At 46.8% G+C, this 215,390-nt stretch overlaps 4 protein-coding genes across 18 annotated transcripts; 1 reads left to right on the top strand and 3 right to left on the bottom strand.

The window, feature by feature from the left end:
• Nucleotides 1-10,411: 10,411 nt before the first annotated feature.
• Nucleotides 10,412-64,953, bottom strand: SAP30BP (SAP30 binding protein). Of its 3 annotated transcripts, none has more exons than XM_073310466.2 (11): nucleotides 64,783-64,953; nucleotides 62,234-62,340; nucleotides 59,256-59,303; nucleotides 35,820-35,862; nucleotides 19,602-19,690; nucleotides 16,124-16,215; nucleotides 15,566-15,626; nucleotides 14,877-14,928; nucleotides 14,350-14,408; nucleotides 12,859-12,943; nucleotides 10,412-11,631 (listed from the first exon to the last, which is right to left on the bottom strand). In XM_073310466.2, the coding sequence occupies exons 1-11, from the start codon at nucleotides 64,895-64,897 to the stop codon at nucleotides 11,450-11,452; spliced, it is 933 nt and encodes a 310-aa protein (XP_073166567.1). In that variant the 5' UTR covers nucleotides 64,898-64,953; the 3' UTR covers nucleotides 10,412-11,449. The 3 variants fall into 3 exon arrangements, with proteins under 3 accessions (XP_073166567.1, XP_073166566.1, XP_073166568.1); XM_073310465.2 differs by having other exon boundaries at nucleotides 62,234-62,343; nucleotides 64,783-64,952; XM_073310467.2 differs by lacking the exon at nucleotides 59,256-59,303 and having other exon boundaries at nucleotides 62,234-62,343.
• Nucleotides 64,954-64,998: 45 nt separating this feature from the next.
• RECQL5 (RecQ like helicase 5) lies at nucleotides 64,999-124,216 on the top strand. Of its 11 annotated transcripts, none has more exons than XM_073310456.2 (21): nucleotides 64,999-65,219; nucleotides 66,418-66,553; nucleotides 67,554-67,675; nucleotides 70,057-70,575; nucleotides 72,038-72,143; nucleotides 72,640-72,751; nucleotides 76,698-76,860; nucleotides 77,740-77,822; nucleotides 109,013-109,117; nucleotides 109,582-109,809; nucleotides 112,528-112,627; nucleotides 114,924-114,960; nucleotides 116,191-116,249; nucleotides 116,408-116,481; nucleotides 117,102-117,195; nucleotides 117,785-117,928; nucleotides 119,765-120,441; nucleotides 120,742-120,820; nucleotides 121,894-122,142; nucleotides 122,683-122,755; nucleotides 122,898-124,216. In XM_073310456.2, the coding sequence occupies exons 2-21, from the start codon at nucleotides 66,433-66,435 to the stop codon at nucleotides 122,996-122,998; spliced, it is 3,246 nt and encodes a 1,081-aa protein (XP_073166557.2). In that variant the 5' UTR covers nucleotides 64,999-65,219; nucleotides 66,418-66,432; the 3' UTR covers nucleotides 122,999-124,216. The 11 variants fall into 11 exon arrangements, 10 of the variants coding, with proteins under 10 accessions (XP_073166557.2, XP_073166556.2, XP_073166555.2 ...); XM_073310455.2 differs by having other exon boundaries at nucleotides 64,999-65,260; XM_073310454.2 differs by having other exon boundaries at nucleotides 64,999-65,290.
• On the bottom strand, nucleotides 86,891-114,915 carry SMIM5 (small integral membrane protein 5). Of its 3 annotated transcripts, none has more exons than XM_073310468.1 (6): nucleotides 114,742-114,915; nucleotides 108,942-109,026; nucleotides 103,848-103,975; nucleotides 90,389-90,526; nucleotides 90,057-90,212; nucleotides 88,552-88,634 (listed from the first exon to the last, which is right to left on the bottom strand). In XM_073310468.1, the coding sequence occupies exons 1-4, from the start codon at nucleotides 114,879-114,881 to the stop codon at nucleotides 90,505-90,507; spliced, it is 375 nt and encodes a 124-aa protein (XP_073166569.1). In that variant the 5' UTR covers nucleotides 114,882-114,915; the 3' UTR covers nucleotides 88,552-88,634; nucleotides 90,057-90,212; nucleotides 90,389-90,504. The 3 variants fall into 3 exon arrangements, with proteins under 3 accessions (XP_073166571.1, XP_073166569.1, XP_073166570.1); XM_073310469.1 differs by having other exon boundaries at nucleotides 90,057-90,145; XM_073310470.2 differs by lacking the exons at nucleotides 90,057-90,212; nucleotides 103,848-103,975; nucleotides 108,942-109,026; nucleotides 114,742-114,915 and adding an exon at nucleotides 101,420-101,937 and having other exon boundaries at nucleotides 86,891-88,634.
• A 1,586-nt stretch (nucleotides 124,217-125,802) lies between the features above and the next one.
• Nucleotides 125,803-205,997, bottom strand: MYO15B (myosin XVB). The gene is made up of 65 exons (XM_073310453.2): nucleotides 202,665-205,997; nucleotides 202,521-202,582; nucleotides 201,165-201,228; nucleotides 199,389-199,498; nucleotides 197,839-197,913; nucleotides 194,327-194,423; nucleotides 192,553-192,656; nucleotides 190,867-190,930; nucleotides 187,219-187,332; nucleotides 183,169-183,330; nucleotides 182,696-182,809; nucleotides 181,362-181,420; nucleotides 181,139-181,262; nucleotides 179,060-179,155; nucleotides 178,319-178,450; nucleotides 177,642-177,767; nucleotides 177,271-177,348; nucleotides 176,416-176,564; nucleotides 176,081-176,126; nucleotides 175,462-175,586; nucleotides 174,422-174,539; nucleotides 173,636-173,811; nucleotides 172,119-172,212; nucleotides 169,175-169,252; nucleotides 165,375-165,432; nucleotides 163,444-163,574; nucleotides 162,690-162,785; nucleotides 159,523-159,758; nucleotides 159,258-159,436; nucleotides 158,389-158,461; nucleotides 156,778-156,975; nucleotides 156,593-156,690; nucleotides 156,298-156,395; nucleotides 155,971-156,058; nucleotides 153,594-153,704; nucleotides 152,888-152,991; nucleotides 151,930-152,154; nucleotides 150,789-150,885; nucleotides 150,292-150,399; nucleotides 149,375-149,564; nucleotides 149,163-149,253; nucleotides 148,362-148,572; nucleotides 145,648-145,766; nucleotides 144,719-144,778; nucleotides 144,410-144,485; nucleotides 143,356-143,474; nucleotides 142,581-142,699; nucleotides 141,739-141,880; nucleotides 141,511-141,622; nucleotides 140,716-140,876; nucleotides 140,081-140,193; nucleotides 139,893-139,956; nucleotides 139,569-139,641; nucleotides 139,140-139,216; nucleotides 138,675-138,751; nucleotides 135,510-135,640; nucleotides 134,754-134,848; nucleotides 134,478-134,555; nucleotides 133,481-133,577; nucleotides 132,544-132,692; nucleotides 131,388-131,509; nucleotides 129,902-130,035; nucleotides 129,277-129,410; nucleotides 128,709-128,849; nucleotides 125,803-127,016 (listed from the first exon to the last, which is right to left on the bottom strand). The coding sequence occupies exons 1-65, from the start codon at nucleotides 205,995-205,997 to the stop codon at nucleotides 126,957-126,959; spliced, it is 10,545 nt and encodes a 3,514-aa protein (XP_073166554.2). The 3' UTR covers nucleotides 125,803-126,956.
• Nucleotides 205,998-215,390: the final 9,393 nt, after the last annotated feature.

The raw sequence follows: 215,390 nt of genomic DNA, 5'->3' as shown, positions 1-215,390 counted from the left end.
TCACCCCTTCCCCATCGCCCCCATCTCTTTTCATGTCTGGCTGACAACAATTAATGGTCAGCATCCTCCATTTGCGTCCTGAATGGGAGAAAAAGCCCTCAGACCTCAAAGGCACTACTGCTAGAAGCAAACCAGGGTTCCCAGGAGCAACATTTCCATGCGGTAGTGTAATCGGGACCCACCCACATCCCTGATCTGTGCTAAGGCTTAGACGGGCCAAGGCTTTAACACTGTAAGGTGATTCTGGTCCTGGCTGCAGCTCTTGCTGGTTGTCTGATGGTGTGGAGCTTCCAGCTTCTCCCCAAGCCCCACACTTCTAACTAATTAAGTATTCCCCAGCCCAATTAATTATACAACTTCCAGCTACGGCATCGTTTTTGCTCCCTCAGCCCACCTTCTACAGCTCCCTGGGTTCTTCACCCCCCTCTCCCAACCTGAGGTGGGGGGACCTGCGGCAATGGGGTTCCTCTTGCCCCCTTTCCAAGGTGGCGGGGGCAGCTCCAGGAGCGCTTCACTGCTCCGCCTCCCTTCCTCCTGCAGCATCCCTGATTGGCTGCTCTTTCCCCAGAGGCAGGCAAGCGGGGAAGACAGCCAATAAGAGGGGGTTTCCTCTGGGCAGGGCTGGAGCTTCTCCTGTCATTGGGCTACTGGCTCCAGTAGAGGTCAAAATTGCATTACTTGTGAGAAGTAGCTGCGCTACCTGGGCTGAGCTGGGGGAGCACTGAGCATACATGAAAGAGTCTCCCTGCCTGCCCTTGATACCGCTGCCCAAAGGATCACCACCAGCATGCAGGAGCAATGCAGAAAGAGTCTTGCTCTGCCCCGAAGCTGCAGGATGGAGCATGCTCAGTCATCCTTTGGGGACAGTGTAGCCTGGGGCGCTGCATGAGGATGGAACATGTTTAGTGTGGACGGGATCTTTGAAAAATAACATTGCAAACCTCGGAGCCTGTGCGAACTGTGATTGTTCAGAAGCTCATACCTTGGCCAAATTTGGGCAGATATTCACAGGGAGGGCGAAAGGCACATCCCTGCCACTAGGGCCACCCCCCTGCCAAAATTTCAAGTCACTGCTCCAAAGCATGGAGACATTAGAGCTTCTCAGCAAAATGGGTGTAAGAACTTACCATAATCAAAACCATGTCAATTTCCGTAACCTAGGGAAGGGTTGAACCATTTTTACAGAAGCTTCCCAAAAATATTTCAGTCAGAGGCAAACAGGCAGCATGGAAGATTCCTATCTGAATGGTTAAAAGTTGGCAGAGTTATAAGCAACTGAAAACAGGAATCTTCCAATGGGATGTGTTCACAAATTTAACTATAGACATCTCTACTACTGATACCTATTACAATGCATGTGTCATGAGTTCACGTGAGGAAGTAATGGGACTGAGGTTGCAGGGATTACATGGCATAACAGTTTTCTATCATAGAGTCTGAAATGCAGTGGAAGGTGGATTTTATAGGTACTGGAGCCATTTTGGTTTAGTTTAAATGTATATTTCCCTGTGGAATTGGCTGCTTTCCCTATGTAAATAGGGGGATCAGAATTCTATCCTTCTGAATAGTCTATGGGAGGTTCTCTTAAGGTTTACCAAGTCTGGATAATTGGGCACCTAACTCTCCCCTGTACAAGTCTCAAGATTCTGGCCCTTTGCACAGGGATATGAAAGTCATGGGATCTTTGGCCGCTCTGAACAGTGCTGTTCCTAGAGAGCTTTTCTTTCAGAAATGGATGGGATGACAGAGGAAGGTGGTGTTTTAATAACTCTGGGAACAGGCATCCTTTTCTGTGGCTGAACATGGGAGGACTCTGGAGGAACCACTTCTACGGTGAAAATAGTTCATTCCCAGGGCCCATTCAGTCCTTAATTTCTCTGCTGGGATTTCTCAGGGTGCCAATTACTACCACTTAGGTGTGGGGTGTTTTTTTTAATGCCACACCAGCCTGCTCAGTGTCTTGCCTCCTTACACTGTACACCCAGAGTGACAGCCCTTGGATTCTCACTTTGTCAGATCATACCTTGTGTTTCTCTTAGAGAAAAACATTCATTAGCACAACAATAAAACACAAGCCCTCTTTTGCCTTATATGATCAAACAAAATTTTACTGAGGATTTTTTGTAAGAAAAGATCAGTTTTGTACCAGAAGATATGTTGACGAAAACCAACTGGCAGCATCCTTTATAATGTCATCAAGGGAATTTCAGCAGCACGCACTCTGTATCCAGATAAATAAATGTTTTCATTCCAAAATTAGTTATAAACTATAATTATGTATGTAAAGAGCTTAGAATGAAAGGAATTCTCTCTCCTACGTATGTAAGAGTGGAAGTGAGAACAAACACTGATGATCATTGAAATGTGGCCACCTCTGGGGTGGGCAGACCGTAGTCAGGTGGACCACAGGCACATGGCACAACAGCAAGAGGACGAGAAATGTTGGCCAAGGGCTGCAGGACAAACCCCTACTCTGGCTTAAGGCCCTATGGGGACTTTAACATCCACACAGAGCTGATAGGACTTTTGGTTTTGTAAAGTCTCAATTAACTGACCTGCAAAGAGAAACCAGGAAGAAACTGTATTTACCTCTCAAAGTTTGAGGGACTTTGATGAATCTGCTGGAATTAGAACCAGCTGCTCCAGGAAGTCTCATTACATCAATGCGGATGCTTTGACCACTAAGAAAGGCTCTCAGCTCTGTCTCTGCCCCCTGCCATGTGTGTACAAGCCACAGCCAACCTAAAGTAAAGGAATCTGAACTTCAGCAGAGTGGATGCTGGATGATTGTTCCTCCAAATTCAAATACAATAGCAATGATGAGCTCCATAAGGCCATCGGGACAATTAGAAATTGGGACAAATTGACGTTTAATGGAGAATGCCTACTCCAGGTCCACATCCTTTGTGCTTCTGAGTAGCCTCCTCTCCTTTCTGCCAATTGCTGGGGAACAAGTTTCTCTGACCACAGTTGGTATTCAGAAGCTGTCAGAGCCAAGCTATGGCTTAAATTATATATGGAGGAATGTCAGTGCAATGTTCAATAGAAAAGGTCCAAGACACAAACACACACTCTCCATCTTGGGGGACTTTGAGACAGAGAAAGAGGGAGGGAGGGGAGAGAAAATCCTATTTCTAGGAAACTGCTTCTCCCCCCCATGAATTCTGCAGACCACTGGGCTAATTCAATGCCTCATGCCTTCATCTTTGGACTCAACTAGGATTCTAATGCAGAGAATCTTCCTCCTGATGTTTCAGTCTCTCTTCAGTACTGAGACCACACATGGCTGCTGTACAAAATAAAATAAGTAAGATACAAGATAATCAGTAGGACCCACTTCCTGCTACACACCTAATCACAGCAACTGCACTGGAAGGGGATGTAAAGGCTGATGGAAACCAGGTTCTACTGTAGTGATGTTAGAGCGTTCTCAGCAGAGGGCCCTCAACTGTGCTGTGCCTTAGCACCTGAGATGAGGCTGTATCAGCCTCTTGATACTATTAGGATGGGATGCAAGACATCTATTCCAATAGTAGGGAATGCAAGATCAGCCCCTATTGTGCGCTCTAGTTTAGAATCATCTTAAGTAGAGACTTAAATCTGACAAGAGGAGCAGAGAGATTTGTTCTTTTTTGGAAGACTTAACTTGTTTTAAAGCGATCAGTTTAGTATCCCTAAAGCAAGAGAGACCTTGGGACTGCATATATAAGATTCATAACATCAACTGGCATGAATTATGGAGGGTGGAGTTTGCTTTTGAATGCCAGCAGAGCCCATCAGGTGAATGTAGCCTGGTGGTGTACCTTAGTGCAGAATGCAGTTCTGTCTGCAGTAGCACACAGTTCTCATTCCTTCGGGATGTTTTCCTCTCTCATGTCTTCAGCCGGCTCACTGAATGTTTCAGGCTGGTGGCCTGATGGATCTTAACTTTTCCTCCAGCGATTTTCTTTCCTCTCAAACGAATTAACAATCCTGTCTTTCGCATTACAACCCGCATTGGAAGAGTCCCAGAGAGACGCTCTTTGAACCTGAACAAGCAAACTGAAGGTTCCATAAACAAGACACGAGATAAGGGGCTGAATCATCAAGAAAATAATCCTCATGGATCATACAGCATTGAAAAGAAGAACACACACAGCTACCTGGAAATGACTAAGTGTCTAGAGACACTCCTTTTCTGCATGCTTATCAAATAGAAAACTCTCCTATATCAAGCCATAGCCCATGAAGTCTTTACCCAAAGGAACGATCATGCAGACTCATTCAATTATCTGGCTTCCCCGTCCTGGTGAACATTTCATGTCGAGTCAATTTAATGTTCCCATTCAGTGATGCTGATTGGAAGTTACCAGCACTCAGAATTACCCAGATCAGCAATCTGCTCATTGCTGGTTTTTTAAATGGAAAAAAGTGAACATGAGTTTATAATGAGCCATTACAAAAAAGAGTAATAAAGTCAGGAATCGTATATTTTACAAGTTTCACATTGTTTCCATTGTCCCAGTGATACCACATACACTCCTGAGTCTTGCAATAAAAGGAGAGAAAACAGGAGTTCTAAATGGTCTGTAAACTTTACTGGACTCCAGAATGCCAAAAGTTAGTTGTATGCAATCCTAGAGAGAAGGGAGAACACTATGCTTTTGTAGTAACCACTGGCAAGGAGGGAGCGGCTGGAGAAAGACTATTCATGTGGGGCCAGATCCTCAGCTGGAATAAATCATTGTCGCTCCATTGATTTCACACCAAGGACCTCTCCCGCAGAAAGGATTGCACTTGCGTGGTTTCAGTGTGGGTAGATACATGTCTTATAGCCTCTACACTTGATGTTTCATGGTAAACCAAGGGGTAGCGGTACGGTAAGTTCCTTCAGCTGCAACAGGGGGGCTCCGTAGGGCAAACAAGCACTAAAACAGGGTGGGTCGGTCTTTTGCATGTGCCAGCAGAATGGGCAGAAACTGATAAAGTGGATTGAACATGGCTTCTAAGAAATGAATGAAGCAGCATTGAGATTCTTCATTAAGAGTCCTTCCTTCTGTTGATTTAAGAGTTGCCCTTTTCATCAAAATCTTCTCTCTCCATGTCTAATCAAAGAGAAGACGGCACCTCTCGCCCAGCTGAGGCCCAGATGGGAAACAACAGGCCAAGAGGAGGAATGCAAGAGAAAAGATTTTAAAATTAGAAAGCGGCTAAATATAAAAGCCACACGGAAAGCACAGACTGAATACAGTGATTGAAAACCAGTTTTAAAGAAGGGAAGAAGCCACTTGCAACATGGATCATTTGCCCACATTAGAGTATCTAGGGTCCCTGTGCATAAGATTGTCCTACTGCAAACAACCCCTTCCCCTCCTCCCCCATTGTAGTGTCTCTTAATGAGTCAGTCTGCATTAATTTGCGAGAAAGGCTGCCACTGCATAATGTAAGGATGCCTCCTAGATATGGCAAGTGAGGGATTTTGAGGCAAAACTAAACTGCTTGTACTAGTAGACTGCTGCGATGGAAGATATGCTATAGAAGGGCAAAGTTATCGGTGTTTTAGCTATTGTAGAAGAGGCCTGGTACACAGCAAGTCTAATTTTCTTTCAGTGCTGGTCTAAACCAGGGGGCCAAGGGAAAGCAAGATTTGTATTACCAGAGGAAGGTGAGAAATTTCCTTCTGAAACCCCAAGTGCTTCAGAAGCAATCAATTTGCAGCAGTTTGTTTACTGGAGAACACAAAAGCATTAAAAGATTTAACAAATGAATAAAAATTAGAAGCCATCAGCCTCTGTGGTTCTTATTTAGAAGAACAGTGAGAAAATCCAATGGCTTGTTAGAAAAAAGACCCTATTTAAAGAGGAACGGCCATAATAAGCAAGGCCAGGCAGTGGAAGATTCCCTGGTTCAAGTTGCAAGTAAGAAAATGCTGGGAAGAACAATGCTGATCCCACTAACAGGGGAAAGAGGGACCTTGCTGGGATCTCACTGCCCATTAGCCGGTTTTGATTATTAACAGCGATTTGCTTTTACACGAGAGAGTCTTGTAACCCCCTCCAGGAAATGCAGTTCTCTCCTGGAAGAGTGACGGCTCTGCCTCCCTCGGCTCACGAATCTGTTGTTCAACTGGAACCCACCCCATCCCCATTTCGTGACCTTCTGGGCACTCTGCAAGGGACATCTATTTGATGGGTTTTTCTGCAGAGATCTGAGTGCTTGCTTCCCATGACGACAACGGGGTGGGAAGAAGTTTCTATAGGTGTCTGGCTGAATTACTGTTGAAATGATTACTCCAATGCTGCTGGGATTTGACTGCACGCTCAATGGTGGGTAGGGGCCTAAGGCCTTGGTGAAGTGGATTTTTAATTTTAGAGTAACCCCACAATGTTGGCATTGCATATAAAATAGACAAAGGGATTGGCAGCAACAGGATAAAAGCAATAGCCTCAGGCTCCGCTATTTTAGGCTTTGAGGTGGAGCCAGCAAAGACTGCTCAACCTGCTTAGGTTAGAGGCCACATCTTGAGAACACTAAATGAAGCCCAGAGCAAAATCTCGCACCCTTATAACAACAAAGCACCTGATACAGAAACAGGGAGGGAGAGATCTCTTGACAGCAAGAGGCAGCATGCAGAGTCAGTCAAAAACCAACACGTACAGGCTTGGAGGCAGGAAAATCTTCAAAAGCAAAGCTGACGCAGCGCAGAGTCTTCCAGAGATGACTTCATTCACTTGATCTATCAAGGTCTAAAAAACCCAGTGACTGGCCTGCCTTGGTATACCCAAGGCCTTTGAATACATGGCTTTGGGCTAAGATAAACCCATGCAAACACAAGGAGCACATGCTTAGATGGCAGGGAGACTTGAAGCCCAGAGAAGAATGAAGGAGCCACAGATGATGAATCGTACTAGCTATATCCCTCAAAGAGAGAAAATGGGAGCAGAGGCTGATTTAATTGTCAGTGTATGGAAACAGTTTCCCCTGGGGAGAAGGGGTTAGGGAGCTGGCTGCAGCCTTTGTGAAAAGGCTCAAATGACTGCTAGCGTACCATTGGGATGAAGAATGTTTCAGCCCTAGGTAATCAGTTCACATCAGACCAAGTTGGCAGTGACTGAAACTATTGCCATTTAAATGGGATTTTGGTGGCCTACAAGGAGTGAATGTGTTTCAGTCCAAGCTAGTTCCCTAGAAGGGTGTGAATGCGTTCCAAAAGGCAGCCTCCTTTGTTGACAGCATCAGCAGACACGAACGATCAAATGGACCGTAGGAACCAAAACGTGCTCCCAAAGATAGATCACATCTAAAGCACTTTGGCAGGGAAGCTTGCATTGTGGCTGGCATATTTCATCAGCACTACGTCATAGGACTGCAGTAGCAACCCTATTGTTACTAGCTACTGAGGTACTTTTGTTATAAACCCTACTTTTAAAAGGATGTTAGCTCCTGGGAAAATCGTACGGCTGAAATTTCAAGTGCCCATTCATAGGTTAAGAACCTTTTTATATTAAAATGACTATTAAAAAAATCAGCTACTGCCCATAGACAATAGCTAGTTTTCCTCCAATTATGTCACTGTGCTGGTGTATGGAGCGCCAGCTCAATAGGTGCAAACTTGTTTATCTAGAGAGCTAGAGCCTAAAATAAATACATCCATGTTTAGGTCAGCTCATTTAACATTAACTTTGACAAAAAGGAACGAACATGTTTCCTATGCACAGTGCAGAGGAAAGAGATTTCTAGCCCATGTGAATGTGAGCTGTACAAATGACTGCCCTGACACTGGGGGGGGGGGGGGGGGAAGAGGGGGAGGGGGAGGGCGCGGCTTGGAATTATTACAGATGCTACAGGGAGAGAGGAGAAGCAGGAACATGGGAAGAGGAAGGGTGTGGTGGACAGGAAGTCTATGATGACTAAGACATTTACAAAAAAAATGAAAATAATGATCAGCACACTCTGTGTAGTGAGTGATTCATCTCCCAAACCTTTCAGTAGTCACACTGGGTGACTGGTGTGTTTAAGTGCTGGGGAGCAGGCTTGGTACAGGAGAGTCCAGCTTCACATGGGCATTGGCAACAACACTAACCTCTTTCCAGCTTTCCACCGTAACAGTCCCCTTTTCCTGCCACAAATCTGTTTCCTGGTGGCTTCTCAGCTAGGTTTAGTTTTGCATTTTCAGAAGCCCACTAGCAAAGAGGGCTTTATTAGAATAAAATATAGAATAATAGAATATTAAGAATAATACTAGCTCTCTCTGCTATCAGTGGTATGGAGAGGTGTTTGTATAAAAAAACCACAAGAATGACAGCCCATTAGCTGTGACATTTTGAACCAACTGCACCACTCATACGTGAGCCGCTTACATGTAAACTCATCTGAACCGATAAGTAGTCCTTCTGGGATTGGGTTTCCACCACACCTGCCTCTGAGACAGCCACCTGTCCTAAACGGATAATGGACCAATAAAAAATTAAAGCAGATCTACACTTATACCCGTGTGGCTTAAGTGTCTTCACAGATCAAACTAACAAACATAAAATAAGGATGATCAAGCCTCCTGGTTTAGGGCATACATTGGACAGATGCAGGAGTCAGGAAGGAGTTCCCACCATCAGAGTGTGAAGCACTGGGCAATAGACCTTATGGAGGATATCAGGTGGCATGATATAGACTAGATTGGCTAATGGTCTGATCCAATGTGAATAGGATTTGCCATTCATCAGGCACAGGGTGGTCACACAATTATCAGAACTGCACAAAGTCATCTTTTCCATCACAAGTGATGCTGATGTTTGGGCTTATTTGATGTTTTTCATGGTAAGCCGAACTGGTCTTTACCAGGTGGTTACACCCTCAGTGTTTCCATAATGAAAGTCAAACTGTAATAGGAAGTAAATACACAAGCCGCAGTAGCTGGTACCACTGCTAACTCTCGTGTTACTGACAGCATATTGCCCCTTCACATTCCAGTGAGAAGATAAAATGTACATTCACATTCTCACACTCAACATCTCACAGCCTGCTCCTGACAAACATACTTCAAGGATGCAGTTAGTTTACAGAGCAGTAGGCTCCCCTCTGTTTATGACACTCTTCCCTCCCGGATTTACAGGATAAAGTCGCTGATGCTAGAGCAGCATCTTCTGTGCCACCGGAGGCTCATGAAATACAAAGCAACATTTAATTGCCATCATTCTGCAGAATGGGAGTTAGAGGAAGCTGTGCCACTACATTTGCTTTGCGTCCTGTTTCAGTGTTTCACTTTCAGCCAAACTGTTTGGCACACTTAAAACCATCTACATTCACACCACACACACACTTTGACAGGACTGCTCCTCTCAGTCTTAAACTCTAGGTAGCCCCTGTCCAGAGAGCCATTCCACCTCAGAGTGGAGTTAACAAGACACCTGCCATAGTTAGTGGGAATCAAGTCAGCAACTCTGTGCAGGGTTCTTACTTCAGTAAGAATGAACAGAAAAGCCACACCACCAACCATCCTCACATCAACTCATTCAGGTTTCACTTCCTTGGTATATCTGTAGTGCCACAATCCTATCAGTGCTCCAGTGGACCCCTGAATATTCCAGATAGACCAAACCTGACATTTGTCAAAACGATTAGGAAGAAAGCCTCTTCTAAGTATATCAAATGCAAGACAGACCCATTCTCCCTCCCTCCCTACAAATTTAAGTTATAAATATATTTTAGGCAAGCTAGAACTTAAAGCAACATGAAATCCAGAGAAAACTTACTTTTTGCGGATCTATTAACCCCCTCTCTTGTCCCAATTTTTACCTCAATACAATCTGCAACATCTGGAATATTGAAGCTGAAGGGAATTGGTATTTATTAATGCTGAGTTAGCAATCAAGTGCACTAAAAACTATCCTACAGGGACTGGTACAACAAACAATTTAGTAGTGATTTCTTCAAACAATTACAGCAGTGTAAATTATTCCATCCACCCACCCATATTAAATAGTATTTCACTGGCTTTCTAGTTGATTTTGGGCAAGTCACTTCACCTCCTGGTAAAGTATTTTGAGAACTATGGATGAAAAGGATTCTACAAAACACCTATGTATTATTAGGGGCTGACTTCTGGTAAAATTAAGAAAAACTGACGCAAGTTTACAATCATAATTTTAAGAACAGTTGAGGTATCAATCCTGGAAAATGGGTTTTATAATGAAAGAGCTGAGAAATTCTTTAAAAAAGGATATAAACACAAAGTATTTCCAGAAAATAGAATTTTGTCTGTTGATTGAGACCAAATATGTTTCCATGATTTCTTAAAATTCCACAGGGGAAAGTTTTAAAGGAAACACTTCCCTGCAGCATTTGCAACCCAGGTATCAACACTAGAAGTGAAAATGATTTTTTCATTAGCTGGTCAGAGAAATGCACATAGTAAGATATGAAAAGGACACAGGAATTTTTAAATTTCCCATTTTTATAATGAAGAATTTTTAGTAACATAGGTAAGAAGGTCCCCCCCCCCCAATAAAATTTAAGTTGACAGTATCCTTTTCACTACAGTGGAGCAAAGAGCACTGCTGTGTGTTTGACAGTATAAGTCCCTACATTATACATAGACACCATAGGCTTCTACATTAGGAACACTTTCCTCTGACGATCTGGTATCTGATCTTATTCCATGGTGACAAAATTGCTCTCAGCAGCTCTCTCCAAATGCACGTTCTGACTTCACAAATGTGACACCTACAGTCCAGGTTCTGCACAGGGGGTCTCCATCTCTGTAAGAGGCTAGCAAAACCTGACTATTTCACTATTTTATATCCAAAAATTCCAATGCTTTTTAAACACTTGATTACTGAAATAAAAGCTACATGGATATTTACGTAGGTTACAGATGTGAATACCAATTGCAAAGAAATGAGTCTAAATTCATACATGTAGATTATACACTCACATCTCAGCTATGCTTACGAGCAAGGATGCTGATCAGCCTTCTGTGTGAATTCTCTTGAGGCAGAGCGTGTGTACGTGGGGGAGACCAAGTCATAGGGCAACAACCTTTAAAGCGTGGCCTGAGATGCAAGGGAATGACTGACATTTTCCCATTTTTTTTTAAAAATTCAGATTTCCAGTAAGGATAAGACTCTCCAAGCCATAAAAGTAACAATACAGCACTTAAATGAGCTAACATTTACAAGCTGACACATTGCATACCACTGTCCTTCAGCACACTACAGAGTGACTTGTTATTCCAGCAGTGACATGGGATTGAGAAACTCCTTTCTATGAAGGTCAGTCCTGTGTGCACACACCTGATATTCCTGCTTCCCCCACTTTCCTTAATGGGGTTAGCGGGGAGCATGTTGGATCTGTTTTCAAGTCTTGCCATTTTGTATTGAGCGAATAAGAGTGGTCCTCTCCTTGTCCCCTTCAAAGGATGGTGCCTTCAATGAGAATTTAGTCTGGAAGCCCAGGTCAAGTCTCAATGCACTTGTCACTGCTTTGCTTTTTTCACTATGGTGCCAACAGCAGAGATAACTGTGGTTTTGGAGCCGCTTGCGCTGGTGGTTACTGTGACAACAGCTGGCAACGTTGCAGTTGTGGTGAGGATGGTGGGCTGAGCTATTGTTGTTACCGGGATGGCGGAGTCCCACTTACTCTTTCTCTTTTGAGCATCTGATTTGGAATAACCAAGAGAGACTAGTGTTAACATTTACAGACATTGATATTAATGATCCCCCTCCTTCTCAACCCTCAAAGTGCCACTGCCCAAGTGGACAGTATCTCCTCACCCCCTAGCTGAGGCAAGTGGAACTTTTGGTCAGGAAGTGTTGAGTATAAACCTACTGGAACTTTGAACCCTCAAAGGCAAAACTGAAGAATCCGTACTGTTTATGCCCCTGACCTCCTAGAAAAGTGACATGAGATTCACTCTCTCCCCCAACACCAAAGTAGGTTTGGTTTGGACAGAAAACATGGATCTCCCTATTCTATTAGCCCAGGGGTTCTCAAACTGGGGATTGGGACCCATCAGGGGGTCGTGAGGTTATTACATGGGGGGTCGAGAGCTGTCAGCCTTCACCCCAAACCCTGCGTTGCCTCCAGCATTTATAATGGTGTTAAATATATTAAAAAGCATTTTTCATTTTTAAGGGGTGTGTGTGTCACACTCAGAGGCTTGCTATGTGAAAGGGGTCACCAATACAAAAGTTTGAGAACCACTGCAGCATTAGCATGAGGTACAGCACGAACTGTTAAGAGTCATTATCCAAATTACAACATCAAGTTGTTCATCTCCTCTTTTCCCAACCCCCTCCTCAGGATCTGGGGAAAGACCTGTCAAAAGGTACTCTCATCAACATACAGCAACAAAGTCCATTAACCCTGGCACAAAGAAATCCTTCCCTACCCGAAGCTACTGCCAAGCCTTCCTACCAGGAAAACAGACCAGCAACCCCCAATCCCAGATAACTAATACTGGTAACACCAAGGCTACCAACTCCTGGCAATCTGCTTTCTTTGGGCTGGTCTACACTACCGCTTAAGTCGATGTAACTTGAGTTACTCAGGCATCCCCTCCACCAGCAATGTAAGTCACATCGACCCAAGTGCTGTCCACACAGGTGCTATGTCAGCAGGAGATGCTCTCCAGCCGACACAGCTTCCGCCTGTGGAGGTGGAGTAATTATGCGGACGGGAGAGCGGTCTCCTGTTGGCATAGCTTGTCTTCACCAAATGCGTTACAGTGGTGCAGCTGCGCCAGTGTTGCCCAGTAGCGTAGACTTGTCTTTTGTGTCAAGGGGATGGAGAACAAAAGGGAACTTCTACGGTTTCTGGGTAGCATGAGAGGCAATTCCCACAATTACGATGCAATCTAAGTTTGAGGTCATCGCGTGTATTTACCTCCAAGGGCAGTGCTGACTGTTGTGGTAGTGGTGGATGAAGCATTTGTTGTTGTGCCCTTCTTAGTGCCAGTCACAAACTCGATCTAGAAGGGGGGTCGGGGGGGGAGAGAAAGAAAAGAACAGATGTTAATATTTACGTCTTCTTCCCTCACTACACAGTTCTTCTTTAGATCCAGAATGTAGCAAGGTATAGAAGAGAATGTAGGCAAGGTAATATTTTTTTATTGAACCAACCTCTGTAATAAAAAGATATCACCTCACCTACTTTGTGTCTCATACATCCTGGGACAAAGACTGCTACAACACCTCAGCAAACAAAGGATACAAATATTTATTGGGCCAGTCCGCTTAACATTATGGTGTTGGGGAGAGAAAACACATATGGTCCTCACTCCAAGTACTCCAAAACGGATCAGTTATAACCATTATGAAGATGTGTAAATATGAAGATTCTCCACATGTAGACAGATCAAAAACTTTGGTACCCTCCTTAACGGACAGATCAGGACTAGGATCCTGGTCAGTACAGACATATTCTTACAAATCATTTCTTCAATGAGAAGCTAAGATGAAAAATAAAAGCTGTCTTAGAATGCAAGTCCCCACACGCATGGTTTACAGAGACTGCGCCACAGAAAGAAACCTAGCAACAAGAGCCACAACAGTCTGCAATCACATACCTATAAGTCTACAGTGAAGGGAAATGAGGGGGGATAGTCACAGGTGACTGTACTGCTGTGCATAAAGCAAAACAAAAGGCAAACAAAGAGAAGGCTATTAAAAAAGTTTGCTGCAAAAATGTACTTGTTGTCAAAAAAGCATTCTACAAATCTGAAGCGAAATTTTGTTAATTAACTCTTTGGATATGATTTCCTAATGCCAGCCACTAATCCAAGTGCCTCACCATTTGGTGGGGGTGTGGGTGATGTGAAGTGCTCCAGAGCTATATGGTGTTTTAAATGCATTGACTCAATTTCCTAACAAGCCAAGACATTTTCAGGTATCGAGGGGTTGATATGGGTCTAGATATAGTCAAAGAGGTAATGAGAGAAAACAGAAGTCAGGCCTGAGTTCAGTGTGACTTGCTGGGCAAATTAAGCTACATTAGGCTGTGACACTAGAGGCATAGTGTGAAGACTAAGGAGATAGTAGTTATTTACAGAGTATTGTTTATCTTGTATTTGGAATAATGGGTGCAGTTATGCATGCTCTGATTTAAGAACATTGACAGAACTGGACAGGACTCAAGGAGCAAAGGCAACTGGGCCTAGAGAGAAACTGACCTACAAGGAAAGGCCAAAAACCTAAATCTTGTACAGTCTGGCAAAGAAATGAATAAGGGGAAGATGCCAGAACCGTCTAAAAATACCTCATGGTCAATACATGGGGTAGTACATGGAGGAACATGAAGCAATGGAATGAATTCCAGCAAAGAATGAATAAAGGCTGGGAGATGGATCTCTAAATTCCATAATTCTTGATTTATTACCTTTGTGCGCTCCTTCTTGGCCTTTTCCAGTTTGTCCATTTCAATCTTCTGTGCTTTGGCTAAAAAAGGTTGGTACAAGAAATTATAAAAAGCAGGAGATTTACAAAAGCAGCAATTCATCTCCACAACTGTCCCCTCCCTCTCCAATCAATGGACAAGGTCCCACATACAGAAAACTATTGAATCAGCTGTGAAATAAAAAACTTTCTATCAAGGCAACATTCCACTTATAATTTCTTCAGCCTCTTCACTGCAACCAGAGCCTGCTTGTATCTCAGACCAAAAATTTTAAGGGAGGGACTTTCCAAACTAATGGAAACTCAGGAAGTTCTAGGTCTGTCCAGCCAAACTGGACTAGTGCCTAACCAGAATGCGGCCGGCATATTCTGACTTTCCGTTCATTTAAACGGGTGTTCAGTTAAAATACAGTTGCTAAAGTTCCAGCATGATTCAGTAGCACTGATAAAAGGGATAACAGCTGTAGGAGTGATCAGAAAGAATTGAAAGAAAGATATCCTTAAGATTACCTAGCGCCTCATAGTAGGAGTCCTCAGACCACCCATGAGGGTCAAACATGTCCTGAGAGAAAAAGTTTAACATTATTTCAGAACTTGTTTGAACAGCACGACATACAAAACACTTCATCATATACTTCTATTAAAGTACCACAAGGAAGAGTGGGAAATATTCAGTACAGCTCTAATTTCCCCTCTCCTGTATCCCAATCAGACATAAAAAGGTTCAGATGCAGTGCAGCTGTAGCTGCATTGGTCCTAGAATATTAGAGAGTCAAGATGGGTGAAATAATATCTTTTATTGGACCAACAGAAGTCATGCCATTTCAGTGAGTGACAGAGGCACTAAATAGTTCTCATTGCAAGTTGACACTTGTTTCCCAAATTTGTGCCTCCTGAAAGACTGACAGGCCAAAATAGAATTTTACCTATACCACAACAAAACTCCAAATTAGCTGTCCACAGCCACAGAATTCGAAGTCTATATCACAAAGCTACAGCTACTGGGGTTCACTGTTACACAAAGCACATTTTACTTCAATGCAACTGGAGATCAAACTGCAGACAGATCTCTAGCTGACTAGTTCTGTCATCAGCCCTGACGTCTGAAGCCTTAAATGACCTGCCTGAGAAAGAGGACAAAACTGATGAGAGCTTCATGCACCCACCCCATCTCCCATTAAATCTTTCACCCTTCTTACCTTGGGATAATTCGTACCAAGTTCGTCGATTGCACAAAACTGGATCAGCTTTTCATAGATGCTGAGACAGAAGAACAATCATTAGTTTATTTCTAGCTTTCCCCATTCTTTCTTCAAGATTAAGATCATCGGGTTTGTTGGTACAAAGAGGCTGGTGCTCCATTTCAATGGCCCAGGTGAAGAATCACCAAAAAGAGTAACATTCTGAAGACCCATGACCACCACCACAATATGCAAAACATATCATAAACCCTGGTTATTCCTCCCCTCAACTAGAGATTCCTCTCCTAACCCAAAACATACCATCCACAGAATCGTACCTGAAGCCCTACACACCTGCTTTTAAAATCTGTGTTTTAGTTGTGGTTACATGGATCTCAGAGAATCTCAAGCACACTCATTTCTGAGATGTTTTTCTAGATCCTCTTGAAGATTTCATGAGCAGTAACAGCGTCTACTGCTCGACATCCCCAATTTCTGATACGGCTCTAATGGCAAGGAGGATGACTCTTGGGATTAGCTTTCCTGCAGAGTTGTAACCTCAAAGGGAAAACTCACCTGGGATTACGAAATTCCTTCTTCCTCTGAATGATGTAGTTCATGTCCATGCCCTCTTTCATCTTCCTATCGTACAACTTTTGAATCTTATCCTAGATAAAAAAGAAACAGTGTAAGAGTCAACACCAAGTAGTAACACACAGGTAGGAGATATTCAATATGCACAAACATGGTTGTCTTATTTCTGCATAGTTAAACCCCAAATGGCCCTCTCCCACCTTAGAACAGTAATTTTTCAGAGACAGGAAGGCCGAAGCAGGCACATCATCTGGGCTAATCTGCAGTGACATTGACTCTTCTCAGACTCAATCAAAGATCACTCTTACCTTCCTGCATAATCCACTATACAGTGTGGGCTATCAAGGAGTATTCCAGCACAACGCAGGGAGTATTCCAGTAAAACCTGAACTGCTTGGGAAAGGCAACTTAAACAGATTCAGAAGGTTGGAAATACTGGATATAATTACCTTCCAAAAAGGAAGGCCTTGATTTAAAGAAAATTGCATCTGTTTTGCTCAGCAGGGCAGCATAAAAGATCGAAACACACTCCCTACTGTCTGACATGGAGCATAGAAAGCAGAAGAGGGAAGATGCATTTTCAACCCTGAATAACCAAAGTTAGAGTTATTTGGTAGGTTTTAAACTGCAATCAATATCTGAATCTTGCATGAGAGGAAGTCGTCCTGCTGCTAAGCAAGGTCGTTTGTGACACTACCGCTATGGAAACTTACTTATAAAGCTAAAGTATTTTACAGGAAGTGAAATTCCAGAAACTTTACAATAGAAAGTTAAGATTTTGTGGCTGAAACCCAAAACTTGGAGGCAGGAGATACAGATTCATATTCCCTGCTTTGCCACCGACCTCCTGTGTGACCTTGGGCAAGTCACTTAACCTCTCAGGTCTCAGTTTCCCTTTGTGTAAAATGGGGATAATACATCCCCAACTCAAGGTGGTCCCTTCCAGCTCTGCATTTCTGTGATTCTATGTGTAGCAAATTTCACTGCAGTTTACACAAAGTAGCAAGATCCTTGGATGAAAAGTCAAGTACCATCAGGTATAAAATTGCTATTTCCTCAATTAAAGTTAAGCTTTTAGGCTAAGTTCTACACAGACAGTTATTACCCTATTAACATGTCCGAAGGAGGCACCATTTTGAGAGAACAGTTGCAACAGTCACTGAAAATTCAGCCTCTAAAATCTGAAGTGTTGATAGCACCACCAAGACGGAGTCCTCATATTTAGAATCTGGGACTTCCACAAAGCAAAGAACTGGCGGGTCACTTGAAAGTAGGAAAGAATCTCCAAATCTCCACTTTGCATAGAGCTTTTCAAGATACAGCATATTAGAGAGATAAATTGACCAATGGAAGGAAGAGATACCAATGGAATAAAGGACAGTTTATTTCTAAAGCTGCAAAGTATGTCAGGCCCCCTTACAGAACTGAAAAGTGTTTTAGTTGTGCTATTTGCAAAAACCAGTTTGCTCTGCTTGCAAAACTGGAGTCTCCATTCTTTAAGGTGGTTTGGGGTAGACATATTCCACACAGGGTGGAGACAGCTGAGAAAGGAAATGGATCGGTTTTAATTTATCAGATCTTCGCACCAGCTTACTGCATTCCTCAGACCCATGCACTCTTACTCATTCACTGATGTTACACCACTAAAATCTCTTGCAGTACAAAACAAAACTAATGGGTGCGTCAGGTACACTGCACAAAGAGGATGCATTCTGAACTGTGATTCAAAACAACTTGCTAACTATTACAGGGTTGTAACTCAACTTTTGGATGTTTCCCCACAACAGTTCTTCACCACTGTGCCATCTTAAATTGCCCACCATTATTAAACCTATTAGCAGATGGCAGGAAACGGCAGCCTTCATTTACCTTCCCCCAATCTATGGCATGCAAGAATGGGGACCATTATTAAGTAATATTTGAGGTATTCTTCAACTTGTTCCAGGGAATAACAGTTTTGATACACGAAGGGGCTACTACACATTTCTATGGTCAGGTCTCCCAGATACACATATGAGTAGAGGCTTGGAAGGATGAGATTTATCAGCAAATGGCAATAAACAGATTTCACCATACATACACAAGCCCATGAAAAATATATTTCCAATGATAATCAAAATTTACAAATAGGCAAAGAAAGAAAAATGCGGCTTGAGAACTTTAGAGTTTGATTTAGGACAATTTACTTTGTATATTCTGACATGATGTTGACAATTTGTGTTTTAATGGTTATAAAGCTTTAACTTTTTGTATCTCGAAGTCTATTGTCATTAAATAAGTACTGTCTGACCCCACCCCCAATTCCCCACAACTGTGAAACTTTAAATAGATAAAAATAGAATGCTTAAAAATATTAAAGTTTGTCAAAATTGTATTTTTTTTTTTTACAAAAATCAAATTCTGCTATGCCTACATATGCACCAAACCCTTTGGCATGGAGTTAAGTTGATGACAGAACCTCACCTACTAATATGATAAAAGACTGCATTAGCATCAGATTCAAACAAGCCACTCTTCCTCAGAAGGTAGCATTAGCAGCAATTATACAATTGTATGTGTTCTCCTGTCTCCCCACTAAATCCAGCTCCATATCGGCCTCAGAAAGGAAGAAAAGCTGGGTGAGGAAATCTCTTTTTATTGGACCAACTTTTGCGTGGCTCGGACTCCCTCACCAACAGAGCTCTTATTCAGCTATGGGAAAGGTACCCCCAGCATCACAGCAAAACGCAGGAGGGTCCCAGAGCCTGGGTTCCAGCCCAAGCCCAAATGTCTACAGAGCAATTAAACAGCCCTGTAGCCTGAGCCCAAATCAGCTGACACGGGCCACCAGTGGGTGTTTAATTGCAGTGTACACATACCCGTAGAGTTAAAGAACCCTGGGAAATATGCTACAGTTAGATGGGAGAGCTCTTACCAAGTATGGAACCCAAGCAAAAATGGTAGTTTCTCAATTTAGAACAGAACCCACTACTTCTGAATTTCAGCACAGCACTGGCCAAGACAAAAAGATGTGGGCTGCGGTATGCATTCACACACTATCCATTTATTATTCCTGGGTAGTTCTGGAAGCAGGGCAAGAGTCCCACAATTTTTTTGTTTGCATAGTACATTTCTCCATCTAGTTAGAAATGGAGAGTTAATTCAGTTTCTTTGAAAAAACTTAAAAGCAGCTAAGGTGATAAATACAGTTCCTTTCTATTCAATGAACATGTCATTTTGCCCAGTGTTGGGTGAAAGACCTTACTGTAGTGCTCACATTGAAGTGTGGCAAGCATGCTGGGGAACCTTTACACAGCATTTGACTTGTATGAGATTGAGGAAAAATATTTCTCAGATGGTTTGGATTCTGTGGGAATCTTTTGCTGCATTTTACCAGCTCTTAGGATGTTTGGTCAACTGGTTAACTGAAATTTCAGACAAATCCTGAGAGATGACAAACTGAAAGAGGGGTTGTACCTACCTGTAAGTGGTTGGAACACCTGCCTGGGGGTTCTGGAGGGATTTTGATCTCATCTGGAGACATATTTCTTACTCGCTCTGAAAAGGAAGCTGCAATGAAAGATCAGGACATGAGATCTGGCACCACTGCAAGCAGTTTTAAGCTGACAAGTCATGAAAACTCATTTTACACCCTCACTGGCACTATTCTGTCATTTTGAGGATTCAGGATTGGCAAAATGGGGAGGAAGCTGCAAGTCAGCACCCAAAAAAATTTGGCAATTTTGAGCAAGGGGCTCAGGACTAGAAGTTTTGCAAGACTACAAAGTAATTGGTGTGCACAGTTTGGTGCAGAAGTGAAGCATAGTGCATAGGGTGGTTTGCAGTGCTGGGATAGAATAATGCCTTTTGAACAGCTTTTGTTCCTGTACTTGCAGAGCCATTTCTCTCTGATTTACCCCCCACTCCCCAAAAAAGCAAACTGCTAGCCACTTTAGAATAGAAGGGGCAATAGATAAAGTTGGAAAATGACCTGCCTTTCACAACGCTTCACTTCTGCACCAAACTGTGCACACCAATTACTTTGTAGTCTTGCGTTGAAAGATTCAGATAATGTGTTGTCTGTAGCCAGTCTTCCCCCTGCCCTTTAGCATATAATCCCACGAAGAGTATCATACTGTGAAACTGAAGAACCAAAAGGACGAAAAACCTAAATTAGGCCAGATTATGGTCTGTTAGTTTTGGAAGAAACCAAATTTGGACTCTGCTTATTTCAGGACAGCATGTTTACATTGAAATGATGCAGGCTGAAAACAGGTACACATCTCCAACAGTTGCCAGGAGTTACCACTCACCGCTTCCATCCTCAGTTTAAAGTTAATATTTTCTTAACAGATGCTTTGATTTCTACTTATGGGGTCAGATTACTACTAGAAAGAGCAAATCATTCAGTGAGACTGATGACAGAGCAGTACAGGTTTGACACATTGTTCCACAGCTAATTTTTAATGCTAGTGACCACCAGTATGGTATCTGTGCGCTTTACACATTTGAAACCTCTGTAAGGCAGAACACCAGGCTCCCATGTAATCTGCAGCTCTACCTCTCAGCTAGGAAACCAAGATTGAATCAGCTGGGAATGCCTGGGCAAAGAGGTGTCTCACAGCAGATTCTGAAAGTGGCCAAGTTTGCACTTTATCTTGTTTCCACAGGGAACAGATTCCAGAGTCATGGACTTCCTAATGAAAATACTTTCCACCAGCACCCACAAGTTATGTCACTCTTGAGACATTCACATTTGTGCTTCCACAGCTACAAGAAAGAGTTGATTAAACTGCAGCTCTAGAATGTCCAAGTTAAACCCTCTTTGATTAAAGCTCAGAAGGGCCCCCAGAGGACAGAGAGTACAGAATCTACATCAGAAGACAAGACGGCTTGGTAACACATAGCTAAGGCTGGCAGATAATAAGCATTACACTTCAGTGTTAACATCTTTTTTTCCTTTTATATGAATGTAGAGCAACAACGACAAACAGCAGAGGATGCAGATCTGGCAGGCAACCACTCATTCTGCTTGATCAGGATGTTATTGAGAGTTAAATTCTTCAGCAATTGCACGTAAACAAAAAAAAAGTGTCCTTTGGCATTTACAAAGAGCACACACGCCTCTGTGGAGAAGGGAAAGCTTGCCAAAGTCCCTACAGAAAAGCAGTCACTTTGGGACTCCTAGACAACAAGGCCACATTTGTTATAGGTTACAGCAGCTGATTGGATGGGGGATGTCTCTATTTCAAAAGTAAAGGAAGATATAAGTGAGTCCACAGACATGTTAAGTGACAAAAGGGAGACAACATACCCCAGAAAAGGTAAACAAATTATTGGGATAATAAACGCATTCACATTATTGGCTGAAAGATTATAAGAGCAAGGAGGCTACCCAACCCAACCCAGACTACATAGTGCAAAGGAATCAAATTAAATCTAAGTATAGCCCTTCCAAATTCAAGATCCATGTCTTTCATGGCTCCTCTGCAGATGGCTAGAGGATCCATTAAGTGAAACAAAAGGATATAAGGAAGAAAGAAATAGCACTTTCACAGAAGGGGAGTTCTTAACCAAAAGTCAGCCAGGATCTGAATGCAGGAACCCTATACTAACCCAGCATATAATTCAAATTAGCCTATAAAAGGAGATGGGGCAGTAATCAGTCAAGAAAACTTTTCTGGCTAGGGATAAGGGAAAGAAACACGCTGGGCTCACGTTGGGAAAAAGAGGGATATATTGACCCATGCTATTTCAGTTTTTACCCCCCTCATTTGCTGGTCTGCGTTTGAGGCATATGGGAGTGCTCAGTTATTGGCACTACCCTGATGTGCAGTCCAACCTCTCTTCCTGAAGAGTGTGCACATCCCAGTGTAAGGCTATGTCTCCACTGAACAGTTAACCCCCTACCATCCACGAAGAAAAACCTAACTGGGTTTGGACGGGCTTTAAGCCCATACTACATTACTCAGCTGGGTGTATGGACATAGGTGCTTTAACCCCATGCTATCCTACCCAGTTGGGGACATGGGTGAGACCCCAGGCTGCGCTTTAATCTAGCTGGAATCTGCCCACTTTGCAGTGAGGACAGGCAAAAACTGCACAAACACTCAATTGCAAAAAGTCCTCCAATTCCCTTCCCACAATTCCCCCCAAAAGGACAAACTCTCATGCAATTGACACAAATGACTAGGAGTGCATCTTAGAGCAACCCAGCACAAAGAACCATGGGATATGCCCCAGACACACAGACAAGTGCAGGAACAATGAAGACATGGTAATTCAGGCAGGACTTTGCAGTGGGGATGCTCACACCTAGTCTATCGTAACCCAGACGCTCAGATCAACTGGGTTTGGATAGACTAGGTGTGAGTCGAGTGAATAATTTCCACTAAACTGAAAAAATCAGTCATATGCCTGACCTTCTGGAATGAAAGGAATATTGTATCCAGAGAAAAATCTTTGGAGGAAGGGGTATCAGGGTTGTTTTGTTTTTTCCTCCAAAGATGTGCCTTACTACGAATGGAGAAAAAGAGGTTTCAGTTATTTATCCTAGTCTACATTAAGGGCTAGGTATGGCAAAGACATTCATACTTTTGAGGTACTACAACCTTCTCTCTATCAGTGCATACCAAGATTACCTTAAGATTCCAGAGCCCTCTTTTCCATTAATTTTTTCCTACTTGATAGATGGATTATAATTCAGGAGAATCCTGGGAACTCCAGCATACTGAGTTGGATGGTGAACTCCATCACACCTGCTGATTTAACATGTCTTATTTGTTCACTACTTGTAGTATCTTTATGTAAACAATGCAGAGAGCTTTTAAGAGCTCTGCTCTCTACATCTCTTTCCATGTATGCAGATGTGAACGTACTCAATCGGGGTAGCCAAACCACATAGGGCTCTTTCACAGCTAAAGTGCGGCTAGAGGAGCCCCCCCATCCCCCACCTACCAGACTTGGGGGGAGGGAAGCTTGGGACCTCTGCCTTGCAGCAGGATGGTAGGATAATGGATTCTGCCTAGCGTGGCGGCGGCGGGGGGGGGGGGGGGGGGTTTGGGGCTTCAGCCTGCTATGGCTCAGGGCTTCAGTAGGAGCGGAGCCCCCGCAGGTGCCTTCCACAGGACAGAAGCCCCGAACCCTGGCCGGTGTGCCCCAGCTCTTGAACTTCTGAAGATTGTTGTACGTCGCTCAGAGGGTCAGTAAGTTTGGCCACTACTGTACGAGATAGTGATGCCATGATGTGTCCTCACAGGATGTATCCACTTGCTCTGTGCATCCTGTTATTTCTGCAATATCAAAGCTTTGCTTTTTATACAAAATCAGAGGTATTAACATTGGGTGTGGCTTCTGACTGAGCCGGCAATCTACTTGCTTCCAGCCTAAAGGATCTCAGGAAGTCAGGTGGGTGACACGAATCACCATTTCAAACACGCCCAAGTTCTGGCTTGTAATAAAGTAACTATTCATACCTGGCAGCCATAGATCTGATTGGGATGAGAAAACTTGCAAAGAACAGGTCGTAAGACAGACTTGCATGAATCAGCTGGTGGTTGAAGCATATTTGGGAGCATGTTCCAAGGATACCGCTAGATCAGCAAGTCAAGGCATCCTCTTCCAAAGAGTGCAAAGATGACCAATTTGCTAGGTCTGTGGATTTGCTTTCACCAACTGACAAGGTAGTTTAAGAATTTAACTGCATTTAATTAAATTTGTGCAATTTTATAGCTACTTTTTGGATAGCCACTGCATTCACCCCAGGAAGGGTGAGAGGCCCACCTGCATTCAGGCCTGCATTTTGGTAAGAAACCGCAGGTCCATTAAACCATCAGGATGTGCTTGGGAAAAGTTCAGAGAACTAGAGGTCAATGAATACTTTCTTGCCAGAGTTCTTGACCAGACACAGCATCAAATCAAAGCCTGCTATCTTTACCCTGCTTCAGCTCCAGATGGGTAGTTTTTCTGGCCAATACACCAGGCAATACAAGCTGCACAACAAAAGAAGTGGGGGAAAGTAGAAAGGGTGACAAAAATGTAGATGCCAAAGAGGAAACTGTGTAGCAGTCAGTTCCTTCCAGTTCAAATAAATGGTCGCTCTCAGTTCAAACACTGTGTGTGGGGACGGAGGGGGGAGGAAGAGATGGAAACAGGCAGGAGTTTACTTCTCCTATACAAACGGTTTAGAGACAGGAAAGCATTTGATAAACATTTGCACATGTGCAACGACTTCCAGACAATCCATACACTGGAGTTCTGCAAAAAACACAATGAAAGTAACCAAAGCCTTCCCCTTTAATCACAGTGAGTACGGCACTACTCTTCAAGCAGTGGATTGATGACTGAACAGGTCAAAATCCAGTACACCAAGATATCTTTTGTCTACACTACAGAATTAGGTCGAATTTATAGAACTTTTTAGGAAGTGATTTTATACAGTCAATTGCGTGTGTCCCCACTAAGCGCATTAAGTTGGCGGAGTGCATCCACAGTACCGTGGCTAGCGTCAACTTTCGGAGCATTGCACTGTGGGTAGCTATCCCACAGTTCCCGCAGTCTTCGCCGCCCATTGGAATTCTGGGTTAAGCTCCCAATGCCTGATTGGGCAAAAACATCGTTGCAGGTGATTTTGGGTATGTCATCAGTCGCCCCTCCCTCCGTGAAAGCAATGGTAGACAATTGTTTCGAGCCTTTTTTCCATGCGGACGCCACACTGCTTTCAGCAGACGGTGCAGTAGGACTGCTAACCGTCGTCATCGAACCACCGCTTCCACTGCAACTCTGCTCTCATGAATCCACCGTGCAGGTCCGCTTGTCGTTCTCTATAAATATCTATACTCATGGCATCTGCTGTCAGCCACCGCTTCTGCTGCAACTCTGCTCTCCTGCAGACGCCATACCACGGCAAGCATGGAGCCCGCTCAGATCACCTTGGCCGTTATGAGCATTGTAAACACCTCATGCATTATCCTGCAGTATGTTCAGAACCAGAAACTGCAAAGGCAGGCGAGGAGGCGACGGCAGCGCAATGACGAGAGTGATGAGGACATGGACACAGACTTCTCTCGAAGTATGGGCCCCGGCAATTTGGACATCCTGGTGGCAATGGGGCACGCTCATGCTGTGGAATGCCGATTCCCTAACTGCGGTGGGGCGATAGATGGAACGCATATCCCTATCTTGGGACCAGACCATCTTGGCAGCGAGTATATAAATCGCAAGGGGTACTTTTCAATGGTGCTGCAAGCACTGGTGGATCACAAGGGACGTTTCACCAACATCAACGTGGGACGGCTGGGAAAGGTACATGACACTCGCATCTTCAGGAACTCTGGTGTGTTTGAACAGCTGCAGGAAGGGACTTACTTCCAGACCAGAAAATAACCATTGGGGATGCTGAAAAGCTTGTAGTTATCCTTGGGGACGCAACCTACCCCTTAATGCCATGGCTCATGAAGCCATACACAAGCAACCTGGACAGTAGTCAGGAGCTGTTCAACTATACACTGAGCAAGTGCAGAATGGTGGTAGAATGTGCATTTGGACATTTAAAAGCGTGCTGGTGCAGTTTATTGACTCTGTTAGACCTCAGCGAAACTGATATTCCCATTGTTATTGTGGAGCACACAGCAAGCAGTATCTATGAGTAAGGGGGGAGATGTTTATGGCGGGATGGGAGGTTGATGCAAATCGCCTGGCCGCTGATTATGTGCAGCCAGACACCAGGGTGGTTAGAAGAGCACAGCAGGGAACACTGCGCACCAGAGAAGCTTTGGTTTCATGACTTGCCAGGCTATGGTGTGACAGTTCTGTTTGTTTCTCCTTGATGAAAACCTGCCCCCTTGGTTCACTACTTCCCTGTAAGCCAACCAACCTCCCCCCTTCGATCACCGCTTGTAGAGGCAATAAAGTCGTTGTTTCAAATTCATGCATTCTTTATTAATTCATCACACAAATAGGGGGATAACTGCCAAAGTAGCCCAGGAGGGCTGGGGGAGGAGGGGAGGAGTGAAGGACAAGGGCACACTGCACTTCAAAACTTATTGAATGCCAGCCTTCTGTTGCTTGGGCAGTTATCTGGGGTGGAGTGGTTGGGTGCCTGGAGGTGCCCCGCCTGCGTTCTTGGGCATCTGAGTGAGGAGGCTATGGAACTTGGGGAGGAGGGTGGGCGGTTACACAGGGGCTGCAGCAGCGGTCTGTACTCCTGCTGCCTTTCCTGCAGCTCCACCAGATGCCAGAGCATATCAGTTTGATCCCCCAGTAGCCTCAGTATTGCATCTTGCTTCCTCTCATCACGCTACCGCCACCTCTCCTCTTGCTCCCACCTCCTGTCCTCGCGTTCATTTTGTGCTTTCCTGAACTCTGACATTGTTTGCCTCCATGCATTTTGCTGAGCTCTTTCAGTGCATAAGCTCAGAGAGCATTTCATCGCGAGTGCATTTTTTTCGCCTTCTTATCTGCGCTAGCCTCTGGGACGGAGATGATCGGGGAGTGTTGAAATATTTGCAGCTGCGGGAGCGGAAAAAAAAAGGGAGAGTAGTAGTTAAAAACACACATTTTAGAGAACAATGAGTATACTCTTTCACGGTGAACCAAGCTGTTAACATTACATAGTACATGTGCTTTCGGTACAAGGTCTCATTTTGCCTCTTAGATTGAGGGCCTGCGGGTTTGGAGTGAGACATCACACACGCAGGGCCAGGCAACAGAATTCGGCTTGCAGGCAGCCATGGTAAGCTACAGTCTTTTGGCTTCTTTAACCTTCATAACACGTGGGAATGGTTTCAAACAGCAGCACCTTCATTTCCCATACCAAGCACCCGGACCATACACTGCCATGCTTTGTTATGCAAGAATTCCAGACTACGTGCTACTGGCTTGGTAAAGTGTCCTACCATGGAAGACGGAATAAGGCTGCCCTCCCCAGAAACCTTTTGCAAAGGCTTTGGGAGTACCTCCAGGAGAGCTTCATGGAGATGTCCCTGGAGGATTTCTGCTCCATCCCCAGACATGTTAACAGATTTTTCCAGTAGCTGTACTGGCTGCGAATGCATCCCAAGTCTTCAGGGTAAATCAATCACTAAACACATTTGCTTTTAAACCATGTATTATATTTACAAAGGTACACTCACCAGAGGTACCTTAGCCGCCTTCAAGGTCCAGGATCCTGCCGTGGGAGGGTATTGGATCCAGGGCAATAAACTGTTCCTGGCTGTCAGGGAGAACTGTTTCATCCTCCTCCTCCTCCTCATCTTCCTCGTCCCCTAAATCCTCATCCCTGTTGCATGAGGCTCCCCCCTTCCAGGAGTCCACGTACAGGGGTGGGGCAGTCGTAGGGGCACCCCTAGAATTGCATGCAGTTCATCATAGAGACAGCATGTCTGCAGGACCAGCTTCACTAGCCACTGCTCGGATGGACTAGGAGCCAGCTGCCTGGAGCCTCTCCAGTAGCAGCTGGTGTGGCAGGCCGCGGATCAATCCAGCAGTGGCTGGCACAGCTGGCCCTGGGGCCAGCCGCACCAGCTGCTGTGGAAGTCACGGAGGTCGCAGAAAGTAATGGAATCCATTATTTCCGTGACCGCCGTTAAAAAAAAAAAAAATAAACAAAAATCAGAGCCTTAATTATGGATAGTGTGGCACCAGCTGACAGTACCTCTATATGTAAGAAGGCCAAAGATCTGTGAAGCACTGGAAAATGGAGAGGTGACATGCAAGCAAACCCAAATGGAGCATGGTCTGCATTCTCTTCCATCCAAAACAGATTTGCTTTCTAATACATTACTGGAAGTGTGGGTTTCCACAATTTCCTGGCAGCAAAAAGCAGAATCACAGGAAAGAATACAAGGCATTAACATGTCACTGAGTCATCCATCTTTGAAATGCCACTCTTAATTAACAGCTCTTTGTGGGCTGGGGACTGCAGAGGAAGACTAGCATATATTGGACATTTTCTGATATTTACATATTTTAACTTTGTTAAAACATCCAGAGCACTAGATGCTTCCTTTTGTATAGGCTGAAAGAAAATTCTCTCCTTGCACAGCTTTGTACACAGCGAAAGAATCAGTATATTGCTGCCCATGGCTACTGCAACAGTATGTATTTCAGAAGGGCTATACAGAGCAACGGCAAATGGAGATGCAGCCATCAGCGTTACAACTGCTCCCACTTTTCATGCAGCTAGCAGTTCTTTTGACTGGCAAAGTGCTCTAATGAACAATCCCTTGAGAAGAAAAAGTTTCACACGTTGATGTATATTGTACTCCCTGTGCTCTTTCACTTTAATGTTTGGCACAGTTATTGCAACAAAAAACTGGTATTTCAAACTTTAGGGAGAAGGAGAAATTGAATAGTTATGAAACAGCTTCTATGGAAGATTTTCAACATACTGGTACTGCAGATAGACTTTAGATGCTCCTTTTGGGCTGAAAGGATTTGGGATCTTTGATCCAGGCTCCAACTGTAAGCCTTCAAGGGGCACTTTGCTGCAGTACTAAAACACTCTCTTCCACTGCAAAGAAGTACTACAATAGTCTTTATCAGGCTGACAAAAGGTTCAGTCTGATTGAAGATAGTTACACAGAATCCTGCATGGCACACATTGACCCTAGGTAACCCAGCACCACGATTTAGCTGTAGGCAACTTGCCCTTTGCATGCTTCTTTTGGGAAAGGAAGTTAATGCAGATCTCATGTCTCATCTCTTAACACATCTCCAACCCAGCTTAACCATGAACAAGTTGAGACACCAAGGCCTATGCTGGGTGCTACATACCCAGGTTTCAAACCCAGGCTTTTCACAGGGTGTCATCCAAACTATGGGCTCAAATAGGACAAGAGTGTCAGCCTTGACAGAGGTTATTCTCTCAGCATGAAATGAGTATTAGGGCCAAAGAAGTCTTTGGATGAAGGGGTGTCAGAGTACTTTAAGGTTTAGGCTATGTCTATACTATGGTTTATGTCAGCAAAACTTATGTCGTTCAAAGGTGCAAATAAATCGCAATAAAACGTAAGTGCCAGGGTGAACAGCGCTATGTCAGTGGGAGACACTTCTACTGACACAGTTTATGCAGCTCGTGGGGATCGTTTTTTATGCCAATGGGAGAGCTCTCTCTTGTTGGCATAGAGCGTCTTCACCACACGTGCTGCAGGGCTGTACGTGTAGACATGTCTGCACTGCTGTAAGGTCTCCTGTGTAGCTGCTCTATGCTGACAGGAGAAAGCTGTGCCATCGGCCTAATTAAACCACCCCAAAGAGCAGCGGAAGTTGTGTCAGAGGGAGAGTCTACCCCGGAGCTTTTGTCGGTGAATTTTATGTCAGTTTTTTCACGCCCCCGACTGACAAAAGTGCTAGTGTAGACCTAGGCCTTGTCTACACTACCAAGTTCTGTTGACTAACCAGTGAATGCGTACACACTGCGATCTGACTTTTGTTGGGAAAAATGCCCAGTTTTGGCAACAAAATACAACCACGCCGATGAGACAAGTCTTTTTCCTCTAAATTTTTGTTGATGAAGAGCCAGTGTAGACACCAGGCTTGATTTCATAACTTTAACTGGCCTCCAGATGGTGTCCCACAATGCCCATTAGGACTGCTCTGGTCAGCAGTTTGAACTCCATTGCCCTGCAGCCAGGTAAGCAACCATCCGCCCCTCCCTGTTTAAAGCACCTTGAAATTTTTGAAATTCCATTTCCTGCTGGCTCGGTGTGGAGAGGTCTCATCGCATCTTCTCAGGTTACCATGGCGGGTTATTGGACAGCTGCTGAGCTGTTGGATCTGATCAGCACACGGGAAGAGGAGGCTGTACAGTCCCAGCTGCACTTGAGCTGTAAGAATTGGGATACCTATGGGCACAGTTCTTGAGGCTTGTGCTAAAAGGCCTATGATCGGGATGTTGAAGTGAGGTGCGAAGATAAAGGATCTGAGGCAGGCGTACAATAAGACAAGGGAGGCAAACCATTGCTCTGGTGCTTCACCTAAGACCTGCTGGTTTTATAAGAAGCTGGATGCTATCCTCAGTGGTGACCCACCTCCACCACCAAGAGCCCTGCTGATACTTCGGAGGCAGCGGAAAGAGAACCTAACCTGGAGGATGAAGTTACTGATGAAGAGGTGTAGTTAGATGACTATGTGCAGCTCCTGTTGGGGCCACCCAGTGGGGCAGGCAGCCAGGAAGTTCTCCACTCCAGAGGTGTCTAGCCAGACTCAGCAGTTGCTCTCTGGTGAGCAAGAAGCAGGAGAGATGCCTAGTAAGTGGCTGTGGTTTGTGTAGTGCAGAGGTGGGTTCAGGGTAGAGAAATGCGGAAGGCTGGCTGTGTTTCTGTGAGCTGCACGTTTCCCTGGGTAGCTAATTGGTACAGCAGAACAGGGTGTTGACGTATGCTGAGAACTCACAGGAATCCTCCAGAGAGATCTCCAGGAAAGTTTCCTGGAGGTACTTCGTAATCCTCTGTCAAAGGTTTCATGGCAGAACAGCTTTATTCCTTCCCCATTGTAGGGAACTTTCCTGCATCATTCAGCCACCACTTGTGCAGGGACCAAAGTGGTACATAGGCGAGCAGCATAGGGAGCAGGGCGGAAGCCACAAGTATGGAGTAGATTTACACTCATTTCCCTGCTTACCCTTAACAGTCAGATATCTGCTAGAATTACCCCGGCCTGTGGAAAAGTCTGGGAGAATTTTAGAATTTTTTCCTTAATATGCTGCACCACGACCCTTGCAAAAAGTATGTGCTCTTTTCCCCACGTGGAGTGGCCCACCTGCTACTCACCATGCTTTACGTGTTCATGGAGATGTGGTGCCTGGCTAGGGTCAGAGAGAAAGTGATTGCAATGTTGTAAAAGGTGTATTTAAACTGAAATGTCTGAATGCTGTGCATTAATTTAACAATCCCGCTTCTGTGCATTTTCCCCTTGCTTCAGCAGATGTGGCCTTCAGGAACACCCTATACACCCTAACCAACCATCTGCACCACATAAGAAAGGGCCCAAGACAGCAAAGAAGACATGTTCAGGGAGGTACTGCACTGCTCCAATGCAGAGAAAAGGGAACACAAGGAGTGCTGGGAAGCTGAACAGCAGGACAGAAGAAAGAATCAGGAGTTTGTTAAGGATGCAACTGAGTGGATGATTAAAGTAATGGAGGAGCAAATGCAAATGCTGAAGTCCTTAATAATTCTGCAGACTGAGCACACCTGTGCTCACCCTCCCCTGCAGCATATTCACAACTTTTTCCCATGCTCTCCCCCACTCTCCAAACTCTGCCTGCACAGTCCTTTCCACTTTCCGGGACTTCTCGTTTTCCCATTCACTCCACCCCCTCGGACAACTTTCACAATGATAGCTGGACCTATACACAGCTGTGAAAGTCTGCCCTTCCCTGGTTTCAGAGTAACAGCCGTGTTACTCTGTATTCACAAAAAGAAAAGGAGTACTTGTGGCACCTTAGAGACTAACCAATTTATCTGAGCATAAGCTTTCGTGAGCTACAGCTCACTTCATCGGATGCATACTGTGGAAAGTGTAGAAGATGTTTTTATATACACAAAGCATGAAAAAATACCTCCCCCCACCCCACTCTCCTGCTGGTAATAGCTTATCTAAAGTGATCACTCTCCTTACAATGTGTATGATAATCAAGGTGGGCCATTTCCAGCACAAATCCAGGGTTTAACAAGAACGGCTGGGAAGGGGTGGGGGGGAGAACAAGGGGAAATAGGTTACCTTGCATAATGACTTAGGCTTGAATAGAGACTGGGAGTGGCTAACTTAGTTGTACCCAATTTGCAAATGAATTCCAATTCAGCAGTCTCTCGCTGGAGTCTGGATTTGAAGTTTTTTTGTTGTAATATCGCAACTTTCATGTCTGTAATCGCGTGACCAGAGAGATTGAAGCGTTCTCCGACTGGTTTATGAATGTTATAATTCTTGACATCTGATTTGTGTCCATTTATTCTTTTACGTAGAGACTGTCCAGTTTGACCAATGTACATGGCAGAGGGGCATTGCTGGCACATGGTGGCATATATCACATTGGTGGATGTGCAGGTGAACGAGCCTCTGATAGTGTGGCTGATGTTATCAGGTCCTGTGATGGTGTCCCCTGAATAGATATGTGGGCACAGTTGGCAACGGGCTTTGTTGCAAGGATAGGTTCCTGGGTTAGTGCTTCTGTTGTGTGGTATGTGGTTGCTGGTGAGTATTTGCTTCAGGATAGGTTGTAGATCTACAACCTATCCTGAAGGATGACCCAACACTCTCACAAATCTTGGGAGACAGGCCAGTCCTTGCCTACAGACAGCCCCCCAACCTGAAGCAAATTACAGACGCGATTACAGACATGAAAGTTGTGATATTACAACAAAAAAACTTCAAATCCAGACTCCAGTGAGAGACTGTTGAATTGGAATTCATTTGCAAATTGGATACAATTAACTTAGGCTTGAATAGAGACTGGGAGTGGCTAAGTCATTATGCAAGGTAACCTATTTCCCTTTGTCCACCCCCCCCCCCAGCCGTTCTCGTTAAACCCTGAATTTGTGCTGGAAATGGCCCACCTTGATCATCATACACATTGTAAGGAGAGTCATCACTTTAGATAAGCTATTAGCAGCAGGAGAGTGGGGTGGGGAGAGGTATTTTTTCATGCTTTGTGTGTATAAAAAGATCTTCTACACTTTCCACAGTATGCATCCGATGAAGTGAACTGTAGCTCACGAAAGCTTGTGCTCAAATAAATTAGTTAGTCTCTAAGATGCCACAAGTACTCCTTTTCTTTTTGCCCTTCCCTGGTTCCTCTTTTCTCACCAAGCATCTTTGTGTGTGCTGTTTCTTGTGCAATAAAAGCAAAGTTTTCAAATGGTAAATCATCTTTCTTTGTTTTCTACAAATTGAGATTGCAGGCACTACCAATACATGCAGGCATTTTAATCATTTGCTTACTAGAACACAAGGCCCCAAATGTCACCATTGCTTCCTAGGAAAACTACATGTAATGTAACATTGAAGAACCAATCACAGGGATATACACATCACTAGTTCTCATTTTCAAAGTGTTGCCTCAAGGCCTCCCTGATTCAAATTGCCCCCCTCTGGACTCCTCGGATAGCCCTAGCATCTGACTGCTCAAAATCAGCAGCCAAGCAGTCTGCCTCAGCACTCCATCCCAGAGCAAACCTTTCACTTTAGCTTCACAGAGATTATACAACATACAGCATGCGGCTAGGACTATAGGAATATTATATTCATTAAGGTCTAACCTGCCGTAAAGGCATCGCCAGCACACCTTTAATCTGCCAAAGGCACATTCAACTGTCATGCGGCACCTACTCAGCCTGTTGAACTGCTCATTATGGCTGTCCAGGTGTCCTGTGTAAGGTTTCACGAGCCATGGCTGTAAGGGGTATGTCGGGTCTCCCAAGATCACTATGGGCATTTCAACATCTCCCACTGTAATCTTCTGGTTTGGAAAGAAAGTCCCCGCTTGTAGCTTTCTGTACAGGCCAATGTTCCTGAAGATGTGTGAGTCATGCACCTTTCCAGACCACCTTGCGCTGATGTCAGTGAAACACCCACAGTGATCCACAAGCGCCTGCAACACTATGGAGAAGTACCCCTTCCTATTGATGCTATTGATATACTTTGTCGCAAGGTGATCTGATGCCAAAATTGGAATGTGTGCGCCATCTATTGCCCCTCCACAGTTAGGGAAACCTATTTCTACAAAGCTATCCACTATTTCATGCACATTTCCCTTGCACATTTGCATTAACACAGTCCCAGTGGTTGACTTCCCCACTCCAAATTGATTCGCAACCGACCGATAGTCTGGAGTCACCAGCTTCCACACAGCGATTGCCACACGCTTCTCTACCAATAGGGCAGTTTTAGGAAGGTGGCTTTCTGCATCTAAAAGTTCTGTAGCTACTGCTCTTCTTCCACACTGCATGATAAGATCCCATTGTTCAGTACTTGTTTCCCAACCCCAAAAGCGACGATCTACCCTATGCAGCTGTTCTGTGAATGCCAAAAGCAATCTAAAATTGCTTCTATCCATATCATGCAACATGTCAGGCGCCTGCGAGTCTTCTTCAGTTAGGAACTTCACGATTAACTGCACTGCCATCTGCGATGTCTTTGTGACAGTTAACAGAGCATAAGAGAGCAGTGCAGCATCTTCTCCCAAAGATGTCAAGGTGCACAGCAAAGGAGGGCCGTTGCAAAAAATGCTGTGAAAGAAAGCCAGAAGCCCATGGAGTGCTGGGACAGAAAGCAATGCATCACGGGACATTAAGCCCAGTCCCAAGGTACGCCGCAATCCACTCCATCTTCCCACAACACCTGGCGACAGAAGGTGTCAAGCTGGAGTCTGGGATAGGTACCCACAGTCAATTGCTCACACTATCGAGGATAGTGCCCCCACTGTGGACGCACTCTGCTGACAGAGGGAACAAAGTGAACGTGAGATTCCGATTTTTATTATGTTGGCTTTTGGATGTCAACATCACTTTTGTTGACAAAACTTGGTGGTGTAGACAAGGCCATAGTCTCCGAGTGTCACAGCTATATATAAGGTGGAACAGATTGTTTAGCATAAGCAATTAATACATATTTCAAGGGACCATTCAAGATAAAATGGCTTGTTAACACCCCTCCAGTCATAGGCAGGAATGGAAGGCGGGGGAGGGAGGCGAGCAACTGGGGAGTGTTAGTGGTTTACAGATTTTGTAATAAGCCATATATTCAGTCTCTCTGTTCAGTCTATCACTTTTAGTGTCTAGCAAAGTTATGTATTTAAGCTTCCAGGCACATCTTTTGAAAGTGGTGTGCAGGTTTCCTTTGAGGATGAGGACTGATAGGTCAGATATACACACTGACATAACAGGGTAACATTCACAGCAAAGAACTCCGTCCACCACCACCTTCAATTTACCATTTTACTAACTATAATCATAAGCAAACTCACTATGGTTAGCCACAGTGAAGGTGTAGTAGCAATTGCAGGTACAAAAGTGGTTCTTTAAGCAGGTAGGGCTAGACCTTTTGCAGAATTCTATTTGTCCAGGGTAATTGTTTCATAGGCAAGAAAGAGATCAGATTCTGCCCCACCATCCTGCTGCTCATGACAAAGATGGAACAGATTTTGTATTTAGGTTGGTAAGTTTCCATGCCAGTTTTGCAATGTTGACTTAGGCTACACAGTCTAGGGATTCCTTCTTTAGCACAATGGCAACAAACGGAACCCATGTGTTACAATACATCCATACTTTAAATAGAAAATAAAACTAGCAGTAGTGTTGATGAGGCTATTTTCAGTAACAATTTCCTTAAGTCCCTCCCCTTCCCCTATTATATGAGGGTTCTGAAAGAGGCTGCCTGGACAAAATCATTACTAGTTTTTATTTTCGAGATGAATAAAAAAAGACCTTTTTGTATTTCCCCTATACTGGAGTTGCATATAAAAATATTTGCACACATTTTGGGCATGACTGCCTCCCGTCCGAAGTTCAAGCCAAACAAACATTAGCCCAGTAGATTAAGTCACTGAAAATATTCCACTGAGATGAAAATGAGCACAGAGGATAAGCCAATTAAAAACTGCATGAACAGAAGGGATCCAAGTTCTTCATTAGTGGAGAGAGAAGCACAAAGAGATGGTTTGCATGTATATTTTAAGATCTATAGCATTATGTCAACTTACCAACTAGCTCCTGTGGATCTCTCTTCTCCAGTTCTGAGAACTCCTGATGGAGGAAAATATAACAATGTTAGCAAGATAGGTCATGCACTAGAGTCACTGGCTACTCAAACGTATATATTGGCTCTCAGAACAGCTAGATAAAGATTAGAAGGAAGAAAGGAATGTAAAATATCAAACACAAGGCAATGCTCGCCCTCAAAATCAGAAATGTAGGACTGGAAGGGACCTCAAGAAGTCATCAAGTCCAGCCCTCTGTGCTGAAGCAGGATCAAGTCAACCTAGACATTCATCTCTGACAGGTGTTTGTCCAACCTGTTCTTACAACCCTCCAATGATAGGGATTACACAACCTCTGTGGGAAGCTTATTCCAGAACTAACTACCCTTATCATCAGAAATTTTTTCCTAATCTAAAATCTCCCTTGCTCTTGATCAAGCCCATTATTTGTCTTGCCTTCAGTGGTCGTGGAGAACAAATGATCACGGTCCTCTTTAGAACAACCCTTAACATATTTGAAAACTTATCAGGTCCCCTCAGTCTCTTTTCTCAAGACTAAAGATGCCCAGTATTTTTAACTTTTCCTCATAGGTCAGATTTTCTAAACTTTTTATCCTTTTTGTTGTTCTTCTCTGGACTCTCTCCAATCTGTTCACATATTTCTTAAAGTATGGTATCCAGAAGTGAACAGGTATTCCAGTTGAAGCCTAACCAATGCCAAGAAGAGTTGGACAATTACATTCAACACTCCAGCTAATACACCTCCAAATGATATTAGCCTTTTTTGCAACTGCATCACACTGTTGACTCATTCAGTTTGTGATCCACTATAACCCACAGATCCTTTTCAGCAGAACTACTGACATCACGAAAGCCATCAAACCCTTATAGGATTCTTTCTATTCTTGCAAAGACAATTTTATCGAAGAATTAAGCCTTGATTTCTACAAGCACTGAGCGTTCTCAGCTCCCAGTAACTTCAGTGAGAGTTGTGGTATTCAATACCTGGGTGGGTGGGAGGGAGTATCAGGTCTTAAGACCATTGATTCATCAAGCCTGGTACCTGACCACTGACTGTGGATAACGCCCAGTGAGTGCTTCAGAGGAAGGTTCCTACCACCCCTAAAACATACAACACACTTAGCCAATAGTGCACAGCCATAGTATATCTCCCTGTTAGGGAGCCTTTTTATTCATTCACAACTCAGACTTCAATATTAGAATTCCCTTAAAGGGGCATAAATGGAAACAAGATCCCATATAAATTGTTTGGTAGACCCCAATGCTGTCCAAGATCTCAGTGAGATCACCATGAAAAAGGGGGAAGTAGTCAAATGGAGAAGTGAAAATGCCAGTCTACCAGTCTTTTGACAAGGTACTCCCAACAGTGTGATTAGCACTACAGAATAGTAACATCCAAGCACCAGAGTTAGCACTGCAATGCAAGGCAGGATCAGAAGCAACACCAGTTCATTATCTTTGCTGACAGAGCGCCTCAGATAAGAGTGGCTATACTGAAAGCAAGAGTTACTCATCACAACAGGAAATATTGTTGATTTGAGGGGATTGCTAAGTAGTGATAAGACCATAGGCCAAATTGTTCGTGGTTACACTCACGTGAGGTTATTCTGAACTTACATTTACATAGGTTTAAGAGAAGAATTTGGCAGTATGGATTTCTACAAGAGAATGGGGGTTATGGAAAAAGGTCATCTTGAGAATGTGGTGAAAGATTATCCAGGGCCAGGTTTGGGAAGCAAGCATCAAAACACTTCGAAGGTCCCAGGAAAATGACTAGTTCTTACACAATTCTCCCCAAATGACACAAGGACCCTGAAGCAGCCGTGGCAAGAGTATTCTAACCACCTCCCTCTTCCCAAAAAAGCCTTTCATGATTCATTGGGCTCTGAGTCCAAAATTCCTCAGCTTCTCAGAACACTGAATCTATTCATTCAACCTGAAATGAACACAATGCTGCCTCCTTGTTGCTTAGCAACCAAACTTTCACCACTATACTCCATTAAGGAGGGGCTTTTTATGTTGGGTGAGCGGAAGAGAAGGAGAGGTCAGTAAGCTAATTTGCACATTTGCTGTGCCAAAATCAGGCTGGCATTATAAAAACCACCAATTCCCAGAGGGCTTCACTGCCTTTGGGATCAAAAACCCAGCATTCCTTTTGTAGAACTAAATGCAGTGTAGTGATATTTACCGCCTTTCATTAAAAAGCATTGTGGCTGCGAGTACATTCGGGTCATAGAAACAGAAGGCTGAGGCTATTTTAAAAAATGAGGTACATGGAGGAACACATGTGCCTGCTAGCCAGCTGGCTAGGAACCAGTCTTGTCCTTTTATGTGGAACTGAAGTGGACTGGACTATTGTGTCTTTGATAGTACTGATCTTCCTATACATAGCTAATGTGCCCACAGTGTAGTCTCTAGATGCCAGTATCCTACCACTTATTCTCTCAGGCCATTTAAAAGCCTTTTGATGGATAATAAGTATCTATTTTTAATTTTCTCCTGACTATATCATTAAATTAGGAGTCTGCAGGAAATTTCCCAGCAAGTAATTTTAAGTATCCACTGAGAGGAGGGACACTGTCTTCAGGTTAAAGCACTGGACTGGGATTCAGGTGATATGGGGTCTGTTCCTATATTCCTAACAGTGGGTGACTGTGGGTAAATCACTAACAGTGTGTGCCTCAGCAGCCCATCTGTAAAATGGGGATAATCCTTCCCTACCTCATAGGATTGCTGTGAGGGCAAATTCATAAAATGTGAAATATTCACATACCAAGAATGAGCACAACAGACTAGCCTATGAAAAAACAAGTTCATACAGTTACAGATATGGAAGAGAATCATTGGGTCCTTCCCCTCCAACCAATGCCAGATTGTGCCTAGAGTGGTTTAATCATGTCTCAAGCACAGTCTCATGGGAGACCATTCCACAGCTTAACAGATCTTACTATATACATGTTATCGCACTTTTCACCCTGATATCTAGACACTAAATACACAAATTTAAATCTTAACATCTTTGTGGGGAAAAGAAAAAACACTACTTTTTACTCCACCCATAGTGAGGTGGTTATTTGATTGTTCTTTTCTTCTGAGGGGATACCACTGGGAAAAGAGGACTACTTCAGTAAGCACCTATTGTCCCTAGTCCTTATCTAGAGTTCTAGCCTCTCCTTGTTTTTCTAGAAGGAATACCTAGATGACATTAACACATGAATGAGAATGGTACACAGAACGATGGGAGGAGATCCCCTTGGAATGAATTATACTGCTGCGAACATACTTAAAGGTGACCAAAGGAAATGGTCAGAAATTCAACAGCTTTTAGAAATGTGGTAACTTTCCCAAATAACCAGGCTAAGAAAGCATTCAGCAGGCCACTCACTTATTATCATGGTTTTAATAATAACTGCTAAGAAGGGCATTTACCACATATAGGTAAAGTTGCTGAATTTTCAAAACACCATTTGCAGGTCACCTTTAAATCATCTGGAGCAATCATTGCAATGGTAAATCTGAAACTGAGGCCATTGTCTACACTACAAAATTATGCTGATCTAACTACTTAACATAAGAACAGCCATAGTGGATTAGACCAGCGGTTCGTCTAGTCCAGTATCCTGTCTTCCGACAGTGGCCAATGCCAGGTGCTTCAGAGGGAATGAACAGAACAGGTAATCAAGTGATCCATCTCAAATTAAATAGCTTGTGTGTGTTCACACTTGGCTCCTTGTGTCGACAGTGCGCGTTCTCACTAGGAGCGCTTGTATTGATTGTATTGTCAGTGTGAGGTATTGTGGGACAGCTCCTGCATTAACCTAATTACACTGATCGTGACTATGCTGTTCAGGGAGGTGGTGTTACTAAATAGGCACTTACACTGACAGGAGCCAAATTTAAGCAAAGACACTTCCACAGCTAGGTCAATGCTAGGCAGCTTACGTCTGTCGTGTAGGCCAGGCCTCAGGAAAGAGCAGACAGTAGTCTTAACAGTAGTAACTGGATGACTGAAATTCCTCTTGGTAACTTTCTTGTTTTAAGCATAAAAAATTGAGTTTTAAGACCTGTAACATATCACAAATAAATTAGGGCGGAACAGGATTGGTGTGATTCTATGAAATTCCAAAAAATCACAAATATAGTATTGATTTCTGGGAGGAAAATGTTTCTCTATCTTGGTTTGTACTCTACAGTTCCTAGAAGGAAAGAGTCTTCCCCATTTATGACGGTTTATACAAAATGGATCACCCTAACACTTGGTCGATATATATTTAACCAAAGGAGCCACCTGTACAAGACAGGCATGATGCCATCATCTCCAGACTATCCAGAACTGCAGTCATGCCATCAAGTCCAGTCTCCACATCCTTAGGGCACAACCAAGACATCAGAAACTCTAAACATGCACAATGAAGAAAACAAGTTCTAAGGAATCATAACCACACCCTCTGCCCAGAGGATATGAATTTTTCTTACTGATGAATGAAGTATACCTGTTGTTCCATGATTAATAACCTGAAGGCATCTAAACAACCTTTCATTAAGTCCCTCATTTCAAACCTTACAAATGGCTTGCCATTAAAATGAAGGACTGGTTCTTAGCCTCTACATGGTACTTTACTCACTCAAAAGTGTTCATCTAGTAATCCTCAACATCCTTTGCACCAGGCAAGAAGTATCCCTATATAATAGATGGGAAAACAGAATTTCAACACCTTGCCCAAAGTCATACAGTAAGGGCTTGTCTACACATGAAAGTTATTCTGGAATGCTATAGCTATTCCAGAATAACTCCATATGGGGGCATTTATTCCAGAATAAAAGCATCTTCTTCCAAAATGTGTTAAATGAATTCAGAAAAAGCCACATTTTCTCCCTTCCAGTATACGAGTCCACACATGAAGTTAACTCAGAATAATTCCACGTCTAGACAATCCCTAAGGATTTGTCTTCACTACCAGGGAGATCGACGCAGCTGCAATTGATACAGCAGGTGTTGATTTATCAGGTCTAGTGAAGACCGACTAAATTGACGGCAGAGTGCTCTCCGGTTGACTCCGGTACACCTGATCCCCGAGAACAGTAAGATAAGTCAACGGGAGAGTGTCTCCCATCGACACAGTGTAGTGAAGACACTGCGGTAAGTTGACCTAAGCTACATCGACTGCAGTTAAGTTATACATGTAGCTGGAGTAGCGTAACTTAGGTTGACATACCCCAGTAGTGTAGACAAGGCTACAGATAATGGCAAAGAGATTAGAACTCGGACTATCCACATCCACCAGCACCTCCTGGGAGCACAGAACTTCTAACTTCTCAAAAGGTCCACATAGCATTAAAAGGCAGGAGTAGGCAAACCTCTACCCCATCCAACTGCCCCCTGACTGCCCCCCGGGGCCTCCTGCCCCTTATCCAACTCCCCCTTTCCCCCTGCCACTCAGAGAGGCAGGATAGGCTTATTTGAAAGCCTGGGACATGGGCGTGCACAAGCCGTGCTGCCCGTGTGGCGGCGTTGCTGTGGGGGAGGGGCCAGGGGTGAGCTTCCCCGGCTGGGAGCTCAGGGGCCAGGCAGGACAGTCCTGTGGGTCGGATATGGCCATAGTTTGCCCATCCCTGCATTAAGGCCTGGTCTATACTTAAAATATAGGTTGACAAAAGGTAGAAATCTACAGCTCTGAGCACCACAGCTATGTTGGCCTAAGCCCGAGCATAGAGGCAGCTAGAGTGATGGAAGAATGCTTCCCCTCAACCTAGTTACTATCACTCAGGGTGGTGGAGTTCCTACAGTGATGGAAAAGCCCCTTCCATTGCTGTAGTCTGCATCGATGCTATGTGCAGTGCAGCAATGGCGCTGTAGCTATGCCACTATAGCGCCTGTAGTGCGGACACGGCCTTAGACATAACTCCCATTAGTGTTCGTGGGACTTCATATAAACAAAGGCTTTACTCTGCATGGTTCCCCTTGATTTTGGCATAGGCTTCAAACACATGAAGCAGAAGTGAGGGTGTTTAAATTTTAAGAAAAACAGTGAACTGTTTTTCATGTGCTACAGATCTGATCCCAGACCAAGTTAAAAGTTGAGGGAGGGAAAGCTTTGAGGAATAATATAAAGAGGCACAATGTAAAAGTGCAGGGTTGCCACCCTTTAGCGTGGTAAGTGGAAAAGAATATCCATTTTTGACACTGACTAACAAGTTTTCCAGAGCATTTAAGAAAAGGAAGATATTTTGACGACTATAAGTAGAGGAAAATTTTAAACCCCAGAGTAAGGGATCTGATCTGTTTACACAAGGCATCAGAAGCATTCATAGTACTATATACTTAAAGCACTGGAAAAGGAGAAGTTAGCTCAGTGATACTCCAACTGTGGCTTGTGAGCCATAAGTGGCTCTTTAATGTGTCTCCTGTGGCTCTTTGTGATGGAACAATGAATTCACACTACTGTGGCTTTTGTGGGTCATGTTGATCGCTAATTTGGCTCCTGAACCACTGAGGTCCGAGTATCACTGAGGCTAGTCAAGCAGCACTGTGCATTGGTTGTGTCCAGAATCAAGCCAGATACTTATGCCGCCATAAAATACACATTCCTTGGTGAAAATTAAGTCAATAAGTCGGACATCTGTGAAAAATTGTACATAGTGACCATGTTCCAATGGGGAGCACTCACTGAAGTCAACAGGGCTTGGATTTCACCCCCAGTGTTTCACTGAGAGCCAGCACTGCTTTGTTTTCACAACCTTGAGCTCTGGAATGCTGTGTGGGAGGGTACCTACATTTATGTTTGTGGTTAAAGTCTTTTTCTGGACACTGGGCTGACAACACTAATGAAATCAAGCCAGAGATAAACTGCTGCTTATTTAGCCAATAGCTATCTCCATCACCAGGGAGGTATGAAACTCAGACAAGCTACAGAAAAAGAGCTGACCTCTTGTTCCTTCATATCCCAAGCTTAATGGAAAGGCTTTTGTCCCATCTGATATTGCAAGCGGATATGTGAAAACTGTCAGAATGAAGTATAAAATAAAGGGGTTTTTCCCCACCCCATTTTGTGGAGGACAGAGTGAATATATTCACTAAGTAGTAGTAGGCGGCATCTTTCAGTCTTGAGACCATGGATATGTGCTCCTGAGAGGTAAAGAATTTACTCAGTTGGTTTTATGGCAGCCATGGCTGTGGCTGAAGAGACCCACTTGAGAGAGAGAGAGAGACACAATCTCTGCTTACTAAGGTTTTATACTAAAGGCAGGTTTCAGAGTAGCAGCTGTGTTAGTCTGTATCCGCAAAAAGAAAAGGAGGACTTATTTGTTACTCTCTAAGGTGCCACAAGTACTCCTTTTCTTTATACTAAAGGCAGATCTTGTCTTCAAAATGGGAGGTTTTCTCCAAATCTTGTACTACTGCAGAGCCACCGGTGCTCAGAACCGTGGGAACACTAGTGTAAAATAGTCCATCTCCCTTCTTCTCCCATTAGAAGGGGAGACCTTTCCCATCTCTCTCCTCTCAAGAAAGGTGTACCCCACAATTCTTCCCCTCATCTCCCCAGTTAGGAAGGTCAGCTCTTCACTGCCATCTATCCCCCTCCTGCTGGTCATCCCTCAATCATCGTGTTACTGTTCACAGCTACTCCAAGCAGTGGCACACACCATGACATTTGCCAGACTGGTCAGTTTCACTACTGCTGCTTTCAGCTTCTGAGCAGTAGTGAAGGGGACAATAAATCTTACAGAGATGCTGCTAATGGTCAGCATCTGGTGCAGGTGGATGGAGGTGCAGAGCAAGGAAATATAAAAGTCAGATTTTAGGGACCTCTGATCACCTACATTTTTAAGATCTCTAGACCGATCTCATGCATAACAAGCCATATGATTTCTGGTCTGCATGTTCCAGAGCAGTTTAGCAAGACTTACAAGATTATCATTTTCACCAATGATTGACTTCAGCTACTATTTAAGTTTCAGTATTACTGTTCTGCTAGCATTCAGAAAAAGTTTCCCCATTTACTACTGCTGAGCAAGTAGGCAAGTGCCTTTTTCAAACCTTGGGCAATGAGACACTCCCTCTGGCAGCCCAACGGTTGTATTTATTATTAAACTGAACCATCAAGATGGATTCATATCTGTTGACGAAGGATAGGCACTGTTTCTGCTTATTACATGTAAGAATTGCAACATGAAAGCAAGGTATTCTAGTTAAACTCCCCATCCTACTGTGGTGAGATATGGACTGTTAGTAAGAGATTCAGTCCAACAAAACTGCAGGGTGTGTCCCCACTACGAAAGGTTTTTAAACAAAACAAAAACAAAAACCAAACCAAAAAAAAAAAAACACACCACACAAGAATACAGCCTACCATCAGGTCCCAATGCAAAAATCAACAGCAATCCCCTCAGTGGGAACAGAGATTAAAACATAGGAAGGAAATGAAAACAATATAAATCTGACACTGAAGAATTTAAGCTTCAGAAGATTTACCGAGAAAAGTCCATTTTATTTGATGGAAAGAATGGACTTATTTACAACAATGCTTGCTAAATCCTTCCTGAGACAAAATCCATAAATCCAGTACAAAGCGCACACCCACACCGCAGAACACCACAGCTACTGGAGTTAGGATTGGTACCCTTTGGCAAGAGCTGCCATCAACTTCACAGCTGCAGTGGCATAAATTACTAGGAGCGCATTTTAATCATGCGGAAGGGGAGGGGACAGGGGAGAGAGGGAAGATAACTGCCTTGTGGGGAAGGAAAGCATGTAATGGCTAGAGGGACTTGGGTGTGAAAAACAAGATCCAAGTTGTAAAATTGGATTGACTGAGAAGTCAATGTCAAATTCCCCAGCTGGGGTTCTCTCCTTTCCCATGCCTTTTCAACTGAGCCAGACCCACAAACTCCCTCTAGTTTCCCCACCACTGCTGATTAAAATAATGGAATGGGTTAGAAGCACCAAGTTTTCACATAATTAGCCTGATCTTACTTCTGTTAATCAGATCCTCCCTCCTTTTATTTATTGTATCTGCTCTTTCGATCTTGTCTTAAATTAGATCGTACCTATTCCAAAGGTTTACAGTGTCCTCCTATTAGTCAGTACAGCAGCCAGCACAATGGGACCCTGATCCTGATCTGGGCCTTTGGACACTTCCATAATAATTTTAAACACACCTTGATAATGCTGTTATCCTTTCCCAGCCTGGGCATCCTGAGGCATGATGCCTTCTGTGATTTATTTAGACATTTCTTTAGTGCTCACCAACTTGGTGTCCGATTACTGAACAAAGTTTTAAAAACAAGTCCACATATGCAGATCACAATTGGTATAATAGTGCCCTGAAAAGAGAGAGGTAGAGAGTTCCAAAGCCAGGGATCTTGTGTAAGGACTGGCCTCCAGTTATTTACTGGTTCAATCCCAGTAAAAACAAGAGCATGCTAACTGACAGGCTGGCATGGCTGGACATCAGGAGAGAGAGACTAAATGAAATGAACCCACTGAAGTGAGCTGTAGCTCACGAAAGCTTATGCTCAAATAAATTGGTTAGTCTCTAAGGTGCCACAAGTCCTCCTTTTCTCTTTCCACTGATTGTTGCAATTCAGTGTCCAGACTCAAAGCACATTCATGATACTGGAGTCTGGGCTGGCAGAGATTGATTTATTACAGGGACAGCTATTTACACAAAAGTACATTTGTAAAGAGATGAAAAGAAGTTACAGCAACACTTGTGACCACTCACAGGGTTCAAGCAGAACGTACTGCCTAGTAGATGATGACCTTTAATCCAAGTTTTCATTAGAGTGTTTGACCAATACAAAGATACTTGCTTGTTGGTGGTAGGGTCATTACAGCAGGTTTCACCCCACAGGAAAGTAGGCACAGCTAAAAGTGAATGGACATTTTCCTTCTCTCTACAACAATTCATGCATTGGGTGGAGGGAGGGGAGTAAAAATCTCGTTAAAGAACCTGCTAAGGCAACAGCATCATTCAGTTGATGCAGAAAGGATCTGAAGTCTGGATGCAAACACTTCATCTCCACTACCAGCTATAACAAAGCAAGAGGGAAATATACCTATATGTAGACAGGAAAAAGTTTATGATTAATTTCTCAACCCTTCTCAGGGCAATGCACATGCTCCAATACACGGAGTTAGTTGGATGACCTAGTCATTCCTACAGTAGAGACAGACAAAATATTAAAATCCATCAGACTTGAGTTAAGAGCAAAGAGTGAGCTGCAGGAAGAAATGGCAATTTCACCTCCCACCCACAAAAGTTGCCAGTTGTAACATATGCTACATTAGAGAAGCTGGTAAACAAAATAGAATTCAAGTGTGTGGAGGGAGGGGGCGAACAAGAGTACAAAGTTTTATTTCCTTTCCCAACAAAAGAAAAAAGAAAAGGAGAATCCCGGGAGAAAGCCCAATACAAGCCCATTTCCTTTCGCCATATCCTGTTTGCCAGCTCTGTCACATGGCTCCAGGCAAACTGCCCAGCTTGGGAGGAGAAAATGAACTTATCAGAAAAATGAGAGGAAGCCGCTGGGGCCATGTCCTGAAAGCACTGAAAAACAGAGGCGAACCACCTTTAGTGAAGAATTGACAGTTTCCATACTGCAATATGAGTATTTACTTCTATACCGGGGTCGGCAACCTTTCAGAAGTAGTGTGCCGAGTCTTCATTTGTTTACTTTAATTTAAGGTTCCGTGTGCCAGTAATATATTTTAACTTTTTTAGAAGGTCTCTCTCTCTAAGTCTATATATTATATAACTAAACTATTGTCGTATATAAAGTAAACAAGGTTTTCAAAATGTTTAAGAAGCTTTATTTAAAAATTAAATTAAAATGCTTATCTTATGCTATGCCTCTCGTGGAGGTGGAGTTATTAAGTTGGTGTAGTAGGCGAGTTACATCAGTGGGAGCTACATTTTAATAGCTTACAGAGTTAGGGCAACTTAAAACTACCTTACATCGACCTAACTGTAGTGTAGACCAAGCCTGAGGGACCACCTCTAGGCATGAAAGGGTTGGTTAAGATATGAGAAGGTTTGCACTGAACATTCAAGAACATTTAATAGAGAAGTTATGAAGCCAGGAATGTAAAATAAAACAGCAGGTTTCTCTGCAGGTAGTCAGAGGGTCAAAAAATAAGTCATGCTTTAATACAAGTGTGCATATTCTTCCAGTCTAGCTCTAGCTGGTGAAAAGAATACAAGGAAAGTGGCACCACAAGTTACTCAATGTTCTGGAAGTTTTTATAAAACAGACTTTAAAAAAAAAATCTTTCAGGGCTCTTGCTGAAAGGACAAGCCACACCTGTGTCAATAATCTGTGGTATTCAGCACTTCAGGGAGTGAAGAGTCTGTTGCGGCTTGTATGCCTGGCGGGGGAGGAATGAGACATGTCCAAATACGTGCCTACTCATCTTCCAGAACAGTTTGTAAGAGCTGGTTTACTGAATTCAGGGCTGCAGCTTTGAACCCAAAGTTTAAGCCAACAATGCTACGATCTCTCTCTGCAGTTGTTAAGACAAATGGGCTAGAGGCAGAGGGGGGAAACATGAGAGAGAGAAAAAATAGAATAAAACTTTCAGTGCCAGGTTCATTCTTTCATGTCAAATTGTGTTTAGCATTTGCCAATATACTCAGGCAGACAAAGCTACTTGTAACCATGCTCACCTGTCTAGAAAAAATGGCTAAGATACACCAACTACTTTAAATTTCTGATACAAAGAGCACTTATTTTAAAAATAGTGGGTGAGGACAGTACAAGAAACTGACTTATCTGTACTCTTCTTAAAAACCTTCCAGGCATAACAACATCAGTGAAACCTCTCAATACTTTTGGTTTCTTAATGGGAAGCCGAAAGGCAATGTGTCCAATGTAAAGAATAAGGGAGAGGCACAATCAGTGACTTACTTTGTAAAACTAGGCAGATCAAGCAGGTGTTCTGATTGCAGGAAGCCAAGAGAAAAGAGAACACTGATATAATGTTCAGTGGATACAGTGCTACTCCTACAGAGAATGCTAAGGCTGGTTTATTGTAAAGCATTTCAAAGTCTAAATCAGAGAGCAAGTAACTTGAAGTACATTTTCAGGGTTGGTGGATTCCTGAAGAGAAGAGCAACTGAGATAAAATTCAACCTCACAATTCATTGTGGAAAGGTTAACTCCTACCAGACCATGCTATGTCTTTCAGAAGGTCAATACAGGACCACTGCAGTAATCACCGAATATAGAGGTTTTGGGAGTTGAGGAAGTTTTACAACTGGCTCCTGAACCAGACTAGTTTTCAAAATTCCCCAATGACATTTTTAACAGCTGCCCCTTTAACACATGAAAGCAGAGGAATGACAGTCAACTTGGCCTACTTTTGAGCTTCGTCACCCATAAACAAAACATTAACATTCATCATAAGAATGGTCACACTGAGTCAGACCAATGGTCCACCTAGCCCATTATCCGGTCTTCCGCCAGTGCCAGGTACTTCAGACGGAATGGACAGAACAGGGCAATTACTGTAAAAGCTGTTTTATCTGGCATGTTGGGGGGGATGAGGGGTGCCGGTAAGTGAAAAATACCGGCTAACTAAGGGGGAGGGAGTTTGGGTGTGAGAAGATGTGTGGGGCAGCAAGTTAGGGTGCGGGACGGGGGTGCTGCGGCACTCACCTCAGGCAGCTCCCTGCAAGGGACCTGTCATGGCTGCTCCTAGGCGGAGGCGGGGCAGGCTGCTCCATGCACTGCCTCCGCCTGCAGGCGCTGCCCCTGCAGCTCCCATTGGCCGCGGTTCTCAGCCAATGAGAGCTGCAGAGCTAGTGCTTGGTGCGGGTCGGGGGGCGGAGTGTGCAGAGCTACCTGTGTGCCTCTGCCTAGGAGTGGCCAGCACAAGTCGCCATTTGCGGGGAGCCGCCTGAGGTGAATGCCCCCCAGATCCGGCACTCTGCACCTTTTCCTGCACCCCACCCTGCTGCCTCAAGTCCCCTCCCACACTCCAACTCCCTCCCAGAACCCATGCTCCACATTCCCTCCCGTGCCCCATCCTTCTGTGGGCCCCACACCAACTGGACTATAAACCGGAATTTCAATGAAGATGAGAAATGCCAGTTTATAGAGCTTTCCAATTGGTGAAGTGCCAGATAAAACAGCTTTTACTGTATTAAGTAATCCAGCCCCAGCTTCAAGCAGTCAGAGGTTTAGGGATACCTGGAGCATGGGGTTGCATCCATGACCATCTTGGCTAATAGCTATTGATGGACCTATCCTCCATGAACTTATCAAATTCTTTTTTGACCCGTTATAATTTTGGTATTCACAACATCCCCTGGCAAGGAGTTCCACAGGCTGACTATGCGTTGTGTGAAGAAGTACTTCTTTACATTTGTTTTAAACCTTCTGCCTATTCATTTCATCGGGTGATCCCTGGTTCTTGTGTTATGTGAAGGAACAAATAATACTTCCTTATTCACTTTCTCCAGACCAGACTAATGATTTTATAGGCTTCTATCAGGCCCCCCTTTGTCATCTCTTTTCTAAGCTGAACAGTCTCACTCTTTCTAATCTCTCCTCATATGGAAGCTCATCCTTTTAAGACATGTTCATACTAGTTCCTATTGCTTATGATATCCATTCCCTATATTTGAGGGTTGCATGCATCCCACTGCTGGTTGAGTGGACCTAAAGATATTAGGAACATTTTAAAAGTTACTACTTTGAGCTTCATAACTCAAAATGTTTGCCCAATTAATCTTAGAATTTCCAGTAAAAAGAATTTTTTAGTGGAAATTCTAAGATTAATTGGGCAAACATTGAGTTATGTGAAACTCAAATTAGTAACAAACAAATACACAAACTCTTTTTGGCAAAAATTGGTGCCGGTGGCTTTCCAGAACTGGGCTTAAAACAGAAGCTGTCTTACAGCCTTGAGCACAGAGTTGCTAGTGTGCTTTGACAGTGCCAGTGTTAGAGACTCCATTATCGTATGTTCACCTGCTGGTTTACAGAGCAAAACTATCACCCGAAATTAGTAATATCTCTGAGAGCCCACAATGACAGTTAGGAAGAGCTGGGGGAGGCAAGAATGATCACAAGCATCACAGTTTGGATGCTGTAATCCCATACTGATATTACTCTCCCCTCTCCCCAAATCAAAATGATTGCTATCTCCTCCCTAAAAGTAGCCAAGGGATCACTCATCCACTGAAGGAATTATTCTATGGGAGGGCTGGATCAAGGTTACAGTAAAACCTGAGCATGTCTCTGAAGGTTATCAAAAGGCCCTTTGTTAGATTTGCTTAGGAAATACACTGTTTTTCTAAAATCTGACACCCCTCTGCTTCTTTTGTCCTGTAGTCTAAGTCTAACTTGGCAGCCTCCCAGAGTCCCGATACACAAAGTGAGGGGAGGGTTCCATGAAAAAGGAACTTCTGACAGGACAACAAGCTTTCAAAGTCTGTAAGCAGTTATTGGACTCAGGGCATCTCTACACTGCAGTTAAAAATATGTGACTGGTCTGAGCCAGCTGACTTGGGCTCACAGGGCTTTGGCTCAGTGGTTGTTTAATTGCAGTGTAGATATTCTGGCTGGGGCTGCAGTGCAAGCTCTGGGACACTCCCACCTTGCAGGGTCCTACAGCCCAGTCCAGCCCAGCCAAGCCCAAAATGTCTATACCTCAATTAAACAGCCCTTAGAGCCCCAGAGAGCTGTAGGTTATTAACTGCAGTGTAGACATACCCTCACTTGCAAGTAAGCGGCCATATACACTGACTTCCTGATATCAAGGGTAATCAGCACAGTAATCAGGGCTTGAGAGTTAATGATTGCCCTGCAAATGCCATCTGAAGGGAGCCGAGCAGAAGGGTTGGGCTCACACAGTCCTTGCTTGACTTCAATGCCCTGTTTTAATAGCCCGTCCCCACAATGTCTAGGTCCAGAATCCTTCAGATCAGAGTTTAGTAGAGGGGTATGCCTAATACTATGATTCAAACCAATTTCTTCTCCCCCCCCCCATGACTAGCCCAGTTTATGCCAAAGGAATTAAAAACAAAAGGAAAGAGGACCCAAGGGCTTATTTCTTTACTGCTTTGAAATAGTAACAATATTCTGTGCTTCTAGCAGTAGGCCAAGCACACTGCATGATTACACACAGCTCCTTAACCCTTCTGACCCTAAACAAGAGAGCCATGAATGCCAGTAGAATACCACATTTTAGAGCCAGGTTCACAAAGCCGCCATACATTTCCCTCTTGCCTCAAACCCATGGCTCCACACCCAGAAGAGAGGGCCCGAAGAGGCTCATGTAGGTTGTGGGATGCCATCCATCCAAGTCCTTTCCATGCTAACTGAACGGTCAATCATTTCTTCCCCCCCTACTGAATATAATTCTTTGTGTTTCTGTAGTTCTATATATATATATATATATATATATACATATATATATTTTTTTTTAATTACTATCTGCTTACAGGTAAGGGGGTTTACCTTCTTGGTAATTATAATCCCCACGTAAAGGGATTTGGATTTACACTCAGCATGCAGGGTCTCATACCAGGGACAATTCTCCCCAGGAAAAATTCTAGAGATCAATCTGCTTTTTTCAAAGTTACAGCCATCAGGAGCTTGTGCTTCTTTTCATTAGAACACCATATTGCTGAACTAGCTTCCTGCTCACTGTCTGCTCTGAGCAAAAGTTTACACTTCTCTAATCAGTTTGAAGGCACACACTTTTCATTCACTGACACACCCATCTGCAGTTAGTCAAACAGCTCTGATGTATAAAATACTTCTGCTAGTCTTCACCAGAGAAACAGCAGTGTGACACATCAGTGTCTGAACTTGAAAAGCTTATTGGGACTTGCTGCTCAAAAGTTTAGTGTCAACATGACAAAGAGGAAGCTGCAGTCTGTTTGGTCATTCAGGCTGTTTTCATCTATGATTGAAATAAGTGAGAAGGCATGTGCCCGTGGCACTTCTTATAAGTGAACAGAAATATGTTCATCGAGAGCAACTGCGATGTTTGATAAAAAAACAAGGAAAAAGATACAGGGTAAATGTAAATGTAAGTGCTGTGTAGGGGAGAGGAGCCTGGGCACTTCTCCATATTTCCATGAGTCACAGGTGGTGACCCAATTTGGAAAGCGTTCCCCCACCATACCTTTTATATAAAGCTAGTACAGAAAATTATGCTTTTATCCACTTATAACTCCACAGCCTTTGCCTATGACAGCAATGACACCTTTCTAAGGCGGTGTGTTTTTGGCCTAAACAGCAATAAATTCTGAACTGCTTTTATGCAGTCTCTGGAATGGACTTGAGCCACAGGTGCAAGGAATCCTAACTCCATGTTCTTTAAATTCTTTATATTAGAGAATTCTTTAATTCTTTAAATTAGAGAATCAATGTCTTGCTTGATTATTGTTCAGATAAAATCCTACATTTAATTTGACTGAACACAAACTTAAAGAATTCATTCCCCATTTGCTCATAGCTGTGCCTATTAGAAAGGCAGCAGAACATGTTCATTGGTTATGAATAACTGCACAATTAACTGATCCAAGAATAGCCGTTTAATCTCATTTTTACAACAGGATAGCACGGGTTTAATCTTCGGCTGGCCCTAAAACCTGAAAGGGTTGCACCAGGCCATTTCTACAGCACATGGAAATGCCCAAGCCTCACATTTAACATACATTTCCAAAAGTGAACTGTGTGGCTTTATTCTGAAATATGCAATGTTTATTGCATATTATACCTTACACCTAACAGCAAAAATATTTTTAAGTACATCAGAAGCAGGATGCCTACCAAATAATCCGTGGGGACACTGGATGATCAAGGTACTAAAGGCGCAATCGAGGAAGATAAGGCCATTGTGGAGAAGCTAAATGAATTCTTTGCATCAGTCTTCACTGCCAAGGATGTGAGGGAGATTCTCACACCTGAGCCTTTCTTTTTAGGGGACAAATCTGCGGAACCATCCCAGACTGAGGTGTCAATAAAGGTGGTTTTGGAACAAAGTGATACATTAAATAATTATAAGTCACTAGGACCAGATGATATTCACCAAGAATTCTGAAGGAACTCATATATGAAACTGCAGAACTACTAACTGTGGTTTGTAAATGCTCTTAAATCAGCCTCGGTACCAGATGACCGGAGGACAGCTAATGTAATGCCAATTTTTATAAAAGGCTCCAGAGGCAATCCCAGCAATTACAGATAGGTAAGCTTAACTTCAGTACCAGACAAGCTGGTTGAAAATATAGTAGAGAACAGAATTTCAGAGACATAGCTGAACACTATTTGTTGGGGGAAGAGTCACTACGGCTTTCGTAAAGGGAAATCATGCCTCACCAATCTACTACAATTCTTTGCGGGGATCAACAAGAATGTGGACATGTGGGATCCAGTGGATATAGTGTACTTAGATTTTCAGAAAGCCTTTGACAAGGTCCCTCACCAAAGGCTCTTAAGCAAAGCAAGCAGTCATGGGACAAGATGAAAGCTCCTCTTTTAACCAGTTACTGATCCATAAGACAGGGAACAAAGGATGCGAATAAAACGGTCAATTTTCACAATGGAGAGAGATAAATAGTGGAGTTCACCAAGGATTTATACTGGAACCAGTGCTGTTCAACATATTCATTCTGGAAAAGGGGGTAAATGGTGGGGTGGCAAAGTTTGCAGAGGATACAAAAATCACTCAAAATAGTTAAGTCCAAAGCGGACTGCAAAGAGTTACACGGATCTCACAAAACTGGGTGACTGGATATCAAAATGGCAGATGAAATTCACCACTATAAGTGAAAAGTAATGCACATGGGGAAATATAATCCAAATTAAACAAACAAAAGTGATGGGGTTTAAAGTAGTTGTTACCACTCAGAAGATCTTGGAGTCATCATGGATAGCCCTTTGAAAACAGCTGCTCAGTGTGCTGCAGCAATCAAAAAGCAATGTCAGGAACAATTAGGACAATATAATGCCACTACATAAATCCACAGTAGGCCCACACCTCAAATACTACATTCAGGTCTCATTGCCCCATTTAAAAAAAAAGTTAGAATTGGGAAAAAAATACAGAGAAGGGCAACAAAAAATGATTAGGAGTATGGAACAGCTTCCGTATAAGGAGAGATTAAAGACTGGAATTGTTCAGTTTAGAAAAGAGAAGATATGAGAGAGGTCTATAAAAGCATGAATGGTGTGGAGAAAGGGAATAAGGAAGTGTTATTTATCCCATCACATAACACGAGAATTAGAAATCACTCAATGAAATTAAGAGGCAACAGGTTTAAAATGAACATAAGGAAGTAATTCACAAACGGCATTGTCAATCTGTGGAGCTTGTTGCCAGGGGATGTTGAAAAAGCCACACACACAAAGAAGTTTAATTGGGTTCAAAAAATGATTTAATAAATTCATGGAGGATAGGTTCATCAATGGCTGTTAGCCAAGATGAAAAGGCTACCCCATGCTCCAAGTGTTCCTAAACTTCTGACTGCCAGAAACTGACTGAACACCAGGGGATGGATCACTCGATAATTGCTCTGTTCTGTTCATTCCCTCTGAAGAATTTGGCCCTGGCCACTGTTGGAAGACAGGATACTGGGCTAGATGGACCATTGCTCTGACCCAGTATGGTCATGCTATACTTATGAAACCAATGGAGAATGAAAATTATGTTTGACTGGAAAAGATATTATCCAAAGCTGTTAGTGGGTTAATCAAATGGCTCTCCACTAGTCATGCCTCCACCTTGGGTTTATGATAGCCAGGATTATGGTTACTCCCTAGTTTGAACATGTTAAGAAGATCAAAGGGATGGGAAGAAATAAAACAGAAATATACTGCCACTTGGTGGAAAAGGTAGGTAAGAAATTCTTGCAGAACTTTTAAAATGAAGTTTTCCAATGGATTTCTTGGTAACATCACTAGTGAAAACGCAACCAGCACCTTAGAGAAGATTTATGGTGATGAGTTTTAATAAAATCCCACCCCACTTTAGGAATCTGATTTTGGGACACCTGGCAGGCTGACATCCTGAGGAAGCCCATGACTGGGGACTCTCCAGGCTAGCAGTTCATTTAAAAAACAGAAACCACCTAAAGGATATTTTGTGGCACTCTTATTTTGCACCCTTGGCATATGCCTATTCTGTTTATGCCTAAAGCCAACAGATAAGGAAAATATAAATTGAGCATTACAAAAGCTCCATTTCCTTTTGCTCTCCCTGCCATTTCTTCCAGCTCTTCCCCAAGACAGATGCAACTTCATAAGACTGCCTCCTCACACAGAAAGGATATTTCCCTGTCGTGCTGGCCAAGATCTAGTGCAGCAGTTCTCAACCCATGGCCCAATTAGCACACAGCTGCGGCCCAGCTGAGTACTAAAAAAAAATTCAAAGTTTGCTGCTCTGTTCTGATAGGGGGTAGGGCTGGCTGAGAGGAAGACAACCTTTGGCTGCCTTCAGGAGGGCTCTTGCCAGCAGGGTGCTGGTGAGTGCAGCAGAGGGCGGGAGAGTGGGTCTCCAGGAAGGTTTGTGGGGGGAAAGGGACTCTGAGCTGTGAGGAGGCAGTACAAGGGCAAGGTATTATTCCAGACTAAAGAGAAGTTACACACACTTGTATTAAATATATCATCGTCTCTCAAAAGACCTGAAAGCACTTCAGACGTTAAGCCTCAAAATCTCCTGGAGGTAGGTGGAGAGAGATTAAACAACCTGCCTAAGATTAGACTAAATCTGTGGAAGAGTTAGGAAAATAATACCAATCTCCTCTCCCCTGCCCCTCTTCCTCAAGTCCTCTGTCTTGACCACAAGACCTTCCTTCTTCTCATGTCCCTCTGCCAGCAACAAAGTTGAATTCTAAGTTATCTTAAAATGTTTAATACTTCTCTAAACTGCACAGAGAATTCAAATACAGCTATAATCATATCAATGCCCCCAACGTGATTACTGTAAACATGGGCTGTCAGGTTATGAAAAAAATAATGAAAGCTTGAACTATTTTTCAGAAGCATGACGACGCTAAAATGTTCTTCCCCTCCAGTTTTCCATGGGGTTGTGTTTTAAACCATTCCAGTTTCTTCTTTTTTCACATTAAGTTGGAGCTCTTGGTTCTCACATCCAAGGCTGTGCGCAACTCTTTTCCTTGTTAAGGGCATTAACTACTATAGCAGTGGGTACAAGTCCTCTGAAGTCAATGGTGATGCACCTGCTTATATATGCATTGAACTTGGCCCCAGATCTCAGCTTTCACTTCCCCCTAGGCACAGGCTCCCTCCATGTCCAACATACTCCACTTGCCTAAATACTCCAAGCCTCAGCCTCCCATTCAGCTTTACATTTTCTTCCATGCTACAGGCTATGATAGCAACAGTCTACGTCTTGTCAGCACTGACTCCTCTCTTCTCACGTCCTTAATTAAAGGATTTTTCTCAATTCCCAATACACCTCTACCCAGATATAACGCTGTCCTCGGGAGCCAAAAAATTTTTACGGCGTTATAGGTGAAACTGCATTATATCGAACTTGCTTTGATCCACCAGTGCATGCAGCCCCCCCTCCCCCCCCCCGGAGAGCTGCTTTACCACGTTATATCCAAATTCGTGTTATATCGGGTTGCGTTAAATCGGGGTAAAGGTGTACCAATCTCCTCTCTGATGCTCTAATTCCAAGTTTTGAATATAACGGTCTCTCTTTAATACTGTATTTCAAATTAGACCATTAAAGTCCTTGATGCAAGACCCGCTTTTATGTTTCAACAATGTTTTGTTCATTTACTGTACGGCTCTCTAACACTAGTCTATGTAATTCTCGATTTCCCCATTATCTCTTCTGTTACAATTGTTCCTCCCCAGGGCAGGTGTAGCTGGCACTCTGCTCCAGCTTTGATAGAGCAGCAGTGGAAAGCTAACGTGAAAGAGCAGGCCTTAAAAAGAGCCATTGCCAACTTAAATGGAGGAATAGCACAGATTTGAGCGGTGGCTCTATTCCTAGATCCATTTGAATTCCAGGACAGCATTAAATCAGTGGCAGGAAGGTGACAAAGTAGAATGCATTTTCTGAGGACCAGAGAGGCTGCAGGCAAGGTGTTCCTAGTTCAGGCACTGGAATGGGAATCAGAACTTAGTGCATTACCTTAGGCATGTCACTCAGCCTCTGTGGCTTTATTTCTCCGTTTGTATTTTCTTGCCTGTTACTGCTCATTACAAATGTGTGCGCACACAGAGAAGCTCTATTCCTCCATCTCCTGCCTGTTTTACCTAGCAGTGCAAGAACCCAGATTAAGTGCCTTGAGGCAGGAACCATCTTTTAGTTATGTGTTTGTACAGTGCCTAGCACAACAGGCTAATCCATGAGCTGGGCTCTGAGGCAGTACAGTAATACAAGTAATACTAAGTTTTTGTGGCATCAAAACTGCAGCCCTAGTGATTGATTGGGACAGCAGTGGACATTAGGCATTAGAAGCATGAAAGTTATAAAGGAGAAAACTGTTTATGAATGAATATTTTGATAGATAGCACGGTGATACTTTGCTAAAACCTAAATACATAAGATGTAGCAGGAGTGATTGCATCACTGCTATCATGGACAGGTTTTTTGTTTGCAGCTGAATGATATGTAACATGGGGAAGAAAATTAGTATTTTCTGGTGGAATCAACAGCTGGAAAAAGGTGTCATGTCAACTGCTCTGGAGATTGAGCTCATTCATTCACACAACAGGTGCAGGACAAGTAGCCACACCAGGGTCCTGTATTCTGCAGTAAGGGCTAGATTCTGCTGGAGATTCTAAACTTTTGTTTTAAAAAAATTGTTGCTAGCCCATATGGTTGTAGAAACATGAAACAAGAGCAAACCAATGTGTGTATTTTCTTGACTCTGCTGATAATTTTAGAAGAAACATCCAACTAGTGTGCTTAGCCATTGGTGACAGATGTAATAGCCAGTATTTAGAAGTGGAAAGTGGTTGCTGAGGTGGGGCACTAGATACGGGGAGCAGGCTTCACGTAACATAAGAATGGCCATACTGGGTCATACCAAAGGTCCATCTAGCCCAGTATCCTGTCTTCTGACAGTGGCCAATGCCAGGTGCCCCAGAGGGAATGAACAGAACAGGTAATCATCATCAAGTGATCCATCCCCTGTTGCCCATTCCCAGTCTCTGGCAGACAGAGACTAGGGACACCATCTCTGCCCATCCTGGCTAATAGCCACTGATGGACTATCCTACATGAACTTATATAGCTCTTTTTTGAACACGGTTATAGTTTAGTTGCAATCACTTCCCCCCTTGAATAAAGACAGAAGAGAAAGCTGCAATGTATTTCTCCTTTTTCCTGATACCAAACGTGGTACCAGGTGGTTGTGAAACGTTCAAATCAGATAAAAAATGAAATCCTATAAAGACCTATATTTTAAGAGTACCTGAAGCTACCACAGCATTTCCAATTTCCTGCTGAAAATCAGAAGGCCTTGCTGTAGGGTTTAAGTATAGCTTGTCAGGGAGGACACAGGTCCTTGGTAAAACTAAGGCCCTGACAATCTGTTCTCTTTCAATATCCAGCAGCACTTTTCATATTGTTAGGGAAATTCATTCTTAACCTAATTTCCTAGGCGAATTCTAACATTAGTTTTCTCTCTATATAGATGCTTCCTATGCAATTTCAAGTGGCTACAGTATCCCCACCACCACCAATTATACTTCCTGCCCCTGTTTAGTCTTGCTACACTCTATTAAACAGCTGCTGCCTCGCACCACAGGAATGTGTCAAGTATTCCATGGTATATGCTAGATAAGGCACAAGGGTGTGAAAGGTAATTTATAAAAGCAATTATTTGGACATCTCTAATTTGATATTAATGATGCTCTTTCACAGTCAGATAGCTATGCACAAAGAATCCCTACAACAGGAACACCAAGTGTGAAGTGCTTGGATTATTTCTCAAATGATTTTGTAAAATTTCAAAATCTCTAGGAATACACTCCAAATTGATTCATCATCAAGCTGTTTCTCATGTAAAATCTGTCTTCCAGATGAAAGGGTTCAGATATTTGTGTCAGAACATGGCTCTGAATATTCAGGATAGGCTCCTTGTATTACATTATGATTTCCTTCAGATCATTGCAATAATGCCTCCTTCAGTATACCATCATGTCAGATCCATTTCACAACATGGCTCACTCATGACTTCAGACCTCTGTATGCCAATCAATGCCCCAGCTAGATAGCTCTGCTGCCTCTTCAGATCTTTTTCAGGAGCCAGAATTAAAATCCCTGAATATTCATGTTACAGGTGCAAATAAATAGAATAAAAACAATTAAGCACTAAGACTAACCAGAGCAGAAAAACCATGAACCAAGCCGTGCTGTTAAGACTTGTTCCTGTTGCAGACAGCTACCCAACCGCACCCCACCACACTTCCAAATACCTTTAGGTCACCAGCCTCAGGTTTTTCAGTCTCTGAATCGTCATCTTCCTACAAGACAAGAATTTACAGGATTAAGCTTAAAAGGTAGGCTTGGCAAGTTCCTGCATATATAGCAAGGGGCTTGCATTCAAACAGCCCAGTGACAGTCCAAGACCCTTTCAACCAACAAGGTCATCATGAGCTCTATCCCACCCCTTTGCATGACTAAGAGATGAATCAGATAAACCATGGAAAAGAGTTGTTTAGCAAAAGCACAACCCCAAGTAGCAAACATCCCCTGAAGAATTCATACAGCTCCTGAAGATTCAAAACTAGACAATAAAAGGCAGCAAGCTTTTGTCACTTGATAATTCCAGCTGTTAGTTTTTGCTTGCTCTTGCTCAGTAATCCTCACAGAAAAAGCAGCATTTGCAAGACCTACTGCACGCCAAGCATACACCAGCAACATACACAGGACACACCTTGCCTGCCAACCCACTCAGCATGCAGGCTTGGTGGCGCTAAGCCAGACCCACAAGCTCCAAAGATCCAGTGATGCCAGCACACACTGCATCTTTGTCATTCTAGTTTAGTACCCTAAGTCACTTTCACCCAACTTCCAAATACACAGGAGGAAACAGCCGGAGTCTGGAAGGATTTCATTCTACCATTTCCATCCAGAAATAAGAGGGAGATGCTGCACAAAATGCCACCAAATAAAGAGTTTTAAGAGATCAAGTTCTGAAGTGCATTGGCATGGTAAACCCTGCTAAAGATGACCTATGACTTTACCAGGTTTGATCATCAGCTGGGACTACACTGCTCCATTAGCTACTGAACTTGGGTCATACAAAGCTATGTATCTTTAGAGGTAAATACATAACTCAAGTCAAAACATGTCACTTTTGAAGAAATAGAAAGAATATTTTTTGTCCTCCCATAACTTAAAGACCGCTGACTGGATTTTCCCCAAACTTCTCCATTCAGTTTCAACTCTAGCCCGAACCCAAACACTTGATGTTTCAACTTCAAAAAGAAAAAAAAATTAGAAATTTAAAAACTGAAAGACGTTGCTAACGAAAGTGCCATCTCAGTCTTAACTAAGAAGTCAAACTGCCAGAAAATTCAATATACATTATGTATATAAAGATCACAGTAGAGAATAATTCCATGTTTTTTATCAGACTCGTGATGCTTTTACCAATGTGAAGGTGACCCTTTATTTAAAATGGCTATTAAATCAAAGAGAACATAGGGTGAAATACTTCCACGAATATTAAGTCTTAGACAATGCAAAGGATTTTTAGAAGACTACTGCCTTAACATATAGGTACTATTTACAAAACCAAACATACAAGTTACACACAACTATTTAGGGACGTAGCCTACCAGCCAATACTATGACCAATGTAAACATATGGAAAAACAGACAAAAGCTTAGTCTAGGTAACTGGGTCGTAGACCATCCAGGGCTATAAGTCACATACATAACTGGAAGTGTATGAATAATTAGTACAGAGATTTGAAGAAAGTTAGATGCTCTCCACATCTTGCCTCCTCTGAAATGGTGGCTAGCTACATTATACATTCCAAGAAATTATGCATGCAGATCTTGAAAAATCCACTTCTCAGTGTTGAACAAGAAAGTTTTCCTGGCAAGCATTTCAGCCTAACCCATCAGTTCCTGCAAAAGTTAAGATCTCTCTCTCTCTTTTTTTTTAAAAAAGGATGCTTTTAGCCCTTACATTTGCCAACATAACACTATGAAACTGCATTAGTTTACACTCTTTCTGAATACCCAAAAGTTACTCCAGGGTCTCTGCTGTCACAGCTTTTCTAAGCTGCAGAAGAATGAATTTAACAAGAAAAGTGTTTTACTTCTGCTATCCAGAGCCAGTGAAAGTATAACTTAGCTGTCCCAAACTGCAGCTGGAATTTAAGAACAGAAGCTGAGACATTGAAGTTAATCACAAGGAAGAGTCACAAAAAATGGAATTTGTGGAGAATGATTACAGTCACAGCAATCACTTCCCTCCTGCACTCCTCACGGCAGCTAAAAGCCCAAAGAAGGGGCAAAGCAGCAGAGATACAATCTTGTACCAGCCAGGGCTGTGGAGGGCAAGGAGAGAAAAGCTCCTTCTCTTCCTTTCTGCAGCGACAGGACGGAGTAAGCTTTATGTTTCTCAACCACCTACTACCAAGGGTTGGATCCAGAAGATGGTTCCTCTTAGCTGGATCCAGTGATGGAACCCTAAAATAGATTTCTAACTTCCCTATTCGTAGCTGTTTGGCTTCTCATTAGGCCATTGCCCCATGATGAGACTGCCCACCCTTTTGTATCTCATAACTACATTTGGCTTATTGGTGCCCTGTGAAGTTCTCTATATATGTCTTAGGGATGCTTTGCGATACACATTACTCTGGTATTTAAATGCTGTTGTAAACATGCCATGCTTTCATGACAAACAAAAGCCATACAGATCTAGACAAGAAGTCACTGCTACACCATGATACTGATGTAGTAAGTGGGATTATAAACAGAAAAACCAACATGATGCTACACAAGTTCATTCCTGCTAATCCTCCAGCCTGATCATGCAAAAAGCTAGCTGCCCTTTTACAGGGCTTTCCCCATGCCTCTTAGAAGTGCAGCTGAGCTTTCCACCACTCTTCTTTATTTCCCCACTACAGGATTTCAAACACCTATTTTATATTTCAAGAAATGAAGATTTTATACTTCCACTATCAATACATAAAGCCAGTACCTTATCTTATCCACAAAGTGGAGCCAAAATGGCAACTAAAAAGTTAGCCACAAGCAACACAGATGAGTTGAGCTGATATTTTTAAAGGTAGAGTTCTTGGATTTTAAAACAGACAAAAGGAAATTAAGTTATTTGGTAAGTATGGAAGCATTCTGAAGTCCCTATATAGAAGGCACTATAGAAACATTTAAATGGGGAGTCAGACCAGCTAGCATAAGAGGACAAACTACTTACTGAATGTCTACTGTTTTCATCATCCTCTTCCTCATACCCATCCTCATCTCCTTCCAACCGGGTGAAATCATCTTCGCCATATGCTTCTGACACCAGACCTCCTTTTTCTTCTAGTCCATACACAGGGGGGAAAAAACAAACAAACAGAAAAAGCATAATCAAGGCATAAAGTTAACTTAGAACAGGGTGGATAAAAACAATTTTTCAAATCAAATTTTTAATTTAAATTAAATACATTTTTCTCATTATAAACACACTTAAAATTTTAAATTACAAGAACATGTGTTAAAGCCTAAGTTCACTACGGTCAAATCATTTAAATTAAATAATATTGAGTAATACTTGTTTTTATTTTGACTTTTAAAGAAAGTCAAGCCACCAAATTGTTTGAAGTCACTGACTAAACACTTGGAACAAAAATTTGCTGAAGTGCTAAACCAGTTTTTGACAGCAGTTCCCTCTTCTCTAGGTGCAGAGAGAATATTTTCTTCATTTCAGTTTATTCAACTAGTTCAGTTCAATAACTAGTTCATTCAAAGTTAAGAAACTAACAGAGCTGAAAAAGCAGGCAAGCTCATTTTCCTCTCCCAATCTATTAATCAAAAACTAGATAGGAAGAGATGAGATCTACTAGTTCTAAAATTTCAAAGGATATGGTGACCAAAAATAATCCGGTCAATTCACTAACTAGATTATTTCTTTAATAAATTAGTTTTGTAAAACGTGTTTTGATAATTTTTTCCTTTCTGTATCCAGCACACTTATGGTAAATTTCTTAATAAGAACAATTTTAAAATGCAGGCTTTGTACTTTTAACTGAATTCCAGTGTCCAAGTACAGCTTGACACACAATGACAATGACTGATTTAATAAAACAGAAAATGGTGACAAATGCATTCCTTAACATAGTAAAAAAAAAAATTAAGAAGCCAAATAAAATGTACATTAAGCTACATAACTGGTTAAATGTGTAAAGCAAGAGTGCACCCTCCTGATTAGCAAAATTTAGCTTAACAACTATATTTTAGTTGCAAATTAACACATTTGAATGATTACCAACCAATGAATGTCGACCTTTCTTTAGGAAAACTGCTTAAAAAAGTACAATCAGAAAAAAAAAAGATTAAAATGAATCCACCCCGATTTAGATGGACACTAACAGTAGCAAGCACAAAATGTGAGCTTTGCAACAGTATTACACCATTCTCGTATTAAGTTTGTGATCCACTATAATCCTGAGATCCTTTTCTGCAGTATTCCTTCCTACGCATTCATTTCCCATTTGTATTTGTGCAACTGATTATTCCTTCTTAAGTGCAGCACTTTGCATTTGTTCTTATTGAATTTCATCCTATTTATTTCAGACTATTTTGTCACGCCAAACTGTCAAGACCATTCTGAATTCTAATCTTGTCCTCCAAAATGCGCACGACACTTCTCAGCTTGATACTGCCTGCCAACTTTACAAGTTTACTCTCCATGCCCTTATCCAAATCATTTATGAATATCTTGAATAGAAGTGGATTTAGGACAGATCCTTGTGGGACCCAACTCAATATGCCCCTCCAACTAGACTGCGAGCTATTGATAACTATTCTCTGAGTACAGTTTTCCAACCACTTACACGCACATCCTATAGCAGGTTTGGCGAAACTATATTTCCTTAGTTTGCTCACAAGAAAGTCATGGCAGGCAGCACCAAAAGGCATACTAAAGTTGAGATATAATACATCTCCAGCTCCCCACTACCCTTGTTATCCTGTCAGAGAAGGATATTAGGCTAGTTTGACCTTATTTGTTTTTGACAAATCCATATTGACTGTTTCTTACTACCTTCTAGGTGCTTACAAAGCGATTATGGGATTATTTGCTCCCTTTATCTTTCTGGCTACCAAAATTAAACTGACTGGTCTGTAATTCCCAATATATTAGCTTCCCACTAGATTCACAGAGAACTTTTCACTGTTAATGCTGATTGTTTTCTTAAGATGGAAACAGCGTCTGACTCCTCTGTAGGCGACTGGAGACAGGAGGTTGCTCCCTTTCTCCGGTTACTGGTGGTGAGAGAGTAGAAGTAAATTCTTCCTTCTCGCAGCTACCGCACGAGATTTACAGCCCCCCAATTAGCATACCGGGGATGAGGTGATACGGTTCCCGGAACCGAAAGAATATTCTCACTTCTGCTACAACGGAGGGAGGGAAAAGAGCAGATTTCCCTTGACCCGGGGAGAGGCTCTCCCTAGAGATTATGAGTGGGGGCGTTTCATCCCTTCCTGGGGCGCTCTGGTGGTGGTGGTGGGGTTCCCGCCTCTCGTAGGGGCATTCCTCCGCCGCCACTTGGCTCCCGCCCGTGGGTGAGAGGCTGCGGAGAGGAGCGGGCAGCGTTTCTCCGGCGGGGTGGGGGAGAAGTGTTCCGCCCCTCCCGCGGGAACACGCGGGGCGGATGCGACCCCCGCCGGGGATGGGCGTTCTCCAGCCGGTGGAGGAGCCCGGTCTAAGTGGGGGCGCTGCGGGAAGGGGGAGCAACGGCAGCTTCCCCCGGAACGCACCCGCTGCCGTCCCTCCATCGCTGCCCGCCGCGCCGGCCTCGCTGTCGGATTCGGGCTCGGAATCCTCTGCGTAAACCGCCAACGACGACAGGACGCTCCGCTTCGCGGCCGCCATCTTCCTCAGCCCGGCTAACGCACGCTTCCGGCGACCGAGGATGACGCAGGCAAAACGCTAGGATTAGAAAGAGGCGAGCGCTATAGCAACAAGACCCGCCCCTTCCGGCTTGTGATGAGCCTGGGGAACTCAAGCCTGAAGCGCTTCTCGGGTCCGTGGAGGGCCTAGAGACACGTGGCCCTGTTAGAAGGGAACGTGCGCCCACGAGGACGGAACTCTAAATGGCACCTACCGGGCTGGTTAAAGGGGATTGGCCCTGACGTCATCAGCCCGCGCCCAGGCGGGAGCAACAGCAACAGCCGCCGATACGGAAGCTGAATAAGTGCGAGTAACGAGATGGGGGGGCCGCCTGGGCGGAAGGATGTAGGCAGGGGGAAGTGGAGGAATAAAGGGGTGAGGGGATGTTGTGAACAGCTGGGGATAAAGTAGTCCCTGGAGTGAGGGTGCCGATCAGGGGCTGGTCTCTTGGGTCTGGGCCTTCACCTCTCCCTCGGCCGGAGAGTGCAGGGGTGGGACCTTGCTTCAAGTGGTTCCTTTGCCAAGCAGAGTTGCTGCCCTAAAACCAGCTCCGGCCCCTGGGGCCTGTTCTGAGTTAAAGGGGACCCTGAACCTGCCCATTTCCTTCATTCCTTTCCCCTCCTGGTACTTTCGGCTTTGCTGCCTCAGTGATAATTAGGGAGGGGGGAGCTTTCTAGGGGAAGGAGAAGGTGGTAAGAGGCAGGAGTGTGGGTGGAGGGAGTAGACTGAAGGCAAGAGGATCTGGGCATAGAGAGGACATGGGTGTGCCAGAGGGGAAGGAAGGAAGCAGTGAGTGTAAGGGAGAAGAAGGCTGTGGGGGCAACTGGGAAGCAAGTACAGGCAGAGAAAACCAAATGACGCAGGGCTGGGAGTGAAATCAGGCCCGGCAAGCAGTAAGGTTGGCAGAGAGGGGAGGAGAGCAGGTGAAGATGGTGCCAGTATGAAAAGAGCTGGTGTGAGGGGTTAGGAGGGTAGAGGCCATGGGATGAGAATTGAGAGCAGGCAGAAAGGACACAGATGTTCCCTTAGCCTTTCCTGTTTAATCAGGCCATTCCCCCACAGCAAGCTTCCCAGTGGGGTGGCAGGTTGTGTGTGAATCAGATGCTCTGCTCAGTCTAAAGAACGTACTGCATAAGTGAATTCTCTTCTTGCTCAGTTGTTTCTGACATGTGGCTCTACATTAGAAGCACTAGCTAGAGCTGTCTCTAAGAAGGGATTTGCCACAAGTGTAAATGAGATTAGATTTTCCTTATTTTTAGGATGGGGGAGGGAGGCTGATTTACATGTGATTCTGTCTCTGTAAGAGAGAGACTTTGGAAGCATAGATACTCTCAGAAAAATATTCCTGGAGCAGTTTAACCCATGATGCTTTGGCAGCCAATAATCTAATGGGAAAAATTCTCTCTCAGTGACCAAGAAAAATTTGTGACTGGTTGCTGGTGTGAACAACAGTTGAGCTAAGTAAGCTCCTTTCCTTCTCCTTTACCTTGACCTATTTCCAGTACTGTACCTATAGGATGAACGACTACGCTCCCTCAGGCCTAGATGGCAAGGTTCAGAAAACTCTGAAAAAGATCTTTGGGTTTGACTCCTTTAAAACATCTCTGCAAGAGAGTGCAACCATGACAGTGGTGAAAGGTAAGGAATGACTGTCTTGCTTGGGACTCTAACCTTGTCTCTTCAATTTTCAGTCTTGCTGCGTGAGGTGGTGTTCAAAGAACCAGTGTCACACCTGTTTTAATGTAGTGTCAAAATCCCAGGATCCTTCTCTTGTTTCTGCTAGAAACCAGCACTTGCATGCAGCTGTTGCCAGCAGCCAGGGTGGCATTAGATCACCAGTATGGTTCTGCCTATTAAATAGCATGGTATTGGTTGGCATCCTTCTTTGTCAGTGGATGCTGTTTAATACAGAGAGAGTTTATTTGAGAAAAAATATTCTATCTATAACTGAGAGATTCTCAGTTCCAGTCCAGTACTGGGAGAATTTGTGGTAAAGTTTAACAGGCTGCGGTAAAGGTCAGGTGATTTGGTAGCTGGATGTAGACCCTGCCAGATGAATTAAAAGCAAGCTTCTCTGGAAGTGAGCTGATATAAGTTTGGTATGTCACTTAACTTCTCTGTACTTTGATTTACACCTCTGGGTAGAATAATTCCTGTCACCCAAGTGTGTTATGAGGCTTAATTAATGTTTATAAAGTGGTTAGAGTTGCTTGGAAGGAAGCCAGTAGAGAAGTGCAAAATATTGCTATTATTATTTATTATTTATTATTATTCTTTTAAAAATTAAAAGAAACCTCTCTCATGTTGGCGTGCGGCATTTTACTTGCAGAGACACACTTCCAATGCAATGTGTCTTGTCATAGAATGTCATAGGATATCAGGGTTGGAAGGGACCTCAGGAGGTCACCTAGTCCAACCCCCTGCTCAAAGCAGGACCAATCCCCAATTTTTGCCCCAGATCCCTAAATGGCCCCCTCAAGGATTGAGCTCTCAATCCTGGGTTTAGCAGGCTAATGCTCAAACCACTGAGCTATCCCTCCCCCTGATCTAGAAGACTTTGTGCCCAGTTCTCCAGGGCAGAATCTAGGTGAATTGCCATAGTTTAGTAGCCTTGAGCTTTGTTTTGTTGTCTTTGCAGGCAAGAGCGATGTCTTTGTATGCATGCCCACAGGGGCAGGGAAATCCCTGTGCTACCAGCTTCCTGCAGTTCTGGCAGTGGGCATCACCATTGTCATTTCACCTCTGATTGCACTGATTCAGGTAACCATCTCCTGTTAGCTGTGGAAAAGCAATCAGTGAAGGGAGGGTGGGGAGACTGTGTGGAAACACAGTTGGGTCCAATCCCTTCCCCCACTGCCAACCTCTGATCCCAGTTTGTCTCTCTATTCTCATCTTATTGATGTGGGTTTGGTTTTCTGATCCTGTGAGTACAGTAGGTAAGAATACTGCTGCTAACTGCTTTGACAGTAGAGTTTTTCCAATTAACCGTAGTTTAAAGTATCCTGGCTTGCAGAACCATGGCAGGTCTTTATCACAATCTAACATCCTAAAGGTGGGAATAAGGGGACTTGAACTAAACTAACTGCAGGAGGATTTTTTTTTTAAAACCTTTAATAGGTGATCTAAATGATCAGTTCTCTCTCCTTTTGCCCCGTTGCCTGTTACCTCATTCAGAGATGTACTACCTGGAGGCAGCACAGTAGAACGTCTAAAATGGATTAAATTGGACCATTCCTAAGAAGAAAACTATAATTTTATTTATTTCTGTAGTAAAAGCCCTGGGAAATATAATTTTTTTTCTCATAAGATATTTTTCTAAGTATCAAGCTAGCTTTCTGGCATTCTTCCCCATTCCATCAGGAAAGAGGAAGTTTCAGGCAGCGCTACTCCTTAAACACTTAAGGCTTCAGGGCAATTACATATGGACATTTAGCCTTTTCTGGTGCTTAGTCACCCAGTTGTGAACAGTGGCTTTCCCTGAGTATATTTTCTGTTTTACTTAGACGTATGTAATGCATTTGACTTAATACCACACAACATTCTGGTTAGCATGAACTTTGGCGTTATCTTGTGCTATTTTTTAAAAGGGATCAGGAGCTGGCTAACTGACGGATTTCAAAAAATAATTGTCAATGAGGAATTCCCATCAAATGGGGCTGTTTCTAGTGACGTTCCACAGGGATTAGGACTAAGATTGACACTTTCAATATTTTTTCAATAAGTTATTTGGAAATACATATAAAATTGCTGCTGATAAAATTTTTGGATGACACAAAGATTGGCAGAATGGTAAATGATGATGACTTGGATCACTTGGTAAACTGGGCCCATTCCAAGAAAATGTGTCTTAATACAGCCAAATGCAAGTTTAAACATTTAGGAACAAGGAAGGCAGGCCATAACTACACAGTGGAAGACTGTATCTTGGAAAGCAGTGATTCTGCAAAGGATGTAGGAGTCACAGTGGACAAGTAACTCAACATGAGCTCCCAGTGTGATTCTGTGGCCAAAAGGGTTGATGCGATCCTTGGATGTATAAACGGGAGTAGAGAGGTGATCTTACCTTTGAACAGGGCATTAGTGAGACTGATTCTGGAATACTGCATACTCTTTTTAAAAGGATGTTGAAAAGAGAGAGTGAAAGAAAGCTCCAAGAGTGATTTGAGGGCTGCAGAAAATCCCATGCAGTGAGCGATTTAAATAGCTTAATCTGTTTAGTTTATCAAAAACTAGATTGAGCAATGACTTGATTACAGTATATAAGTATCTTCATAGGGAGAAAATAGCAGGTACTAACAAGCTCTTTCATGTAGTTGAGAAAGGTGAAACTGGAACCAATGGTTGGAAGTTAAAGCCAAAGAAATTCAAATTAGAAATAAGGCACAGATATTCAACAGGAATGGTGTTTAACCATTGGAACAAACTACCAAGGAAAGTGCTGTATTCTTCCTCTTTTGATGTAATCAAATTAAGACTGGACACCTTTCTGGAAGAGATGCTTTTGCTAAAACACAAGTTCTTGGGCTCTGTGCAGAGGTGATTGGATGAAATTCTATGGCTGGTGTTATGCAGAAGGTCAGAATGGATGATCTAATAGTTCCTTCTGGCTTTTAAAATTGATGAATGTTACCCTAGAGATGGCTCCATTTTAGTAATGATTGACGTGATCCTGACACATACTCAGTTAAATTAGTAAAGTGTTTTGGGATCCTGAGGGATGAAATGCGCTACAAAAATATGAGGAGTTGTTATGCATTTTCCTTCAGCGCAGTGATCTGATGCTGATCATCCTGAGATGATCTCATTGTCATCTCCAGCCTCTGAAAATGACTGGGTCCCTGCTGACGGTCTCGTTGCTGATAAGAGAACCTTTGTCTCTTATAAATGCTGATGGTCACCCAAAGAGATGGGTGGACGATAAAGCTGAGCAGTTTTGTTAGCTGCTGCAGTTAAGCCTGTTTAAAAAGACTCCTGCAATTAAAGACCGTTGGAGCTGAGGCTACGCGGTAGTTGAGATGTGGGTGGACAGGGTCTGGAAACTACAGGACTAGAGGTAAAGCTTGGTTACTGTGTGTATCTCTGTAGTAGTTGTCTTGGTAAAGACTTTTTTCAATGCCACTTTCTTCTTTTTTTAATCACAGGACCAAGTGGATCATTTGTTGGCACTGAAGGTCAAAGTCTACTCTTTGAACTCCAAGCTTTCTGCTCAGGAAAGGAAGATCATTCTGGCCGACTTAGCAAGCGAGAAGCCCCGGGTGAAGCTCCTGTATATCACCCCAGAGATGGCAGCCGCCTCCTCCTTCCAGCCCACCCTGAACTCCCTGGTGTCTCGAAACCTCTTGTCCTACCTAATAATAGATGAGGCTCACTGCGTCTCCCAGTGGGGACATGACTTCCGACCCGACTACCTGCGACTGGGCTCCTTACGCTCTCGCATACCCAACACGCCATGCATCGCCCTGACTGCCACAGCCACCAAACAGGTCCAGGATGACATAGTGGTGTCACTTAAGCTAAAGCAACCTGTTGCCACCTTTAAGACGCCTTGCTTCAGATCTAACCTGTTCTATGATGTGCAGTTTAAGGAGCTCTTGACTGATCCCTATACAAATCTGAAGGATTTCTGTCTGAAGGCCCTTGAAGAGAAGAATGCCCAAGGGGTAGGTTTAAGTCTCAGAAGCTACTTTCAGGGACAGAGTGGTGAACAGAACAGAACTGTCCTAAATAATGTGGTATCAGGATGGCACTAATAAGTCTAGGATGGGGAAGGGAGAGGTCCCTGAAAGAAACACTGAGGTATTTTTTGAAAAACTTATTCTAAATCTCTGAAATACTTGGCATCCTTCCAGATATTGACCTCACCTTGATGACAGGGTGGTGAACTCCTCTGCCTTTATAGAGTGATACCTACACACAGTGTTGCTGCCCTCTTCCCCCAATCCTATACCAAGCCTAAATGGATGGGGATTGATGTGAGGGGGTTCTGCAGGGAGCTAGGAGAAGAATCTCCCCACCCTTCTACTTCCAGGCTATGAAACAGAGTTGCCCCACAGCTGCTACGGCAGTCGCCTCGCTGGTTCTGCATCCTCTCTCCATGTGGTAGGGAACACTGGCCATTGCAGATGTGCTCCTGTCCCTCTCTATAATCCTGACTGTTCAGGGAATTATGGCAGGACAGCATTTCAGTACATATCTGATGGAGAACTTCTCTGGTAACGCATTGGAGGGCGTAGCACTCAGGAATGGTCTCAATGCTTATTGGGTCCAGTCCTGCAAAGTACTCTCCATTCCCTACTGAAGTCAATGAGAGTTGCCAGTGCTCATCAGTTCACAGGATCAGGCCCACTGTGCCAGAGATCATTGGCAGGCATCCTTCCTGGTGAGCCTTCACATGTCCATGTTGTTTCAGCAGATGCTTTATTTCCCTTATGGTTAAGGGTGGGGGAATGGGGGGTTGGTGTGGGTTCCTGTACCAGTTCTAACCATCTTTGGGTCTTGGTGGGTTTTTATTTTGGTGAGCTGTATTTATATCTAATTCAAACAAAGGTGCCTTTAGACATGGGCCATTTTAAATTAAAATATATTAGAAGTGTAAAAATAGCATTTCTTTCTCAGCTGATTTTGTTTTCTCCCACTTGACAAATGCACACACATTTTGGTTTGGTTTTGTTGTGTGTCTGTAGCAAAAAGTGAAAGAGAGAGGTTTGTGCAGTGGTTAGGGCACTAGCCTAGGATTTAGAAGAACTGGGTTCAATTCTCCCTGTGTGACCCTGGGCAAGTCACTTAGCCTCCCTGTGCCTCAGTTCTCCATGTGTAAAATGGGGATAATAGCACTGCCCTGCCTCCATTACAGATTGTGAGGAGCTCAGATACTACAATGATGGACCATAGCGGTACCTAAGATAGACATGCTTCCTGCTTGGTTTACTTCCATGCTCGTTTATCAACCCCATTGGGAATTCTTACAACTCGAAGGATAGTTTGCAGCTGCTGGGAGCCAACACAGGGAGGAGAAGAGTCTTAAGCTTTTGTAGCCCTGTCCCCTCAGCAGTAATGGCTGTTAGCTTTTTCCATCTTCCCCTAGATGGCTTGCTGGATTTTCTCTTCTCTGGCTCTGTGTAGGTATACTCTGGCTGTGGCATTGTGTACTGCAGGATGAGAGAGGTCTGTGACCAATTGGCTATTGAGCTGAGCTACAGAGGAGTGAAAGCCAAGGCCTATCATGCAGGTACTGGATATTGTGTCTACATTGTACAGCCCCTCAGTCAGGGCTGCAGAATTTCACATTCTCTAATAATCTGGGTCAGGGCTACCTTAGGGAGCAACTCTCTACATGTGATCCTGTGGCTGCTGAGATTTGGTCAGGTGCTTGAGTTGACAGACCCTTGATCTGAGTGGGGTGGGGTGGAAAGGTGCTCCTTTGGCTCTGAAACTCAGTGCCTTCTGCCAGTCCAGCAGACTCAGAATGTACTGCTCTCCAGGACATACTGCCAGGCCTATCAAGTCAGGCTTTTGCCTGAGGGGGAACTGAATTTTCCTCTTAGGGTTGGGGGAGTATTAAGTCCTTTTGTTTGATGATGAGCAAGTCTGAAGTGGGGGGTAATATACTTGGCTTTGACCAGCACATTTTTATACATAGGAGAGTGGGTCGAGATTGCTGGGAACTGTGGGGTGTCTACTCTTTCTCTTTGATTTCCCTGCTTTCTCTCCTTTTCCTTCCCCAGGGCTGAAGGCAGCAGACAGAACTTCAATTCAGAACGAGTGGATGGAGGAGAAGGTCCCTGTTATTGTTGCTACCATCAGTTTTGGAATGGGAGTCGACAAAGCTAATGTCAGGTATGTAGGAGCTTGGGCATAGTGGGGGAAACGTCCTCCTTAGGGTCCCTCCCCCGTATACTAACTGCAATCTCAAGATAACTTGATACGCTTTTCTAGCCCTCCCTTTGAAGAAACCAGATCTCCACAAGGGGGCATGGGGAAGGAAGGAATTCATATTCAAACTTCATAAATGTGTGAGAGGTGTTTCTGTTTAGAAGCTGCAGAGAACGGAAAGGTTGGGCTTTCACTTGTTATGGAATATCAGTGTTAAAAACAGATCATTGGGGGTCTGACTTGAGGGGACCTGCTACAGACAAAGAAAGTGTACTCTCCTTTGCTGCTTTTGAGGTATAAAGGGGCTTGACAGGTGCTTTTGCAAGATTAGGTTTTGAGTTCCTTGTTTTGCCGGAGGTTTCCTTGGAGGGTTGGAGACTGGCATCAAATAGACAAATGTGGTAAGGACAAACAAAAAGAAAAAAATCTTTTCAGAACCTTTTTTATCCAGCATAACATTTGGGTTGTTTTTTTTAAATAGGGGGGTACATGCAAAAGATGCCTGTTTGCAGGTCACCAGAAAATTAAGAAGAATGCCTTCTCTTGCAGTTATGTCTGGGCATTATTGTGGGGAATAGCATCCCGTTTGTAAGGATGAGACTTGCTGTTTAACAGCTGATTTTTCTGAGTGCTCTAAAATCCTCATGCATAATAGCATTAATTAAATAAATGGAAGGTAAAAGTCTCTAGTCGGCAACAACAATACAGCAACCTGATCATGCTGCTCACTCAAGTCCTGAACAGTTGAAGACTGAGTGTGATCAAAGAAAAACAGGTAGTGATGGCTTTACACAATGGCAGCACGATCAAAGAGGCTGCTGGACATCAGTGTAAGCACCCACAGTAGAGTTCTAGTCTAAAAACTGGTTTGATGTTGACACAGATAGATGACGGTATCAAACCAGTAATGTGTGTTTGTCATGAAAAATAAACACAGTAAATAAATTTCATCTTTCTACAATAATTTATCCAGTCTAGAGACACCAAAAAGTAACAGCTATCCATATCACCTCTCAGAGGGCTGTAGTTTCTGTAAAAGAGGTCTGAAGAAAATGTCAGATACTAGAAAATTTTTAGTCATTTGATACTTTTAAAAACAGTCATAGCAAACCTCATATGGGATTCCCCTCATAACAGCTTGATTTTTCTACAGCAGTTTAACAAACAATTATAAACATTTAAAAAACATCCCTTAAAAGACAGACTTTGTGTACCCTTGCCACCCCTGTTAAAATGGAAATCATGGTGTAACTGTGGGGCACTATTGACCCACACTTCCCTCTCTCCCCCCCCCTCCGCCCCCCCGCACACACACACAATATTGCTGTACCACATCAGGACCCAGGGTAGAGTTAGTAGTGCAAATTGGGGTAACTTGGTCAAGGAGTTCCTCAGATACAGGTCTTGTCTGCCCCATGAAGAGCTGATTTTACAAATTGCTCTAAAACCCAGCGGGCTGGACTAGATAACTTCTTGAAGTCCCTTCCAGACCTACATTTCTATGATTCTATGTTTAGAGAGAGTTTCTTGAAAAATTATTATTTCACAACAGAGGCTGGGGTAGACACTGGGAGATGGGGAAGGACCCCATTGAGATGAATGGGTTAGCTCACACATGTACCATCTTCCTACGCACAGTCATGGATGCTACTAGATTGCTACAAAGGCAGAATGGACTGTTGTGCTCCTGTACTTGTACAACCCACATCATTCAGCACAGAAACGAGGAGTCTCCTTGTACAGTATTATGAGCTGTAGCAACCTGCAGCAGGGAATCCCTGTACCAGTCAATATGCCAGTCCCTAACACAATGGAGGGCAGTGGGAGAGCATACAGATGAATGAGAAAACACATAGAACAGCACATTTAGTCATTCTGTGTTGCTTGTAAGGGCTAAACATACTTACAGTAGAACCCCAGTGGCTCTTGCCAGCTCCTGGTGCAGAGTTAAGTTTGTTGGGCAGAACTGACTATTTCCTGGCTTTCAGTGGTTTAAGAATAGACACATTTGATATTCCAGAAGGGTATGTGGTACTGCCGATCAACCTCAACCCTGCAGTAACAAAGTCCTTGGGACGGGAATTGTACACACATCATCAGGTATAAGATCATGCCTGGGAAGTGCTGGAGGAGGCCCCTGAGGGAAATGAATGAAGGGAGGGTTCCTCTGCTGTTGTCAGCCCCTCCCTGTTTGCTGCTATTTACTGTTGCTGGAGATGGCGTATTTGAGGCGCTCATAAACACACAGGCAAGGAAGAAATTTTATGCTCTGCTGCCTCCTGGCTGATCCTTGTAATGACAGAGTGTTTTTGTTTAAAGGAGTAAAACCAGCGACTAGATTCCTGCAGTCTCTCACTTCATACTTTGATTCCTGGTGGCATATTATGATTGGGACGGTACAGTTGAAGTTTGTGAGCCAGAACTCCATATGCCTAGCTTGTAGGCAAAGAAGCTTCTAACTGAAGTTTAATTGGGGAAAGTTTTATGGCCTGTGTATACAGGAGGTCAAACTAGATCACAGTGGTCCCTTCTGGCCTTAGAATCTATGAATGATACTATCATAAAACATATTGCAAATCCTAAAAGTAAATAATGCATAATAGTAACATGCACAACTTTATAGTAAAAGAACCCAAACTCTTGGAGATCAATACTGTTTTCTCCCCCTTCACAGCTATAGATCTTTATGCTTTTATAGTATATACACCATCCCTATTCTCCTTCATTCGCATTGGGTGTGTCCCGCTGACTTCTTGTTCATGCACTGTCATAAATATAAAGGGAAGGGTAAACCCCTTTGAAATCCCTCCTGGCCAGGGGAAAGCTCCTCTCACCTGTAAAGGGTTAAGAAGCTAAAGGTAACCTCGCTGGCACCTGACCAAAATGACCAATGAGGAGACAAGATACTTTCAAAAGCTGGGAGGAGGGAGAGAAACAAAGGGTCTGTGTCTGTCTGTAGTTGTCTTTTACCGGGGATAGAGCAGGAATGGAGTCTTAGAACTTTTAGTAAGTAATCTAGCTAGGTATGTGTTAGATTATGATTTCTTTAAATGGCTGAGAAAAGAATTGTGCTGAATAGAATAACTATTTCTGCCTATGTATCTTTTTTGTAACTTAAGGTTTTGCCTAGAGGGGTTCTCTATGTTTTTGAATCTAATTACCCTGTAAGATATCTACCATCCTGATTTTACAGGGGGGATTTCTTTATTTCTATTTACTTCTATTTTTTATTAAAAGTCTTCTTGTAAAAAACTGAATGCTTTTTCATTGTTCTCAGATCCAAGGGTTTGGGTCTGTGGTCACCTATGCAAATTGGTGAGGCTTTTTATCCAACATTTCCCAGGAAAGGGGGGGTGCAAGTGTTGGAAGGATTGTTCATTGTTCTTAAGATCCAAGGGTCTGGGTCTGTAGTCACCTAGGCAAATTGGTGAGGCTTTTTACCAAACCTTGTCCAGGAAGTGGGGTGCAAGGTTTTGGGAAGTATTTTGGGGGGAAGGACGCGTCCAAACAGCTCTTCCCCAGTAACCAGTATTAGTTTGGTGGTGGTAGCGGCCAGTCCAAGGACAACGGGTGTAATATTTTGTACCTTGGGGAAGTTTTGACCTAAGCTGGTAAAGATAAGCTTAGGAGGTTTTTCATGCAGGTCCCCACATCTGTACCCTAGAGTTCAGAGTGGGGGAGGAACCTTGACATGCACACACTAGGCTTTTGTTGTAGCTTCCCTTGGTGCCTCTTGCTGTTTTAAGAATGCTCAGTTAAGAATCCCTTGCTCCATTCCCTCCTAGGTCCTTGCTCTTACTGCTCTGTTTCTACTTTATTGTTGGCCTCAGTAGAGAACATCTCTGTGTTTACAATGATGGGAGAAGAGAAGACTTCAACTTGATGCTTACCATTCTCTTATCCCATGCAGATTTGTTGCCCATTGGAATATTGCGAAGTCAATGGCTGGATATTACCAGGAGTCTGGAAGGGCTGGGAGAGATGGGAAGCTGTCCTGTTGCCGTCTCTATTACTCTAGGAATGACCGGGATCAAGTCTCCTTCCTGATCAAGAAGGAGCTCTCTAAACTCCAGGTAGGATCTGCAGAAGAGCTTCCTACAGCACTACTAACACTAGGTTTGCTCTTTGTCTATGTCACAGGCATGGCTAGCACCACTTTCTGCGCGATGCATGGCACTATAGGTGCTCCCTGCCTCGGTTCACAAATTGTGGCAGCCTGTTTGGATCAGGGCAGTCTATGCTGCAAACTCAGCATCCATCTTTACACAGTTAAACTCAGAATTTGGCTGTCTGTGCCTTTAAACAGGCAAATGCTTGCTAGTAGTGCTTGAAGCCAAGGCCCTAGCCTGGTTCAGGGCTTGCACTGAAGAACTCCTTCTCTGTCCAAGTCTCCCCCGGTATATAGACCAGTATAAACAAGTCATCTGCATGAAATTTTAGTTTGTATGACTTCGATAGTGCTTTTTATATAGCCTGTTGTAAAACTAGGCGAATATCTAGAGGAGTTGATGTACTTCCTGGAAGACCTATGCATACCCCTGGTTGAGAACCACTGATCTCATCAGCCCCTTGTTTGCGGTTACCTCAGACTGTCCCAAGGCAGAATAGAGTTTCACCAGAGGCTGGCCACATTACTGCTACTAGGACTGGGGATAGAGGCATTGGACTTGGATCTGGCTGCAGCAGTGTCACAGCTTAGAGTGGAAGAGACAGAAGTGCTGGGGAAGAGGTGGCTGGACCTGGCTGCAGTGTTGTCAGAAGGTCTGGAGGCATGGCAGAGGAGGTGGTATCACTCTTGGCTGCGGTACTACCATGGGATGGAGAAGTGGAGCATAGATCTGGTTGCAGCTATGTTCTGGAAAGATGGTCAGATTTGGCTGTCAGCAGAGGTGCTGCATCTGTCCATAGCTACATCAAAGGCGACTTTAAGTATTGTCTTTTATTATTCCCAGGAGAAAAGAGGCACTTTGAAAGAATCCGATAAAGCTGTGCTGACGGCCTTTGATGCTATAGTGAACTTCTGTGAAGAGCTGGGGTAAGTGTCTCTCTTGTATGCATTGATAGGGGGAGGGGTGGATGAATTCATCTACTTTTCCCCTCGTTGGTACCGTTATTGCCAGTGTATTCATAACTGTGATGCTTTGGAAAAAGTTGTGGTGGAAAACGTGAACCGAATGTAATAGTTGCCGTGCTGTCTATAGACTTGGGACTACTATCAGAAATAGTAGTTCTGTGAGGTGTGAACTGCCTGCTTTCCTTTTAATTGGTGGTTACTCCTGGAACACAGGGTACTGGGCTAGATTGGCCACACTAAGTCAAATCAATGGCCCTTCTTATGTTACGTTCACAAACCCCATCATCTGCCCACCTGCTTTCCCAGGCACCAAAATACACAACTAACTGTCTCTGTTAAAACCTCCAACGTCCCCTATGACAACTTCTACAAGATTGTTTGCTGCCAATTCAGAAATTTGCAGCATGTTGAAAATCAGAGAGACGCATAAAATAAATTGACTTTAATATTAAAATAAATAGCCAAAAGTAGTATTTTCACATTTAAAACACTCTACTTTTAAGTGTACTTGAAGTTAACCCAGAATTCCTAGTTTGCTGCAGAATTCTGCATTGCAGAAATCAGGGGCCCTTGTGTTAGATTGCACAAGGCGTTGGCTATTTCTACTGATGATTTAGGCCACCTACCCTGCATCTGAGTCACACTGCCTTTGAGACTGGCTGGTTCAATGGCTTATGTAACCATATGCAGAATAATCTCTCCTCTGTTCTGAGCATCTCATCTTTCTCCATCTCCTGTCAATGTGCTGCTCATTGCAACCAAGACCTCAGAGTGTGAAACTGGCATCTAGCATTGTATACTGATTATCTGGTTATGGGAAGGGGCTACTGTATGACCATGACATCCTCCCATGATACCACATGGAATTGTCATGCAGCATCAGCATTTTTCTGCTAAAGAAACCAAAGAGGATGGGCAGTATTTCGTTGTGCAGCTTTTTGTTCAACTTTTCCTATTTTCTGACTCACATTGGACCCTCCAGTTGTCTATTTTTGACTTTTTCTTAGCTAAATCTCTCCTGTAAAGAAATGCGTGATCTAAAGCCCAGCATCTTGGTGTAGAAGCAGTTAGTTTTAATGTTTGCCTCTGACTCAGAAGGGCTCCATGCTGCAAGATGCTAAGTGTCCCTAATTCCTGTTGTCCTCAACAGGAGCTTAGGGTGCTCAGCACCTTTCAGGATCAAGCCCATGGCATACACATGTCCAAAGTGGGGAACCTAAATGCAGACTTGTAACCACTACACACATTACAAATAGTGTACTATAAATCCAAGAAGGCTGTAATTGTAACAAATTGCTATGTGCCACTAGTTTGAGACAACAAGACCTTAATTTTGCCAATGAGAGAGCAGTATATGTTTACAAACTGGGAAATGATATCCTCCCTCCCACATATAGCCTTGGATCCATTTTCATTGTGCAGCTCTGCATCCAGGGTGTTTTTGCCAGGATTCAGTGTGGAAATGGGAATATTTATTTTCTCATTGTGGGAGCCCTGGCGAGGGTGTTGCCTTCAGTCGTGTTTTGACAGAGAACAAGACCTGTTAGGTTATTCTGAAGGATTTTTACCAGTTGCCCTGAGGTCTGGCCCAAATGTCAGAATAATTGGTATGCCCTCGAAACAATGCTTCATTGGTTGCAGTGAAGGTGACTCCACTAGGTGTCTGCTGTGAGGCACCATGTTCTAATATTTTGGTCAGTTTATGCAGCTAAGTCAATCTTCTTCAGCTGCTGTTGCATGCCTTTAGGTCGTACCTAGAGTAGCCAGCTGGCTGCCTCTGTGTTGCTTCTGTTGCCAGTTGAAATGAGAAGTCCTTTTTAATAGCTGTGGGTTGAAGATAGCTTAGCTTCCGTCTCTGATTACTCCGTGATCTCTCTGTTGAGATTACAAGCAAGGGTTTCGGTTGCAGCTGGTTTGCAATGGACACTTGTGCACTGGGAACTGAACTGAGACTGCCACTAATTTTGCACAAGCCATCAGTAGTTATGGCAGGACTTTCCAGGGTAAGTGTTAATATCAGAACTTGGGTTAGTTAAAGTTCATGTAATTGCTCCTTCATCTTGACTTACATCTCCCACCCTATAGTGAGAGGAGCCTAGCTGTTATTTCCACTGATGACTCTCTCTGGTGCTGTTCCACCGCAGCAGTAAAGCAATGGGTATGTGCTAGCGAACTTTGTATGTGAAAGACCCATGTAATAATACTTTACCTGGAGAAAATAGATTTTCTTTAGCTGAGACTACTGGAGAAAGAAATAGTGTTTCTTCTGTTCCATGGGGGCATTTAAAAGTAAAATCACCCTTTCTTTAACGGGGAAGGGGGATGCTGACCACTCCTATCTTTAAGGCTGAAAGTAGCTTCCAGTTATAAATCTCACTTTTTTTTCCCCAACCCCCTCAAAATCTTCCCTTCCCTAACTTCACCCATCCCCACTACCCTCTGAAATGTCATGCTCCATCTCATCCCAGGGTAGAATCTTACTGTGACCTTTACCGCAGGTGTCACTGCAGGGCCCCTCCTTGGGTTTGTCTGCTGCATGTTGTCACTTCCTACTAGCTGGCAACCCTTATTAAGAGATTGTTCAAAGGAACATCACGTTTTTCTGTTATCCAGTTTTTTTACATTTTAAACTAATAGGTTTTTCTACCCACTTTCTTAAAAATCAAACAAACCTCCAAAAACCAAAACAACAAAAACCCTGACCTTGTGAGGTCCTAACTTACAACAAAAGGAGCAGAGAGACACACTTGCATTGTCTTGCACACAAGTTCTTTTAGGTTGTTATGTAACCAGAGCAGAAGGACGATTGAATCAATTTCTTTTAATTAAAAAGCTTTTCACATAGAAGGGTCGAGATGAGCTTTTGATCTGGGGGCTGTTTCCTTCCTCATCTGAATATGGGTCAAAAAAGAAGGGCTGCTGCTTTGGTGGGATTACTCAAGGGTCTCTTCCACCTTCAGAATGGCAGGTGGTCATTTACAAAGATTTAACCCAGTAATTTTCCTTGTCAGGGAAAAGTTCAGGCAAGCAAATATTTTGACTGTAAGGTTTGGCTGGTCATGTGGTCCTGAATTCAGATTGCATTGTGTGTCAAGATTTGTAATTGAGTACACAACAGCATGAAGGCCTCCCTTGCAGGCACAGTCTTATGTACGGGCTGACAGATTGTGAGTGCCTCAAGTCTGTGTGTGAAGAATTAACCACACAATAAGGATAAAAGATGAAGCTTCCCTTTGACCTGATGAAACAGTAGGTGGGTGGGATAACTCTTGCCTGGTTGTGGTATTCTTGAAATGGCCCGCTCTTGTCCTTGCTGTTTATATGCAACTTGATTTATGCTTTGGAGCTGAGCAGCAGCCAAAGATGGCAGCAAACAAGAGGAGGGCAATGAAGACGGTGCAGAATGACCCAATCACCACTAGTCCGACAAGAGCCCAATCATCTGTCAGAATGCAACTCTTCAAATTTTCCAGAACTGGGGAAGCTGCTTGTGTTGAGGGCGACATGCTGGCCTGCCTGTGCTGGAATTAGAGTGGGGAAACCAGATGAGTGTGTGATGCTTGTCTGCCTGCTCTACTTCCTCAACAGATATATGCATACACATACTCTTTAAACACTTCCTTGCATTGTTCTTTCAAAAGGTGTAGTCACTTTTTAGAGAAACCAATCCCATGAACATAAACAGAATATAGAACACCAAAGAACTGTCTAGTAGTCTGTGCCAGAGAAGAGAGACAATTCTGCCATTAAAATTCTGTTCAGGGATTAATTTTTCCAGTAGTGTTTTTATTTTACCAATATTTTAGCAGCGTCTGCTAGTGCAGCTACAATCATAGCTTTGTCAGAATCTTCAGTGTAAGGATTGTACAGTCTGGATGTAAAAGGAATAATATAATAAAAATCAATGACCACAGCAAGTCTATCAGAGCAGAAGACACTTTGAACCAGATCCTCAGCAGGGGTAATTCAGGATAGCGCCACTGAAGTCAGTTGAGATACTCAGGTTTACACCAGTTGAGAATGTGGCCCTTTTAAAATAAGAAGTTAGGCTCTTAAGTCATGGGAGTACACCAGACATGGAAGTATGCTCTTGTACCCCGATAGCAAAAGCAATCTGTTTTGCAGGCACATTATCAAATGGGGGATTAAACCCTCTTGTCGTTTAATACAAAAAGATAAGGAATTAGAACAGCCAAGCTACACCATGCAAACATTTCTCTTTCTGTAGGGGTAGTTATGCACAGTGTTAGTTTTAGCATTGAATCCCTTAGCTTTTCCCCCTGTTTTCGACCCAAACCTTAACCTTTCTTTAACAATAACACATGCATGTGCGCATGCACACACTTTCTCACTAATGATGTTAAACTGCAACTAAAATAGGTTTTCTTTTTATTGACATAATTTAATCTGGAGTCTCACTAGGCTCTACACACTTGCTCATTCAGTGCCATCTTGCCCGTTGCCTTGCTCACAGCCATACTGTTACACCCTTTCAATAACATCTGACATCTCTTTGCAAGAAGCTTTTATGCTTTCCTGCTTTATACTCCTCAGTGAGAAATGAAAGAATGAATGGATTATTCCTCCTTCCGTCAGAGTGACTGCTATGCTGACCTAATGCAAAGAGTGGAGGAGTGGGAGACAACATCTCACTAAACTATTTCAGTCTACTTATACCTGTATTAGCCCTCTCCCCTTGCATTTCTGCCCTTAATACTGCACGAAAGGAAAGGGATTAGACATTGTGAAGTTAATTTCACCCTCACAAAGCTGTGCCCGCTAGAATCTCAGAAACAGACTCCAGTTGCTGTTTGTTACTTCTGCCCCAGCAGCCAAAGTATTTCGATAAAGTTTTGGTTTTGGAATCACAGCAAATAATTTTAACAGGGCCCTTTATAACTCTGCAGTTAGATATGTAGTGACAAAGGGCCTGTCTGGATAGTTCACCCCTGAGAAGGCTGCATGCAGACCCTCTGGGACAGTCCCCTCTCCCTCTAAAATAGTGACAGCATCGATAACCTCAAAATAGGTCTCCTCCAAGCCTAAGGGAAGAAATACAATCTGACTGGATACCCCAAACCTGCCATCTTTCCTCTGAAATGAAGTAGTTGTGGATGGTTCCACTAGTACCTGAAGCTGCTATGGATGTCGCGTATGTGCCTTCTGCTGTTGGTGCCTTCTCTGCACGTCCTGGAGAAGATCCTGGCCTGCTGAGAGGTCCCTCTCCAGTGTGCATGGGAACGGGGAGGCTCTGTGGGAACTGCCTGTTTGTACTTTAGTAAATTATTAACAGCAGTGGCAGTGTTTTGTGTGTCCCCTGCAGACTTTCTGGAAGGGTGGTGAGACTTATCTGTGGCTTGTTTGATTGTACTGTTCAGAGACTTGGTTTGCCCATGACTCAACCACTTCCTAGCCTTATTTGTGTGTGTGTGTGCGTGCGTGTTTCAATTGGAGTAATCCTGCTGGAAAGATAGTGGAGGGAAATGGTAGGTATCATGTGTCCAGCCCTTGATAGCAGTGTGACTTGTGATTAAATAAAGGCTGTGGCCCCTGTTCACTGCTGTTACTCCTTGATCTATTTCATCAAGCACCAGCCAGCATGAGAGCTTGGGTGGGAGGGGTATGTTGGCAATATGAACCTGTTCCCCAAAGGAGTAAAACATTCATCACTTTGGTAGAGACCTAGAGTTGCTGCCTTTAAAAGTTTGTCTTGACCGTGGGCCAAATTGATTGGATCAGGTTCAGACCTGGTGTGAAGTTGAGTTACATATGCATGCATGAGGTCTGAATTTGGCCATGTATGTCATCCCATCATGATGCAATGTCCTGACTCGATGCTGTGCTGACTCCAAAGGATATTTTTGAACATTTCAATGTCCTGCAAGTCTTACTTATATGATGTGGGACTCTCATAGGAAACAATGCAATCCTTCCTGTCTATTATTCATCCCACTGATCTTTTTGCATTATGGTCTCCACAGGACGCTGTGATTGAATCAAGCCTCTTTTCTTTCCTTCTTTCCGTGCCTGCCTCTTGCTGCAGGCATCCATTCCAACAAAAAACCTTACTGATACTTGAGAGGACCTGCTAGTTCCTCTAGCTGCTGGGTCAGGGGGTAGCTCGCAACCTTACTCTTGGTGGAGGGAATTGGGCTCTAATCTCGGATTTGCGTACAGAAGTCCGTATCCCAAGCTCAGTTTAGAAACAAAGGGCATGCCTACAATGCAGCCTCTACAGTGGCACAGCTAGAGCATGGCAGCTGTGCCACTATAGCGCCATAGTGTGGGGGTGCTTCCTACAACAACACAATGTGTTTTTTGCCCCCTTCAAAACCCTAGTCAATCTAATTTTTAAGTGTACACCAGGCCGTACTCCCCTCTTTTTAGAAGTGTGTTAAACAAGGCCATGCTTCCATAACAGTAACTTGATCAATTTGTAACAGTGCAGGCAGAGCAGTCCCTTACAGAGCAATTGTGCTGTGGGATAGCTATAATCAAGTAGACTCTTTGAGGCTTTCTTAAAGTAGAGGGCTCAAGAGGTAGGTGTGTGTGTGGGAAAGGTGAACTTGTTGCTCACCGTCAGATCCTACAGGCTGATCAAAAGTAGCATTATCTGAGGTCAGTTTTGCACTCGAAAGTGGGAGGGTTAATTCTGGTGAGTAGAAGCTTTTATGTAAGATATACGTGAGCACACCCCACTTTACCAAAATGAAAATTGCATAACTAGAAAACTGACAGCTGCATCGTAGAAGACTAAAGCAATTGTCGCTTGTATCTTGTACTTCTTGCTTCCATGCTAACTCCATCTGTTGCACTTTTACAAAAGCATCTGCATTTGAAAAGTGTTATTCTCTGCTTGTGCTTGCTGGACTTTAAAAAAAAATAGAAAAATCCCCTCCTCGTATCTGAGCAAGGAGTTACCCCAGATCCAATACTGCGCCTGGTAAATCTGCCTGTTGCTCCCGTCCACTTTGTTGATTATTTTAAGTCAAGAGACTAGAAATATGTATGTGTGGTGTGCAGGTGGAGTTGGTCCAGTGTTGTTTAGCCAATCAAACTGTAGTAATTCAGTGAGTTGAACTAGGATTTGCGGCGTCACCTGAAATTCTTTGTGCCCTGGGACTTAGACCCCATCCTAGCCATGTACTTAAGCAGCTGCTGAATTTCAAGCATGTAAGTAATCCCACTAACTTTGACAGGACTGCTCATGTGCTTTAAAGAGCAACTAGCACGCTCGGCCCTTTGCAGAACTGAGCCCACAGTAGCTGTCTCCTCATGGGGGTGGGGTGTCCAGGCCACCTACTGGTAGGACCCCGTTCCCCTGCTCTGAAAGATGATCTTGATTTTAGGCTGTCTTTAGCGAGTGTTTACATTCCCTGTTGCTCTCTTTCTATCCCTCCCTTTTTTTTTTTTATTCCCAGTTGTTGCTAATTCGGGAACATGTGGTGATGGAGATAACGCGGGCGCCTTCCTCTTGCTGCTCTTGGTCAGTATTTTAAGCCTATTGGCCATTACTCTTGTTCCTGTGCCCGTGTAGATAAGGGCTGGTAAATACGGGCTTGCTTGTAGCAGTCCCCCAGTACTCACTGTCACTCCAGGTGAGTTTCCTCACTGCAGTGTCCTCCTTGTGACAGCCACCATGACTGCATTAGCACTAGGCAGCTCCATGATGGTGAAACGCTTCTTGCTAGGATCCTATTCATTTCCATAGCAGCCAGTGCCTGGCTGGGGGAGGGAAGAAGTAGGTTCTATTTCATTGGTCACATGTACCTAGGCCTAGGTTTCTAGCTAATGAGAAACGAAAAGATCCTCAAGCTTATCCTTATAAGTGAAGATGTATCAAGTTTCCTGTTGGGCAGTCAATTAACATCTCTGTGCCTCAGGGATAACCACACTGAGGTACCTAGTGTGAGGGTTACTTCCCTAATGTCTGGAATGTTGTTGTAGCCATGTTGGTCCCAGGATATGAGACAGACAAGGTGGGTGAGGTAATATCTTCTATTGGATAAAAATACCCTATTATCTGTGGGCAAACTCTTTTCACAATGTTCACTCCATATCTGACGTATCAGCCATGGTCCTCCAAGGAAACCTGTACAACACCTTCAGTAGATGACCTTGGGAACTTAAATTCATAACTCTGCTAGACACTAAAAACCATGATCTCATCAGAAACACCGGTAACCTTTCTTTGTCCCATGACTGTAAAGATTGCAATTGGTCACTTCATTTTAAGTGGTTTCTTGCAACTTGTGTTAATCCCTTATGCTTAACAACGTGTTCCACCTTGTATTTGGTTGTAACATTCTGGTTACCTTTTCCTAAGGAAGAGCTCTGTGAAGCTTGAAAGCTTCTCTCTTTCACCAACAAAATTTGGTCCAGTAAAAAATATTGCCTCACCTGCCTTGTGTCTCCAACGTCTGTAAAACACTTGGAGATCCTCTGTGGGAAGATGCACCAGATGTATGAAAGTTTATTATATTAAACTGATACTACACCAGGGCTTAGTTGTCCCAATTCCTTTGTTAGGAGATGCAAACTTTTGCTTCTACCATGTACATTGTGGCAGCCAAATGGAAAGGCTGGGCACTTCTTCAGTCTAAATGTAACTTTTATTCTTTGTGTGTGTGGCTAGCTTATAGCAGTGGAGCATTATTATTATTCTTTAACTTTTAATGCCCTCTGTCAAGTTAGGTCCCACATTTTTAATTCTCTTAAAAACCAAACCATCCCCATTGTCTATTAATAATGTGCACTTTATTTTTGCACAAGTGAAATGCTGTGGTGGTGTTTTTTCTTAATCTAAACATTCCTCTGCATTGTTGGCAGCTTCTAGAATTGTTCCAAAGTATGAGAACGAACTCGGATGCAAAATGGACAAATCTAATTGAGTGAAGAACAACAAAAAGCTAAACAACACAAGTGATGAAAAGTAAACTAGTTGATTTTGTGTGTACGTGTTGTTAATAATCTAGGGCGATATTAGTAATTTAGCTAAGGGATTCTTTTAAATATTTTTTCCTCTTTTCTTTGCCCCTTTCTGCAGAAGTGTCAGCAAGTGTTAAAAAAGCACCATATTCAAAGCTTTGTAACTGAGACCGCCTTAGCTGAACTCTGGCACTGTAGATGTGTAGTCCATTTGGCTGTTTCAATCATAGTAGTAAAAATGCAAAATGCGAGTAGAAGATGCTTTATTTACACTCTTAACTCCAAGTGAGCTTGTTTTAATTTCTCTTAAAGGTAATCAGTTCATATTGTGGCATAATTGCTTTCAGTTTTAAAAATTAAACCCCTTTTAACTAACGGATTACTGAGAAAGGGGAGTAGTTTTTCTACTCCTTTCCTACCCTTAATTACAAATGTTGGGCCCAATTCTGCAGCCTTTCTACACGTGTAAGTTCCATTTGAAGGTCACTGGACTATAAACCAAATGTACACAGTGGCTGCGGTGTTGAAAAGGTATTTATTTGCACTTGTTAACTTTAGCGGTACAGTTTGCTCGGCTCCAGTTTGCTCCACCACTTGTCATGATGCCATCTCTCAGCTGCTTCATGTATATCCTGAATTAACACTGCCCTCACTGTATATTCGCTCTCTGAAATTCATGTGTGTATAAATATATCTTAAACATTTGCTGCCATTAATATAAACTACACCCATGCCTTTTTTAGTGCAGGGAGCTAGGCATGCCACTCCCATGAATAATAATGGGGATTTGTACATCTGCTTCAGTGCCCCGTGCACTGTACTGAACACTCACCCTGCAATATGCAGAAAAAGCAACATTTTTTCACGGAAGAGAAGGATCTAAATAAAAAGAGGGTTTTGTTTTTTTTTAAAAAAATGATTACCGGCAGGGCAAGCAAACAAAACAATTTGTGTTAGGGTTTTCTCCTCTTGCCTTCATCCTTTAGTATACAATGGATATTGCACATAGTCTAATTGTTTTCCTCTTTGGCAGTTTTCTTGTCTTTGTACCACTGAGAAAATAAAAGCAGGGAGCATTTGATGCCAACTGTATTTCCAGTCTCTGAGCTCACGCACCAGCTGAAAGTCCATGTCATGCTGTGCTCTGAGTGGATGTCTGTTAAATTTCACGTACTCTACTACTCATGGTTTTAAAGACAGTAGGACAGGGAACGAAAAGCCGTACTTACTTTGGGCTTGATCCTGAGGGGTGCTGCTAATGGACATCTCCAGTGATGACAGTAGGAGTTGCTGGTGCCCAGCACCACCTCTCTGGATTAGGTCAGTTATCAAGAGAGCAGGGGACCTTCCTAACCCTGGGGCAGTCTGCATGTGGTCTTTGTCATGGTTTGCAGCTCTTTGCTCGCAAAGAGGGAGCCTGTTGGAATTTGCTTCTTGCCCAGCTGCAATGTTCGCGTTGGGGAAAAAAAGTCTGTTTTTGTGTCTGTCTATGGCAAGGAGACGAGGATGTCAGAATAGTGTTACCTATGTCGCCACATCACAGACCCAAGCAGCGATCATTGAAGAACCACCTAATCCATCTTATGATCCACTTTCCTCCTCTGCAGCATATTCTCATTCACTCCCACCAGCCCGTTCAGAGAGTTAGTGTAGAGAGTGTCATTCCCAGGTGATTCAGCCACAGTGGCTGCCTGTGTCCTCTTTCACTTTCTTCTCCTGATGCATTTCACACATGAGCAGTTGGCTGGATCTGGATCTTCCTGCCTCTCTGATCAGGGCCTCTGTTGCAGCAGCAGCGATAACAGCAACAGCTGCAGGCTATGGTCATCAGTGACAGCACAGTAACTGGAGAGAGAAATGGAGAGTATTGGCTTCTGAAAAGATCTTACAGGAATAAAAACACACTGACTTTGCGGTGCCTTGAAGAGGCAAAGTTTCCTGGAAGCTCTGCTGTAAATGTTGGATTTATTTCTGGGCAGGTGGAGATAGTACTTTGTGGCAAAAAACCCAACAACATTGGCTTATCAATACATGAGCGAATAACCTTAAAGCTATAGAATAACATTTATAATTACATTATACAGCACATTTAATTCCAAAGGATCTCAAAATAGACTGATGCAGTAATTGCACATGAAAAATTCGCACTGCCATTACTGGAAGTTATATACTCATAAGGCCTGGGGTATCAGGCCAAATGGGAATCCCTCCACCCCTCTCAGTACAGCCTCCTCTGGAGTGAAATGCATCAGTTGTGTAGTGCTGTGTGGCTTTAAAGGGTGGAAAGTGAGGAACAGTATTTCTTTCAAATGAAATTACAGGGGGAATCTTAAGGTATGCAGGAAACAGTTACCAGAGCTGGGATTTGTCTGTGAAGTCAGTATTATCATCCCATCTCTTAAGAAAAGTGACTTTAATGACAACAGGTATTCAGAACTTAGGGTTTTTTATTCCTTCCAAACTAGGTAAACTAGTAGGTGCTTATATTTTTGCTAGTCATAGAATTTAAGGCTAGAAGGGACTCTCCGATCATCTCATCTGACCCCCTGTATTTCACAGGCCACCAACACCACCCAGCAACTATCTGTCCAGACTATATATAGTGTCAAACATAGGGTTCCTTTAAAAACAAAGAACTGAACTGCCAAGATCCTGTTAGGGATGATGGTCAAGATGGCGATGGGATTATTACCTTTCTCTGGATAACATAACACCCATTGTGTTTGTTCCTTTAAGTGTAATCCATTGACAGGCTGCCAGGTAACCAGACCCAGTGGGGAAACCAGTTGTGTCTATGAGAAGTTGATATACCTGCTTCCAAATTCCAGCTGAGGGAGGGATCCTTTTGTGGTGGACACACGCCCTTCCCCCATGGCATTCAAACTGGGAGCAAACTCTCCCCTCTCCCTTTCACTCAAGGGTGCCTGCCTTTCTTCTTCCTACTTTTCCACTGTTCTTTAAAAAAAAAAACTCTCTCTATCTGACCAGACAGCTGTTTATTCCCCCTCCTCCAACACCAGTTACTCCATGACAGGTGACTCCATGAGCTAACCTCTTCCAGGGGGAGGCACTCTTTCTGTTCACACCAGGAAAAGAAATGTGTCCATACTACAGTGTGCCAGTTTCTAGGAAGCAGCAGTAATGAGGGGCAATCCCAGAGTTGAGTGTCTTGTCTGGTGGCAAGATACACTAATACCATTCTTCACAACCGCTCTCTTTCTACTCCTCAAAACATTTACACATGATGTGACTCTGGGATTTACTCACAGTGATAGCAAGAGTACTTCCCTCCAGATCAATGTTCAGGGGCGATGGTATGGAGAAAGCTTGCACTGCTGCTCCCCATGCTATTTGTTCTGTACATAAACAGGAATGAATTCTTCAGGGCCATCAGTCTGGTCCTATCCTGACTGCTAAAATTCACTTCAATCAGAATGGATTTGTGGGAGAAAATAAGCTAGAGAATCACATTCTTTAGAACAGCGGCAGAACACACCTGCTTTCATCAAAATCATCAGCACAGCCTTCCAGCCTACGAGATCTGAGAGGTTCATGCAACAACAAGCACATTGGATCCTAGCACCATTCCATGTACTTACCGATAAAGAAGAGGATAATACAAAATGACACTATCTCCACAGGTTCAGCCTTGGGCAGCTTCTGGAGCTTAAGCAGGAACTTCTCACCAATGGTCTGTATTTCGTTCAGAAAGCCTTCAGAAGACATCCTGACCAGCACTGTCCAAGTTGTGTTACATTGGAGAAAAGCCAAAGAAAGAAAGAGAGAGTGCGCATGAAGTTCTTTACTGTCAATATTACTAATGCTAGGGAAACAAACAGCCTTCTTTAAGGAGCTAATTTAGGATCACAAGTAAAACACGTTTATCCGGTCTCAGCCCTTGCTCCCAATAGCTAAGGAGGAGGGATGTTAAGTATCTGCATATCCTGACACTGCTTTATTCAAATCCGGAGCTAGCTGACACTGGCTTTGTATCAGATCAGTTTGTGGGTGTACTCTCCACCTGGGCTCTGTTTCACCGCTGTTAAAAAGCCAAATGACTTTGCACAGTTGGCCAAGGACAAAAATACAGTGTTCCCTCTCAGCCTGCTATATGTGGGATAACATTAAAGCTGGCTAATAACCCCCAAGTCCTTGGCCAGCCATCTTCCACAAAGGGGAAAATTAGTTGTTGCTTTTCTTCGTTTTTCATGTTCTCCCAGAAAGTAAGCTGAGAATGTGTGTCCCAAATCATGCATATGATGCTGCATTCTGTATACAAAATTGTCTTCCCCTGTGTAATGCAACATATGCTCCCTTTTAAGGTTTCTTGTAGCTCCAGCTGCAGCAAGCCACCTTGTGAGTGCTTCCATTATCATAGCACCCCTGTGTAATACTCCTATCATATTTCTGGTTTCCAGGGCTGGTGGTGTATGGTGATATTGTGAATTTTGACTGATCCTCGTCTATTTAGGAGACATGAATGCTTTAAGTTATACAGTTATACAGCTGACTGTGACTTTTGTACCTGGTAAGATAAATATAGATCTGTTTGACCACACATTTGTAGTAATGTAGTGACATATAATCTGGCTAGGGGATTTAGACTCCCACCCATTGGGTATATGGGCAGGAGGGGAGGAAGGGAGAACAAATGCCACGGAGATCTATTTGACTTTAGAGCCTAGTGTAGATGATCCTTACTCCCATTCCTCTTGTAATTCCATCAACTATGAAAAGGCAATTTATTGTCAGGAGCTGAAAATACTGTTGATAAAGTTATATTTATATAAGGCAACATTTTCAAAGCTACCACTCCAATTGTATCCATAATATTTGCAAGCCTGCTCTTTTGTGTGATCAAAAACTTCTTGTGTCTACAAATGGATGATCTTGCAGTGTTACTGGAGAGTGAGGTAGGGTGCTGTTTTTAAGAGTTTGCCTACTCTGAGAAAGTAATTTGGATTACGGGAGGGTGTGAATTTAAAGCAGAATAACTATTCCTGATTAACTGTCTGCATGGATGCTCCTTATTCCAGAATGAGAGTGCCTTATTCTGAATTAGGATAATCCACTTTTCAAAGCAGGTTGGCTTGTCTACATAAACATTCAGTTCACGGCAGGCTGGGGTGTAAACTACACTGCACTAGCTTGCTGTGCTATAGGAGTCTGTACAGCCTCTGCTGATGTGCACTAACCGTTCCTTAATGCGCTTTGATCTACTCCCATGTCAAAACAGGGTATATCAAAGCACAGTAGGAAACAGTTAGTGTGCTTAGTAGGGTTCACACAGACACTTAGTGCACAACAGGTTAATGTGGGGTAGATTTACACCCTAGCTTGCGGCAAGCCAAATGTTTGTGTCAGCAACCTTAAGCTAAACAGGAACAACTCACTTTAGTCTGGAATAAGAGCATCAGAGCATCCATGCAGGAAGCTAATTGGGAATAGTTATTCCAGAATAGTTTTTCTAGATTAACTCCCCATGTAGACAAACCCTGAAAGGTGTCCAACTGCGTTAATGTTGTAGCGTGTATAGTATGAACAAAACTGAGTTTAAGTTTTCCCATCAGCAGTTATTCAACCCATTGTGCCTATTATTATCATAGGCTGCTTAGAAGCATACAGCTTGTTAGACACATGCAAAACCTTGTGTTTGGTGTGTGTTTGGACCCCCGACTGAGTTAAGGTTCTTATGCCATCGTTCAACTGAAATTTCCTGGCTTGTTTAAATTCTATTAGTTGACACTATTTTATGGGAGTCCTTCATGGTGCAGTTAATTTCTGCCTTTAGTGGTGACATAAAGCAAACAGAGATACAGAAAATGCTTCATAAATAAGACAATCAATTCACTGCTGCACTTTCTGCTTTGGTTTGCACAGTGGATGCTCTGGGTTCAGCCTTCAGTACATTTAGAACAATTACTTGGGAGAGATCTTGGCTCTTTCTTTGCATGCTGGGTTTAAATATTATACTGCCAAGCAAAACAGTATATTTTGAATGTGGATGCAATCCACAGGTTTGTTCTTTTAAAAACAAGGCTACAGAGTTTATGGGGAGGGAAGAGTCAGAATCAGATGGGTTCTTTGGGGCAGGGGGAAAAAGGCAAGGTGGCAAGAGAGGCCAGGTCCAGTAGGAAGAGTAGGTGCAGTGGAGCACAGTTGTAGCCTTATGACCTGAAATGATGTAGCCTGATCAATGTAATTAATAAATCTATAGGTTACTAAGAGTTCCCAGGTTTCAGAGTAGCAGCCTTGTTAGTCTGTATTCGCAAAAAGAAAAGGGAGTACTTGTGGCACCTTAGAGACTAACAAATTTATTTGAGCATAAGCTTCCATGAGCTACAGCTCACTTCATCGGATGCATTCAGTGAAGTGAGCTGTAGGTCACGAAAGCTTATGCTCAAATAAATTTGTTAGTCTCTAAGGTGCCACAGGTACTCCTTTTCTTTTTAAGAGTTCCCAGTTATCACTTTGAGGGTTGACGGGTTCTTGTCCTAAGATCAGGCCCAGTGTTATTCAAATTATTATGTAGTTGGGAACCCTGATGTGCACAGTTGCAACACTCACACTATAGGAACTCTTCTATATTTACCAATAATTTTATTAACATTTAGCACAGTCACAAACACTCCAGCCCAGTAAGGTAGATAGAGATACTACAGAATGTACCTCTGAACATCCATATACTTACACCATCCCTTGCAGACCAACCTGAAATGTTAGTCATCATCTTCCTCATTACCTTGCCCCACATCACCAGTGGCCATCATTCTGGCATCTCCCACGGGCTACATCTTTCTCCTACTGCTCATAGGCTGGGATGCAAATTTTTTAATATGTTACGCTGACACCACTATGTCTGATTCTTATTCAGTTGGGGTTTCTCCCCTCTTCCTTATTTGTATTTCCTTACCTTGCTAATGTTTGGTGTCCTTCTCCTATAGGTTAGTGTATCAGTGATCTCAATTTGTTATCATATATGTCAATTCGTTGCCTTGGCACCCTTATGGTTCAGTATGCACGGTAGCTTATGTACCAGTTATCATGTACATCAATTCATCGCTAATGACATTCTTGTGTGGGATTTCCCCTTAAACACTCTTTTTCAGCTTACCAATCAATACTTGGGGTTTTCCATTGGGCCGTTTACCTGTGCCAGAGCTTATAGGCCTCAAGCCTGGTGATAACTGCGGAAGCTAATGTCTTATAGGATACAGGCCTGTAGGTTCCTTGCATTACTGCTGAATATAATAAAGGCAGAATGAAGGCAAAGCCGTGAATATAATAAAGGTAAGCTAACCCTATAGGCCACAATGGCCATTGCACAAACCAGGGTTAAATATTTCTCTCCAGGATTGATCTCCACGCCTAAAGCGAACTGTTCCTCTAGTGGCTTTTCTTCCACCTCACGCACTGTTACAGGATTCTATGTCTGTATGTCTCAGTTTGATTTCCAGTCCAACAAATGGAAAGCGTGAGGAGAGGCAAAACAGTCTGTGCTCTCTGATCGTTGCTTTAGAGGTAAAACACTTTGTGTTTCTGCCTGGAAGATCCCACAGCAAACAGTCTGTCAAAAATGTTTCTGTGCCCTGCCCTGGGCTGGGGAGTGAGTTGCTAGTATGATATGAGCTAGACCTCCAGAGTTTTGGTGTGAAGTGTAGGATTACTGCTGTAGCATGGGTGTAACACTGTATGGCTTAATGTAGGGTTCAGTCTGTATAGTTTGACCAGGATCCTGGCTTGACTTTCTTTCCTCAGCAATGGGTGTTCTGTTGGTCAGGCTATCTAACACCATTGTGGGTGAAGGAGTCTGATGTTTAAAAGTTGCAAGGAATGTTGCTTGTTTATCTTGGTTTGAACACTCTACAGGGAGAAAGTTTGAACTGCAGTCAGCGGTGCAGTATCTGGCTGCCAACAAGGGAGTAAATACCTTTCCACTCTACTAAGTGAGATGCCAGCTCCAGAAACTCACAGCGTTTCAGGATTTATAATCGCAGAACCAAACAACTTTGCAGAATTCCCTCTTCCACTTATTCTCCTCCCTGCCTCCATTCCCCCCCCCCCCCCAAAAAAAAACAAACAAACCAAAACTGTCTGTCAGTCTTCCATTCCACCAATTATATAAATTGTTTGCTCAGAACTAACCTTGGACTTGATCTTACTCCCACCGAAACCAGTGATAAAACTCCCATTGGCTTCAGGGGGGCCAGGATTTTTCCAGGATTAGCACATGGGAAGGACTGGGTTCTATTCCTAGCTCTACCACTGATTCACTGTGTGACCTTGAACAAATCACCTAACTTCTCTGGGCCTCAACTTCCTTATTTATAAAACAAGGGCAATGATACTTAGTGACATCACAAAAGAGTTATAAAGATTAATTCATTTAGTACACTTGTTTTTCAAAGAAGCTGCAGAAGACCTACAGTAACAGATGAAAGGTGGTACTGAGGATCAGGGCAAATGATAATTATTAAAACAGACACTTCTCTGTGAAAGATACAGTTCCATTACTCTGTTCTTGTTTACAAAGGAAAGTAGCTGATGTTATTCTCACTCCGTTACTTTACAGCATTTCAGATGATAAGAAGAAACCAGTTTGGCCGCTGGTGATCTCTGTATGATACTGGAGATGCAGTCCCCATCTGGCTTGAAGTCCCCACTTTAACTGGCAGTTTACTTTCCAAGGATAGAATGTTGTTGGGGGTTAGAGAAGACCATTGGAAATTGGGTTCCTGGATTCTATAGCAAGCATAGCCACCAATGGACTGTTTAATCTTGGGCAAATCAACCTCTTCATGTCACAGTTCCTCCATCTCTGTGTATCTCTTTGCAGCTGACCTCCCTCAGTAGTACGTTCACTGGGAACAGGAACATGAGAGCAGAAGCCAGTGCTCTTCTGGGAACAGGGGCAAGACTTTGGAGCTCATTACAGGAGAAAATCAGAATGTCCACATTTCCTGCCTTTGCAACACGGAGTAAAACGTCTTATTATGACTGGGCATTCACACAGCTGTACCTAAACATAGTAAAGAAGAAATGAAAAAAGGTGGACGAAAGGGGAGAGAGGAGGAAAAGAGAAACTTAAACAAAAATCAAAGCAAACACCACCCTGAACTGCTTCACAGCAGGCAGCTTGGAGCATTCCCTCTAGCCTGCCATGGCAGTCGGAAAGTTATGGTTCCAACCATCTTTTATTCTGACTGTTCATTTCTGAGAAATTCCTCTTTAAAGCAACAAAACCCTACATTGTAGCCAAGGGATTAAATCTTCAGATCTCCTATTCACACTGCAGGGAAGTGAACTGAGTAAATCAAATCTTTAGATCTTCATATTGTTTCAGAAGGGAGGTAGAACCTACCATGAGCTCAAGGCATTAGTCTTGCTTGGAAAGAGAACAAGCACAGTAATAATGCAGAAAGACGTCCATTTGGTTTGCAGCATGTGGCTCAGCTGCACGGGTCAGGTTATTTTAAACTAGCAAGGCACTGCCTGTGTTCAGGGCTCTCACAGGTTACTGATTAAGGTTGAGGTGATGCCTAGAAAGTACTACCTTATTTTTTTTAACGCAGATTCATCCTACAGTGCCAGTTGGGTAAAGCTGTGCAAATTGCCATAAATGCCCTGGATGCCAAATCTTTCCAACTTGCTTTAATAGACTACAGTCATATGGTACCTAAGTAAGTGGCCTGACTTTCAGCTGATGAGCACCTGCAGCTCTTATTGATTTGATTGGTAATTCTGGCTATTCGGCATTTCTGAGAATAAGAACATTTATTTAGGTGCCTAACATTAGGCACCTCAGGTTGACTGTTTTGGCTAGAGCCTTTTGGGACTGAGAACCAGCGGTCTGTGTCACATCTTTGACGTCCTTTGTAAGTTGGCTATAGCGCACGGCTGGACCTTGACCAAGCATGAAGGCTGCATAATGTGGTCGACTTTCCATAGGGCCCAGATTCTGGTATCTGGCTTAAACTGGTTCGGTCTCCATGAATGAATAATTTATTTGTGGAATGTATACAGTTTAAACACCCTTCCCTTTAACAAGATACACTCCTCTTCTGTGCTTTCATCCTCTGCATGGAGAAGTAGGTGTGTGGGAGGGCAGGTGAGGCTAAACTTATTGTTGAGGACTAAGCCATGGGTTAGTCATAATGCTGGTGCTGTTTCAGTAATGTATGTTTGCATAGCGAGGAAGAGAGAAAGAGAGATGATGATCTTGTGGTTAGGGCACAGGACTAGAAGTCAGGAAACATGGGTTCAGGCTAGTTCTGCTACTGATTCACTACGTATTTTTGCGTAAGTCACGTAAGTACTATGTTCGTCAGTTTCCATATCTGTAAAATGGGACAATGTTTAACACAAATGCTTCTAAAGGGCTTTGAGCTCTTCGGATGGAAAGTGCTATGGAAGGTGTATCACTATTATTTTATTCCGCTGTTGTTGCAGTAATGAAACAAAATGAAATAACCTTTGAACTAGATATACTTCATAAGTGTGCAGTCGCTGTACCACTGTTTAGGATGAAAGTAAGCTTATTTACGCCCACTCCCTGTCATTGCCTAGCCACATGTTTACACAGCACTAGCTGTTTTTATTTCTCTTGTCAAAATCCTTCTAACTAAATAGCTTCAATGTCCTCTTGCAAGCAACCCTTTCTAGGCTTTTGCTGTTGCTGCTTTCTGAACCCTGAGATGAAGTTTTGGGGAGTCTGTTGTTAGCACACGTAGTTCTAATGCAGCACTTCCTAGTCATGTTGATCTTTGATTCTGCCCGAAGACCGGCATCCTCTTCACCTCCGATCCCACAGTGGCAGCCATTTGAGACCTCACAATTCAACAAGAGGGGCCAGGGGTGCAGAATGGCGGGCTCCGGGGGACTACCTGATGCTCCCAAGCAAGGAGTTTGTCTGTTGTCACACACTTATCTCTGACTCCATTTTAATGTTTTCTTTAAGATGTTTTCTCAGACTTCTTGTCTGCAGCCATTAACGCAAACATTGTGTGCTATGATCTGTCCCCATCAAGTCACACAAGATAAGCAGGGTGAGTTTGGTCCAATACTGGAATGGTAAACGCCCCTGGAATGCGTAGGAGCTGTAGGCAGGTAGTGTTGGTTGCTTGGCAGGGAATCTGCCAAGTCCACCCCAGCATGGTGAAAAGAGGTGCTATACTGCTGAAGGGGCTGCCCTCCCAGTGAGGCTTAAAATGAAGGTTCTGACTGGTGATCGCTTTCTCAAGAGTAGGTGTTCAGCTGTGGTGTCGTGGATTAACTCTAAGTGTGGTAACTCCTTTGTACTCTACTGAATTACTGCTCTGGCTTCAAATGGATAAGATCTTCTCCACTTCCGTTCCTAAACTATCGTCATGTTGCCGTGCATTGTTAAATAGTAGCTGCATTTTGGCAGGAGATGAAATAATCCCTGTATATGATTTATATATTAGTTTAAATCTGCAACATGCTTTAAGATTAAAGGGATTATAGAAATAGAGGAAATCCACCCGCGATATTGCATTGTTACTGCAGCTTTTGCTGGCATGGATGTAGTTGACCAACCGCATGATCTTCACAACAGCCCACAAGCAAGTCTTGTGTCCATAACAGGAGAGGTCAGAACCAGTGAGGCCAATAGTTCATTCACTGGCAGGAAAAAATAGTTCCCAGCTCTAGAGAATTCAGACTTCACCCACATGTGCACAAGCTGGTAAATTGTGGTTCAATTTCATGGGAGAAGAGCTTTGACCTTGTCAGCCAAGGTTGAAAAATCTGAAGCTCTCCCCTCCAGATTATAAAATAGAATTGATTGGGTACCCAAATAGTCAAGATAGCCTGCAGTCTAGTTTGTCCACTTAGTGGAGCCAGGTTTCCCAGCAGTAAAGATGCCCCAGTCCTGCCCAAGCCACCTCATATTTAACTAATGTGAGACAGGATCATGGGAAGGCATTGAACTCCCTGAAATATCAATCAAGAGTCTGAAATTGATATTGAGACCGCTGAGTCGGGAACTTCTATAAAGCTCTTAAGAATCCTCTACCCTTCTCTAGCACATCCCATCTGAGAATCGTAAATGAATGAAGCGCCTTGAGAGAGGTCATTATTATTACTCCTGTCTTACAGATGGGAGAAACTGAGGCACAGGGATTGTGACTTGCCTGCTGAAAGGACAAGCTGTATTAAAAATAAATCTGCGAATAACAAGTGGGGTCTCTGATGTTCTGTAGTTACTGCTGCTTGGGTCTCGGCTCTGTAGTAGACTGAGGAGTAATTAGAACAGCTATTTTCAAGGACAGCTGACAGAATGAGATGTACCATGTTTGAGTGTGTGTCCAGGTCTATGAAAGCCCAGTAAATAGCCACTTCAGGAAACACAGGTTTTCTGCCAATCTCAGTGCCATATGCCTCATCACAATATTGGGAACACATTCTCTAGCTGCTTTCCATTACACCTGGGTCCTTATTTGCACAGCGCTGTCCAGAACTCAGAAATTGAATGAATCCAGCTTGGGTTTTGAAATGTGCCATTTACTCCTAACCAGAATGCCATGCTGGCTGTAGGGACCTGGAAAATCCAGGAAGTTGAAGCACCTACATCTGATCTCTTGAAAGAAGCAATTTAAATGATGGGTGAAGTGTGAAGCTTATGAAATTGATGGTGTGGGAGGAACGATTGTACTAGTTTGTGTCAAGTAAGGGCATGGGCAGGCGCTGCCCTTCCTTGGCACTCTTAGCACACCTCAGTTTTGACTAGCAGCTCCCCTGGCTATTCCAGTCCTGCGACTGTCCTGAGCAAACTCTGTTGTGGTGGGTTTGTGTTGCAGACTAAAATCAATTGTTTTATCACTTTTTTTTCCCCCCTCCCACTTGCTTAGATTTAAGCCTCTGCTTTCTAAGGTGAATGGCTAGTGTACTAACCCATTGTACACTTGGCCTCCAGCAAAGGCCTTTCTATAGATCTGTCATGTTTGATACAGGCTAAGAGGCCTCTGTGCTACGTGACAGCAGTAACGTAAACCATGCCTCTGCCTTCCTACTTCCAGACACACGTTTCGTATTGCTTATTTTTCCTCCTCTGCTGCTGGATAAGCCCCCAGTCATAACCCTTTAGGATTTTCACTGCAAGGAAAATTTGGCCTGTTTCTCTCTCTCTCCCACTTTTGTCCTTGTTTTTCTTTTGCTTTTTTTCTTCTTCTTTCTGTTTGGAAGCCATCTGAACTGTAATGTTTAAAAACAAATGTAAACCACAGACCCTTCAAGGAACCGCTAATGAGTCTCTGGAATTCAGACTAGTTGGGAGAGGAGGAGGGCCCAGTAATTTACTGTGCTGTTACCCAAGTGGTTCTGCTGTATTCTTTGCGTGACAGGCGAGTGGTAAGATGCACCACCCTTTCCAAATAAGCAGGATCCAAAGGGAAATAGAAGGAGAGGCTCAAAGTACTTGATCCTTCACATTCCTATATCTGTGCAACATCTGGGGAGAACTGGCTTTCTGTCTCTCTTGCTGCCTGTTTGTAAACAGCTGAACTTTGAGCTCTCTCTGGAGAACGCACCAGTTGTTAGCTCAATGCAAAGGGTTACAAAATCTTCCAAACAGCATTGAGAAATAATTGGCTTCAGATGGGGAAAACAGAGGGGTTCATGGGGTTACATCTTTGGCAGTGACAAATGGTGAGTGAAGGAAAGGGGTGGGAGGGCACTTTGGTAGCTAGAAGCAAGGCTGGCTCGAGGTTATTCTTGTGCGTTTGGGACTCTTTCTCCTCTGTTTCATTTCCCTCCCTTGTTGATCAAAATGTGCTCAGACCCCACAGCCTCATGTTAAGTAAGACATGGGCTGAGAGACCTGGTGTTCTCTGCCAGAGCTGTGGGTTTCTGGTGCTGTTTTGGACAGCAGACCAGAATCTGCTCCTGCTACCATTGCAGATCTCCATTTGGAAGCTGTGTAAAAGCTTCCCCTTTATTTCCACTGGGCCCAGACGTTTATATTAATTTGCACAGTAAGCTGGTTTCTCTGAATGGGTTTTGTTTTCTGAGCATTCTGCTTGCTTCAGGGTTCAGGGGATAAAACTCAGCACCAGCTGAGAGCTCTTCTAGGTAGAATTCTCTGCTGTGGTTTGACATACACTAGCCAAAGTTGGTAGCTCCCACTGAGCAGGGAGTCACCAAAGCTGCTGGCTAAACTAAGTACTCACACATGAAAACACATGTGCAAAGAATGCCCTGTGGCAGATCCTGCTCATAGGAAGGGCCAAGTTCTGCACTGACGTGCACTCCCTGTAACTCCACTGAAGAAGTGAACACAGGATACAGCCCTTTAAATGCTCGCGAATCAGCTAAAAGTTACTCCCTTCTGCTTCAAACTGTTATTGACAATGTATGTGATAAAAGTGAGCAGTAGCTGCTTTCGGTACACTCTGTTGTAGCACAGCTTCCCTGACTCCTCAAAGCTTTTGGCTCTCACCATCCTCCCCCCAGTGTCCTTTGCAACCAAATTCAGGCTAGCAAACCCTGTTCAATGGCTGAGCACAATTTGCCATGCAAACAGCTACAAAAGCTTGAGCTACTGCTGACTAGCTGAACCCTCCTGCTATTGAGATGCTACGGTGGAATGAACCCAGGCACCAACTCAGCCTTACCCCAACAGTGCCGCAGGACTGTCCTCCTCCGCCTGTTGTTTTTCTGTCTTCTTAAACTTCACGTCTCTCTCCCCCCATCCTGCCCCTTTCTGGCTTGGGGTTCTTTCCTCGCTTGGCCCCTCTCCACTCTGCTGCTGACAGCCAGCTGCTGTCTCTGCCTGAGCTCTTTTTTTTTTTGTTGTTGGTCGTTCTGGAGATGTGAGGTTTCGTATTACATGTGTGCTGGGGAGGGAGGCGAGAAGTGAGCACAAGCAGAGCCTGGCAACTGGTACTAACTGTCTAGAGCGGAGCCCACGGTGCCAACACTTGTTGGAAACTTCCTGTGTATCTTCTTGCCAGCGAGGTCTCTTCTTTGTTCCGATTAATGACGGCTTTTGCTGGAGTAGTCTGGGTTGGGGTTATATTGATTTCCTTTCAATAGTTCGGTTGCATGTTAAAGCAATTAACTTTCTTTATGCTGTCCAGTTTCCTGCTGGCTCCCAATGGGGAATGGACTGTTCTCTTGTGTTCTTTGAAGAAGCTGGGAATAAAGGGGATGAAATGACAATGCCATTTCCTTTAGGAAAGAAGGATGATCTTGTGGTTAGGATGTGGTGCTTGGGGGCAGGAGTCTTGTGTTATTTTCTTGGCTCTGCTATGTATCTGCTGTGTGACCTTGGCCAAGTCATTTAACTTCTTGATGCCTCAATTTACCCTTCTGTATACTGAGGGCAATAATACCTACCGGCCTCAAAGGAGTGTTGACGCTTATTTGCTACCAGTACATTGTTCGCTCTGCTTGTGTGTGGTACCCATAAGATCTCCCCTCCCCCATTTTTTTCCCCAGCAATTGGCAACTAGCTGTACAATTTGTCTTACTGGTTTTTATTCATTCATTCCTGAGTTGTCGTGATGGTTTGCTCCATTCAAGGGGACCTCGCCTCCCAAATGGTTGGGATCCCTAGTTCAGCAGACCTGGCATTCCTCCCTAGTGTATCTCACTGGAGATGCATTATCTTTTCAAAGGCAGGTAGTAGCTATGCTAAGATAAATGCACCTTTCCCTGGTATTTTATCTTCCCTCTCTAGTTTGAGATAAGGTGCTGAAACATTCTTCACTGGACAAGAACAGTGGCATAAAGAAAAGAGAGGCCAGGCACTGAACTCTGATGAATATCCTCGTTATCATCATGTCTGCAGTGATCGGGTTTCACTAACATTTCGCGTCATGTTGCTGAAATTTCAGTGTTAGCTTTTCTTTCTGTCCCTTAACACAAAATTGGGGTTTCTCAGTGAAATGAAAGGTGACTACATTTAGAAAAAATTGTCATAGAGTCAACCTATGGAACTCTTTGCTGCAGGGAGAGAGAGAAATACTGTGGCTGAATTTTTAAAGAGCTGGATAATTTCAGAACACTTGTGACAATGCAGTCTGAGACAATGGGTATAACCAAGTCTCCTGCTTCAAGGCAAAAATGAACTGCGTGCGGAGCCAAGGAAGGCTATTCCGCCATGTAGATCATTGCACAACTAGCTATGTACTGCAGAACCTCGATTTTTTACAAACACCAATCTCGTGAACACTAGTTATACGAACCCTGCTTCGCAGCCGGGGGAATGAATCACATTACACAAGTGAGGTCTCTGAGGAACAAGTCGTCATTCCTTCACACTTTGATTCCTTCAGTGCACTGGAAATTTTTGTAGTGGCTTGAAGGAGAAGAAGAAAGTGGTACAGTGCATCATACTGCAACTTATGCACTGTACCTGCTGCAATTGAGATGTTTGGTTTAATGAACTCTTCAATTTTGTGAACCACTCAATTACCAGTTTGTTTGTAAAGTAGGGGTGTTGTTGTATTTTATTTGTTTTGCCTTCATCTGAAGCATTAAGGTTTTGGCTGTTAACAGGACACCAATGGCTTCAGAGCTCCTCTGTTCTTTGCCACAGCATTCCAGGGCAAAATCTTGTTTGTTGGTATTAGGGGGTTAAATGTACATGCCAACATCTTCCCCTCCCTCCTAACCCTGTCACTAAAGCTCTGTGAGGGAAGGGAGGGAGGGAGGCATGACCAGCCACTATTATATGCTTCACTCTTAACACCAAGAGGAGTGGTGTGTGTTTGACTAATAAGAGAATAATGCCTTCACTTCTTTCTCTCTTTGAGAAACAAAGAACTGACTCACAGAAGGCCTTTGACATTTCTGTAATGGTGCTGCAGTGGCAGGACCCGCAGCACCCTGCCGTTCTTTTGGAAGGGTAGGGGGAGAGACTCAAATGTGTCTCCCTTTTTTCCCTGGTTGTGAAAGAACTCTTTCTCTGAATTCAGGACCAGAATGAGTCAGTGCTGCTTTGCAGGGGGATAGAAAGCCATCTTTGTAGTAGCCCCTATTCAGCTTTCAGTGACCTGGGCTCATAGTACAATTAATTCACTGTCCCAATCCCCTTACCTGGGTAGTACTGTGTTCCTTCTGACTTCAGCACGCACGCTTGCACTGAGCTTGTTTGGAGCCTGCTGCTTTAGTTTCTTCACCAGCTCTTGGCTGTGTTTTCTGCTTGGTAAATCAAAACCCCTGGGCTGCAAGGGAGTTAATGAATAGGCAGTCATTATGGACTCTTAACAGAGTCTGTTTGAAATGCCTGGAGCCAACAGATACTCTGCTGGATTCCTTGCCATCTTCTGGCCAGGAATCCAGACTTAACCCCCGGCCCCCACGCCCTTTCCATGCACCTGTTTGTAGATGTCACCATTCAGACCTGCCTTAAAAAGGTAGTTTCTAATGGAGGAAATACTACTTTTCCCTCTATGACCATTTTGCTGCTGAAGCTGCCAAGCCAGCTGGAGTGCTTTTGGTAGAGAAGACAAAATGGCCCCGCTCAACCCTCTAATAATAGAAGAGTTGTCTTCTAAATTTGTGTTTTAGTTGCAGAGCCTGTTAGAGGCCAAGCTCAAGTCTGCTGTGCGACGCAGATGCCCTGTGAAGTAAGTTCACTGAAGTTGCATCTTTGTAACTGACAGAAGAACTTGGCCCAGTGTTGTCAACTGTTTGAGGGGGTTATAACTTTAAGATGAGACTTGGCATCAAGGGCTAGATATTCAAAAGCAAGCCATGCATCTGAAATATATATATATATGAAATATGTGCTGTGTAAATACATTCATAGTAATTATATTGTATGTGTCCAAAATGTGCTAGACACAATAAATCAGATACTATATACAAATTAATAATAAGCAGTTAGCCATTAATCCATTTCCATGGTCCGGCTGTAGTAGATAGAAGTGGTGCATGTGTGAGAAGGGAGAAAAGAACTAAAGTACTTCAATTGTATGCTCGCTGGGGCAGGGAGCGTCCTTTTTGTTCTGTGTTTGTACAGCACCTAGCACATGGTGGTCCTGGTTTGTGACTCAAGCTCATAAGCAGGATGGTAATACAAAAAACACACAAGAATAGTAGGGGGGATTTTGAGCAAAATCCCTGCAACTGTTGTTGATGTATGGGAAAGTGAGGCACTTGAGAAAATGTTCCCTGTTCTAAAAAAATCCCAATCACACCTTTTTAGACTTGGCAAAAGCAGGTCTATGAGAAAAGTAGCAAAAATGTAGTCCTCACTGAGGGCTGGTGTCTGCTTGATTTAACAAAATTATGGCTATTTGAAAATTGTGCCTCGAGAAAATGTCAGTCTGCACTTCACTGCTGCCCGTGTGTGCCCAGCTAGCTAAGGGCAGGTCTGCACTGCAGCTGGGAGCAAGCTTTCTAGCACAAGAGACAGACAGACGCTAGCTCTTCTCAAGCTAGAGCACTAAAAATAGCCATGTAGCCAGGGGTAGCATGGGCAGCGACATAGGCTAGCTACTTGAGTACGTACCTAGGGGATCCAGGTGGGTTTGTACTTGGGTGTCTAGCCTGAGTCACTGCCCATGCTACCCCCAGCTACCCTACTAATTTTAGTATGCTAGCTCAAGCTGAGCTAGTGTGTGTCTGTGCTCGGACTGGGAAGCAGTCTCTCAGCTGTAGTGTAGATGTTTCCTAAGTGAGCACTGTTTGCTTTTAAGGAACTTCAAACCCTGTTGTTGACACTTGAAAGCCCTGCAAATAGATCTTGAATAGGTTTGGAATAAAGAGCTTATGGGGGAGGGCATGAAAGCTCTGGAAGTCAGATTTCCTCCAGCCTCCTATGACCAACAAATAAATTAAATGCAGGATCACAAAAATTAAGCTTCCAACATCTATGTTGTGCCCATGTTCTCATGTTCCATTCCTGTTTTTCTTATTAAAAATGTGTAGCTTAATATGTTACTCCTTTGTGATAAAATTAGGGCTGTCCAACGATTAAATAAATTGTGCGATTAATCACACTGTTAAACAATAGTGGAATACCATTTATTTAAATATTTTTGGATGTTTTCTACATTTTCAAATATATTGATTTCAGTTATAACACAGAATACAAAATGTACAGTGCTCACTATATATTTTTTATTACAAATACTTGCACTGTAAAAACAAAAGAAATAGTATTTTTCAATTAACTAGTACTGTAATGCAGTCTCTTTATCATGAAAGTTGAACTTACAAATGCAGAATTATGTACAAAAAAAACTGCATTCAAAAATAAAACAATGTAAAACTTTAGAGCCTACAAGTCCACTCAGTCCTATTTCTTGTTCAGCCAATCACTCAAACAAGTTTGTTTACATTTGCAGGAGATAATGCTGCCTGCTTCTTGTTCACAATGTCACCTGAAAGCGAGAACAGGTGTTCTCATGGTACTGTTTTAGCTGGTGTTGCAAGATATTTACATGCCAGATGCACTAAAGATTCATATCTCCCTTCATGCTTCAACCACCATTCCAGAGGACATGCGTCCATGCTGATGACGGGTTTGCCTGATAACAATCCAGAGCAGTGCAGACTGACGCATGTTCATTTTCATCATCTGAGTCAGATGCTACTAACAAAAGGTTGATTTTCTTTTTTGGTGGTTCGGATTCTGTAGTTTCCGCATCAGAGTGTTGCTCTTTTAAGACTTCTGAAAGCATGCTCCACACCCTTCCCTCTCAGATTTTGGAAGGCACTTCAGATTCTTTAAACCTTGGGTCAAATGCTGTAGCTATCTTTAGAAATCTCACATTGGTACCTTCTTTGTGTTTTGTCAAATCTGCAGCGAAAGTGTTCTTAATATGAACAACATGTGCTGAGTCATCATCTAAGACAACTATAACATGAAATATATGGCAGAATGCAGGTAAAATAGAGCCGGAGACATACAATTCTCCCCCAAGGAACTCAGTCACAAATTTAATTTAACGCATTTTTTTTAATGAGTGTCGTCAGCATGGAAGCATGTCCTCTGGAATGGTGGCCGAAGCATGAAGGGGCCTACGAATGTTTAGCATATGTGGCACGTAAATACCTTGCAATGCCAGCTACAAAAGTCCCATGCGAACACCTGCTCTCGCTTTCTGGTGACATTGTAAATATGAAGTGGGCAGCATTATTTCTCGTAAATGTAAACAAACTTGTCTTAGCGATTGGACTGAGTCGACTTGTAGGCTCTAAAGTTTTGATTGTTTTGTTTTTGAGTGCGGATATGTAACAAAAATAATATACATTTGTAAGTTTCACTTTCACGGTAAAGAGATTACACTACAGCACTTGTATGCGGTGAATTGAAAAATACTGTTTCTTTTGTTTATCATTTTTACAGTGCAAATATTTATAATAAAAATCATAAAAAGGGGGCAGTGTACACTTTGTATTCTGTGTTGTAATTGAAATCAATATATTTGAAAATGTAGAAAAACATCCAAAAATATTTAATAATTTCAATTGGTATTCTATTGTTTAACAATGCAATTGTTGATGTAATCGCAAACTGCGATTAATCATGATTCATATTTTTTAATCGTGATTCATTTTTTTGAGTTAATTGCATGAGTTAACTGCGATTAATCTACAGCCCTAATTTCAAATACTGTGGGTGTAGATTCATCACTCCTACTACGGTTTGTCTACTCTAAACTGTATCATGATATATATATTTAATGTGATCCTGTGTACTATCTGGGAGCAATTTGAGGGCAAACGCAAAGCATGGGCTTACAAGGGATATAGAGTTTCCCTTAAGAACATACTTTGCATTCTCATACACACGTGTAGAGCTTGCTTGCTTTGTAGTAGGTGATTTTTTTTAAGTGGGTATTTTTAAATCAAGCCTGTTCTATGTAAGAGTTACATCACTATTTATTCAGGGCTCCAAGTAGTAGACACTACAGATATGTTTAAGACAAGACACTTGCTAAGAGCTTACAGTCTAAAAGACAAGGGGATACAATATGCTTGGAAAATGGAACTAGTTGATGTTGGATATAGATCTTGTTTCACTTGTTAATTTTTTCTTTAAATAATCCCCTTTTCCCCACCTTTCCCATCAGCCCTGGCACACTTGTTCAGTTATTGCAATGCTAGGTTTCAAAAACAGCCTCATTCCCCGTCATCTACCTGAAAAGAGGACTGCCTGGTTCTGCCCTCTCTAGCCAAATCAGATGATGCTTTCACCAGTTCAAGCATGGGGTGCTTTTGGAAGTGGGGGTTTCTCTTGCCCCTGTAGTTACTGAGCACATATGTGTATACTGTAATATAGACACATCTTGAGGAGCTAAACTATCTGCCCTGGAATATCTGGCCACCACTGTTCCCTCTAAGCTGTGTACGTGCGCACGCAGATCCTAAACCGCGCGTGCACGGCGAAACACCGCGTGCACAGAAGCACAACAATTTGCACAGAAGAAATTTTTTACGCACACGGCCTGTCAAACATTAGAGGGAACATTGCTGGCCACCCTCACATGCCTGGTTGCTAGTTCAGTATAACTGGTTGGGCAATATTGTCGAGCAGATGGCCTGGTTTTCATTGCTCACTAACATGCCTGTGGAATCCTTGTGGAGATTTGGCCATCTCTTTTGTCCCCCAGGAGGGGTATGTCTGCTCTCTACCTGGGACTGTGCCTCCCAGCCTAGGTAGACAGACTTGCACTTGCTCGGCTCAAGCTAGTACACTCAAAATAGTGGTGTGGACCTTGTGGCAACTCGGGCTTGACCCCCCAGGGTCTGAACTCAGGTGGCTAGCCCTAGTCTTTGCCAGAGCTGCAACATCTAGACTGCCACTAGCTCAAGCTCCACTAATGCAAGTGTCTACCTGTGCTGAGAGGCTCCAGCTGGGTAAAAGAACGAGCCTATCATCCTTCGAATTACCACTGTGATCTCTGTAACGTAAAATAAATGAGAAGCTCACCAATGTGTGATCTGTGGACCTATCCCAAACAGTGAGGGTCTGTGCAGCAAAACTGATCGAAATACATGTTTATCTCAGAACCCCAAACTGATCAAATGGCTCTAAAATGGAACATGTTTATCCGAGAGACCAGAACTAGTACAAGTGTAGGGGACCTCTCTGTGAGACTGACTCAAGGCTGTATCTTGTGGCTCAGCTTTGTCAAAAGTCCATAGTAAAACTTGTGGGTTTTCAGTCAGACTTACCTTAAACTTGGTAGTAAGGTGTTGACGAATCCACGGCCACAACGTCTCTGGCTCTTCCATTGTTTCAGCAGCCTTTGCGATCTCCCTGGTCCAAATTCAGAACAGAGTAGTCTTTGGAGTATGAATAAACGAATAGGCCTATTTTCCCCTTCCACTGAGCGCTCCATACACATAGGGTAAGTGGAGCTGAATTTCTGCTTGTGCAGCGTGTTGGGGTGTGTGGTAACAGTGTGTGTAACCTGGGGGTTTGGGGTGGCTGTCTGTTTGCAGTGGCACTGCCTTTAACGAGTGAGTATTCAAAAGCGCCCGGTGTTGGCCTGACCGTGCTCTTATGGAGGTCAGTGTAAAACTCCCCTTGACTTCAGTGGGGGAGTTAGGTCAACGCTGAAAGCTCCTGAAAAGCCCTCCTGAAAAGCCCAAAACAGATGAGTTTGGGACAGCCCCATGTTGCCCTTGCTATGGTGATCCTCTTCTCCCCTCCCCTCCCCACCCCACCCCATGTTGCAGATTTGATCTGCAGTATTAGGTATCTTCCGAGACTGCTTTCACCCCTTCCCTGCCCCCCATACTTTACCTCCCCCTTGCAGTAATTGTTCTCCCATCAGCATGTCATTGTTACCTTCTTTCTCTCATCTCCTAGATGTCGCCATGCTGCCATAGCAAAGTACTTTGGAGATGTCACCCCCCCTTGTAACAAGTGCTGTGATTACTGCAAGAACTCAGGAGCAGTGAAAAAGCAGCTGGATTCCCTGGAGCTTATCAGCAACAGCTGGAGCAGAACCTGCATTAGACCCACAGGTTCCTCTCGGGACACCTATGACCCAGAGCTATATGAAGGAGGGAGGAGAGGCTCTGGAGGCTTTAGCAGGTTCGGATTTGATTGCTGAGCCTCCCAGAGACTGCGGCGTGTTCTGCTGGGGAGGGTGGAGCTCCTCCTCTTTGGACTACCCTGCTGCCAGCCTTGCTGCTCCTAATTTCAGCAGATATTTCTGTGTAGTATTTTCCTCTCACTTATGGCCTCAAGGCCAGGAACTTTTTTCCATACGCTGTGGCTGGCTCAATCAGATTCATATCCCTGGGAGCCAGAAGCTGTCCTCAGATCATCTAGACCAGGGGTAGGCAACCTATGGCACACGTGCCAAAGGCGCCACGCGAGCTGATTTTCAGTGGCGCTCACACTGCCCGGGTCCTGGCCACTGGTCCAGGGCCTCTGCATTTTAATTTTATTTTAAATAAAGTTTCTTAAACATTTTAAAAGCCTTATTTACTTTACATACAACAATAGTTTAGTTATATAGTCTAGACGTATAGAAAGAGACCTTCTAAAAGCATTAAAATGTATTACTGGCATGCGAACCCTTAAATTAGCGTGAATAAATGAAGACTCGGCCCACCCCTTCTGAAAGGTTGCCGAAGCCTGATCTAGAACAATTGATGATCCCACAGAATGTAGCTGGTTCAAGGACCTGACCTAAATTTTGCATCTGAGCTGGGAGACGGAGGAACTAGACTTTAGAGAGACTGTAATCAAGTGGCTAGCTCCAGACTTCTCCTGGATTCTAGTCCTAGCACTGACTCACTAACCTAGGGCAAGTTGCTTAACCTCTGTGTCTCCGTTTCCCCTTATCTGTAAAACGGAGATGGGTGTTGGGAAGTGTGATTAAATTTATATAGTGCTTAGCACACTTGGATGATGGTGCTATACACATTTGGGATGGTGGTGGTTGTGGTATTAATAATAAATTATAATAATAATAATAATATTTATTTATTAATTTTTCCCCAATCTGTAACTCCTATTTTGCATGGGGATTTTGTGTTTGAAAGCAAAAGGCTGTTAGCATTGCTGGGCTACAGCCATCATGTGGTCAGACACGGTGCAAGCTTCTCTGCACACTTCTACCTATACAGCTCTGTCATGATCTGCAGCACTGACTGCCGTTCTAGCCTTCTGCTTCTACAGGTTGACACAGATTGGTAGCTTCATTCATCAGATGACACTGGCAGTGGGATGAGGCCAAATTACTAGTGACCCTGAGCTGTACGGTAACTCCTCGCTTAATGTTGTAGTTAAGTTCCTGAAAAATGCTACTTTAAACAAAACAATGTTACGCTAATCCAATTTCCCCATAAGAATTAATGTAAATTGGGGTGGGGTAGGTTCCAGGGAAAATTTTTTTGCCAGACAAAAGACTATATTTTTATATCTATCTATATATATACAGAGAGAGAGAGAGACACACACACACACACGCAGTATAAGTTTTAAACAATACACAGCAACGATGATTGTGAAGCTTGGTTGAGGTGGTGAAGTCACAGGGTGGGATATTTCCCAGGGAATGCCTTACTGCTAAATAATGAACTAGCACTTGGCTGAGCCCTCAAGGGTTAACACATTGTTGTTAATGTAGCGTCACACCCTACAAGGCAGCATGAATGGAGGGAGGGGAGACAGCATGGCAGAGAGAGACAGAGACACACCCTGTGTGTGAGAGAGATGCGCATTGCCCCTTTAAGTATGCTGACCCCATTCTAAGTACATTGCCTTTTTAAGTAGATCAGCAAGTTGAGACAGCAGCTGCTGATAGCAAGCTCCCTCCATCCTGAGCCCTGTCATGTCCCCCTGTGCTCTGTGGAGATGAGGTACAGGAGTGGGGGGAGGGGGACACCCTGACATTAGCACACCTCTGCCCCCTTCTCCCCCCATCCCCCCCGCAGAGCAAGCAGGAGGCTCCCGGGAGCAGCTCGAGGGCAGGAGCAGCACACGGCAGTGGGGGTGGGACAGCTGGACTACCCAGCAAATGGTAGCCTGCTGGGCGGCTGCTGCACAGGGAACTTAGGGGAGCGGGGAGCTGGTAGGGGGGCTGCCGGTCCACCCTGGTTCCAAGTCCCCCCCAGCTCACTCCAACAGGCTGCTCTTCCTGCAAGCAGTGGATAAAGCAGGTGGCTGCCAAACAACATTATAAGGGAGCAACTTTAAACGAGCATGTTCTCTAATTGATCAGCAAGGTAACAATGAAACGACATTAAGTGAGGAGTTACTGTATTGGAACCCAGGACTCCAAAGACAAAGGCTATTGCTTTAACATAAAAAGAACAGGCGGACTTGTGGCACCTTAGAGACTAACAAATTTATCTGAGCATAAGCTTTTGTGAGCTACAGCTCACTTCAACTACTAAATTTGTTAGTCTCTACGGTGCCACAAGTACTCCTTTTCTTTTTGCAAATACAGACTAACACGGCTGCTACTCTGAAACCTGCTTTAACATAGGGCACTGCTTGCTACCTACTTCACTGATTTTGTGCTGCTTGGCTGTACCTTCTGTTCAAAGCTGTAGTGGTCACTGAGGACCCAGCTGTGCCAACCTTACTCACTCTGTTGATTTTAGTGGACTCTTAGTTGAGGAAGTACTGCTCAACTTGATTAAGGGTGGCAGAACTGAGCTCTAAGGTGTGTTCCTAAAAGTCAATTAGAAAACACCTTCCTGATGTGATTCAGGTTTTCTAAGGCCTTTAGACCAGCTATTGCTCCCTCTGCAAGAATTTGTATTCCTCTCCTAACTCTCCTGCCTTCTAATCCAGGTATGACGAAGAAAACCGTGGGAGTGGGGATGAAGCCAGTGAGGAAAATCGGAAACGGGAGTGGTACAACTTCTACAAAAAGCAGATGAATCTGCGTAAAGTGAGTTGACATCCCTTCTCTAAGAGATCCGAGGGCTTCTGGCCTCTGTGCAGTGTACCTGCCTCTACTGCAGACATAGCAGCTTCCTGTGACTAGCAGCAGGACGATCAATGGTGTAATGATCACCCAGAAAGGCTTTATCGAATGGACATGTTGGCAAATGAGAACCAGAAGTCTGTAAATCTGAGAGCTAGCATAGGCCTCTCTAGTTTTACTAAATTCAGATATACAGGCCTTGTCTCCAAACTCTGGACCAGATTCTCTCATGCCAGTTTTTCTGTGGAATGGGGTGCTCTGAGGAGGAAGACTCTCCACAGTTTCCTGAACTAATTTGTCCTGAAGCCATTCTGTCTGGGGGGTGTTTTCCACCTCCCACCTCAGTCCCTCTGATCTTCCTTGGAGCTCCACCAAAAGTCAGAGCCATCTGCTCAGATTCAGGAGCCACCTGACTATTCCTCCTGCTTCCTGGAAATGTTTCCATTAACATTCCACAGTGCAAAGTGACCTCTGCAGAAAACTTAGCGCAATCTGAGTCCTCTAAGGATTCCTCCAGAGGCTGGGGGTGCAGAGGGCTGGATGGTGGATGCATCTCCAGCTGGCCCTCCGACCGATTTGCAGATGGAGATCTCTCCATTGGTAAGGGGCAGAGTAGAGGGAGGATGTGCTATGAAGATTGTTGATGGCTCCTGTCCCTCTACAACTTATTGCATGGAAAAAGGTGAAGGATCTTGGGGAGTGATGGGATTCTTGTAAATGGAGACTGGCATAAAGGGAACTAGCTTGTTACATATAATAGATGGAACCTTTTTTGGAAAATAATTATGCTGGGCCCTCTTCAAACTTCTCTCAAGGCCTGTAATTTTAAAACCCCAAAAGCTCAGGGTCTCTGATCAGTCCACGGGGTTCAGATAATTGAGTGAATAGTAACTTTGCATCCAGCTAGGTGATAAGTGTCTGATAAACTTGAAGCCTGCATTTCTGCTCCAGGAAGAAGTGGAAAGTACAGCAGCCTGTGTCTCTGCCGTGCCGGATAAACCCCAGCACAGACAGATAAAGAAAGGCTGCCAAGATAAAAAACAACAGTGCAGAGAAATGACACCATCTGTCCCTCATTCTTCCCCCTTCCCTCCCTCAACTCCTGTCCTCCATGTCCTGCCCCCACCCATCTCCCCACAGGGGATTTAATGACTGTTACTGGAGCAGGGGAATGAACTCGGAAACTCACCAGTAGACTTATCTATATTTAGCCCTCTGAACCTCTAGCATCATAATGATAATACGTCATCTTCCTATGGAGCTTTTCAGCCCCAGATCTCAGTGCTTTAACACGAATGAATATAGCCTCACCCCACCACTGTGAGGACAGGTAAGCATTACTCTGGCCCATCTGCAGCATGGTGTAATAAGGCATGGAGAGGTTAAGTGACTAGCCCAGGGTGTCTCAGTGAGCAATGCCAGTGCTGGAAATAGAATCTAGCAGTCCTATCTCCTAGGGCTTGTCTACGCAAACAGCTAGTTCCCAACAAGCTGGGGTGTGAATCTGCCCCACACTAGCCTGCCACAGACTAACTAACTGTGTGGACCCTGCTGACATGCATTAACAGTTCATTGATGTGCTTTGATCTAGCCCTCTCTGAAATGGGATGAGCTCAGAGCACATTAATGAACTGCTAATGCATTGCAGCAGGGTCCCTGGGGACGTTTTCAGGCTAGTGCGGAGTAGATGCACATCCCAGCTTACTGCAAACAAATTGTTCATGTAGACGCCCCATGTAGTCTTCTGCTCTGACCATTAAACTGCATTTCCTACTAGCATCGCTGTTGCAGTACTGTGTCTGTATTGTCCTCAGCTCCGTAATGGTAGCTGTTGCTGCATCCATCCTTGTGCCTTGCTGCTGCTTGATCTGGTTTCTATAAATTGTTCCAACTGTTGCCTATACTACATGGGTTTGATCCCCCTTCCCGTTTCCCATTTATGTGAAGAAAATCTCCTTGATGTTATTTACGAGCTGGCCCCTGCCCTACTCTAGTCAAGGGGATCCTGTCTGCTTTAACATATCTAATATTTGACTGGCCTCAATCAGCCCCTCTGGCCTTTGCGTTTCAACCCTTACCTGCTCCCCAGTCTCTTCTGTCCTTTTTGCTGCCTTTCCCACATCTTTATAATTTTGGCATCATCCTTCCTGGAAAAGGTGGTAGGAGCTGCGTATAGAGTCTCTCGTGTTCTCTGTAGTCCTTCATATATGTTGCTCATGATGGAAATGTTTGACCTCTCTCTCTCTCTCTTTTCCTGCAGGGCAAAGAACCAGAAAAAGACGACTTTGTCCCTCCAGGTAGATCTCTCCATTGCTTTATAGTTTTACCAGATGGTCTCGATCAGTGACAGAGTTCCATGGGGAAGGGGAACACTGTGGTTCATAGATACTAAGGTCAGAAGGGACCATTATGATCATCTCGTCTGACCTCCTGCACAACGCAGGCCACAGAATCTCACCCACCCACTCCTGCGAAAAACCTGGTTGCCTTACGTAACATCAATATCTGGGAATAACAAAGAATGCAACTTAGTCCTCCCCTGTGGCTGGATGTTCCACAAAGAGGACACCGCTGAATCAACCCACGCTCCAACTGTTGGGCACCAGGACCAGAGCAGTGGGTCCCTGGCTGTGGAACTCCTTGCTAGAAGAGGTCGGTCTAAGCCCAAATCTGAGGTTGTTCAGATCAAGTTTAGATTGCATCTTTCTGATACAGCCTGCCCCAGAGGGACACCTTTTGATCTGGGCTTTCAGCCTCTCTAATTTTGTGCCACGTTTAAATATCCCAGTTCTGGCCACTGTGTCAAACCTGAGCACAGAATTCTTGCTACAGGCCAAAGGGGTGCCCTACAGCAATGGCTCTCAGCCTTTCGAGATTATTCTACCGCTCTAAAGAGTCTGATTTGTCTTGGGTTCCCTCAAGTTTCACCTCACTGAAAAACTTAGAAAATGAGACACACAAATGTCACAGCACACTGTTACTGACAAATTGCTGACTCTCATTTTTACCATATAACTATAAAATAAATCAGTTGGAATATAAATATTGTACTTACATTTCAGTGTATAGTCTATAGAGCAGTATAAACAAATAATTGTCTATGAAATTTTAGTTTGTACTGACTTACTAGTGCTTTTTATGGAGCCTCTTGTAAACCTAGGCAAATATATAGAGGAGTTGATATACCCCCTAGAAGATGGCTAAGTACCCCCAGGAGTACACGTACCCCTGGTTGAAACCCACTGCTCTACAGAATATGTTGCTCTGCTCAACTCCCCCCATTCCCCATCTCCCCCCGAATGAGGTTGTTTTTTCTGAGAATTGAAGGCCCTGAAAGGGGCTCGCTGGGACAGAGCTCTTTGACGAGCAGCAAGTCTTGTGCTTGTGACACAGACATATTCACCTCGGTGAACTCTAACCTCAGCTTCCCCCTGTTCTTGAACTTATCAAGACCGGTAAGAGTGGTGGGGTGGTATGGCAAGGAATGGTGGAGAGCATCTCTTTTTAAAACATCACTTCTCTGGTAGATGCAGGCTGCCCCCTGAAAGACGCCGCCAGCCGGAAAATCTCCAAACTCACGGTCAAGGTAAGGAAAGGCCTGCGTGAATTCACCCCCCTGCTAGTAATTTTCATCTGAGACAGGCCAGAGATGCTGCCTGCTCCTTCCTGTCCATTCAGGGGGTGGGGGAGAAAGGCAGTGTCATTCCTGCAAGAGGATCTCCTCTCTCTCTCCTTTGGTTTTAGGCCCGAGAACACTGCTTGAAGATGTTGGTAGAAGCTCTGAGCAGCAACCAGAAGGCAGCCCCAACAGAACATGGGTATTAAACAAGGCACAGGAAGGGGTAGAGAGAGGAGGTCTTGATAGCAGGGCTCTCCTTGCTCTGCAAGATCATTGTGTGCAATGATCACCCTTGTCAGTGAATCACCTCTGGGGCTCTGCGAGAAGCCTGACATGCAGTGCTCTTCCCTCCATCCCCATTCATATCTCCTTGCTGGGCCCCGCAGCTGAGTTCAGCTCCACAGAGCATCACCAAGCCCCCCTGAAAGTGTGCCGAGCCTCCTGGGTTCTAGTCCCACGAGCTCCATTTATGGTGATTCCAGGGCTTGCTGTTCCCCTTTGCCCCACCAGAGGGGGAGAGCGTATTACACAAAGTCCATGCAGACCCACACAAACCAGAGAATCTCCAGATGTGCAAGAGGAGAGAGTTGTGCTTTGAGGTAAATCTGCTATGCCCCGGCCAGGCACTAAAACGGCCCCTTGACCACCACCTCCAGTTTTTACACATTTAGGCTTAAATCCCAGCCCTCACCCAACCCAGACCCTGACCCCAAGGATGCGAATTCTTCACCCTGGCGGGAGACACTTCACCAACATGAGCACTCCTTTCTCAAGTGGAGAGCAGTGTCCTGCCTGAACTGACCCCAGTGTGTGTTGCAGGTCAGACCCTCCCGCCTGTGCCGTGGAGATGGAGTATGAGGCTTTCAGAACCAGCAAAATGTCCAACTTGTACAAGGCAAATGTGCTAAAGAAGGTAGGGTGCTTGGGGGGGGGGGGGGGGAGGAGGGGCAGGGAGCCGCTCCCTCCCGTTCCTGGTGTCACCACTGCCTTAGCCCTTGAGCATGGTATGTGTTAGACTCAAGGGGCGTGTTCCCGCCGTGTGTTACAGCTCTTGCTCTGCCCTGCTTACCTCCCTCAGGCTGTTTCTTCCTGGCATCCCTTCCAGGAGGAGCGTTTATCTCACTAGATTCTCCCTCCCTGTTGGCTGCAGTCCAGCTGTTGATCAGAAATCCACCTGGGGCCCTTCCCATCTCAGTGAACATCCATGAAGTGCTGTAAAAAAACGTCTCCAGCCATTGGAGAGCAACCTAGCCTTAAAAATAAAAAGGGCGGGGGGTTGCCCCAACCACCCTGTGGCTGCGCCATCATCACATGGTAGAAATATCCTGAGTTGGGCAAGGCAGTTGGCTCGAGCCATCCTGGGGTAATTCATGGCCGTAAGGCAGGAGCAGCCCTTGGTGGAGACCTGCTCTTTGCCAGTGAGGATTGCGATGCATGCTGAGGAAGAGGGAGACGTAAAGACTCCGCCATTGGGCAGTGTTCTTCTTCTCTTCCAACCCAAGGTAGCGGAGATCAACAAAGCCTCGAAAGAAGGGGAGCTGTATCCAGCATCTGGGTCAGGAGCTGGTGGCGGTGGCGGCAGCCCCAGGACGAAGTCTGAACCCGCAGCTGAAGATGGCTTTCTCCCTGCATCCCAAATCTATTCGGTGAGTACAGGTGGCTGCTGCACGGAACGATGACGGGGATTGCAAAGCCTGTTGCTTGGAAGTACTATGGCTGTGTAAAATAGGACGTGCCCAGCTGGCTGTATGAAAACGCTGAACGTTTGATCTAGAAACCGGCCCAGGCAGGTTTTGGCTAGGCTGTAAAATGTGCCTGAGGTGAAGCTGGGCAAAGAGGAAAAGGTGACCGATGGGTTTGGGGGTATGGTTCTTTGCAAGGTTGTTGCTTAGTTTTGGCTGAGTGTTTGTGGTGGAACGTTTTCCCTCCCATCCTGCTCCTCCTGCACATGGTGCTCTTGTGGTGAGGATAGCTCGACCCCCTTGTCATGCTGGATCTCCTGCTTATCATAAACGTAATTTATTTTCAGACTGTATTTTGCCGAAGAGGCTCCCCTCCTATCTAACTTGTCATTGCTCAACCAAGCATGCTGCCCGTCCCCGTATTCTGGGGCTTCAGCTTTCCTCCACCCCTGTCCCCCTTACTGTGCAGTCATGGCTGCTCGGATGTGTCTGCTTCTGGTTTTAGACAGCGTTTGCTCCCTGAAAGGAGCGTGCTACAGAATGGCACCATCACAGCTGGCAGATCCAACACTTGACCTAGCAGTCATTGGCAGACTCCATTCAGCAACACTGGACTGGCTGGCTTAAGCTCTGTAGCTCGCTACCCATCGCTAATCCCTCTCCTCTCCCGCTGCCAGGCCCAGCCTCGCGCGGTGGTGGATGAAAGCTGTTACCATCTGATGGCTTTTCATAGCTCTGTGAAGTGGGTTTGCTGGGCTCAGTACAGCGAACAAGTGCTCACTTTGCAAAAACCACTCTTGGTACTGCCTACACCTTTGTTGGCAGCCTCAGCAGAGAGGCTGCAGGAAGTCAGAGAGTGTAAGGCTGGACTGAACTATCCCTCAGCCAGGGGGGTGATTCCTCCAGGTCAGGGTGAAGCACTTTGGGAGGGGAAATACGTCCTGCTGCTTCCTGTGCTGTGGGGAGCTCAGCTGGCCAGGGCTGCGAACCTGGCTTCTTTCCCATTCGTTGGCAGCTCCTGCACATTGCTGTAAGCAAGGGCACATGGCTGGTGTGGTTCATGGATGACCCCAATACCTCTCTCTTGTGTCACAAGAGGGAGAGCGTGGCACCCAGCTGCCTGCAGTATGCCCCAGTGCAGCCCCTCTCCCAGCTCCTCCAGAGCCTCCTGCTGAGGTTCTGGCTGTGTTTGTCCCCCATCTCCTATATACCCATCCCATCCATGGCCCCATGATATCACAAGATCTCATCAGCCTCCTCCTGGCTCTGGCCAAGATGGCCATCCATTCCAAGCACAGCAGGGAGGTTCTCTGTGACTGGAGGGGTCTTCCTCCATTCCCTGGGCATTTCTTGCCTCCGGGCAGCATCCACTGATGTCTTGGTCTCCTTTGCAGAGCAGTGGGCATTGTCCGGTGTTCTCTGCTCGGTGTGCCCATCCAGTTCCCTTGTTTTGCACCTTTGTCCTCCAGTTTTATCATTGTTTGGCTCCAGGGAATCACTTCTTTTCTGGGTCATGTGGCCCCTCCTTCAATTGAGGGTGCAGGCCGTTAGGCTGGTGGCTCTGCCCACTGCCTCCTTGAACTCTGACAGACAGTACCTTTCACCAGCCATAAATTCACAAGCCATCTCCATTGACTTCTGAATAACCCTCCTGTGACAAACCATGTGCACGTAATGGAAGGAACCAAGTCTCCATTTCATGTGTCCCGGGGGGGCGTGTAAACAGGGAGACAACTTCCTTGGCAATGCCTTTGTAACCCTCTAATCCCCTCCCTCTGTCTCCTTCCCTTCTCTTTGTAGTTTAAACCCAAGCGGATAGGAGCTGGGTTTCGAAAGAGTTCCAGCTTGTTCCAGACTGCGGCCGAACTGCTGAAGACAAAGGAGGAGAGTGATGCGACGCCTGTGGAGAGGGAAGTAGATAGTCCAAATGGGCAAGGTGATCGCGAATGTGATTCAGAAATGGCCGGAGTCTCTGCTGTCAAGAGCAAAGACAGGGTGGCCAAAGTAGTACACAAAAGTGCTGTGGAAGCAGTGCAGGCCCATGACAAGAAGGGACAGCAACCTAGTCCAGATGCAGATGCCTCCCTGTGGGATAGCCCTACCAAGAAGGCAAAGCTCACCAAGAAGCAACAGCTGCTAGCAGAAACAGCCAGAAAAGAATCCCAGAACATTTCCAAATTCTTCTCTCTCACCAAAGCTGGACTTAAAACCTCAGGATGTGTCACAGTAGAGGAAGACGATTGTCCTGTGAGTGAGCTAGCTCAGTCTCTTTCTCAAAGAGAATGTCAGGAGAAAGAGGAACCTCAGGAAAATGAAGATGTCTCAGGAGGCGCTATGGCCGGGCAACCCCAGATGGAAGCCCATGAGTCAAGGAAGATGAAGGAAGCACTGACTGAGAGAAGTCAGGACTTGGAGTCGAAACACGACCCTGGATCTGAAGCCACACAAGCAGGATTAGATGGTCAGACAAAACCAAGGTGAGAGCTCCTGAGGTCCTGCCCCATTCTTTCCTGCTTTGCCCAGTCCATCCCACAGTGGTGTCTCGTTAGCTAATTACACAGGCAGCCCTTTGTGCTGCATTGATGGAGAGCTGCCATGATAGTATTTAATCGGTGTTATAACTGAGCTGGTCTGGGCAGGGCGTCTCGTTCACGCTTTACTGCAATCTCTGCCACTCGCTAAATATCAGCCTGGTGAAGTCTTCATCTCATAGCAAGTCCCTGTTGTTGAATAATCAAACCAGAAGAAATTATCTTGTTCTTTCCCTCCATCCTCAGCTGTGATGAGGCTGGTATAGAAATCGAAACAACCTGCACAGGGGAACGTCAAGGCAGGAAGAGGCCAGAATCAGATGAGGTGAGACCTTCCTGAATTTCATTTTCCTCACCTCGGTCTGCTCAGCTTTGTGCCCAGCTTCTCTCTGGAAATGCCATGCCTGGTGTAAACCTCACCTGGCAATATCAGTTATCCAGGTGTAGTCCAGTCCCCACCCCAGCAGAGAGCAGCAATATGGTCTGTGTGGGAGCCTGCACTAGGCCTGGGATCTAGGCCCGGCTCTGCCACTAATGCCCAGCGTGACTCAGGCAAGGCACTTGTGGCCTGGTTCTCGAAGGTGCTGAGCACCCACAGCTCTGACTGAAATCTGTGGAAGTTGTGGGTGCTCAGCACATCTGGCAGTCGGGCCCATCACCTCTGTGTCACCTTCCTCCTCTGAGAGATGTAGACAGTGATACCTACCTGGTAATTACCATTGCCCAATGAAAGTGCGGTGCTGACCCCTCCGTTACAGATAGCAAAGTGATGCTTTATCAGTTGACGGCAGCAGCCAAAGCTGACCCTATGGACCAGTCAGTACTGGGTGGTCACGTAGCAAGGGCAGAGCTCCCTGACTTGCAGCCCCAGCCCAGGGTTTGACATCTGTGACCGCCCCGAGACCTGGCTCTCTTGGCTGCAGCACCATCCCCATGCTTGGGGTGAATTTGAGTGGGGCACTAACTGTTTAACTCAAAAGCAGAGCTAATTGCCCTTGTGGATCTATCCAAGGCCTGGTTTCCTGCAGAGTCTAGCTAGGTTCACCCCAAGGGGTTTTCCCAGTGGGTATTCAAGAAGATTTCCCCATCCCTCTTTCCTCCAAGCACTTAGACACAGCAATTTCTGGGGAGGTGAATCTCACAGGATTTCTTCTAAGGCCCCTTTCCTGTGTGACAGGAACAGCGGGGCTGCTGAGATTAATGCCTCGAGTACCTTCCCCGTGACTAGCCCAGGGCCGGGCTCCAGGGGACTGAGCTGGCTAAATGTTTTCCTGCACGGAATTCTCTATGGGAGCAGCTTGCTGGGTAGCATGGGGATGTTTCTGCCTCACATGGCAGCTTGGGCCTAAGAGTCTGAAACTGCTGCGTGAACGGCTGCTCCTCTTCGCGCTGGTCTAGGATCTGGAGAGCCCTGTGACGAAGAGGCTGCGGGCGGCAGCATCTTCCATCCTGTCGCAACCAGAGGGCAAAGGCATGGGCCCAGTGAAGAAGAAGGTGACTTTTGATCCGAGTTTGTCACAGGTTGATAAAGAAGGAACTACCAAGACCATCCAGCCAGCGACCAAAGGCGTGTCCCTTAAAGAGACAGCAGATATTGTCGTCAAATACTTGACCCCTTTCTACAAGGGTGGTAAATTTGCTTCCAAGGTAGGGCACAGACAACAGCTTTCTCTATCAGGAGGAGACCAGAGCTGTGTCTCCTAAGGCCATTTGGGACATGGGGTGAGGGGTGCATGATGCTGTTGGGTGTTCATATTTAACCACAGGGTCTTGCTGCTACTTGGTGGTAGGGTGTGTCCCCACCTGCCTTAGTGACCCAAGAAGTGAGACCTGTTCTGGAGAGGAGTGGTGGGTGGTGACTGCAGTTCCTGACTGCCACGGTGCTACGGGGATCACACTGAGCTGGGAACTGAAAGCAAATTCAGCCCTTGGCTGTTTCTACCCTGAGTGGCTCAGGGCAGGGACTCTCTCTTACTCCACATATGTACAGTGCCTAGCACAACGGGACTCCGAGCTCACTTGTGAACATTAAGCACCACTGTAATACAAATAACAATTGTTTCTGTTCTGGCCCGATGGGGCTAGAGGCTGTGTAGAGGCATGCAAACCTACACAGATTGTGTGATGAGAGGGTGACTGCAGCCATGGGTAATCTTCGCTCTGCGCTTTGATTTCTCTACGCTGCAGGAACTGTTCAAGGGATTTGCCCGACACCTCTCCCACTTACTGACTGAGGAGAAGAATCCTGTCCGCAAGGCTGGTGAGTCGCCACCTGGGGGATGTGACTGTGGGGTGGTGTCATGTAGACAGCTGGGGATATACTGGTGCTAAATGGCCTGGGCTAGGGGGGGCTGTAGACTCTGCCAGAGTCTCCTCAAAGGGGATGTCCCCTCTCTTTGCAGTGAAAGAAGAAGCACAGAGACTCATCAAGGAGTTTTTCAAAACCCGAGTCAGGTGTGAAAATGAGACAGACTGGCAAGCGCTGCCCAGCTCGGAAACATGATGCCGGTTCTCCAGCTATTTCCATTCCCGGCTGCAGTCAGTGGAATTGAAGGCTCACGGAGACATGGGAGTTTTCCATTCATGTTGCTGCTTGTTCTCCACGGCATCTGTGCCATGAGTGTGGTCTTGAGAACATCTCTAGGGAGGTGATCCCTGGGAATTTGTCTGTGGAGCTCCTCTGGTGCCTAAGGGACGATGAAGTCCTTCAACAGCCCTTGCTAAGAGGTCTGGTGTGTGTCAAGGCTGCATAGCTCTGTGGCCTCTCTCAGCTGGGCTGTGGTGCATCCTGCTGCTGGCTGAGAAGGGCTTAGAATTGCAGACTCTGATTCCAAGTTGGGTGTGAATCCTACTTTTCCCCCCAAGTATCTCTGAGCCTCCCTCTCACCCCCCCCCTTGTCTTTTTATTTAAATGTTACCAATAGAAGCCTTACACTGAAAACACATTCAAATGCCCACGCTTTGCTCAGGGTTTGTATGGTGGGAGCTGATGGTTAAGTTCCTAGAGTGGATAGTTTATTTTGAAAAAATGTTTAGGTTTAGACGATGGGACGTGCAGCGTCTCCTTTCCCAAAGCTGGGGACCCCCTGCAGGCTTTATTTAAAAAAAACAAAAAAACCCACACCCTGAATTTTGGTTTTACTCTGGCCAACTCTGTGTGTTCTTTAACTGGGATGGGCATTAGTGCCTTAGCCTGGACAGACTGGAGGCTCTCTTGTCGTTGTCCCCCACCCCCCATTGGTTGTGTGTTATAAGGGGGGCAGCACCAAAGTTGATGCACTTCCCTAGTATTTGCTTATAGCCCCCTGATGCCATATCCCCTCACTGTGCCTAAACTAGGGACTTAGGACAGAGGAGGCTGCTGCTGGTACAGCCAATTACCCCCCCCCCCGGTGCTGTGACACTCGTAGACCCAGTAGCTGTGGTGCATCTGCTGCTATATTTATGCGAGGGCCTGAACTGGAGGGAGTCAGTGAGTCATAACATGACCCTAGTGTGCCCAGGATTGTTTTTTACATGTAGTTTTTGCGGGGCTCTGCCTTGGCTCTCTGCCTAGAGAAGATACTGGCCTTGCTGGCATTAGTCCTGCTGCAGGATCAACCTGCAATCTCAGAAGCCAGGAATGGAACAGTCTTCTGAATAGCTTGTACTCGGGGAAACTGGGCTTTTATGTTACCGAAGGGTGCATGGTAAACTGACAATAAACTGAACGTCACAGTTATGATGGGCTCTCTTTGCCTAGTTCCTGCTGTTTCATTACATGGGATGTGCTCAGCAGCTCCTGGTTACCTCACTGAGCACACACGGAGCATTGCACTGTGAACGCCTGGGTAAAAGCAGAGTCACTTGTCCCTTGAACAACCAGCTGATGAACTGAATGTTAGGAGCTGGTGGCGAGGAATGGGCAATAGTGTTTGGAACACCCAATTCTTCTCTTCCCTTAGAAGTAATTAGCTGCTAGCTGGAATCTCTGTGCAGACCTCTGTAAGAGCCAGCCTCCATTGGCAGCTAGCCTGAATTTCCAGCAGCTCTAGCTCCAGTTAGTTTTTGAGGGGTGGTGTAAAACAGACAATGAGTTAGCTGTGCATTGTGTGTCAGATATTTCTGCTTTTACCTGGGCCCTTGCTGCTTGAGCTGCAGCACCATGTGGGACTTTGCTAAGTAGTGGCTTTCAACACCCCGATGCTCCAGAACTGCGTGGTCGCATGGCAGCCTTTTGTGCTGCAGTAAGGTAAGTACTTTACATGCTGTTATTATTGTGCACTAGCCTCTTTCAGAAGCGGCCATAAAATCATCTGGCCTCTGCTTTACATTGCCATTAAAAATCCCCTGGAACTCTTTCTGGGAGTAGAGGATTGCCTTCCTGTGCTTAGCCAAGACTTCCCAGCACTGGGGTTGTTGTGTTGTCTACCTACCTTTAGCGCTCAGAGGTACTTGGTCCGTAGCTTGTCAGTCCATGGGATCCTGGTGGTTTGCTTTTGTTCCGTGTTCTGTACCTCCCATGAGAGCTGAAAGGGGTAGGAGAATCTGCCTCCTTCCATGCTGACTAGTGGGTCCAGCCAGGAAACACATAGGGCACCCCCTGGGCTGCGTGAGGGGGATTAATAGGTTTCTAACAAGAGAACTGGCAAAGGGCGTTAGACCCTCTGCTGTCAATTGCAGTGTTTCTCTTCCTCACAGTGCCCTGGGAGAAGGGAGGGTGGGGCTGTCTCGTGCCTGTGTGGGTGACAGAGAATGTACAGGCAACAAATCTAAAGCAGCTGGGGCCAATTCAAAGGTGAAGGTTGAATTGTCCTGAGGATGGTTTTGTTTTTGTTTCAGTTAATGGTTAATGTTATACTTTATACTGTGCTATATTTAATAGTTAATGTTATACGTTGCTTAGGGAGAGGGCCAGCCAACAGAACTCCTGGCTTCTAGTCCCAGCTCTGTTACATAATGAAGCAGAAAGCCATTTAAGCCCTCTGACAGAGCGGTGGATCCTCTTAGCACATGGGCTGCTGGGGACAGAACGACCCTGCACTATAGCACTCTCCAGATGAGGCTCTCTTTCCTAACCCTTCCTTCCTTCCCACCCTGCAAGAGGTTGTCATGCCCCTGGCAAACAGCTGGAGCATGGGCAGCTAGAGTGCAAGATTCGTTCATGGCTCGAAGTGGGAGCCATCAGCACTAGCAAGGAAGGCCTTTTAGCCTCTGTGCCCATGTAGTCATTGGAGTTAGTTACAGTGTGGACACTTGGCTCCCAGGAACTGCTGCCTTCCCCAATTCACATCACATTATCCCCAGTGAATTCCTAGTGGGGAGCCAATGTTCACACATCAAGCATCGAGGCTGGCTTTCAACAGCCAGCCCAAGGGGCCGTGTTCATTCCCAACCTGCTCATGCTTTTCAAACCCCCCCAAAAGTGCCCCTGAGCCCCCACTAACAGAACAGCCTCTTTGCCTAGTGCACATGGAAGCCAACGGTTTTATTTTCATAGCTCCAAAAACTAGAAGGAAGCGAGACTTTAATAATGTATTGGTTATTAAATATTTCATTGATTTCCCCCCCCCCCCCCCACAGAAGTGTAAACACCTCTCCCCCAGCTGGAGATGTATAGTAATAAAATAAATTAAGGATTTATTTTTACATTCTGATTTTTTTCCCCCCTCTGTTAGGGAGGGCAATTTGTATCTTAGTTCACTGGGCAAGTAGTCATCATTTAAATATACAGCGGTATGGTCAGACAGAGGTCTTTAGATTAGAAGGAAAAAGAAACAGACTGTCAGTAAGAAATTGAGTAGCAGTCAACGTTCTTACCATTGGCACACATGGTAATTGCACATTAACACTCACTGACCTGCTCTGTGATACTGGTGGCAGTTCTTTGACATTAAGATAAGAGGTGCTCTCAGGAATTTAATGCCAGCAAATGGAGTCGTATCACAGCCCTTTCTTTTCCTTGGTGATGGAAAATCTCTGGCAAGTAAGTACCAGACTCCCCTGCTGCTGCCGCCATGTGTGAGTTTATTGTTCGTGCAAAAAAGGACTGCAGTATCTTGTGTCCCTGGGCTGCCCCTCCCCACCTGCTTGTCGCAGTTTGTGAAAGATCAGGGCCTTGTTCCATTGTGTGCTCTGCTCTGGCTGGGGAGACCGTGCAGCTCCAAAGGACGCTGTGAATGGGTGTGACGTGCGAACCAAGCCTGGGGCAGAAAGGGATGAGGAGCAGCACTACGGTGGAGGTTCAGGTTCTGGCGCGTGGTGGTGCAGAAGTAAGGTGACCAAACAGCTTGGACGACAGCCTGTCAAGGCAGTGGCAGCCTTGGAAAGCAGGAGAGGGGAGTGTGCTGTAGAACAAGGTGGCTGGAGAATAGGATGGTGGATGGGGCTTGCCCTGCCACAGGCCAGAGTGAGGGGTGCTTGATAAGCTGTCCAAGCTGAGGAGAGCCTTGTTCTGCTTAGCTGTCTTCCAGCCTGGGTCTCTAGGGCTGAGATTCTCCCTCCTGCATGATGACTGTGATCGTATGGTACAGTTCCTTGGCCTGTCAAGATTACAGCCCAGTAGAAGTAATTCCCTGTTTACCCTGAACACCACAGCCCCGCCCCATCCCGTCCCCTTCACTTCCTCACCTCTGCTAAGGTGGAAATTTGACACCAACAGAGGCTACATCCAGCCACCTACCTCTGCTAAACCAGCAGGGCTGGACTTAAACCCCAGGCCTTCTCTTGGCAAAGCAACTGCTGCTGTTTTGCAGGGGGTGTGTGGAACCATTTTAACCCTTTCCAGAGGCCCCCTGCAATGCCACTTCCCTTAGGTAAAATCATATTGCCACCTGTGATCTCTCTTTTACAGATCTTGCCCAGTACTTCAGAACCAACATGTAACCCAGATGACAAGAGAAACGCTTAGACCCTGGTCGCTGGCTATAAATCTTAAGGGATTTGTTTATTCCACTATAACAGGGGGAGGCAGGGAATGGCTGTTCTGTGCTGCTGCAAGAACGGGGACATTCACTGAATCACTACAAGGTTGGTAGCTGAATGAGGGGTCCTAATTCTAGCCTTCCAAAAAGTGAAACTTCAGGCTTGTCTTGGGGGGAGCCCTGAGTAGCTGGGGCACTCCAGTGACTCTGCACTCTCCCCCTGCGTGGATACACTTCAGCGTGCTAAGCTCGTACTGTGGACTACGAGTATCCACACAGGGAGACGGTGCAGAGTCGCTGGGGCACTTCAAATTCATCCCCTCGCTTCCTCTGTACTCTGTAGGGTGTAAGTGGCAGCTCAGGCAGACAAACCCTCGCTAACCCTGAGCACGGGAGGTGCTAAAAATAGAAGGGTAGCTGCCCCCAGTTGATTCCTGCCTGAAACCCGAGGGATGTACTCAGGGCGGTTAGCTCCTGGCACCGCCTCAGCTCCATGTCTGTCTGTAGCATGCTAGGGTGGGACCAGCTCTGGCATAGGCATACCCTAGCATACCTGTGCAGATGAGCCCGTAGCGGGTTAGCCGCCCCAGAGCCTGCTGCTGGAATTATAACCCCTACACTAAACTAACTTCTCCTTTTTATTTCATACAATCCATTAGGCAGAGAGCCAGCTCCAGGCCTGAACCTGTTCCTTACGCAAGGAAAAACCATCACTAACTTGGAGGCAGTTTTCCTGTTCAAGGCTTTAGGAGCTGCCATTTCCTCCCCCAACCAGGGCCCAGTGTCACATGCTGCACCCTCTGCAGGAGCCTGCCTGACTGCTGGTCTTGCCCAGCAAAAAGCCTGCGAGCTCTCCTATCAAATGTGAGAGCGCTGAAGATAGTGATAGGGAAGGTAATGCTGTGTCCTGGAAACCTCTGAGGATCACAACCAGGGTAAAGGTTGAGGAAAGACATTTCATCTTTAAATGAAACAGGCCACTTTGGATGGGACATGACCCTGGATGGGCCACGGAGTGGCTCTAGCCAGCCAGTCTCTACTACACAGGGATGCCCTTGGGTGAGTACAGTTCCCAGCACAAAACCAACCATGCCGTTTGGCTCAAGAGGGAGCAGTGGATGCTGGGAACTGTAGTCCGCAGAGGCCCTATATCTCTGAGTTAGGGGAAGGCTCTAGTGCCGTCAGTCTCAGCTGGACAAAGCGTGGGCACCAGTGGGCGGGAGAAACCAACTGAGACAGGGTTAAATATCGTTCCAATAACTATGGTCATTGACATGGCCAGTAGCAGGCACTGCTCAGGGCTCTCTTTACCTGTTGCAGTTCAAACCACATGGTCTGAGGATTATCCACAGAGCCATAGTTCACTTCCAGGCCCGGCACCCCGGAGTCGTCCAAAGGCCGCAGGGTTCGCATCCTCTGCACCTCCTTCAGCGGGATGTGGCAGAAGCGCTCCTGTGCCCAGGGAGAGAACCCACCATCAGAGGGGCTGCTGCAGCGCAGGACATGGGGGCTCAGGAGGGAGTGCTGGAAGGAGCCGAGTGCCCTCAACACACCACCCCGGGAGCAGGCTTTCACCACAGTCCCGTAAATACAGAACGTTAAGGAAGCAGAGCTCAGCCCTCGAGCCTCTTCAAAGCCACTGCAGGGCTATAAGACACGTCATGGAAAAAACACCGAACCAGGGTAATGGGTCGGTCCTGGTGCCAGCTTACCTCCACGCTCACTGGGGGGGTGGCAGGGAGTGGACAAAGTCCACTAGTTTTGTTCCCTGCCATGAACTCTGACTTGTCCAAGAGCCAGTAGAGAAAGTTTGCACAAAGCCAATGCACAAGTAGGCTGAAGTAGTGAGTTACTGACCGCGGCGCTCTGGGCAGCATACCTGGGACCTGCTGGCCACGACAACAATCTGGTCCCTATTCACTGCCAGGATGCAGGGTAGAGGAATCCTGGGCTCGCTGCAGCGCTCCATGGGGTACAAGTTGTAGCCGAAGAGGGGCAGCTGGATCACATGCTCTGCGGGAAGGGAGACTGTACTAATGCCTATGTCCAAAATCCGCAGAATGATACGTGAGACAGTGCTAAACGCTCATCCACCCAAGCACTTGTTTGCAAATCAAACAGTGATAATGGCAATTCCCCATCCCCTCACTGCAGCCCATGCTGGCTTTATTCATGCCCTGTCCTTTGAAGAACAGTAAATACACACAAAACCAGAACCCTTTGAAAAGCTCTTAAGGGTTTTGCATGGGGCCCTAGCAGGCCTCCAAAGAGAGCCAAGACCAGAAGTGGGGACCCTCTATGATGAATGCCCTGGCCCCAGGCTGAATGGGGGGTCCTGGTCCTGGGCTCGTCAAGGCTTTAAGGATCATTGCCAACTTTGCAAATAGCACCTAGCGGCAAACAGGAAGCCAGCACAAAGGTGGCATCCACTAAGCCCAAGCAGCAAGCAGTGCCGGGACTCTTCCCTTTCCTCTCCCAGGGGCCCCTGTCCACAGTCGCCTCACCTATGAACTGGATTTTTGCCTCCTGCTCTCCGAGTGGGTTCATGGTTTCCAGCAGCCAGTTGACTTGGCTTTGGAGAACCTGTGGGTTGATGAGCTGGAGCACGAGCTTCGGGGCATAGTCCATCAACTCCTGACTAATCAGACAAGCAGAGCACATAAGGACATGTCTGCACAAACAGTTACCGCATGGCAAGCTGGGGTGCAGATCTATGGCGCACCAGCTGACTGCATCCGAGTTGTCCCTGGGGACCCTGCTGTGCGGCAGCATGCAGTAGGAAACAGGGAGTGCGCATCAGCAGGTTCCACATGTACCGTTAGTGTGTGGCCGGCTGCAGTGCTGTAAATTTGCTCCCCGACTTGCTGGGCAGTAAGTGTTCACTTAGACATGCCCTGACTCACTTCCATGTGGGGTTAGTAGAGAAGAACCACGCAGGACTAGTTGAGGGCATCAAGAGGGCATGAGATCAGTTTCTAAGAGCAGCCATGGGGGAAGGTGGACTAAGTTATGCTTGAGTTAGACACAGATGAAACAATGGGGACATCAAACTTCAGCAGGAAAGAAACGTACCCACCAGCAAAGGACAAGCCAGCACCCTGTGAAATAATTTACTTCCCAAAGGCAACAAGCACTATTTGAATGAAGGTTGCCACACTGCAATAGAACTACATGGTATTGCATATTGGTATAGCTAGCCAGTGGGGGCTCAGGAGCCACCAGTCCCCCTAAACCAAATAGCACTTTACACCTCACCCCCATCCTGGCTCACTGGAGTGCCTTTACGGCTTCCCCCTCAAGCAGACGTGCCTGACCACCTAGCACCCCAAAGCCAGGATGGTTCATCTCCACCAGCGCTGGCTTATGGGAATTTCAAAGATGCTTCCACCTCTGCAAACATCACCCCATTCTATTCAGGGTCCAAGGACACTGTAAGGGAGCCTGCAAATGAAGCTCACAGCTGGCGGAAGGAATCTTTGTCTCTGTGCCCTTTGTCCCTGCATCCTCCTTTAGGCAACCTTCATCCACATTTATTTAGATGCCTAAATATGTATTTTAGGTGCCTAATGTTAGTGAAAATGTTGCCCTAATGAGAGAGAACATTCAATACAATTGAAAGGCAGTGAGTTTAAACCAGATCAGAGGAAACTCTTTGTACTCAAGTCGTCGTAACCTTTCTGCCACAAAGTACCAATGATGGTAAGAGCTTAGTAGAATTTTTTTTAAAAGGTGTTACGTGGCTACTGAGAATATTCACAGGTCAGTTAAAAGTGTAAGAGGGATATAAACCCTCATGCTTCCAGGCGTGAGCCAGCCATCAAGTGCCTAGGGTCAGGAAGGAACTTCCCCTACAGGCAGGTTATTCATAATTATCCACTGCAGGGTTTCTTGCATCTTGGTTTGAAGCATCAAGACAGGACTTTGGACTACCCAGAGCACTACTCTGGTCCATTCTGGCTACCCCTGGAAACCCTACAGAGACAGACTTACTTGGATGGTGGGGAGCCCAGTCCTCTGGCCCAGTGCTGGAAAAGGGCCATGGTGCCCACCTGGTTCTCCAGTTCACTGTTGTAGTTCAGCAACAGCTTCCCTTTCAGGTAATCGTGCCGCACCTGAGAGAAACCACAGCACAGGGGCTCTGGGGAAGTTTGCCAGCTGCTAAGAACTGGCCTGGATGGCCTCCCGTGGCAGAGGCCTGGAATCTGCACTGCAGGGAGTTCTTATTGAGAGTGCATTAGAGCAGACACCTAGCTCCCAGCCCCATTCTGGCAGATGCAAATAGCCAGGGATGGCAGGAACCCAAAGCAAAGAGCTCTGCTTGTCCTCACACCCCAGCTCTAATTGGATGTCAGGCCACAAGCTCCAGCCTGGGCCCAGGACAGCAGGATGAGGGCCCCTCTTGGTTCTCATAGGTACTTGGCCAAAAGGCACCAGCAGCTCACTGTACCATACAGACCCCACAATCGATCCTTGGGCTCCCTATCATTCACACCTAGCTACCTGCACTGCACTCTTTAGCCTCTTATTTGCACACTGCTTCACAGACCCCATGGCGCTGCACGTGAGCCTCCACAATGGGACGGGGATCTCTAGAGCAGCTTTCTCCAAGCAGGGGAAGGGAATGAGGAGGAAGCTGGAGAGGTCTGCTCATTGATACCAAAACACTAGATTTAGCCAATACAGCTGCAAACAGCAGCCTGTAAGGGTGGCTGCCCCACGCACAGGGCTGGGGTGAGTACTGGGCTCTTCCCCAGGGGGGAGAGGGGTCAGGCACCAAGGAGGATCAGACAGTGATGGGAACATTAGGAACATTAGCAGCTACACAAACTGGAACAAAAACCAACCCAGATCTCTTGCTTCAGTCCAGAAGCTGGCTGCCTGCCCCCTGCTTTACTGCCCGGGAGGACACAGGGGCTTCTGTCCTTGGATCAAGCATTAGCTATTGGCCACTCCTGGAAGTGGGATACTGGGCTGCATGAATGGTACCTGTGTGAGACCCTCGGAGGAGTTCCCAAGAGCCCACAAGCAGTGTGTGGTTTTCTCTTTGGAGAAGCCCCTTAGCAGTAGGCACCGTGCCTCTGGACTCTGTTCCGTGGCTGGTGGGCCTCAGGGAGCTCATGCGGATGGTGCTGACTCCGCAGGTTACCTGACTGTAGTGAATGCTGATATACAACTCATTCTCGAAGTGCAGGGGTGTCTTCCAGGAGAGCCGGCGTAAATCCAGGATCATCGAGCTGTCCTCCAGCAGGTAGTCATGGATGTATTCGTCCTGGCGCACCGGCCTCACCACCTTCCCTGTACACGCACAGCCTCGTCACCGCCTCCTCAGAGCAACTCTGGGGGGGTGGGAAGTGACCCCAGCCACCTGCAACCCACCAGGCGGCCTCTTCACCCCCACACAGTCCCCCAGCATCACACAGCACTAGCCACCAGTCATTCAAGGGGAGGACCAGCTTTAGGAGCAAGCAACACGGACCACCAGACAAGGGTCCCCCAGCCCTTGGGGGTAGGTGTCAAACCAGGGAACCCCAAGCAGGGAGGCACCATCAGTTAAGGGCACCTCCCCAGCCCTCGTGGGGGAAGCGGCAGCCATGATACTTTGTGCCGGAGACGCTGCGTTTAGAAAGCAGCCGCCCGCAGCAAACGCCAACAGGCCAGGAGGGACGTTCAGCCGCTGCTTGTTCCCATCGCAGCGTCGCTGATGCTGCAGTCTGGGGCGCAGCGGCATCACGACAGGGCCAGCACGTGGGGAGGAGGAGCTGACGAGCCAGGCACAGTTCCAGCCCTGCGCTATCCGACGCTGCTCTGGGTCTGCTCCCTGCTAGCAGCCCCAGGGGGAAGCACCCACAAAGGGGAGGGGGACGAAGCCAGGCCATGCCCCCTCCTCACAGTGCACCTCAGAGCTGCCTCTAGGGCGGGCAGTTGATTTCAGCAGCCTGTGGGTCTGGAGCCCTGCAGGAGGGAGAGGGGTCAGAGAGGCTCCCAGCCGAGCCAAAGCCCCCCCCAGTCAGGTAACTGATCAGGGATCCCATCAGGAATCTGACTCTACCCCAGGACAACGCAAACCCCGCCCTTCTACTTGCCACCGTTCTTGCTGGCAAAGAGAGTGAACTCCTGGATCTCCTCCTGCTCGCTGATCCCCATCTGCTCGCAGATCTCCCGCACCACTTCCCCAGCCACCTGCAGCCAGGGAGAGAGACGGGAGGTTTTTACCCTCAGGACTGGGCAAACACCCCTTCCAAAGGGCAAGCAGATGCTGCTGGGCTCACTTCCTGCTACGGAGCAGGCGGGTCGGGGAGTGGAGAGCGACAGAGCAGAACCCAACGACGGGGTCTGGGCGCAGACATGCCAGCTGGCCTCTGGGGCTGGTGGTTTCTCTATCCCTACTCGAAAGGGGCAGCAGCTGGGAATATTTGTTTGTTCAGTGAATCAACCCTCAAAAAGCCCTGACGCTGATTCACAGGGGATGATTCCGACTCAATTCCAATGAGCCAAGAAAGCTTGGAGTACCTTTGCCCTGGGCAAGGCTCTGGGAGCAGCCAGGTAACTTAGAAGCCCAGCTCAATGAGAATGGGGTTCTCCTGTCCTCCCAGTTCTGGAGGGGAAGGTAATGGCTCAGACAGCTCCCTGCTAATGAGTTTTATGCAGACACATGGCCCCGGGGGTCTCCCAGCACAGGGCAGATGTACAGTCCCGGGGGCCATCCAGCACTCCTGGCACGGGCGGACGCACGGCCCCTAGGGGGCCACCCAGCATGGGGCAAACATACTGCCTCAAGGGGGCCGCCCGGCACTCCCAGCACTGGGTGGACACACAGTCCCGGGGGTGCTCCTGGCATGGGGCAGACACATGTGAGCTGTGCTGAGCTGATCTCACATCCCAGGAGGGAGCTGGGATCAAGCCTGGTGCCAGTCGACACAGTGAGGAGCCAACCAAGTCCCAGGCCTGGAATCATCTCCTGGCTCGGCTCTTCCCGGGAGCAGCAGGCAGGGGCTCACCCACATGGATGGGTAATGCTGCCCATCTCCCCGGCGCCCTAGAGCCTGGACCAAACGGGGTCGTTGGGGGCAGGGAACTCACAGTGAACATCCTGATTCCGGTGGTGTATTCCAGGGCCCCTGACAGGGAGATCACCATCCGGCGGGAGCCACGCCCCTTCTGCCCAGGGAAAGCACAGCGTCAGATACAACCCCCACAGCGCCCACTCCACCCTCCACCATCTCCACCCCAAACACCTCCCACACCCAGCACCCTCCACTCACGACCCACCTCCTCCACCCTACACAGCTCCCTCCTCCCCATGCCACCCCCACCCTGCATGCCCCAGACCACCCCACTCCTTCCCCTGCCAGGTACCAGAAGTGCTTCCATCTCTACGCGGAAGGGCAGGTGCCGGCGGCTGCCGTACATGATCATCTGCCGCAGGTTGCCATAGCAGGTCCTGGCTAGATCTGTGGGAAAGGGAGAGATGCTACAAGCCAAGGAAGAGGAAGGGCTAAGCAGCTAATCTCCCTGGGCCGGGTCAGCCTGTAGGCACCAGACCCAGGTCAACACCTCTGCTCTAGTAGAAGAGACACCTAAGCCCTTCCCAACAGAAATCCACCCAGGGCAGCACAGGCCTCTCTGCCAGTGAATGATCATGTATCAGAGATAGAGCGAGCTGCCCTGGGCTGTGCTGGGGTTAGCAGGCGACAATTGGGGCACAGGAGGTTGCAGGGGAGGGAGGAGGACTGGCAGCTTCCTCTGTTCCCTGTGTTCTTATAAGATTGTCATCCCAAGCTCCTCAGATCCCTCCACCCAGCCGGCCGATGGGTACAATTCTAACTAGATCACAGGCCACACTGACTTGAAAGGGAACTGGATTGGGCCCCTGACAATTAGTGATCTGTCCAGACCCATCTATCCAAGCAGAGCCCCCAGCAGCCGCCTACTTTGTGCTAAGGGATACTTTTCAAACACTGCCCTCCAGTAACCCAAGCACTCCATCAACTCCCTGACACTCCCAGGACAGCTGCTTTCTTGGGGAGAGGGAGATCTACTCTGACCAACCCACCCCACCCCACCCCACCCCAGAGCCAGTGCAAAGAGCAGGGGCTGGGAAGCAGCTGGTACCTTGGTGGGTGCTGGCTGGATCGGCGCTGGCTTGCTGCAGGAATTTGGTGGCGTATGGCATCAAGGTGTTAGAGGGAAGGAAGAAGCCGGTGAGCAGGCTCAGGAGCTGCCAGCCACGGATACAGCTTTCCCTGCAGGGCACAGAGAAACAAAGGACACTGGATCACCAGGTATGGTAGTGAGGGAGGCAGGTGGAGAAACTCTCACACAGAGAGGGGAGGGACACCCTTGGGTGGAGAGAGGGTGTTGAAAAGAACTACAACCAATGTCACCAACTCACAATTTTATCATGAGTCCTGTAATATTTGGGGGTTTTCTTAAAGCTCAAGTTCCTGGAGCCATAAGATCCGGAGAGGAGCTGAGCTTTCATTTACAATACAATGGTGTGTCTAGCCCGTCTGGCTGCAGAGAAAAAGCTTGAAAACTGACCCTTAAAGGTTCCAGCACTGGGAGGCTGATAGAGGGAACCTGCCAGGGATTATTCTTTACATTCTCACGAGTTTTAAGTGAATTTCAGTATCTGGCGGGAGACGGAGGAGGGGAGAGAGAGAGAGAGAAAAAATGGTGTCCCCTTCAGGAAGGGGCTTTGGTGGAAAACCACTCCACTGCTCAGATAACACAGGGATGTCTAACAATGTGGATGCCTGGCTGGAGAAGGAGGAGGGGAAGGGATTGATGGAGGGAGAAAAAACCCACAGTGAAAACAAAACCCTCCACTGCACACACAATCCTCCCCCCGGGGACAGAGAGCAAACCACCCGGGATGGAGGTCAGTCACATTGGTTAACACATGGCTGGACGGGGCTCTGCTACCGCAGTGCCGGGGAAGGTACAAGAACCCGAACAGAACAGAAACCAATGAGCATGAGACGGTTTTCTCCATCATTTCAGCCAGAACAAGGAAGCTCAGCGGCTGCCAGGTGAACTGGATCCACGTCAGGGACCTGCAGCAGTCACACCGGGACCCCCCTCAGGTATCGGCACCCTGTTGAGCTGTACGTGCACGCACAGGCCTTGTCTACACACACAAGCTGTACTGCTCCAAGGATACCAGTGTAGTTACACTGGTACCCCCCTTAGAGTGGACACAGTCATAGCTGTGTGAAGGAGAAGTAATCCCTTTCCTGATCAGGAATTGGCTGCTGTGGTCTAGCCCCCTTTATACCTGCATCTGCAGTAGGGTTTGTACCAGTATAACTATTTCAGTAGAAATTCTCCCCACACCTGGCAGTTCCCCCAGTACAAAGCCTGCATGTAGACCAGCCTTGGAACCAAGATTCAGGCTCTGCCCCAGGGAGCTCCCAGTCCTGGCGATTGACCTATCACACGGCGCTGCAGGAGGACAGGGACGGATGTGATAGCTGCCATTCAGCCTTGGATCAGTGGTCCCTGGAGGGGAGCCAAAGGCGTCTATCCCCAGGAAGAGCAGCAATAAGGCACAAGAACGCACACCAATAACTGGAACTGCTGCAGCAGCCACAGGAATGCAGGGGCATCCGTAGAGCCATCAGCAGCTTATCAGGGAGCTCAATAAAGAGGCAACCGGGACTTATCAAATCACCAGAGCAAAACGTCTGCCAGTGCAAATACACCTCTGCAGCTGAGACACACAAGAGCATTGTTCCACTGAGTGACTAACCCCAGCCCCATAGTTACAGTTTAACTTCTTCAGAGCCATAGCCCTGGAGTGATGGACAGATGGGGTGCACACACAGAGAGCTGGACATGCTTACAGGTATCCACAAGGTGTCCTGATAAACTGCATGGCTTATGGTAATGTACATGCCAGGAGGTGAACGCCAGGCAACTACTGCTTTGTAGTGGGGCCCACCAGGGTAACTTCACGGACTGCAGGAGATTTACTCCTGGTTTACACCAGCGTAAGAGAGGAGAATCTCAGGCCCAATGTTTCTGCATTGCATGCGCTGATGAAATAGTTGAAGTGTGACTCTCTGCCCCTGCTCCTTAATCATCATTAAAGTGACTGGGCAACAAAATGGCAGATGAAATTCAATGTTGATCAGTGCAGAGTAATGCACGTTGGAAAACATAATCCCAACTATACATATAAAATGATGGTGTCTAAATTAGCTGTTACCACACAAGAAAGAGATCTTGGAGTCATTGTGGATAGTTCTCTGAAATCATTCACTCAATGTGCAGTGACAGTCAAAAAAGCGAACAGATTGTTGGGAATCATTAAGAAAGGGATAGATAATAAGACAGAAAATATCATATTGCCTCTATATAAATCCATGGTACACCCACATCTGGAATACTGTGTGCAGATGTGGTCGCCCCATCTCAAAAAAAGATATATTGGAATTGGAAAAGGTTCAGAAAAGGGCAACAAAAAATGATTGGGGTACGGAACAGCTTCCAGATGAGGGGAGATTAATAAGACTGGGACTTTTCAGCTTGGAAAAGAGATTACTAAGGGAGGATATATAATAGAGGTTTATAAAATCATGATGGGTGTAGAGAAAGTAAATAAGGAAGCGTTACTGTATTTACTCCTCACAACACAAGAACTAGGGGTCATCAAACAAAATTAATAGGCAGCAGGTTTAAAACAAACAACAGGAAGTATTTCTTCACACAACGCACAGTCAACCTGTGAAACTCTTTGCCAGCAGATGTTGTGAAGACCAAGACTATAACAGGGTTCAAAAAAGGACTAGATAAGTTCATGGAGAATAGGTCCATCAATGGCTATTAGCCAGGATAGGCAGGGATGCAAAACCATGCTCTGAAGTGTTCCTAGCCTCTGTTTGCCAGCAGCTGGGAATGGGCGACAGGGGATGGATCACTTGCTGTTTACCTATTCAGTTCATTCCCTCTGAAGCACCTGGCACTGGCCACGGTCAGAAGACAGGACAGATGGACTATTGGTCTGACCCAGTATGGCCATTCTTATGTTCTTAACATTCCCCCCATCTCTCTCTCTCACGTACACACACACTCACTCAACCCTCCTGCCAGTGTGGGTTTTCCCACACTTACCACCCTCACTCTCTATGGCCACAGGGCCAGCTCCCCACTCCCATTATAACCATGCAGCCAGGAGGTTGCCCTCCCTGTGTTCTCCCAGTCCCTCCCTCCAGCCAGGTAGCCCCCTCTGGGCACACGCCCATCTCTTGCCATGGACAAGCCCTCCGTACTCACGGCTTGGGATTCTCCGTGATCTGCTTGATGACCTGGCAGTAAACCTCATCACGCAGATTCTCCTTCTCCTTGCAGAGCTGCACATGGGAGACCAGCATTAGAGGGGCCAGAGCGCCGAGCCAGCCCCTGTGACATCTCCCAAGCACACACAGGGGACCCTCAGGGCCTCACCAAAATCCACTCAGGTGTTTCCATTCACTGGCCTCTGAGCCTTCCTGGGACTGGCAACCATCTGGCCCAGCAGGGAATAGACTGCTCCAAAATCATCTTTATGGAGAGATGCCCAACGAGGTGAAATCATGGGATCTCCTTCTCACCAGCCCCTATTCAGATTCCACCTCTCCCCCTGAGGAGGCCAGTTCCCGGACCTCTGCCCACACACACCCTTGTTTCCTGGAGAGCTCATCTCCTGGCTTCACACTCCCTTCAGCACCCCAGCACGTTACCGTCGGGAGGACCACAAACCTGAAGAATCTCATAGACGTAATTGATCTCGGCCTGGTTCTTGAGGGTGGGCTGGTCTCCCATGAATCTCATCAAAGCTGCAAGGCAGGAGCCAGCATTAGACTGGGACTGGATGGGTGGAAGGTGGGGCTGATGAAGCCCTGGTGTGTGGTTCCTGGTGTGTCTAGCGGGAGGGGTGTGGATCCAAATGCTAGAACACAATCTCGTCTCCCCAGTACGAGCACACTAAGCACCAGGCAAACGTGTTTTATGGAGCACATAGCTGTTAGAGGTGAAAGTGACCTAGGGCCTCTGCTGTCCCTTCCCACCAGGTTATTCTTCCCTCCTCTGATCAACAGGCATCTTTGTGTGGCCACTGGGACTGTCTAAATCAGCCCCACTCCAGGCTCCTGCAGCCCCACCCCTTTATGCCTCAGGGCAGTGACTTACTCATAAAGCTCTTTGTCGCCAGCTCGTTCATCTCGCTGTCGGAGTACTGAAGCAGGGACTCCTGGATTGGGACCTGCAGAATGGGAGCCGCGGAGGTGAGTGGCAGCACAGAGTGGGGTGGAGCTGCACAGGGGAGATGCTGGCCTCGCTGGGAAGTGCAGGCAACACAGGAAATCCCAGCATGGTCGATGCACCCTGCAGGCCCAAGAACTCCAGCCCATCAGCCCTCGACTCCAACCCCCCCGCCCCCCTCCCCAGTGGCCCTGGGCTGAAGTTCCAGCTGCAGACTCACCCTTCCTTTCTCCCACCCCCAAATACACCCACCTTGGTGTGCTCGACCAGGGTAGCTGGGCTCCTCCTCTCCGCACTCATCCCCTTCCATCCCAGCCTAGAGAGAGGGGACATTTGTTTGGCACAAGAAATGCCCACGGCTCGCTCTGCACAGGCAGGGGCTGCCTGTGTGTACATACGCACACATACGTCCACGGGCAGAAGGGGCCCAGGCTACTCACATGGACTGGGCCTCCCGAAAGTGTGCCATGGCGAACTCCACCATGGTGTAGTGATGGGCGTCTGGGGAGAAGGCAGAGCTGGTGATTTCCGATGCCAGGCCGGGGACAGAGCCCTGAGGGGACAGATACCAGACCCGCCCCCAATGTTAGCTCAGGAAGGGCCTCTCCACCACCAGTCTCCTGCTTGAGGCTCATCTGTCTCTCCTCTGCAGAACCCTTCCCTTCCCCAAGTGGGTCGTCCCCTCTCCCCTCCAGGAATTTAGCTAAGGTACTCATCTGTTCCCCTCACAGCCTTTAATGGATTATCCTCAACACCCCTGTGAGGCAGGACAGTGCTGTTACCCCCATGGTTCGGAGGGTGACCTGAGGCACAGGGAGACTAAGTGACTCAACCAAGGTCACATGGGCAGTCTGTGGCAGAGTAGGGAACTGAACTGGGGTGTGCCAAGTCCTAGGCTGGTGCCCTAACTACTAGACCACTCTTCCTCTCACCTGTGCACCCCTACTTCCCTCTGGGTATCAGTCACTGGCAGAACCCTCCCGCCAGGTAGTTCCCTCTGCCTTTCCAGAGACCCTCCTCCAACAGCCACTCCAGAGCCCAGCCATGTCTCCCCGCGCCCCACCGGAGGCCTCACCTCCCTGCTAACACTCGTCTCCAGCTGGTCTCTTTTCAGGCTGTTCTGGAGCCTCTCCTGTCTGTCCATGTGGGTGCTGAGGTAATCAGGGGCTGCCGCCAGCTGCACCATGCTGCAGGGAAAGAGGCCGGAGCGGCCACCAATGGAGCCGAACTGCCAGTCTGCCAGATGTGGGTGAAGAGAGGGACAGGTCGCTATCAAGGAGCATGACAGCATCAGGTAAAGAGCAAGGGGGGGTTGTGCTTCTGGCAAGCACCTCTGAGGGCTTTACAGGTGGCAGAGAGCCTCACGGCTCCCCGGAGTAACATCCCTGCTATGCGGGCAGGGAAACAGGCACAGAGCAGGGATGTATCTTGCCCAGAGTCACTCAGTGAGTCAGTGGCAGAGCTGGGCAGGAGGGCACAGAGGGGAGCTCTCCTCCCCTGCTCTAATTCCTAGACTGCTCTTCTCATGCTGTGCCAGGCCGTTGCATGCCTCCATCCCTTAGCTCCCCCCAGATGGTGGCAGATGATGCTGGGAAAGGCACTAGAGGATCTCCCTGGTACCCCGTTGGCAGGGGCTGGAAGGAGGAAGTGGGGGTCTGCTGGTTCTGATGCTGGGCAGGGGCAGTCCCAGTGCCCGGATTACAGTCCTCCCCTTGCCTGGGTCTGTTTCCCGGCAATGCCGTGTTACATAGCCGAACGCCCCCTGCATGGCAGGTGGAATGTCTGGGACCCAGGTCTGGGATGGTGGGCCCCTGGGCACTGCAATTGTGGGTTGATTCCCGTCCTGCCCAGCTTGGATCCATGCTCTCACCTGGCTCTAGCCCCTGCATGGGCAGTAACTGGATGAGGTCACCCTTCTTGAAACTCAAGAGGCTCTTGTCATCTGTGACATAGCTGCGCAGAGCAATGACGTAGTTGGAGTCCTGTGGGGGAAGGGACAGTGAGGGGGCTGCTGCCTGTCTCTCTGGTTCCTCTGACTGACGAGTCCTCGTACGGCACTTTGCCCTGCCAGGGCCATATGCCTCAGCCGCTCCCTCACCTGCTTCAGCTCCTGGAGGAAAAGCTCCACCATGGCCTTGACCTGCCGAGCCTTCGCCGAGTGCAGGATCAGCTGCTCGTTCTTCAGGGAGAACTCCAGGCTGCTGCTGCCCCTCAGCTCCACCGACAGCACGTCTGCAAAACTGAAAACGGCCGAACATGCTCCAGCCACCAGCACCGGGACGCCTCCAGCGCTCGCTCGCATGGTATCACCGGGGCGACCAAGGGCAGGAAGGGCTGTTCAGTGTTTCATTAGCATCACAATCCCTTGTGCAACTGCCCCCGGGGAGAACAGACCCGGCAATGGCACTCGCACCTTGCAAACGGAACACAAGGCAGGGGAGGCTGAAAGGAAACTAAACAGCCTTTAAAAATTGATGAGGCCAGCCCGCAAAAATCACCCCAGAAGGGCTGAGCGACACTCTCCAAATGGCGGCGTGTAGGCAGGGAAGCTGTCGCCCCTTCTCAAGAGAGACCCTCTGCTTGCATCACCCGTCTTTCTCCTGCTCAAGGAGCAGAGCTCCACACACTGACGCAGCAGAGCACATTCTGCACGTCACCGTCACAAGATGAAGAGGAGGACTTGTGGCACCTGAGAGACTAACCAATTTATTTGAGCACGAAAGTCTCTAAGTACTCTAAGCCACAAGTACTCCTTTTCTTTTTGCGAATACAGACTAACATGGCTGCTACTCTGAAACCTGTCATCACAAGATGGCGCACCCAGAACTGCCCGATAGCGAGGCAACGGACCTGCCCTCCTGCCCTGCAGGAACCACCCCCTGCACATTTAAGTCCTGCTGCTGGCTCCTCCTGAACCCACCTCTGGGTCCAGCCCCTCACCTGTAGCTGCAAAGGATTTTCAGGTATTCAGGGCTGAAACTGGCTGCTTTTGCCATCTTCAGCAGCCGGAGTCCCCGGTGAGAAACCCCAAGGAGCTGGACGTCGCTTCCTCTTTCCCCCTGAAAGAAAAATCCACCCACAGGCAGGTCCTGACCACGGCCACCTGGCAGAGACCTTAGCACGGGCCCCGTCTGAAAGGATGCATCTGGGGAGACCTTTTCTTCCATATGTAAAGGTGACAAGGTACTGCCAGCCCCTGAATGCAGCACTCTGGTGATATTTCTACACCAGTCTGACAATCAACAGGCACAGCAGACAGGCAGAGACCAAGGGACAAGACTGAGCGCTAAATAGGCCAAAGGACGGATGGGGGCATGCTGGGGGAATTGACTTGTAGGCAATGAGAGGATGGCAGGTGTCAAGCAGGGAGCCAGGACAGACAGGGAGATATGAGAATCGGAGGGGGGTGGAAAGATAGACAAGGAGAAGAGATAGGAGAGGGAACGCAAGACACAGACAAGGGAAAAGAGTTGATAGGGAGAGCATATGACAGGTGGATAGGAAGGGACACAAAATGGGACAGAGCTGCAGAATCAGGGTTTTTAATACCCCCTGGTGTAGAATGTTTGGAAATGGGGGTTATATAAAGAAAGGAGCCAGGGGCACACGCTGAGTTGGGCCTGTGTTTGAATTTTGATTCCCCCACTATCCCAATGCTTGCGGGGGGCAGAGGGAATGCTGATCTGGGGTTTGGAGAAGAGACAGACAGACTCACCTTAACTGAGAAGAGCCGGGAGAAATAGTTGGCCCAGTTATCCCGAGCAGCCAGCACAATCCTCTTCTTTATCCCGTCCTCTAGAATGGAGGTGGTGTCCATGCCGACCTGGAATTCTGCTGCCAGGAACAGAAAGCAGAAGCTCTGTCACCAAAGGTAGGGATGGCCCAGCCTCTCCACTAGGAGTTCACATCCTAATTGTGCTCAGCTAGCGAGGGGCCCAACTTGGAGGCCTTTGGAAATTGGGCTCCAGTGGTGAATTTTGCAGCTGGAGCCCATCTCTACCCAAAAGTCACCACAATGGGACCACCTGGTCCCTGGGTCTCCAAGTTGCCCTATTCCCAGCCACCGTGGGAGGGGCTGGTCCTGAATATCGGGGCCCCCCTTGTCTGGGCCAGTGGTACTCGGTCTTCCCCACAATAAAAACTTCTCCTGCCTCTTCCCTCCACAGCTAACTTCCTGCCCCCTGCTGGTGCCTCTTTCTGACGAAGGAAGCCCCCTGTGTCTGAACGTGCCCTCTTCAAAGTAATATCCAGCCCACACGGCGTGTCATTGCAGCCCCCTTCCCACTAGCACAATCCCCAAAGCCAAGCCGCCTTTGCTGGCTTGGCAAGCGCTGGGACAAGGACACTCCAGTGCGGTTCAGCACACACCTGTGTGACTCGTCCCCTCAAAGCCTGCTACATCCAATGAAACTCCCATTGAGGCAATGGGGTTAGTGGATGGAGCCTGGTGGCAGGAGCACCAAACTTCTAATCAGGCTCTGCCTCCAACTCATGATGCAGCCTAAGGCAACTCTATGTCACTGCTCTGTGCCTCAGTTTACCCCCATCTAAATGTCTCTGGGTCACAGATCCACCAAGAGGATTAGTTAATGTTCCCAGGCTGCTTTGCAGATTCAAATGCTGCAGGCTTAATGCTAGTGAAGCCATCCTGCCAATACAACTCCTATTCCCTGCAGCATCACCCATGCCAGGTTCTCTCATGTAACCCTCTCAGCTCCTGCTAAGAGTTCTGCATCCCCGCCTTGGGGAAGAACCAAGCCACCGGTTACCCAACAAGTCTTTCATCTTGCGCCTCTCCTCCTTGGAGATCCGGATGCAGGACTCCGAGTAAGTATCTTGCATGATCTGCAAAGGAACAAAGCAGTTGGGATTCCACTGGAGATATTTCTAAATACATCAGCCCAGTGGAGTCTCTGAAGCTGCATATCAATTAGAGACTCAGGGAGCAGAGAGCAGGTGCATGGCTTGGACCGATACAGGGGAGGGACCAACATAGTTAATGATGAAGATGGGAGGCAGAATGTTAGAGAGACTAGTGAACAGAGAGGATGGAATGGGACACACACACACACACTTACCTGCTTACATAGAAGGTTCAAGCAATACGGGTGACTGAAGTTTTCTTTGGGGTAAAACACCTGCACAATGAAAACATCACCAGTGTTAGACTTGTAACCACAGGTTCTCCTGTGGGAACTGTTTTGTGATCCAGCTGTCCTACCACCAGACAAAGGGTCAACCTCCAGCTTTACACTGGAGACAAAGACAGCAGTGCTGGGGGAAGAGAGCTAAAGGAGAAAAGACTCATCACCAAAGCAGTGGAGCAATGGGAGAAGCCTGGCCGCGTCAGCGGTGCTCAGCTGCCAGACATGCTCGCGATAATTAAGGAAATCAGACGGCTCTGGAGGATCAGTCAATCCACATGGACTCTCCTAGGTTCCATGCTGGCTAGGGCTGGGAGGAGTCAGTAGGTGTCTGTTGGTTCCAATACTGACCTGGGACTGTCCCAATGCCCCACCTCCAGCTCTGCAAGAGTCCTAACCCTCCTCTTGTGTGGGTCTATTTCCCAGAGATGCTGCGTTACAAAGTGGACACTCCCTACACGGCAGGTGGGCCATCCGGGATCCAGGAAGAAAGAGGCAGCTTACAGAAATAGGTCGCCTATATGTGCTTTTCCTCCATTGCTCACATTTTACAAAGGTGGGCAACCATACGTGTGGAAACTGAGGCATAGAAAGTGGCAGTGATTTGCCCAGGGACACACAGCAAGCTGGGAACAAGGGATCTGGGTCCTGACTCCCAGTTCAGTGCCTTCAGTGCCTTCCCTACCCACTGGGTCATACTGGGCATACCACTGCAGCTGGCTTTGTACTGTCTCCAGCACAGATGGAGCACAAGGCAAAGCAAGGTTTCCCTACGGCTGCAGATTTTGGGGGGTGACTGCACCCCTCCCTTCCGCAGCTGGCACACATCCTTGCCGTGGGAACCCCTGGGCGACAGGCCATACCTCTTTGCGGAGGAAGATTTTCCAGGGTGTAGTGGCATATGAGAAACTGACACTGGCAGTGAGCTTGTAGAGCTGTGTCTTGATGCCCGCATCTTCTTCTGCCATTGTCCAACCAGAGCCTGAATGGGAGGAAAGGAGAGTCAGGGGAGCTCTGGGGCACCATGGGAATGCTGTGTCCCCAGCCAAAGACTCGCCAGGACAGGAGGGAGGCGCTGCATCGTCTCAAAGAGCTACATTTTCAGAAATCAGCGACCAACCTGTTCTCACTAAACACGTGACCTCACGCACAAAAGGGATAATGGCGTGACTTATCGGGCATGTCTGGCAATGTTTATACACAGTGTTACATATGCAAAGTCCATTCCAGGGAAAGAAATGAGGAACTTGAGAGTTCCAGATGGAACAGCTGCCCTCTTATGCTTACACATCAGAATATGGCCTCACTTTATGCCTTTTTAAATGATTGATTGTCAAATGATCTAATAGAAACTCTTATACAATCTTACAGACAGTGAGTTACCAGTATGGCACGTAGAGTCTTCATGCTTGACTTGATTTTTAATTGTCCAAGAGATTGACTAAACAATCTAGGTTTGAAGACAATCAGCTGGGCAGTTTTAAAGTTACAAATGTTTACATGCAAATGGTCTCAACTTTGACACCTCAGAGTTTGGAGACGGCCCACAGACTAAAGACATCCCAAGGTTAAGACTTCCATTATAATTCACTTAGGCATTTTCAAATATCTTGGTTTGCCTGGACTTTCCTCAACACCTGCGTTTTTAGAACGAGTGGGAAAGTCAGGAGGGGCAGTATTCTACAATACAGCAATTTCTGCCCCATGATAATTGCCATGCACGAAGATATTTGTGGAGGGTGCAATACAAATGGAGTGTTTATTTACAGTAACATCTCCAGTGCTTTTAGTAACATCTCTTAGCGCTTTGCACATCATTAGCACGCTCTTCCCTTGAGGAGCGCAAAGCACTCGATGAATATTTATGAATGAATGGCTCCTGTTGTAATCCAAGACAAAACTCCCAGAGAATGTAATGGGCGCATCCCAACTCCTCTGTAAGGTAAGGATCGGCTCCATTTTATAGGCTGATGGAGAGTCCACACAGCAAGCAAGACTGTGTCTACACTATGGGGACTATAATGGCATAGCTGTGGCATCCACCGTAGTTATGCCAATGTAGCCCCGTAGCATAGACGGAGCCTGCAGTGATGGAAGGGGTTTTTCCCAACTCCCCAAGCAACTGCGGCTAGGTTGATGGAAACATTCTTCCATCTAGCTGTGTCTACACTGGGGGTTCAGTTGGCATGGCTACTGTGCTCAGCAGTGTGGATTTTTCACACCCCCGAGCACTGTAGCTATGTCAACCTCAGTTTTAAGTGCAGCCCAGGCCTAAATGGCAGAGCCAGGAATAGAGCCAGATCTGTCTCCGAGGCCTATGCTCTAACCACTCAACAATGCTGCCTCTCAGACACGTCAGTCGATTTCTCCGAGTGCGTTGGAGTGGGCTGTGATGCAGAAGGAGCCCAGCCCCTCAGGAGGGCTCTGAAAGGCAGGATCCCTATGCTTCACATTCCTCACCATTCCAAAGTGCGTCACCACTTTAATTGCAGCTTTGATAACGAGTCTAATACTGAAACTTGGCTGGACTTTGGCAGAGCTTCAGCCCAAAGGTCCTTGGCTTTTCTTAGCTGTAGTGAGATCTGCCCAGCCCCTCTGACGTTTCTACCGATTGCATTCCATTGCACTGACAAGCCAATTTAGTGCTGGCCAAAGTGGCTCAGTCCACAGCACCGGAGGGCGAGGCCCTCGTTTTACCCGCAGCGCCAGCGTGAGATTCCCTGACACCGCACGACTGGGATGCCCCAACCGCAGCCGAAGGGCCCGCTCTGCGGGACAGAGGCTGTTTCAGGTCCTACGGCCTGTTCACTCCTTGGCCTGTTGGCTGACAGCAAGAAACCAATTACTACATGTGCCCATGTGCCCACTGCGAACTGGGCTAAGACCCCCCAAATTCGTTCCACACACACCACTGAAGGGGAAGGGTGTGGCCAGAGGTGAAAGTAAGCCGATACGCTCCGGTACGGTGTACCGGCAAGAGCCGGTGTACCGTACTGGGGCAGTCCAGCTTCCCCAGGGGGCAATTTAAAGGGCCTGGGGCTCCCAGCAGTAGCTGGAGCCCCAGGCCCTTTAAATTGCCTCCAGAGCCCCGCTGCTGGAGCCCTGGGGTAGCGGCTGCAGGGCTCCGGCAGCTATTTAAAGGGCCTGGGGCTCCCCTGCTTTTACTGCCCGGGCCCTTTAAATAGCCACTGGAGTCCCACCGCCGCTACTCCAGGGCTCCAGTGGCTACTTAAAGGACCAGTGTGGTAGAAGTAGGGGAGCTGCGGGCCCTTTAAATAGCCCCCAGAACCCTGGGGTAGAGGGGGCTCCAGGGGCTATTTAAAGGGCCGGGGCTCCAGCTGCCTCTGCCGCCCTGGTCCTTTAAATAGCCCCCGGAGCCCCGGGGCTGCTGCTGCTACCCCGGTGGGGGGGGGCACTTACCTTACAGGGTGGGCTGGGGCTGGCTCTGACCCCCTCAACCCCATCCCTTCCGCCCTAGACCCCGACCCTTCCGGGGGCCAGAACTGGCTCCAGAAGTACCGATAAGTCACTCGACTTACTTTCACCCCTGGGTGTGGCATGGAAGGGCCCCGCTCACCTTTCGGCTCCGTGGCTTGCTCAGCAGGCAGAAGGGGTGGGGGCAGGAGTGGGGGAGGTGGAGGGATGAGGGAAGCAGCGGGAGCGGCCGGCTGCTGGCGAAAGAGATTCAAGAGAGGCTGCTGCTTTTCCCTGATGGATGTGGCGGTCTCGCCCTTCTTGATGGGCGGAGGAGGCGGAGCTCCTCTGGGGCTCTTCTTCAGAGAGGAGGGCTGGGAGCAGAGAGAGAAAGCGTTTTCGATACGGTCACACTCTGCCTCTGTGGGTTCGGGGTAGGATGCTCTCCGAGAGCAGCTGCAGGGGCAGCTTGCCAGGCCCTGGGGCAGGAACCACAGGGGCAACAATATGGAGCTCCATAAACCGGCAGCCAGGTTACACACAGACGTGCATTAATTAAAGCCAGACGTGCAGTAGTCCAGTGCTCAGCGGTGCAGCCACCCACAGCACAGTGGAAAAAAAGACATCAGGTTGCCAGGATCCCCATGGCCAAGCCAGCACCGGGCGGACAGCAATCCCCAGGTTGGTCTGTCCCTTGGTCAGCCCTGAACACATACTGATATAACAACTTGAAGTCATGACCCTGGGGCCCTCCCATCCAAGGCTTTATTAATGAGCATTAGGACCCATAACCCATCCTACCAAGTGAGTGGTATAGCTAGGGTGGTTGGGTTACACAGCCAGGAGTGGAACCCAAGAGTCCTGGCTCCCAGTCCCCTGCTCTAACCACTAGACAGTAGATCAGAGGATGCTGAAGCCATAATAGGACGTGTGCTGGTTTGGGGTCGGCATGGGAAGCGCTCACCGATTTTGGGGGCTGAGGGCTCGCCATCCCCAGCTTGGCCAGAGCTTCGTTCTTGGGGTCACTCTTCTTCAGGAAGGACTTGGACGGCCTCCTGGAGGGCAAGAGGAAACAGACCTGCCCAGTTTACACATGGGGCAGCATGGCACCAATGCAATCACACAGAGAGCATGGGACATGATTCCTCCCCTTCCCTGCCTGCCCCACCCCCTCACCTGACGGGCATGATGGGCTGTGGCTCCGGGGCTGGCCGGCTCTGGTACATCTTAATAATGTTGCGGATCTCCCGGCTGGGCTCTCTCTTTGGTGCCGACTCTGCAGCCACCACAGGGCATGGCTCCTTCTTTGCTTTCTTCTCTTGCACTTTCTGCTTTGGCACGGGACGTGGCGAAGGGGGCGCCGGGGCTGCGGGGCAGGAGGGTATTTACCAAGGGAGCCGGTGAGCAGCACAAGAGAAAGCTCCTCTCTGCACTAAAAGCTGCCTCCTGTTCCCCAGAGGGGATCCACACCCCTGGGGGGCTCCATCACTCTTTCCCAGCTACCCCTGCTCCCCAAAGCCCATGGCCTTCTCCTCCCTAATCCGCTGCTTCATTCCAGGCTGGACTGCAAGAGGTGGAACAGGGAGTTCACAAAATCAATGAACGCTCATGCAACCCTGCACGACTGTGCAGGACATCAAGGCTGGGTTCACAGCTACTCAAAGCCGGAGTGAGGCAGGGGCATTTGTGTGTTGCTCAGTGGCCTCCAGAGGTTCCCCATTCAGGTCTCCCAGATCAAAAGGATGGCTGCCAACCTCTTGCCCTCTGACCATCAGCTGCAGGAGGCATCAGAGGCAGTGGGACCAGTGTGTTTCCACTCTACCAGAATGGGGGGAGCATGGGATTTCTGGCATCTGCACCCTAAAGCAGTCGGGAGGGGTGGGGCCGCTAGCACACAGCTCCAGGGGCTGCAAGGAGTCGTCGTGGGGCTTGGGGGAGAGCTTGGGCAGGGGACAATAGGATCCTTTGACTCTGTCGAGAATCCAAGGGAGCAGCGTCCTGCACAGGTGCTCAGCCCCCTTAGGATCTGGCCCTGCATTGGGAGAGCTCTCCACCTGCCAGGGTCTCTCACCCTCCTCAGCGCACGGCCTCACCTGTCTCTGGTTCTGGGCTGGACCGCTCTTCCTCCTGCTGTGGATTTCCTGGAGGGGTCCAGCTCTTGGAAGGGGGCCTGACTTTCTTCAACTCGATTGTTTGCTGTCCTGAAAGGAGAGGAGGGCCCGGGGGTGAGCACAGAGCAGGCAAGGTCTTTCTAGGTCTGGTGGTGCCAGGCCCTATCCTTGCCACGCTGCTGCTGGAGCAGGCAGAGTTCTGTGTTAAAGCACCAATTGCTCTGCATGGGGGTCATATCCCCCGCACGCGTCACACACACTCTCCAACCCAACAGGAGACCCCAAAAAACCTGTGATCCAGCCCATCATGGGCCAGGATCACACAGGGTTTGGAATGAGTTCTGCACATACACCTCCCGTTCTGGGCTTCACGCTGCTGCACCAGGAGCAGCTTCAGGAACAGGCTGGCTTATGGCTGCTAAAGCCAGGGGAGGCTGGGTCCCATTTGGGGTGAGATTCACGGCCTGGCAGCAACTCACCCATTTTCTGGAAGTACTCCCGCTTCTGCTGGAAGGTGTCTTGGAAGTCGGAGTCCTTGTCACTATCTGTCAGCTGCTCTTCCTGGTAGACGTGGATCTACAACACCCGCCCCCCAAACAAGCCCAGTTAGGACTGTTGGTGGACACACATACAGTATGGGGCATTTTCCTCTGTCCTGGCTGACCACGTAATCCCCTTAACTACTCCCTTTCTCTCTCTCTCTCTCTTACACACACAGATGGGGCCCAGCGGTGCAGTTCAGACTCCGATCTGGATCCAGAACTTCCCCCAGTGCCGGGAGTGTTCGGATTGATCCAGGCTCGGACCCTTTTCCGAAGTGCGTGTGTCAACTGTGCAGACAACGCTATATGAAATAGACAATAGTTCCTGCTGAGCTGCACTGAGAGCCTCCCCTCACACACACCCCTAGGGAGACCCAGCTCCCCCCACACCCCTAAGGAACCTGAGCCCAGAACCAAGGATGGAGGCAGGAAGGAGAGCGAAGCTCCCGTCCACACCCTCAAGGCAGGTAACTGCAAGACAAGGCAAGGGATTCAGGCCTGGTCTACACTTAAAACTTAGGTAATCCAGCTACATTGCTCAGAGGTTTTAAAAATCCACAGCCCTGAGCACTGTAGCTCGGAGATGCAGCTAGGTGGGCAGAAGAATGCTGCTGTCAGTGTAGCTACTGTCACCCGGGGAAGCTGTGTTACTACAGAGATGGAAAATCCCTGTCTGTCAGCGTAGGCTGCGTCTACACGACAGGGTTGTGCCAGCATGGCAATGACGCCATGGCTGTGCCAATGTAGTCCCCGTGGCACAGACATGGCCTCAGTGTTGAGGCTTTTGACATTGATGTCAGTGAAACTGCAGAGTTTGCATGAACATCAGGGCCAGATGGGAATGAACCGGCAAACCCTGCAGTTTCACGGACGTCAATGGCAACCCATCCCCCAACATTTGGTCCTGCATCTTTAATCCTCTGTGAGTGAAGTTTGACAGGACTCAGCACGGTAGCTGTATACAACTCTCTGAGCGAGGCTCTCCACCACCCCCCTCCACCTCCACCAGGCTACTGGAGGAACAGGGGCACCGTCACATGGAAACTCAGTTTGCTGCTGGAGACAGCCTGGCTGGTACCGGTTCTGCTGCATCAGCCAGGGGCTCTGGTGTCTTAGCTGCTGGTGCAGCATTCTTGTGGTTATTGGTTCTCTTTGGTTTGGGGGCTGGGGCCGGGGCCGGGGCCAGAGCTGGAGCTGGGGCTGGTTGCGGAGTCAGGGCTTGTCTTGGCCTTGAGGGCTCAGGAGACCTCTGTCGCTGCTGCTGCTGGGAAATTGTCATGGCCTGAAGGGTCATCTGCTGAGCCTGGAAGAAGAAATCCAAGTCTCCATGACCTCTGCGTACCCACACACTGGAGACGGGGCAAATCCTCCCCCATTCTTCCCCCAGGAGGCACAGAACCACTCATCTCCTGAACAGGCCTATTTATGTAACTTTTCGGGGTTCCCCAGTGTTATGGGCTAAGGCATGGCCAGACCCACCACAGCCCAAGCAGGCACGCTCAAGGAACTCTGGATCCCCACCACACCATCCACGTAAAGCGCTCAGTGATGAGGTTGTTCCATCAGAGAGGGTAAACGTACTGTCAGGCGCTAGGCTACGGAGTTAATACACCTTGGGCCAGACAGAAAGAGATGCTGCAGGATTTGTATCCCCAGTGACTCCCCGGTTGGCTGCTGTGGGCTTTTGTTTCTAGTGCTTCGAGCTGGGGATTCCTGTGGTCTATTCCCAGCTTTGTCACTCACCCATAATGTGGCTGTGGGCAAGTCACTTACCCTCTGTGTGCCTCACTTTCCCCTTCTGCACAACGGAGATAATAAGGGTTCCTCACTTCACAGGCTTAAGTGACCAAATCTTTACACTTACACACACCAGTTAATACCCTCAGAGGCACATGGCAGAGAAATTCAGCATGTCAGGGACAAGCTAGACTGGGCTCGGTGGGGAAGGGAATGGAGCTCAGCCCTCTCAGTGCATTCACCTTGGTACATTCTCTCCTCAGAGAGACGTGTCCCCTCCCCCATTCCCTTCCACTCACCATGAGCAGGGCCTGCTGGTTGATAAAGGCTTGCTGTTGCGCTGCGAGTTGATTGGGATCCACAGCTGGGACCATGGGCTGGGGCGCAACCATGGCTGGGGAAGAGAGAGAGACGACACAATAAAGAATAATGGGGCCAGTGCAGCTGCCCTCCCGGTGGGGCAGGCGAGTGCCCACTAGGGTCCACTGCACATCAGGCTGGGGACACAGAAGTGTCTGGGGTGCACGCGGTGAGTGTAATGAAAAATGAAATGAAAATTGGGGCAAATGAAAAATCAGAGCCTGATAATGAGGTGCACATGGCAGAACCGAGCCCACCCCAGGAGTGTACCTCTTAGCTTGCCCATCTGCAAACAAACAAGAGATTGTCCTGGGCCAGTCCAAGTTGGGTGACTATACTCTGCCTCCCTCCCTGAACCCCTCCTGCACTTTCAATTGGATACGACACACATTTTCCATTTCCTGCTCTAAACTATCATGCGTGGCCGTAGGGCTGTTGAACAGCCATGCTCCAACACAGAGGTGGCTGCATTTCAGGGGTGACTGCTACAACTCCTGTATGTGTCATCTGTAAAGTGCATCATAGAATCAGAGAGTTCAAAGGGACCCCAAGGGTGAAAGGCCAGTGTAAATATACTTACTCAACGCCCGCCCATCCCCTCATTCCAAAAACGGTACCACCCCTTTTATTTACTGGGACATTTTTGCATTTTGTTACCTGGCATAGGTGCTGGCATCATTGGCATGGGTGCTGGCATCATTCCACCCATCACTGGCATGGGGTGGTAAGTTGGTACTTGCATCATTCCGGGATAGCCTAGGAGGAAAGATGCCACAGGGCAACAGTCACAGTCAGTGACTCCCAAGTAGGAAAGCGCTTCCCTGCCCCAGGCAGCACCCCGTGCAGACCTGCTGCCGTTGGCACTACCAATATCTACAGAGCACGGTGACATGCGATGGGGCTTCCCATCACTCCCAGCAGGCTATACAGCAACATCCAGGCAGAAGTCGTCAGGAGAACTGGCCAAGCGGGAGGGGACGCCTGGCAGATTAGCACAGACTAACCCCACTCAACAGCACGCTCTGGGCTCTGCACCCCACCCAGCCTCACTCTGCACCCCTTGTTCCAGCCCAACCAGGAAGCTACTGAGCCCAAGAAACCAGGTCTGCAGGATTTGTGTTTAGAAGGGAGAATGTCTTCAACTGCTGGGCAAAGCTCTCTGGACCTGCCACACCCAGCGCTTTGATAGTCCCCCCCAAAACGTGGCTGGATGGGCAAACAGCCCAGAGAAGACACAGAACGGAGCACCAGGACAGGATGCGGGGAAAAAATGTCCTCCCACTCCTGGAATAAGCCCCTGCTGCACACCAGGCTGTGAAACAGGAAGGCCACTGTGTACAAAGCTGGTAGCTCTTGTGGCATCCAGGCCATGGTCACTGCTAGCAGAGAACAGGAGGGTTTCACGCCTTCCCGTAGAGCCACAGAATGGTACAGACCTGCCCCATGGCCCTGTTCCAACCCATTTTAAAACACCCCAAGAGAGAACCCACATGCCTCGCTGATTTGTTAACTAGCCGTGTCTGGCAATTGGCCACGCCGCCGTGATTTGTAATAGCCACAAGTGTGTCCCATGGCCATGCCCCAAAGATCTGCAATAGCTACGGATTTCCCCCCAAACCCATCTCACAGACTTGCAATAATCATTAAGCTGCCCGTATGTCCCATGTTTGCAACAGCCACAGGTATTCCCACGGCACCGCTTGGCTACGCCCCACTGAGATATAACCTGGACTCCAAGCCAACAGGCAAAAAAAACAGAGAGAGAGAGAGAGAGAACGAACACACCCAAAGGCAAGAGCAAGAATCTGAATATGGTTCAGACTTACTAACCCTCTGAATAGCTTGGGATGATGGGGAAGGGTGGGAGGAAGCAATAAAAAGAGATTAAAATCCTCCACTCAGAGGCAGCCCATGCTGTGGAGGCTGATGGGTCTGTTTAGTGCTGTGGGAAGGACTAAGGTGGACCCGAGACACCACTGATGTGCTTATGGGGCGGGGGAGGGGTGAGCCATCTCCAGGTTCAATATGGAGAAAAGCATCAGACTCTTGGCAGGAGGAGACATTGAGCACAGCAACTCGGTGGTTGCCCGGGGCCAGTCTGACTCTGGGAGAGGAGCACGGTGGCACCCTCTAGTACAGGGTAGGTATAAAGGGTAGACATAAATGGTCAGTTTTCAGAATGGAGAGAGGTAAATAGTGGTGTCCCCCAGGGCTCTGTTCTGGGACCAGCCCTATTCAACCTATTGATAAACAATCTGGAAAATGGGGTAAACAGTGAGGTGGCAAAATTAAGACTCAGGCAGACTGCAAAGAGCTACAAAAGGATCTCTCAAAACTGGGGGACTGGGCAACAAAATGGTAGATGAAATTTAATGTTGATAAATGCAAAGTAATGCACATTGGAAAGCATAATCCCAACGATACATATAAAATGATGGGGTCTAAATTAGTGTTACCACTCAAGAAAGATCTTGGAGTCATTGTGGATAGTTCTCTGAAAACATCCACCGAATGTGCAGCAGCAGTCAAAAAAGCGAACAGAATGCTGGGAATAATTAAGAAAGGGATAGATAATAGGACAGAAAATATCATGTTGCCTCTATATAAATCCATGGTATGCCCACATCTTGAATACTGTGTGCAGATGTGGTCGCCCAATCTCAAAAAAGATATATTGGAATTGGTGATGATCTTGATGATCACTTGATGATCACCTGTTCTGTTCATTCCCTCTGAGGCACCTGGGCTAGATGGACCTTTGGTCTGACCCACTAGGGCCATTCTTAAATTATGTTCCAGGGCTACTCCCCAGAGCATTGCAGCCTCCCAAGGGGGCACGCGCTGACCCAGTCAAGAACACACTGTGAATCAATCAATCAGTCGAGCACGTGGCCTCACCTCGTCCTAGAGACCAGCTGGCCCACTCTAGCTCACACACCCCTACGGCCCAGCAGCAGTCCCTGACACAGCCTCTCCACATGCTGACCCAGGATGCTCACCCCACCCCCTCCCCCCTACTGACCTGCAGAAGGAAAGGCTCCTTGCTGAGTGGGTCCAATCTTTCCACCTCCTTTCATGCGTCCAGCCAGGCTCCCTCCATTTTCCATATCCTACAGAGAGAGAGCCCAGCGTTACACGGCTCACCAGGACAGGGGGTGGGGCAGATGGACAGACAGAGTGTGCAGCAGGACAGACAGACACACACAGGCATGCTGGGATCACATCTCCCCATCCCACCGAGCTGAACTTCAGGGAAGGAACATACAGAATGACACAGGCAGAAGGAGGGAGAGAGGGAAGGAAAGGCAGCTGAAGACAGACAGAGGGGAGGAAGCGGCATGAGACTTACTGGCACTCTGGACCCTTGATGGAGCACTGGGTCGAAGAGGTCATCCACATAGTGCTCTAGGCCTTTGGGGGTCCTTGGGACACCTTGGACTCCCAGCTCTGGGAGCAAACAAGGGTCCAATTACCAGTTAGGTGTGGAATAGCTCCCGCTCCCTTCCGCAGTCTCGTTACACTGGATACGAGCCCTCCCCCACCCCCTGCCTCCCTGAGTGCTGCTGGCTTCGGCCACTCGTGCACTGGGGTTCTACTCTGTCTGACTCCTTGGGTGCCTGCCTCGCTCCTGAGGAGGAGCTCACCTGTGTAAACGTTCTCAGTGTCCAAGGACGGCGGCGGAAAGGGAGGAGGGAAAGATGGAGCCTGAATGCCTGGTGCAGGAGGGATGTCCCAGTCCATCCTGTCGGAGGGAAAGTCAGAGAGTTGAGAAAAGCACTAAGTGCTGGGAGTGGGGATGTATGTTTGGGAGGCAGCGAGGGGCACTCACATGTCCATAGAGGCGCTCCGGGACAGGCTCCCCTCCCACTCGGGTGTGATGGGATAGTCAGTCAAGGACAGGGAAGAGTGGCCGGCCTCCTCCATCTCTCCAATGAGATCCAGCATGAAGTCACAGCCAGGCAGGTCCCACCACACCTCACCTCTGAGCATGGAGACGGACCACCCTCGAGGGTCCTTATCCAAACCCCTGAGAATGGGAGAGCAGGGAGAGAGAGGGAGAGGAAGAGAATGGCAGATTCAGCACAGAGGAACACCAGGGCGATGGGGGAAGGGAGGGAGGAAGACATGGTGAGAAGAAGAGAGTTCAATTTCCTTCCCCTAGCACCATTTTTTTCTAGTCCAGGCTGGTTATTCCTCCCCTCAGCAGACTGCACCCAGCCCCCAGCTAACCCTAACCCTCCCCCAGCATATATGGATCTCTCCTCATAGCCCCCTGTGAGGGACAGATCACCATCCCTGTTGTTCAGAGCGGGAGAGTGAGACACAGAGTGATTAAGTGATTTGCCCAAGATCAGATGGAGAATCTGGCAGAGCCAGGGACTGTACCCAGATCTGCCAATTCCCATGCCCCAAGGCCATTCTTTCTCTCCCTGGGATCAACGGTCCTCCCTCTCTCCCTGCGCTCTGAGCTCTGGGAGACACACAACTCCTCCTGACTTGAGAGCACTTTACTGGGCTCTGCCACCCAGGGTTTCACCAGCCCCATCTTGCTGGCCTGCCCAAAGACAGTGTGGCCTAGTGGATAGAACACAGGACTGGGACTCAAGAGACTGGTTTCTATTCCTGGCTCTTCCAGTAGCTGCTGGTTGACGTCAGGTAAGTCATTGCCTAGCCCCGTGCCTCAGTTTCCCCATCTTTAAAATGTGGACAATGATACTGATCTCCTTTGTAAAGTGCTTTGAGATCTATGAATGAAAAGTGCTATAAGAGAGCTAAGAATCATTATTATCCTCACCACCACCACCCTTTTCGGGTTCATCATCTGCACCCCTCCCCCACACACACACACACAAAGCAGGCTGCATCTGCACATCAGTGTCAAAAAGGAATACAGAAGAGAAAGTCATAGGAGGCTCCATGCCATATTGTGGAGTCCTTGATTCCACCCACCCACCTTTCAATCTCTTCCCTTCCGTCCAATCCCAACCACTTCCCACAGTACTAAACCATTCGGAGTTAGAACTGTTCAGTCCATAGAGGCTCAAGAGCCCAAGCTATTCACAGAATTCTATTCTGAAATAATGGTTGCAAACTCTCATGCTTCAGGGCAGGAGCCAACCACTAAGGGCCTGGGGTCAGGAAGAATCGTTCCCTCGTACTCTACAATTGTCCAGTATGGGATTTCTTTCAACTTCCTCTGAAGCAGCTGGTGCTGGCCACATTCAGAAGTGCGATCCTGGACTAAATGAGCCAGTCTGGCAATTCTTATGTTATTGGAGGTATAAATAGTGCAATCCCATGCACAGGTACTGGAGAGAGAGAGAGAGAACAGGTGATGGTGGGAAATGTAACTATTCCAGGGATGAATTTATTACTCCTGGCCTGCAGCCCTGCCCAATGTGAACCCAAAGAACAGCAGCACTCCCCCCTTGGCCTGTACCTTGAACTCAGGATCCAGCCTGCATACTGTTCCCCTGTTGTCCAGGACTCTACTTCAGCAGAGAACATCTCCTCTAGCCCAGGAAAGAGAGAGTCAGCATAGAGCCTTCCACAGAACCCAGAACAGCACAAGATGGCAGCATGCGGAGAGCCCTGTTGGAGGATCTCACACCCAGGCTGCTAAGGAGACCCAGAGGGGCCGAGAGCAGGTTGAGTGCTCTCTCTGGTCTAGCACATGGGGGCTCCATTACTGTGTGCTTGCCAATGCCAGGGCATTCTGGATCCCACGTGTGTAAGCTCTAATCAGTAGCCAGGTGCCTGTAGCCACTCGCTGCAGAAGTCCAACTTGTGTCACCTGAGGCCTGGTTTGCAGAGGTGCTAAGCACACACTAAGTTACAAAGGCAGTACGTTATAATAGAAACATTCTGGGGGAGGGAAAAAAGCCGGGAGTGGAGGCTCAGCTAATCAGCGAACAGCAGGGAAAGTGGCTCATGCTGGAGGACACAGAGCAATGGGGAGCAGAGGAAGTGGCAGATTTTGTCCTAGCTGGAGCAGGAACAGCAAGTGATGGCTACAGTCAGGGCACCAATCCCTGGTTAGATGGGCCAAACCCAAAAGAACTGAAACTTTGGATCTGGCTCTAGATGAGCCTCCAGCCTCTGTCTCTACAACAGGCAAGACCCTGAATCCGAACAGCCTCTGCCTTTGGGAGGGGTTGGGCACCGGGTTCAAACCCTCATGCTCATGCCAGCAAGTAGCACAGGTCTTGTGCCCACTTCCAGCCACAGGAAGGTGAGCCTCCTTTCTAACTCCTGCGTCAGCAGAGGCCTCGTAGGGGCTCGCAGTTGGGAAGGGCAGGAGCTAGTTACCATTATAGGTGAAGACATCCAGCACCATCTTCCCTCTCCTCTGGTTAGCGGTCCACTCCAACAGGGTGGGAGGATGGGCACGGGAGACCTCAGGGTCCGTGTCTGTCTGCTGCATTGCCATGAGGATCTTGCGCTGGCAAACGGCGTTGTAGCCTTCCAGCCCGTGGTCTGACACGAACCTGTAAACCAGGCAGCTGCCTTTAATACATGCTGCTCTTCTCTGGGAACAGCAATAAAAAAGGAGCCATCTCTCCCCCTTCCTTACTTCAGCAAGGGCTTTTCCAGTGCTGGCGAAGGGGTAAATGCGCTCAGGAGTGCAGCCATCAGAGTATAGCCTCGCTGGCTCTGCTCTGTGTCTGGGTTCTTCCACACCTGGCTGACCACCTGACTCAGAATCTCATTGCGCAGGGCTGGGTTGCCCAGTCCTCGGCTGGTGATGTAGTTACCCAGGAGCACTTCCTGCCAGCTCTGGAGGTTCCTGTCCCCGATGAACCGAAGGATCTAAAAGAAACCCAATGGAAAAGCAGCAAGGGGCTTAAATCAAAACATTCAGACCCAAGCTGCAATTGCAGGTACCTTGCACTTCCGGAGACATCTGAACTAGGAGGTTCAGTTGGCCCCAGGAGCCCTCTACAAAATTCAGATCTGAATTGGGGTTCAGATTTCAGGCACCCCCAAGGTTTAGGAGAATTCGGGAGGCAGCATGTCATGGGGATAGGGCATCAGACTGGGAGCCAGGACTCCTGATCTATATTCCTGACTCTGCCATTGATCTGCTGTGTGGTCTTGGGTGAGTCACCTTCCCTCTCTGGGCCACAGTTTACCTGTCTGTCCAGTGAAGGAAATGATGCTCACCCCGTCTTTGTGAAGAGCTCTGAGATCTATATATTAAAAAATGCTAAGTGTTATGGAGGCATTAGTAAAAACTCCATAGTTAAGGCTGGGCTGATTATTGCACTTAAAGCAGAGATTTGACCTCTGGTTTGTATGAAAAATACTGCACGTTTCCCAAAATTACAGCACTTCCTCTTTGACTACGGAATGAAGGTTCTGAGAATTCACAAGGAAACCTATGAATAAGGTTAGGAATCAAAATTATTGTAAAGTAGGCCCTTTACAAATTTTTAGCACCCAGGCTGAGACTCTTTTGTCTCCAACGGTAACAGAAGAGACTCTTCAAACTTCCTGTATGGACAAAACTCACTGAAATCTTGTACACAGGCCACATTTTTTAAAAGCATTATTTATCCTTTTCCTCATTATTTCCACTATCCTGGAAGTTTGAAGGGTCTGTGCTGATCTGTTAGTGAGATCTTTGGAGACAAAAGAAAGTTCTGATTTAGGGTACTAAATTTCTTAATTAATTAAATTAATGTGTAATTCAATTGAATCCCTAAAGTCATCAACAGATTTGCATGTAAATTCTCAGAACATCCATACTGTACTGAAAGAGTAAGTGCTGCAATTTTGAAGAAGATACATTGTATTTTTGATAAAGAGGCTGGATCCCCTCTTTAAACAAAAATCTCTACTCCTGTCCACGTACAAAAGCACCGCTACCGAAGACACCTCCATAAGACAGTAAAGCAGACAATTCCCTCCCAGAGACAATAGAACAAGGGTAAAGTCACAGCTCTGCTGTTTCAGCATAGACTGTAAGATTGAGTTGCATTTTTTAAAATATATAGACTCAATCACAGAATAAACCAGTTAGAAGGGAAGCCACAGATGCTGCAAAATGCAACATAATGGAAAGGAACAGCAGCCATGCCCAAAGTCTCATTAAACTTTGAGCCATCACATGCCTACACTGAGAGTCACTGCATGATTGTATTGCTGTAACTCCGACCTCCTTCACTCCACCCTTTCCCTGTGGTTTGTCATTCTCACATGTTATATCAGGTCTGTACAATTAGCCCCACAAAACACTTTCGAACATAAGCATTAGTATAGACATTTACATTTACATTTAGTACAGCCCTCCTACCCTGTGCAGTTTCCTCTCAGGACACTTGCCTTAAATATATCAGGTGATCCTGGCCATTTTTCCTAACTATTTTGAGGGCCCTCTTCAAACCTCCCCACCCTGTCTATGCATTCCATTGCTGGCATTGAAAAACCACTAGTGTTTTACTTAACCAGAGTAAACATAACAAACCTCAAAATGGTGCTCAGTAACCCTTCTACTTCCCACTGCTAAACTTACCAGAGCCTTTCCTTCCTGACCACAGCCCACCTTCTCAACCCCCTGTGATCCTGCGCCCTCCCTCCTCCTGAGCCAGCCATGACCCTTCAATTCTCCCCTCTGGGGGAGCTTCCATTCAGGAGTCCAAACCTCTGTGACTCTGTCCCTAACACATATGTGCTTTTGATCTCCATACAACAACATGCCCCAACAGATAATTTCACTTTACTCTAACAACCTCTCACGTCATACAATTTAAAGTTAACATAGTCCCTTCTCCGTCCACACTGGGTGTTGCCCCAAACCTCTTCCTCCCTCCCCCATTCACACACAAAACCCTCACCCAACCCAGGCTAGCTGGCCCAGCTGGGGCTGTAGGCTAAAGTGCTTTCACTCAAGCTGGTAACCCACCCCCTTTGCTGTGTGGATGCAAGCTAAACCACTAGAGTGTTGATTAGGTGACCAGACAGCAAATGTGAAAAATCGGGACAGGGGGTGGGGGGTAATAGGAGCCTATATAAGAAAAAGACCCAAAAAATCAGGACATCTGGTCACCCTAGTGCTGATAGCCCCGCACTGCCTTTCCACAATCTCCGCCCTCCCGCCCCCATGAACCCAGAAGGACAGACAAGTTCTCCCACCATTCACTGGGACAGAACCAAAGAGTGGCTCAGCTTGGTGCAGGACTAAGAACCATGAGATATGCCCCCAGAAGCCCATGCAATGTACAGGGGTGAGCACAGCACCAGTGAGAACACAGCAACTCACATGTGGCTTTGCAGCACAGCTGCTCCCACCCGGGTGCCCATCGCCAGCATTAACGCGTATCATTAGCCAATTTATTTCCCTGGGAAAGCTCAGCTCAGATCCCGCCCTCCCTCCTGTCTCCCAGCTTGTTTCAATGAGGCTCAGGGAGGTCAGGGGACCTGCCCATGGGCGCAGAGCAGGTGAGTGACTTGCTGGCTTATAAATCCAGAGTCCTCCTGGCTCTCAGTTCTTTCGCTGTCACCTCCAGAGTGCATGACTTTCCTTCTGGGGGTACCACTGCGCTCGGGGTCCTGTGAACCCCAGCAAAGCCCCTCCCCTTCTGGAGACAGAAAGCATCTAGAGGAGCACAGTGTCTGTATAATGTGCCTTCATATTTCACTAATGCCCCACTACAAAGGTGAGTGGAGTTACTTTGGGATTGTCCAATATTGTAGGCTAGCTCTGTAATGAACAGCTGCACCCCCACCCCCCGCACTCACCAATTTGTTGATCTCCAGAGCGCGCTGCGTGTCCTCGCCCTCCAAGCGGGTTAAGGGCTGCTGCAGGGGCTGTCCAAGGGCAGGGAAGTTGGGCTCCTAGGAGGTGAAAAAGGATGGTGTTCATGGCTGGCATTGCCAATGGCTGGAGCGTGCCACCCTGCTACAGGCCCTAGGAGAGAGCCAGAGTCCACAGCGGGACTCTGCATTCTCCCAGCTGTGCCAGACAAACAAGGGCAAAGAGCGGCTGAGGAGGAGGCAGATGGCTTGATGCGGGGCTCAGTCCTTTATCAGACTCCTAGGCAGAGTCCCTAGTGACAACCCAATGCCATAGACACAGCCCACGGGGACGCACAGCACAGACAGCGCACGCAGCCTCTGCGGGAGTGTCTGCAGTCCCCGACATTCAGGCACGTACCGGAGCGGAGAGATGAGGAGGTTACGGAGCCCAGGAAAGTGTCCTGACACAGAAAGTATGGGCAGGGGCGCTGGAACAATGTGTATAGTGGAGAGCCATTGAACCAAACTGTAAACCCTGAATATAATGGAAAGCCCTTCGAGCCGGCGGTGCGGCAGTTTCAGCACCTATGAGTACGTGAGAGAGTGGGGGAGAGGCAGAACGCTGTGGAACCTGGGGCAGACTGGCAGAGGCGGGGAGAGGAGGAGACAACACTGAAGCAGGGGGAGGTGACAAGCAGGGAGGAGGCAGGAGAGAATGGAAGAGTCCCTGTGGCTTCTGGCATCAGCAGCATCCTACCTGGAAGTGAGACTTCATGAAGGCGGAGAAGGGAGAGTTATTGATGTTGGGTGGGAGGGAGAGGTGGCACTTGGTCTTGACCTCTGGAGGTGAAACCTCCATGATCTGATTGGCCTGGGCATGGTGCTGACCTGTAAGAGAGAGAAAGAAAATGGACACTCAGCCTCCGGCGCAACTGGACACGGTGCCACAGACCCAGTTACCAACACACCCTGCCCACCAGAGACACCCACACCATCGCACAAGCCAACCACACCAACCTCCCTCTCTGAGACACCCACACCACCCATCTCCACCATCGCCCTCTCCCCCACCAGACACCCACAAAGTCTCCCTCCCACAGAGACACCTGCTCCCCCCCTCGCAGCCCTCTGCACCACTCCTACCCGAGACACCCACGCTATCTCCCCATCCCCACAGACCCCTGCCCACACACAGCGGAGAGGCTTCTCTGTTCACCCTCACTCTGCCTTTTCTCTAGCTGGGGTTGGAGTGACAGGACAGAGAATGGACTCAAGGCTCTGTTAGAAAGGGGGAGTTAGCAGAGCAGAGAGGGGTCATGAAAACAACACTTCCAGGATTAGCTCCGTGAGGGGTGTGGACCAAACCTCTGACGCCCACAGCAGTGAAGCCGCCCATAGGGAACGCCGCAGGCCAAGTCTCTGAAAGGGTTTCCATTCCTTCACAGGTGTATAAATAATGCTGGCAGTGTCCCAGGTGATAAATCAACCAGAGGTCACCATGAGTGAGGCCGAAGATAAGGGGTTTATCAGGGGCGATAGGACAACAATCGCCTCCCTGGCTGCAGAGACTTCCCCAAACAACACAGTTCCTGCACGTCTTCTCCAGCACTCCAGCCACGCTACTTTCCTTCCCTCCTGCCTCCTCTCCCTCCATTTTCCAAGCCAAGCACCTCCCGCTCTTCCACCTCCTCTGGTTAAACCCTATTAGTGCTCTAGGGGAAGCAAAAGGTTTTCCTGTCCCAAGAAAGCTTTTGAGATTTCAAAACTTTCTCATTCTGCACTGGGACGAAGTCAAGACCTTTCAGAAAAGTTCATGAATTGAAAACAGAGGTGAGCAGGGAAGGGAAGTGGGGAGAGAGGGAATAGCCTATTGCCTGGTGTTCAGGGCACTCAGCCGGGATAAGGGAAAGCCAGGTCCAACCTCCTGCTCTGAATCAGGTTATTCCTGGGATGTCTCTGTCTGCCCCTCTCTCTTGGACCAGAGGAATCCTTCCTGATGAAAGCTTTGTTGAAACAGATACGTTCCTCCCAAAAGTTTTGGTTTTGACAAATCAGCATTTTCCAATGGAGGGGAAAAGGCATTTTGTCAAAACATTCCCAACCTGCACGATTCACCACACATCTCTTTGGCTGCAATGCTTCATCATCTGCATCTCCTGGGGGATGCTTCCATGGGCAAGGTGCCTGGGAAACCCAGCACCGTCTGCTCATTGACAGGTGTCTTGCCCTGATGACTAATTAATTTGTATTATGGCAGCACTGAGGAGGTCCAACTGAAATAGGGGCCCCAATGTGCTAGGTGCTGTACAAACAGCAAGAGACGGGCCCTGCCCCACAGAGTTCCAACCTAAATATATGAGCCATACAAGGGGAAAGAGGCACAGAGAAGGAAAATGACTTGCCCATATTCCTATGGTAGGTCAGTGGCAGAGCTAGGGGGATAAAACCCCACGTCTCCCAAGCTCCAGCCCCGTGCTGCACCCGCCGGACAATGCTGCCTCTCTATCCCTGTATCTTGGAGGAGGCCCTTATACACATCCACCTGGCGTTATCATGTTTACATTTCCAACACCAACAGAGCAGATACGATATAGGCAAGAGAGCGTGCCGAACACACACACATGCAAAGCCACGAACACAAACACTGTGAGTTAGAACCGAGTGAGTGGGATGGAGGGGTTTTCTTACCTTTGGCAGAGTGCAGGAGCGCTGCAAGCTCTGCGGGGATCTCCAGCAGCCCCACGTCCTGAGGCGAGAGGGAGCAAAGAGTCAGCAATTGGAGTCACAGTAGCCAAAGAAAAATAAATTAATTGCGGGCAACACACGGGGTCAGGTGTTTTTACTCAGACTTCGGGATATGCTGCCACTGACATCAATAACAGTGTGGCTGGAGCCAGGACTTGAGCGTTTGAGCCAACCAGAGTAATTGGTGTGTGAGTGTTCTCGAATTTTATAAAACACAAGGAATAAATAAGAGTTGCAATGAAGAGCACACTGGAGAAAGGATGGGAAAGTAGGAAAGAGGGTCATTGCTGCTGAAGGTCAAGCACTACGGGGGGAAAGATGCAAAATGTATTGCATTTTGGTTATTTCTCCCAGGTCCAAGAGGTTCCTAGTTTTGCATAGACGAGACCATGGTTCTGGGTTTTCCCCCCACTGCAGCTGCTTTTTCACTATTTTACAGCATCCAAGAGCACTACCATACAAATAAAAAGAAAAGTGGCCATGAAGTTAATCGAGTTCATCTGGATTTATGAGATCGTAACCTGGCCCCTAGGGTCTGTCCTCTACTTCTCTGCACCTTGCATTGATGTGTACACTTATGCAAAGTGGACATACCTTGCTACCATTTCAGAATGACGCCACTCTGCACAGGTGTCATCGGGTATGTCTACACTGCAGTCAGAGATGCGACTGCAGTATGTGTAGACATAACCGAGCTAGCTTTGATCCAGCTAGCTCGTGTAACACTAGCAGTGAAACCACAACAGCCTGCCCAGGACCCTGGGTTCGTACTCCAGAGGCCAGCCCATGCAGCTGCAGCTTCACTGCAATTATTATTCAAGCTAGCTAGATCAAAACTAGTCCGATTATGTCTACATATGCTGCAGCCACACCTCTGACTGCAGTGTAGACATACCCAATGACAGTATTTGGTGCAAAGCAAAGGAGAATCCAGCCCTGAGGTCCTTTCGCTGAATTTCTTATACTTATTAGGTCTGATTCTTTCTCCTCTAGTTGAGTAGCACCTTGCTAGGTCAGAAATCCCATTCATTTCAACAGGCAAGTCACCGGAGTCCAAAACCATCTCACCCACAACATCCCCACTGCTATTTTTAGCATGCTAACTCAAGCAGAGCTAGCGTGAGTCTGTCCACCTGGACTGGGAGGCATGCTCCCAGCTGCAGTGTAGATGTACCCGAGTAAAGCACACAGAATTTGGGCCTTTTGTTTTAGCTCTGCATGATTAAGCTGCTCAGTAACTGATCATTTTGACATCTCTTTCCTTTCTGTCATGACATTTCTCTGGGCAGCTATTACTAAAGACAACTTCCCATATTTTAACCAGTGTGGTTTGGCCAATCAGTAAAACATCTGATTTTAAAATTACCCTTGGTGAAGTCACTGGAGCGTCCAGGAAACAGATCGTAACATTTCCAGACTTGGATCCATGTTTTAGAACACATGGTTATCTAAGGATTGTTACCAAGGCATGCCCAATTGTGGGTGGCAAATCCTCAAATGCAGACAATTTGCATGGTTTCAGGTTTCATTGCAAACTCAGGCCTGGTTTACACACAGTTTTTGTACGTGTGAATTACGATAGTTGGAGGCAGGGGGTAACTGAAATAGCTGTACCTGTACAGTCCATGATATGGATGCAGTTATGCTGATATTCTTTATTCCCCTTTCCATAAGGGAATAGCTATAGCAGTACAAGACACCTTTATTCCAGCAGAACTGCGTTATACCACTTCAACGAGACAGGTAAAGTGGTACAGCTTTCTAGTGCAGACAAGGCCTCCATAGATGTATCATATACTTCACTGCCATCCACAGCCCGGGACAACCTGACCTCAGTTTCAAGCCAGCCTGGGCTGAAGCACATTGAGCTCAAAAACCAAGAGTAACTCTAAACTTCATGTGAGTCTGTCTCCATCCCAAGCCCAAAAGGAAATCAGGAGAGTGGGTAGACATATGAAATGAAACCAAAGGCGGTATTTCCATAAAGTGAAAGCACTGTACTGTCCAGAGTTAGGGTGACCAGACAGCAAGTGTGAAAAATCGGGACGGGGGTGGGGGGTAATAGAAGCCTATATAAGAAAAAGACCCAAAAATCGGGACATCTGGTCACCCTATCCAGAGTCCTCAGTCTTAACAGGACAAAGCAAGTACCAGGTTGGGGTCAGGCCTTGAAGAGGGGATTGGCCTTTGCTTGTTTTGCAGCAGCACTGGTTAGGCTTCATGCCCCAGACAGAACGGGGGGAGGGGGGGAGCATCCCCCGGGAGCTACTGAGCACGCACAACTCTCTCTAATTCAGTGGCAGTTGAGAGGCCCTGGCTGCCACAAACGTGGATGATTCAAGGACTGAAAAGCAGGCCAAACTTGTCCCAAAAGTTTTTTCAGAGGGAATCATTTGCCCAGTTGCATCCTTGGTCCCTCTTCATTGCAGTTGTGCAGGTGACAGGCTGACTTTCTGCTCAATCCTGCATAATCCATCACAGAACTGATAGAAGCCACTAAGATTTATTGGGACATATCCCAGTATCATGCAAATGCAGCAGTAGCCTAGGTATTACCCCCTTCAGGGCAACAGAAAGTTGCACCCTCCCCTCTGAAGTGCAGGAGCACAGCTGGAATTTTGGCACAGCAGAGGGAGACACTTGGAGGCTGCTCCTGAAAGGGGAGCTGCCTCACAAAAGGATTTGCTAAATTACACATCAGTCCAGAGGTAAATACAGGGATCAGGCCTGATAACCAGACAACAGACCATACATACCTTACAGATATTATTGCTGTTAATATCTTATGATTATAAAATGTATTTTACCCAAAGCCCTTCATCCACACTGCCTCTCTCACATCTATAGACAGACCCCTCTCCCCAACACACACAGGAACGATTCAGGAATGATCACTGCAGTGTAGTCACCTCTGGGGTGGAATACAGGCAAACAACTGTAAAAGCAACATCATGCTTCAGTTCAAGAGAAGATGATGATGATACCATACTCCTTCCAAAACTGCAGGTGGAATTACCCAGAGTGGGCTTTGGCCCCTGACTTGGGGTTGATATCCCTAACTCCAAGGAAAAATCTCATGGAATCTATAATAAAAGGCAAGTGGTTGGGATTGAGGGCCCTGATTTTGCAGGTCACCCAGAAAGAACAGTGGAGAAAAGGGCATTAAGGCGAGATTTTCAGTCCCTTAGAGCAGTTGGACACCAAATTCCATTAATTTCTAATGGGAATCCAAATCCCTTAGGCATATTTCCAAAGCTCAGCCCCAGGCATTTGGGTGCCTATATTGCTCCCCATCGATGCACATTATCCCATGGACTTGCCACACTTCAGCTCCCTTGGATGGACGGAAAGGGCTTCTCTGCCAGCTGGCTCAGTTATACACTCCCTGGCAGGGACAGACCTGCCGGATCATCCCTGAAGTGTGAACTCACTCTCTTATCTCTGTCACACTGCTGGAAACCCCAGCAGGCCCTCATAACTGATACGTCAGAAAAAAGAAAAGGAGTACTTGTGGCACCTTAGAGACTAACCAATTTATTTGAGCATAAGCTTTTAGTGAGCTACAGCTCACTTCATCGGATCCACAGTATGCATCCGATGAAGTGAGCTGTAGCTCACAAAAGCTTATGCTCAAATAAATTGGTTAGTCTCTAAGGTGCCACAAGTACTCCTTTTCTTTTTGTGAATACAGACTAACACGGCTGTTACTCTGAAACCTGATACATCAGAGTTTATCGACATACCATTCCTGGGCAGCTACCACTCTCCTGGCCACCTTTGGCCAGCGACTCCTCTCTCTGCCTGCTGTCCACACGCCTCTGCTATCAGAAGGAAAAGAAATGGCATGAGGGCATTTCCTGGGGTGTGCCAGGCATCTCGGAGGGGCAAATACTCCGGATTACCGGGTACTTCTAGCTACAGTTCCTGGGGATGTGCAGTAGCAGGCCTGCCATGTCAGCCGCTGGCGTGTTAAAAGGAGAGGGTGAACACGGCATCTTCTTAGGATCTATCTACATGAGGGGGGCCGAGATTTGGCCACCACCCTTAGCACCTGCCATAGGTCTAAGACCCCTCGCTCCCAGGATGAACACAATCAGAAAGGAGCCTCTGCCCCACAGCCTGCCCTCCAGACTGCCTGGCATTCACTGTCTCACAGAACACAAGTGACAGTGCCCTACAAAGCATTCAGTAACCAGAAACATGGTTCACCGCCCTCTCTCTTGGCAGCTGGAAAACCTGAATCCAGCCTGGAGAGGTACCCAGAGGGCCACCCCCTACCCCCGAGGGCAGGACAAGGAGTTAGAGGAAGCCAGGCTCCCACTCAACTCTACTCTTTCCCAGTCTGCGGGCAGGGATATTCCACCACGTCCCACCCAATGCTACTCACCTGCCTCCTGCTCGGAGGCTGTGTGTCTGTCTCGCTCTCTCTCCTGTTTGTCTGCCAAGGACGTGTGGGGCTAGATGTGAAGGGACCAGGGCTGGGAAAAGGGCAGGCGTACTAAAGTCCGCCCAGGGCAGTGCCACAGAGGAAGGAGCGGGGGAAACTGCAGTTCCAGCAGGCGAACTTTGAGACCTTTTATTGTTGTCACGCCAGGAGGGAGCAGAGCCTTAGAAAGCAAACACGGAGGGGAGGGCATGGGAGGCTTTGCTGTGGTTACTCTGGAGAGGGATTGGAGCAGAGCTGAGAGCACAGGCCTGCTCTGGGAGCACAGCACAGCCACCCATGCCTGGCTATGCCGTACACTGTAGGGATTTTCAATGGGTGTCCTGCAACCATTCTTCTGGCCAAGAGGTCTCTCCTGTGCCTCCTTGTGAGCCCTTACACCCTATGCGCTAGGCACCTCCCCTGCCTCCAATAAGAAGCTGAGGTCCCACCTTCTGCAAAAGAAAACAGAGCAGCAGTGGCTACTGTCTCATGGCTCTTCGGCAGCCTACATGAAATGAGTTTGACGGTCTCATGTCTCATCTCTGTGGATGTGTGTCCACAGCACAAATCCACAGCCACTGTAGCGGGCACTAAGGAGCCTGGCTGTTGGCAGACAGGCCCAGGATTTAAATGGCTCCTGGAGTCACTCTCGGGGTTAGGATAGGAACACGCTGGAAGGGGTGGTGGGTGGGAAGCTTGTGTGATGGCTGCCATTTTGGCCATCACCGGGGATTGATCTGGTGACCTCCGAGCTAAAATAAAGGCACGAGTCACTACAGCTTGAGGTCAAGGCTTTGTAGTTGAGAGCTCTCACAGCCTCTCGCCCTCCAGCAGCTCAGGCACAGCAGGGGACACCACACACCAGTGACCAGGGGGTTACACTTGTGCTGTCTCTGCCGGTGCTGAACCCAGTCTGTGGAGAGAACTTCAGTCTTCGGGAATCTCTCCATCGATTGGAGCCTTCCTATCCAGATTAGGTGTCTTTCTAAAATAAATGTTCCAGCTCCACCACCAGAGACGGGCTGGATGCAACAATTCCTAGCTGGCACCCTACAGCCTGGGTTACACAGGGGTCAGACTAGACTATCATAACGGTCCCTTCTGACTTTTAAACCTATAAATTGATCCCTCTCCTGAGAGTACGTGACCATCCCTGGGCTGGATTCCAGGAACATGATTGGAGATGGGCAGAGTCATTGTCCCCAACTCCATAAACACTCCCCTAGCTGAGATTTCCTTCTTGTACGTGGTGGTGAGACCTGGCACCAGCATGTCTCCTTCTCCCCCCAGCACCAGGTGACCCTGAGAACCGGCTTAAAACCACCCTTGTTTAAAGCCACACTGCTGTTTACAAACTCGGGCTAAAAGCAACCAGACGTCAGGTTTATTTTTGGTTTAAATTAAGCTGAGGTGACCACTGGCACCCGAGAGATACACTTCAACACAGTGAGCTGTTTGGTGTGGCAGCTCTTTCAATCAGGCAATCTCAGTCCACACTGAGCATGTGGCAGGCTGCCCTGCTCCATGCACAGACAACAACAGGCTTCTGCCTAAGCAGGGTCTTGATCAGAAAAAAATGTAGGCAATCACCTTCTATTTTGGCCTGTATCACTAGACACTCCCCTGTGGTGGAATGAGGACCTCCTGTTATTAAACACTTAGCAGCCTTAACAATGGCACCTGCTTTGCTCTCAGTCGAGGGGCAGCCTCTCAAGCCCCTGTGGGACACAACCCTGCTCAAGTCACATCTCCCACCTTGCCCCCAGCCTGGGTTTCAGGCTCCTCTCCACCCTGCTGGCTGTGTTCTAGTGATGTGAGGCTGCCACTCAGCTCTCCCTGTGCCTGCATCTGCTGCCGGTTATGCCTGTCCTGCCTGACACCCTGAATCCTGAGGCCCAATAATCTTTTAGAGTTTCCTTGTATTCCCGCAAGGCCTTGTTTGTAGCTCTTGCCTTTGGTGGCAGAAGGGATTTAAGGGGACTTGCCTGCAAAGTCTCAAATTGTCCCCTAGGGCTCCCTGTGCAGCAAGACAAAGATCAGCCCACGTCCCCCATCCCTGCTCACTCCCAGCCCCTTCGTCAGCGCTGAGAGTCAAAGGCTGGGAAGACCCCAGTGTCTAAATCCCAGAAACTATCTAAAGAGACTGCCCTGTCCCCACCCTAAGCACACATCCACAAACTGTGTCTGTATTATCCCGGAGCATGAATGGTCCCTGCAGCGCTGCTGCGAGTGCCATCCGCTCCTATACATGGTATTCTTACCTGGCAGCGCTTCCGTGTCTGCACCAAGGGCCTGGAGATTAAAACTACCGTCCCAAACTGCACCAGCATCATCTTCAGCCTCCTGCAGCGCTTCCTGAGAGCAGAGTGGGGGCAGGAGGAGAAGGGAAATTCAGCAAAGCAGGCCAGCCTGTGGACTAAGAACAGGGGCACAGGCCCAGTGCAGCTCTGGTGTAAGCAAGGCGCAAGCTCAGCAACACCAGAAAAGAGCAGGCTGCATTTGATTTGGCCTTCCTGGTTAGCCTGGCCTCCCCTAAACCGTAACAGCTCTGTCTGTTGTGGGGGAGGGGGCGGGTGTGGGGGTGTTTTTGTTTTTGTTTTTTAACCACTGTACAGGCACAGGCCCGAGAGTGGATGCAGTTATACTAGTACAGCTGCTTATACCAGCAGAGTTTATGGCCAGTTCCCAACTTCTCCCGCAGAAGCACTTTTGTACCAGTATCACTGCGTGCGCGGCAGAAGGGTTTTGCCAATTTAGCTATATTCATACGACAATCAGCAAAACATTTCGAGCGTAGACAAAGCTTCAGTTTGCCATCTGTATTCATCGGGGTTGGAATTCCCAAGGGAGTTAGGCATCAAACTCCCAATGTAATTCAATGGGATTTAGGCGCCTATCTCCCAGGGCATCTTTGCAAATCCCAGCCATTGCTCTTATCCATCCCCTAAAGGGCCACTACAGCACACAGGGGGATTAATAACCAGTTATGATAAAGTATCTGCCTTAGGATCAACAGGAGTCTGGTTAGTTATGATCAGAAGGAAAGATCCCTCCTAAGGATACAGGAACTATGGACGTGGGCCAAGGGGAGAGGCGAACTTTTTGGCTGTTCCTATGTGTTAGGAAGGACAAATACAGGGCACGTAAGATCCTGTGTACCACAGGACTTAGTGTCATATTTGAAATCATTTTCCAAGCATACTGATGGGCAAACATGGTGAGAGTCCCCACACTGTTCTGGCTTGTGCGAGGGCCGCCCTCATGGCCAATACACCAGGGACTGAACTAAATTGGACCGCTAAAGCTAAAAGCATGAGCTGCTACAGCTTGAGCTAAAAAGAGTCAAGGCTCCGTAGCCATGGCTGTACCAGCCCATATTTTCTGTGGACTGACAGAGGGAGGACCTGTAACACACACACTCACCTGTGCGTTACACTTACTTAAGAAACTCTGCTTCCAACTAGCAAGGGGGTTAGTTTGCAACATGTGAACTGCTGTCGGGGTTGTCTCAGTCATTGCACCCTGAATCTGTGGTAGACCCCGGGGAGCTACATCCCCATCGGTTAATGTTTGTCAAGCAAGGCTCTGCTCCTAGATGGACGAGCACACCAGGTGGGCAATCAAGACTGGCAGTGCCCATTCTGTCCCTGCATCCCACTGCATGTGGGGACACAGGGCTAGACCCTGAGTTACTGAATCTGTGCACAGCCCCCAGCAGGTGTTTATGCTTACAGCTGGCCACAGAATATGAGCATTGGTGTGGCCTTTGACCTCTGACCTTGCCTGGTGCCCCCGGAAATGAGCCTGGATGACCATGACCTTCTGCCGGAAGACCTGGAATTGCCTGCGGCTGAGGAGGCCTCGGAGGTTCCGCTGGAGGGTGACAACAGCCCAGCTCTGCTTCTGGTTCCATCTTCTCTCCAGCAGCTGCCTGGCCTTCTCCTTCAGGAAGACCTAGGCAGAGAAAACAGCTGCTGACCCCCAAGAAGAGGCAGAGTCTAGAATAGTCACTGGTGTTTACAACCCCTTAACGTAACCCTAAACCCCCTGGAGCCATTGCTGCCCATCAGAATACAGGCTACCTGCTGACATGAGTCCATTGTTCTTAGATAAGGTGCCCCTGGGTCGCTATTCCAGGCCCTCACTCTATCTAGGAAGGGCTGGAATGGGGGGCTCTGGCTCAGGATTGAGGTACCTCGGGAGTGCCGAGTGTGGGGGCCCCAGCCGTGGAACACCAGGGCATGCTGTAAGTTAGCACAGTGGTGCACACAGAAGGTAGGTGGAGACACAGGTCAAGACTGAGATGCATTGGCTGCCCAAGGAAATCAGTGCCTGCACTACAGCTGCCTACAGCCAGTGTTGTCTTTCCCTTTCACAGGCACTAACAATCTCCAGCTAAAAACAATAAAATAGAGGTCAAACAATAGAGATGGCTCAGACAGGAGACCAGTTCTCCCACACATCTGTTCATGTGCAGGAGCTGACCACCCTACTTAACATCAGCAATGAGGGGGATGGACAGACAGGGCTCTGGGATCAAGATAGGGGAATCCTTAGACACCACCTTTGTTACTCCAATCTGATAGAGGTCCGAGGGGTCCCCCACCACCTGTGAGAGCACCGCGGCGCATCCATCCCTCTCCTGCGAATAGCTCTGCCCTTGGCCTGTCAGGGTCCCATACCTGAAAGACAAGGACAAAGCCCAGAATGCCCTGGATGACACCAGGAGGGTCAGGTAAGAGAACCAAGCCCAGCACTCTGGCAGCTACTCAAAATCAGGCACAAATGAGTACATTTGGGGTGGGGTACCGCTGGCAGCATATGTCATGGGGATATTTCATTAGAAACTGAACTGAGAACACTTCACAAAGGCCACCATAAAGCCATCCTGTGGAAGTGGCTTTCAGTTGCTATGGGTACGGACCTGCCAGCACTCTCACACATGAACAACTCCGCACACTGTGTGCCATGGGATTCCCCATGTGCAGAAAGTTACGTGTGTGGGTGTGTGGGGGTGTGCGCGCACTTGCAGGTTCTGGGGCCAAGACTGGATTTGAACTCACGGCCTACTGGTGAGAGCAGCCAATCTACTATTATCAAATCCTCGTGGCACTTCCATTTATTGACTTCCGATGTTTACCTTCCCAAACCTAGACACTTTAGAGAGAGACATTTGGGGAGAACATGTTTTGATTTTAATTATCCACCAACATCTCCTTCTTTTATTTTTCTTACAAGGAAAGACATCAGCACTTCCCTACCTTACAGAGATGTTGTGAGGATAAATACATCAAAGATTGTGAGGTGCTCTGATATAGGGTTGCCAATTCTGGTTGGACGTATTCCTGGAGGTTTCATCATGACATAATCGTTAATTATAGATTAATCTTTAATTTCTGGAAACTCCAGGGCAATCCTGGAGGGTTAGCAACCCTACCCTGATACCACAGTATTAGGGGCCAGATAAGAACCTAAGATAGACAGATCCAAACAAGCCTGAAGGAGGTAGGCCCAAGACGAATAGCCACACCCCATAGCTTGCTTCATTCCCCTTGAGCTGCCTAGAAATCCCAGCCAAAAGGAAGAGAAGACAAACCAAAGTACCTGACTAAGAAGTGCTGGAATGGGATGCGGATGGGGTATCCCTCCTTCCTGATGTGGATGGCCTCCAGTATCCCAGAATGCCTCAGCTGACAAGTGACATATTCCACATCAAAGACATCAGACAGCTGTGATGTGAAGCCATGGGGAGAGGAAAGCCGGGGTGGACGGGGAAGAGGGAATGGACAGTTAGAGAGGTGGACCAATAAGAACAGCCACTCCTTGTTGGTTTATCCCCCCAAGCTTCCATGAATCCCATACAGCGATTTTGCCATCGTTTTTTGGTGGTATGCTCTCCACATCCTGACCCTCAGGTTTCTGGATGCAATTTCCCGACAGGTGTGAAGGAGGGACCATGTGGGAATAGGTTGTGAGAGACAGAGCAGAGCTTGCAGCTGGGACCACTGAGTAGAAGTCACCGAAATCCTGCTCCAGAGAGGGTCTGCGCAGGCGGGGCAGAGGAGACACCTTGCAATGTCGTGCCCCACTAATGGGAGTGAAGCCCAGATGGCAGCAGGCCAAGTGGGGAAGACTGGAGAGCAAGGGAGTGAAGTCCTCTGTCTGAGGGGGTCCCCCAAAACCTGTGGCTGCTTCCACCACCTAAAGCAGGTGGTTTTCTTACCTTTTTCGGATTGGGCGTGATGCAGCGAATGAAGAAAGTATGGCTCCTGCAGGGCAGAGGAAAGGGAGGAAAACATTAACCTCCTCATTCCAGAAGCGTCCTGACTTAACCCCAGTCCATTTCCAGGGCCAAGGGAGCTCCCAAATCCCCACAGCGAACCAGTCAGTCTCAGCCACACAAAGCCAATCCTCCTTTTCTGGTTCTGTAGCCCATTCCCTGTCCCCCAAGCTTCCCAATCTCCCCTCAAACCAAGCCCTTATAGATTCTAGCCAGGGGTGACTCAAAGTAGAGCAGTCAGCTTGCAGTGGGGACAGTGCCATCATGGTGTCCCTCACCTCCTCAGCTTGGCTGTGAGATCCTGCAGGGACTGCTGGAATCGGGACACCAGCGTAGAGGGGTGATGCTTAAGCCCTTTGCCTCCCATGGCCAACACCCCCTGCTGTCCGTGATGTCCCTTGGCCAGCTGGAAAAGGTGGGACACCAGCTGGAAAGGAGATGGAAAAGGGAGATCGGTGAGTAACGCTCCCCTTTGTGCTATGAAATACGAATTTCTGAAATTATTATGGTCAAAGAATAAGGACCCAACCCCATCATCCTCCCCCCAACAAGAGCAGGGCTAGGACTGTTCGCAGCCAGAGTATGTTCCCACCTTGCCCATCTGCCCATGGAGTTGGTATGGTGTATACTTTGTCTCCAAGGCATTTAAAGGGGGGACTGTGGTTTCCCCTAGCTCAACAGAGCTTCTTATTGCCCAGAAACAGAACTAAGGACCAACCCTGAGTGTGTGTATCAACTCCACCAAAGCTGGCACAATGCCACCAGGGTGAGCAGAGTCAGGTATTTGTCTCTGGGGGGGAAAGGGGCGGGCGAGAAATATTGGGAAGGGAAGGGAAGGAGAGACAAAAAAAAGGGATTTAAGAGTCTGGAAGAGGTAATGAATAGAATTTGTTAATTCGCTGCCAGCATGCACCCTGGGCACTGCCATAGATCTCCCTGTGGGGCTCAGAGGGTAAGTCAGCGATGAGTCTGGCTTTAATGGGTCTATATCCATTGCTCAGTCCAGGTTTCCCAAACGGAGGTGTAAAGTTTCTTCCTATTTCCCAAACTACCCCCCACCACCTGGGTCTTTGGGCTTCCCTAAAGAAAGCAATCCTGCATCAGAGCAGCATAACCCTGAATGAATACTGTACCTTGAGGTGACTCTGGGAGAAAATCTCAAGAACCTCTGGGTGCAGCTGGTCATGGTTTTTATGCAGAAACTTGTGAACCTGTGAAGCCAAACTCTGACTGATCAGAGTATAGATCATCACAGCCAGACACAAAAACTCCATCACTGTCAGATGCAGCCCAGCATGCTGCAAAAGTTCCCTTCAAGGACTCTTCTGACATATCCTATAATGACTCAGAATTAGCCCAGTGTAACTTGAGAACACCAGAGCTTTCCCTAAGAAGCACCCCGAAGCTCCCAACATACTGATGCCTTATTGCCTCCATCCCTAGTATACAGTGCTCACTGCTCAAGCTGCTCACAGGCTGCTCCAGCCTGGTCCCAGGAGCTTACCTGGTAGGTGACAGGACCTGCATAGTGCTGCACGGTGAAGACTGGTGAAGGCAGTTTGGGCTTGCCATACCAAGGGCTGTTTCCATGATGGTAATGGCACTTCTGGAGGAAGGTGTGGTCAGTAGCCTGTGCAGGAGATAGACACACGCCTCACAGTGTTTTAGCCTATTCTCAGATTGTAGAGCCATTGTTAAACTGGGATTAAGGTTGTAAATACATATCAGTACCTTAAAGGGAACCAGACACACCTTACACTGTATGTGTGACCCACTGTTCAGTTGTGTTATACTCTCTACCTCCTCCCCAACTGCTAGTGTATTTTTCACAGAGGGGGGTAAGAGTCTACTACAGCTACCAGCTATTAGAGTCATTCTTTTAGTTTAAGAGGTAGAAGTGAAATAGCTCTAGCTTTTCCCAACTGTCTTATCTCACAAATGTCTACTCTCCTACCATATCTTCCCCCCGACTCCCACCCCCGGCAAAATAAAAGGTAAACACAATTCACTTTAGCAGAACAGCAGCCCTGAGAAATTTCAGTAAAACTGGAGATGAATGAAGAGTGGGCATCAAAATCAGGATTCACTAGTCCTGAGTGACCTTTCTCCAAAGCCCACTGAGCTACTCTCCACTTCACTTGCTGTGCCAAGCATGTTTGAAAGCCATGATGCATTCTTAACCTGAGCCAATGAAGTCTGGTCATCCAGGATGCGTAAAATGCCATGGGGCTTTGCAGCAATCAGATCCAGGCATGAATCATTGTGCATCTTGGAAATGGGAATCCAGACTAGCTCCTCTTGGGTGTATTCCTCCTACGGATCAGAGGTCATCCGGCCAGCCCCGCACACAAGCCATGAAAATTAGATGAAATCAGGGAGTTAGCAGAGAGATCCAATTGTTAATCAGTACTGTTAGAAACTTGCACGGTAGCTCCCCCATCTTAGCCCATGGGACCCTCTCCTAAGCCTGCTAATGTTCTTTCTAATCTGTGAGGAGAGAGCTACACTAGAGCAGGAAAACTGGGAGCGTAAGAAATACTGAGTCTGGAAATTACACTGATTTCCTGTGTGAAGGCAAAGCAAAGTGAAACCCCTAAGCTGCCAGAACAGGCCTTAAAGTCACAGGTGTGATCAGGGTCTCAGATCCCAACTAAGTTGCTTATAAACCCTGTAAAACGGAGAAGTGCTCTAGCAGTCTCTCTCTCTCTCTCTCACACACAATCTTACTGCAGAATTAGCACAGGGTCAGGAACAACATAACCTCAGAGACATACCCTCTGGTGGGAGCACATGCGTATTGGACGAGAGCACCACATCCAGTCAACCCCCTCCTTTCCTGCTGGGGAGCACCAGCCAGCTGAGACTGACTCGACTCGCTGCATGTGTGCCATTCCACACCTAACAGGGAAGGCTCTATTTTACCTCTTCCTGGGCAATGACTGTCTGGCTGAAGAAATGTTGCAGACGCTCATTTGCAAAGTTGATGCACAGTTGTTCCAAGCTGTTCACCCCCAGATCCTGCGGATGTGCGGGAAGACACATGCCTCACTCTTTTCTGTTGTTATTAATCATCATCGTTATCATGGTAATGCCGAAGGACCAACCCCAAGAATGGGGCCCCATTGTGCTAGGCACCGAACAAAGAGGACAAGGCAGTCCCTGAGCCAAAGAGCTGCCCTTCTGATAGATAAGACAGGCACAGGGTGAGGGAAGGGGTGAATGATGGGATGGCAGCAGACAGCATGTTAGTGCCATGATCTTGGGGGAGGGGAGTGCAGAAATTATTCAGAAAGGGATCAGCTAAACGGCAAGAAAAGGGAAGGGAGGGGGACACTGCAGGGAGTGGGGATGAGGGGGACAGGGCAGGCCAGAAGAGGGTCAGAGGGGCAGGTGTGGAGTAAAGTCAAGGTGAAGAGGTTGTGCCGCAGTCCCTCCTGGAGAGTGTGCAGAGCTGTACAGAACACGCAGTATCAGCCTCTGCTGACTTGAGCCCATAGTCCTGCCAGCCTGTTCTTGGCAAACCCTGGTAATTAGCTGGAGAAGTACAAATTGTCTCATTTCTGGATTGCCCTCCCGCTCAGCCAGAGGCGGGGGAGGATCTGGCCGGGGGGAGCTGCTTTATGTTCACAGGATAGACCGGACAGGAAGGGGCGGGGCAAGAGCAAAAGAGATCAGATGTTGTCCATGTGTACAGCCCTCTCTGGATATGGACAGCCAGGCGTGCACACACACACACACACACACACACCCCCTTCCACAGTGCATGGATGAGCTACCTGCAAAAGAGTCCGAGTTCTCGGACAGACATAACTCCTACCCATGCTCAGATCTGCCTGTTCTCCACCCTCCGTGAGTCTGGGAAGCTCGGATGGGGAGCTCTTTGGGACAGAAACTGTCTTTTTATTTCATGCTTGTACAGCACCTGGTACAGTGGGGCTCCAGGAATTGATTAGGGCTTCGAAGTGTTACTTCAATACATTAGTAGTCTCACAAGACTTCCATTATAGGTCCTGCTTCCAGAGTCTGATCCGAAGCCCTGTGAATCAATGGGAGTCTTTCCATTGACTTCAGTGGCTGTTGGGCCCTTATGGCATGAGAGCAGGAAACAGGGATACGTGAAAAACAACAACAAATTAAAAAATAAAATAAAATAAAATAAAATAGTGTTAACCCAACAGAGTTTCAACTTCATCAGAGTGCCCAGGGGTGAACGGGCACTGTCAGGTTAAAAATCATATTCAACAAGAAACAAGTTTCTTACTTATGTTACTGGGAACAGCCAGTATTGAATTTTATTCTATTTTTAAATCAAGTGCATGTGTCATGTTGACTTTTGGTGTTTCTCTGGGCTTGGACAATGAAAGTGATCTGGCAAGTTTCATTCTCCAGCTCCCCTCCGCTAGCACAACATGGCAGGGTTGGGGCTGCTGGGGAAGAGTTAAATCCAACCTATTTTCATAGGAATTTATTTCTATTGTTTCTAGGTTCTGTAAGACCTTCTTTAACCAGAGCCTAAACACTGGGTTTAAATTAGTGTCTCGCTAACAGCCACACACAACTTTCTTGTCTTTCAACTACAACACTCTCTTTGGGGCCATGCTTTTGATCTATATGCAATACAGTTTATGTGTTGTAAAGTGCCAGGTACTGTCATGACTCGGTAGAAACCGGAACAGATGTGTAGTGTGGATTCAGTTCAAGTTTTGGATAGAGACCTGGGCTTGTTCTGATTTAATCCCAAGTCGCTTGGCCATCTGCACGCACATATGAGCGGGCACGCACAGTGCCAAGCTAGCCCTAGGCATTATTATTTTTATAGCACTGAAAGTATACACGGTGCTTTACAGACATTCCAAATACACAGGACCCCACATTTTAGGGGACACTGTCTTCCCTCACACCCAACACCTATGATCTCCCCTTCTAGATTAAGAAATGAACCAGAAGCTCAAACTGCCCTTTCAATAGCTCCAAGAACATATAATGTAACCAGAAAGTGACCTCAAACCCATATATGTCGACAATGCCCAGAGAGCTGTCCATTTCCCCGGGGGCTAGCCACTCATTGATCTTCACCAGAAGCCAGTCAAAGAGCAGGGAATACAGAGCCTTGGCAATGGCATCCCTTGGTGGGGGAGAAGAGCAAAGCAAGTTACCATCATGACAACACATTTGGGCTTATCTCACCAAACAAAGACAAAGAGAGAAAAGCATTGGAAGTTACCTGGCATCAATGGCACTTTCTACAGACAAAGGGGTGAATATATGATCATAAGACGTCACCTGGATAGAAAGAGGCACTATTTGTTATAAAAGGCTGATGGGAAATGTTTTTGTCCGGAAACCTGTAAGTAATTGATTCAACCTAACAAAGCTCTTTGCCTGGGAAATTCCTTGGATAAAGCAAAGTGAAAGTTAGAATAGAACATTATTAATAGGTCCCTTCATGGTCTGGGAGTCAGCTGTCAGAGACAGCAAATCAGGCCGGAATCTCATGTGCACTATGGCACACTTACACGTCTAGCAATATAAAGGGGTCTTACAGTAGGTGTAGATGTAAAGCCCACTTCAAGGTCTTTTTACATGGCCAGAGTGACGGAAAGGGGCCTTAGTGTAAATAAGAATGAAACCAATCAAATCTCCTCTATGACCCACTGCAGGAGTCACTTTCCAGTAGATTGCTCTTGCTGTCAACTCCCAGAGTTTAAGCCCTCCAGGGCTGGTGCCAGGTAGGGCGACCAGGTGGCCCGATTTTATAGGACAGTCCTGATATTTGGGGCTCTCTCTTATATAGGCACCTACTACCCCCACCCGCTGTCCCTATTTTTCACATTTTCTATCTGGTTACCCTAGTGCCAGGACATTTTCATCGGAGGACCCACCCCTTCGGGAGCCTTCTCCCTCCAGCATACTGCCAGATCCCAAGTTCAATGCACTTCAGAGCCCCTGTAAGAGTTACTGCTTTGGTCAGGCTCTTGACTCAGTATATGTAGGGGATGGGGAGTGAAGGAATCTGTTGGTAAATCTCTTAAATTGGAAGGTTTGGATGCTGATGATAATTAAGAATTGGTTTGTGGATGCTAGCTCCTCCCAGATTTTAACTATAGGCACAAATATGAACTCCTTAATAAACAGGCACGTTTTGCAGCATAATTTGGCCTGGCCAGTGGTGCAATCTGTTGCAACAGGAGCATATCACACTGCATCTCAATCCATGGCTACTGAAGACTGCATGCCATGGGAAAATATGAGCTGCTCGCCTCTGCAGTAGCGCAGGAGAAAGAAAATGTGCCCTTGCACAGTCTGTTCCTGGGAATGAGGAGCAGCAGCATGTTTGTGCTCAACTGGATAGGAGGCCTGGCTCTTCAGCTGTGACCTCCCTTGCATCACTCGGTAGGAGGCAACAGTAAAGCAGACGCCAGCAGACAGGCTGCTCAGATCCCTCTGCAGAAAGAGCACTGGGCTGGAGCACAAGCACTCCTTCTACACAATGCAACCTCAACACTGAAGTCCCTCAGGACGACAGGGAGCAGGCTGAAGGGGCCATGCAGTACTCACCGTGACTCGGTGAGTGACGGCGCTTTGGAGGAGATCTGCTGAGACATGCAGCAAATTGGCCACAATCCGGATTTCCGTGTCGCTGGGGATGGCTGCAAGGCCAAAGGATTCCTTCTAAATCATGGGGAAGAAGAATGCGTCCAAGCTTGTACTGGATACAGAGTCCCACACTTAAACAGCACATTTCTGCAGAGAATTGAACTCATCCCACTGCATAGGGGTGGGTCACACTGTAGTGGGCAAAATCTTGCCTTTGGCTTGTAGATCAGCTCTTCAGGCTCTAATTATCCTTTGGCAGCCCAGCCATCTGGGTTCTGCTCTCTGTTTCCCTGAGTATTTGCCGCAGTCTTGAAGGAGGGGGATGGGCTCTAGATGACCATGTGCAACTGAGACTACTGTCCCAAGCCCCATCACACGAGGCTGCCAACCTGTTCGATATTAGTCACTGCCAAACTGGTGAGGTGTTACCATACCTCACAGGAGGTAAAACAGATGTTCCCCAGCTGCAGGATGGCAGCCAGCACTGCCCAGATGGAGGTCAGCTGATCATCTGAGAGGCCAATCACCTGCAGAGCTTGCACCAAGACCACAAAGTCCCGATCGTCTTGCTTCCCCGAGAGGTCGCATGCTCTGCCCTGAGAGAACAAACGAAAGCCTGTAGTTGGACCCACGGCCCTTTCACACCAGCCTCTTGCTCCAACATCACTGCCCAGCACTAGAGAGGGGTCCAAATTGTAAAGCTCAGATCTGGGTTTCAGAGCTCAGGGGGTTGGGTTGGGCCCATCGGGGGGATGGAAAGGAGCGAGCAGGGGACGGGGTCTTGGGGAAAAGGGGTGGCGAGAGGCAGGGCCTTGGTGGTGGCACAGGGGACAGCGTCACAGTTTGGGCACCACTCCCCCCCCCCACCCACACACACACTTTTAGGGCCCTTCCACCACTCCTGGCCTCAGGGTATTCAGACCTGGCATATTAGACTGGGCCTCTCTCCAGGTCGGAGCTCTCTCCCTCTCCTGACATGGGATATTCCACACTGGGGCAAACATGACATGAGGAAACATTGCTGCTGACAGGAATTTACCCTGATGTCAATTTCCACCACCCCTCAGCTACTGCTGCTGCAGACATTTGTATATGAGCAGCAGCCTTCTCCCTTCAGCCCAAATCCTTCTCCCACTAGAACCTGCCCTACAGTCATGGTGACCTACAATCTAACGCCACTAGAGGGAGCTCATAATCTGAATACATGTAGGAACGAGTGTGGGGAGAGGGAGAACCCAATTGGCTGCTTATACTAGGCTACACTTGGCCCCGGTTTGCATTGGGTTGGGTTGAGACCATCAGAAGGAGATCTCTTGTATTTGCCCAGTGTGGCCAGTCTCTTCTCTCTCAGGTTTTAAGCTCTTTGGGGCAGGTTCTCTCTTTATCTGCGTGTATTAGCTATCTGGGGTCATACGCCGGCACCCACCGCCCTATTCTCTGAATGGCACCATGCACACTGCAGGTGTTTCACAAACAAATTAATAAATCGCATGGAAATCAGATTGATGCCACCAATTCAGCCTAGGACACGCCAGCAGGCTGAGCCAGAGCAGAAGGACCAGCTGGGCTCCTAAAGGGGACATCTCCAATGGCCCTGCCTTGTCAGAAATATAGCAGGGGAAACTTTAGCTAAAACTCATAAAATGCCAGATGACTGAGTGGTAAATAAGGGTTGTACAGGGATTCTCCAATGGGAAAGCTTCAGACCACAGGAGGTCTGAAGTTGAACTATTTTTCCTAGACCAGTCCTGGCAGCAACTTGAGGCTTCTCCAGATAAGGGTGGGTTAAATCACAGGTGATAGAATCATAAAACTGCAGGACTGGAAGGGACCTGAAGAAGTCAAGTCCAGCCCTCTGCGGTGAGGCAGGACCACATAAGCCTAGACCATCCCTGACAGGGGGCATCCAACCTGTTCTTAAAAACCGCCAGCGGTGGGGATGACAAAGGCAGAATGGAACTGGAAGGGGAGTTCAGCAGCCCCATATCAGCCAGGGTCACGACAAAGAGAGGGACCCTCGGTACAAAGGGGAGAATGGTCCCTCCCCTCAAACTCTAAGGCTCTGTCTATGCTTAAAATGCTGCAGCTGCACCACTGTAGTGCTGTTGTGTAGACACTTACTACAGCAATGGATGGTGTTCATCCATCATTGTAGTGAATTCACCTCTCTCACCTCTTTCCAACCACCTAGCGGTATCTACGCTGGGGCTTAGATTGACTTAACTATGTCACACATAGTGCAAACATTTTCACAGCCCTGAGCAATGTAGTTAGGTCAACCTAACTTCGTAGATTAGACCTGGCTTAAGGCACATAGGTTTGTCCTAGCCCATCAGACCACCCGTCTGGGCAACCAGCAGCACTCAACACCAGATACCTCAGAGCACAGAAAAAAGATACTGACGTTCATTGTAAGAGGCAGCATGGTCTCATAATGAGAGAACTGATCATGGTTCTATTCCCACCTCCACCACCAAATCTTACTGTGACCTTGGGCAAGTCCCTTCCTTGCTCTGTGGCTTAGTTTTCCCCTCTGCAAAAATGGCTCCAATAATACCTGCCTACCTTCACACAGTGCTTTGAGCCTCTGGGATGAGAGGTGTTGTAGAAGTGCTAAGCAAACATGCCCAGCAATCCTGCAGTGCTGCAAGGGGGTGGGGGGAGCTCCCAACTGACCCCCAACTCTGAACTTTGGTGGATCAAATAAAGAGAGAGAGAGACCAAGATCCAAACTATTCCTTGTTTTGAAAACCCAAAGTTTGACTGGAGAGGTTTTGCCCTTCTCCCCTAATCTCTTCCCACACTTCTCAACAGGCCTTACCATGTCAGTTCTCACTGGGACTTTCCAGGTACATCATTATCTGTAACTCAGGGGTTCTCAAACTTCATTGCACCGTGACCCCCTTCTGACAACAAAATTACTACATGACCCCAGAAGGGGGGCGGAGACCGAGCCCTGCTGCCTCGAGTGAGGAGGAGAGGGGGCTGCAGCCCAAGCCCCGCCACCCCGGATGGGGGTGGATTCGGGCTTCAGCTTCAGTCCTGGGTCCCAGCAAGTCTAATGCTGAGCCTGGTGACCCCATTAAAATGGGGTCCCAACCCACTTTGGGGTCCTAACCCACAGTGTGAGAACTGCTGCTAGCTAACTAAAATGTAGCACCATTCTGCTTGGTTCTCCCTTCCTGCGGGGGTTGCTAGGGAAAGGTCTAATAATGTTCAGTTCAAGGAGAGATCTTTTAACATGCTGTAATTGTCTAATGTGAAGCTATTGAGCATGTTGAGCCATTAATTGCCCTAGTCTCCTAGGAACAATCAAGTCATTAAGGGTACTTGTCCCATCCTTGCTAGGAGGAAAGCTGATACTAATCTAATTATGGGTGAGGCAAAGACTGAGTCCTCAAAATGGCAGAGCTGTGTAAGGGCTGGTCTACATACAGGGAAACTGGCCAGCATAGCTGTAGCAGAATAATTACTCCACTTCAGCTATGCCAGTGTAACTCCTCTGTGTGGATGTTCTGTTTATTCCAGAATAAATGTGATTCTTTCAGAATAATTATTTTGTTATAGCTATGCTGGTCAATTTCCCCACGTAGACAAAGTCCTTAACCAACACTGCCTTTTATTGCTTCTAAATGTACTGCCATTCAGTTTCTTCAGGTGCTTTGTTTTATTCCACAAAGGGTAAAGAGAGGGTCCCTTGATCCAGCCCACATCACCCCAATCCTTTTTAGCCAACAGAAGATTGTGGGCCCAGGCAAAAGAAGGTTAACTTCACTGTAGAAAGCTGTTTTCCAGTGTTGCCAACTCTCATGATTTTGTTATGAGTCTCATGATCATTATTGTTTTCCTTAAAGCCCCAGCTCCTGTAGTCAATTGGATATGTGAGGATTTCAGCCTTCATTCTTAAAGAAAAAGTACATTTCTAGCCCTTGTGGCTGTGCAGAAAGCTTCAAAACATAACCCCAGTGCACCCTAAAGGCTCAAAAAGCAGAAGGCAAATTAAAAGAACACCAAAAATCTATTTTTACATAATTTCATGGTTTTTAGTGAGCCTGACTCATGGTTTTTGAACATTTGGGGTTGGAAATACTGGTTTTCTTAGATAGGTGGAGCCATAGGGCCTCGGTGTTTAGATGACCCATATAAAAACAAGAGTCCCAATAACATGGCTTTTTCCAAGAGGCAATGGAACCTGAATGATGGGAGAGGGAGGAGAAGTGACAGGGACCAAGCCTCTCCATCAAAAAGACACGTTCCTTGGGTCAAAAGCGAGGGGGGCCCAGACAGTGCAGATGGCAGCCAAGATCCAAAACGTAACCGTGTGCCACCTCTAGGAGGGGCAATCCAGGAGGGAAGCACAGAGCTCATCATCTTACCTGTTTCCTGTTGGGTCCCCAGCACCAGGCTGATCAGAGACTAAAGTACTGGTTCAACCATGTCTCTCCCTTGCCTGCTGGAGCAGCTCACTCCACCCCCTCACTCACCTGATTCAGGTAAAAGTAAGTCTCTGCCTCGTGCAGGAAAAGCTTCTCTTTCTGCTCTGCAGGAAGCCCTGCTACCAGCTCATAAAACACATGGTAGCTCCTCTCGCCACGGGCCTGAAAGGAGATCACTCACACTGTGGGCCAAACGTCTCGCTCCACCACCCCATCGCATCTCAGAGCTACGGGAAGTCAAAACTTCATCAGACAAATCCCCTGAAGTACGGAACCCATGCAAACCTCTGAGCTCTGCAAAGCCAGGCTGCAGACTGCAAAAGAACAGGCTTGCTTTGAAGTTTCCATCCAGTGCCTCCTGTAACCAGGACAGAAACAAACAACCCCCTTCACAGGGCTCCCACTGCTGGTCCTTGCATACCCAAGCAGAGCAGGGGGATAGAAAAATTAATGGAACTTTTAATAAACTTTAAGAAGTATAGTTCAAGCTGCTGGGGATAGAGGGAGCTCTTACTTAACCATACTGGGTTCTCCTATCCCTACTGCAAATCTGAGCCAAATAATGCCTGTTAACTTCAGTAGGCCAGATTTTCTGTTGGTATAAATCAATGTGATTTCATGGACATCAGTGGAGCTACCCGGTTGTACACCAGCTGTATAGGGTTCCCAACCCTCCAGGATTGGCCTGGAGTCTCCAGGAATTAAAGATTAATATTTAATTAAAGATTATGTCATGTGATTAAATCTCCAGGAATACGTCCAATGAAAACTGGCAACCCTGCGTGTGAACCTGGCCCAAAGGGCTTAGACTGATGTTAAGTTAGGGCACATTTTGTCCTTGTATCTTTGTCTAAGGAAAAATATACCTAAGTGGAGGATTTGTTACTAATCATCCATTTCTCCTGGGAAAGAAAAAACAGTGGGGGAAAAGCTTTCCAAAGAATGATAGAAACACTTTTACCAGCTTCTAGACATCTTTCTGGAGCTACTCTTGTTCCCAGATCAGTCTCCAAAGCAGTTTAACTCAACACTCGCGCATGCCAGAACATTACTTGCAACAAATGTTATGCTGCCCAGTAGGAACACAGCAGTTTACATGGACTTTAGCTGAGCCTGGCCAACACGCCAGAGATTGAACTGGGGACTTGAAGATCTAAAAACATGACCTGCTACAGCTTGAGCTCGAGAGCCACGACTCTGCAAGCTGGATGCAGTAACAACTCTCATCCTCTGGGGAGTGACACGGGGGGGTACTGTAACACACACCTCATACATACTAGATTGCAAACCCTTTCAGTTAATACTAGGGCTGTCGATTAATCGCAGTTAGCTCATGCGATTAACTCAAAACAATTAATCGTGATTAAAAAAAATTAATTGTGATTAATCGCAGTTTTAATCACACAGTTAAACAATAGAATACCAACTGAAATGTATTATATATTTTGGATGTTTTCTACATTTTCATATATATTGTATTCTGTGCTGTAATTGAAATCAAAGTGTATGTTATTTTTTATTATAAATATTTGCACTGTAAAAATGATAAAGAAATAGTATTTTTCAATTCACCTTATACAAGTACTATAGTGAAATCTCTGTCATGAAAGTGCAAATTACAAATGTAGATTTTTTTTGTTACATAACTGCTCTCAAAAACAAAGCAATGTAAAACTTCAGAGCTACAAGGCCACTCAGTCCTACTTCTTGTTCAGCTAATCGCTAAGATAAACAAGTTTGATTACATTTACAGGAGATAATGTTACCCTCTTCTTATTTACAATGTCACCAGAAAGTGAGAACAGGCATTTGCATTGCACATTTGTAGCTGGCATGCAAGGTATTTACATGGCAAATATGCTAAACATTCATATGTCCCTTCGTGCTTCGGCCACCATTCCAGAGGAAATGCTTCCATACTGACGATGCTCATTAAAAAAATAATGTGTTAATTAAATTTGTGACTGAACTCCTTGGGGAGAACTGTATGTCTCCCGCTCTGTGTTTTACCCACATTCTGACATATATTTAATGTTATAGCAGTCTTGGATGATGACCCAGCACATGTTGTTCATTTTAAGAACACTTTCACTGCAGATTTGACAAAATGCAAAGAAGGTACCAATGGGAGATTTCTAAAGGTAGCTACAGCGCTCGACCCAAGGTTTAAGAATCTAAAGTGCCTTCCAAAATCTGAGAGGGATAAAGTGTGCAGCATGCTTTCAGAAGTCTTAGAAGAGCAACCCTCCAATGTGGAAACTGCAGAACCCGAACCACCAAAAAAGAAAATCAATCTTCTGCTGGTGGCGTCTGACTCAGATAACGAAAATGAACATGCTTCGGTCCACGCTGCTTTGGATTGTCATCGAGCATGGACGCATGTCCCCTGGAATGGTGGTTGAAGCATGAAGGGACAGATGAATCTTTAGCGCATTTGGCACATAAATATCTTGTGACGCCGGCTACAACAGTGCCATGAGAACGCCTGTCCTTGTTTGTCTGAGCGATTGGCTGAACAAGAAGTAGGAGTGAGTGGACTTGCAGGCTCTAAAATTTTACATTGTTTTATTTTTGCATGCAGTTTTTTTTTTTGTTGTTTTTTACATAATTTTACATTTGTAAGTTCAACGTTCATGATCAAGAGATTGCACTACAGTACTTGTATAAAGTGAATTGAAAAATACTATTTCTTTTGTTTTTCTACAGTGCAAATACTTGTAATCAAAAATAAAGTGAGCACTGTATACTTTGTATTCTGTGTTGTAATTGAAATCAATATATTAGAAAATATAGAAAACATCCAAAATATTTAAATAAATGGTATTCTACTATTGTTTAAGTGTGATTAATCACGATTAATTTTTTTAATTGCTTGATAGCCCTAGTTAATACATTACTATGGCACTATAGAAATAAACAATAGTTATGGGATTCATGCATTGTGCAGCGCCAATGTCAAACAGACAGCAGCAGTGAGATAATTTCTTTACCGCAGTTCTAGAAATTGTTTGGCAATGGTAACGTTGGGTTTAATCAAGTCAGTCATTGAAAATCACCTAATTAGATTTGGGTTTACTGAGAACGTGCTGAAAGTGCTGTAATGGTTGGACATTTAAAAAAGACACTACAGCTGAGTAAAGTGTTTGTGAGGCCTGTGATCTATCTTACCATACAAAAAAAAAAACAGATAGGGGGCTTGGATGGAGAAGTAGAATGGGGGGAAGGCCATCTGGGTTAGTCCATCATCTCTGGGCACCTATGCTCCCACGTCAATAGTGTCTGAACCCAGGCCCTGATAGATTTTTGTCCATTTCACAAAAGCACCACTCAGTTCATCACAGCTGGCAGCATCTGCGCGGGAGAGGCCCAGGATTAGCCCAGCAGGGAATGCTGCAGGGCAGCAGAGTGGTGCATGGAGGGCTCCACCATAGGAGGGGCTGCAGACACCTTGATAAAGCTCAACCTGTGCCCTCACTAGATTCAGCCCATGTAGGTGACACATGAGACTAACGCTAACGCTAACCTGAAACTCTACTACCTTCCACTAGGACTAAGGGCCTGCCTCTTGCCATCTGACTAGAGAAGCTGCAGGCATTCCTTGCACTTGGTAATTAACATAGACCCCAACCCACAAACACAGCCTAGACATGCAGAGATTCTGACCTGTCTGGGGAAGTGGGGGTGGTTGGTTCTTACCTGAAACACAACGCGGGACTTTTCCAGAAGGTACTGGGAGATGGACGTACCCATCACGACCCCACTGTGTGTGCGACAGAGAGGGGGGAAGGGTTCTGAGAGAGAAGACTGAGGGTTTGCTGGAGACCCATATACTCTGTACAGGGGGCCAGGCAGAGGGAGTCCTTACCCAGAGATACAAATCCAAGATGCAAAACTTGGATTTGAATTTCAAAGCCCATCGACTCCAAAGTTTAGAGGTCTTCAGAGCTGGGATCTTGGAGCAGCTCCATTATAGAGAAAGGAGCCAGCTCTAGAATATGCATCTGGATCCAGGCTTAGACTGTGAACAACCTCCCCAAATTCAGGGGCACTTGGATCTCCCTTCTCTACATACAGCAAACCAAAAAGATCCAGACTGAGCAATCCCCAAAATGGTCCCAGGTGTAACCTGTGCACGTTCCCTAACCATTCTCCACACGTATGTGCTCACTGTTCCTTTGTGCTCCCTCGTCTGTCTAGATCCACCTGTTGTCTCTTGTCTTATACTTAAATTGTACGCTCTTTGGGGCAGAGACCAGCTTTTTGTCCTGTGTTTGTACAGCACCTAGCACTGTGGGGTCCTGATCCATGACTCTGGCTCCTACGGTGCTGTAGGGGCTGGAGTTTAGGAGAGACCTAAACATTACATGGGAGTTATGCTGTAGGGATGGTTTTATTACAGACCCTTACTTATAAAGTATTTGCCATGTCAAAGTTATAGCTTCTAAGTTGACTCCTTCCCAGTTTCCACCACATGTACCCCAGGGCCCTCCCCAAGGAGGAAGGTTTGCAGCAGCTGCCCAGCTGGCAAGGCAATGGTGGAGCTTTTCCTGGAATGCAGTGACACAAACATGGCTGAGCAGCATGGTAGGTGTGGACAGGTCAGCGGTTCTCAAACTTCATTGCACCGCGACCCCCTTCTGACAACAAAAAGTACTTCACGACCCAGGAAGGGGGACCGAAGCCTGAGCCCGCCCGAGCCCCACTGCGTTCTCACTGGTTCAAGCCCATGCTACAGCTCCACAGTTAAGACTGTTCAGTCCTCTCTGCACTGCAAGACTCAGCCATGTTACCAGAACCTCACCAGCTTCTACTGTGTTGTAACTGGTCTCAAACATGGTAACTTGTCACTCTGAAGCAGACAGAGGTCCAGCAGGCAGGGCACACTAGACTGGGAGTCAGGAGACCTGGGTTCTCACTCTGCAACTGACCTGCTGTGTGACCCTGGGCAAGTCTGTTAATCTCTGTATGTTTCTGTTTCCCCTCCCCCATAGTCTCATCTATTTAAACTGTAAGCTCTTTGGGACAGGGACTCTCTTTCCCTGGGTATATGTACAGCACCTAGCACAATGGAGCCCTGATCTCAGTGCTATTGTAATAAGGAGAGCACAATAGATAGGGGCTTGGTGGTTTCAAGCAGGGAAATCTTGCAGGTTTCATGTGTTCTTTTGTAGACAAAACTCAAAGCAAACCCAGCGGTGCAAGCTGACCCCGCCCCCATAGAAAGTGTGGGGGAGGGAGGGCTGTTGTTGCACAACACCCCTGCACAACTCACTTCCCAGCAGATTAGCACTGGATCTGTTCCTGTGCATGCCTGGCTCATTCTCCTCCAGCTCCAGCATGCATCACTGCATTGTTGGCTAAGGGCAGTGCCCTTTGACTCACGGTCTCAGGTGGATGTGCAGAAACTTCCCAAAGCGGCTCGAGTTGTCGTTGAGGATGGTTTTAGCATTCCCAAAGCTCTCCAGAATGGGCAGTACGTCACAGGGCTGGGAGAGGGCGGAGGATACAAGAACTTATATTTAACAACCAGATAACACTGTGGCATTGCCCAGAGACCAGGGCCCCATAGTGCCAGGTACCCTACGAACATAGAAAAAAGGGATGGTCCTTGTCCCAATGGCGTTGGACTGAAAGACATGACCAGAAACACAAGGTGTATCCAACACCCAGCCAGGGGATACAGCTCAAGGAAGCAGTAATACGATATGGAGCCTCTAGCACTAGGTCACTAGCTGGACCCAAAGCCAGGCTGGCAGTGACTGATAGTTATTCCCACCTCACTGTGGACCTAAGCATGACATAAGTTGACCTAAGCATGACACAAATTGACCTAGTGACCTAAGCATGACACAAGTTGCTTTTCAGTTGCTCAGTTCCTGACAGGTAGGTGCCAGCTTCACAAAAACCATCTCTGCCATAACTGGAACCTTTTCTGGCGATCTTGGTAGAGAGACAGTTCAGAAGCCTGAACAGACCACTGAAACCATCTTGCCCTTACAGATGGGCCTTCCAAGCCAGAGGGGATGTGTAGGATGGGGAAGCTTGTGCCGCTTCTACCACTGCCTGTCCTGTGAACAATCGGCATAGGGTTCTAAAGCTGTGCACCAAGCACCCAAGAGCAGTGAATTCACTCTGCGTCCTTATACATTCAAGGAGGTTTTCAAAGGTGCCTACACCCCACTGACATCACTGGGACTCCAGCTTCTTTCAAACTACATTCCTGTGGGTCTGCACTCATGTGACCTGAATTCCAAATCGAGATTCAGGTCACGTGATCAGTGTAACTATCGATGGCTGTTGCTCACCCACAACAGTGGGTGAAAGTGAAGCTAGAAAATGTTCTCACTGGTTCAAGCCAGCCTTAGACACCAGTGCCTGGTGCCCCAGATCTTAGCAGGCTGGTGTCTGGGCCTTGAACTGCTAGACCAGCTACCTTTGAAAAGACATGGACTGAAACATGTGGCCCCCAGTGCTCCACTTCATGGTGAACATGGCCAGCCACACTCTGATGCCAGACACTCACCCCTCTTTCTCTACCTCCAACTTAAGAACAGACATGAACAGTGTGAGCCCCTGCTTTGCTTTTGTGTTTTTCAGTCCTGGTCAGCTTGATGTTAGCTACTCCATGCTGATCCATTCTATTCCATGTTATACTATTCGGTTTTTTATATTGTGCTCATCACCATAGTATCTGAGCACCTTCCTGTAGTGCATTACATAACATGACTATAAGCACACATCACAGTATATAAGCACCGACTCCGTGGGTGCTCCAGGGATGGAGGGCTGGAGCACCCCCAGAAAAAAATTAGTGGGTGCTAAGCACCCACCAGCAGCCAGCTCCTCCCTCTTAGCGCCTCCCGCCCACTGACAGCCCTGCCAATCAACTTCGCCCCCTCCCTCCCAGTGGCTCCCACCTGCTGCGATCAGCTGTTCCATGGCATGCAGGAGCTGGGTGGAGGGGGAGGAGCTGGGACGGAGCACACTAAGGGGAAGGGGTGGGACTGGGCAAGGTAGGGGCGGGAAGAGGAGGGGCAGGGGCGGGAATAGGTGGAGGGGAGCAGGGCCTGGGGCTGAGTGGGAGTTCAGAACCCCCTGGGAAAGGAAGAAGCCAGCGCCTGTGTCACAGTACATAGAAACATTAGCCACCCCTTACCTGCCTGATCCCAGGCCTGTCTTGTCTCTGGTACAAGGTGCTCAGGTACCACATGATTGCTTTGGCAGCTTCCGTTTTACCTGATCCACTGTGCCCACTGGGGGAGAAAGGGATAAGGATCAGAGACGACTATAAGAATCGGACTAGCTGTGCCTAGAGTAATTAGGCAAGATCTTCAGCTGGTGTGAGTCAGCATAGCTCTGCCTAAGACAATGATTTACAACAACTCAGGATCTGGCCCATAATATTTAAAAGTCTGGCAGCAAGTTAGAAAAATTGGCCCAAGCAAAAACCCCAGATCCAGAGCCAACCCACTTCCCTTCCCACCTCAGTCTGTGGGGAAATCAGCTCAGGCCTAAGATGAGCAGCTAAGTTCAAACTACACAAGCAGGTTGTGGAAGGGGAGTCCTAGCTTTTCCCAGCTATCCAATCACACAGCTTCCCTGGGCCAGACAGAGTGACAACATGCAACCAAAGAAATACAAGATAAACGGGCTGACATCATAAAAACAAAACTGTCATTGGCTGACAGTCTGACCATACTCTGAGGGCAGGGCACTGTAATCAAGCAACCTTTTAAGGCTTCTGGCTTTACATATTAACCTTTCCATGGATGTCGTACATCCCACAGAGCCAGTCAGCACAATTTTATGTCATCCTGTTTCATCTACCCAGACAGGATTTCTTCCAGCAGCAATGTATTTGCCATGGCAACCAATCAGCACGATCAACATGGCAACATCACTCCAGGAAGCATGAGCGGTGGAAGTGGCCTAAAAGTGGGTGAGTCACAGGAGCCCAAACCGTGAACCCGCCTCCTCCATGTCATGCCACATCCCCAAGGCAATGCCCCCACACCACCCCTTCCCCCTGAGACCCCACCCCCCCGCTTGCTCCTGTCCCCTCATCACTTGCCCTGATGGTCGGTAAAAAGTGGAGGGGCCATGGCCCCCTGGCCCTCCTGTTCTGGCGCCCCTGCCAGGAAGTGCTGCATGCTGGGGTGATTGTTTCAAAAGTGACACTGATAAATGTCATCCTGCATAGCCAATTGTGAGTGGGCATGTCTCCCACGTGCTCAGAGGCACCTGGAGATGCCTCAAGAGGGCAAGGCTGTTTGTTAGGAACATAGGAAATGCCAGACTGGATCAGATTCAAGGTCCGTCTGTCCGACAGTGACCAGCACCAGATTCTTCCGAGGAAGGTGTAAGAACCCACAGTGGGCAGATGTAGGATAATCTACTTCCCAAAGTAGGTCTCACCCTAGTCTCCTAGTTAGAGATTGGCTTAATCCCTGAAGCATGAGGTTTAACAGCCTTTCCAGCGTTATCATTAGTTATAACCACCCTAGATATTCTCAGTATCCATATTAGTGTCCAACCCCTTCTGACTCTTGCCAAGTTCTTAGACTCAATTACTTCCTGAGGCAATAAATTCCATAGTTTAAATTACACATGGCGTGAAAAAGTATTTCATTTGACCGGTTTTGAACTTTCCACCATTTCATGTCTTTGAAAGTTCTCTTGTTCTTTTGCTGTGCAGCAGGGAGAACACAAGCTCCGATCTACCTTCTCCAGACCATTCATTATTTCATAGACTTATGCCCCCTCTTATTCATCTCCTTTCTAAGGTAGCCACCCTAATCTTTCCTGTCTCTCATCACATGACAGCGTGATCACTGATTGTTCTTATCACCTTTCTCTGAACCCTCCCCCACACCGCTCCAGGTTTCTGTAATGCACTTTCTAAGATGGGCTGAGCAGTCCTGCACAGAGTATCCAAATAATACACTGAAAAGATTTCTTGGTCTATAAAGATGGAAGGGGGAGAGCTGAACCTCGACTGATAAGCAATTGAATCAAGTAATTGTGTACAGTATTACTGTTTTATAAAAGTGTATAGTGAGGTCTTCTCTGAAAGCTAATGGCACATTGGTGACTAATAATCATTCTGAAATGTATGTATTTTTATGGGGAAATATGGATATTTAATGATATTAGGCTTTAAAGTCTGTGACCAAACAGGGAGAAACAGGATTCGCTCCCAGGCAGGAGGGAAGGCAACTATCTACCTGTCTCCAATGAAATATAAGCCAGATAAGACCAATAACAGCGGAAGCCCCATTTACACAGAAATCAGCTAGGGGTTGGGAAGTCCATAGGGAGGGAAGAACAGCATAAGGCCATCTTGCTTCTTGAAACAAGGTAATTGAACTTTGGAAGATATAAGCAAGGACAGAAGACATCTTTGGCATCCATCACTAGATAGACACAAGGGGACAGAGCTCTTGCAAACTGGGAAAGATGGGTCTTTCAACCAAGTGGGGGTTGAAGTGTCTGGGAACTGAATTTACGTGAGAAAAAAGTCTTGAATAAAGCCGATCCCGAGCGAGATTAAGTTTTAGACTTCTAGAAACGTGTCTTCACTTTTATTTGCTTGTAACTCGGTCTAACTTTATTTCTTGTACTTGGCATCACTTAATCTATGTGCTATTGTTAATACATTTGTTTTATTTTCACTATAAACAACTCAGTACTGTATCTTCAGGGAACGGTGAATAAGCTGTGATGAGCTTTTGTCTCTTTAAAGGAGCAATGAACCTTATTATTTCTCTGAACTGTCCTGGAGAGGGCTGGGCATTGCAGAGCACATGGCTTTGGGGAAATCTGGGACTGAGCACGTGGTGGGGTCACCTTTCAGGTTGTAACAAATTCTGGTGGAGGCCAGAATAGGGGGCTGTAGACAGGCTGCTGGGGTCAGAGCTGCTAAACCAGGACTGTCTAGCACACACACAAACCCACACACACTCAGCGTGTGACCTACATGCTTGTGGGCTGGCTGTGAATGTACCAGGCTGGGAGCTATAGCAGTAAAGCATTGTAAGGCACCCAGAGTTGCAGGGCAAATGCTGACACAACCCCTTGCTGGTCTGGATTGCATCCCCCAAGGTGTGAGAGTGACAGCTGCAGATTTTGCTACCTACCTGCTCAACCCCCTTTCCAGATCATTAATAAATATATTAAAGAACACAGGACCTACTCTAGAACCTTGAGGTCCCCATTGTTAACTGGGTGCCATGATGAAAATTCATCATTTAAACTTACTCTCTGCTTTCTGTATCCTAGCCAGTTTTTGATCCAAGACAATACTTTGCCTTAGAACATAATTTCTTAGCTTCTTTAGTAGCCTCTTGTATGGAACCTTGTACAAGGCTTTGTAGAATTCTAAGAGATTAGTGAGGCATGATTTTCCTTTGCGAAATCTGGCTAGTTAAACCTTATTATATCACAATCTTCCAGGTGTTTTGCTGTTCTGTTTTTATAGATTCAATCATTTTGCCAGGCACAGATCTAAGGCTTACTGGTCTATAATTCCCTGGATCACTCAGAGAGTCTTGTTAAAATATGCATATAACGTGTGCTATTTTTCAATCCTCTGGAAGAGTTGTTTCAATGGGGCAAAAACTTGGAGGGAGAGGAGGAATCTCAGCCCCACATAATGTCCTCATTTCCTACCTGATGACGATGCACTGCTCTTGCTCTGAAGTCTGGGACAGAGAGTAGGCCATTTCTGCAATGGCAAAGACGTGTCTAGATGAACAGAAAAAAAAATTTCCATTTGTTACTTTGGCCCTGATTTCCTGCCTGCACAAACACAGTATCAGGGGTTAGTTCGTGGATATCCGCACTGGAGGTGGGCCTGTAACAGAATCTCAGATCCGAGAGCCATGGCCAGAGCCAGTGCTAGCTCATTGGGAGGCCCTAAACAGGAATATTTTTGTCCCCTCCTGTCTCCCCACAATACTAAAACAGCCAAGTTCTTATAATAAAAAGGGAATGGGGGGCTCATTGAGCTGCTCAGGGCCCTAAGCAATTGGTTAATCTGCTTATGCCTAGTGCCAGCTCTGGCCATGGCAGCATATGTATAGCTGGACATGGGAGGGCAAATCTCTCACTACTGTAGCTCCACTTGTAATAGCCACCTTGGGAACCCTAGTGTGACTATGGCTCCTGTAGCCAACAGCTTTTTAAATGCCATGTGTCATTTAGACTCAATCTGAGCAAGTTAAACAAACCAGTGGCCACAGGAGCCTCATCCAGACTAGGGCTCCCAATGTTGCTAGCTCCAGCAGAGCAGCATTGGTGTTAGCAATGGTGGAATGCTACTGCCAAAATCCCGAGGGATGCTACAGTCTCTTTGGTCATCAGCAGGGATTGAACCTGGGACCTTCAGCTAAACCTGAAGGAAACTTGAGCTGAAGGAAAAGCTAGAAGAGGGAAGCTATTACAGTGGCTGGATCCAGCAACTAGACAAAAGCCCAACTGAAATCAAGGGGAGCCTTTCCCATTTACTGCAACGGGTTTTGGACCCAGTTGTAAGCCAGCATTTTACCTGAGGATCCATGAACTTGTTTGGTTCTGCATCCAGCTCTGAACCACCAATCACAGCTTGGTCTTATCACTAGCATGGGCTAAACGCCCTCCAGCCTGGTTGGAAGTGAAGATGTTGTTCTCAACACTGTGGCTCAGCTGGGCCAGGCAGTGCTTGGATATGTAAGTACTGAGTATCATTATAGTGTTACACAGGGAGGGACATTTGTCAGTCTAGGGGAGATTTCAATAAATGTCTCATTTCAGTCTCTGGCATCTTAATCCCTCAGAGTGTTACTGCAAGGGGAAGAGAGAAGTTCGATTAGGGTTACAGACTCTGAAGTGATGTCCTTTTCAGTCTCTCTCACATTAGAAGAGATAAGCCCAACGGTACAGCTCAGGTCTCAGTCCAAGCTTTTCTGAAGTTCAGTGGTGTTTGCATCAGGCCCACTTTTGCTCCTCAGGTGGAAATTGTTAGCCAATAAAACATGGCATATGGCACCTACAGCAACAATATCAGAGTGCCATACAAGTACCCCTGTGCTGGATGTACCATACACTTCGCACTGCACTAGTCCTACTCCAGAGATGACCTCTGGCCAAGTGAAATGGTCCTGGGAGCCCAGGGGCAACACAGGACTCTGCAGGTTAAGAATCATGAACAGACTTAGTTGTGAAGAAACAAGCATACATACGGAGCATTTTTGGAGAGCGTCCCCTGCTGATACTGGGTCACCACCTCTTCCAAGTAGAGATTGAGGGGCTTGAAAGGATTCACAGAGACCAAGATTTGCCCAATGTAGGTCTAGAAGGGGGAAAATAGAGTTTGGTTTTATTATATCCACTGGATGATTAGAGATTTCTGGATGGTTTTTAAGGCCCGGCTTCACAAAGCCCTGGCTGGGATGATTTAGTTGGGGTTAGTCCTGCTTTGAGCAGGGGATTGGACTAGATGACCTCCTGAGGTCTCTTCCAACCCTAATAATCCCAGATCCCACAGAATCATAGAATAACTGGGAAGGCCTCAAGTATATATTGCATAACCAAAACAAAAATTAAATCAGCTTTAAAGCAACATTAAAGGATCTGATTTAAACTTCTGGAAGCCAAAGTCATTCTGGGCAGAGCTAATTTGTTTTGATTTGCAAAGGGGCTTAGTTAATTTGGGGGGCATGTTCTTCACATCCACACACTTCCTCTGAGCTCCATTTGGACTTTCAGGATCAAAGTGAAACTTGGCCAAAGCTAACACGTTCTCCATAGTTTGAGGCCAAAACCATAAATCCCATTTGGCATTCAAGGGATAAGAGGGATGGGTGTTCCCTCCTAACTTAGCCGAGACTGAAACTGGAGCCAGGTGTTCAAAGAATGCTCAAAATCAAGGGAAACTCAAGGCTTTCCAGGCTGCATCACAAACATTTTACACTGCCAGTCCTGGGTTCAAGGCAATGATCATCCTCGCTCACCCCATTATGCCTGGCCATTCAAGGGGTCTTAGAGCAGTCGGTATATGCCTGCGCCAAATAGGTTACAATACCAAAGCACAGTGGGGTGAGATTGCAGCGTTAAGGAGTGACTACTCTGCAAACACTGTTGGGTTCCACACTTCTTCTCTGTCCACTTATTGGCTTCATCTACCAGTGAGATGGTTTCTCTAGCTTCAGCCTTCCAGACTCCCCACTGAGGGACCAGCAAACCCAGATGGGCTTCTGCCTCCACAGCAGCTGTAAAGATTCTGCCATCAGAGCCCTCAGTTGTGCTGCTGATGGGCAAAGCAGAGCAGACTCCAGGTCACTCTCCTTCCTGTAGCTGCACTGGCTGTGCTAGGCTAACAAGAGTAAGGTCTTATCTTTGCCAGAAAAGTGAACAGATACGTCTTGTGTGAAAGACATACAAGGAGCAGATCTGTTGTTCCAGTTTGACCTAGTCACTTATCTAACCACAACCACATTCTCTCTGCGCTCCCCTGTCTGGATTGCATACAGCAGAAACACACACACACCCTCTGGTTTTCTGTTGGGTGTGCATAGAGTGATGGCAATTGGTACAGAGGTTAACAACAATCATACAGCTATGGGGGAGCTGCTGTGATAGAATCCATTACCTAGGTGCATTTGGTGCCTCAGTTGTATCTTGCGCTGGCTGTGGGAAGAGGGACAGTCTAGCGTCCCTCTGTGTCCTCCCCTAGAGGCTGACTTTGAGACTGGCCATGCTGACCATAGTGGGAGCAGGTAACAACAGTTTTGTGAGGTTTGGGGAGGGGGACCTGGGGCTACATGAGGAGCGAGAGAGGTGTCCCATGCTGGACAGATACAGCAGGTGAACCCCCGTGACGCCAACATCTCATCACTACTGGGAAACGTTGGGACCCTGTGGACTGTACCCTGCTAGGGCTGGACGGGGCAAGGGAAACCCCACCCTCAGATTCCTTGTCCCACATGAATAAGAACTGAAAAACCTAGCAGCCATACGTAAATGAAATTGCGATGGAATCTCTTCTTCAGACACAGAAGGACGGAGCTCTCACAGACCTCCCTAGAAACACAAGACACGAGCCATCAGCCAACTTCATCCACAAACCTCACTCATGTATTATAGTCTGTTGATCATCTGAGGTATGCTGCAAGATGGGGAACAGATGTAGCATCCATCGATTTTATACGGTAGGCCCAGAATATGGCAGGCAAAGCAGGGCCAGCCCGAGCTGTTTTGTTACCCAGGGTGGAAAATGTTTTCAGCAACCCTGAACAGACGAGCAAACAAAGAAAAAAAATAACCCATCCCCATTTGGTGCCTCCAGAAGTCAGTGCCCAAGGTGACTGCCCTGTTCACCCACCCCTGGACTCAGGATTGCACATGGGCGTGTGTATAAGAGAGAGAGAGAGGGAGAGAACACTGCCTGGATGGACTGTCTGACCTGTCCATGCCTGCACAATTGGGCTAGCCCCTGCTGTCTGCAACCTAGAGGATATCAGCCTTAATTCTGCTACACAACCATGTGGATTTCATCAGTTACTACTGGTTTTAGCAGTGCTAAAGGTTGCCAGGGCCAGTGTGGGCAACTCCCATGGGCGTTTCTGTGTCACCTAGAGTAACAATCCCAGTGATACAAGACGTGTTAGAGAGCCTGAGCCTGCTGCAGCTGGCCAATAGGAGGTTTGCCACTGATTTCAGTGCAAGTAGGATTAGGCCATTAGATAGATACTCTGTGTCTCATCCCACGGATTCTCCTTTTCCACCACATACATCACACAAGAACAGTGTGCTCTTTGTTTCCGGCTATTTTACCAGATAGTGGCCTAGGAGTTAGAGCAAGGCCTGTTATTAGGAAAGTTACTTCAGCTCTCTGGGCCTCAGTTTCCCAATCTGTAAATGGACTGATCCTTGAAAACCCATGTCCGGACAGGTGCTTCTTACAGTGTAGGTGGGGTTCCCTGTCTGCACCTCCAAGGGGGTCTGATCGCCATTACGAACCCCTCTTTCTCTGGCGTGCCTCCCTGGAGATGCGGCAAGCAATGTGTACTCTGCCTATGCGTAGAGGAGTTTGGGGAGGGATTGCACAATACTGCTGTGATTCCCCTTACACCAGTGCAATTCCCCACCCACTTCAATACAGGCCTGGGCCTAAATTGGATAATTCAGCCCTTCCTCTGGTTTAAATGGCCATCCGTCCCTCACAGTCATGAGCACTGAAGCCACCCCATTTTTTAGGGTTATAGCTGATGTTCTACAATTTGCCTTCTGCTGCTGAGCCAAGTGTCTTTGATGGGTAATAAATAAGCCCCAGCCACTTCCTGCTATCCACAGAACATCACTGACATGCTTACTCCAGTCTGGACAGATCTTCAACCTCCTCAAGCTCCACCCCGTGGTTTTCATCCAGGTACACCTGAAATGTATTGGAGAAATGGCTGTGAATTGTGTGCAGGTTGACAGCACCCTAAAGCTTACATGCCTAATGCAGAATATACCTGTTTCCATGTCACATCCATCTCAAGGATATCCTCAGTGACATCTTCTGCCTCCCACCTTTCTCTCAATGTCTTCGGCCTGTGGGTCTTGACTAGATCCTGGTCCTTATACATGGCCCATTTGCTGAGGTTCTCAATGGTGAGTCGTGGGAGCAGCATTTCAGAGTTCAGCCATGCCATAGGATCACACTCCAGAGTTCGCCGCTGAGTCCAGTGCACCTGGGCTGGGGCTTCAGACCCAGCATGTTGGATAAGATTTGCAGCCTCTTTGTCAACATCTCCCTCAAAGTAAGAGACCATCAGATCCCCTGAGCCCTCTTCTTCCTCCTGTGGAAGGAAGCCCTGCTCATACCAATAGTTTCCAGCTGCCTCTGGGAAGAGCGGGGGTTTAGTGGCCTGGTATGGTGACTGCCCTCTTTGCCCCTTTGCGAGGAACTGGGATTTGGATATATCTTTCCCCTCGGGCATCTTTATCTCTTGGGATGAGGAGCTCAAAAGCCTAGCCACTCTGTACTGGGTTGCAAGGCATTTTGCTTGACTCGGATCACCTGGCATTGATGGATCAATTTCATCATTGTGGGGAAGCCCTTGACTGGTCCTCTGACAGGTTTGCTCCTTCGAGAGGTCATGTTTGAACTTGCAGCCCGGTTGCACAGACATCACTGCTTTTCTGCTAGATACATCTATTGACTGCGGCTGTGATTCACTATTCCCGGAAGAAACTCCTCTTGTCTTCACCATGTGATGGACCCTGGGGAACACAATGGCGAATCTGGCATCAGTGACACTGTTCTTCTCCTTAGCAGGTCTGTCCAAATTTAGCAATTGCAGAGAGGAGTTAGCTTCATTATGGGGAGAATTGCATGAAGCCAACTGGGCTTCTTCCAGCTCCTCTGCCACCTCTGTATGAGGATGATTCCATTCTAGCAATGGCTGAGAAGAGCTTTTGCTACTCAACTCCCTCTTTCTCTGTTCTCCCGCTGGGCCAGGGGAGGCTCCGCCCTGTTTATTGATTAGTCCAGTGGTGCTAACAATCCTGATCGTCATTCTTCTTCTGAATCCAGATGGCTTGCTGCTCCTCTTCCCAAACTTCTTCAGGAGCCAGCCTGAGATACCAACTGCATGCATCGCCCTCAGAAAACGATCTTTCAGGCTTGCTTTCTTGGGAGGTTTTTGGCTGAGCCAGCTGGTTACTTTTCTAAATGCCGAAAGGGTGTGCAGGGACTGGATGCCCTTTTGCTTCAGCACTTGCTCTTTTTCAGCGGGTGCCTCTTCAACCACTTTCTCCTCCGCTATCTCTTCTCTTACTGCTAGAGTCTGACACGAAGCGTGTTTGACGTTTCCAATTACTTTCCCAATCTTCTCTCTCTTGTCAAGATGCTGCTTATCAACAGCTAGGTTTTTAGCACTAGAGGAGGAGCTTGAAACATTGGAGACACTTAATCTTGGCTCTCCAAGATCCTTAGGTATACTGGAGTCCCTAAGTGCCTTATACGTTCTTGTGGCACTCTTTTTAGAAGGGACCTTTTGAACCTTCTCCAGGTCAGAGCTAGTTTCTGCTGCCTTCTGGAGAGGACTTTGTTTACTTCTTGCCAACAGTTTGGCCTGGGCAACTTTATGACTGTTTTTCAGATTCAGGAGAATCTGGGATTGTAAAGTGAGAGGACTGCACTTCTTTGCAAGCACAACCACCGAATCCACCCTCCTGTTGCTGTCTGAGGAAGAACTATCCTGATGTACGTGTTCTAACTCTTCACCTTGCATTATTGTCTCAGGGTTCTGGGATTTCTTTTTTGGCATTTGTTGTGTGGGCCACACAGGGCCATCTCTCACCATACTGCCGCTGTCATTCATATTCCCTTCCCAACTGTTTCCCAGAGGGCCTTTGCTCAAGCCCATGTTAAGGAGCTTTGCTTTGACAGTGCTAGGCAGCAGTTTCCTTCTTGGTCTCTCTCGCTTGTTGTCATCTATTTCTTCAACACCATCCTCTTCATCCTCCTTGCTTTCAGATTTAGCTTGCTCATCTTCAGACATTTCTTCTCTGTTGTGTTTTTCCAACAGGTTTTCCTGTTCTTCTTCATCACTCTCATTTTCTCCCTTCACTGAGCTTTTGACTTCATCCTCTGAAGCCCCTGCACTATAATCTTCCTCACTGCTATCGCTTAGAGTAGATTTTTTTTGCTTAGAGACTTTATTCTGCTCCTTCATTTTCCCATCTACCTCAGACTCTTCTGAGACAGTTTCTTCGTCTTCAGATTCTTGCCTGTTGTCCATCATTTCCTGTTCTCTTTCACTTTCACTTTCCCCGGTTGCTTTGTTGTTTCCACCATGAGACTCTCGGCAGCCTTTTCCTTTGGACGGAAGCCAATTTTCCTGTGTAGTTTTTTCCTCAATAGAGAGTTCTTCTTCCAAAGAGCTTCTCATGTCTTCACTGATTTGGGTGTTGTCATCACCAGTCTCTCTCTTTCTTCTTGCTTGGCTACAACTGGCTTCATCTCTAGAGCCAAAACAAGACCCATCATCTGAGCTTTCCAGGCTCTTTCCTTCCTCACTTACACTGGAAATAGTCCTAGCTGATTTTCTAACTTGTTTCTTCTTCTGTCCATCACCCCCACCCCCACACTTCACTGTCTTAGATCTGAGCTCCAGACTGCCGTGGAGCTGGGAACCTGACTTTCTGATAGTGGTTGCTTTGGAGACATGCTTCTTATTGTATTTTTTCCCAGCACTGACATGGCCATCAGTCTGAGGAGACTCGCGTTTTTGAGAGGAGCCCTCAGTACTTCCCACTGTGAAGGACTTTACAGACTCAGTCTCAATGGCCATTTCACTCACACTCAGGTGCTCCCTGTGCTTCCTTTTAAAAGTACGTTTCTTGCGGTCTTCAGTGGCCTTTACCTCATGGCAAACACTGACCTTGCTTCCTGGACCTCTTAGATCCTGTTGCTTGGAGCCCCTTACTTTTTTCTTCTCCTTGGTCATTAATTGTTCTCCATGCTTTCCACCAGAACCAAATTCTCTTTTGTCCTTGCCCTTGGAGGTTCTCTCCCCTTTGGCTTGCTTTTTGTGGCCATACTCTTTGCCTCCCTTAATCCTTGCCTCCCTCTGGCTCTTTGACGTGCTCTGTACAGATATAACTAAAGGAACTGTCTCTTTTTCAGAAGAGGGTTTTTCAGATGTAGCTTGGGCATTGCTCTTTTCTTTCCTCAGTCTCCCACCTTGGACCATGGAATCCTCAGGAGGGCTCTTTTTCTCACAGCCAGCAGCTCTCTCCTTACCAGCTTTCTTTGCCCTGGCAGCTTTGTCCTGAGTCATAGATCTGGAGGGTGCCATTATGCCAGTATTCAGAAGTGCATCATCGTTTATTGAAGTTCACCTACAAAAAGAAACACACTGTTTCTACTGTACAACTTTGCAACTGCTGCTGATACAAATAGGCAAGCGAAGAGGCTGGATCCTGCATAACCATAATCATGTGACTTCTACAGGATTTATTCACACGTCTAAGATTGAAGAACCACATCCATAATGCTGAGGGGCCTTAGTTTTGACTGCCATGTACCAGTTTAAATCACTCAGTGTATCCTCTATTTGGTTTTTCTCATTAATCCTCCTCTGATTTTCCTGAATCTCACCACTTATAGACAACTACAACAATTTTCAGCTTCAAGATCTAGTATGCCTAATACACATATAGGCCTTCTAGTGTAGATGCATCTTAGGGCTTGTCTCTGCTTACTTGGGGAATTGACGTACAGCGATCAATCCAGCAGGGATTGATTTAGCAGGTCTTCATTAGACCCACTAAATTGACTGCCGATCTCTCTCCCATCCACCAGAATGAGAAGCATACGGTAAGTCGATGGGAGAGTTTCTCCCATCAACCCACCGCGGTGTCGACACCGTAATAAGTCAACCTAAGATACATCGACTCCAACTACGTTATTCACGTAACTGGAGTTGCATAACTTAGGTCGACTTAGCCCCATAATATAGACCTACCCTTATACTAGTTCCTTGAGCAAAGTTAAGGCTATGTCTACATTAGAAGCACGTTTCCAGTACAGGAATACCAATATATTATGCCAGCAAAGCACTCCTGGTGTGGATGCAGCTATACCAGTAAAGCTGTGCTTTGTACCAGTATTGTAAAGCTGTCTCCCACGAGCAAACAATCAATAGCGGTAAAAGTACAGCCTGGCTGGTATAGCTGCATCTATACTAGGGCTTAAGCTGGTATAGAAATCTCACACAAAAAACAGAAAAACAACCCCAACACACCTCTCCCCCATCCCCAGTGACACTTCTATCCCAGCAAGAATTTCTAGTTTAGACCTGAACCAAGTTATACTGATATGAGTTATCTTTATTTCAGAATAACTGCATCTGTATTAGTGGTTGTACCATTATAACTATACTGGGGCAGGGGAATCACCCCCCTAACCAACATAGCTATGTCACTTGGGACAATTTAAGAAGCAGAAGCACTTTTATGCCAGTATAACTATGTCTAAACTAGGGCTTCTGCCAGCATAGTTGTGTAGCAAAAACCAACCCAGCCCGAAAATCACAACCCCAAACAACATAGCTTTACCGGTAAAAGTTTTAAGTGTAGACCTGGCCTGAGTCAGCAGAGCTTTCACTCTAAATCTTTGCTTTAATGACAATGGGTCTGATCCTGAATGATGCACCTCTCCCAGCATCAAGTGCTCAGCCCCTCTCAGGATCAGGTGGCCCATATTTCACCATGAAACCAGAAGAAAACATCATCCCTTTAGAGACCAGAAGCATCTATCCACAAATCCACCTAAGCACTTTTTTAGCTGGTAGTCTGGGGAAAGGCCAGCACTCTCAGGAAAAAGGTTAGCTCTTTATTTTTCCCCAATCACAGACCTGAAATAAAGGATGTAAACTAATATGTGAATTTGCCCCGACTCCCTGTCTGCTGGAGAATCTCATCTCTCCCCTTTTCAGTTATGAAGACCCTTTATACTCTCCAATTAAATCTACTGTTGCCAAACAGAGGGAAATACCACCTGGGCTCCAGACTCCAGCCCTATTAATTTCCTCCTGCCCATTTGTCTTAAGGAGGTGCTAATGGCTGAGCCTGGTTTTAATTCTCCAAATGCTAAACAATCCAAGGCAGTCAAATAAGACCAAAAACCATTCAGGTAACTAAGGACATAACTAGGAAGAACCTGGTAGAAAGGAGGAAGGGAAAATTGAGAGTGAATATCAGAGAAAATGTCTAGCAGTGAGATCTACCAGGCGGTGGCATTGTCTCCAAACAGCCCCATTGCTTGGGACATTTAAAACTAGATTACATAAAGCAGTAGGGCATGATGTGTGCAGAACAATCCAGCAATCAGCGGATGGAGACGATCATATACATTTTTCTCTCTCTTCTCTTCTCTCCCCTGGCCTCCCTCAGCCTCCTCCCTCTTTGTTCTCAGAGACAGTCTTTAATGGCTCCCTAGATTTGTGCAGGGGGAAGGGAAACTTCTGCTGATAAGTTTCCCGCAAACTTCTAGACAACAAAGAGCTATGAGTCAGGAGGAGTCTGGAGTTAAGCTCCAGCTTCACCCAAGCCCCAAGAGCTATTTGCTAAGAGCTTGCATGGATAGTCTAGGGAGCCTCTACATCAGTGGTTCTCAACCTACTAATCATCGTGGGCCACATCTGCAACTCTCTGTGTGTTGTGTGGGCTGCATCCACACAATATATATATACTACCTGTATGGCCCCGAGGATGTCACATGGGCCGGAGCTGCATGCTGAATGGGCCCCAGGTTGAGAACCGCTGCTCTGCATCAAGTGCATTGCTGGGAAATCAAGGACATGAACAGCTGGTTGTCTCACTTATCTTAGGTCCCACAGAGCAGCACTTGTTTTTGCTATTTCCACACACACATGCACCTGGCAACCATGGCTGCACCATTGCATTCAGAGACGATGAAGCACCTATCCCATAATACCCAATATTTTTGCAGGAAGCGGGGTCTTTGGGGTAACTCCCAAAGCACTTCACTGTAGGATAGAGTTAGGAAGACTAGCTGCACTCAGTACAGAGGCAGCATTGTTCCAGTAGTTTCCTTTCTTTGCCAGAAAGAAAACGTACAGGATGGTTCAGCCAGACTCGAGCTAAAAGCCTGAACCAGCGGATCAAATTCGGTGATGAATCCAGGTCACGTCCCACCTGCCTCACCGTGTGCATATGCTAAGAAGAATGCTTGAGATGAGTCAGTGTAACCTGTGCTTCTAACACACCTGGGCTGGCAGTCGCAAGGAGCTGTACAGACTTTGCAAGCTCACAGGGTTCCAACCATTACTTTGTTGCCTTTTCCATCTCATTCAGGGCCTGCCCTCACACCAGGGCAGGGACGTGGGGAAGAGTCGGCAAAACAAGATGAGTCAGCACCGAGCTCATCATTTTTAATCTTTGGGGCTACCAGAAAACCTATGGTGGGGAAGAGGGAAATGGGGACTATTATTAAATTAGCCAAGGCAGCTTGGCTAATTAAATCCATCCACTGCTCCAGAAGCCTCAATTAATTGCTTGTTGTTCTGCAGACTAAGGATATATCTACACTACAGAAGCTACAGCGGCACTGAAGCTAAGCTGCTCATAGTTAAGGCTGGTTTCAGAGTAGCAGCCGTGTTAGCCTGTATCCGCAAAAAGAAAAGGAGGACTTGTGGCACCTTAGAGACTAACCAATTTATTTGAACATAAGCTTTTGTGAGCTACAGCTCACTTCATCGGATGCATGCTCAAATAAATTTGTTAGTCTCGAAGGTGCCACAAGTCCTCCTTTTCTTTTTAGTTAAGGCTACGATTTAGTCACGGGTATTTTTAGTAAAAGTCATGGACAGGTCATAGGCAATAAATAAAAAGTCATGACCAGTGACCTGTCCATGACTTTTACTAAAAATACCCCTAACTAAATCTTAGGTGCTGGGGGGGGCGGGAAATGCTCCAGCAGACTCCGCTGCTCCTGTGGGGGGAGCGGCCCAGAGCTCCACCACTGCTCCTGGGTTGGGGGTGGCCCAAGGCCCCGCTACTGCTCCAGGCAGGGGCGGGCCGGGGCACTGCTACTGCTCTCAGACTGCTGCTCGGGGTGAGCAATGCTTGGGTCAGCCGCACCAGCCACTGCAGCTGCAGAAGTGCCGGCGGTCCCGGAAAGTCACGGAATCCGTGACTTCTATCACCTCCGTGAAAGACTTGCAGCCTTACTCATAGTGTAGCACCACCCTGTAGACACTTGCTACAGCAACAGAAGGGGTCTTTCTGTCAGTAGTAAATTTACTCCCTCAAGAAGTGGTAGCTGGATTGATTCAAGAATTCTTCCATCGACCTAGTGGTGTCTCTACCTGGGCGTTGGCTTAACTGCGTCTCTCAGGGGTGTGATTTTTTCACACCCTTGATTGACAGAGCCAGAGCAACCTAAATGTTAGGTGTAGACCGGGCCTGAAATTTGTCGAAGGGTCCTCAGAGGTATTTAAAAATACAGTCCACAGTATATTCCAACCCTTTGGAGAATCTAGCCTGGGCAACTAAGGCCTGGTCTATACTAGGAAATTAGGTCAGTATAACTATGTTGCTCAGGGGTGTGAAAAATCCACTCCCTTGAGCAATGCAATTAAAGTGACCTAACCCATGGTGTAGACTGTGTTAGGTCCATGGGAGAATTATCCCATCGAACTAGCTACCTCCTCTCAGGGAGATGGATTACCTGTGCTGACAGAAGAACCCCTCCTGTTGGCGTAGGTAGCATCTTCATTAAAGCACTACGCAGCTGCTGCACCACTGCAGCTTTTTAAGTGTAGACAAACCCAAAGCATGGATTGCTGCACAGATTTAAAGGACCTCACACTAAAGAACAGCTGACCAAAGTCTGCCCCTAGGCATTGTTAAGGACAAGCAGGCTGCAAAATTGCACTTGAGAATTATCTGCTTCAGAAATGCTCATGAAAGCTAGAGTACATGGTTTGATTGTGTGTACTTTTTGCACTCCACTACTCAGCTTTCTCCTTCACTGCAAATCAAATCCCCACATCTGGGGAAATTATTTTCCCCTAGGTCCCAACTCTGACCTTGTACAAACTGTTGTCCAGCAGAAGGAATCCTTATTAAATGGGGGAAAGTGGGTTATATATAGACAACAGTGCATTCCCTGAGGAGTAGAAACAATCAACCAGTGCCTTCAATATTTCCTTTAAACCGGATTTTTCAGGTAGTCTATGCATGCCATTAGCCATAAAAACAACACTTAGCACATATGCACCACAATACAGATTCAATGTCCTGTCACTAAACCCACTTACCATACCCCTCTCTTTAACACTCACCTTTTCATTGCCTGGGCTGTTAGGGCTCTTGTTAACACTCACATTCCCCACACTTCCATTTACCTTGTTTTCCAGGTTCTGATATTTATGGTCTAATTCAAATCTTCAACCTGCAAGTGAACTGGAGTTTTGACCACTGCTCTTAGTGGCAGTAGGATTGGGCCCTAAATCCATAGACAGGGATAGATGTTAGTATTCTGGTCTTATGAGTGCTTATTGTAAACTGTGTGTATCACATCTACACAAACTGAAAATCATTTCTGTGCAGTAGAGATAATTGGGTTTGTGCATTATTGCTAAGTTGCATAGTGTTTAGAAGGCAAATAAAATCCAACACATACTACAGATGCCCCAATGCCATCACACTTGGATCTAGATGAAGATTAAGAACACCTCGAAATTCAGGGGGTTTGGACCCAGGAATTTGGTTCAGCTCATTATAAAGTCAGGGATTGTTTCCAGAATTTGGATTCCAGTTCTGAGTTTGAACAATCTCATAGTTCAAGACTATTCAGATGCAGGGTTTAATTCAGGCGCATCTCTAACACATAACTAATAAAAACAAACACATCATTGGCTATAACAAGCTACTCCCTAAGAATCAAAGTTGCTTTCGTTAGCCACCTGGACCATCCACTTGAGTGTGATACACTTGTGGTAGCTGCAATACTCTGCCCATCAGTTGCTCACTTCATCTAACTACACAAACATGCTCTAATCAATTACAGGACAACAAAACAGTTCCAATTTTCCCATCTGCACTGGAAGAAAGAGGAAATGTTAATCTCATCTGAGAAGGAAGAACCCAGATATTATTAAGAATATGGGAGTAACTTGAAGACAGAGAGAAGAGCATACACATCACACTCTTACAGTATTTCTGAGACTGGCAAAGTGTTACAAATAAGTTAAAAGTCTAATTTTTCTTCTACGTACCACTTTGGACCTGTTTCAGCCTAACCAGCCCATGGCATCCCATAGGAGACACCGTGCAGCCATTCACCTTAAATTGAAACACTTGAAAGTTATACATTAGTAGTTTATGTTTTCATTTACCCGGAACAGTTGAGCAAGCTCCTTGTTTATCACTATCTATACAGTCAATTTCCCAACTCACCCATCTTGTTCTTCCTGATCCCAGTTAAGAGCTCAGCAGCTGACAGGCCACATTCAAATATATGGTAAGGCTTTAAGTACCCTATTTCTTGCCTGTACCCCAGCCTAGTCCTTGCAAGCCTGCCCAGCTGTGAAGTCTAATACTGAGCCCGGCTGAGCTATGCTTGGGCAATGAGCGATTATGGGCGTATGGAGGGAAGCTGGCATCAATAATTCAAACTTCCTCATGGCACCCTTGAACTTTTCAACCAACAATGGCACCAGCTGGTTAGCAGGGGCTTGGGAAAGAGGAGATGAGGGACTTCACTTGAGCCAGCGCCAGCGCCAGCATCAGACCGGGTGCAGCAGATGCAGCTCTAGAGTCTGAAAGAGCAGGTCAGCTCAGTCGCAGCAGCTACAAGCTCAGAGGCTCCCAAGCTGAGCAATATTGATGCCATCCCATGCATTGCTCTAACTAATGAAGGGGGCGGAGTGCCCTGGTCTCTGCCATTAGAATTCAGTTCCATCTCAGGACCCAGGTGGACACAGGGTTTGGTGGCCTCTGCTCCATTCTCTTTCCCCTCATCCAGCTGTGGTCTGGCTGGAGTCCCAGATGAGGAGGACGACAGCAGTGCCCTCGGGTTTCTGATCAGGACAGGAGTGAGGTACAGCAGCAGTGATGTACCAGAGCGGCTTGCACCACACCACACACACTTGCGACACGTACAGAAGCACCAAATCCTCCCCCAGTTGCTTTTCGGTTAAGCCGTGCCTCACTTTCCTTGAATACAGATCTCCCAAGAGGAGAATTTCACTGCTAAACAAGGATCCCTCCCAGTAGAGGGAGCCTTCAACTGAATAAATCCCCTTTCCATTCCCAAATGCTCCGTGTAATGAGCTTTGCCTTCCCAGATTTCCCTGGGGTGATTTTTTTTTTTGCATTGGGATTGTGCAGCCTAGACACATGCTGCATGCCATTCCTCTCTGTACACCAAGTACCAGTCAGATTGCAAACTAGCTGCTGCGCTCTTTCTGGTTAGCATGGCCAGAGCAGAGGGCTCCTCTAAGGACAATACTGGCCTGGCCCTTTAAGGCAAAGTCCCCGGCCCCAGCTCTGTCCAGAAGCCTCCCTCCTGATTAGACAAGATAGCTTAGGTGGGGCCAACAGGCAAGGGAATAAGTGGCTTTAACCCTAAACATGATTAGCACTGTTAAGATAAGATGTTGGATGCTTAACCACAGCTATTTGTGTTTTGGGTGGGGCCTGTTTTCCTATCTCCTGCCAAGAGAAGCCCCTTGCTTGCTGCCATATACTGTGGTCTCTGCTGTGTAAGAGAAAAAACTGGATGCAGAGCTGGACAGCTTAAAAAAACCTTACTCTTCCTAACTCCTTCTGCCACTGGATGTTACTCTCCTCATTAGCTCACAAAGAAAGGGGCTGTAGAACAACAGGTAAATTAACTATTTCATGACCTTGTTTAATTCATTTGTTATTTAAAACTGATTTCCTCCTCCTCCTCCCCACCCTGGCCAGGTATTGTTTTTTTAAAAGTACAGGATGATCAGAGTCATCTGGAGCATGGATCCCTCATTAACTCTACAAAACAGCCCAAGCTGCTTCTTTGAGGTTTCAAATCCTGAGGAGGAATAACAGCTCCCTTTGGAAATCCAGCTGTTTAGGCTTTTTCTAACGGGGAAGTAGCTCCCATATGCCCTTTGTCAGTAACAGCTGGAGCCTAATGCCTTCCTTTGGGACTTTCCATGGCAGTCAGACTATGTGATTAGCTTTTGCATGAGGAGCTGGGTTGCGAATGGGCTTGCTTAGAAGGTTTATTCTCGTATCAAAGGCTTTGCTGTGTCCTGAGCAATTTAGTCAGTAGATTTGTTGCCCAGGTTTAACCCTTACATGTTGTTTTATCCCCTGTTGCACACACACCCTTTTTATTTATGAACAGACAACAGTGTAGGAAGTCTGACTAACATCCCCATGAGCACTGAAGGAGAGGCTACCCAAAACCAAGCAAAGCAATCCTCCCTGAGCAGCTAGATAGGCGCCAGATCACTGAGGAAGAATACCTGAGTTCAGGTCCTAACCCTACCGCTGATTTACTGTGTGTTCTTGGGCAAGTCATTTCACCTCACTGTGCCTCTGTTTCCTGACTTCTTCAGTGAGGATGAGAACACCGGCCACCTCTGTCAAGCACTAAGTAAGGTTATTAGCCAGGAACCTAGTCAAATGGCCCCATCGGATCAGAACTTCACATGGGGCTCTGTAACTCCCCTTAGCTGCTCAGGGACTCATTTGTAAGGCATTCTCAGAGCCTTGGCCAGCTGCTTGATCTGCTTTGGAGCCCACTACTGGGATCTACACTCCTCAGCACCACTGTCCCCACATAGAACCTTTGGCTCCCAAGAGCTGTGAATGACACACAGCCATCAAGTACAGGCAATTTTAAAAACATTTTACCCCGGTCTTATTCTCGGTTTTGTTTTTTTTCCCCCCAGACTGGCCGAAGTGCCACCAAACCCAGCCAGTGGGTTGTAAGGGTGAAGAACAAGAAGAAAAAACAGGAAGCCTGGTTCTGGCATATAGCCAGCTGTGCTCAGTGCAGGCCCTGCTGGGGAAGGCCAAAGAGAGCTTCATGCCGCTTTTACAAGTTCCCCAATTTTGTGGCTAGTTTGGCCCATGTGTAAGTTGGAGCAGCCTCAGGACTATTCTGATTTAGGGCCAGCTGCCTATGGCCCCAAGGGGACATTCCAGCAGCCAGAAATGGCCAAAGCATAGAGACACTCCAACCACAGGCAGCCCTTTCCCACCCAATGCTTGTATGTGCTGTGTATATGGGAGATGGGAAGTAGATTCCCTTTGCCAGCTATACACCACCCAGGGATTCCTATACCAAGGAAGTCAGATCTTCTGGCTTTACAAACCCTTTGCTTTGGGAGGATGGCAGGAAGAGCTATATCAGAATGGATACTCTGTGGCTCCATAAAGCCTAGGGAGCAATGGGAGACACCTGCAGCAGGTGGAAGGCAGGGGGAATATTTTAAAAGCAAGCCACATTCTGCAGAAAAATTCCAGATTCCCTACTTTCCTTAGCACATGGCCTTCCAGACCATCCGACTCTCTGTGCTCCAAGCTGATAAGGCCTCTCTCTCTTTCCCCTCCTCGCTGCCTTTTTAAGGTATCCAAGCTCCTCATCCCAGAGGAAAGCTGAGGAGGTCAGATAAAGTATTCATGACTGCAAGAGGAAACCAAAACAATTAAGCAACACACCTTTGAAA

The sequence above is a fragment of the Lepidochelys kempii genome, chromosome 14, assembly GCF_965140285.1.
Source record: "Lepidochelys kempii isolate rLepKem1 chromosome 14, rLepKem1.hap1, whole genome shotgun sequence".
Lineage (NCBI taxonomy): Eukaryota > Metazoa > Chordata > Testudines > Cheloniidae > Lepidochelys > Lepidochelys kempii.
The sequence above is the reverse complement of the archived record's forward strand: the minus strand, read 5'-3'. Positions and strand labels throughout refer to the sequence as shown.

What these genes read in the sequence shown, in the direction of transcription:
- SAP30BP (XM_073310465.2), bottom strand. Translation starts at nt 64,897, where the DNA reads ATGGCGGCCGCGAAGCGGAGCGTCCTGTCGTCGTTGGCGGTTTACGCA. An exon ending in CGATGGAGGGACGGCAGCGG is followed by an intron (nt 62,344 to 64,782) that starts GTGCGTTCCGGG and finishes TGTATGGACTAG; the next exon opens with AAGAAAAAGGAGGTCTGGTG. An exon ending in ATGAAAACAGTAGACATTCA is followed by an intron (nt 59,304 to 62,233) that starts GTAAGTAGTTTG and finishes CTTGTCTTGTAG; the next exon opens with GAAGATGACGATTCAGAGAC.
- RECQL5 (XM_073310454.2), top strand. Translation starts at nt 65,234, where the DNA reads ATGGGGGGGCCGCCTGGGCGGAAGGATGTAGGCAGGGGGAAGTGGAGG. An exon ending in AGCAGATGAATCTGCGTAAA is followed by an intron (nt 112,628 to 114,923) that starts GTGAGTTGACAT and finishes CTTTTCCTGCAG; the next exon opens with GGCAAAGAACCAGAAAAAGA. An exon ending in GAATCCTGTCCGCAAGGCTG is followed by an intron (nt 122,756 to 122,897) that starts GTGAGTCGCCAC and finishes CTCTCTTTGCAG; the next exon opens with TGAAAGAAGAAGCACAGAGA.
- SMIM5 (XM_073310468.1), bottom strand. Translation starts at nt 114,881, where the DNA reads ATGAGCAACATATATGAAGGACTACAGAGAACACGAGAGACTCTATAC. An exon ending in ACCTTACTACCAAGTTTAAG is followed by an intron (nt 103,976 to 108,941) that starts GTAAGTCTGACT and finishes ACTCCCTTGCAG; the next exon opens with CCCAGGGGTTTTGATTTACC. An exon ending in AGGAACACAGTACTACCCAG is followed by an intron (nt 90,527 to 103,847) that starts GTAAGGGGATTG and finishes CAACTTGGACAG; the next exon opens with TGCTGGTCAGGATGTCTTCT.
- MYO15B (XM_073310453.2), bottom strand. Translation starts at nt 205,997, where the DNA reads ATGGCACCCTCCAGATCTATGACTCAGGACAAAGCTGCCAGGGCAAAG. An exon ending in ACGCTCTCCAAAAATGCTCC is followed by an intron (nt 197,914 to 199,388) that starts GTATGTATGCTT and finishes CTGTTCATCTAG; the next exon opens with ACACGTCTTTGCCATTGCAG. An exon ending in TAGAGATGGAAGCACTTCTG is followed by an intron (nt 134,556 to 134,753) that starts GTACCTGGCAGG and finishes TTCCCTGGGCAG; the next exon opens with AAGGGGCGTGGCTCCCGCCG.